Source organism: Lonchura striata, chromosome 4 (assembly GCF_050655825.1).
Source record: "Lonchura striata isolate lonStrDom1 chromosome 4, ASM5065582v1, whole genome shotgun sequence".
Taxonomy (NCBI): Eukaryota; Metazoa; Chordata; class Aves; order Passeriformes; family Estrildidae; genus Lonchura; species Lonchura striata.
This window is the reverse complement of record NC_140706.1, coordinates 21,788,721-22,077,078: the sequence shown is the minus strand read 5'-3', so window position 1 is coordinate 22,077,078 and position 288,358 is coordinate 21,788,721. Positions and strand designations below refer to the sequence as shown.

General features: G+C 35.0%; 2 protein-coding genes and 1 long non-coding RNA gene across 21 annotated transcripts in view; 2 read left to right on the top strand and 1 right to left on the bottom strand.

The window, feature by feature from the left end:
• Positions 1-3,868, top strand: part of LOC110472016 (uncharacterized) — an 11,959-nt gene extending 8,091 nt beyond the window's left edge. The window contains exon 2 of the long non-coding RNA XR_014955083.1: positions 3,797-3,868. This is a non-coding gene — a long non-coding RNA (uncharacterized LOC110472016). The remainder of the gene's footprint in view (positions 1-3,796) is intronic.
• Positions 3,869-51,909: 48,041 nt separating this feature from the next.
• Positions 51,910-73,490, bottom strand: DTHD1 (death domain containing 1). 10 transcript variants are annotated; one of them, XM_021533203.3, is made up of 10 exons: positions 72,455-73,479; positions 69,048-69,744; positions 68,216-68,543; positions 67,383-67,562; positions 66,343-66,587; positions 65,385-65,549; positions 64,551-64,840; positions 63,147-63,391; positions 59,886-59,943; positions 51,910-59,315 (listed from the first exon to the last, which is right to left on the bottom strand). In XM_021533203.3, exons 1-10 carry the CDS (start codon positions 72,729-72,731, stop codon positions 59,026-59,028), a joined length of 2,775 nt encoding a protein of 924 aa, XP_021388878.3. In that variant the 5' UTR covers positions 72,732-73,479; the 3' UTR covers positions 51,910-59,025. The 10 variants fall into 10 exon arrangements, 8 of the variants coding, with proteins under 8 accessions (XP_021388878.3, XP_085434706.1, XP_085434708.1 ...); XM_085578580.1 differs by having other exon boundaries at positions 68,216-68,435; XM_085578582.1 differs by having other exon boundaries at positions 68,216-68,315.
• A 9,403-nt stretch (positions 73,491-82,893) lies between these two features.
• On the top strand, positions 82,894-227,027 carry ARAP2 (ArfGAP with RhoGAP domain, ankyrin repeat and PH domain 2). 10 transcript variants are annotated; one of them, XR_014955079.1, is made up of 36 exons: positions 82,894-83,090; positions 86,542-86,672; positions 88,216-89,234; positions 95,396-95,466; positions 96,404-96,483; positions 101,147-101,229; positions 102,025-102,372; positions 105,374-105,443; positions 110,515-110,635; positions 113,222-113,403; positions 139,400-139,515; positions 140,757-140,956; positions 141,717-141,802; positions 142,480-142,662; positions 144,329-144,503; positions 145,962-146,096; positions 149,649-149,793; positions 152,013-152,115; positions 152,742-152,940; positions 154,959-155,022; positions 162,534-162,697; positions 164,158-164,370; positions 165,955-166,060; positions 167,901-168,048; positions 168,756-168,824; positions 171,027-171,101; positions 172,105-172,222; positions 176,662-176,790; positions 182,416-182,555; positions 187,098-187,180; positions 188,575-188,610; positions 189,087-189,150; positions 193,664-193,795; positions 224,169-224,317; positions 224,763-224,878; positions 227,011-227,027. XR_014955079.1 is itself a non-coding variant. In XM_085578571.1 (34 exons), the coding sequence occupies exons 3-34, from the start codon at positions 88,333-88,335 to the stop codon at positions 197,456-197,458; spliced, it is 5,091 nt and encodes a 1,696-aa protein (XP_085434697.1). In that variant the 5' UTR covers positions 82,894-83,090; positions 86,542-86,672; positions 88,216-88,332; the 3' UTR covers positions 197,459-200,370. The 10 variants fall into 10 exon arrangements, 9 of the variants coding, with proteins under 9 accessions (XP_085434697.1, XP_085434702.1, XP_085434699.1 ...); XM_085578571.1 differs by lacking the exons at positions 224,169-224,317; positions 224,763-224,878; positions 227,011-227,027 and adding an exon at positions 197,108-200,370; XM_085578576.1 differs by lacking the exons at positions 224,169-224,317; positions 224,763-224,878; positions 227,011-227,027 and adding an exon at positions 197,115-197,322.
• The last annotated feature ends 61,331 nt before the right edge of the window (positions 227,028-288,358 follow it).

Here is a 288,358-nt window from a genome sequence, read left to right as displayed (position 1 = left end):
CATTTGTACCTGACCTGTGAGCCAGCTGCTGACCAACCCCAGGATGTTTTTATCAGATGTGTGCTGGACATTTTGTCCAGAATGATCCTCTGAGAGACAGTATCAAAAGCTTTATTGAAATCCTAACAGATGACCTCTTATTACTGGCTTCTCTTGATAACTAGATGGGTTACCTTGTTGTAAAAGGGAATCAAGTTTGCTAAGCTGGGCTTTCCTCTCATGAAGTCGTGCTGGCTGTGACCAATGACTGTGTTGTTCTTCAGGTGTTTTTCAATACCTCCCAGAATAAAAACCCAAGATTATAACTAGAGGGAAATAAGATGACTAGGCTCAAAATCATTCTGCAAGAGATCTGAGCTTTCAAGCATTTATCCCAGGAGTGAATTCTGAGCTCAGAATGTCTTCTAGTCATAGATTCAGTTTACACCTTTTGTCAGGCACATGCACATCAGGAGTCTGGTAACAGCCCTGCGTATTTCCTCCTGGCCAGATGTATATGGGTCCAGTCCCTGTGGCCCATTAGTGCACTCTCTTCGGGCTTTGAAACCCTCTTCTAGGATCAGACATGGAGCATTTAGGGTTCTCATGACTGGGCTTGAAGGTAATTGTTTCCTTCCTGGAAGGTAACTCTAACTGCTGGGTGGTACAGTGGAATTAATGCATATGTTGTGCTTTCCTTCTCATCTGTTCTAGCTCGTAAAACAGGAAGTCAACATTGTACATATTCCTTCTCAATAAAAGAGAATGGAGGAGCTTTTTTAGCTTAAAAACAGCACTGACCTTCAGATGATAGAAAAAAGTACACGTCAGAATATTTATGTGCATGTACGAGAGTGTGTGTAATCTTTTGTGGTATTTCTACTTTAAAAATAGCCTATATGTTTTATAATTCAAGAGCAATTAAAATATTTTGAAAATAATAGTATTAGTTATGATAACTGGTATTAGACTGTTCTTGTCTCTGTAATAACAGCACCAGTTAAATTGCTATGATGAGGAAAGCAATTCATAAATATTGCACTAGCAAATGTGACTGAGGAAGTGGTTTGCAGTTCCAATGCTATCATTTTGATTGATTGTAGTGACAGTGAAGTTGCTGGAGGTTATATTTTTAAATTAGACTTGAATTTAAAATAGAATACTAGCTCTCTCTCTCTCTTGCGTCAGAATCTGTTATTTATCTCTGATACAAAAGAGAACATGATCTGGAAAAGTAGACATTACTTAGACTTAAATCTATGATTTTTAAGAGTAGTCTGCCTAGAAATAGTTCACATTAATTGACTTTATTGAATTTATAATGCTCCAGATAATATGTCCTGAGGAACAGAGTAAAGCATTTATAGAACCATGACGTAAAATGGTGTGTGTAGTGGTATCTATTTGTACATCTGAGCAGCACTGCTTTTCCCATTGTATCAGCAGGCCATGCCAAAGTGTCATCATGCATCATGAACTGCTTTCGAAAAACCTCCTTTTCCTAAGGCAGAATCCTTGTTCTAGTGCAGGGGCAGGAAAGTGATAAGTATCTATCTCATTTATACTTGTACTGTTACTGTGGGTAACTCCCCAGAGCACAGCAACCTCTCTTCATTAGAAGCATTATAAACAATTTGTTCTAATATTTTTTGGATTTCATGGGGTTCTTAGAATATACAAAAAATTGATTATTCGATATTTTCTTCAATATTGAATCAAGTCAGTTTCCTTTATATCTCCTTTGTAGCTCCTTTTTTCCCAGTCTTTCCATCTGCACAAAAATATTTTTTTGTGTACATACTTATCTACATGTATGGAATTTCTACTCATTTATAGCTCATTTGATTCTGATTTGTCATCTGAAATTTATAATGTCTATCTCATGTTTTTGTGTTTGATTTCAATTTCCTGTGGATAAGGTAATTTAATGGTAAAATAGAGGAGTCATGGAAGTGTTGTGCAGAACTTTAGATCTTGCATACTAAACATAAAATGAATATACTTCAGTTTCTTAGCAACACCTGCATAACAATTCAAAAAATACATACCTATTTTGGAAGAGATTCTAAGGCTTATTAGCATAGTACATTGATAAGCTTTTCTTAGAACATACATGTTCTGTATGCTGATCTTTTGGGAATATGTATCAATCCTGTTGACCTACACCTAGGAGTGGGTACTTTTAATATTACAAGTGGCTGCTCCTGAAAGTCTGTTTTCTAGCAAATGCCAGAAAATCTGCTTTCTCAATATAAATAAGACATATTTCAATGTAAATAAGAAAAAAACCCTGCAGATCAAAATCAAATTTTGACATTGCTAATTGAAACTGTTGCTTCTTCATATTAAATTCATGTGACTTTTTTGTCCTACTATTATGAATGAGCATTAAATTCTGGAGATGATACAAAATTGGCAGGAGTAACCAATATGCCAGAGGGTCATGCTGCCATCCAGAAGGATCTTTAACAGGCTGGGGAAATGAGCTGTCAGGAACTTCATGAAGTTCAACAAAGTGCAGTCCTGCACCTGGGAAGGAACAACCCCAGGCACCCATACATGCTAAGGAGCAAGCAGCTGGGAGATAGCTTTGAGAAAGAACTTGGAGATCCTGGTAGTCTCCAAGCTGAACATGAGCCACAAATCTGCACCTGGGGCAAAGAATGTTAATGGTTCATTTGAAGTGCTGCCAGTAAGGTGTGGGAGGTGACCCTTCCCCTCTGCTTAGAGCCCTGGTGAGGCCACAACTAGAGCACTGCATCCAGTTCTGGGATCTCTGGTACAAGAGAGACATGGACATACTGGAGAGAGTTCAGCAGAGGTCCACAAAAATGGTGAGTGGCCTAGAGCATTTCTTGTATTAGGAAAGGCTGAGAGAGCAGGCAATGCTTAGCCTAGAAAACCTTGGGGCATTCTAGCAGTATGTACAAGTACCTGAAGAGAGGGTGCATGAGGGATTGAGTCAGGCTCTTTTCAGGTGTGCTCAGTAAGCAACCAAAGGCACAGCTGAAACACAGAAGGCTCAAGGTAACTATCAGGAAAGACTTTTTCACTGTGAGGGCGACTGATCACTTGCATAGGTTCTCCAAAGAAGTGTGGAATCTCTGTCCTTGGAGATATTAAAGAACTGCCTGGACATGGTCTTCAGCAACCTGTTCTAAATGGGTTTGTTTGAGCAGGGGGGTTTGGGCAAAATGACTATTGGAGGTCTGTTTCAATTTCTACCATTCTGTGATTCTATGACCTCTCATTTCTCATTCTTCTTATTTTTTATCAGTTTTTATGCTTTGGTATGCAGGAAGTAAAACCAGCCAGAGATACTGCTGCAGGACTAGATGCACAATAATCTCAAAAATTTATATTATTTTTGCTAAATTTATATTATTTTAACATTTTAAAGCATATTGAATATTAACAGTTTTAAATAATTGAGAAAAATACTGCTTAATATAGGAAACATCTCAGAAAGGTAGAGTTTAATATATACTTTGATTTTAGATGTGGAATTTAGCCTGGCATTTTGTTCCTCTTGAACTGTGAACATTGCATGTATTTTCACACTGCTTTTCTCAACTGTTCCTACTAGGCACATACTGATTTAATCAAATCCTACAACTGTAGCTGAAAAGTGTTCTGAATAATAATAAGGCTTTTATACTGAATATGACTTCATTTAGAAAATGTTACTGATGCAAGATGACAGATTCATTAAACTGCCTAATTGATCAATGTGCTTATACTTCAGAAAATTCTGTTTTTTAAAGTTAGATGACTTGGTTATCTAATAATATTTTATCTATCTTGTTTTTCTTTACAGTGTTGTTTGATGAATAGCTCTTGTGAACCAAAAAATTAAACCAATGATCCAGAACCAGCTTCATAAGACAGGTGAGACTTTCTAGTTCGGTGCTTTTCTATGTGAGGAAGAGCATGGAGATTTTACATCGAAACACAAGATTTATTCCTTAAAGAAATTAATCTATGTAAGCTCCAAAACATCAAGGATGCTAATTTTTTTTTGTTGAAAAAGACATTGTGCTGTCACTATGACCATTCCACTTGTTTGTTAGTAGCCTCATTTCATTAGTGCAGATAGATGTCACCAACATAATTCTTCAATAACTAGACAAGGAAGGAAAAAAGGACAGCTAGACACTACAGTAAATTTGATCACTTTGCTATACACTGAATTTACTTTAGCTTATTGGTGCTTTTTGATGTTTACATCACTATATTTTTAAAACTACTGCTCAGTCCTATGTTCTCATGTTAGTAAAACCATGGTGTAACCTTGATACACAAGTGTAGTGATTAAAGTTTTGTTTGAAAGTAAAACATAAACATGACTGCTTTCTATGAGATTCTGTTAAATTTTTACTTTTGCCCTTACTATTGAAAAGGAAATTTTGGGAGTTGCCACTTAAGTTTCTAATCTGTAGTTTGGTTGTCTGTATTAAGGAGTAACTATTTATTCTTTCAAAGTCACATCATTCACTGATCTCATATATTGAAGAAAGATTAATCACACTTTCATTCTTGATATAAACATTTCTCCCCTAAAATTCTGCTGCATTTTTTCTAATTATGATCCTATTTCATTATATCAGTGAAATATATTCATTCACAACTAAGTCTATTTAATAAAATATCTGTCCACAAAATTAACTGCCTAACAATTTTGTCAGTACAAAAAATGGAAATATTTGCCATGCATGGCTGGGGAATAGCATAGCATTGGTCAACAACATGCTAGAATCAAGACAGTCAAAATGGACAATAATAAAATGAAAATATCTGGTGCTCTATGTGCTCATGCCGATTTAGAAGACATGGGGATAGAATTTGCCTTAAGGAAACAGTGCAAGAAACACTGGAGCTTAGCAAGTTGGCATTTGGAGTTTATGCTCTATACATAATGAAACTTCAGGATCATTTACATTGTAGTAAGGAAAAATGTTCTAACTTCTATGATTACTCAATATAATGGTTGATTGCTTATATAGATCCTATCTGTTCCTGCTTTCAGGGAAAATATGGAAAATACAATGTGAAAATCTAATTGAATAAGCAGCTCTTTCTGGTAAACACAAGCAGCTACAAGAGAAGTGAGCACTATCCTTTCTTCTGGGAAAGATGCAGAAGAAAATTATGTCACTGAGTACTGCAAATGATATCCCTTGGTGTTGCTCTTGCTCCAGCATTAAGCACAGGATATATGACCACAAGGCTTCCAGACTGTCATGCAACACATGTAAGTGAAACTCACCCTGGTCGAACATAGAGGTAAAAGTTGAATTGGATGAAAATATTCTTTGATTTGCATCATCAAGTCATATCATAATGTTTGTTTTCTTTTTCCCCCAAAGGATATTTTTTTCTCCTGGTTGATATACATGACTTTTTAAGACTCCTATTAGTATATCACAGAAGAAAATGCAGCCTAAAGAAAATGAAGTGTTTCATGACAGGGTGAAAAACAATATTTATACAAATCTTTTGAAAACCAAAGAAGTATGAACCCAATAAAATCAAGAAAAATAATTAGTAGGCTTCTTCAGGAAAATTCCCAGGCAGTGTCTTTATTAGTAATTTTGTAACTAAGCTCATGTTTTGAGTATCACTCTTTAGTGTCTGAACAATCCTATAGTGTTAAGAAAATAGAAATTAAATAGTTTAAGACATACCAATGGAGTTTTCAGGTATGGCCACCAAAGGAAAACAACATAAGTCACCTGTTTAGATAAAAATCTCCCTCGTTATTGTGCAGGACTTGGTGGCTACAAGGATTGTGGCATACAGAATCCCTAACATTCTTCTGTGTAGCACTTTTTAATGAAAAATAGATAGGAGAGGTGTAATGTTATCACTACAGAAATCATATTCTGTATTTGCTAAGTTCTGACAGGATAAGAATCAGTTGTAGTCAATACTTTCAATCTTTCTTCTCTGGCATTTAGTGTGTGTAAGATGGCAGACACTATTTATCCATGCCCTTGGGTTTGTAATAATTACTCTTTACTACGATTTTAAGTTTTCAAGAGGTAGTGCAGGGAAAATTTTATGTAGATGAGAAGTCAGATACATGGGTTCATTTGTCTCAATGTCTCTTATCAAAATTTTAAACCTCTAACCTTTTTGACATTTCACCTGTAGTATTTAATAAATAATAAATCCATTCTGCAATATAGGAGATTGAATTTAAAAGTGTATGGTACCTGAATTTTTCTTTCTGCTTTTCACATTCTAAAAGTCACACTTTCTGTATCTATTCATCCAATTGCATCTTATCTTAAAGAGTTGTCTTGGAGTTATGTATATCATCACCAACCTCACATCTTATGTGACCTGAAGGAAAATAAGGCTGGTGTTTCTTTCCATAGTGATAATTGGATTTTGTACAGAAATTCAGGAAAGCTAAAATAGTAAAACTTTAAATTCAGAAGCTTATGTGAAATGTGATTTTTATTTATTTGAACGTATGTAATTTTTATGAATATAATCCATCCACACCTTGAAGGCAGATGCCACTGGTGTTTTCAGAGATTTCCTTCAAATCCTAATAAACGCATCTGTGTACTATTTTTTTCTATGTCAACATCATGAGATACAAAAAGATAAATTAATTCTGTTACATGGTAAATTAGGCAACAAGCTAAGGGCATTTCCATTCTCTAATAAACCAGCAAATATTTCTGGTTTGCCCTCCTTATACTGGAAGTTTTCAGAATAGTAGAGGTGTAGAAAGCAATGAGAATGGAGTTGCAGAGATTTGGATGCTTAATTTTATTTAAGTAAACTATGTTTGGGTGTATTTTCAATTTCATGTATTTCACTTAGCTCAGGGCTGTCCATCTTTTCAGCTTTAAAAATAAGGCTCTGTTTCAAAGGTGCGTGGTTGCTTCTGACAAGTGGATGCATGTTACAAAACTTGCACTTTCTGCTTCAGAAGGATGATTAAGTGCCTCCTACTTACATACATAGACTGCTCAAGGCAGATTAATTAGCCTAGAAAAGAATTCTAAAAATACTTTTTCTTATCAATTTTCCATGAAAAATTTAATACATGCTCTATTCCTTACAATGACTTACTGCTTTGTGGATAGCAGAATACTAAAAAATGGCCAGAGGTACTCAGTGATTTAGTCCATGTGCAAATATTTAAAAAGGAAATTGTCTATTAGATAATATTTTTTTTAAAAAAGAAGCCATTAAATTCTAATACATCTTCTCAAATTTGATGTAATTTTCTCAGCATATTCAACAACCTGTGAACAGTAGAAAATTGAGATGAAATCCCCTCATTACCCAATGCCTTTGGAGAGGTGTTTTCTCTGAACATGTGTAATACATCCTGAATTTTGAATTCAATTTAGGAAAAAGATTTATTGAGATGAAAGAATGCAGAATTCATACTTTTATACTTGTGTAGTTTTGGAAAAATTTTTTTTCTTTTTCACATTGTTAGCATTAGGTCTTCTTACTCTGCTAGTTAAAACAGGTTATTGTATCCTCCGAATTATTATTTTTAAAAAATAGATTCCTATCCACATACATTCATTATAAATCATTATTGAAATGGAGAAGTATCTACACTAGCATATCTTAACATTAAATATTCACCCTGGCACCTATAAAAATTACTGGAGTAATACCAAGGTAATTTATACCCAGTTTTCCAAGTTTGCTGCAAGAACTGACTGGACAAATTACAGCCCCACTGACATAGAGACTTGTCTTTTTGATATATAAGTAATGAAAAAGGTTTATTTGGAGGAGTTATACTGTTCTGACTCAATTTCTTGTGCCATTTACGACACAAATAGTGTAAACACTGATTATACAAGGTTTTCTGTATTGAATATTTTCTGGATTGAAGCCAAGTGGGGAATGAAAGGAGAAGAATGAGAGAAGCAGAAACTGTAACCTGCTGGAAGATTTCTAAAGCTGAGTTTCACTTTTAAATTGGGCAACAAACCAATGAATATTCTAGAAATTGGACTGATCATCTTGGTTTCTCTCCCAGAAACTTTGGTAAATATTGCATCTGAACAGGACAGACTTGTTTCTTTTTTATCTAGTAGGCATCTGCTCTTATGATCTCAATTGTCCCAAAGCTTATAAATTCCTCTTCATTCTCTTATGTGAAGGAAAGTAGCTAGGAAAGACATTGTGTATAATATTAAATAGTGTAAAAAAGTACTTTGTTACCTCAGGAATAGCCTTTCCTTCCCTTCCCTTCTCCAAAACTGAAAAGTGGACAGTGCTAAAGTTCCAGGGGACATTGGTACTCTCTCTCGAGTGTGAGGTGTCTGGTAAATTTGTTCTCATATGCCCAGAATAAGAATGATTTATAAACTTACTGGAGTTTGTGCCTTGGAGTGTATCTCTCTTGCACACATTCACATACACAAGCCAATGTGCATGTGCCTGGCTGTGGTGCCACTGGTTCAACCCTGCACTGCCATAAGCTGCTTCAAAGGAAGTTAACACAGACTTTCTAGAAAAACATAATGAGAATACCAAATCTGATCTCTAAGATTCATCAGTGGAGATGGATATTTTCAAATTTTCTTGCCTTTGTGGGAAATTGAGTTTAGTGGATATTTGTAACATTTAAAATGTTCTTACAGCTCATAGGTAAGTTATAGTTACAGTAATAATTATAAAAAGAAGTTACAGATGATAGGGAAATATATGGCTTTCAAATGACCAAAATCTGATATATTTTAAACTTTTTTTGGTCAAATGGTGCAATCCTTTATTCAAGTAAATAGTAAAATTCTTAGTTCAACAACTAATGCAAAAGTCAGCCATAATAAGTATAGTATTCTTGTGCTACAGGATCAATTTTCACATTTGAAGTTTTCAGTTAGATACTGCAATAAAAACATTGCCAAATTCTTCATGTACAAAATTTTTCACTAGCACAACAATAGCAGAAATGATTTATCTTCTTATTCAAATCACCATGTAAAACTGGAAAAAAAAATCCACCAACAAAACAACAAAGCTAGAAATAAGTACAAATTCACTTCAACAAAATGTGGCAATATAAAAGGAAAGCTACAATAACAAGATGATAAGCAAGATAGATACTGAAACTGAAATTATCTGTCTTTGCATTATTCTTAATAGGTATTAGAATTACTAATAGTTGTACTACAAGAACTGGATGAGAGAAATTATAGTAAAGGACTCAGAAAAATTATAAAACTATGGAAAAGGGTTTGCACAAAATATATTCATTGCTTAAAATGAAATAGGTGGTTGTATTCAAGGATGGTACCACGCAGAAGATTTTAAGTAAACAATCTGAACTATTTTTGAAAAATGTATGCTTTCACTGTGAAACTTGTTCATAAAGCTGTGGTGTTTAAAAGAATAAATTGAAATAGTAAATGTATTAAGTAAATTAGTTAAGTAAGCAGGCCAGGAAGAGCCATAGTCTTATTTCTGTGACATGAAAGGACAAAGAAATGAGAAAATATTTCTGTATTTTTTCTAATTCATATATTCCCAATTATTTGCTACTGGCTTTCTTCAGAAACAAGACATGGGAATATTTGGACCCATCATTACAGCTGTTGGATTACCTAGTAGAAAAGAAACTAGATATGTCTGTCCAAACTTAAACAGCTTTCATACCAAGAATTATTACAGGACCAGGCTCCTTCAAATTCTGAGGGAGACGATGGGCATGAAAATGTACACATGTGTAATGCCATTGGTGAGATAGAAAAAAAACATTTTTCATATTACGCTGTAAAAGATGGCTCAGTAAGGAAATCAGATCTTAGTTTTGAACCCCTTTAGCAGCTGTTAGATAACAGCTAATCCTAAAAGAAATTGAGATGTTAAATCAGGCTTTAAAAAATTTATGAAAACATTATTGAAATGCCTGTTATGCATTTGTCTATCTATTTTGGGACAAGGATTGTTATTTTACTTATGCAAGACCACACTGGACATTATGAGAATACAGTGGCATAAAATAATAAATTTTATTGAGAATATTCCAGTAATAAAATGAAGAAACTTTCTGAAAGAAATAATTTGGATCACATCAAAAAAGCCTGTATGAAAGAAACACAGAAAAATTAAAGTATTTGACAGGTTTTTAAAGAAGCAGAGCTTATTCCAAAAAACCAATTATCTGCATGATAAAGTATATGAATTATGTAATTTATTGAGTGTAGTCTCTAGTCACATTAAGGATTTAGTTTAGCATAATGAGCATTTTCCTATGGTGAGAAAAGCCAAGCACTGAAATAGGACTGCATAGAAATGTCATGCAATTTCAGCAACAGATGAACATTAAAATCACCCCTGACAAATGTTAAAAATGGTACATTTATACTTGATCCTGGTTTAAAGGAATAGGTTTGACCGTATGATCTTTCCCATTCTTTTTCAACTCTAGTATTAAAAATGTCTATTATTTTGGAATTTAACGAGAGTATCTAACATTTACTCAGCTTCAGTTTTACACTGTGCTAGATCCCAAAAAAGGACTTTTCTAAAGGTTAGATAACAGAACTGAGGTCCCTCAATCCCAAGTGAAGAGCCTGAACATCCTGATTAATAGCTGCCAAGTCCTGTGAACCTGTAAGCACCATAGTGCTCTGGAGGATCACAAAGGTTTCTGAAGAGCCATGAGATCCTTATCCTTGTGTGCTGCAAAGATAGGAAGCTGCTCAGGCATCACAGTGCAGGCAGACAAGTGACTGCTGTGTCGTAGAGAGGGACATGAGCAAGCTGCAAGTTAAAGCTGATGTAAGTCACCATTGGCAAAGCAGTCACAGAATGAGGAATTTCTGTGCAGGCAGTTTACCTTGCTTCTCAGTGTACAGCTATGTCAGGAACACAACTGCTGTGACAAAGCTGTCAGACTTGACAAGACTGCATGCTGTTTACCTCCCAACAAGAGAAATCTGCAACTGAAAAAAGTAGTTCTTGATCTCTCTTCCTTGAAAACTACACACAAGCAAATATGTTCTGAAAATATCTGTTCTGCAGTCTCTGATCTGAGTTCATGATACACCACATGCATTTGATGTTCAGTCCAGGCACACAGTGCCTCTCACCTATTTATACACCTTTCAGAGAAGTGCAAAAGCTAAGAAAAGCAAGCAAACTCACTAAAGTCTACATAGGTCTCTCTTTTTTTGTAAAAATGTGGAGATTGTGGACTATTATCCTGTCTCTCCAAATAGCCCTTTAGCTTACAGGAGACCTAAGCAGAATACTGTTTGCCTCTGAGTGCTTCAAGCCCACATCTCCACCTCCCTAGGCAGAGGTGGAACTTAAGACCATACACTACTCTCAAGACTCCTTTTTGAAATATTTCTACTCTTCAGCAGAATGAGGAAATTAAAAAATCCTGCCTTTATTGAGTGGTTGGAGGAATTCTGTTGTCTGCTATGTATGTTTCAAGGACAGGGTACATTGATTAGTGAAGAACTGAGGAGAGAAGTAGGTTTTAAATACCAATTATCTGTAGAAATGCCTGGCTCTGTGTTACAAGCAGGGCCTAATACAATAAATGGATGTTTATTTTTATTCTGGAGCACTAAGTTAAAACTTTTACAATAAAGCAGATATAGTAATTCTGCTTAGCTTGTTTTCATGTTCTATGTCTGAATCTTGCCAAGTTGTTGCTGAACATACTTGTTATGTTTCTCTCTCTGAGACACCTTGCTACATAAACAAAGTAGGGAGCCAATGTATTTAGCCCAAAGATCTGGAGACATCTGTGAACCAGGCATCTAAGAATATAGGCAATACCTACTCAGCAATCATTGTCACTGGGGTTTGTGGATGTGGCTTAGTCCAGAGCTGGGGGGTTATTTTACATGCTTTACTTTTCATGTAAGGTATTGCTTCTATGTGTAGAAGCAATTTCAGTGAGATTTCTCAGCTTCTTACTGGTGAACATTTGCCAGGACCATAGACTGGCTCTGCAATTTATTGGTCCTTGAAATGGCCCTTATCTTATCCCTTCCATAGGTTCCTGAGAACCTAGATTTCTCCTCTGGGGAAAAGAAATGTAGAGGATGTAAATTCACATGTGTAGTGTTAAAGCTTTGCAACCTTTCCTTTCTAATTTCTATAAAAGTACTTTGAAAAATAAGTTAATGTTTCACTGCTTCCTCTTCCAATGCCTCTACCTGAGTATTTTAATGAATTCCGCTTCTTACATGGGAAGAAGCTGTGTGAATTTAACTTGGCACCAGAAAAATATTCCTTACAGTCAGATCCAGCAAGTTAGAATAGTCTTCTTGTGAAAGAAACACTCCATATATCTGTATTTTCAATAACTTAAAATAATACTAGGCAAAATACTCCATCACTGCACTGGCAGTTTATATAACAGTTTTCTTAATTTGTCTGTTCTTCCTGTTGACCCAATGGTTTTCTGAGGAGTCTTTCTGTAAGAAATTTCAGGGCATGACTGATTTTCAGATTAAAAATAGAGAGCATTGAAAGTCTCAATTATATTTCTAATAATAGAAGTGAATATTCAATATGCAAAATTTCACAGGCACTTTTAATGAAATTAAATGGGTAGATCTTCTTTAACAGATTCTTGATTTCCTTTTTTTGATCCAGTGACTTTAAGAGAAAGTATTTGCACAAAAGTCCTAGTATACCAACCTAATACAGCTTGTAAACATTTGCATGGAATTTTTTCCACCTTATACTGTTGAGAAGATTGAATCTGTTTGTCCTTTAGGTGATAGGGAATGTAACCTACATTCATAGGTGCTGGGAGATCCTCACTGATAGTGGCAAGTGGTGGGAGATTAGAGGCCTTACCATGGGCCAAGAAGTGAATTCCTGTGTTCTTCAGATTCTTTAAAAAGCTTACACATATTGAATTCATGCAGCTGATTTGTTTCTTTGTTTATTTCCACTACAATTTGTTGTGTTACATGTGCTTCCTTTATATCTACTCGTATTTGTATTGGTGGAAAGACATTGGTAAAAACTGAGGACGTAACTCATTTTAGAGCATCCTCATCTTTAAATGGTCTTAAACCATGACACATGGTTTCTTCCAAGAAGAGAAATTCTTCTAGAAATTCTCACCTGACCCAGGGCAAAACAAGCAAGATAAAGGACCTCATACACACATTTGAAAATGAATCAGTTCATGAAACACTGAAACTAGGCAACCACCACAGTGTTCTTAAGGAGTATCTAAGGGATATTGGTTTTCTAGGGATCTCAATTACAGTTAGACCCAAACAAAAAGATTAAGCTGCTTTTTGAAAGAGGTGAAAGTAAATTTTCTTTTTTAAAAGTCCCAACCCTTGTCAACTCCAGAGCTACTTCTAGCAAAAAATTGCATTTAGTTTATCACTTAAAAAAATAAGTAAATTACCTGTTACTTACTTTATGTAATTGACTCTGACTGATCTATTAAGTAAATATTCTGACTCTCATTACTTAGAACCTTAGCTTGTTGTCTCCATGAACATAGCTGTGAACTACTAAATTTCTTCAGGCCAAGAAGGTTTTTTTTTTGTTTTAATAAATGTTTTTTATTCCTTTAATAAATTACATCATAAGAAATACTAAACATCTCTCTGTTAAATGAACCAATCTATTAAACAAAAATTTTTTGTTGTCAGAGGCACGAATGCTTGTAATTTTTCACATGTAAAATTCGTAACAACATCTATTTAATAATACCTCAGTATGCAGAAGGCCAGCCTGACAGATTAAAACATAAATATATATAAACCAAAATGCATTAAAAATATTTTAATAATTTCTTTGCTTAAATAAATCCTTTATGTTTTTCTTTCCTAACAATTTAGCATCTCATAGTCTAAGATTTATACAGATTACTGTCTCTGAAATTAGGCATGCTGGGACCTATAAGGTAACGGACTCTGATTAAAAACAAAGCTATTTATTAAATTCAATTCTCTGTAAATTGAGGTTCTAAGTATTTTTTCCCAATATCAGAAACTTTTCATGTGGAATTACATTGCCTAGATGAGGAGTTATATTCTTTAGATCTAAATGTTTAGCCAGCCATATGATGGAGAGAGATTAAATTTGCTTTTTTTCTTAAGGAAAAAACGTGGCTGATTTGCATACACACATGCCCTTTGATTACCCTAATTTTCAAATAGTGCATTTCTTAATATTTGCCTAAAAGGATAAATTCTCAGAGATAAAAGGATTAGGGGACATTAATAAATGCACTTTGCCACAAAACAAGTAATAACCCTTGCAGTGACTTTTAATGGATGGTTCCAGTCCAATATTTTCTGAGACTCCAGGCGTTACAGGAAAAGGGGGATAGTCACTGGTATGATAGTTATTTTTGCAGTACAACTGCCTTATGCCATGTTCTTGGCTGGTCAGGCCCAAGGGCAGACTTACATCATGGATAGCAGGTGACTACAGACTCATTTTGATATCTCCAGAACTGTCAGAGCACCTTGTATGCGTGACTTTTTCTTACAGTTCCCATCTTGAATGACTTTCCCTATAGATGGAAGTGTAAGAGTAGGAGCTTCAAATCCTAAGCAGCAGTGAGATGCTGTCAATGGGATCCCTGACAGTGACCACAGCTGATTTGCTCACAATCCCTAGGGAGCCTGTCTTCTGCCTACTCCCTTGTCTTGCTCCTCTCTGCTGGCAGTAAGTTGAAGCTGTAATTTCCCTTCTCTAGCTCCATATCTCTATTCATCCTAGCTGTCCAATCCCTGTCTATGGACTGAGAGGAGTTCCAGAGCATGCTGTAAGGATAGCTGCAGTATAATCTTGGAATGTAGGTGGGAGGGAGTCTGTGTGATGTCTAGAGCCTGTGACATCAGGTAGGCATCAGAGAGGAAGGAGAATCAAAGTCTCTCAGTAAACCACCCCTGTAATTAATTTGCTTTTGACAGAAAACCACAGAAAGGAGTAGTCCTGCCAGAAAGTTTATTTCAGAGATTTCAGTTTGTTTTCCTTGTGGAGCAAACCAAGCTCATTTTTAAAGCAATGCCAGGACCCAGAATCTGTGGCTATTTACGAGTCATCTATGGATGCTTAGACATGTCTCTGCTCTTGTCAAATACATATATTGCTGGAGGTCTGGGCTCTGCTGGAAAACTGAGGTTTGATTGCTAAAATAGTCTTCCTTCTGGGCTGAACAGCTAAACAGTCTAGCTAGGCTGTCTCTGTTCCTCCTCCCTTTGGCAGTTCTGAATTACAAACTGCTAAGCTTAATGGAAACACTATCTATCTCCTTATCTGTGGAGAGATATGCTATCTGCTCTTAAAATATCTGTTCCATTTATTTTTCATGGCTTTCACTACTTAGTATAAGAGTTAAGCGCAGATTTCTAAGATTTGCTTTCAAATTTTTGGTCTTCACAGGAGTGACTATCAGATGGAATTCACTTGTCTTTGTATAATTCCACCAAGAATTATAATTTCTGTAAGTTTGTTCTATTCCTTTCTAAATTGTTGCCGATTACCTCTATGAGCTGATTCAATATTCATTCCCTCAGACATGAAGGCTACTGATGAGTAACTTAAGCTGAGCTCTATGGGAGACTATTTTTTGCTGTGGATGGTCAGGGACAATTAATGACAATGAAAGACTATGCTCTTTTCCAGATGATTAATCAATCATGGTACAAAGTGAATATATAATTATTTTTCAATTATATTGTAAATATTTGATAATTGAACAATTTATTTCTTGATGAGGGATAACTCCTAGAAGAGTAGAAAGTCTTTGAAAATTTAATTCTCTCTGGAATGGTCTAACACACTGTGAACCTTACAAGCTTCCAGGCTTAATGGGCTTTCCTTCCTGCTTGCCAGCTCTAATTAAAGGCAAACTCTGTTTCAGTATGTTATTCTATTAGCTTGCATAAAATCACTCACATTTGCATCAGCCTGTCAAACCTCTTATTTGATCCTGTTTAGTCTCCTGAATGAAACAAGAGATTTCCTTTTTTTTTTTAATCTGGACATTGTGGTCTTCTGAATTAATTTCTTCTAACGCTTTGCTTCTGCAACTGTGAACCTGAAAGGTAGTACATTTCTCATTAACAAGGCATTTGCTAGTTCTGGTATCACACTGCTACTTTTCTTCATGACACTGTAAGACTATTTCCTAGTTAAAGAAAAAGTAAAGCTGAAGGGTCTCAGAGGTTATCTATATAAAAATGACTACATAATGGCACAGATTGTATAGACAGAAACTTGACAAAATTTTCACCCATTAACAAAGAAATACTGATTGGATTTTCATTACTCTCTTAATTCCTTTACATCTTAATATACATTAGTAACTTCAGTTGTGATTATGACATATAATCCTTGAAAATACCATAGAAAATGTAGTGATAAGTCAGCAAAATTATTCCTACAAACTCTTTATAAAAATATTGGCTTCTACTTTGAAAAATTAGGTAATGATAACGTAAACCAACTGATTATCTTTTCTTGTTAGATGTATTTATTTACTTTCACAATTAAAGCATTAATTTAAAAAAGGAGCAGAACCTGTCACAACCCTAATTCTCTCCATCCAGAAAACTTGCAAACTTCTTTTCAAATCATACACTTTTACTCTGCTCATACATAGTTCCTTTATAGTGAAATAAAATGTTTATCTATGTAGAACAACTCTGTAACTATGCTTGAGGCAGATACTGTAGTGTATGGTATTACATCAAGTACAAATCCCAATGTAATTTTTCAGATTGATAAAGTTTAAGTTTTAGCTAGGGCCATTCAGCCATATGTTTAATTTGTTCCTGCTTCTTTGTTATATTTGAATGCCCCACTGGGCACCAGTGCTACTGAGAAATGATAGTATGATTAAGTTTATTAGACAAAAGCAGAATTGAGATGCTGAGAAACAAAGGATCCAAGTTAAAATCAACTGAGAAAGTAAAATATCTGGTCGACTTCAGCTGACCTTGGATCACACCTAACCTTATATTTGAATCTTGAAAAGACTATAATTGGAAGTCTCTTAAGAAAAAAATTATTCTGTAATGCAAGGAGAACAGAATTTTCTATCAGTGGAAGTGATATGAACTATAGTTTGAAATACCAGGAACACTGAAATGTCAGTAGTTGTACTAAACAGTCACCAAGAAAAAACACCATTAGTAGTTATCTCCTGAAAGAAACAAAATTAACCTGGACACAGTTTTTCTTGAATAATTGTAATGAGCTTTGGGGAGCTTGTTAATCCTGACAGAAGCTGGAGGTGGGTATACTAAAATTCAATATAGTTACAAATATCGAAGAGGATAAAAGTATTTGATTTGTGATTACAACAGAATTACTATTTCTGAAGCCTTCATGTAAGTATGTATATATGTATGAAGACCATTTCCTTGCTTTAGGCACTTTCATAAGACAATATCAGCAAAGAACTCCTACAGTGAATGCATCCATGCATCTGTTAGTGCAATTGGCTTCTTTCAGGAAAACTGTCTCCTCACAGCAAGGGTTCAAACAGCATCTATGAGAGAAAGGCTGCAGGACTCATCTAACATTAGTGTACAAAATACTGTGCACACAGATTGCTCGAAATGCAAATGTTAAGTTGAAAATGTATTATAAAAAGCCTGGTAGACCTTAGCTGACATGATTTAGTTCTTAGAGAATTTACCATGGACTTATATATTGAGGGTGACACTAAGAAATTCAAAGATTTTAGAAAATTTTAAGGATCTTTTTATCCTCTTTGATATTTGTAACTACAGTGAACTTTAGTATACCCAGCTCCAGCTTCTGTCAGGATTAAAAGGCTCCCCAAAGCTCATTACAATTATCAGAGCAACATCTGTGTTAGAAAACAAGTTATGAATTCCCTGTTGAGAGAGGTCAAACAAACTGAAACCTTCAGCTCAAGGTCTCGTGTGCTGTTACTCAGATAAACTCATCTGTTGGGATTCTCAATAAATAAAAGCAATTTAACATTTTTTACTCTTAAAAAGAGGGAAAATGCAGAGAAACCTAGTGTTCCACCACATGGGATTTTATCATTCTAATGGATGGATTTGGAGCACTGCAATTACCCAGTTGCTCAGCATTTTATGTCACTTTTTCTAGAATACTTCTTCCAGACCTGTTCTTCATGTGTTTGCCTCTGGCCATCACACCATGCTCTAAGGGGCCATTTTTCAAATTTGGCCACGTTCTTCAGATGAAAGTTTATTTAATTCTAGTAAGCAAAATATTCTACAGACAAATTCCTCACTTTCCAGCCCACTTCAATAGTTACCTTACTCCTTTCTCCTTTTCTGTTCTGTACTAAGAGTCATTTAGCATATCTTTTACATAATTATTATAGAAAAGTTCAAATAGTAGTTTTCCTTGTATTTTTGTGTTTATTAACCAGTCAAAATTATTCTATTAGTCAGACATAAAAAGCATCAGTTTGAGGAACCTGAAAAAAGAGCTGTTGATGAAACAATAAAAAACTTTTATGTTCTAATACAAAGTAAATCCCCTTGAACTTTAATCTTAAGTGTTAGAAATTTATATCGGATTGTCCAGCAGATTATTGGACAAAGTTCTATGAATAAACCCTTCTTGAAAGAAGACTTTTCAGTTCTGTCTGTTCCCAAAGAAGATCTTACACTATTGTTGGCCTATGAAGCCACATGTTGTAATTTATAAGAAGAATTTTAGCTATATCTCACAAGTTATGACATCTGTGTTATGGTTTTCAGTCCACATATGCATTTTGTAATTTTTTGGCAATCACATTTTATTTTCTTTTTACCTAAGAAATTAACATTGTACATGGTGCTATCATATTTGAAAATTCTTGTGTGGGCTTCCCTCACCTGTGTATATCTTACCTGCCTAGAATAAAATTCCTGAAGCAATGCTAAAGAATAATATCAGTCTGTTGCTACTTTTCTTGAAGCAGTCTGAGTAATTACTAAATTAAAAAACCTTAATATATAATCTTAACTATAACATATTAATTTCAATTATTATGAAAGAACAATCATTAAAGATTAAACAATTGCTTACAAATACCAAGAAGGCTCAAATCATCTGAAGTTTAAAATTATTGTGCGCACGTAAGTTACTTTAATATAATGTCCATCGCTTCAAAGAATGGCATTCTGGTTTTATTTCTGTCACATAAAAGATTACCTGAAATCAATGAAAATTGCAGTTAAGGTGACTGAGGTCTGAAGTTGCTTGACTTTAGTGTCTCTGGTGAATAAGGTGACCAAGCCTTGTGCTTTGATACACAGGTGAATACAGAATGATCTTATTTCTGCATGCATTTCTGCTGAGACAGTCTGTTAGGTGGCTACATTACCTAAGCTATTAATACATTGGTAGATAACTGGAATTGGAGAGTCCTAAGTCCTTCCTGGTTTACTACATAATTTCAGATTTAAATAAATCAAAAAAATTATATAGGACAGGGAAAGAAGTCTTTGGCAAAAGCAAAGATAAGGTGACATGAAAGCCAAAATTTAATATGGTACTTAATGTGTGGTAAACCAGCAGAATCGGTTTGTGTTGATTGTGTGGATTTTTTAAAGATTTTCTTATAGTTTTAGGTTAAATGTAGTGGGTTTTGGGGGGGTTAGTTTTTGTTAGTATAGGAAGTTTAAATTATTAGAAATAGAGTTCTAACAATCTGCCTCTTTTCAAGTGGTAGTAACAGCTCAAGAGGTCTCCAGGGATAGAACTGCAGTACTTCCCTTATGAACCACAAAAAAAGGGCAATGGTCTGCACCAGCCAATTATTATCAAACAAAATCTACCCACCAACTTTACACTGGACATCCCAAATGCGAAGGACACAACATACAAAAAGCCCCAAAAACTCAATGAAAGAGGTCTCTGAAAACTTTTTATAACCCTTCTGCCATCAAATATGAGGATACTGAGCACTGAAAGTAGATATAGAAAACGTGGGTGAGGATGATGGTTAGTAGCCTTGGGTCTTTTCAGCTTCAGCATTGTGTTGGCACCTTCTATGTCTGGAAAGCTATGGCAGAAAGTCCTGCTTTCATTCCAGCTTTCACATCCAAGGTGATTTTGGAGCTGAGTGAATGAGCTGAAGGTTGCCTGGACACAGACATTTTTCCTCTCTGAATACTGCAGATCTGCCCTATGCTTCTAGAAACCAGGGTGCCACCTGAGTGAGTTTTGCACTTCCCTTTTATAGATTTATATCTTTTAGTGAAATTAATTTATTCCTTCCAATGAAGAATTAAGAAGAAGTGGAAAAAAACCACCGTGAAGACAGCAGCTCTTCCGGTCCAAAAAAGGACTCATTTTTTCTGGCTTTGCTTATTTTGGCCCTGCTTAGAGCATCTCTAAGTGGATTACCTTAGACCTTACTAATTGAGGAATGAAATGCAGGATCCAGCCAAGGGCATTTCTGCCTTGGAATGTATTTTTGTTATAGTTCATCATCCAAACTTCTCTGAATACCCATCTCCGAGGTTTCCCTGTCTTACATTGGTCCAACAGCTTTTTCTATTCTGAACATTAATCACTGCTTACCCCAAGTAAGTCCAAATGTCCTCTAACATTTATGACAGATATGTCACTACTTCAGCAGCTTCCATATGTCCTTCCTCTTCTGGCAGGGCTCCCTTATGTCCTCCCTGTCTCCTGGCACAGCTCTGCTTTCAAGAGTTAGTATTCCTTCCACTTTTCTGTTTGGCATTTCTATTCCTCTTGTCATTAATAAACATCTGTTGCTTGAGTTCTGTGATACACTATTAATCATCCAGCTAAAGTTACAAGGTGCTTTTTTTTACTTAATCAATTTTTCCCTGCTTCATCTTGCACCGTCACTTGGATAATGTTTGAAAAATACTGCTGTCTGTAGATTATTCTAAGCAAAGATTTTCTTCACTTTTGTCAAACTGGAAGGTGTGCAAGTATTAATAAAATATGAAAGTTCTATTAACCTTCACATTTATGACCCAAAGAAAATTCAGTTGGACCCCAAAAGATATAAAAAACTCTTAGAAATGTTATTTCAGGAGAAAATTCAAAATGTAATAAATGAGAACTGATTAATTTATTTCTATATTTTTCATCTTCAGTCTGAAAAGAATTCTTTCATTGAATTACAGATAGATCTTTGTCCCTTTAAAATTATCATTTGTAGGATTTTCATGGTATCACAATGTAAAATATCAGTTCTAAAGGCTTGAACGATATAGCTTACCTAAGAATCTATGGCCTAATTTGGTATTTTTCTTGTACATGCCTTGATCTGGAAGTGGAATTTCCAGTATCTACCTGAATTTGCTTTGATTTCAATGATAAAATTTCAGTAGCTACCCCATTTTCATTAAATTTATTGAAACTGTGAATCACTGTGGGTATAATAAATGCTAAGATTAATGTATTCATGTTTTAAAACTTATTTAGCTACATCTCCAGAGTCTGAAGCTACATAACTGCTTTTAGTAGTCAAAGAATGACAAAAATGCATATAATCAAATATTTAATTTTAAACCCCAAACCATTGAAGTCAAACCCAAAACACAATGGCAATTGCTTCTTACATTGTAGATAAAGTTAAACTGTATCCTTTCTGAGAATATAAAGTATTACACTTTTCATCTCTCCATTCCTGAATACTAGTACATAGCTAGTACTCCTGGTGGAAAACAGAAAAATACTTAAAAGTTTTTATCATGTATTTCCATTCTTCAGTTGTACCAGAAGTTAAAACAAAGCACAAAGTTACTGCATTAAGCTGCCTTTTGAATTCAGGTACAGAAAGAGTAATAAAGAGTAGTCCTTCCTGCTAATTTATTGGCTTATTTGCTAGTAAAAGAACATATAGATGTTTGTATAGCTAAATTTAATTAATATAATTTCTATGTTCTGAATAAGGCTAAAATGTTCTGCTTGCATTGCAAGAGTGCTCATGTGTGCCTGAATGTCCTTTCCATATGCATGAGCACTCACAACCTGCAGCACCAAGAAATTAATAGTCTGCACTGCCTTTCCAAAGACAAAGTCGAGACACATGAGTCACTTTACTATTGATTCAGGGATTCGCACTGCCAAGTTGTTACCAATAAAGTAATTTCCTAAAATCCTAGCAGTTGTGGTCTAAAATTTATCACTGTCTCTATGCTGCAAAACATCACTTTTAAGACAGAAGAAAATTAATTAGAAATCCAGTGATATTCAGATGGCACTAGGAAAGCTCCCTGAAATAAAGCAGTATATAAGAAAAAGATGTGTTGATAGTGGGAAAGGAAACTGTAATGGTTATGTGTTTTTTTCACCAGGGAAAAAGGATTTAAAATAATGATTCATCTGTTGTATTAAAAATTGTATTATAGTTCAAGAAAAACATTTAATTGGAATAATCCCAGACAGTGTTCTATACAGTTAAGGTAAAACAGTCTATTCACAAAATGTATGGTTACCTAAAGCATTTCTTATTTCTCAGAAATGGTTGTAAATTAATCAGGTGGTGGTCATATCCATGGTGTTTTTTCAGCACAGAGAAAACCCATGTCATTTCTCCTTCCTATAAATATGACCATATCTACTTTATTGCTGGGGTAACAGAAGAAGCCTGTAGAATCCTGCTGTAATTTAACTACAAAATTACTCTTTTTTTCATACCACTATCTTAATGAGGTGTTCTTTATTTATTATTTTGCTGTTTTGTTTTCTTGCTTTCCAAACTTACTGTATTGCTATGGAGCCAGAATTTAAAATCCCAGAAATATCTTGTGCAGACATGTCAGTCCAAAATTTTAACCAAGAAATAAGCAAAAATTATATATATGGGGTTTTTTTCTGTTAATGTTAACTCTACTTTAAACTGAAATAACATTCTCCTAAAGTTATTAAAACCACGATCTTCCTCCTCAATTTCATCTCCATTCTCAGTTGGATGTACATCATTTGTTGTTATGAAAGTTTTCTGATATTTGTGCTAGTTCCCTTGGCCCAGTGGCACAACAAAACATCCAGCAACAAAATATCCTTGATAGATTATCTTGTTTAGAGAAGATACAGTCACAAAAGAATATGAGAATCAACCCTTAGTTTACATTGAAAAGTATTATATAGCCCCTCTGAAAATGTCAGTTGTGGGTTTATTCTTTCCCTGGATCCAACTGCTACATTGAAATTTGGGCAAGGTACCTTTGCCCTCCGCAAGGCCAAAAATTTCCTCAGTGATATTTCTTCTGGCAGCCCCTCTCCCAAGTCCCATTAGCTGTAGCTATGAGCTCTCTTTTGCTCTGAATCCCATCTCTGACCATATTTAGGTTATCACACCCCAGGGGATCCCTCTCCCTCTAGGAACCAAACTCTCCACTGGAAAGTTCTAGCATCAGCCCTTGGCTGTTTGTACAGAATTCTTTCCAGTTCCCAGCCTCGTATGTAGCTCCAAGCATCCGCTCTCTTTAATCTTCATCCTTTACCCTAGGCTGAACTTCAGGGAGCCAAGGCCCTTTGACTCATCTAGAAACAAATGATAGTTATGTAAAAAGGCTTAATTTCCTTTGACAGCTATTCTCTATTATTATTTCCTTTGTAGCTCTGGGCTTTTCTTCATCTCAGTTCTAAACTGACCCTTAGACAATACACTCTTTGCCTTCCTCTCTTCCTCACAGAGAAGAATAATTCTCGTGTCTGACATTTGCCTCTCATAGACCCTCTCTGACTATTTTACATCTGTATTTTCTGACCTTTTCTTTCATAACTTAACTGTACAATCAGCCATTGGTCAAATTCCATGCTCCATCCAGGGACTAAACCAATAGCAGCTCTTGTGCTGTGTAGTTTCTGGAGACCTCCATGGATTATTCTGAAGTAAGTTTGTGTTTATACATGCTTGTGAATAATGTACTGGAGAATAAGGATAACAATAAAATAGAAAACATGAAGAGTTTAGGGTATTTGGTATCCAAACAGTAACAAAGAAACAAAATGATTCTTGCTATACTTAAGGAATTTGAAAATATTTGTAAATTTTTCTTACATATCCCTCTGCTTTTTTTGTTTTGATTTTGTTGTGGTTTTTGTTACTATGTTTTCTTTTGGTTTTTGTTATTATTATGTAGCTTCTATTACTAGAGAAATTCACATTACAATTGACTTTTCTCAAGAGCTCTCTACTGCATTAGTACAAACTCTACTAACATGAACATTTAAGAAAAAAGGGTAATGGAAACCTGCTACATGTGACAAATCCCACCCACCCTGCATTGCTGCCCATTCTACACAATGTGTTCATATCACAATTAGCTTGGCCATGTTGTTAATGACAGTAGTGGTACAAAATGGCAAAAATATCAGTGAGGTTTGAACAGTTCTGCCAGCTTGGCTCTCAGGTAAAAGGGCAGAGAGACTGGATTCTACTTTTCAAGTCATCTACTGTCTATGCAGATTGTGGTTAAACCTGCCTCCCACTTCAACCCAAAATCTGCAGTTAGCCACTGAGATTGAACAAAGATACTTAGACAGCCTTACAAGAAGGCTGGAATGTTTCATTACCTGAGAGTATTTCTTGTAAGGAATTGAAATTAGATCTTTGTCCTTAGATGAATCTTCTGGGCACAGTGACTGATTTTGCAAGAGCTGTATCCTGAAATACAAACTTTAAGGCCTGTTCAGAGATAGATATAACCACGACCTGCCCCAAAAATGCCAGGATTTAAGAAATATCTCCTCAGGATTAGTTTTAGCTGCCTCATCTGATACATGATGCATTTTAAAGCATGTGGATAGGCCACTTAGGGTAATGGAATGAGGAGTCAGAAGCCAAGTTCACCACACTAAATTAAGACTCAAAGTTAAGACCAAAACCACTTCAGGGTCTGAACTTTATTTTGTGCTGTTGAAAGTCTTATATCCTGTGACTCTTGGAGCACGCTAGGACATTTTAACCAGTCAGGTTTTCACTTTGTTTTCTGAAAGAAATATGAAGAAATGATTCATATGAAATGTTGATACTCCAGCATCATACTGGCAGGTCCTATAATGAAGCATGTTAAAAAAAAACCCTGTGAATCAATGATTAGAGATTCATATAAACAATCTTTTAGTGCAGAAGAAAATTGATGTGTTTTGTGAAAAGACTGGCATTCTTCTAAATGCTAGTGGAGACAATGAATCAGTAAAATAAGTACCCCATTGTACTGGGTAAATTTATTTAATCTCTGACACTGACTGTAAGTGAAACGAGCTTGTTATTATATGTGAAGCCATAATGCCAGATTTTCTATTTTATGCCAAAAGAGTGCATTCCCATTGAGTAACTGCTAATTGAAATTCCTTTTGTCATTATTTCAACACACAAAGTAGAGCTGAAAATGTAATTGGTCAGATTTCTGAAAATCTTGAAGGAAAGTATTATACTTAGCTATGCTTTGTACATTATAAGGCATACCTTTCAGGATCTTGACCTCTAAAATTACTTATTCTCTCTGTTAACTGGTAAAGCTTTCAAACGTGGTGAACTAGGCACCTAGGGAAGGACTCTTGGCAGAAGAGGAAAACATGCACGCTGCCTCTTATAGCTAGTCAAAATAAAAAGCACAAAAGGGTGTGTTTGAAACCCTACTGTTCTCGGCAGAGCAGAAAGGATTTTGAGAAACCATCCCTACTCCTACAAAATTTCCAAAATCACTTCTTAGAATAGGCAGCCATTCATGCAACTACATGAACAGGGCTCACTGTTTTGGAAGCCTGCAACTCTGAAGGTAAAACATCTCCATGGTAATGGATGAGTATGAATCTCCTCAGGCTCTGGAGAATCTAAAACCTCTGGGACCAGGAAAGAAAGAATACTACCTGTGTCTTACTCCTTTCCTAAACAATAACAATATTACTATGTCATTATAGCTAGTGGTCCATTTTCTAAATTTTTTAGATCTGTGCATGTATTTGAGACAAAAATCTATATATATTCATCTTTTTTTTGCAGGGCAGAAATGCTTTTGCCTTGCTGATACAAGACACATAAATATTTCTGAGGACAAGCATGTTTTTCATACCGGCATTTCAGTCCTCTAAAGTTGTGGTAAAGCCACTTTTCTCTTTATATACAACTGGGAGTTGGAAGAAGCATGTTAACTCTCAGCTCAGACGTGAAAATGACTGTACAATGTTAATGAGCCAGTTAACTCAGCTCCAGTTTCCAAATACACAAAATAGAATATTATCAACTGCACATCTCCGGTTCAATGCCAATTTTTAAAGGCTGTGAGATTTGGAATAGTTTCTTTTTTTTTTTTTTTTTCCTCCAAAAAGTAAGAGTGAATAACAAAGATTTTTGGAGAATTGTAAAGTTGACTTGACCTTTCTCATCCTGGTTCTATCTGTATTAGCACGAATTCTGCTACCAGAGGAGATTTGCAAAGTGAAACAGTTGACCTCATATGCAGACTAAAATTTGTTTTATTTTTTGTACTAGCTTTAGTCCGAGCGATGGAGTGAATGGTCAGATTGCAGTAAGCAAGCACCTGGATTAAATCTTGTTCTCCTGTTTCAACTAATAGAAAAGTATTTTTTTGCTCCAAGTGTACTCCACATTGTAACCTAAAAGCATGTTAAGTGTGGATGATCAGTACATTGAAAAGGACACTGTTGGTGCAAACTAAAACATTAACTTAATTGCATGCTTAGCCTCTTGCAGGGGTATCATATTTGAATACAGGGAGTTTTTTTCCCATGTTTTCACAGAAATGAGGTAGTATAAATTCCATCCTCTAATAAAACCTCCTTTAGGTCTTATTTCAGACCAGCTTCTTTCAGGCCAGCCAGACTGATCAGCTGTGATATATCCCTCTCCCTCAAATTCTCGATGTTATTCTGACAACAGATTTCTTCTCCAAATCTTTTTAATGCCAATTCTGAAAGAAATTTTTCTAAGGATTTCTATTTTTCCAGACAGTGCTTTTCTTTATCTTCAGTTTCTTAATTAGGTCATTACGATTTAACTAGAAACCTTATGCAGAACAGAATTTGTAGTTACTTTATATCTCTGTGTCACAGCTGAAACTTCTCCTTTGGAGAAGACCATAATCAGTAAGTAACAAAAATCACTGCAGCTGCTTTTTTTGAATACAGGGAAAGCAGTAAATCTGTGTGCTCCAAAAGAGAGAAGAGCTTCCTACCTCTCAAAATTATGATAAAGGCTGGAAGTGAAGCAGGGAAGAGGACCTGTGATGAAATCTTAACTATGTTATTTGCAGACAAGGATTAACCCTCAACTGGGAGACTATTTTGTGAATACTTTCACACGAATGGTGAGGTAGGAATATGGTAAGTCAGAGAATCTTTATTAAAGAATTCTTGTCATATGCACAGAAAGGCAACTGAAAAGTACATTCACGTATTTCAGTTTGTCTGTGTTGGAATACTAAGTGGAGTATAACAGTAACTAGGCATTTATCAGCTTGCACTTAGGGCTTCAGAGTAGTCCAAATCTGTTCTTGAAACAGTCAAAATGTTTATGTGAAACTATGCAGAAAATTATAGTAATAAATTTATATGTAAACTTTAAATAAAATGTTCTGATTGAGTAATCTCTAAATGCCAACCAATTCTACCTCAGCCTTGGCAGAGTGCCCACACTGGTTTTCAAATGGGATCTGTTCTAGTTCCATAATGCAGAACAAACTAAATCTGTTCGTTTTTAAATAAAAAGAAAACAGATTGTTCAGGCAGGTTGGTATCTGACTAAATAAATATATTTGTAAAAGTATTATTAATACATGTTCCAAATAATAGTAATAAAGGGCTTAAAGAGATATTTGTACACACATAGAATTGTAATAGTAGCCCCAAGCCTGGTTTTACAAATCACTGCTATTCTGCCACTAACGAAAAAGCCCCTGTCACACCATGGTTGATTGTCAAATGCAATCCTCTCAAGCTTAGTGCATAAACATTCCAATGAATTCTTCATACATGTTCTTGTTAGAGCAAACAATGTATAAAATTGGTAGAACAACTGCATGAAGTGTTTACAAATTAAAAGAGACTTAATTCTATCTCCTTGTATGCACCTGGAATGGCAGGATTTTCCTGAGAGCTATTTTTCATTGCTTCACTTTTCCATCTCCATTCTGCTTATCTAAAACAACTTTTAAAAGAGCAAGCAATTGTGAAAATTAAACAAGCTGCTAATGAAGGTAATAATCATTTATGCAATGGAAGCTGCAGTTGATCTCTAGGGATCAGCTGATATGAATATTAGTTATTGCAGTATCAAGATCTGTTCAACAGCCAGCATAATACAAATATAGTATACGAAAAATGTCAAGCTTCAATACTTAAAAACAAATGGTTTCCACTTTTAAATGCTTTTTTGCAAATAAGATAAAATATACAATACTTATACAAATTAATTTTCACTCAACATGCCATTCAGAAAGCCTGAAAAGACCAGCAGGCTCAATTTTTTAATATATGTCTTTCTTATGACAATCTCTTTTTCATGATGAAATCATCCTTTCAATTTGTCAGGAATCATCCAATAAAAATAACTTTACAGGTGCCACAAAAATTACTAATATATTTTTGAGAAATCTAGTTAAGTTTATCCTAACAAGAAGAAAATTCCTTCTGTTGGAAGGCTGTCTGCAATGAGTTAAGCTGATGCTGGATGTGGTGCTCCCACAAGTTCCACCAAGAAACATCCTTCCACAGCATCAGTTGGGTCAGATAACAGCTCCCTAAGGAGTCCATTCCTCCCAGGTACATTTATATTCACATATATTCCTTCTCCCCATTAATGCATGGCTGGATTCATTGACGTGAATATTATTTTCCCCACCTCTTTCCTTTCTCTGAAGCAGTCTTGGAAACCCACTGTCAGAGAACAAGGGAGCAGAATGGGAACCCTGTCCCAGTGATCTCTTGCTACAATCACACCTAAAAAAGTTTCTGTCCTGCCTGTCTTAAATTGTACATGCATTTTTATGCATAAGTCATGAGGAGTCATGAGGTTATTTCACATCATCTCTTTAATTTAGCACATTAAGCATTAAGTGGTTCATATGCGATGTCATGCATGTGGGTAGCTTTCTAACCAGTTCTACAAGCCACTAGCACATTTCTCAGAAATGGAGCAGATGATAGTGTACATATGAAAACAATTAAATCAGTAAAGATCTTGAAATGAAAGGTTGCTAGGATGTTTGAGCATTCTAGCTGAAGAGGGTATAATTACTTTGCAAAAATTTGCACATGTATATTTGCAGAAAGAGCACAATGTCACACACAGCCAAAAACAAAAGCTGTTCTGGATACATTACATATTAGTGCCACTGCATTGTCTGGAAAAAGCCTAGAAAACTGATCTCTGGGTTCAAACATTGTCACTTACACAGCTTTACAAAGAAGATGGATTTCACACATTGCTTCCCTTCCTTGAAAAAAAAAAATTGGCTACACTTTCATAGGATGGGTTAAATGAAAATCATTATTTAGGTTGAGCTTGGGAAAACTAAAAATTTGGGAAGAAATTCCACTGATTAATCTAAAAATAGAATATCTTTGGGTTGTAAATGTCACTGGATAAAATAATGTGGTTTTGGTTCTTAATTTCTTTGCTGATAAGAAGTATAAAATACTTAAGTTCTTGATATTACTGAGGTAGCATGCAAAGTGGAAGGTGTGGATCATATTAATTTTTTTGAAATTAATATTAACATTGCTGTCTGTGCATAAATACTTGTAATGTCAAGCAGCATATTGCAATAGTGTTGCTTTTATTTTTTTCATACAAATATTCTGTCTTAGGTGACAGCTGTATTATTGTGCAAGGAGGAGAAGAAATGTGATAGCTCATAATTGTAAACCAAAATGTATGTTAAAGAAAAAGATGAAAGCAGAACTGCTCACCTTTGCTCACCTAAATGAGATCATACTTCTATGGGTAAACAAAGATGCAAGAGGCTAGGATCATGTATGACCAGTAACCCTTACAAGTGAAATTCCTGCATTCCTTTAATTAAAAAATAATTCTGTTCTTATTATTTTGTAAGGAAAAACTTGCTTCTCCCTTTCCAGAAAAGACATTTATTCTGAGACTCCCAGGAGAAGGAATTACTATTAGATGGTACCATAGATTATTTTCCATTATCATCTGACTCTCTATTTTGTTATCATTGTTCTGTCAATTCATGCCTTTGGATTTCAGAGTATCATCTGGAGACAAAATATTTTGCTAGGGAGCTGTGCCAGTGAAGAGATCAAAGACATGCAGCAAACTAAACAAAATACTCGATGTCTATGTAGTAAAGTGATGTCATTAAAACCTTTTATATTTCCATTGTTTCTGCAACCTCAATAGTGCAAAGTTTTCAATTTTGCATTGTAAATACTCATAGAAGTTGAATTTGTGTAAGGGACTGATCTTTTGAGTGCAAAATCCAGGCAGCTTAAAAGTTAATGCCACTGTGTAATTTATATTACTATTTTTGCCTGGCATCTGCCCAATCATCTCAGTCTAAAACTATCCCTTTGACAGATTTTCAGTTATTCGGAAGAATTTTTTGTTTTCTGTTCTTCTGCAAATGCTGTAATAGACGAGCATCATGCATATAATTACCAAATTGTGTAAATGTCTGTCTGTCAATCTTTAGCCTATCTTAAAGGAGTCATTGAAGAAAATAAAGAAAAATAAGCATATGATCTCTTGTACAGAACAAGTATGTCCTGAGATATAGATGCAGAGTTCAGGAAAAAAGTGGTGTGACTAAAAACATCTGATCAAATTCAATTGTTATGAAACCAGAAGATGTCATACTGTAAGAGCAGTCATAGGACAAAAGTATCGAATTTTTTGATAAACAACTCTCTATAACGGGAAAACATAGGAGAATAATAACCTGTAAAGGAGTTGTCAATCCAAGCATACAAAAGAGAATTTGGTTATTCAAACTTGTAAGATATTTCTATCACACTTAAATGGCCTATGCCTTTGACAACAGCGATTTTTCAGTCCTAAAAGCCTTTTACTGATATTACGGATGTCCTTTGTGAATAAACATTTAGGAAGCATGAGTAGCAAACCATTCTGTTTTTTTTCATAGTAAAAAGAACGTGTGATTGAGAAGTAACATTTAGGCATAACAAGGAACAGAATTGGACTGTGTTGGCAAGAAAAGTCACTCAACAATATGAGCAAGACAGACCATGCAATTAATCAACCAGATTCTATAAAAGTTATTAATATCATATGGGAAGATGTAAACTCTCAGCAGTGTCTAGTGACAGGAAAACAGACAATGGGCACAGATTAAAATACAAGAGCCAAGGAGAAACTGAAAAAGAAACTTGTTTTCTTGGTGTCAGCGTTTAAGATTAGCCCAGCTGATCTAGGAATTCACTGATGACAACCCAGGAAGTTCACACAGGTCTCCCTTGTCCCACTGTCAACTGGCTGGATCTATTTCTTTGTCCAGGGGGCAGTTCAAGCACCTAAATAAACTGGAAGACAACAGCATGAGATGACCTTGGGGCTGGATGAGAACCTGGAAAAGATGAGGGAATACAGTGCTTTTTTTTGGTTAGGTGCCATCTACTATATTGGTTCAGCATCTCATTTCAGATGTAGGCATAGAAAATTGCAGAGCCTCGTCATCCTGAGCAGTGCAGCCTGTGTACATCTCCAGAGAGCCAGTAACACAGCAGGAATCATGAGTTCAATGGAATGAATAAGTGGCATTTAACAGCTTTATGATTGGTACATTTGATGAGAAGCAGGCTTACTGAAAACAGGGAAGGAGGATTAGAAAGGGCTAACATCCACTTGGGAACAGGTAGTGGATAGGTACAGCAGGTGCACAGAAGTTAGCTCATGGGATCTGAAAGCTGACATGTGCCTTGGGAAGAAATAACAGATTCAGAACTTGCAGCACAGATGAGGGTTTATCTGTCCTGACATGTGGGATCCCTGATGCAGACTTCTAGGACAGGTGTCCAGTGAAAGGCTCTGTTTTAGTTAAATCATATTGTGCTTCTTCTATTTGAAAAGCTCAGAAAGAGAGTGCTTAGTCTGAATGTTAACCTTTAAAAGCCACTAAATGCATCTTTTCTATGGTCAGCTGCTAATCTTAGCTGTAGCTGAGGGAAAAGTAGATACTGAATTTGTCAGTTGAAGGTTTTTCCATAGATGAATCCAGCTCAGGCTTCCCATGGGGTAGCACCATATTGATGCTGATCTTCTAAGATTTTTTAAGGAAGATTTAAGCTGATGTGTTAAATTTTGATGAAGTCTGTAGTAGGTGCTAACATTTTCTACAGGGAAAAAAGTACTGAAAAACTAAAAATAACTCTGGGAAGATCCAGAAATCAACATTTCATCTTCAAAAACTTCAATTAAGTTTTAATCAGGTCCCAGAAAATACATTAGAATAATTTTCAGAAGCCTCACACACCTGAAACACACAGTGGAAAGTCCTCTATTGGAGGTTTCAATAAACTCAGACATGAGATTGTATTTAATCACTGATACTGGTACTATCCCAGTGTTTTCAGTAGAGTAGATGACAGTTTATTTCCGAGTATGCTGCCTGTTTAAATGAAATTGCTGAAACCCTAACTCCTTCAATACAGGCATAAATCTATTGTTTTTAATAAAGGTACACCAATATAAGCATATTGTGATTTGAAATATATAAAGCATTTCAAAGTTTTCTTGCACATTTAGGCAATACTTTCCAGTTCCTCCTGCATTTGGAAGACTTCCTAGCCCAAGGAATTGTGCTCATGTCCATTTCCACCTGCAGAGAGTATTACCACAGAATCTGTTAAATTTGGTGTTGCAGTTCATAAACAAGCATTAACATAGGTTGAAATAATGACAAACTAGGTATCCAAGGCTGACTGCAAGTTTTGGTCAACTTCAGAAGTGAGTTTCCACTTTATTAATTTGAATATACATAAGATGAAAATTACCTAAAAAACTGGTCGATGATAAAGGTTCTCCAACCATGACATTTAGTTAATTCTTTTTGGTCAAAGGCTATTTAGATTTTCATTAATCTATCCAATAATAGGTAAATATTTCCTGGCTTATTTTATTTTAAATAAAATTATATGTTCATATTGATTCCCTCTCTCTTCTGGAATCAGTGCGTAGAGCTGTTTTCCTAATCAGTCTTGTCATGAATAATCTCAATATAACAGCAAATATAATGGATTTTAATCAGTAAACAACATTTTGTGCAATGCAACTTTCAATTTTTGATTACTCTAATTTTAGTTATTTATGAAAGCAACGCAATACATGGTAATTTATTGTCCCTTTCCCTAAGACTTTTTCTCTGCATCTATATGGTTCTTATTTCATTTTTGCTTTCCTTTCAAACAAGTTTGGAGTCTTCTTTTCAACGCATATAGAGGACTCCACATAGAGGAAGATGTTCTGACTTCTATGAACTATTTGCCAGCAGTATTTCAGGACAGGATCAGAAATATCTGTGCTGATTGATATGTTGGAAACTTTTAAACCTGCCTTTCCTCAGGAAGACTTTCATTGCTTTCTCTCCTCTGTGCCATTTCGCTGCTTTATCACGTATATTTTTCAAGTTCATCTATCTCCAATGCCTGAACCTGCAAGTGTTCACCACACACTGTCTTCTGAGTTTTCAATTTATATATTTGAGCAAAAAAATTAAAGAGTAAGAAGTTATGTAAGTAGACTTCAGATATGTTCATTGCTGTTGCACATGCTAAGGGTTGGAAATTCAATAAATGCAGAATCACAGCAGCAAAACATGGAAGTGCTTGACATCCTGCTACAGACACAATATATAATTTCCATTTAAAATACTTAAAGGAAGTTCCCTGCTACGAAATCCAGATAAAAGAACAGGAAAAAAAAAATTTATTGAAGAAACGGTGATAAAGGATTGAAAAGATAAAAAAAATATTTGAAAATTTCTACCTGTTGTAGAATCAGAGACAGAAGAGAGCACAGGCTTAAATGGAAACCAATGAGACATTTCAAACACATAATAGGAATTCTATCTGTGGGAGTTTAAAACAAAACTACCTATGGTACTAAATTAAACATGAAAAAGGCAACTGAAGTTACTGTAAAAGAGAAATGCAAAATTATTTGTAGCAATTTAGATTTATGGATGGGTTTTTAAATTTACTTTGATAATTTACTATTCAGTCTTCCAAGAACTCTTTGTACATCTCATTTAAATATTGCTTACTGATAACTCATAATTAACTCGCACTCAATTACCTGTCTTGCAATTATTCATATTAATCACAAGGAATAAAAGGTCATCTGTTGGTAAAGGTATTCTTCTTGGAAAAGAGACAAAGAAATCTAAAACTTAATAGAACAAGTACCAAAGTGAAATAATTCCTGTGAGTCTGAGATTTTGGGAGTTTAGGTGTGAATACCGGGGACTGTAATTCCAGTAACTGGTTTATCTGTTGGATATAGTACATCATACTTTTTGGATTAATTCAGTAGTCACCAAAATTTTTTTGCTGATGGCAGAATTACAATACAAGAAAGCAAGAAATTAAAAGCAAGTGAAATTAAAAGATAATGTGAGTTACAAGTAAATATCTGGCTGGTGCCATTGACTTCAGTGAATGTAACACACACTTAATGGGGTTTGAAATGGAGTAAGTGGCATTATACTCTTCTTTGTGGTGTTCATATTAGGATTACAAGTATCATTTACACCATGATATATATTTTGACCTATTTTATACTTTTCAAGGTAGAGTTTCCTGTCTCAGTATTCATATACACTATTCTTATAATAGCTTTTTATTGTATTTCAAAAGAACATTTCTCTTATCCTGTGCATGGCTCTAAAGTGCTTTAAGACATTTACTAACTGAAATCCTCCTTTCCTATTAAAACTCATGTTTATTTCTTCATGCCACCAACATTAAGACTTAGTGCATATAGATCTCCTTTCACAGAATTTAATGGAGTAAAATCAACATTTACCTGTTGTAATTTTATTCTCGCTATATGATAAAATTATTTATGCTTTTGATGGAATCAACAGATTGGTTATATAAAACTGTTTTGCTTGCTCAGTTTCAGATGTCCCAGTTTGCTCATAACCAAGAATCTGTGTCTGCTGTGAGCCTTAACAAGCCTGAGAGGAGAGCACCTGTTACAATCTTAAGTTCCAGAAAAACATTTATCCTATTAGAACCTGTTCTAAAATAAGAACCACTGAGAAAGATGTAAGGAAAAAAGCTGTCAGGTCTTTCCAAGTTATGCTTTTTATTTTTCATCAGCTGCTCCCTGTCTGCAGCATTTACATGCCAGTGCAACAACTTTTATAAGCACATTTTTCCTGCAGTGCCAGTAAAGCCACAGACTAGAGTGTAAAACCCTTGTGTAAATAATTTGCTGGAAGAGGAAGGAAAAATCTTGAGGCTGAATTTTTCATTTAATTGGAAGTGTTTATATTTCACAGATGAGTAAGGATTATGGTTTTATATTTGCAATGGTCTTGTAAAACCTCTTTGATTCTTGCTGCAAGAAACAAATTGTGGGAGGGGATGAGTATGTAAATTAGCATTTGAAGGGAAAAAAATTGAAGCCATTGTGGCTAAGTCACATTGATATAGATTTAAATGTTATATGCTTCCCTGTGTAGTGTCAGTATAGATTATGTGGTGAATGTCAGAGAACCTGATCCTCACAGCAGAGAGCTAAATATGGACAACTGCTCCGTATGGTAGAAATACCAGCATGTTTTGACCATGCTAACATAGATTCATTGGAATTCTATTCCCAGCTTCAAGAATTAATTAGGAACAAATGCAGCTGCATTAATAGTGTAAATTAAATTGTGTATTTTAATTTACAGATATGAAAATGGAAAAAACTGCCATTTACTCTGTCCTTCATCTCTGAAGCACATCAAAGCCTGACTGAATTCTCTGTGTGAAGGGAAGAGAAGCACCAGATGACAGTATTGGGCTGGTGTTTAGACAGAGTATTAGAGAGGGAGGTCTGAACCATCAGCCCGTACATGGCTTATGTCTAACTTCACTGTTTAACAGGAATACAGCTGCAAAAACTTTAATGGACACATTTGTTTCAGAAAGTAACCAACCACCATTTTATTCTTTTATTCTTTGCTGTCAACAGAATAGCTAGAACTTATCCTTCAAAGGGTACCAGATTGCCCTACAAGATAGTTCTCAGTATCAGCAAAAACCATGGCTATGTCAGATAATGGAGATGGTGTTCACTGGGAATTACAGCTGCCAGCTTTTCACTTGACAATATGGGTGAATACTTGGGCTAAAAAAGTAATTTACTTGATATTTTATTGACAAATTATTTTTACATATCTAGTAAGTAAAAATTTATCTCTGAAGTTTTGAGCTATTATTTCTAAACCTGGTGACATACCCCAAGTAATAATAATACTTTTGAAGTCCTGGCTTTAGAGATTTTAAATGCTCATATTTCTACCTCATCCTTTGTAATTGTTAAGCAAAGACAGACATGCTTATTTTAACACACATGTTCTTAAATCCTCCCAACCATTAATGATTTTCTTTCATTTTTTTCCTGAATTACCCGTGCAATCTAGAGTTAGTGAGGTGCCTCATTTTTCCCACAGATACATGATTGATATAAGTTATGGAAAATATCAGTGTTCAAATATGGACTGTTGTTTCTTCACATCTGAAAGAACTGAAGCTGTTACGTATTTTTGAAGATGTTCTGATTTTAATTTTTTTCTATTATAAGTTAAAAATGGCAACCTGAATTAATAGAGCCTGTTCATGTTTGCACTTAGTAAAAAAACTACACAGAAAAAAATAAATCCAAAATATTTAATGAATTTTTTTGTACAATAGCAATTTCCACTGCTGCTCATTGAGTGAGAAGGTTAGTGGATTTATATTTGTTTTTCCTTTCATTTAAAGCAAAAGGATTAGTCAGACAGTTCTATTCACAAAGTTATAACACAGTAATTTAAAAATAATTTGGAAAATTTAATATAAAAGTATGTTACAGGCCAGTATCCAATTATCTCTTCCTTGCCTGTCTATGTGTTGCATTGCCTGTAAATGGGTAACTGGGTCTGAAGAGTATATTTCTCTGCATTACGACAAAGGATCTGGACACTTTCATCCTGGGAAAAGTTGACATGTAAGCTTGAATTTTAATCAGTAGGTCCTGTATTTCTCCAATGAACTTCATCAAAGCTAAGATACAATAACACTTTTGCAAATTTTGATAAGCTAAGACATTTTGTGATAATTTCCTCAATGTTTGGTAGCAATGCCTAGTGGCTTCATGGCTCTAGGATCACAAACATTTGGTCCAAGAATCACACTCCATTTACTCCTAAATAACCCTGTGAAATATATAACATATATGTAATAAGTTCCTTGTATAAGTGAGGAATTTCAACACACACTGGTTAATCCAACAATTTACTGCATTGCATTTATTGGTAATGTATAATATGCTAACACTGTGCATTGGATCCTACAGGAACAGTGTTTGCACTGGAGAAATATTAAAAGGTTGTGACCTTTCAAAGACAGTTTCACACAGTGTAGTCTGAGACTTACTATCAGTTTCTCACCAGCAACACCTCACACAAACCTCATGATTTTTTTAAAAAAAATTAACTTCTTGTTAAAAAGAAGAGAAATAACAACAACATAATAAGAGCAATTATTTTTCTTTCTACAACTCATAGCTTAATCTGTTAGAAGTAGTTACTTTGTCAGCCAGATTTTGAAACCAGCTACTCATCTGTGAATTAATTTCCTGTTATCTGAGGCTATGTATCATTATGCAAACATGAATATTGCTAAATGACCTTTGTGGTTAAATTTAGATGATCACTTAAGGAAAAACTGTCAGTTTCATTTCATTTCCACAAAGTCTTTGTCAGTGCATGTATGAATCTCAGTCACCCTGTAGCAGTGGTTTAAAATATGCCAAAATGCATTCAAGAAATGTGATTAGAAAAACTAACTTAACCAATTTCCTCTTGGTTCTTGTGACCTCTTTTCATTTGAGAGATGCTCCTTGATTTGTTTTATTTAAAAACGTGCCCTATAAATGCATAAATGTTTTATGATAGGTATCATTTGATCTGCATTTTCCCTCAGAGGCTTCAGTCAAATTTGAGAACAAATTTTTCTGAAATGGCACCTCTTGAAATAAATGACAGTGGGTTTTTTTTTAAAGTTAAATATTTTATTGTAATGAACAGGTTTTACTTCTATATATATGAAAGAACAGGCCTTGCAGATTTATAAAAGAGGGTGTCACAGTAAATATTCTCTTAAGTAATTGAAGTGCATTTACCAAGTAGAAATGATCTGATATTTACCACATTAGTGATTACAAGGCAATTATAAAATCACACCAGCTTATTAAAATTGATGAGAAATGTTATAGATCTACGTGATTTGTTAAAAGTATCACTGTAGCTGATAATTTTACAAAGTATGCAGTGAGAAGATTAGTAAGTTATGCTGATAGTAAAACGAGGAACATTTAAATTCTTCAAAACATTTCTTGTTTGGTTTTTTTTTTTTTTTGAGTGAGAAATAACAGGAAAAAACCCTTTACAACAACAACAAAAAAAAACCCCTTAAAATTAAAGATTTGGGGTTTTTCCATTTAAGATGTAGTAACAAGTCCACTTAAGACCAAGACCTTCTGTGAAAACAGTTCTGTATGCTTCCTGTTTCCTTTATCAGTTTTCTGACAACAACATCAATAGTGATATACCTTAATTTCTCTTTCTGGTTTAGACTGAAATTTTAAGTTTTAAATCATTCAACTATTTAGGTTTTCTTAAGAAATTACTTAGGCTCTTCTATGATCTTAAACAAACTGCAATTATTTAATACTTCAGATGTGTTTTATTTGAAGTCTGTTTAAGCTCATGGCTTAGGACATGGCTTAGGACACACAAATTTTCATTGAAATTATCAGGGACTGCTGAATTCAGTCACCCCTGATAGCCTATCAGTGGTGAGGCTGCTGCAGCTCTGTGTGAGCTCAAGGTGAGTCTGAGCATGTGAGTCTGTGAATTTGTAAAGTGAGTAAAATAAAAAAGGATTACTGCTGAAATTTTTTTAAAGAACAGTTGTCACAGCCATATCTAAAAATATTCTGAGCTGTCTTTGTATAAATACAGCAGTGCTTAGCCAAAGGGCAGAAATATTAGCAGCATTATGTAACTAATATCCAGTGTGCTATACTTAAATTTGGAGATATATTATTTATATCACAAGTATTATAAAATTCAAAATAATTAGCAAATGGAAGGAAGATGTAGTTCGCTCCTAAAATTTCAAAAGCAGAAACAGATGCTAAACTACACATATTATTCTTCATGAGATGTCTGCTCAGATCTAATATGTTGGTAATTCAATTTTCATACCAAATGTAATAAACAAACTAGATAAAGTAGCACAGCAATTTCAGGAAAAAGTAGGGAATGATTCCATCTAATATTTTACTTTTAAACTTTGTTATTCATCCAAGAGTCATAAAAGTGACACCTTGTGGTAATAAAGAACATTGTTCCAGTGTTCATTAGCCACCGAAAGGGTGTTTTAAACTGCCTTCCCTGTAATACAAATAGAGTAATGTTATAATTGAACCACAGAGTTGACCAGTAATCTTTCACTCTGAAAGATACCCACTGAGCATAGTGTTATTTCAGGTTCAAACTGTCTTAAATGTTTTTTTAACCTTGCTCTGGTGCTTTTGTAATAATTTCACACCTTTAGAGTACTAATTGGGTTTAAACAATGCTCCTTGGGTTCAGCCGAATGTTGCTCCTGATGTAGATGAATACACAAAGTGAAAAAACCCTGAGAATCAGACTAATTTCATCTTCTTTTATATAGATACCATGTGCACAAACATGGCCCTCTAGGTCAATACAGGGAGCAGATTGTTGAACTATGTCTGCAGCACACTCAGGAGCTATACAGTGATAACTGTTTGCCACCTTCCTTTTTGTCTATGCACAGTCATTGCAGAGCTAAAGGCTAACAGTGGTCTTAAACAATGTTGATAAGTGGGGTAGCCAAACTGTTTCCCCTTTAAAGCTGCTCTCCAGCAAATAATCACAGTTTGATCATTACAGCCACACAGTGCTGAATGGGAGTTCAGTGAGGTCTCTAATCCTGATAACAGTCAGCTCCTTTACCTAAAAGATGTGGTCATAACTTGCTTAGAAAGCTAATCTATTAAGAAATCTAATTCCTCAGCCTTATTCTCATTCTAGTTTTAAGTCCAGTTTTAGCAATCCTGATACTCACTACAGATAAATCCACACATAAACCAATGTCCCCTCACTTGGCAGCAGCTCACATACTTAGGAGGCATGAATGAAAAACATATTCCAACTACCTTCTCATCATCAGGCTCAGAGATTGCAGAAATTGAGAGTAATGTGAGAGAAAATTTGGTAAAAAAAATTTAACAAATGGGTGATGGATTTCCCTGAGTAGTTACCAGATGCCATCCAAAAAGATACTAATACTTTTGAAAGCAGTAATTAAATGAATTCCATCTTTGTTTAATGGTTCTTCCAGGAAACTACATTAAAGAACTTGAAATATTGCATGACGTGAAGGGATTTATTAAAATAGTAACTAAAATGTGATTGGATGATAATCATGGTTCCTACTTTTAAAGCTTTTGTTCTACAGAGACAAAAAATGAAATATAAAGGTTATATTGAGTTAAGAACACTGTAACAACTTACTAAAGAAACAAGACAGAATTGGATAAAGATCTTTGCAGGTTTACATAATTTTAGGAAAGAATCAATAAAAATTTTACTTTAACCTGAGAACTTTTTGTGGTATTCTAATGCCACATTTGGTTGTAATAAATTATTCTGTAGCTCTATATGAAATTGTTGAAGCTATATATTTGAATATTTGAGAAATATTAGGATTTTATGTTGCTGCAAGGCATAAATGTCGTAGTTGAGATGGTCATGGTTGAGATGGAGACAATACAAAACAACACACTCAATTTTCAGAAGGTTTCAAAACCATCATTCATGCATGCTTTTTACAGATTCTTATAAAACTCCTAAGTTTACACTTTACTCATTGGTCAGAAGAGACAAAGTGCTTATTGGAATAGAGCGTTGCAGGTTTCTCTTATTTATTCTTCTCTCTTTCTTGGTTTCTATGTCAATGACCTTGGTAGGAAATTCTTTCAGGGGTAAACATGGATCCTCTTATCAAACTTCTCTCTAGCTCAGAGAAGCCGCTATAAAACCTCTTCCACACATAGAGCAGAATTAGTAATGTGGTAACAGGTGTAGATGCTGATGACTTTTTGAAAAATTAAACATTAAATATCCCTTAATCTAATGAGCAAATAACATTATAGTATGGTATGAATATAATTATGAGTTAATAAAAATTAATTACACTGGAATATTAAATGAAGAAAGATATTTAAATCCTGACATGCAAGTTATGGTGGAATGAAGTGAAAACTTGCAAAGTAGTCAATTGTACTTATGGTCATACTGTAGAGTCAGATCAATTTAGTCTTCTTTTAGTGAAGGATTAGGCAGGTACAAGGTACAGGTGGTTACTGTGGAGAGGCTGACGTGCTGGATCTTACTGCATAATTTATACTTATTCATATAAGCCTTCTATGAAGTTCTCAATTTCAAAAGGAAATCTTTCATTCATCAAGAGAACTAATTAGAATCAACTTGTTAAAGGACTAGTTGATACAGAGCTGGTACAGAACTGTACAAGACTATACAAATCAATAAAACTACAAGGAGTCAGGATTTCAAGCAAAGGGGGTGTGGAAAGAACTTGTAAAATTGAGGTCTAGCCTGAATTATCATCTGTGAAGTACCAAAGAAACTGATAACTTAAAAGGAACAAAAAAGTCATCTGATCAGAGAAAAATTGTTAACTCTCATAAGTCATATGCAAGGCTAACATGAGAATTGCTAAGGTTCAAGGAGAATTACATCTTACCAAGATAGCAAAATAAGGTATAAAAGAATTTTGTATTTTATTTTAAAATACAGACAAGCTGTTCACACTCAGTGTCAGAGTCCTATTCCTGCTACCCAGGGAATAACAAAGCTGGCAGGTGTTGAGTAGGACACAAGGGATCAAATAACTTCTCAGGTTTGCAACAGCTAGATGTAGTGGAACATCAATCTCATTGTGCAGCTGTAAGATCCAGGATAGGGAATAAGTTTCAAGGCTGTTACCATTTTCTCTTTCTCAAGTGAACAGTTTCAAATCTACTTTTCAAAGAAAGCCACATATTTACAGGAAAGCCAACACATCCAGGAAAGGAATTAGTCTGCATCTACTACTGACCTTTGCTTACATGAACTTCCAGACTATTTGGGAGTTCATGAGTTGAGATGATTCATTTGGGACCATCTTTCATCCAATGCAACAAAAAAAACCGAGTAGATACAATAATTCAGAAGAATCCTTACTGACTGCTGCCATAGGAGGAGCAGCATCAAATCGTGACCTCTCTGAAGGTGTGTAAGTAAGCAGTGCCACTGTCATGAGGCAGGTCTTAAAGCACATTTTGACTTTTAGCATTTGACTGATTCAGTGACCCTGTCCTGTCAAGCCTGGCTAACTGTGCAGCCAGCAGGCAGGCTACAGAATAGACTGTCCTGTGGATAGCAGCAAAGACTAACACACACACACACACACACACACAAGTCAAAAAATGTAGATTTCTGAGAATGTAGACACTCCTTGAACTGTTCTGTCACTGTCACAACAGCAGCCACCAGGATCTATTCTGAATAAAGATCTTGCTTAATATTTCAGCTGATGACTTCAGAGTAGAATAGAAAAATGAGAAGTAGTCTAATGACGAGTACACTGAAAAAAAATGACAAGGCAGAGAAGAAGTCGAGAAGACAAAAACAATACAATTGAAGAAATGAATATAAAATTTCAAGGTAGAAGGTGATACACTAACAGAGCAGGGAGGACTGACTTTGCCATCAAAACCTTGCAGCTAAACACAGCAGCTGGAATCATGTCTGTGCAGTATTGAGTCAGACAGCTGCTGAGATGCAGCTGCAGAAAAGAAAACTTAGATATTTCAATCAGGTTAGCAATGCCAGGAAAAATCTAATTAAGGCAGTCTTAAATAGTCTAGGCCTGATGACATTTACTGCAGGATGTTTAGAGAATGGATGCAGTATCTTTAATGCAGTTAGAGGATATCCATGAAAATATTTGCGGCTTGGGAGATACATCCAGGTCTGGAGAAGCTATGTCCTCTTTAATAAGGGTTTATTTTAGGGTAGAAAAACTGAGTGATATTTGGATTTTAGCTATTGAAAAACAAAATAGCCAATAACTATGTGTCTCAAGGATTCTATATGTAACAGATCTGTGTTATTTTTCAGAGATGAAGTATGACAATTAGCTACTTTTTGTGCTAGGTTAGCAGCTTTTCTAGACAACTGACACAACTATGTTTTTGTTATTTTCTAGTGCAGGTAACAATTCTGGCTTTGGCAGTCCTATAACTGTTTCTCAGACAAAGTATATTTTCTCTCTTTCAGTAGAAATAGATATTCCATCTTAAAGAAATGGATAGCCGTAAGTTAGGCATCAGAAATACCCTTTCTAAGTTTCTAAGAGAAATCTCTGGAGGAAAAAAAAGCACGTTTTCTCTTTTCCCCTATGGGCAGATTTCTATTTTAGTTTATTATCTCTGAATCATGTTTCCCAGATGATTTCCAGCATCTGTTTACTGTTCATAGAGCATAGCAGATGCTTGTTTAGAACCTTAGAGGGGTGCTGTTATGTGTTGTTCTGTTATAAGATTAGTGTTAGAAATAGTCTTCAAATACCATGTTTGTTCTTGCTCCTAGGAAAAATTCTCCAGCTATGTATTTGAAGCTCAAGATCAGTCTGGGGTTCTGTGTTTCTCTGTGCCTCTATATCATATCACCTTCTGCATGATTTCCAGCAACTTTAAATGAACATGGTTAATGAATTGAAAGAAAAGCCCTTTGAAAAAAATTCAAATATTTAAATTCTTTTGTTGTAGGGCACTTTTACTTCTCTGTGCTATTCCCCTTGTTGATTTTGCCTGCTATATAAAACAGCCTGCACACTGTTGTAGGAATTCTTTTTGGGGTGCTGTTTCGAACATTTACAGACAATTCTTATTCAAATCTGAATATTAGAAAAGAGTATCATAAAGAGCTTTTAAAAATTAAAAAATACATTTTGGCAAATATGTATGTATCGGTAGTTTAATTGCAATACCGGTTGCAGAGGGGCAGAATCAACTCCCTTGACCTACTGGCCCAAGATGATGCAGCCTGAGATATGATTGCTTTCTGAGCTGCTGTCTAAGGAGACCACAGAATTGATAGACTGACTTAAAACACCTAGGGAGGCTGTGTGTGTGCGTGTGTGTGTGCGTGTGTGCGTGTGTGTGTGTGTGCGCGTGTGCGTGTGTGTGCGTGTGCGTGTGTGTGTGTGCGTGTGTGTGTGTGGTGTGTGTTTGGAGAGGGGCAGAGCAAAGTCTGCATAGGTGGGACAGTGCAGTGCTCCAACACCCTGACCCTGGAGCCTCTGGTCCGGTCCTAGAGTGTCTGTCAAACCACATGGCACACTGACAGCCCAAAATTGGTCCTGATGGCTACGTGGACCCCTGGGGTACATTGAAGTGCAGGCATGTACCTGGGGAAGGGCCCTGGGAAACCAAAGATAAAAAGCAGTGGCACTGTTGTGATGCTGACAAGTCCCACTGCCTCGGATTTATAAGTAGCTGAGGCCATGGTGGATCTAAGGCATTGTCTGTATATATCTTTCTCTCTCCTTTTTTCTTTCTCTTTCTCTCTTTCTTCTGCTAATTTATTGAAATATGTTTTAAGCCAGACTAAAAAGTTCCAGTCAATGCTTTAGTAAGGGCCTGGTTTTGTCTGGATAACTTGAAGTTGGCTAATTCTAAGTTTCCTAAGATAAAGTTTATTAAGTGACTTACTTTGAAGTGGAAGTTGTTTCTAAATTTGCCGAGTACCTTATCTTACCTTTGTGTTATAAAGTTTGCAAGTAAAACTTTGTATTTAAATCTCCTGATCTCCTGAGAATTTTGATGCTTCTCTTGTGCACCATCAGAGGGAACACAATTACCTTTCCCCTTAAACTCAGCTTGCAACTTAACAATGGTGTACATTGCTTGTCCCTGTTTCCACCACCTGTGCATTTAAATGCCTCTTTCCCTTTAGTTTGACCAGCAGTTTCCTACTCTGCCATGTTGGTTTCTCACCTTCCTTGCCCTGCTTCTTGCTCCTGGGATTGTCAGGTGGTGTTCTCAGTGGAAGACTTTCCTAAAGATTTGCCAGCTCTATTGGACTCCCTTGTTCCTGCAGGCAGTCTCCCAGGGGATCCTATTGACTATTGCCTTGAAGAGCTGGAAGTTTGCTTTCTTGAAGTTCATGATTCTGACTTTAGTCCTTACCTCCTCAGGACTGCAAACTCCACACTGCATCCCAGGCTGCCTCCAGTCTTGACATCCCTGATTAGCTCTCTTGGGTTGGTGACCAACAGATCCAGTATGGCCTCCCCTCTGGCAGGGCTATTACCATTTGCATTAAAAGATTAGAAGCTGCAAAGTAAAGCCTTGCCAAAATCAAGTTCCAGCAATAAGCACAAACCAATAATGAAAATGTGAATTACAATATTGTTTTAAAAGAATGATATCTGTTTTCCCAGTATACTTGTTCATAGTTCAGTTATCTCTTACTGAACAGCTATTCTACAATTCAGCTTAATCATTCTAAAGCCCATGATCCTGTGCTTTATTTGCCATGCATTATTCAATATCTGCCTCTAACACAGCTATTGTTAAATTTCTTTTCTATGAATCACTTCACTACAGAATGTGCATTTCTTGAATGATCACACACAGTGGTAAAGAAGAAAGGTATTTTATGACTGTGGATCAAAGACATAAAAGCATTAGTGTCAAATCTACAAGGGGGAAGGATTATTTAACTGGAGATGTCTAAGATGTAGGGGTTTTTTTCAGAGTACATGAATTCTGTAAATCTGAATTACAAGTATCTTTGGTTTCAGGTGGATTTCTGGCTTCTGAGAAATTCTGCAATTGAGCTATGGATATTAGTCAGGCAACACATAATGAACAAAACCTAGAGCAGACTAGTCTAAAGAGAATACCTAGTATCATGTGAGATCCACTTTCAGAAGCAAACAGATTACAAGACTGCCAATAAAACATTTTAAACCAATGGTTTAAAGTATCCTTTTCCAGCAAACTTTCACCTCATAGGGCATCCTCCATACCTAATACCACAACAAAAAAGTTTATTTTACTGCCAGAAAAACTCCAGTTTAGACTTCAGTCTAATCCTTCTTGCAAATAACTTTGACAGCTTGTCTCACTGGGTTGGTGTTCATCATTGTGGTCTTCAAGCAGTACTTTATCAGCTAAGAACCATTAAATAACAGCAGGAAACCTTTTCCTCACAGCAAAGTACACCCAGCTAATCTGGGTGGCTAGAACCTGCTCCTGGGCTCCCTGCAGCTTTAAGCATTCATTCCAACTGTCAGTTAACCACATGTGATTTTTCCTCTTGTGATTTCTTTTCTTATATATTTTATACCACATGGAATTTCATACTAAATTACCATTTTTGTGGGAACAGAAATTTACTTTTTATTTCTAGGACAAAATGCCAAACATTTGAGTTCCCTCCTTCAAAGCACCGTCATTCCAGACTTCAAAGAAAAGAAAAGGTGATCAGAATTTCTTTTACCCTCTAAATTTTATTATTCAAAATGACATTTATTTTTGCCGTAGCAAAATCTCTCTTAAATAAAAGCATAGAATACCTTCAAGTATGACTTGTCAGGGGAAAAGATCTGAAATATATCAGCTTATATTTGAAGCTTGGCAACCAAGAAGATGAGCTCTTATAATGAAGAGACCTAAGAAAATCTTGATGCTAAATGGTAGTATTGGTCCCAAGTGTAACTGTTCGATGTTACATCCTCTATTCAGATCCTAAATGCTAATGGCAGCACTTTCTAAACATCCCTGCTGGGCCTCAGCCTTTCTCTGTCACGGTGCTGCCTCCCCGGGGCAGCCGCTGCCCTCTGAGCGCTGCGCCTGGTGCGCGCTTCCACGGGGGAAACTGGAGCGTCAGACGGGTCCTTGGCATTTTCCAGAAAAGCCTTTCACTCTTCAGAAATCACATTTTGGTATTATATATCTAAGCAAGCTGTGTTTTCCTATCAAACTTGAAAAATAATTGTTTTACTCTAGTTCCTTTAGTTATTTATATTACATCAATTGCAATAATATTAGCAGATTAACTCAATACTGCAAAATTATTATGGGCATATATTTCTGAACCTCTCCCTTCTTAGCCTTTCCAAAGCTGTACAATTTAATTTCTATCAGTTCATGGCTCAACATTAGCCAGGGAATAAGTTTGCTTTCAACATTTTTCCTTTGATAAAGTTGTTTCTGTAGTATTCATATATCTGGAAAATTCCATAAACCCTATGTTAGTACATCCATCTTTCAGTTTTGTTGTGTTCCACTCCACATATTGCCCTGTGCTATATCTTCTAATTCACATATAATAATCCTAATGGTTTATGGAAAGCCAGAGCATTGGTATAAAAGAGAGCATTTGCCCACTTCTCTTAAAAATAGATCTAGATTTTATTTGTGGTTACAGCGGATGGATATCCTCAAGGCTATCTCCCACAGGATGAGGAATGGCTGTGAAGTGCCATAACAGAGGAAAATTTGTTACCAGTGCTGCTCCATTCAAGGGTCTGAGCTGTGGTGAAACAGAAAGGGGAAAGTAAAATTCCATCATACAGTGAGAATGATCTACAAAATATTGTTTCCTTTTAAAAAGCAAACAGTATTTTTGCAAAGAATTTTACAGCTACAATAGAAAATTAACATTTGCTTCTTTCCAAAAGTGAGTTTCCACCATGCTTCCATCTCCAGTGCCTCCAAAATACAGATACAGCTGTAGAAGTGCAAACATCTCTTTTCTAGAGAGGTTTCAGCCCTGTCATATTTTCAGAAAGTTACTTCAATTCCTATTTCCTTCTGAAAGTTTTGCTCCCTTTTAAAGCCCATTGAGGTTAAATATATCAAATTGATAATAAAATACTGAAAAATTTCTTTTAAACTCTGTTTTTTAATTAGTAATGAGCCATTTGCCTCCCAGGATCTGGCCTTACTTTGTAACTTGGAAATACACAAAAAACCTCTATATTTCTCAGAGGTGTAGATTATTTTTCTGAAATAGCTCTACAATATACACAGAAAATTAAAGCTACAACAAAAAAAATATTTTTTTATAGCTGACTATTCCCAAGAAATTGGGAAATATGTAATCATGTTGAGTTCAGATTACATGCTGAAATAAACACACTTTATGTAGTCTAAAAGAATACATTTAGTTTGTGTTGTAGTGACAGTTTAGAAAATATTTTTTTTTGACAGAAAAGGTTTGCCTAAAGTTAAAGTAGGTTCTGATAATCTAGGATGGGATGATTTCACAGAAATGAAGATGACATTTTCTGATTTAGAATATGAAAAAATATAACAAAAAAAAGTGCATATAGAGATAGGTATTTCTTTGGCTGACAAAAATTCTCCTTTGGCTCAAAAACACTTCTAGCCAGGAGAGATTGTTGCTTCTTGACTTTCTATGTAATGTTGAAATTAGGATTAGAACATATTCCTTCAGGTGCAATAGTTAACTTGGAACTAAGCCAGAGTTTTCTGTGTATATGTAAGATTCAGAACCCACAAAGATTCTCCCCTGCAATCTTGTCCCACTAGTGATTAACCATCTACACTAGTAAATATGTATTTTGTTTGTTTTTTCTCTGAATTTCTGTGTTCACCTGTAATGAAGTAAACTTACAAGCTATATAAGCACTCTTCAATTTGTGTCCCTCCTTTAAGGCAATCTGACAGATCTTCTTGAGGTTTGTTTGGTTTTTTTTCCCCTATAACACATTTAATGTCTTTTACTGTTTTGACTAATTCTTTTAGTGCTTCTTTCATCCATGTTCCTTATAACTGTAATTTAGAAACATGGCTTTGATCTCAGTGCACACTGTAACAGCTTCTCCCTTGGGATACAGGAGCATTGCAATCCTACATTTCCAGTCTCTCAGACCCATGGAACTACCCGGCTGCACTTGTGGGTCACCTCTTTTCCTTAACAGTCACTTCTGCATCCCCTTCTGTTATCACTGGGACTGTGATCCAGGCATGTTTCTGTGAGCTGCATTGAGATCTCTGGGGAAATATTCAGATATTCAGGTTGATTGCAAGGGCACAGGGACTAAGTTGTGTCTCTTTATCTGAGTCCTGCCTAGAGAGTCATGGAACCATAGGCAGGTTTGGGTTGGAAGGGACATTAAAGATTATCTGGTTACAATACCCATCCATTAGATCAGGTTACTCAAAGCCCCATCCATTCTGGCTTGAAACACTTTGTGGATGGGGCACCCACAGCTTCCTTGAGGAAAATGTTCCAGTGCATCACTACCCTCACAGTAAAATTTTTTTCCTAGCATCTAATCTAAACCTGCCTCTTTCAGTTAAAAAACATTACCTCTTGTTCTATCATTACATCTCAAATTATTTCTGTCTTACTCTAAGAAAGGCATTCATCCTCTGCTAATAAATAATTCTCTGGTAAGAAATGCAGATACTACCATATTGAATTTTTCCTTCACTGATTGATCCTGCCTTCCTTAACCACTCATTGAATCAACAACCAAATTTATCAGCACTGACTGAATTATTTTTGTCCTCAGGTCTATGAAAATACAAATAAATGTAAAATAAGTCCCAGGAAAATGTGATGAAAGAAAAATAGCCATTGGTGATATTCCCTATTTGCATAGCATGCTGAGATTTGGGATCCATGTTATTAAGTTGTCAAACCCTTGTGCCTTGATAATTTTTATAAAATGCATTTATAATTTCATAAAAATTATATCAACGTAATTTTACAAGATCAATTTTCCAGGTAGCCATGTTGATTAGAAGTAATTAAGTTATCCTCCTTCGGCTGCTTATTTCTTGAATCCTGTATCAGGCTTTACACAATTGCAACAGTCTTTTTAATACTGAAAACATGAGACCTTCAACTGATGACAGATTATTTTCTCCATGGTAATGCAAGGTGGCTTTTTTCCCCTCTAAATAATCCAGATATGTGCTTAAATACCACCTATTTATCCTAAAAGAATATATTGGTGGGAACATAATAGTGAATTGAATAATATCCTGTCTCATGTTTTATTTGGTGAAAGATTTGACCAGAAGGTTCAGAAATTTTTTAGTCTGAGTTGTTGCTTCCATAAAAACTTGGGGCTTTTCATATTCAAAAATATTTTTGGAAGATTTCAGTATGTGTAACACTTTTTTCATAACAAAAGAATACATTCAAGGCCCTATTTTTCATTCCTGAGAATTCTCTGTTCTTCTGTTGGAAGTTTCAATCTGAAAGAGTTGCTGACTACATTTTATGTATCTTATGAAGGCACATGTTACATAAGGAAGAAAAAAAAGCCCATGAAAGTCCCACAAGGACTACAACTCAAACTGACCCTTCATGAACATTTTTAGATGCACCTTCCAGAAAAAGCAACTGGCCTTAAAGCAGCAGTAGTATGGAGAGAATGAGGGGTGGAAGGAGTATTGATCACCTTTCCTCTCCTATATTTTTTCCTAAGAATGTAGGGTTTATTAAACTTCCAGTAATAGGATCCATATATAAATTAATATATTTTTGCATTCACTAGCTAGACCATACTTTGAAAATTTTATTTTAATGGTCTGTCAGTTCCCTGATAGGTTTTGTCCACAAAATGTAGTCTAGTATACAGCTATATATTTAAAACTAAGAATCATTTATGTTTCTACACTCTGTAGGAGACAGGCAAATATTTTTCTGTATCTTTTTGTAAGCAGACATCTATTTCTGGCATTCAGAATATCAAAGGCATTCCTGTGTCAATAACATAATTAAGAACAAATTAATAAATTAAAGATCAAAGTCAACTAGATGTTTTTATCCTCTGTATACTCTTAGAGATTTATTTGGTCCAACAATTGTATTGTTTTATTTCCAATTAGTAAAATAGTTTGCAATAGCCTATGCCTTCAGACCTCTGAAGAATGGATATTCAAGTTAATTAATTCTGTTTCTGATTTTCTTTTGCTATGATTTTATTTTAATAATACAATATGATCAATTGTTCTTTTTATCACATCCTTTCATTAATTTTAATTAATGAAATCATAGCATTTTTAATTATAAGGCTTTGAACAGTGGAAAATCAGCACCTATAGGATAAATTAAAGTCTTTGGAAAGTTCAGAGATTAATGTAAAGACTAGGTCTGATACATCTCTTTCCCTCAGTGGTATTGGAGTTTATACATGTGTTGTGGTTTAAGCCCAGCTGGCAGCTAAGCCCCACGCAGTTGCTCGCTCCCTCCCCCCGGTGAGATGGGGGAGAGAATCATAAGAGTAAAAGTGAGAAAACTCGTGGGCTGAGTGAAATACAGTTTAATAAGGAAAGCAAAGGTTCTGCACACAGCACAGCAAACCAAGGAATTCATTCACTGCTTCCCATGGGTGAGTTGATGGTCAATCCCCAGGAAAGCAGCGCTCTGTTGTGTACGATGGTGACTGTGAAGAAAATGAGCTCTGCCTCAGCCAAAACCAGCACAAGACCTTAAAGGCCTAAATAGATGTAAAACATGTAATACTGAGGGTATAGGTTGATGTCCTCTACATTTTTTTTTAAATATCTGAACTGGAACACTTGTTTCTTTTTTCCTGAACACTAACTTTGCTTAAATGGCTTCGTTTTTTTTTTTTTTTTTTTTTTTTTTATGATCAGGGAATATTTAATATCCTTTTCTAAGAGGTTTCTTTCCTTTGGAAGGGTGTCTTGAAAATTGATAATTTTTTTCTGAGATGGGTTTTAAGTATGTGATTAAAGGAATATACTTCTGTCCTGTGTTGATCATGGCCAAGCTAGTATTGTTTTAATGAAAATTATTTTTCTCAAATGAAGAAAACAAGTCGATTTGGGTTGGTTGTTTTGGGGTGTTTTGTTACTGCTATTCAGGGAATGATTTTTCTTGATTTTTTCTGGAAGAAATAAATTCATATTTTGTGTCACCTTAAAATTGCTGAGTAAGAACTTTCTTTAGCATTGTCTATGTCAGTGAAAGTTGAGATAAATGTGAACAGGAGTTTGAGTAAAGGTGAAAAATATGTGAGTGCTCTGAGATGATGATGCTTAATGATTTTGAACTGAGAACGACATATTCATATGTTTTAATAGTTATTTTTATGTGATTTTTAGTGGTTTAGTGTGGTAGGAAATTAGGTTGGTGGTTAAGTTTCTTGCATATAAAGGCAGGAATATCTGGTTGTGGATGCCAAAAACTTCCAATTATATGTAGGAAGTTAAATGTAGAACATGTTACAAAGAAAAGGAGCTGTGGGTTAGATCCTTAGCTCCTCTTGGAGCACAGTGATTGATATCAGGTAGGTGCATGATCCTAGATAAAAGACCTTATCTGATAACTGAGTGATTCTATATTCTCTCAAATATTATATTGAAAGTTTTTATTTTTCAGTTAGCTGTTTTTAGAAGATAGTGGTGAGGGGTGTTAATCTTTCTAGATTCTGAATCCGGAATAATATATCAATCTGGGAGGCTACCAAAAGGGAAAAATAAGATCTATGCCTATTAAAATATTTTGTATAAAAAAAGAGTTTTTTAGTGATTAAGAGATTATTTTGTTACTTTTTCTCTTCAAAACTTCTAAAGGGCAGTTGACTGGTAGGAAGAAAGAAAATATTTATTGACCTTTTACAATGGCTGTTAAAATCCAATACTTCAGTTCAAGCTGAACTGTATATCACTGAATAACCTTGAACCATCTTTAGTGATCCTTCCTATGTACCTTGAACATCCTTTGAGTGGAGTGGCAGAATGTAGTACACAGGGAGGATCCATTCCCACACCAAGTGTTTGAACACTCTACACAATGCAAGGTTGCTGCTGAAGTGTCATAGTGGTTCATGAATCTTACTAAATTCAACTGAAGTAAAAACCAGGTTTTTATGTTTGTTAAAAGGAGCAATGGGTTAAAATATTACCCCAGCTAAATCTATTCAATATAAAATGGCTAGAAGAGCTTTGACAAGCTCATTAAAATTAATATGAACATTTCAATGGGGCAGACTGGCTGATATAAATTATTCAGGGAAAGTAATTATGCTGTTCAACAAAGCATGCTTTATTTTTTTTTATTAAAACACAAGCAAAATTTAACTAGTAGCTAATTTCCATTTCACTCTGAATTACTAGTTTTATCTTCTGGGGGTTCCATAACAAAATGAGCTACAATAAACACACCCTGAATTACAGCATTGAGGATCAGTGAACTTTATTGCCTCGGGTATCCATGGTTACCAGTCACTGAAGAACAAAAGAGACAAAGATTTGACAGTAGTTTATTGTCAGCCAGGAAACCCAAATCATGTTGATTTTATACCTGCTTTAGACATGAACTGAGGCTACTGCCTGCCAGGTTTAGGAGTGTGTATGTGTGTCTGTCCTTGTTACACAGTTTGTAATGTGATAAGCAGGAGCCTGCTTGCAAGAGGTGGATTGAGAAACCAGTATAAAGGATATGTTGATAATTCCTGTCCAGTTTATATCAGTTTGTATAATCTAGGAACACAAAATTGTACAACAAATTTCTCTCCTTGTGACTTCAGTTGTCCACTGTTGAATACTGCTCTTCTAAAACCTTTCATGGACTTTAAAAACTGCATTTTAAAATGCATGTAGTATTTAGTCCTTTTAATCCTGCTGGAAGATTGTGATAGCTAGGGATGTACTTCTAATTCTTTATCTGTTTATATTCTGCAAAAAAACAGTATTTGTCTAACTGAAAATAACTTTACAAAGATTCCTAGATTCCTTTTTTTTTTCTTTTTCTGGTTAAACAAAACTTTTTTTTAGTTTCCTTTAAAGAATCTTTCTCCCTTTCTCTGCTCTTTTACTTATTCCATCTCTGCAGAAGGGCTCAGCAAAGATTTGGTACTTTAAATACAATCTGTTAGAAAACAGATGAGCAAAACCATGCACCATGCTGCAGAGGATGTCTCCTCAACCTCTTCTAGCCTCTTAGAAATATTTTCTGAGTATTTATTATTACTGGGATTTTATTTATATTTGAACAGCAATTATGATAAACATGTGAAGTTCTTGATTAAAGCTCACAGCACTTATATTGTATGTAACCAGTGAATTAAAAAGACTCCAAACCAAGGCTTGAGGGCAAAATAAATGGGGTAGAAATGGTTGAGTAAACCCACATGAGCTTAGCTGACTTTACATGTCAAGTCAATGTAGTTTTACCTTGTCTTCCCTCTTTAGTTCTAAGCTATTCAGCTGTATGCACCCCTCTTGGTAACATTTGCTTTTGGAACATTTTGAAAATTGTTTATGTAGTTTAAAAAAAAATAGCAGGATGCTTTCACTGTTTTTCCTCCAGCCTGACAAAAAATCTAGAGTTTTAGGAGTTTCTCTGTGTGTAAACAGACATGACCTTAAGTATTCTCCATTTGAATTCAGTTTTATAAGTATTATCAAATCAGTTATTGTATCAGCTTAATTTATTTATTTTCAAATATTTGCAGTAAACATCTTGATTTTTTGCAGCATCTTGTGTTGTATGAGAAATGACATTTAATAAAAAATTCCTAAGAGAAATTCAGAGAACATAAATTGGCTCCCTTCATTAGTAATTATTCACTTACCTCAAATAAGTTTAGTAGTTTCTTAAAATCTTTGGAATTATGTAGAAAATTAAGGTCTTCTAATTTTATTGCAAGTTTCCTAATTTAAAAATAATTTAATCTTTCTTTTAGAAGTAGAACACTCCAAAATATTTTTACACATTTGACTCTCTAGCACTTCAAACTTTTTTATCCCTTCAAACTATTTTTATTAATTTACTTAATTCTTCAGGCATGGACACTGATTTTAACAAAATATTAGTGTTAATAGAATGAAAATTTCCTATTTCTGATTGCTTAATATCTGCATCTTGAATTATTTGCATCCCTTGATTTCAAAATACTCTAAAATGGAGTAACACATTAAGAGACAAGGGAATAATGTACAGTCTTTCAAGAGTTTCTCTTTCATTGTCCTAGTGAAATGACTTTTTACATACTACTTTTAGATCTGAAAATACAGAAAATAGTATCTTTGTAGAAGCTCTTCTGCAATATCTGCTGGCTGAATTGGCACTTGCAGTTTGAAAGTGCCACATAGTAATATTAATACTGGCTGGAGTCCTTCCAGTTCTATTAAACTCTTTCAATTCAATTTCTGATAAATAATTAGTCTGCTTGGGCCATAATCTGACAAAAGGATATTTCTGGAAGTCATACCATCCAAATTTGACTTCTAAATAGAGTATAATGATGAAAAAGGTTATGTATGGATTTTTAAATATAAAAAGAAGTTGAAGACGCACTGTTTTTTCCCACTTGGGAAGCTACAGCACAAAAGAACAATGGTGTGGTAGGTGTTTAAAGGCCAGAAAAAGGTGAGTGAGATGTACACATGTAAGACTTCATACAATGCTTTGAAAAATCTTCTGTCAAGGGGTTATACCCACTGTGAAATAAAGAAATTATATATATAATGAAGAGTTTGCGAGTATACGAATTTTTTAAAAGACTACAAATAGGGTTACAATAGCGATGATTAAATCTTATCTTTCACATAGACTAGAGATAAGAACAAAGTCTTACACATGCATTATTATAGAATAATTTCTCTTATGTTTATGACATTTTTATTTTTCAGGGGAAAGGGTGGAACATGAACTCTGCTTTTCTATTCTTGTGAACTTTACTATGATTTATTATAATATCACGTTAGATTTCTAAGCCATAATAAGTCTTTTGCTCATCTCTAACAGTATATGAGAAAATTAAATTTTTTCTAAGGAATTGTGAATATTGCATTTCTTTGGTTGACAGATTTTCTGATTGTATTGGAGGTGCTCAAGGACTTCTTGTTGTGTCTTCAGGTAAAGTGCAGAGATATTACGGAAAGGAGGGAAAGATTTCAACTGAGCGATTTTATGCCACTTTCCTGAGTCCCTCTGCCTTTTCAGGGGTTTATCTCACTGCATTTGAAGACCTGCTCACTGAAATGAGCTGTTGTGAAAGCTGGAAGGAGCCTTTTCTCCAGCTCTCCCACCAAACTGCTCTGCATGTAGGCTCCCTCCCAGTTTATTTTGGAGAAGCTTTTAAATTGAGACTCTTGTGCTTGAAGATGACTTCACTATAGATAGTTCTGTGCAAACAGCACTTACTGAAGGCTATCTAAAGAAAAAAAAGGACTCATTTTTGAAAGGGGCTTGCATGGGATACTGATTAAATAGCATCTTCAGTTTTTTAATTAAACATCTGTTGTATTAATCAGTTTATTGACCCTGCTCATTGAGTCCTATTTCACTAAGTAGAGGCTTCATGTTCTAAATGTTGAATAGGCAAAGTCTGCTTTATGCCTTTGCACTTCATTATCTCAGATGCGGTTGGCAATCCATCCTGTAACAATGTAACAAAAAGAATATTTGTTTTCCTGCCTTTTTTATTTGACTAACTGTTCAGTACTTAAATATTGAACTGCTGTCTTCAGTTAGCCAAATTATAGTTGTCTAGGTGATTTCTTTCTGAGCAACTGGCTTCCTTTCTTAGCTCTTTTTTCCTTTCAGTTGCCTTCACTGTTTAGCAGAAATGCAGAATTTCATCTTTTCTTTAGAGTTAAAAACATACACATTCGAAGCCATAAAGTTTATGTATTGCTTTTTGTCGTCCATATTGTTTTATAGTCAATAAAAACACATAGCACAGAAGTAGATTTATCCCATGCAGTTCTCATTCTTTTCCACATTTTGTCTGCACTTCAGAGTTTAAATCTCACTAAGGGAGCCCTTTCATTTAGGAGACAATATCTGATTGCCTGAAAAGCAAAGATCAGTGTTGACAGTAGTTAAGAAATTGGACTTTCCACATGAATACTTGAACCATATCAGCCTATGACTGGCATAATAAATGATACTATATGCATGTATTTTTTGTTAGACAAAGATGCCATCTCGTGGTAGAATGTTGGAAGTTGTCTAAAACAGTTTTAATTTTAGTGGAGAAATGAAGTCAGATTTTTAGCAATATTTCCATCATGCACTGAACCATGATCCTAACTGAAGATATCTGATAAGTTAGCAAGTGAATATTTAGTCTTTATGACAAGTGCTTGATGGCAAAAAGTGTTCAGCATTGGGAAAACGGTGATAATTCTTTCCTATAATAAGAAGTCAGCTTATAGGTAAAAGACCCTCTTTATTAAAAAAAAAAAAAAAAAAAAAAAAGGATGGTTGTTATGTTTCATTCTCAGAGAAGGGGTTAAATTACTCATAGATTTGTCTTACATCTAAAAACTGATAATAACATAAGATGAGACATTAGTGACTAGAGGAATAAAACTAATTAATACTATTCCTATTTATCTTTCCTTTTACCATGCAATTTTCTCATTTACAGTAGCAATTTGTAAATGTTGCAAATATACGTCCTCCATAAATAAAATACACAGACTATGTATCACAATTAAATTTTGCCAGCAAGACATACAGGTTTTCTCAATAGCCTAAAAATTAATTAATTTTGGACCAATAATGTTTTGATTGAAATTAATATTTAGATTTTATATTATATGATTAAAGGAGAGATGAAAAAGGAAAATAATTGGTGCATTGAATAGGTATTAGAAGAATAACAGTAATTAATTGTGCACAGGTGGATTTGAAGAAAGAGGCATCTGTCACACATTTCTGAAGCAGTAGGGAAGTCACACAGATGTGACAGCCTGTGTAATCACAATTTGAGTAAGTACCAAGGAATCTTGCTCTCAGAAGTCTTCTTCACTGAGTCTTGCCAGCTACTTTTTTCCTTTAACAGAAATCAATTTTAGTGTTTAGGTAAATGTTTGGTGTATTTTATGAGGAGGATAACTGAAGATGGTAAATTAAATATTGTTTCAGTAGAAACACCATTAGAGAAGACCAACTTTACTCTTGCTCTGACTTAAAAATCAGATTAGTCCTACTAAGCATTTTGGAAATAAAGGAGTTTTTACAGATTGAAAACATGAATAAGGAATGACACAAATACTTATGGTTTACTATCTATACCTTCAAGAACTTAGTATAACAAATAAAATGTCAAAGCCATACATTTTAGAATTTTTATGAAGAAATAGTTCTTTTTCTGTATTAGATGGTAACCTAAAAGACTCCATTAAAATGACAGTTTAAAGTGAGGAAAAAAATCTCTTAAATTCAGGAAAGAGATTTCATATTCACATGACCTAACAGTGAAAAATTGTATGATATTCACAAGGATGAAAAATATTAATGGAGAATATAAAAGCAGAATTAATTACTAACAAATCTGAAAGTAAGAAGTTACCTCTGTCTGTACATTAGGCTATAATCTGAAGAATTTGGTAGTTATTAAAACTGGACATAGAGTAACCCATATATTATGAAATTATTCATATGATTTTGATATAATGAATAATTTCTAATGTTTAAGATATGTAGAAATATTGTGTTGACTGCGTATGACATGTGCAAAGAGTTATAGTTCTTAGAAATCCATGCAGATGAGTCTGTAATTATTCATACCTATATTTTTAATATCTGATTTTTCCATATAAGAAGTGCTCACTTTTATCAAGCAAGGACATGGCTATTACACTTTGCTTTAGTAAAGTGGTTGCAAAGTAACAAATAGTCTTCTCCTGAATGATATCCCTGTCACTTGTTCATCTAGAGTTTCATGGAAATATTCATACACTTCAACAAGAAAGAAGATAAATTGGGCTGTGAGTTGCCAGTGATTCTGTCAGGTGAACACCTTATTTTGCCACTTTAAACGAAGTTCTTCTGAAAGATCACTTCTGCCACTCTTCTGCAAATAGCGAGACAAGAGCTGCTGTTTATCAGCCGACTTTGGAAGAGTCTTATTCCAGCAGCAAAGCAGCTCATAGATCTGGTGTGTTAAATTATCAGGGCACTTCAGGCTAACAAGCTGAAGCACGCTCCGTCGAACAGGTAAACATAAAGCAAACAATGATGTATTATCTTCTGCAAGCTCTTCTGCAAGCCAGAACAGCAACTTGTCCCACAGGGCCTCTGAAGGGCAAAAATTAGTGAAGTAAGAATAAATCTTACTTTTTTTTTAAAAAACCTTTTAAAAGCTGGCAGTTCAGTGGGTAAACTCCCCAGCTAAATAGGAGGTGTTTTATACTTTGGTGGAAACATCATTCCATCTTATTTCCAGTGCCATTTTTGGTAACTGCTCTGCAGTATGAATTGAATTTAGTCAAGAGCAGATTCAGCAATGATCTATAATCTTTGGAAGTGAGTGGGGAAAATTAGCAATAAAATAAAAGGGTTTTAGTATGTACTGCAACGGATTCATCAATTATATTGGAGCTTTCCAGTACAAACTGGATTTCCTTATACACAAAATTATTTGCTGTTAAAGCATCCCACCACAACAGTATCTTACAAGAGCTGTTGCATTTCCTGGTAAAAAGATCACTTTTCCCTTGATTACCTCTTAACACATTAACTATTTCCTTTCTGAATATAGCATTTTAAAGTGTCAGTAACAGCTGAAACAAACTCTGAAATTAAAAAAAAAAATTGCAAGCATAAGCCTTTTTTATATTGATATTAATTTAGTGGTTGTTTTCTTACCTGATGAATCAGAAAAAATTCTTTTTGTACTTCGTGGATGGTGGATCAATTTTTCATGCTATTGAAGAAAATGTGTTGAGGAAGGAGAAATGATGAAGAGGTGAGGCATATGATTTGGGAGTGGATTGCAGTAAAATCTTGGGGATTTAACTCTTAGCATTTAAAATTTGTTCTACTTACATAGAATATTTTTGTTATTATTTAAAACCAATTAACACCAGCAGCAGGTATAAAACAGTATATAGGTATTAAAATAAATTAATAAAATTTTAATCTATCAAATGGGAGTATAATGTCTCTTATAAAAATTTCATCCTTCATGCAGTGTTACAAATGTTTGATTAATAGCATTATGCCATAAATGTATAGAACCTTCGTAGATACTACAGATTCTAATTTTGAATACTGCATTAACTTTGTCTTCCTTTCAAGAAAAAGAACTATTTTTAGGTATGCACTAGCTATTGTTAGAGCAGGTAACCACGTTGTATTTGTAGCTATAGTTACTCATTTTACATAGCTTTCAATAAATCATCATGAAAAATCATCAAAATTCAAAAGATAAGTTCCATTAAAAAGTAGAAAGTTTTTCCTCTTTCTTCCTCTAAACATTGTAGAGAAAGAAAAAATACTTTGTCCTGTTTTACCTATGTCTGAGAAAGATGAAAGTCTTCTGGGCTTTAGTGTTGTTTCCTATTGCATATAGAACAAGAAATTACTTACATAAGCACTGAGAAGAAAAAGAGATTAGTTTGTATTAAGTGAAATTCAGAATTTTTTTTGTTCAAAAATGAAATTATCCTCTTTCAATACCCATGTTACTTTTGTCACACACATTCAGTTGTATTATCTGGGTGTTTATTCACATCTCTCCCAAAGAAATTGCCTGAAGTTTATTCACTGATCTTCTGTTTTTTATTTGGGAATTAAGAGCATGAAACTCTGACTGGAAAAGTAATTCTTTTCTTTCTTATATATTAAGCATTATGGAGCTTATCTTAATCACTTCTATAATGCAGTCTTTAAAAATGTCCAATATTTGGAATGTCTCAAATGTACTGAGCTGCACAGCTACAAAGTCAATATATTCATAACTATTGCCTATTTTGAATTAAACAACTTTTCATCAGGCCTGTATGCAGTTGTCTGTGAGGTGATTTAGTGTGCACAGGATGCACACATTACATGCTGCATGGCAGTGCAAAACCATCCTGTGCTGTACTGTTCTGGAGACCTTGGAAGGTAGACTAGGTGACCTTTAAAGGACCCTTCCAACCCAAATTGTTCCCTGATTCTATGATCTGAATCTGCCTCGTTCTGCATGCTTCTACAGCAATTCTGTCATTGGACGTGTCCCAGTGTGAAGATAGAATGACACGGCTAAAAAGCTCTCAGAATAAAAGGAATATAGAGCTCTTCCAGAAGGGGGCATTACTTTTCTTCCAAGACAGCTTTCTCTGGCTTTGTTTAATGATGCATTTGTATTTAAACTTATTTTCAATCATTAATGAGAATTTACCACCTCAAAGGTCTGTTTTAGATTTTCAGAGTTACTGTAAATGAACTCAATTATCCATGCATTGACTTTAATCTGAACCACTTTATGCTACTTAATGTTAAAATAGTAGTAAAAATTATAGAATTGAAAATTAGTATTCTCTAAAAATAGTGTAATATTATACAATGCATTAGATCTAAAACAGTAAATTGCCTTTAAAGATTAAGTGTCTGTGGTGAAGTGCTAAATTCACCCACGGTTCAGCTGCACTGGCATGTGTTCCTGCTGTTCTGGTTGACAGCTTAAGTAAAATACTCTTAGCAGTCAAAGCAGTTTTCTAGTCTGGAAGGCCCTTCAATTAGCCATGCAACTGGCTTTCTGAAACAGGGAATAACGTGCTATTCTGTTGATAGACAGACATTAGACATAAAACTTCAGCAGAATAGTAATTTCATAATGTCTATATGCATTACAACAATCTATTTTTGCAAAGCATTCCCAGCAAGTAACATTGATGTGCTCTGTCAAATCCTCACACATGACCAGACTCTAGCAGCATATCAAACAGAACAGAAAAGGAAAAAATAATCTTTTACCTCCTTAACCTACTGTGTTACATAAATACAAAATCTTTGAAATCAGTAGACATACACACACATACTTGACATCAAAACTTAATGCACTGTATCTGACTTGTGTTGAACAAAATAGGTTAGAGGAACGGGTATTTTCTGTTGCTGGGGAAAGGAAAGCACCATAAATAGGAATCATCTATGAAAATCAGATTACTTCTGTTTAAAGTAAAAACTGATGTGAATATTTGCAAAGTAAACAAACACTATTTTCACCACTGTCAACAATATATTTGTAAGTGGATAATGAGGGCATATACATATATGAAACGCCTTATGATTGTACAGTTACTGCCTTCTTTACAGAAGAAATTTAGATGGGAATTTTACAGAAATTAGTGAAAATGTAGTATCAGAATGGTTGCCTTAAAAAGATTCCATCTGTCTTTGTCACAGCCAAAACCAGACATTCCAGATTCTTTTAACTATCTGGAAAAAAAATGAGAAAAGTGTGAAGACAAATTCAAAAAGAGAAAAATGCTACTGTTTGTCATCAGAGATTTAGACTGTTTCTGTAGATATTTTGATATTACAATGTAGGCAACTTTGATAGCAGCAGTTTAGTGGCAGCACTTTGTGCAGTATAGTGTGCTGGCACACAGGCTCTTTGAAAAGTTTACAATGAGATTTCATTGCAGGAATATTAACGATTAATTTATATAGCATTAGCTTTCACCAGAGATGGAGATAATTGCCCATGTAACTGTACTGCAGAGGCTAATCAGCAATAACAGAATAATCAGGTGATAGGTGAAAGACAGGTTACACAAACCATTTAATGATCCTAAAATTTGCAATTCTGTGCTCCCAAGATAATGAAACAAGAATGATACACCTGAAACTTCAGTAATAATTCACAATATCATAATAATTTCTCCCTTCCAGCTGGGGGGAGTAGATGGGTGAAAATTTTCTGCTAGAAATTTCTCCATTCTTATACTTGGATATGAGTCCCTCCCTACAGCTAAGAGAAATTCTGAGAATGTTTGCACATTGATGATGCTCCAGAAGTCCATCAGTGACTGCTGTGTTAATCTGTAAATCAAAAATCATACCAAGATCCTTTTTCTAATAAATATATGGTAAGGCAAAAAGGGAAATGTCTCTAATATTATTGAGTGAGAAACGCACCTTTGGCAATGTTAATGCTAATTTGCACAGTGGATACTGGTGTTGATATTCATCATAGGGTAAGGTTTGTTCCCATTTCTTTGGTATCATCTCTTTGGTAATTTTATAAAACACTGCTGCTCCTTTGTAATGAGGTGAACTGTGGTTACCAAATTCATCCACTTCCTTGATTTGGTGCTCCAGCCTTGGCTGTCTTTGTGAATGAAAAATCAGTCTGTAGACTTTCCTGAAGTCTTCTCCATTCTCTGCAGTCCATATAATAAAATTTTAATTTTTTTTTTTACCCTGCATTCAGTTGCATGGCATCTAAAAATGATTTATTAGCATAAGTCAAATAAAAGTAATTATATAACATTTGGTTGTTCTTTATCATTATTATTACTTTATTGAACATCTGAGTTCAGCCTGCTTCAGTAGTAGGCCTATCTTTGTAGCTGGCTTTCTTAGCCATTTAATAGCTGGCCTAAAGAGGAAGTGCTGAAAGCAGTGTTAAAAGTTGAAAATAAAGGAATAGAAAAGGAGATATATACATAATATAGAGAAGAATAAAAATAAAGGGGTGCTGTGAATGGAATTAGAAGTATATGCTTTCTGGTTATTCAGGATGGATGTCTATCTGTAGCAACAAAATGAATGGGAGCAGAGGGGTAGATGCATTTTTAGGTTTTCTAAATCTATTTATTTGATACATCTATAGACACTGTCCTTTGTATATATGAGCAGCCCATTTCTCATGGGCTGGAGACTTCTCTTGTTGAAGAATATTCCTTTCTTTAGGGTACATGCAGTTTTCAATGAGAGAGTTTATGTACAAAATGTTCAGAGCACCAAATACATATTTATACGTTCATTCTAAGACAGAAGAGACTATATGCAATTTAGGGTGAAAACCTTTCAGAGGCTTCTTATCTCTTTTCCCTTTAAGCAAGATTGAATGGTGGCAGCCATGACCTGGAATTTTCTAGGCTCTTTTCTAGGCTCCTAACAGAAATGGCATAACTCTCTCTCATCACCTCAATTCACAGTGCAACTCACATCAGGCAATATTTTGCCTTGGTTTCTTGCTCAAAGTGAATTTACTCAAACAAAACAGCAGACAGAAACCTGTCCTGTTAAAATAATTCTTAAAATACCATGTGTTTCTGAGGAACCAGATTTTACAGAATTCACAGGGGTTTAAGAGATTGCTAAAGATATCTTGTCCAACCGTCCTGCTCAAAGCAGGGTCACCATTACTCAGGAGCATGTTCAGGTAGTACATTTTCTTTACAGTTGGAGCAATTTCCTATTAAGCTCCACATTCCTTTCTTTGACAAGAAACAAAACACTGAAATAACTAAATGTACTGTGAGTAACTTCAATCTACATGTGTTCCCATACAGATGCATTAATCAATTCCCTTACCTGAAGCATAAATATTTCCTCTAAATATAAAATGAATCTGCTCTCCTTGTCTTAATGGGAACTGTTGTGTAGGTTCTGGGGGACCAAAATAACCCTCCTCATGGAGATTTTGAAGTTCATTGGTCAATTCTCTGGATGCAGACAGCAAAACTACTATTTTGTATGGGTCTTCTCTTTTCTGATACAGTATCACATTAGCCATCGTGCTACGGAGAGCTTCTTCCAGAGCCTGAGCAAAGAGGAGAAGATACCTGCTTTCCAAAGGGAATGCAAGGCGAATGACCACAAAGCTGTATTATGAAAAAAAGAAAAAAAAGAAAGAAAAAAAATTAAATTAAACTGCTTTATTTAAAATAATTTATCAACTAATAATTTATTCTTAAAAATAATATGGGGCTCAGTTTCCAAAGGAACTTTTGCTACCTTATTTTCATCCTTGTTTTCAACACATGAAGAGGTGGAAATTTGCTTGTGTTTGTAGTGTAGAGTACGAGACTATGTAGGTATGATTTAAAATACATATTAATTTTACATGAAAGTAAGATAATATTTCATAATAAGAATTAAACAAAATGTTTTTTTAGTTAGAGAACTAAATCACATTTGCCAATTAAGATTGATATCTGCATTTCCTGTTTCAAGTTTCCATGTACTACATTGTGTACATTCTATAAATGAAAAAGTTAGGGTTTTTTTAATTATGAGCAACAACTCTAGGAGCAAGTTAATGGTTAAAAATTGATGATTTCTTAACACTACTAGTTTCCACTTATTTGTAAGCATGGAACTAAATATTTTAATAAATAAAATTTTGTTAAATTATTCATACATTACCTTTCTAAATGCTCATTTATTTCAAAATATACAAGCCCATTCTGTGCATTCTGGATAATAACATCATCAAACACCTTCCACCCCTCTTTTTTGTTTCCATGACCTAATAATTTCAAAGTTTCACTGAGATTGTCCCCACTTCTTCTCACAGAAGTGCTCACAGCCCTGGAAAGCCAGATAATTACAGAAAAAATAACATTAAAATAGTTCTGCAGAAAGAGTAACCTTGTGTTTGTAGCCGTTTTCCCCTCTGCTGTCCTTGATGACTTTTTCTGGTTTATAGACCTTGCTTAAAATCTGTATCTGGAAAGATACTCCAGAGTATGTGAATGATAAAATTATTTAGGGATTTTTCTTCAATTTTGCATAAACTGCTGAAACATATATTTTTTTTTCCCCAGGAGTCTCTATGTTTTAATGCTTTTCAAAGACATGTCAAAAAGACTAAGTTTTAGAAATATTGTACTGCATACTTCGAAAAAATCTGGACTTTTGTTTAGTGCATAAAACTGACCTACCATGAACCATTGTGCCATGCATTTTGATTCAGGCAACTATTGGAATGTGTAGAAGTAGAAATGAGACTCAAATCAACTTGGTGTGTTATGAACAGAGCAGCTTTAAGTCATGTCTATTCTTTGTGTTCAATTTTTGACTTTGGTGAAAATGCCTGAATATTTATTGGTGAAAAGACCTTAAGTCTTCATTCTGACGCCTGCCAGAAATGTAGTGGTCAGCATATTTAAAGAATAACCATGAAATACTGTATTAATTTTTCTGGTGAAACTATAGCATGAAAATTTTGAGGGTTTGCTCTAGTGTTTCTAAAAAAGCTCATAGGTATTGCAGTCTATATTAAAGAACAAATACATTTTTTACTACAAGAAAATACTACAATTATTAAAATTCATTGATTTTGATGTTTTAAAAAGTGGTGAATTTGAAGTGAGGCTCTTACCGAGTATAGTATGCTGCACCAACCCTCTTTACTGTAGCACTAATGGCTCTTGCATGTTCTGTCTCATCTCCTTGCCTTTTTTTGTCTGGGTTGGGAGGACAGGGTAGAGTAATAGTGACTGAGCTGTTAAAAGGTTGGGCTGAAGGGTGCTGGACATGAACCAGTGCACTAGTAGATATCACTGAGTGATACATATCATGTCTTGCTTTCAATGCTGAAACCAATGATGGCTCAATTGGCTGAATCTAAATATAGAAAGAAATTGTACAATCAACTTGCAAAAAATAAATCTTCCATTACATACCTGGACTTTTTAAGGAATTGGTTTATCTTTTGGAGTTGGCTAGGCTATCCTCTCTTGAACCCAAAAAGAACCTTACCCAAGTAACAGCACTTTATACATAGCTCAGAAAAATGCTTGGAAGTCATCAAAAACTGGAACTTATATTGCCTAAAATATTTATATTGTTTTGTTCCTGATGTGAGTTCAAGTTTTGAAACTCATGAGCTTCCTCAGATTTTGAAAACTTTCTGACATTTTTTCTAATCTGTATTTTTTCATAATTTTAGTTTCTCCATACTTCCAAATTAACATCTTAATGGGGAAAGTGATAAATATAACAAACTGAGACTATACTCAGCCTAAGACTAATACATGATAAAAACCTTTGGTTGCACTTGCTGGCACCAAGGACAGAAATGGTGAGAGAAATGAGTCAGGTGAGAGAAATGGTTCCATTAACTTGACCATTGGGCCAAGCAATTAAAGTTTTGAGATGACATATCTATATTGAAAATGACTATATTTTATGAACCATAACAAACAAACGTAGATAGATATTTTTTAGCTAAAGATATCCCTGACATGTGGTTTTAACAAAGCTAACAGGAAATCTGCATGTACAGGATGTGAAGCTGCAACCACTGTTCGTAGACTTCTGATATTGGAAGAGATTGCACTTTAACATCATTAGCATACTCACTTCAGAGCTGATCAGATAACAGGTTTATGGAACAAATATCATGTATTTCAAGCTTACCTTTAACTGCATAGGTGCTGGAGAACTGAATGCTTCTGGATGGTAACAGAAAGAGATTCTAGAATCCATGTTCAGCTTTTGCAAGAGTCCTACCTTTGGAACAGTAAATGTTTCCTTCTTTAAGCATGACAACACAGAAAAAACACCCAGATGATAAATTTTCACTTCTGCAAAGCTTTCCTGAATAAAGAGAAAGTGAGGTTAGAGTATTGGAAAAGGAAACTGTGTTTTACAGTTTGAGAAGGCAACATTCTCTATAGAGCAAAGTTTGAAATGAAAATAAATTGAATATTATTACTACCTGTATGCCCAAGTACCTGATCTCTAGTCATCATGTGAGGTTATTCATATTCCAGTGTATGATTGGAGTGAAATGAAATAGACTTAGAAACTGGGTGATGAATCTGGTCCAATACAACACTTCTGCATTTAAAAAAAGGGAACAATCCTGTGTTCATTTGATATAGAGTTTGTACTTATTTATACTCATGGAACTGTGTTACTCTGTTGTGATCTAAAAGGACAGTTATTCCCCCTAAATTTTACTTTTATCAAACAATGCAATGCATTGCACTTATTTACAATAATTATGAAATATTTCTCAACCATTAGTATTGTGGGATCAAGCATTTGCTTAACACTGTAAGTGAAAAAAAGATTGTAATAAAATACTAATTTTCAAATAGTGCTTGAGAGAGTAGAAAGAAAAGTTCTGTTTAACCACACATAGTGGGCAGTATAATTTAATAATGACAACTCTACTTGAAAAACTCCAGAGACTTAACTGGGAATCTCAGACAATGCTTTTGCAAGCTTTGATGAGAGTTACTCACCTTATGGTTTCCTTGGTATCTTTGAAAAGAAATAGGAGTTAAGTAGTTTGATTGGAAGTTGGTATCTGTCACCTTAACCATAATCTCCCGATAATTTCCTCTGAAGCATGATATAAATGGAATTGCAATGTTGATAGGGAAAAGTAGTTTTTCATAATCATAACATTCAATACTGATGACATTGCTGACCAGCTCCTCAGAATCGTCCACCACCAAGGAACTAGAGTAATTGAGTATATTACACTTCAGATTCTCCAGAACAGTTGCAGGGGCTTTAATAAAACAGGCTATTTCCTGGGGGTTTTTTCCACTCCCTTTGACCAGAAATCTATTAAAAAAAATTATTTGTATTTTGAGTGGGGTAGCATCTTGTATTTTTAATTAAATACTTCAATGTAATTATGTGCTAAAATAAAGCATAAGAATACAATGCAGAAAAAAAATTTTAAGAATGAGAAATTATAAAAATGAGAAAATTATAAAAAATTTTCTGTTTAGCCTGTTTCAGAAGAGCTTATAAATTACTGTAAAACTGATGAATGGCGGTTCTTTCCTACTAATTTCCAACAACTTGAGGATTATTGACTTTTCTGGCTGTGACTCAGTCCTTCTCTGGCATAAAAATAAAATTATGCAAATAGAAACTTTGGGTTTACTTTAGACCAAAGGGAAAGATCTTCATTGTGTGTATTCAAATTGTAAACTGCTATTTATGTGCAAACCAGCATCTGTTCAGTACATGTGTATTGAGTTTCTGCACTCACACTTTTATAAGTTAATAAGCAATAATTATGTACATCTGTTCTTAAAAAAAGGAAGAATATGTGCTCACTCTTTGTCCATCCAGTATCTAGATTTTTGTACTTCTTCTGAATCACTCATAGAAGGATTCACATCAGGAAGATCACAGGTTTGTGCTGAAGGTGTGAAGGTACTTAAGTAATTTCTAAAAATATCATTATTTTTTTCCATTTTACTGTCTTCCATTTTCTCTGTCAGTTTGTGGTCTTCACTTTCTAGCACTTTTAAATTGTCCATGACTACTTCCTTTTTTTCCTGTTCAAAATTATTTGTGATGCTTCTGTCATGAATGTCCTTCAATGACCCAGAAAGAATGTCTTCCTCACTGCTTGTAAGAGCATCCTGAAAAGCCAGTTCTGGAGGCTTTTCAGTAACAGTGTCCTCTTCTTGGGCAGATTTGTTTACAGCTAAGGATGCAATTTTTCCTGCAGTTTTAATTTTACTTGTGTGGGTTTGATTACCATTTTGACTTTCTGGCTTGTTCAGAGTAGGAGTTCTTTGGAATTGCTGACTGGAACTGGAAGATGCTTGCACAGGTTCTGTTGCTTCTCCTTCCGAACAATGCACATCTGTTTGTCCAAAAACATTTTCACCAGTCTGGTTCTGACAATCACCATCGTGGCTGCAGCTCTTGTCATAAAATTTGTTTTCTGCTTCTTGAAGGTGTAAGATTGTATTTGTCAAATCCTCCTTCACTTTCTGCAGATAATCTATAACTCCATTGTATTCTGAGGCAAAAAATAAATAACCAGTTACATTTTGCTATGAAAGCTAAACAAAAAGATGAAAACTATTACACACATATTTATTGAATTCCATATAATCCCACAGTACCATTCAATATAAGAGGCATACTCTATTTTCCAGCTTCCATTTAATGTTTTTGCATATACTGCTATTCAGGTGAAGTCAATTTCTAAAGAAATGAAAATAGAAAAGTACATTTTTGTACTTGTCTAAGAACAACTTTGTGTTTATTTGTCAAAATTTTACTCTGGCAACTCTTTATGAACACTTTTCTAATGATCAGACACTAGCTAAATGCTTAAGGACAATCAATCCAAAGTATGGTATGGATAAAATATAGTTGAATCAATTTGGGAAGATCTTTAAAACTAAAGATGATATTTCCTGAAATTGAATCCTGTAAGATTATTATTCCTTTCTAATACTTCCTCAGTTTCCAAGTGACTTATTAGACTTTGACTATATTTGAAAAAAAAAAAAAGAGGAAGCAAATACATTTTTAAAGTATTATTTACACTGGTAGTTTCAAAAAATAAATATTATTTTACTGTTTTTCCACAGGCACTTTTGCAGTAGTGAAGAAATCCTAGACAGTTTAACAGGACTGAGAAATAAAAGGATTGGAAATAACCGAGTTTTGTTTGCAGAAGAGGTGGTAAAAGACCACTTTCCAGTTTCACTGTAAGGCAGAGTTCAAGCTTAGGCAAGACTGCCAAAATTTACATTTCCCCCTGAATTTTGCATTTTCTAAACAAAACAAAAAATCCTCAAGCAAATTGTATAGCCCTTTAAACTTCCCTAAAATCAAATTTGAAGATAAGAGGGTAATTCAAAACAACAGCATTTTCCTATGCTGTAAATGTGACTTTTATAATATGGGCAAGAAATGATACGGCCTTGTAACCATATACTAACCAATTGTGTCACATGGAAAGACACTTTTTCCATTCAATTACAAGGTTAACCATGAAATAAGTTTTCTTTTGTGGTTTTCCCCTCCTCCATTTCTTTCCTAACACTTTGTTTTCTGTGCTTTTTCTGATGTTTGATAATACAGCTTTAGAATAAAGAGGTCATTTATACGCAACTGTCTCCAAATGTCTTTTCTGAGTGTTTTTTAAGGGAATTTTTCAGGTGAGGAATAGTAGTTTTGGAAGGAAAATGATTCTTGGAAACCTGACATAAGAAGATTTTTAAAAAATCACAAAAAACCATGAGGCCAACAGGACAGTTACATTGCTTGGAGCCTAGAAGGAGGTCTTTTAAACCCAAATGTTTTGTGATTATTACAGACTTTATAAATCTGTGGGTTAAAACTCAAAAGCACAAGCATATGTAAACATTTCTGATTGTAATTTCTTTCTTTCTCTCTCTTTGCATCATAGAATCATCACAGAATGACAGAATGGTTTGGATTGGAAGGAGATGATCTTAAAGGTTCTTTCCAACCTTCCTTCTTGTTATGGGCAGAGACACCTTCTAGTAAACCAGATTGTTCAAAGCCTCATCCAGTCTGGCCTTGAACACTTTCAGGAATGGGACATCCGCAAGTTCTCTGCCTACTTCTCCCTCTTCCTGTGGCTCATTACTCTCCAAGTAAAGAATTTCTTCCTAACAGCTAATCTATATCTCTCTTCTTTTATTTTAAAACTCTTCCCTCCTATTCTTGCATTATATGTGATAGTGTCCATGTAAAATCACTCTTCCTCTTTTTCAAAAGGCCCTTTTAAGAATTAGGAGGATGCAACAAGGTATCCCCAGAGCCTTCTCAAGACTCTCTTAAGAGGACAGATACCCTGATCATCTTCATGGCCTTCCTCTGGACCTGCTCCAACAAGTCCACATCCTTGTGCTGGAGACTCCAGACCATTATGCTGTACTTAGGCGAGGACTCACTAGGGTGGAGTAGAGAGAGAGAATCTCCTTCCTTGATTGTTGGATACTCTTCTTTTGAGGCTTAATGCTGATAGACCTTAGATAGAAATTTTAGTTTTCTTTCCAGGAAGGTGTGTATAGGGAACTGTTAGGGAAAAACTGATGCTCTTGTTTGCCATTGCCCTGCACTCCTCAGGAAGGTGAGGAGGTAAAAGAATTGGGAATGAAGAAGTGAACTTCAGCATGGAAAAAATAAGGGGTGGAGGAAAGGATTTGTTTCAATGTTTTGCCTTTGCTTCTCACTATTCAAATATATTTAAATTGAAAATAAGTTAAATAAATTTGTTCCCTAAATTAAATCTATTTTGCCTATGATAGTAATTTCAAGTGATTTTCTCTACATCAACTCAGGATTTTTTCCCATCTTATTTTCTTTCCTTTTCCTGTTGAAGAGGGGATAGTAAGTTACTGGGTCCCAGTAACTTACTACTGGGTTGGCATCTGGTGTCTGGCCAAGATAATCCCCCTAAAGTATAGTGTATATCAAACTTTGAACAATTCTGTTTAGTTAATTTTACTTTAATAATTTTTTTGGTTGCAGAATGAGAATTATGAGTTTCATATTGAATCTCATGGAATGGACTCAAAACCCATGTGATACAACTGTGAGAATATGAATTAATTTAGTCAAATGAATTACCAAGCACTGAAATACTAACAAATGAAAATTAAGGTCCCCCAGCATCATCAGACAGCAGAACTCAGCATCTGACATACCCAGTGAGCCTGTTTACAGATAAGTCTTTCCATACTTGCCTGGACTTCCAGTCAGTTCCTTGGGTTTATCATGGAGAGCACTCAGCAAGTGGCAGGTGTCTTGAATAATTTCTGTAACATTCCCCAGCTGCTGGCTGAGAGATCTGCTCAAGTCTTTTGCTAAAGAGGTGAGTCCAAGCACATACTCCTCCAAACCTCCTTTATCCAGATCACTTTTCAGAAACATGTCTCTTGCTAGAAAGTTCAGGTAAGAGATTTTTCCTAGGACTTGTTCTGATTTCCCTGCAAGTGTAATCTTACTTTCAGCTATATCCATTTTATTTTCAGAATATGCTACTACAATTTTTTTTTTTTTTTTTGCTCAAACTCTTTCACAAGCTGTAGACCTTGGTTCAGGCTACTACACTGTTTAGCATTTCTTGCCTAAACAGAAATTTTAAAAGTACTGTATTCCACAAACCAAACTCTAGCTGAGAAACTCTGAGTTGATGTTGACTATTGAAAAGTTACTAGGTTACAGGAAGGAGTGGCTGTTCTGTAACCACAGGCAAGGATTGCCAGGAGACATCAATGTACACCATGCACCTTTGAGGGAGGTTACGTAACTCAGTTATGTAGCAGTGACTTAAAATTTCAGGATATCTGAGCAATTTCTTACTTCAGTGGCTACAAATGATTAGTACTTATGAAATCAAGTTTAATTGGTTATTTACAATTATATACTCACCAACAATGAAACACAGACACACAGAATCACTAGGTTGGAAGAGACCTTTAAGGTCATCAAGTCCAACCATGCCTTAACATCTCAACTAAACCATGGCACAGAGTCCTACATCCAGTCTTTGTTTAAACATATCCAGGCATGGTGACTCCACCACCTTCCCGGGCAGACCATTCCAGTACTTTATCACTCTTTCTGTAAAAAACTTTTTCCTAATATCCAACCTATATTTCCCTTGGTGCAGCTTAAGACTCTGTCCTCTGGTTCGGTCAGTTGTTGCCTGGAGAAAAGAGACCAACCCCCACCTGACTACAGCCACCTTTCAGGGAGTTGTAGAGTGACAAGGTCACCCCTGAGTCTCCTTTTCTCCAGGCTAAACACCCCCAGCTCCCTCAGTCGTTTCTCACAGGGTTTGTGTCCCAAGCCCCTCATCAGCCTCATTATTCTTATTCTCCTCTGGATGCACTCAAGCACTCAATGTCCTTCCCAAACTGAGGGCCCAGAACTGGACACAGCACTCACGGTGTGCCCTCACCAGTGCCAAGTTCAGGGGGAGAATGACCTCCCTGCTCCTGCTGGTCACACCACTCCTGACACAGGCCAGGATGCCCTTGGCCTTCTTAGCCACCAGGGCACACTGCTAGCTCATGTGCAGTCAACAGTATGCCCAGACATTTCATTTTTAAACACAGGATTCTATACCAGATTTCATGACAGCAAATAAGTCAGTAATGGCCACTTAAATTATAGTTGACTTTTCCAGGTTTTTACACTTCAGCAGTGTTAAAGAGAAAGTATATTTAGACTGTCTGGTGATCTGATGATCAGCATTTGAATGTCTCTAAATTCAGTGATTAATATAGGAAAACCTCTGTTTTAGTTAAAAAAAAATAGGCCCCACATCCTGTCTTTATTTCAGCCCCAGTACTGGACTATGAAAACCTATTTATTATATTTTGCTATCAATTCTCTGTTTCTCCTTAGCTGAAGAATGATGATCAATTATGTAAATGGAATTTCTTAATCTTTGATGTTGTTCATGGAATAGTCTTATAATTTAAGGCTCAGGTTTATGTACCATATTGACAGGTAATGTAACCTATCAATGTAATGTAATGTTAACTATATGTTATGTAATCATGATAATGTAACTATAGTCTTTGGGAACAGTCATGTGGCTTTTACTTGACACAAACTTCTGCCCAAAGAGATACAGTTGGTGCAGTAGTAGTTTTCAGGGCTCTGCATGTCCCCGTGGAGTTTCATGGTCCAGATCAGCCTCACCTAGTGAATGCAGGTGATTAGCTATGACACGCTTTGAAGCTTTCTGAACACTACAGATTGCAAAAGAATATGTTGCTACAATTAGTAGCAACAATTGCTACAATTGGAAGACAGGAAGGGTAAATAAAGTAGGCAACACAATGTATACACTACAGCGTATATACTACAGTGTATATTCTCTGAAAATATATGACTGCCTATATTAATATATAGTATAGAGTACACTCAAGAAAATAATATTGTAATATCACATGTGAATTCAATGCAAGATGATAAAGAATTTAGTATAAAGGTTATTTAGATAGAATAAAAATTATATCATACAGTAAATGCTGGAGTCACTTTAATCTTGTAAATTTGTGAAGTTAATTCAGCCTGGATTAGTTACTGAGATGATGTACAGTGCAGCTCACCAGTTACAATGAGGATGTTGAGACTTTAGGAATAAGCAGACTTGATAAGTACAGCATTACTCAATTCTCTGGCAGTCAAGTTTAACAGTGAAATTGCAGTTTGCTCTTTCAGCCTTTACTGCAGAAAATCTAAACAGAGGAAAAAAGACATGGGTAAAAAGAGACCCAAAAAGCCAGTCCAGGGACATCTGATCAGAGGTATCTCTAAGATATGGGCACTACTGGATCTGAGCTTCGTTGGAAATCCCTGGCAGACTGAAATACATCCTTTAACTGAGAAAGAATCAGGCCCATAGTGGTAGGATGAAGACACAAGCTGTCATGTTATCCACTGTCCATGGACATGAGTTAATTAATATTACAAGAAAAGACACAAGAGACAGGGGTGTCCAGCAACCCAACTGTTAAAGTAGGGCCCTATGTCCAGAGGGTAATGTAAGGCAAAAGGAAAAAAAGGAATATAATTTCAATATCATACATGTAAGAAATAAAAGTGCAAACCCAATTGTGATAAATATAGCATTGTTACTAGATTTTGTTTCTTTCTGGTCTTGTGATGTTATGTATTTATTTATTTCATGTGAAAGGACCAATAAAAAAAGACCTGTGTACTCATTTTCAAAGTTTAGTTATCCACTGAAATTTCATTTTTAAAAGAGCAATCTTCAGCAAAGCTACATCAGCAAAAAAAGAAAAAAAAAAACCAACAAAAAAAACAAGCAACAAATTGGAAAAATTTGCTTTGTGATTGGTTTTGTTTTAAAACAATTCTTATTCCTGGGTTACATTCACATTTAACTATATCCTCTAAGTATTTGAAAAGTCCTTTTAAAAAAGATCTTTTTCATCCATATTAAATAATAGCCTTGGATATAGGAAGAACAAAATATCCAATTTAGATAAACAGGGATCAAATCATACATTCAAATTAAATTACCCATTAGTAGATACTCATGTTCTTTTCAGAATACTTTAGAAGTGTTGCATAGCTGATAGCAAAGGAAGTGGACTTTGTTCTGCTAGGAAAAGAGATTAGAGTTTATGGTGCAGATCCAGAAAGTTCTGCCTAAATACTCTGCATATAATTCAAAGTTCAGTATGTGACAATGAATGTTTTTTGGTGTGTTTATTGATCTAGTCAAATTTGAAAATATATAATGGTTATTCTTTCCATCTTTGGTATTCCAAGGCCTGAGTTAAAAAGCAATAGTAGTATAAGAAAAACTAAGAAAGTGCTACAGATGCACTGTGACGTAGAATTTTTATCATATGTTCATGTAAACACTTAATGTAGTTTTCTATTACAGTGACCAGTGCTAGTCACTGACACAATCCTTTTGAAATACATAAATGTGAAGTAATTAAAAAAGGTATCTCTCTTTGAGTGCAGTCACAGGACTTGACTTACTTTAAACAATCTTAACTCCAAAATCAGGTGATCCTCATATTAGGAAAAGCAAAACTCCAAAGCTGAGGAGGGAAGGAAGTCTGAGCTACCTACAAAATATAGTGAGAATGAAGGAGAAGATAAAAGTATCAGTACATACTCAAACCCATAAACTGCATTATCCTATTTACCATCTTCTACAGGAAAGAATCTTGGAAAGCCACCTGAAAATCTTATCTGCCTGAAATCCCTCTTGATCTGTAAAATGTGTAAGTAATACCCTAATTATAAGCTTTAGGAAAAACAAATTATTGAAAGAAAAAATTTTCATGTGCTCAGCAATATTATTTTGTAGTTATTAAACACAGAAAAACTGTAGGCTTTTTTAGCCAACATTGAATAACACTTCTTTAATTGCAATGTTAATTAAATTTTAGAAAGGGAGAGGCTATTGAAATATTACATGAAAGTCTTGCTTTCACTTGACAGTGTTTCTTTCTTTAATGAGAAATTATAGTGCTGTCCTCAATACTGGAGTTAGACCTTCATTGCTCTTAAGAGATACTTTTGGTACAAAGAAATGTTTGAAGGAAGCATGACACTTTCTGTACAGAATAAGGTGAAAAAGATAGAAACAATTACCTAGATATAGAATGTTGTGCTGTCATCAATTTTAGTAGAGTTTGTAACATAAGCTGAGTATTTTAATGAGATTTCTTAAATGGCAATCTAATTCAAAACTGTAGGCAGAATACTTACGGCATCATTTGTTTATCTAAAATAACAAAGGTTACTGGTAGCTTCAGTACCACCTGGTACTACCTAGGCAGCTTGTCTACTTTAAACTACTGGCATTTTACCTTTGAGGCTGTTGCTCAATTTGGTATTTAGAAAAGAGACAGAAAACCAAGGAAACTGTTTGTGAAATGGGATGTATACAGTAAAACGTCAAAGACTTGACACTATGCAGCTTCTAACTTAACCTATTAACTTTACAAGAAATTATTCATGGACAGATGGGGTATCTTCACTTTGAGTTTTCTATTCAAGTGTTATTTGTATACACAGTAAGCTTCCACTTTAGCACCTTTGATAGCATCAGAATGCTGGGAAGTGAATCAGTGATCATGTGTTGCTTTCTTTGGTTGGGTAGAAAGCAGTGAGGAAAAGAGAAAACAGAAGAGAGAAAACAAGTTGACCAGGGAAGTTATTCCAGAGAACACTATCCCTGTAAGTGTTCAAGGCCAGCTTGGATGGAGCTCTGAGCAACCTGGTCTAGTGAAAGGTGTTCCTGCCTATGGCAAGGGGTTAGGACTAGATGGTCTTTGAAGTCTTTTCCAACTCAGGCCATTCTACAATTCTAAGATTCTATGATAATGTGTTTCATCAGACCTAAATAACAGTGTGAAACTGTATTTAACGATAGACAATTTCAATTGTGATTGTACTGTGGATTTGTTTTCCTCTAGAAATAGTTCTGTGATGTCTATTATATTTCATTACTTTCCATGACAAATTTGCTTAAGCAACAAGTAAAATGAAAGAGAGAAACAAGTGTCTGAAATGGTGACCTTTAAATCTAATAGCATAGTTAAAAGTGTCAAATGTGGTTTCTGTTGATAAGCCAGTGCTGTGGAGATAAAATCTTAATGATGTGTGATTCATTACAATTCAATGAACTGTGCAAAAGATAAATATGGGGGAAAATTTAGCATTTTGATGTGCAAGAAATTTCCTCAGAGGATTTATTTTCAAATAAGTTAAAGAATGCTCCATTAAACTTCTGAAACATGACAGAAAGAGATGTCAAGGTAACCAAAAACCCTGAACATGCCACATGCTTTGAAGATGTATTTGTATTCAAAAACTACTCAAAAATCTTTAAATATAAATGAGAGACAGAAGAGCTAGCATTAGGTCCCACTTGGAACACAGGTACTCTGAGAAAAAGTATTAAAGCCACTAGATTTATATTTTCTCATGACAGATTTCTTGGAGAAACCCTAGTCAGCAGCTAGAAGCCTTTCATTTACAGCAGGAGCTTAATTCCCTTGCACTGCTAGAATAAATTGTCTGCTTTCATTTCTAGGCTTGTGAATTCAATAAAGGAGTACTGCAGAAAAGAGTCTCAGCTTTTCTGTAGCTTAAAACATGTACCAATTCCTAGGGAAGTGGGGAATCATCAGGCCATAGGGCTGTATCCAGAGGTTTGGGTGCAGGCCTAGGATAGGACTTGGAGTGGGTTAGTCCAGGCAAGTGTCTGTCCAGGATTGTGTGCTTTGGCAAAAGGCAGCAAATAGAGCCTTCTTAACTTCCTGGAACCTCATGTTGTCCCAGGGAATGTATTTTGAATTTCTATCTTTGTAGACTTGTGTTGAAAGTGAAGTCAAGTTGAATGTTTCTAATTCACCCATCACCACTATATGAGGGGTTGCTAATTAGAGTAAATCTTACTGTTGGCTTACAAGTAGTTTTGTGATAATTAAGAGTATGTCAATTAATCTAATAACTTCTTGAGAGAATTTTGCATGTGCAGTTGATTGTTGTATACAATATGTAAGCTAAAAAATTAATTCAGACTTAATTGTTACCAGCATTGGTACAGGAAAGAAAAAAGATCAATACATTGTAAAAGTAATTAGTAAACAGTACTCTGTGGGATCACTTATACACATTTGTTTCTAAAGTCATAAATCAATATCAAAATAGCTAGAGGGACTACTTCATGAGTCCATCAGTAGTTTTAACAAAAACAGCCATTAAAAGAAGATGGCAAAACTGAATATCATTGTGTTATTATACTTTATAAAATTACATTAATAGCTTATAAAATTATAGTCTAAAAGTCTATTATATGGTACAGAGAACTATTTTACAAAGCTTCCTGGAAATCAAACTGACTATTAATTACATTAAAATATGGGGTATGGGCAAACTGGCTTACAGGTCTGAATAAAAATGGGTATTCAGTATGACATGCAAAAGTAACTGACCTATAATGCATTGAGTAAGTGGCTGAGAGGAATCCCAAGGACACATATACAATTGATAAAAATGCAAAAACTGAATTTAACTCAAGTGCTTATTCTTATCTGCAGTACTATCATTTTTCTGAAGCTTTATGTAATTTTGTCTTACCCTGAGTGAAATATACCTAATGATAGAACTCTGCTTATGAAAATTGTAATGCGTTATTTAATTTCCACAGTTAGTTTTCCTGATATTTTATTAACACTAATATTGATGTTGTACTATAACAATAATAGTGAGGTTCAACTCATAAAAGGCCTCGATATTCACCTGCTAGTTGATTGAGGTGTAACTAACATTTAATTTCTTATGATTCTTCATAAGCTCCAAAATCTAAATATTTAACCTTCTCAACACCTTGAGGAGCCTGGTGGATGAATTTTATTACTTCTCCTTTGAAGAGGAGCAAATGAGACTGAACCAATCACAGAAGACCAAGTTTAGAATTTAGACCTACTTGGACTGTGTTCAATAAGAATATGTGGGTCGTTTGGTTTTTGTCTAGGAGAAAGTGAAATAATCTCATTAATAAAAAATAAACCCTCACAAATAAACTCAGGTCTCCTGTGCATTTTTTGGTAGCTGACAAACTTCATGTAAATATCAGAGCTACTTGTAAGCCATCCATAAAGGAAGGAGTAGCAGTTGTTTCCCCTATTTTAACTTGTCAATTGGCTGCTTGTGCAGCTGGATTTGGAGTTCTTATATAGACAAATATGCAGCAAGTAGAATTGATCTCTAGTTTTAAAAATATGCACATCTAAAAATTACAATATTTGAATTTGGAAAAAGTGTGACTAGTTTGAATCAGTTTCATTATAAGCTTAATGAACAACTAGAAATATGGCAAACATCTATTCTGATGTATGACAAACCACACAGGGTGTGGAAATCTGGGATATATTTATATCCTAAGGATTAGCACCTGTACGGTTTGGTGATATTATTCCATTTTTACCGACATTCAGGGTTATTCTTATGGACTGATTTAAAAACAAAACATAAATAAAAACAAGTTAATATCAATCACTGGAAAACGGGCTTTTTAAAGGGTTTTGTAATGATAAATATGAGCTGGAAGGTACTTAGCATGTTTACAATGAATGACATTCTTATATGGTTAAATGTATTTTAGGATACAAAAGCCCTAGTGTCTTTCAGAGAATACAGCAGAAGTCATGCAGCTCCTATTTATAAGTAATTTCTAGACTGAAATTTTGTCTTGATTTACTAAAAAAGCCTGCCTACCTAACACTTATTCATGACAGCAACACAAAACCCACAGAAACTCAAAGGAAGAGGAAATTATCAGATAACAAAACCTCTGCAGTTTTCAGGCCTATCAGCAGACTTTTCAAAACTCAGTCTTATCAACAAGTCTTAGGGTAGTACTCTGTCTTATCTGAATTACACCAAAATTAGTAAGATGCAATTTCCTGCTATATTTTTGTAAGACTTCTTTTTTACTGTCACGTCAGAAAGCTGCCATTCTCTGCTCATCAGAGAACTATATGTTGTAGATAAATTAGAGACTTCAGAGCTTTTTAAAAATATGATATATTATGCTACTTGATTCCTAACAGAGTAAAACACCATATATAAAATTATACTATATTTCTAACAAAGAATAAAACATCATATGGGTTTGTGTGGTACCAGTAATGTAATTTAGACATACAAAACATGTAAGGAAAAGCCCCTAAACCCCTAATAGCACACCGTGACTTAAAATGATCTTGTGTATATTGCAGTTTTTCTGGACATAATGCAAGCAGAAAGAAGTAAGCACAGCTGGGTATGTGTGTAATGCTTATTTTTCCCATTCCTTCTCCCAAAAAAACATGCTGAAAAAATAAAAAAATCTCAGTTCTTGTGATCCAGTATTGTGGTCAAGGAAACTAAGTCAGTAAAACTCTGTCTGAAACAGTGTGTCATGCTGTGCTCTGAGGGAAGATACCTCTACTGTATAGGTATAAATAAATGTGCTGAGGGCAATCTCTTTCAGAGTTCCATGTAAGGGTCTGACACCCATTTTTTAAAGACAAATGCTGAGCAGACTGTTACCTATATTCTCTGCCACTGGCTCAGTGACATGGGCTAATCACATGGGTCCCTGGAAGAGGAAGAAAAGTGAGCTTTATAGAAGGTCTTGGGAACTTCTTGACAGAGAACAGAGGAGCACAAGGGTGTTAATCAATGACCATACCCTTAGACTTGAGGAGAAAGAAATTCTAGCACACCACAAACTGCTAATTATCTAAATTTTTGCATGGTGAGGTAAGCCTTGCAAAGGAGGCCAATCTTTTGTTGTTTACAAGGCCTGAATCTTTCAAATAGTTTAAGTTACTGTGGTTGAAATTCCTTTTCAAAGTCAGTATTCTTTGGCATTCCTAGGGTTCTAAAAGGAAGCTAGGTTTAGCTGGAAATGTTAGGCAAATCTGTGATCAGATGACTCCGTGAGTCATTAGGTTACAATCCAGAAAGGCTATGACAAAAAGGGGTGTTAGTATACTTACCTGAATCACATCTGTGCACTCACTTGGTTTGGAAACATATCAGCCCCTTAGCAAATAATTGGGAATGACAACTCCTGGGATAGATGCTGCAAAAGCATTAATAAAAGGACAAGCAAGAACGCAATAAATTACATTAGACTATCAAAAAAAGGCAAATCCAAAAATGTGCTTGCATATAAAAAGTTTAGGAGATAAAATTAACTTTTTTTTTTTTTTTTTTTTTTGTAATTATTAGATGATTACATATCTAATACTTAGAACTTGCAGATTTGCAGCTGGATGTTCAAAAGTGCTTGGGAACTGGTGGAATAGGCACTGTAATACTGAACTTCAAACTTTTAATCTGGAAGTTCTGGAGAGTGAAAAAGCTGTTTGCATTCAATATTGTTATCCTGAAACCTCACTTCAATACCATGGCACCAACAGTTCTTAATAGTCCCCTTACTAATAAGGCTATATTTAGTGTGTAGGAAGCAGTCTTAAAAAGAACCCAGGTTTACTTGCTTCTAAATTAGCACCTTTATAATTGGCCTCTTTATCTCAGTATATTTTTGCTTCTGTTTTTCTTTGGTGGGGTGAGTGGCAGACCTCACACTTCAGCTGCAACACTGCAAACCCTCTGAAACCTTGTCTGGATTCAGACAAGGTGAGAATTGACACTTCAAGAAGATGCCTATGTCCGCATTAAAGTACTTTCCGTATCATTCTGTGTAACAAAATGTCATCTTTTTGAAATTTCATCTGAATGGCAGTTTTTCACAGACATGGGCGCGTTCCAAGAGTGGGCGAATTCTTGGCGATTACTGTAAGGCTTAGTACCTTTAGTTCGGTATTTTTTAAAGCCGGTGCTCACGGCTGTCAGTGCTGGCAGGGAGCGCTGGCCCTCAGCGCGGCTCCGCCGGACGCCCTTTGCTCACGGGCCGGGCGAAGGGAAACGCTGGGCAGCACGGCCGGCCTGAGGAGCTGTGGTGCGCCGGGGCACACAGCGCTCCGCAGCCGAAGCCGGCCAGCGGGTTTCCCCGTGGCTCCTCAGGAAATATGCGGCCCGGCCGGAACGCCCTGAGCCGGGGCGGGGGCCGGGGGCGCGCCCAGGTGCGGCCCCTCCCGCCAGGCAGGGAGGGAGCTCCGCGGGCGCGGCCTGCCGCGGAGCAGCGCGGGCGTGGGGTGGGGTGTGGAGCCAGCCCGGCAGGAAGGAAGGAAGGAGAGAAAGCCATCAAGAACGCGAGCGAGCGGGGAGCCGGAGGGAGAACTGAAAGTTGAAGCGAGCTAAAGCCTCGCGCTTCCTTCGTCTGCCCCCCCGTCCCCGCCAGCCGCTGGTCAGGTAAGGCGGGCTCGCTGTCGGGGCTCTGCAGGGTCCGGCCGCTCCCGGGCCGGCGCTGCCGGCGGTGATGCTGCGGCTGCCGCTGCCGCCGGACAGGGCACGGGGGCTGGGGACGGGCATGTCCCAGATGGGCCACACATGCCGAAGTTGGGATCGGACTGGAAATAGCAGGTAGAAAATAAGGTGTGTATTGCTGTTTTCTTTGTAGCTTCAATTGTTTCAACTATTTGTATGTAAATGTATCGCTAAAGAACGGTGCTTTACTGTTGTGTATTTTTTTACTCTATGAGTCGTTTTTATGAAGGCAGAAGTGAACAGACCTCATGTTAGCTGCCATTATAGATCTGGAAATTTTACCAGAAAACATAAAGTTAAAGAAGCTGCAGTACGTAATGGATGGAGAATACCAAGTGAAGGGTACAGCACCCTAGTGTTGCCACTGCAACTTCCGAAAGTTCCAATTCCACCCTGAGTTTGCTTATTCATGCCATGCAGTTCCTTACTCCAGCAACTCTGCAAGTTGTTCCACTGGAATTTCTTGCAGTATGAGGTTTGACTCCGAGGTAAAGAAAGTTGCTGAACCTATTTCTAGAAGGCAAGTGCTCTGAAATAAAAGAAAAAAAAGAAAAAGACAAATAAAGAAACACTTCGACAGAGGATGTGATTAAAGTTATTTTGTAACTATCCTCTAGGTTGACCTATGCTTAGTAACTTCCTTGTATTGGTAGAGGCAATAGTTCTATCGCAATTGCTGCAGTCAGTAACTTTTATTTTTTTTTTAAGCAATCTATATGGTGATTGTATAATGTAGGTTTTGGGAAAGACTTTAATCTACAATATTTTCTATGTTGATCTTGTCAGTTTGTGTGACGTCAATTGCAATGTGAAGATAAAATTTACTACTTGCAGATTTTGTTCTTCTCCATGGTAAAACCTGCTGTACTGTTTGTTGGGGTTTTTTAAATTTTTTAAGATCTTAATCTAATATGTGGTTTAGCAGAAGTTGGGATCATGCCTGAACTTGCTTGTGTTTGTTGAACTGATTGCTCACAGTGTGATTATCTTGCCATGTACTTTTAAAGGTTTGATAATTTCTTCAGGCATGTATCTATATTGATATTAAAAAAGGAAAAAAAAGCCTAGTCCCACTTGAGTGTTTCTGTGTTCACCTATTAACTACTGTTCACCTACTTCACTATTAAAATTTGGGTTGCTTGTTTGCTTCAACAAAGATTTGTCTATCTCCCAGTCAATTTTGTCTTCAACACTTTTTCAACTTGAAAAATCAGAATGACAGAATTTTAAAATTAGTCGATATAGCTTTACAGAATGCTAGATGCAGGTGCTTACTGTGAGGAAGGGTTCTGAGAAATTACAATTGCCATTTTTCTTTGATGCTATTTAGCTGTCACTTTTAGTAAAAGAAAAGAACTGTTAGGCCACTCTTGAGTTTTTTTGCCACTCCTTGTCTAAGTCCCTTCCATAAGATGGGAAAAGGAAGAAAATGACAATCAGTTTGTAAGGAAGTGTGAAAAACATCTTCTTTGAAGGAAAGTTGGATAATTCCATAAAAGGCTTGAGATGTGTGACAAACATTGCAATTCTTCCCCTGCTGAAACTTTTTTCTTAGAAGAAAAGCCCAAATGGTTTTTCTTGTATTGCTTTATTCACATAGCAGTTTAGATGTTTTGTCCCTATTTGAATAAAATAGAATGGTCAGGTGTCTCCCAAGAAGTTTGAGTTTTTCTTTTTTTTTTTTTTTTTTTTTTTTTATTAGCCATTATAGCATTTTCCTATTTTTAGTAACCATGCTAAGAATGGTGATTTTTTTTCTTGGTTACACTACTTAAGAGAGTATAATATTACAACAAGAATCAATTTTATTTAAACAAGTTCAAAGTCCCCTTGTGTTTCCTTGCGTTTCTTAGCTGTTTTTTTTTTTCCCTATTTATTTCTAAGTAGGAGAAATCTGTTTTGCCTTGCTTCTGAAAGGAGATTTGTTTTATGGAGTGTATGAAGCTATATGCACTAATGTTGTTTACATATGCTGAATTTGTGGTGGTAGAAATATGGATGCGAAAGAGAATGAACGTATTTGTATAAATGTGTATTTGCCACTCCATTTCTAATATTGTACATTCTTTACGGTTTATTATAAATTACTTTGCAATCAAAATTAAGGAGGAGATTAAATTATTTTTTAAATTGAACAATCATATAAAAATAATGTATTGAATAAGGTGGTCCTTGAGTTCTGCATTCTTGAGTTCAAACTTTATAAAACATTTTAAGAAGTGATTACATATTTATGTTCTAGCCTGCAAAATGCTCACCAGTATGTGTACATTTGTTTAGCAGTTTGTTATGTTAATCTTTACGTAAGTAACGAAGCCAAATCAGTGGTCAGTATAACCCTTTGCTTAGACCCACAAAATATGTAATCTTAGTGGTATTTAACCACTTGTGTAGCTAGGCCAGGTCTGTAACGTGTCTTCAGAAATCTTGATGGCTACACTGATAGCTTCTGCCATAGTCAACTACAGAAACAGAAAGTAGCTTGGGCTTTATCTTGCAGCTCTGTTGGCATTTTGTGGTCAAAATGTCTTCTCAGCAAGCAGTTCCTTCCTTCCTCTCTGCATGCTTTGTTCATAAAATACACAGCAAAACATAATCATTCTTACAGATTTGGATGCAAAGTCTGTTCTCTGCTAGGTAACCCTTTGCTCTGGTATGTGGTTTGTACAAAGATGGGTTATAATCCAAAGAGCTGATAACACATGCCTATTTGAGTTCCTGAAGAAACAACACTGGAGGCGTTCCAGAATAAGGTGTAGACAAAGCTATTGCATGTAGAAAAAACAGTATTAAGGTAGAGAGAATGTGAGGGTATAAATATTTTTATCTATAACAGATATATATTTGTTTATAAATATATAGCTAAAGCTGCTTTCCCAGATGCCTTTTTTGTTATGAAAGGTGGAAGGATTGAGAAGATGATACTGTCTGAAAATGAACACTCACATCCTAGGGAAAAAGTAGCCAAATTCTATCATGAAACCCAGAACTGTCAAGGAAGGTGGAAATGGCTGACATAACCATCTGCAACTGCAACTTTAAAAGTCTTAGACTGATATGTTAACACTGTAAGGGATTTATATACTTTAATATGTGTGTGTTTTGTTTTGCTTTTTTTTTTGATGCTTTTTTGTTTATTTTCTCTTTCTTTCTCCCCCCCCCCCCCCCCCCCCCCTTTTTGTTTGTAGTCTGTTTTATTGTGCTTTTTATTTAATTACTGGGTATCTGAAAGACAATTTTCTGGCCCAAGCAGTACCTTTCTGATATTTTTTCCGCCTGGTAATTAATTTCTGTACTTTTTTTTTTTTCGTTCTGTACTCAGAATCTGAGAATATATATTCATCTAGTTAAGAGGATATACATTTACGTTTTCCAGGGTTTAGAGATGAGTGGAGGCCATACTGTTGAATTTTATCCCTTATGACTACAGGCTGCCTTGAAAATTTTGAGGAAATGCTGAGTTTTCAATTTTTTTAAGGAATGATGAAAGTTTATATAAGCATTCAGGTTAGGATGGGACAAAGGTAAATACAAAAGTGGATTGTTAATCAGTTTAGATCAATCTAATTGAATTTAAATGACTTAAATTTTTTTAAATGAACTTTTTGAATTTAAATGACTTGGGAATCTTTAATTGAGGGTTAACTCTGTAATGAAGTTTATCTCTCCTGAGAGGCTGATATCTGATTTACTTTAGAGTTGTCTCTCTAAAAGGTTTTAATTGTATCAATTTAATATTCAAGATAAGCCACTTCTCAGAATTGTGGGTAGTGATCAAAGCTGATAAAAAATATATCCTGAAAAATGAAGCTATAGACTAGAGAGAATCCAATGATTTATTTTAATAAAGGAAAACTTATAGCAATTGGTACAATAAAAATGTAGGCAATGTTTTAAGCCTAAATTCTAGATCATAAATACTGCATGTTTTTGTCATGAAATACTTTGAAGAATTAGGTATCAATGCCTACTACCACAGACAAATTCTGGGCATAACATTTCTCCTGTTTCTAAATGCTGCTTAAATCGTAATGCTCTTCCACGGAAGCTTTTCTTTCTTTTCCAGACTGCTTAAGGCTAGTACCTGCATGCCAGGGTAGCTGTTACAGTCAGCAGGTTTCCCCAAGGCCAAATTACTTTTTATGCAGAAAGAGAGAGGTGAAAAACCTGTTGAGTGTTGCTGATCTTACACCTTGAAATATTATTTCAGACTGTTTCAAACACCTTCAGAACAGTAGCATCTGGTTTTTGTAAATTGTGAATTTAGACATGGCCCTGAAAGAAAGAATAACTCAAATAGATGAAATCTGGAGAATAAGAGCTGAGTTGGAAAATACTAAGGAAAAATTCATGGACAGCCAGAACTTGCCTGTGGGGTCATGCCTGTTCTCTTTGTGGTGAAGAGAAAACTGCTTCCTTGTTAGAGTTGGTGCTTACCAACTCTAACAAGAGTTTGCTGTGTTCTTTCAGGACAGTTTGTTTGAAGGGCTGGATCTACTGTTGCAAACCATGTTATTGAGGATAAGTTGGGTTCTGAGTTGAAGAGGGCTTGAATGCATGGTTCACATAGAATGCTCTAGACAGTCGTTTTTCCTTTCTTCCATTGCAGGTCTATGTTAAAATGATTTTGAGATTGGAAGATAAGGAAGTAGAAGTTCTGTTCCATAATTAATTGGTGCTAGTGTGGAAATAGGAAAGCTTTAGTTCCAGCTGTGGTCTTGGACAACTCTTTCCCTGATATCCAAGTACTGTGGAATAAGAGTGTGTATAGATAAGTGGTTCATTTCTTAACTGTTCATCTTAATGTTTAACTACTAGGATTATGTGTTTTATGTCTGTATTATTTGTGCTGAGACTTTGATTTTGCTAATTGCTTTATATAGGCTAAGATAAAAGGAAGGGTTTACCCTTTTTGAAATTATTGTATACAAACAATGAAAAAATATTACTGTTTATCTGACAGGGAGTCTTTCACAATTTTATTCAAGGTAATTGTGAGGTTCAGGTGAGGATTTTTTTAATGTACTTTCTCTTTTCCATATGTTTGCAGTCTTAAAAAAAATCAGTTTAAAGTGAAGAAACTTGAAGAGGTGTCATGAGGAAACGGATATTTTCTATTGGCTGGTGGACACCAAATTCAATAGAGTTTTCTTGCTAGTGAGCATGCATGCAACCTGACTATTTCTACATGACTGTGTGGGGCAATATACGGAATGAAGTCATGTTATCCACAGGCAATGGCACTGATATTGAAGAATTTTTGGTCAGCATTAACCTTGCACAGTATCTTCCTAACTTTAAAAAATATGGCTATAACACTGTGACAGATTGTGTGGGACTCAATAACAGTGTGCTTCAGCAAATGGGAGTGTTGCCTACAGGACATCGCAGAAGGATTCTTAAACAGTTAGACAGTCTTTCAGAAATTCAAGGAAATTCTCTTTTCTGTGAAAATTTAAAATTCAAATACATGAAAGGTTTGGAAGAGAAGCGGTATTCATCCTCAGATCAGGAGTCTCCTGTAAGCAGTTCAAGTGTAGATCGGATGCCTGAAACATCATCAGAACAACTTAAAAAATCTTACGTCAATAAGGAAAGGTTTGAACTTGCAGAGCAGAACTCAATGGAGGCAAATGATGATAGCTTTACAAATTTGGATTTTTCTAGTTTATACCAGAATTCAGACAGCATACTAAAAGCTGTCAGTCAAAGTAGAAATATGAAGACGAATACTGAGCAAGACGCATCACTGACAGAAGCTGCTGCATACCATGCTGATGAGCACTTGACTGGCCCTTTATTGTTCCCTGATCCTCCTTCATTTGTTCATTCCTGTGAAACAAATTGCAAGGAAAATAAACAGAGGTTTGCAGATGAGGGTGATTTATATGACAGTAAACCAGATTCTCCATTCTATAAGTTTAAAGGAGAAATGATAGACAATGACTTATATGATTCCTGTACGCTGAACTGCATGAAAGTGTTCCCAAGAGCAAGCCGATCTTTTATCTTAAGGCATCGACCTGTACCAGAAATTCCTGAATCAAGTAAAGTTCAAGCTTCATCAAGGTAATTGCTGTTCATTACTAATGAGAAATTACTGTCATGGTAGAACTTAAAGTTTGGAATTTCTTGATTTTTTTTTTTCTTTATGTCTTTTTTTTTAAATACATGCTGTAAATACATGGGATCGGATATGAATGTTGCCAAATTAATTGAAGAAGGATTAAGCTTCAGTGTACTTTAAAAGCAAAAATGAGAGTGTAAAGGGAAATTTTAGAACAGTGTGTCCTTAAAACTGCCCCAATTTTCTCTGCAGCTACATATTAACAAAGAAAGGAGGCTTTATTGATTTAGATACAACTCAAAACCCTTATATAAAGCATAATCAAGAACTTCAAGATGGCTTTTGGGTTAATTTCTGAACTGGTAGTCATTTAATTGTTAACTTTGGAGAATGAAAGTAACCATTTATTCATATTATGTGTTGGCTCTTGCTGGTGGTCTCATAACAGCAAAACCTTAGCTTTTAATGATATTTCTAGTATTAAAATATTTCTGAGACATTCCAGCAAGGGAAAACAGCAGTGGAAAAAGGAAGAAAAAAAAAAAAGATAATAGATGTGAAAGGTTTTTCAGCGTTTCTGGAACCTTTTAATTTGTTTCTAAGTATTCAGGTGATGTGACTGTATTTTTCTTCCTTCAAAATGGTTGAGTTCATAATTTGAATTCAGAAATTACTGAGTGGCACTTATTTCTTGAAAAAGCATTAGTTGTAGCTCATCTGGGAAAAGTATGATAGAATGTTGAGAAAAATATCTGCTGTTGAGACTTAATTCAAGACCTATCTTAACAAAAATATAATTGTTGGAATGTTATAAATAATAGGCACTGAATATGTAGTCAATCACAATACAATATTACAGTCTTTAAGCAAAAAATATCTCCACACAGGTTAATTTGTAATATATTTGGATCTATTAAGTAAGTTTTAGTTGTCATGCTGGTGACATTTGTCAAGTTGTCAAGTGTGTTAAACAGAGGAAAAATTACTGCAGAGGCATATGCAAAGTTTTGTTGGTGTGGCCATATCCAGATCATAGGTTGATTTTTTTTTTTTTTTTTAATATTTTTTGAACCACAAGCTATGCCTGGAAGGGACATGTCTAAGAATGTTTTGTATTTATCTTGAGTTTTTAATCTGCATTTCTCAGCAGTTAGGAACATCATCGAGTTTATACATGCTCTAAATGCAGGGGTTTCCCAGCATTTATAAGTTTTTATATTACTGAATGATGTCAAAATTAATCTTGTAATACAATTGTTTGATCAGGTGAAGCGGCAAAGATTCTTTGCAACAATTAGTGATTTTTTTGGTGTGCCTTAAAAACTGCTTCATTGATGTCTTCTAAATTACAAAAACATTGTGCTCATTGAAACTTAAGTATACCTGTCTTTCAGTGAGGAGCAGATTTATGTTAATTTTTGTAGAGTGATTATCCCTACTTCATTTAATAAAGCTATTCATGCTGATACAAAATGGGATTCTTAACCTAAAAAATAATAACTACATACTAAAAGAGTACTCTCACTGTCTTTTGAGAAACAATCATCCAGTTAAGAGAATATGCTGTTTTTGTAGTCTTCCCACTATTGGAGTAAATCCTCCAATTCCCAGTCTGTTAGTGATTGGTATGTGACTGGGTCACTAACTTCATTAACCCACTATTTTGACTTGTGAGCTCCAGTATCTTTTCTTGGTCTTTATGCTCCAGTTACAGCAGTCTGGAAATCCTGAGGGACCTGAGTCTGTCTGCCAAAGATCGAGGGTAACATAACCAAACTTAAACTTTGCAGAAACATTCTTGATAACCTTGCTGACAACTTTTTCATAGGGGTGGAGAACTAATACAAAACTTTAAAATGGCATCATGCAAACATCTTTAAACTCAGGAAAGACTGTATCTTTCTCACAGAATTGCATAGACAAACAGCCTCAGCCAGCCTTATTGGCAGATGCTGGTGTAATCCTTATTATATTATATAAAGGCAGAGAAATCCTGCTGAAATCTGGGGAAGTCAGCATTTCCTTCTAGTCATTCATAGATATTAGTCATTAAATTTTATGCAAGGAGTACTTTTCTCATCACCTCCTGTGTGCCTTTAGCACAAAAAGTTCTTACAGTGGGTCTCCTTGTGCCCCATAGTAGGGCTCTGACTGTGTCATTTTTTATTACTACTGATGCACTTACCTCCCTTCCAATTTTATCTGCTTCTCTGTGCCTCACTTCTGCACCTGGCTTTTGCCTCTAACAAAGCAGGCTGGCATCTGGAAAGACACCATAGCATTTTAGAAGTTGAAAATACTCAAATTCTTATGTGAATTATGGCACTACAGTGTGGCAGCACTGTAATAATGGGGGGTGCAGAATTAAAAAAGAAAAAAGTGAGAATTACAATTTTTTCTTAATAGTGGAGTTATTGTACAGATTTTAGTACTGGTTTTTGTTGCTCAGTATTGATGTGTAGTTATACTAAATTATTTTCAGCTGGACTTTTCCTTATTGTATCATTATGAGCTCTCTCTTGTTAGAGAATTATTAAAGATCAGTCAAAAGGTGATTAAAACCACAAAGTGAAAAATCGAAAATAATTAAAGTATTGCAATGGATGGACCTAACCACTAATGTTTGTTTATGACAAGATTAAACGTAATTAGTTTTGAAATAGTTTTAGAGACTTTGGATAATGTGAACTAGCAGTCACTCCTCTGTGAAATAGTTACCATTGCATCATTCTGGGAAGCAATCAATGTTCAAACAAAAAGCTGAAGCAGACTTATAACATGGTAGATCTGATTTTTGTACAGAATGATATGCAGATAAAATTTAAGACTGATTAACTATACAAGTTTTTAGATTTTTTTCATGTCATCCATCTTTGTTACTTGTGTTGTGTGGTAGTGGCATTGTTCTGATTCTTTATTAAGAGAAGTAAGAAAAACAAGACTAAAATTCTGGACAGCATCCTGCATATGGGGGACAATATAATTAAGTAAAATAGATAATAGTGCTTGGCCTGAGCAGGCACCATTTTTTTTTTCTGCAGCTGGCAGATCCTATAGTTAGAATTTCTTGCTTGGTGCCGATACCCTTTAAACTCTTTCTTAACATACAAGTGGTCAAGATTGCTAATGAGGTGCAAGACTGGAGTTGTGTTCTACCACTACTATGTTCTGCCACACAAAATAAATGTTGTAGAAGACAGAAACTGGTCCCTCTTTTTTCCTGTGGTAAAGTGTCATTATTACTTTACCTCTGCTAGCAGTCTATGAACCCCAAAGGTTTAACACGGCCCGCTAGAGCAGTTTTAATGTGTTTGCATTATGGGAGGGTTAGGTCTTGAGATAGAAGTGAAAACTTGTCTTGAATGAGTTTGAAAACAAAAGCTTCTTTCATTTAAAACACTCAGCAGATGAATGCCAAGTAAAGACTTTGAGGCACTGGCTGCATGTACTGACCTCCTTCCCTCACTTACTTGCAAGGTGACAGGAGTATATTGAATAAACCAGCTTGATGAAAAGTTCTGTGCAAAGTTTTAGCTTTCCAGCCTTTCAGCATTTAGCAGGACCAGTCACTGCTTCATCACATCTTTTCATCCTGTTTATGCATAATATGGGGTGCTAGAGAACTGTGTGCAGCTTGAGCTGTATCCGGTACCTCTTAATATATGAAAACAGGGAGTCTCAATCACCTCAGCTGTAACAAAGTCAACACTGAATAATAATTGAAATTATTATCATTAATTACCTTTGAAAAATTGGTGCACTTTTTGATTGGCAGACTGCTTGCACCAACCTTCCATTAAAGAGCAAAATAGAGAATATCATCAATCTTGTTTGCGGTACTCAGTTTTTGAATTGAAAAAATTAAAGAGAACAGGTTTCACTTTCTGAAATGGCAAAGAAAAACTCATAGATTGATACAGTTAATACAGCTATAAGATTTTTTTTTCTATTTTTATAAGATTTTTTTTTTAATTTTTTCCTCCAACAGCTGTCTTCAGTATTTTTCTCTCTTTAAATCCAGATATTTATTTTGTACAACAACTAGCTTACTATTGTATTAATCATTCACAAATTCTTATCATTTTATACCTTGTACTGTAGGGTTTTTATGACACATAATTTTTCAAGTAGATACTCAAAGTGAGCTCATTTAGTTTATTTTATATCTTCAGGCAGTTTTTAATTTATGTAAGTTAGAAATTTGCTTTCCAAAAATGACAGGTATTTTTGAATGCTGGGAAAAAGCATATAGTTAGTTTTTCAGCAGGATTTTGTGCCATACATAAATGTAGGTGCATGATCAAAAAGAATACACAAGTCCTGAAAAGTATATGGATTTAAAAAAAAAAAAGTGTAAGGTACTTTGTGTGTGTGTGATTTTTTTTTTTTTTTAAGCTGACTTGTTATTTTTCATTACCTGGTGAAATTATCCATCCACCCTGAAACTAAGCAAATGACTCACTGTTTTATACAAGGAAAGCCTCCATACTTTTAAAAGCTTTTCAAGTCAAAGCTGTTTATCTGTAAGTCTTAATTTAGTTTAATACTGCTAATACCCTTCAAAAGATACCAACCTACCAGCAAAAAATCTGATCTGTGTTGAAATGCATGAGGTTAGGTTTTGGTTTTTTTAAAGCATACTAAGTTCGTACAAATACATGAAATTAGTTTGCTAATGGAGATTCAAAAAGTGTAACTACATGAATTTTAGTAAAATGTATGATGAAACACAGACTTTTAAAGTATTTATTGTAATTATGACTCAGGACAGTAGGCAATTGTATATGAGAGCTAGGCCATGATCCATGATCACTGGGCCAAACTCACCCTGTGTTTTCTAAACCCATGATTTTAAAATGTAATCATTGGGGAACTTAGTTTATGTAACCTGGGTAACATTTGAAATGTCAAGTAACTTTGCATGGTGTGGCTTCTATCTTGAATTTAATCTAATAAAATTTTTGAGGCAGATTTAGGTGTGGAGTAAAAATCGTGTGAAATAGTAGTTCATGAATGCTTGCTTTCTGTCACAAAGAAGCATCATTTTGTAGTTAAGAGTGATTCAAGTTGGACTTCATGGAACAGTAGGTCTAAAGTTCTAAATGTAGCTTATCCTAAAATAATACAATTTCTCAATATGTTAAAAAAGGAAACAAAATTTAGGAGATTTATATTTTTAGTAGAAGACAATTGCCTTTGGCTTTAAAGGATGGAGGACCCACAAACTGTTACAAAAACCAATAAAGCTCTTACATGGCATTTATAAGCCTCAGAATATTCTGTAAGGATGCATGAGGACCTTCAGTATGCTTATTTTAAGCAGAGAAAATGAAACTAAGATGAAAAATTGCTAATTATGTTAATGGGGGAGTTCAGAGCTTGACTGAAAAGACCTTTAATCCAGAATACTGGACTAGTGAAGGTGGGTTAGATATTTTCTAATTCACATATTTTTCTTCCTGTGTTCTGATTATAAACCTGAAATATTAATAATAGCAATAATATTGCAATATACTTGCTGAAATTGCTGAAATACACGGGGCCAGCACACCACTAATAAAATGACTTTTCTGCTATGCATGGAGTTACCTTTTTACCTGTGTATAAATTGTGTAGGGGTTGTCACTGTCAGTTGCAATGTAATGCCATTTACCTCTTGGTTTTAAAACTTTGTGGGGGAAAATAATTCACCTTAGGAAAGTAAAACTTTGCAGTAATTTTTTTTTTCCAGTGCTTGGGAGCATGTTTTGTCTGGATTCTCAGGCCCCTTATGGATTTAAAGTAGATTTTCATAGTACATCCTTTTTTAACTACAGTCATTGGTAATCATTGTGAAGGGAAGGGAAAGGTCGGGGATCAGGAATTTCTATTCTTTAAGCAATCTCAATGTTTTTAAGGTCAATTCAGAACAAAAAAATAACCCCAAATTTGAGATGTCTGCTAGGATCAGAGAAGTATTCAATGTCATAAGGGGAGGAAAACATAATATTGTGTGACTAATTAATATTAGATTAATATTTATTTCAAAATAAATCAGAAAATTTCCCAAAATTTAAATCTATTGTTTCTATATTTGTATATAAATTTATTTGTTCAACTGCATAAAATGTTTTTGCTTATTTTCTGGGAAATTTCAATTAATGTTTTCATTGTTTTGTTCAAGTTCCCTTCAGAGAAGAAGAAATATGGGCCTTGTAAATATTTCTTGCACTGGGAGGCAAACTTCACAAAACAGTGAGTTAAGCATGCTGATATTTACCTCTTGAATATTAAGGGGAAAAAAATTTGGACTGGTTGTCTAAAATAAGTATTACTTACCTATTTTAAGAAATATTAGGCATCTCAAAGATCTAGAAGAACTGATTTATGTGATAGCATAAATAGTATTTAATCAGTTCTGAATTTTTACTTATTTTTTGGTTACAACCAAATAAAGTAGAAATTAGAAAATCTACTCTTTAAGCACCATTTATTTTAATACACCTTTTTTTTTAGACTACTGTTTTAAGTTTCTAATATTAGATCCAGATTTTTTGAAGCAGAGTTAATTTCTTGGAAGAGATAAGGAGTGTATTCCTGACTAATGTTGCTTAATTTGTTTATAAGTGCTCATAGCTCCTGGAAAGAACAGGAAATTTATTGTATTAAATAGTTTACTGAAGTGTTTTGAAATCTTGTACAGTCAGCTGGAAACTTCTGTCATATTCAAAAAATATGTCTTTTTTGAAGTTAGGTGTATTTATTTTAAGCATATACTTGGTGGCAAAATGAAGATAGTGCACAAAAGTGTTGTGTGGTGGTTTACTTTTGGTATTTTTTTTAAGTCAGAATAAAGAGTTTTGGAGTTATTACTTGTTAGACTAGACAACTTAAGTTTTTTTTTATTTTAACTTGATGCAGAGTAGGAAAGAAGACAATGCTTGTATGCAGGTTATATTCAAATTACATAATAATAATGATAATGTCTGTGGTGAAAATAAGGTATTTGGAGTTCACATAGAAATTGGACATTGTTTCTTGTTCCTCAAAGTTTTTTCTGGGAAGGACAGGGAAATTTCAAGCTGAAAAATCTGTCTCCCTGGCTGATTTTATTATGACTTTAGCAGAGCATTTGTGACTCATAGTAGAGCACTGTGTGACTGTATCTATTTATTTATTTATTTGCTTTAAGATACTTTCCTGGAGGAAAAGCCACCCATTATCTCTCCATATGGGGAAACCTTTATTTGTGACAACGCTAAAGATGCTGAAGTAAGTTGAGACAGCTGAATGTATATAGTGTGTCTTCACTTTAATCTTCATGGTGGATATTTCATACTGGCCTTACTTATTTTTATTTTGTGCTCTTTTAGTTGCTGGTACTATTTCTGATATTTTGGGTATATGCAAAGGGTTTATGACATAAGTATATGAGGACTAATGACTTTTGTTAATCTCAAAATATAAAGTATATGTTCAACAATATTAGGAAGCTGCAGTGTGTGTTTTGGTTGTTTCTTTTTTTTCTTTTTTTTTTTTTTTCTCTTTTTTTAAACCATGTAGGGCAGATAACTGATTTTGTTTAACTCCATTGGCTAGAACTGCCGTATTTTGGTACAGTCCTTTGTGCATAATTGAGGGGAAGCTGTTGAAATTTGAAATGTTAGAATTTACTAAGAAGGCTAACAGTGGCTTTCTTCTCATCTGAGAATTGCAGATCAAGACTGGATATCTCTGCACAGACTTTTCCATATCCTGTGAAAGCAGCTTGTACATTAGGTTAGGTATGATATGATGGTCACGTTTGGCCATGCCCTCTTTCAATTCCTGTATATGAAAGTTCTCAGGTGTTTTTAGTTCTTGCATGATATTTTTTCATGCATCTCCTAAACTTGCTGTATTCCCAGAAAGTCACTTTTCTTTTAGGATTCTCTGAAGTGAACGTTTTTGTTGGGGTCAGTGGTTGATGATGTGAATGCCACACATGATATGTGGACAGACTTCTGAATCACGTGGAGGGAGATATGAGAGGTAAATTAGCTTAGTGAGGCATCTGCCAAATGCCATGAATTTCCAGCTCCTGCTTCTGTCTTAGCAAGAAGCAGACCAGAAATTGTTGATTCTGTGATTACTTACACTTTCCCCAGCCAGTTTCAAGCCACAGAACTAAAGATAACAGAAAATTCTTCTGGCCTGGTCTTCAATCTAATGTTTCATTTTTAAATTATTGTAAACTATTGACTAAAATAAAAACTACTCAAATGGATTTCTAGGGTTTTTCTTTCTCCCATTCTAATTTCTTTAGAATTGATCAATAAAAGTAAATGGTTCAAATTTTATCTTCTAATGAGAGTAGTTTTAAAGGAATAAAAGCAGTCTCTTTTTGATGTATACGTTGTTTTGGACTATGCTCTTTTGTTGTTATTGAGCTTTTAACACAGTACACATAAAATCATACCGTGTCTTTCCTACTTGTTCTTGTTATGTGCATGCAAAGCTAACTTTGGAGTATTCATTTTCTTTCCTTGAATGCAATGCCTTGTCTGTGCTAGTTATTGTTGTCTCTGCCAATCTCTTTAAAAATTCAAAATTTAACTTTGTTATAGTTGTTTCAATGGTCGAAGCTGATTTTCTAGAAAAAGTTTCTTAGCCTTCTTGTTACTTGTTAGCATTATTCTGTACATTTAATTGCAATGGTTGTTTATGAAAAAGCAGACCCAGAAAGGTTGTTAGCACTCTTTCTTATCTCACAAAGGTACAAAGTACAAAAATACCATGCTGTTAAACTGGGTTAACGGCTTGAAACTAAATTGCTATTTTGCTGGTTGTAGAATCATGATTAATACAGTATATTGTGACATCCTTTACCTGATCTGAATATTTGGAGTTTAATATCACTTCCATGTATGTGAACAGTTTCTTGTGTTATGTTTATCACATGCCTGTTGGAAACTTCATAGCTGATTTTAGTTCCATTAGCACTTAATTGTGGACAAAGGTCATAAAGAAGAACTGTAAAACAAACATCTTGAGATACATTTCGCTTTCAGGTTTTTTTTTTTTTTCAGTAGAAGAAAATATCCTAGGAACAAATAAGAATATTTAGATAACACTGTAAAGTATCTGAGATTTTAGATCTTGTTGCTGCTGCTTCATCTAAAGTCATGAGACTATAGTTTTTTCATATATATTAAAAGGTGTTAAGTTATACTTACTGACTGAAATTTTCTTTTAAGGGCTTGTAAGTTAGCCATCACCCTTCTTTCTGTTTCATTGGTGTAAAGAAAAGGCTTCTGTAGACTTTTATGAAGGGAGTGACTATAGCAATAGGTAATGAGTCACTACAGACTGGAAGTAAGTGAGCATGAGAGAACAGGGGAATGAAGGTTAATAAAGAAAATATGAGTTAGATTTGGGTCATGAAGAAAGATAAGTATAAAGAGAAACCTCTGAAGGGCAACCTGGAGATGGAACTGGTTTTTTTTTTTTTTTTTTAATGCTGATTTAAAAGCAACACAAAAATCCACTCAAAACCACTCAAAAATCCAGGTATTTTAGTGACATTTTATTGTTGTGTCTAACTAAAAGAGTCAAGTATATTAGAATTCCTCCAGAGGAAGATTGAATTCTAGTGAGTTTAGGCCTTATAAGTGAAATACTAGCTTTATTTCTTGCAGTAGAAAGATTAAATTAAACATGCAATCTGAGCTCAGTAAATTGTGTGAACTTCTGGGTATTGGGACACTATGGAAGGCTGGCTGTGTTGCATTTCGTGAGAAAATGTTTTTTGTAATACCTCAGACACTTGAAGGAGGTGGGGATTTTTTCTTTTATTGAGTCTGAGCATCTTGCAGGATATTTCTGTAAACAGGACAATGCAAATACTTGGGTTTTCATTTGTTTGAAAAAGATTTTTGTGAGTAAATAGAACTTCTTCATTTGTGGACTTTTACATTTTAAATACTACTGACAATAGAAATGCATTTCTTAGTTATTGCTTGGAAGTTATGTGGCTCTCTGAATTCACTCAAGTACTGAAGAGTATGGCGTGAGCACAAGCAGGACATCAAACTGTTGTTTTAATGGTTTGTGACAGGCAGGAAGAGGTACTACCATGTAGTTTCAGTGGGGATGGATTTGAATTGGATCCTGATAAGCAAATGAAGATAAAGGATACTGACTATTTTTACTCTGAAGATGTTTCATGTACCATGATATTTGCATCTTAACTACTGTGCAGAAGTGTGGCCATTTCCCCTTCTTTTGGGAGATTCCAGGCAATGCAAATACTTGATAAACAGTGGATAGATTGCTTTTGAGTTTTCTATTTAATTTGTTTACAAGGTATATTGATGCTTAGTTTTTTGTAGGGTTTCTTAGGTTGGATTTGTATGTGTGGGGAGTTTGTATATTTTTTTTTTTTTTTTTTTTTTAGCCCCTTTAGCTCTTTAGCTGCAGCATAGTACTGTGATGTGTGGGTGGTTAGGTTTTGGTGGGTTTTTATTTTTATAATGGGTCTGGTTGGCAGAGGAAGACAGTTCACCTAGATTTATCCTAGCATCAAACTGATTTCTGCATTTTTGCTGCACATTTCCTCTGCTTTGCTTTGAACTATGTCTTTTTTTAGTCTTGCCTTCCCATGTTGCCAAGGTACAGTCCTCAAGTACAAGATTATGAGCTGCTACTCAGAAAACAAATGGCAGTGTTCTTGTTCAGCTTGGTTGCATACACATAAAACCTTAAATGAATTAATTAAAACACTTCTGTCAGAAAGCATGAAGATGTTAAATTTAGAGTTTTTTAAAGGAATAATGACATATTGAAAAGCTTAGGAGTGCAACATGATTGTCAGATTAAGTTTAGTGAGTGTCAAATGTAATGTTCACAAGCAGTGTTAACCTTGACATTTTGTACGCTGCAAGCAGTTTACAAAGCAGTGTGATAAAGAATTCTAAGAAAAAGTTAATAGATGAGCCTTTTAGGAAGAAGTTCTTAGCAAGAAACGACCCAAAAAAACCCAATGAGATACATTGAGTATGTCTGGGTTCAGTGTTGCTTTAGGATTTTGAATTTGCCATTATTTTATCTTTAGTGTTCTGTGAAGGCTGTACATTTATTCCAAGAAGAAATTTTGTTATGAAAGATAGGCTAGCAGTGGCAAATCATAAATGGTACTTAACCTGCATATAAGAAGTGTCTCTTGAGCTTAAAAAATATTCAGTTGTTGTGGTTTAACTGGGTTCAACTAGAGCAGCTGGTAACTAGAACACAGCTGCTTGCTCACTCCCACTGCAGTGAGAACTGGAAAACAGTTCTCTTAGATGGTGGAATAAGACCAGTTTTATAATTACTACAAAGCAAAATGTAATAATAATAATAATACTAATGCTGATAGGAACTCTAGTGGAAAGGAGAAAGCATGATGCTCTGTGCTATGGAAGATCCCTTTGGCCAGCTTGGATCAGCTGTCCTGGCCATGCACCCTCCTGGCTTCCTTTGCTTGATGGCAGAGCATGGGAAACTATAAAGTCCTTGACTTTGAGTAAGCTGTACCCAGCAACATCAGTGTGTTATCAACATTATTCTCATTCTCAAATGTAAAACATAGCCCTGTACAGCTGCTGGGAAGAAAATAGACTCTGTCCCTGACAAAACCAGGATGTCAGTGGTTTCTTCAGAAAAATCAGATCAGTGGTATTTCTATATACTGAATCTCTTTATCTGATTTGTTTGTATCAGGTGTTTTGGGCCATGCTTAAATATTGAAAATAACATTTCTTAGAATACAAAGATCGGCTTTCAAGTGCATGTTTGAAAATGGGGGAAAGAACAGCATTGCTAGCTAGACTGTTTTTGTGAGATTTGTATCTACAGTAATTTAAACATCACTTACTCCTTCAGTACAAATGTTAGTTACAATCTATTTCTTTTCTAGGAACTTCATGGAAATGAATCCCTGGCTTGTGAAAATAAATTGGATCTAGGAATGAATGAAGAATTTTCTTCCAAGAGTCTATGGTATTAAATAAGAATTACTGAGAAACTCAAAATGTAAAGAAGAAAATGTTATTTACTGATGTCACAAGTGAATCTCTGGCTCTGAGGGCACAACCATGACTGTATTAATTTTCTTCTGTTTGAGGCTTTACCCCATCCTGTATGAGGCAAACCTGGGAACTGTGGCTGTTCTGAGACTCTTTAAACTGTTACAGAATCTCTTGTCGATTTGGAGAGTGTCCCTGTTTACCCCAGATAGAATAAGGAAGACCAAGATCCATTTTTATATGTCTTGTAGCTGTGTCTGACTGCTGTCATAATTTACTTTGTCATTAAGAAAAAAAACCAACCCATCCAAACAAGCACAAACTAAAACACATTCACCACTCCTGTCAGGAGACAGTGGCCAGTGGTTTGATGAAGTGGGAACTAACGCGCTTCTTAGTTTTCCAGTCTGCACCAGGTTCTGTTGAGGTGGGAGAGGGAAGAGACAGGTTATAATGCAAGCCATCAAAAGTATTCAAAAGAGCAGAGCTAGTTTTCTGAGGAAAGAGAATTTACTTTTAAATTTCTGTTCAGGCTTCCAAAGGAGTGTTATCATGGTACTACTCCTGTTGAATGGAAAAGGAGGATTCAAGATGGTCACAGTTATAAGATAGATTGTATTTAGCAGGTCTGTGGTTCACTGTGATTATACAAGTTATAAACATACTTACATCTTACCAGTATTTGTTCTAATTAATAATTTTATGTACTTGTGAATTATAGTAATACATTTTAAAAGTAAAATTCACTTTTCCTTTCCACTTATTTTAGTAATCAGAAAGAGAAGACAAAAGAATTTACAAAAAATGAATCCTTGTCTCAGGAACACCCATCGTTAACACCAGAAGAATCTGAAAGTGAATCTGTATATTCTACTGTGGAACAACATTCTTTGTCTTTAAAAAAAAAGAAAAATAAAACCAAAAGACACTCAGCATCTTGCAGTAAGATACAAAGTAGAGATTCTGATCACTTGGCCAGTGAGCAAATGAATTTTTGGCAATTTGGTGGAGATCGGACTTTGATTGGAAATGAATCAATAGCACCATATGCTTGCTTTTATGGACCATCAGTAAAGAAAGTTAAAGCAGGATGGCTGGATAAATTATCTCCTCAAGGGTATGGTATTTGCAGTGGTTTTTGTGTAATTGTGACAATGAATGTTTGCATGAGAGATATGAAGTTTGTATTTAGTCACTGCTTAGTATTTATAGTGGAAGGGGAAGGGAAAGGGAATTGTTTTCATTGAAAGACCAACATGCTTTTGTGAATTTAAAACTTTTTAATGATGTTACCTATCCTAAAGTTTTTTTAGGAGATGTGTTCAGGAAAAATATTTTTCTTAAAATTGTTGATCTCTACTCATGAGCTATAGCGAAAAAAATATAGAAAGAAGTTGTGCTGGTATTTCCAGTTGCTACATTTTTGCCGATTTTTTGTGGGCTGCAAAGTAAGTGAAAACAAACTCTGATTTTGAAATATTACTTTACTAATTTGGCCATGGATTGTAATTTAATAATTAGTGTGACTGGAGGCCCTGTTGCTTTCTGTCTGTGTTACTTGAGCTTTGAGTTTAGAGTTCACCTGGGCTGAATTCCTCCTTTTTAATTTATTTTTGTGCCTAAAATTTGATGGTAGAAATCTGAGCTTAAGTCTTCAGATTTCAAATAATGAAGAGAAGGAACCACAATAGAAAATGAATTCTCTCTGTCACATTTGGGAGTTAAATGACAACAATAACAGCAACAACATATCTTATATTTGATTTGTTATAAGTTCTTTGTTTTATTTTAATTGATTTTTAAACTCCAGCTATCATTAGACTGTTTTTCACTAAAGAATGCTTCATTAGCAGATTTTCCATTATAAATAGTTGCTAACTCTGAAATTCTTCTAACCTCCTCCTTTTAAATTGTAGTTTTCAGTTTCCATTTTTCTTATGACTTATGTTCTTATGAATTCTGTGAATCCTTTTTTGTACTGAAAGTAGCACAGTTTTGCTTTTTAAGTCTATTTCCGCTCTTCATTAGGACTTAGCATCTAGAAATTGAAACTGTTGTATTTGTTAGTGCTATAATACACCTACAGCACTTCTATTCAAGCCTTAGTAGATCTGCATTCTTTGTTCTCAGGGCTGTTCTTTGAGCTGTGCTGAAAGTTATTAAAGTGTTTTGCCTTTCCTTTGATTATTTGTTGCCATAATAATCCTTAGCAATATAATTCAGTGTATAATTTTTATTTTTAGTGAGACATTTATGTTATTAAATTGCTTTGGAATACAACTGTATTTGAACTCACTGGAAGAAGCTCTGTTGTATAGCAATTTCCAATTTTTTCTTGCTCCTTTCTAGGGAATCTGATTTGACATTATATCTTTTTTTATTTTGGTTTTGTGTCAATACAGTGATGCATTGTTGAAGGTAATTAACAAGAAGGAATAATAGGTTTAATAAAATTCTTTTACCATCACAGAATTTCAATGTGCTCAAAACTATTTTCTTTCCTTTTTAAATTGTTTTGGAAGTTTCTTCCACATTTATGGATTGCCATTTACCAAAGAATAGTTATCCACAGAGTGTTTCCACATTTTTTTTTTTTTAGAATTATTGGAGAGCTGCAGTTAGCTGTAACTTGTGTTTTACTTTACTTACAGGATTTTCTTTTAAACACTTTTGGCAGTTAACTAGCAGTGTGATGAGAAGTATAATTCTTGATTCCAGCTGGCTTGTCTTGCTCTATTTGAAGGGATAGAGCTGAAAACAAGTTACGAAAACTTCAAGAAAGTGATGCATGAGAATATATTATTTGGAAAGATAAGGAGTTAACCACAAAATCAGTAGTGGTTAGTACTGAGTAAAAAAGTTGCATGGTCATTAGCCTTGTTCCAGTGACAGTCCAAAGCTACATTTCAAGGACTTTTTCTCAGGGGTGGTTCAGTGAATGATACATTTTTGTTTCTTTTACTTACAACACCATTTCTCAAACATCTGAAGAATTAAAAAAACCCAACCAAAATTTTAAAATAATTTTTTTTCAAACTATTTTTTCAAACTCACTCTCATATTTTATTTCATTTTCCGTCAACAGAATATTTTCTTCTGCTCTTCACCTCCCATTCTTTTTATAAAGCTCCAATTTACACCCAGCAGTTTGTGACTCTTTGGGGAAAAGAATTTATACTGTTTTCTTAAATTGCTACAAATCATGTAATTAAAGTAAGGGCTCTCTTTTTTTTTTTTAGTTCACTATAATTATTTTTAGTTAATTCACTATAATTGAACAGTCTTTCAGTTTGGTCACATTGTATGTGGTACTTAGGTTCACTCGTCCCTGTATAATCTTGAAGTTTATTGACATTTTAATGCAAAGTAGATGATACATTGGCCTTTCCAGGTTATGAAAAATGATGATTTATTGTAGTCATATAATGCAAATTAATTAAGCCAGAGCTGCTATTTGATTAAAGTTTTGATAAGCTATCACAGTCTACTAATCCTAATGCAGAGCAATCATTTAAAAGGAAAGGAAATAATGTTGGGAAAATACATTAATGGGGTCTTGTTCTTGCTTAATTAACTTGTTTAATAGATTTTAGAACTGAGACATTTTTAGGTGATAACTAACAAGCTGTCAACATTTTTAGTGAGTGTAATGGACTACTTCAGGTTGATGTAAGAATATATTTTTAGAATGTCTTTATAGAGCATGAGTTAATGGCACAATGAAAGTTTTCCATTAATGAGGTCCAGTTGATAACACACATTGAAAATTAAATTTCATGTTGTACTTTTTGGGAGATGTAGTGTCCTGCTATTGTTTCATTGGCCAGAAGACAGAGTCTTGAGGAGATGTGTTGACATGGAATGACTGGAGGTACCATAGCCTGTAAACAGAGATGTCCTTGTCATAAGCACAACACTAAGATGGTCACTTGAGGTTCTTAGCTTTCATTTTTGGACAGTATCTTAATAGAGCTTGTGGCATTTAGTTATGCTCTATGTTCTGAATATTCATTTGAACAGAAAGCTAAACAAGATTTGACCTTTCTATAATTTGTGATTGAAACATTCTTAAAATCAGTGTTAGCTGTATATTAATTGTATTAATTTTTGATTCACAGGAAACGAGTATTTCAGAAGCGCTGGGTTAAATTTGATGGAGAGAGCATTTCTTATTACAATAATGAAAAGGTAAGAGACGTTTTGGTCACGTTCAGAACAAAATGCATCTGTGTAATATGCAAAGTACTGTAATTAGAATCTGAATAATTAGAAATGAATATCCATCTTAGGTTAATTTTCAATTCTAAAATGCTAGGGTGAGATGTAATTAAGCATTTTAAGGTGTCCTTGTCTTCATGTATTCATCCTTTTTTTTCCTAGAAGGGCTTTTATTACTCACCTTTCTAGGTAGATAGCATCTGATTTTTTTTTTTTACTTTAGTGAGAAACTGACACTGATGCTGTTTTTATAACAGAACAGGATCGTGCTAAACACTTTTAAGAGATGTTATTTTGATGGTGTTTGCCATGTGTCTTGTCATGGGAACCTGACATAGTGGAGATTGTGAGAGCAAAATTAAAAGTAGCATGGAAGACCATTAAAAAAAAAAAATGAAACAACCCAAACATATACACTTGTCGACTCTTTGATTAATAATGTCTTTTTCCTGTTTGTCTTCTGTGCATAATTGCTTGTCATGGAACTAGGTTAGGTTTGAATGGGAATGTTCAAAAACAGTACTACAATGTGTAGGGCTGGTTTTGATTCTGTACCTGAGGACTGAATCTTGCTGAAACATTTGCAGGCTCATGAACTGCTTTGATTAAAGTAGCTCACTTCTTATATGTGATACAAAAATGCATTTGTAAATCATGGTTTTCAACAAAGTGTATATTCTTGTGGAATTACATGTAATTGCCGTTCAGAGCACTACACAATTCTTTTTCTTTTGCTCAGTGGTTTACTAATTAATTTCTCCTCTTGGAAGTAGTGAAGATCTTCTTAGACTTAAAAGTGATAGATGATTGTACAATATGCATGTTAAGGGAAGTTAAGGTTCCCTTCCATGTGCATATGTGTTATTTTAAATGCTGGAAACCATTTCCTGTTGAAGATGCATATTACGTTAGGAAAATACAGTTTTAGGTAAAAGTTCTGAAACTATATGCTGATTGGTGGTAAGAGACCTATAGATGGCTTATGATGGGGAGAGGATGTAAGAACTGAAGTAGGATGAGACTCTTATCTTCTGAGGGGCTGGGGAACTAAGAAAAAGCTCAAAAATTATTTACATTGGTATTTCTGTTTACTGACTGCAAACTTAAAACAATCTGTTTTTACTTGCTTACTTCGCTTCACTTGCAGAAGACGTGATTTTGTAGGTGAAGGAACAATAGAATAAGGTGAATAATGTTTGGATTACAGTGACAAAAAGTGGTACCCCTTTGCAGTATATTGATCCCACAGCTTCAGAGGAGCAGAAAAGCAGGGTTAATCATTAAGAAAGACTTGAAAAAATACTGCAATGGGATTTGCTTAACACTATCTGTAACATAATTAGGGAAAAGAAATGCTAATAAAGAACTTAGTCTTTTATCTACACTGGGAATTTTTTTTCCTTCCTTTTGAAAGTCACTGAAAATGTTGCTTGGAGGTCAGTTGTGCTAGAATAGCACTTGTTATGTGTCTGTTTGTCATAAGAGATTCCAGAAGTATTCCCTTCTGCTGAAATGAATGTTTAGAGTGTCACATGATATATAGGAAGCTACCAACTCTTCATCCTCTATTTAAAAGGTCTGTGTGGTAGGTTAGGCTATCAGCAGCTTGGCAAACACTTGTGTTGAAGCCTCTTTGTCTCACTTTTCCTGGAATCTGACTCCAAGCCTCACTCTGGGTATTGAAGGAAAAGCTGCTTGGTCTCTGTGTATACAGTTTGACCAAATCTGGGTGTCCGACTTGTTGACTTGGCGAGTCACAAAGGTGAAGAAATGTTGCATCTGAGAACTGCAAGGCCTGAAGCAAATTCTGGGAACTGAGGATTTGTTGAAACTCAAAATAGTTTGCAGATAGGAGGAAAACATAGTTAGGTACGAGTATTTCTTAGTGCCCAATGGGACTGTGCTGAATGAGCAGTGGTGTCACTCAAGAAAATGAGTTTTTGGTGCAGTGGTCTCTGCTGGATCACTATCTCCACATCTTGGGTGGTTATATTTCATGTAAGATGGATATCAGCCTTTTCCTACTGTTGCTTGTGTGTTGTTACCTTGACATTATAAACAACTATTTGCAGACCCATCAAGACCTGTGTGCACCTTGAGCTCCTTGCAAAGCTGTGCATGTTCCCCTTCCTACCTACATAGCTGGCCATTTATATATTTAAGTGGGGAAGTTGTTGTTTTAATTTTAGAACTTAATGGCAAGTTCTCTCTGTTCTAATCTGTGTTTGTCTTAGGACATTCCAACACAGACAAGCATGTTATACTTTTGGTTTCATGTATCAATTAAAAGTAGTTCTCATACTACTCTCTCAAGTATAGTTCTTTCAAGTATATCATACTTGATATTTTTCTTATTTATAAGTAGAGAAGGTTAGACTCAGTGGAATGGAACTGTTTATTTTACCCAGAAACACTACCAATATTAAATAGCTCTATTTGTCATTCAAATTAGGAGCTAGAGAGGAGTGAGGTTCTCAAGAAGGGGAAGTTTATTGCATGGCTAATGAAGAGTGAAATAACCAGAGACTATAGAGGGAAGACACAGAGACTATTATTCCTGAAAATGGCCATATCAGTGTTTCTTTGAATGATTTAAGCACCAATTTTCTACATCTTTTTCTAACCTTGCTTTAGTTGTGTATCAACTTCTACTTAATAGAGAGCTCTTCTTTACTTTGTATCTGCATACATGAAAAAAAGATTCAGCTTTTAACAAATAGCATCTGACCTAGGGAAAGTTTTGGATTGAATCGGTGTTGCTGTCATTTCTTGTGTGTTCCTTGTCCTGAGAAAGCTCTGAGTAATCAGAGCAACATCCCTTGTGGCTTTGTCTCAACAGAGTGTGGTTAACTGAGAAGGAGAAGGTAGAATTTGAGTTGCTTTTTCATCTACCCTATATGCACAAGTTTTGTTTCAAATTTCTTCCTGCTTTTCACAGAAATCTGATGTTTTACCATGCACTTTATAGTAAGGCAAAAACTGCTGGTTATGTTGAAGGTTTTTATTTAAAACAGCATCCCTGACAAATACATTAGTGATTTAGGAAAAAGATTTCACTCTTCAAGTGGAGAACTTCAGCATTTTCTTGTGTCACAGTATAAGTGAGCAAGAGCAAAATTCACTGCAAAACAGATGAATCACTGTCATTCCTGAAATAGGTCATACTTAATCAGTTGTGGAAGTAAAACCGAAGTAGTCCAAAATGGTATTTTCCAGGGTCCATTAGGTCGTCTCTGAATCACAACCATTAAGGAGTGATGTGGGGCTTTATTTGAAAATTAAAGTTTATGCTGAACCAGCCAATTTAAAAAGACCCACCCAAACATTTTGCTTTTCCCTGCTAGAAATTTTTTTGTCAGAGAATTCTTAGCAGCTCTAAAACTAGTTTACACCACTCAGTAACAAAACAAATGGCTGTGAAGTTCTTGGCTGTGTTTGTTTTCTATAGTCTTAAATAATTCACGTAATTTCTAGTCTGGAGTATTTCAAAGAGAGATATTGTATCTTGATCTACAAGAGCTTTGTAACAGGCATTTTTTTTTGCACATGAAAGAAAAGCTGCTGCACAAGAAAGATAGATTGAAAATTATTGTGGTTTAAACTGTACTTGAAAATCTGTATGCCTTGGAGAACAAAGCTTTAAAAAGGATGATGGATGATTGTTTAAATAGCAAAGCAAAACTATGCTCAGCTTAAAAGGAAATTGACTTTTCTTTTTGAGTGAATGAAATCAAATAGTTGTAACTTCCAGCAGTCTGTTATTCTCTTGCAGTAGTACCAAATACAGCCAGTAGATGCCTGCAAACACCGTAACATATTTATAACTGAACACCTATAGAAACAGTATATGTAAAATTTTTGTTTTACCGTGGAAGGATCAGTAGTTAATTTAATATCCAACCTCATTAAAAATATGTTAAAATCACTATTTTAACAAATATAGCCATAATAAAAATAGCTATGTAATTCTCTCTATGGTAATTCTGACTATTCCTTGTGTGTAACTATATAGTAACATGCGTACTTCTGCTGTGTTTCAATATTTCTATTTATTTATCTGCTGAACTATGTTTTCTGACATGTATTAGTACCTCAGAGTGAATCAACATTAGTATATTAAACTCAGTAAACAAAAAAATGGTGCAGTGTATCATCCTTCCTGCCTCACGTTCACAATGTTTCTTGAGTGCTTGTATGAGTCTGTTACAAAAATTTATACTTTGGAAGGGAAGTTATTACAGCACAGTTTCTTTAGGGGGGGGGGGTGTGACTCAGACTATTACTGCATCTGAATCAAATTTCACCAGTATATCTGAGTTGTCTTGCTCTGAAAATGAACTGATGAAAGCATAGTGGAGACAAGAGCAGCATTAACTCTGGAATCCAGAAATAATACAGATGTATTTCTGAAAGGCACGTCTGCTTCAGCTTTCCTTCCTGTCAACCCCCACCCCAAACCCTTAGGTTAACTACTTTAAAAGTGAGCTACTTGAAGGAAGTACTTGTAGCAGTTCCTTTTTCCCATCTTGCATTTGTGTTCCATTCAGTTGTCCTAATACCTAGTTGGAAATCTAAAAATACTGGGAAAATTTGTGCTGACCCTAGATTATTGTGGTTTAACCTCAGCCAGCAACCACGCCCCAACCTACTCACTGTTCTCACAGTCAGGATGGTGAGAGAATCAGAGAATAAACAAGAGAACTTGTGGGTTGAGATAGAGACTCTTCAGGAGGTAAAGCAAAAGTTCTGCACAAGCAAACCAGAGTTCATCCACCACTTCTCATGGACAGGCAGGTGTTTGGCCATCCCCAGGAGAGCAGGACTCTATTCTGCTTAATTACTGTGAGCATTCCCCCAGCTTTATATACTGAACATGTGGTATGGATGTCTTTCAGGTGTGCTGGGGTAAGCAGTGAAGGGGTTAACACAGTCAGTTACATTAAGTGTGGTGAGCTCCCTAAACATCATGACAAGTAGTGTTACATCAGAGAAATTTAAAATGCCATGATAATTAAATATTTTGACTGTCTTTTTATTACAGGAAGTGTTCTCAAAAGGAATAATACTGCTCTCTGCAATAGCAACAGTAAGAGTTCATGGGGAGAATAAGTTTGAAGTTGTCACATCCCACAGGACTTTTGTTTTCCGTGTGGATAAGGAAGGTAAGTTGAAGATGTGTGTTTCTAAAAATTGCCAAAAAGCCATGTAATCACAGTTGATAAATTACGTTTGTGAAATATAGCTTCTTATAGTATTAAAAATATTTCTGGAATCCAGTTGGTTTAAGCTTATAAAGTGAAACTGGAGATAACTCTAAACTTTGTAAGAAAAATGTAAATTGTTGTACAATAGTTTTTTCAAATATCAAAATGATAAGGCTATTTTCCCAACTCTTCTTCCTCCTCCTCCTCCATTCTTCCCAAAGATTAATTTGTTTGAACATTTCTCAAGTCTCACTAGCAGCTCTTACAGCCTGTGTGCTCTCAGACATCTCTGAGTCACCACTTGATAAAAAACTGACAAAAAGACAATGAATGATGTCTGGGATGTGTTGCTGTGATTAAAGGTGATCTGAGATTTTTTGTCCTATACAGTATTTTTAGCCAGGTATTGATAGAGATTACAAATTTAAATTGTAGCAAGGAAGTTCATATGCCTTCTAATTGAATGCTTTATCAACCTACAGCTGTAATATGTGGAATCAATATCAGTACATGTATGATTTGTTTATGGAAACAAATAAAAATGAATGCCTAGAAAAGAATTGTGCAATATGTATTTACAGCAGTACATGCCAGAGCCATTATAGCTCTGGGGTCTCTCAGCATTTCCATTATCAAATCCCATTTTTATGGGTTATAGTTGGTAGTAAACATTTGCTGCAGGCTGTAACAGAAATGCAGCATCAGTGAACAAATCCTTCTTATCAGGTTTGGCTCAAATAATTTCAGTCATTTTTATGCTCTTAGCTGAGTTTAAAAATATGTATTTCTTTATTATTTTTGTATTTCTCTTCTAAATTTATTTTAATTTTTTTCATAAATTATAATATAACCATCTTGGTGCAATACATTTTGGAGGGTTGCAATTTCTTTTTTTTTGTAGACCTTTGCCTTGGATATTATAAAAATATGCTGACTTGTAAAATATATTCAGAACAACCACTTGTTACACATGAAATTCCATTTTCATACAGTATATAACCATCTTTGGACATAGTAAGATGTCTGTAAAGCTGTTCACTTAAGGTTGGAAATGCCTATTATATAAGCAATGTGGCCCAGAACTAGATGATGTATTCCCAGTAAAGTATGTAAATAAACCTCCTTGATTTCTGTTATATGCAAAAAACAAAACTCTTACTTGATGCTATTACTTTTGTGGATTTGTGTTTGGGAATTGTTCTGGGACTATTTAAAGGGTACTTAACTTCTTTCAAATATTTTGAAATGGAAATTTTACATGTATTTTGAGATATCATTACTTTTGGATGGATTTAAATATCCAGAGGGAAAAGCACTCTATATAATGGTTTGGAAAGTTTAGGGGCTTTTGGGGGCAAAATAAATAAGCAAACAAGGGATAGCAGTGAATTACTCAGATGCAGTGAGATTTTTGTTTCAGTAGAGTGAAATACCTTTATAAAAAACACTTCTAGAGTAATTTGGTGGCCTCAGCTATACTAAAGTACTTTGAAAAGATTACTGGAATATTTCAAGACAGCATATATATATATTTTAAAGCAAAATTTTATACAGGAACACTTGGATCACATTTCCTGTGCTAATCTGCTGTCTTCTTTTTCTACAAAGTATTTTATGATACTTAAATTTGTGTATTTGTTGCTGTATGTTGCACATATGCCATTTATGAACTAAGCATGTTATTATTTCAATGGTGCTACCTGCAGTCTTCCATGCTAATTTTGCCAGCTTTATACATACTGTGTATAGAACTTCCAGTCCCTCCTTTCCCCACCTCTGCCTCTCCCCCAATATCTTTTGTGATCGGGCTCTTTCAGAGCAAACAGTTGAAATATTAATTATATCCCAATTGCATAAGGCAAACTTAATTCATTTAGACTACTCAGCATTAAAGTGTATTGATCTTATTCCAGTCAAATGTCTGAACATAGTGAATGAGACTGAGAGAAACTTTATTACTTCACCTCCTGGTGTTCATGTATTTGTAAGATGTTACATTAATAATGTATGCAAAGGTGCTCAAACACACACTTTCTTAATTACTCAGTACCCTTGACAATGTCAAGTTTAACTACCACATCTTAATGGAATAGATTGTAAATTACCAAGTATTTTTTCTTAAAAGCTTGGCCAAGCATGGAATAGCACTGGTGGTGATTTGCCTCTTCAGTGGCAGATCATATTTAGACTCCCTGGTTTCTGCTTATGAAATTGCTGTAATTCTTTCCCATTGATCTGGCTTCCAGAAGGTGAACATGCCACCTTGTCTGCCACCTCAGTCTTTAAGCTGTCTGGAATGAAGTATCTTAGAACTAGCAGTCATGAAAAATCTCCATCATCAGTTTGTTTGGATTGGTGTGTTGATTGTTGGCAGTTAGTTGGATGACTATCCTTCACACCTCCTCATCAACGTAGATGTTTTATTTGGCATAGCTGTTCCACCAACCAACATAGCAACAATGTTGGGAAAACCAATATGTAGAGAAGAATGAAGCTGCTGCTTAACTAACTGTCTTTGACCAATTTTTTTTTTTTATTGTTTAGAAGAAAGAAATGACTGGGTTAATACGATGCTCAATGCCTTGAAATTGCTGCCTGATAATAACTCTCAGTCTCGAAGTTCTGTCACCCCTGAGAAAAGTGGATATCTTGAGCTGAAAGGATACAAAACCAAAATCTTTATTCTACTTCAGGGGAGTACTGTATGGATCTGCAAAAATGAGCAGGTAAATTTTTCATGTGCTTTTTTGTGAATGAAAGCTTATAAAAATGGTTTAAGTAGTGAGTTGGAAATTGATGGCTCTTTGTGAATAGCTGCATTTCAATATAAATGCATATCTTTATATGTAGTACTTTATTGCTGAAATTTTGAGATGGCTTCACAAAGCAGGCAAAGAATCATTATGTCTGTTTTACAATAGAAAAAAGTGAATATATAGTGAGGTGAAGTGAAAAGCTCTGAGTGTCAAAACATGTTAATGTCAGGGCTGGGATTAATTCACTCTTAAAATGTGGGCCATAAGCACTCAACTTAATCAGACAGCCTATTTTGTGCACTGGTTTCAGTGTTTTAGAATACACTGCCCTCGAGAGTGTGCTGTGTAGAAACACATCATGGTATTTAACTGATACTTCAGGGAAATGTTCAGAAATGATGTTCTTTTTGTTTCCAAGAATAGAGACAGGCCAGATTCTGTTGTGCACTGTAATATTTTAAACAAATGCAGTATTAAAAAATGTGAAGTTGGCCTATCTTTTCAACTTCCAAAATCTAGGGCTTTTTAGTTTTGTTTTGGGCATGACTATACGATAATATAAAGTGGAATTCTCTAGGGTGCCATAGGCAGGGAGTAAATGGGGATAGTAGAATTCAATTAATAATTGTGTGAACTAGTGGAAGAAAAATCTATTGCAAGGCATTAAATGGCAGGTGCTATTTCTTTGTGAGGCAATTGATTACCCTCAAGTAGCTGGAACCTGGTGTGGCATTAAAGGAGGTGTTTCTACATTCTTGCTTTGTTCTGTTTCTTTCCAAGTTGTGTAGAGGCAAATCCCTGTCTCAAGTGTCTCTCTTGGAGTTGATCTCACTTCCTCTCCTGTTATTCTCTGTGTGAAATTATTTAGGTGTGTTTGAGGGTCCACATAATGTTTGATATAAAATCTTAGCATTCTTTCCCAGGCTATGGCAGGAAATTAGAGACTGAGAAAGATCTATTTTTCTTTCTACTCACTGTACTTCAAGGAAGTTTTAGTTAGGCTCATTCTTTGAGGTCAGTCAACAGCAAAAAAAATCAAGAATGTTGTAATTGGGTTTGCATGGCAAACCTGAGGAGGGACGTCCAGCAGAGACAAAGTGTGATGAACTGACTACAACCCCCCTATTTCCCATCCCTCTAAGATGGTGAGTGGGGAGGAGGTAGAGAAAATCAGGAGCAAAGTTAAGATCATTAAGAAGGGAGGGGTGGAGGAAAGGTATTTAAGATTTAATTTTATTTCTCATTGTCCTACTCTGGATGGAGAATATAAAATAAAGATTAAACTGATTTGCCCAAGTTGAGTCTGCTTTGCCCGTGACAGTAATTGGTGAGTGATCTCACCCTGTCCTTACCTCATCCCTTAATATTTGTTATATTTTCTCTTCCCTGTCCAGTTGAGGGAGGTGGGGAGTGATAGAGCAGCTTTGGTGGGCATCTAACATCCATCTAGAATCAACCCACCACAAACATGATACAGTTTATGGGTTTATGCTGTTCTGTATCTATGACAAAACTATAACATAAATTATTTAGCTATGTAATATGACACCAAAAGTGTATTTGCTGTGTCATTTGAATTTAAACCCGCAGCATATGTTTTGCTGAATGCTCATCAAGGAGAAAAATTTGTCTTCATAGCTGAGCACAATACTCTATATCTATACTGAAATCTTTAGGTCTTATTATAACGAATAGGTGACCTGTCAGTTAGTATGTTTAAGATCACGGCTCATATTTAAGGAGGAAAACCACCAAGATGCAAGCACCACCCCTCCTCTCTGAGACCCTGTATTTCACTGAGGTGCTCTTGTGTTTAGAAAGAGTGAAATTGACTGACTTCATAGTTGTTGCTTGTGAGACTCACATCATGAGTGTGCTCAATGTTACTCTTCTGTCATGACACTTCCAGGTATTCTGTCAGTGAGGGTCCATGGAAAGCATTCTTATCCATGACAATCTTCTTTTTGTAGATGTTCATTGTTAATGAGCCACTTTTCCTTTTAGGACTTAGGCTTTTTGAATCTTATGCCCCTAAATATTTTGAGTAGTCCTTGTGAATGTTCTGAGCTTTTTTGGTTAAGGAGTAAAGAGATCCAGATTTGTGGAGGAATTTCTCCTCCAGAGTGATAGGTCATTTGAAATTAATTATGTCACAAAATTGAGTGTTGCAGTACCAGGCATCAAATTTTTGGTTTTTTCCTTTGTTCTTATTCTACTTCAATATAATTGTTGGGAGCATTTTTCTTGCCTCTAGTAGTGCTTTGAACTTCCTCTGTTGACATGGGGCACTCCCAGCTGTGCCCACTGTGCTGAGTCAGTTTTTCTGACTGTATGTTGATACAAAACTGAGCTATTTACTCTTGAAGAGTTCTTGATTGCTCTTTTCTGCATTTTCAGAGTGCATATTAAACGATTCAGATACCCTAAGAGTGCTTCCCCCCCATCACTTTGTTTTTGCAGATTTTTCTAAATTATTTTTTGATGTGTGCATGTGTGTTGGTTCTATTGCTTGTGCTGTTGTGTGGCAGGTTGTGTATGCTCTGCCCTTTCAACATCATGCATTTCAGAATTGCTTTATGTGATCATGAAAGCATATCCTTATGCAGTCCTTTTAATAGATATTTATTCCCTTCTACTACATGGATGCTCTGCAAAGATCACTGACTGCGGCACAGCAGAAGGCAAACCGAAATCAAGCCCTAAAACAGAATGGCTGGAAGTGCTGCCAGCCTGTTAACTCCTCCTGTGTGTATGAAAATTGTAAACAATGGTGCAAAACCATCTTCTTCCCAAAGCTTACATATCTAAGCCCCAGAAAATTCAAATGGTCCTAAGATATTCATTTGCAGATCCTGCATTTGAACAGTACCCTTTCTTCATGCAATTTCTGGATGTTTGTGAATCAGAAGAAATATCTTCTGTCTTTAGGCTTTCAAAGTCTTTCAAAGCCAAATTATTTGGCTTCCTGTTGTGTTTTAATTTCAAGTGGAAAACAGAATTATTTTTACTGCAGTACTGAAGAAAACCATCACAATACAGCAATAATCCATTAGAAGGCGCTGTTGATCTAAAAATGCTTCCCTGTCTCAAGTTTGCAGTAGAGCCAGTAATTATTAGGCAAATCTGTCCAGGGATGTTCTCAAATCCTGTTCATATTGGAATTCACATCCACACCAGACTCCCAGAGAGCCTTAGAGGGGTTTATTATAACTGCAGTGCTAAAAGACACCTATTTAGACTTCTTACAATGTTGAAATGAGATTGGATCGAGCTTATTCATTGATTTCTAATAAACCTGATAGAGGAGAGTCTGCTGTTACTTTAAAAAAAATTCTTCAGTGTTAAAAGTGGAGAAGATCCTAAGGCAAATGCCAAATTGTAACTTTACCACCATGAACTTTGTGAAGTTCAGATTGAGACCAGAACATCATGTCTCAGTCCTCTTTCTAGTTAAAAAGTGATTGGTTTAGCTTGAACTTGTGGCAGTGATATAGTGCTAGCATAAAACCATCCATTTCTTTGACTCATGTAGTGTAAATTTCTTAAACTTCCTCTCTTGAGCAAAAGTGAAAAGTAAATCGTACTGGATCAATTTGTTCAACCTGCAGCTTGCTGAAATTCCCATTTCTGTTTCAAAGCCATTCCTGCTTGAATAAAAACATGCAATCTGATCATTCATGGTAGTTCAAACATTGGCTTGAAATGTCAGTCTGCAGTGGCAGTGCCGACCTTCCCTTGGTTGCCATCAGAAGGGCTCTAACAAATACTTGTCTGGTCTGCTTGAATATATCCCCTTTGTTAGGTTGTATTTAAGATTTACTGGTATCTAATGTCAGGGAGAGCCTAGGTGTCATAATTTTTGTGCTAGAATTTGGCTTTGAAAAGAGAAATCAGGATATTCTTGTTACTGCTTTGGGTGGTTAGATCTATTTAGCTAGGATATTTGAGGAAATTTTGCCAAATGTAAAGATGGGGGACTGGTGCAGTAATAATTTTTAACATGCTTTCTCCATGCCTGACTCCAAGTTAAAGGTACAATGGTGATGAGTATTCTCTCTGTTATGCATATGCAATAATTACATTACTTATTTAAAACCTCTTGTTGTATTTTGGGTCAATATTCCTATTGATTTCAGAGGGTATTTTGTTTTGTGAAAGATTTAAATGATTTGCTCTGTGGCAGATGGAAATGTTTATTCATGTTGAATGACCAGTAAGGGTGCCTAGTAATTTTAATTTCATCTGTAATGCTAATGGTGCATCTAAAGCAAAACTGGACAATACCAAATGATGGATTACAAGAAGAGATATTAAATAGGCAGAAAGTGGCAAAGGGAGGGATAATGTAGAGGGCTGATACAAGGATAGCTGAAAGGAAAAGCCAAAGCTGATGTTTGAGATGACAATCTGGAAGAGAGGAAGTGATGTGAATGTCAGTGGAAGGAAGCAGAAGGGATGTGTGCATGAATCTCTGTCTGTGTAAGAGCAGAGATATGTTCTTATCTCTGTTAGGAAATACATGCTTAAAGTGGAGCATTATTGAGCAATTTGATCTAGTGAAAGATGCTTCTGTTGGGTACGTTTTTCAGGGGGATTGCATTAGATAATCTTTAAAGGTCTCCTCTAACCCAAACCATTCTATGAAACTATGAAATACAGTGCCAGGGACATCGTGGGGCAGACTTGATGTCTTTTGGTATACTGCAATGGGAATCTTAATGATACTCTGCAAAGGGGATTGTTTACTAGGAAATGTTCTGGTTTTGCCTGGAGAAAATGGAATCCTGATTAATAATCAAGAACATGATGAATGAGAGAGAAACTCTTTTAAAAAAAAGTGTCTCTTAAGAACAGTCAAAAGTGTTTAACAATGAAAGTTACCAAAGAACACTTAAATAAAGTCCTGAAGATGAGTAGTAATGATTGGTTGTCATGCTAAAGCATCATGAGACATTCTTTTTAATATATGCAGATTCTTTGGTGTATCATCATGATTATATTTGTGAATATTATGAGTACAAGGTGATGGAAACAGCAATACAAGAGAAAACTGGTGAGAGGAGTTGAATGCAAGTTGAGCAGAAAGGAAAAGTTACAAGTTTTGGGATCTAACGAGGAACCCTGAGAAAAGCAAATGAGCTCTGAAAAGGAGGCTAAGGAAAAAGGGGAGTAAAGGGGGAAGAAGAAGACTGTTTAGATGGCTGATAGAGAAGGAAGAGAAGTGCCTGGTGTGTATGGGGTGTGGCAGTGGACGGAGGGATTACTGAGAATGAGACAGCAAGAAGCAGCACAGTCCTTGTAATTGTGTTTCTTCTGTTCCCCATTCTTATCCCACATCCTCATGTCCCTTGTCCCAAAAACATGTGCTTTTAGAGATTTTGTGATGAAAAACTGCTCTTTGTAATAACAGGGAAATTCTAAAGAAACTGTGATGTACTTGATTGCTAGTGCAGACTCTGATCAAACATGGTTACAAACATACAACTGAGCTTGTCCTGGAATGCCTTAAATAGAGGTAACAGAAAAACAAATGAACATTTGCTCTTAGTTTTTTGATTCATTACTGGTTTGCTCTTCATAACAATACAAATCTCAGCAAATGTTAAAAAGCAAAAACAGAACAACCCAAAAATATACCAAACACATTGGAGGGGGGAAGACTAACATGAAGAAGTGTTTTAAGGCAAAATACAGTGATACTTTGGTGACTTGTAGTGGAATTGAATGATCCGGCCTCTTTTAAATATAGTTGTTTGCATCAAGGTGTAGTTGGGATGATAGATTAAGGCCACATCCCTAATTTTCTAGCAGTTCCTTGCAAAACATTCTTTCAGATTTTCTGCACTCAAAAGCATAGCAACAATCAATTGCTGTACATGACATAAGAAACAAGTGAACAGGAATTAATTTGAATGGTGTGAGAAAGCTTTAAATCTTTTGTTCTTGGTTGTTATAATAAGATATTAATGATTACAAGAAATCGTGTCAAGTGGGGAAAAGATTTGTTTTTATGACAATTACTTCTTCAGTCTTAAACTAATTGCACCCCCAATTCAAAAAAGATTAAAAAATAGATTTAAAACAATATGCTGCTAAAGTGGCTCAATCAGAGAAGAAAAATGTGTCAATGGCCAACTTCATAGGGAAGATCTTCATTTTACATTCAAAAATAATTTTGTGTGATGTTATTCTAGGTTGTGGAAAATATTTAAGAACACAGAGAGGGGCATAAAAAGGACTTATGTCCAAAAAAAAAAAAAATGGGAGTTAGTTTAAGTTCTTCTATGTGCAGCTAAACTTTGAGGATCTTTTTCATGCTCATTTGTTCTTGTGCTAAGATCTTGTTGAGATGTAACTACACCTAAAGCAGTCATGAAACATGGTAAAAAGCCTAATGCTTCCGCAATGATAAAAAGCTTCCTGATTAATCTGTAATCTGATTTGGAGTAAAGTTGTCAGTTTTCAGTAATGCTCCATCAAGCTTTATGGATGACTAATATATATATATATATATATATATATAAAACCACCTACCTTAATCACTTCAAAATTAACTGTGAAGAAAAATGGGATTTTACATAGTGGCAGAGCACACGCATAAGCAGTAGAAGAAGGTTTCAGGTCTACTTGCCATAAGGTTTTAACACAATTAATGCAATGTTGGGGAAATCATTTACTTCTGAGAGTACTGGAATTTCCCAAAACTGCTGTCCATTATGTTGCTCATTTTTAAGAACTGCTAGCTTGGCTTCAAATCCCATGGTAAAATAATGTATTTGATCAAAAGCCCTAAATAGAGAAACCCAGAGCATTGTTGTGGGAACATCCTTTTATAATTTTAGACTGGGTTTGCATTTATATTTTTATTTTAAATCACATGAGAAAGTTATTTCTGCATTCAATTAATCAGCAAGGTTGTATAACCGGCATATATCTGTATATATACACCCTTAAATAACAGTCATCTTTTTTTGTATGTGTGTGCAACAAGAAAGTTTGAGGCGACAATGAAACTGAAAAAGAAAGTATTTTTCAAGAGCACTTGGATCTCCCTTCTTTCAATAGCTTGATATACTGCTGAATTAAATGCAGCTAGAACACTATTTTATTTCCGTTTAATTGTAAACATATTAGTCAGCTCTCATAGGAAACATGCTGAATAACTAGTCAGTAGCTTTGGTTTGGTTTTTCTCTTTTAAATTGAAGGCAATGTAAAACCAATTTTCCACATTCCTCTGTTATTTCTATGCATTTGTCACATTTGGTTTAGTTTACTGATTACTTTCTTTCCTCAGCCTTTTTTTCCTAGACTTTATTTCAACTATTAAACTAATTAACATAGCTAAAATATTAGTACTTGTATAAAATTACATGGCTGTTACAGCAGTGAAGACCAGAGCATTTCTGAGGTAGTGTTGACAACATATCTTCACAGAAATATTTGTCCCACAAACTTAGGTACAAACATGCTAAGATCATCCTAGAATCATCATAAAATGGCTTGGGTTGGAAGGGACCTCAAAGGTCATCTAGTTCCAGCCTTCCTGCCATGGACAGGGATGCTACCCCCTAGACCAGGGTGCTCAAAGATCCAGCCAACCAACCCACCCGGTCTTTAAGACTTCCAGGGATGGGGCATCCATAGCTTCTCTAGACAACCTGTTCCAGTGCCTCACCACTTTGACAATAAAGAATTTCTTTCTAATATCTGATGTAAACCTACTCTCAGTTTGGATCCATTCCCCCTTGTTCTGTCACTACATGCTATTGTAAAAAGTCCTTCTCCATCCTTCTTTAGGTACTGAAAGGCTGCAGTTAGAGTCACCCTAGAGCCTTCTCCAAGCTGAACAATCCCAGTTCTCTCAGCCTTCCCTCACAGGAGGTGCTCCATCCCCCTAATCAACTTGGTGGCCCTCCTCCAACAGGCCCCTGTCCTTCCTGTGCTGGGGCCCAGACCTGGCTGCAGCACCTCAGGTGAGCTCTCAGCAGAGCAGAGCAGAGGGACAGAATCTCCTCCCTCCCCTGCTGCCCACGGGGCTCTGGGTGCAGCCCAGGACACGTTTGGCTCTCTGGGCTGTGAGTGCCATGGCTGGGTCATGTCCAGCCTCTCACCCACAGCACCACCAAATCCTCCTTGGCAGGGCTGCTCTGCATCTGTTCATCCCCCAGCCTGTGCTGATACTGGGGGTTGTCCTGACCCAGATGTAGCACCCTGCTTGATCTCATTAAACCTCATAAGATTCCCATGCACACACTTCTCAAGTTTGCCCAGGCCCTTCTGGATGCCATCCTGTTGCTTGAGAGTTTCAACTGCACCACTCAACTTGATGTCATCCTCAAATTTGCTGAGGGTGTATTTGATCCCTTAATCTATGTAATTAATGAAGATATTAAGTAACACTGGTCCCAGTATGGTCCCTGAGGGGCACCACTTTTCACTGATGTCCAGTATGTGTCTGAGCCATTGACCAGGACCCTCTTGATGTGATGTTCCAGCCAGTTCCTTACCTGCTGAACAGTCCACTCATCAAATCAGGGTCTCTGCAATTTCAAGAAGAGATGTTGTGGGTACTGTGTCAAAGGCTTTACAGAAACTCAGAAATATGGTATCTGGGACTCTTCCCTTGTCCACCGATGTAGTCATTCCATCATAAAAAGCCACTAGGTTACTTAGGCAAGACTTCTCCTTGATGAAGGGAAGCTGGCTGTCTCAAATCTCAATCTTCTCTTCATCTGTTGTCGCCAGACTTCCTTGATAGTGTATTTGAATTCCATGTCATAATTAGTTAAAAATACTGTAATATGCTATTGCAAATTTTTGTTTAGTATATAAATTCTGTTACCAATTAGCCAGGTTTGAAATCCATTACAACTCAATTAAGTAGATGTGGTTTCTGAAATCAGTCTATACTTTCTGTGGCAGAGCTCAGACATGTAATGTTACAGAAGGATATTTTTCGTTTTTGGTATGTTGCCTATATGATAAAGGGCTAAGTTGTATGGATATCCTTCTGTGCAAGGTAGCAGGTGGGGTTATTCTTTTGTCCAGACTGAAGGGGAAAAGCAGTATTGCTGAAGACTAGGATTTGCCTAATCTATGACAAGTATCATCAGATGAGCACTGACAGTCACTTTATGATGGTTAAAATTTTCTCCTTGGTTGCAAAACGAAATAAAATGGATTCGTGTGCACCAGCAGGAGACCAAAGAACATGTCTGCAATTCATTAATGTGCCCTGTGGCTAGCACTGTAATGTTTAGAACTCTAAGCACTTAAAAGTAAGTGATTGATCATAATGCATTTAGCTTACATTAGCTGATCATGCAGGAAATGCACGTGTTCATAAAGACAAAATTTTGGCATTCATGGATTTCTGTAGTTAATCAGTGGTGATTTTTGAGATTGGGTGGTCTTACTTCAGTCTCTGTTGAAGATGAGAGTAAGGACCATTACAACTTTTTGAAAATACCCAGAGTTTGTAGTACCCTCTACCTTTTTTTCCCTCTTCATATTTTTTCAGCCACCACCCCTTTTTGTACAAATGCTTAATTCAACATAGACACTTGCTCCAAAACTCTTCTGCACAGCGTGAGCTGGAAATGGGAACAGCAGTATTGGTGTCAGTGCAGAGAGAGTAGGTTGGAGTTGCTATTGAACTACTAAATAATTAGGCCATTGGAGTTTTTGTTAGTTATGCGAAGTGAATAGTTTGAAATAAGAATTATAGAGATTATTCTTAAAATACTAAGATCCTTAATATCATTGTAGCTCAAGTGACATTTTAGTATTTTTGGGCCATAAATATTTCATTTTTCTTCATCTGTGCTGGTTTATGTTGTTTGGTGCAGGATGGTGTTGTTCAGGTAATAAACATTATTTTTGATACTCCACTATCTTATATCTACAAAGTTTATTTTAAATAAATTAACCATCCTTATAGCAAAGGAAGAGAATTTATGATTTACAGCTTAGTATGAATGTGGGGAATACCCTGTGTGCTTTCTCAGCACTAATTTGTGTCCCTAGTTAATAAATTGCTAGGCCAACAAATTTGAACTTAATCAACTCAGACTGAATTCTTAGTACATGAAACACTTCAATGTCACGGTTATTAAATGAAATTCTCTTTCTCAAATATTTTGCATACAAAGTAACATCTTTTTAGGGATGGCATGTTTAAATCTCATTCATTAAAAATCAGTATCTTAGATATATTTCCAGAAAACTTAACTCAAAAGTTGCTTCCATCTCAGCATGTGGGCCAGGACCCCTCAGAGATCCATCAGAATGACTGATTGATATCTAATACTTTTAAAGAAATAGGTGAAAAATCTTACATGCACTGAAGTGTTGAAAAAAATCAAGTTTTTTTGCCTTTACTTAGGATGGAAGGTTGTCAAAACATTTGGCTGTGGTCATCCAGAGAACCATTTGAACAGGCCTGGACAATGGTTGAAAGAAAAATATATTCAGGAACATATATGGAAAGCTATGATTCAGGAAATAAATGTAGAAATATTCTGGCTTGTTTTGTGAGTCATGCCTAGTGATGTCCATTAGTATGTTTTGAGCATTTAAAGTAATTTTTGTTTGGTTTGCCTTTGGTTCTTTTTTTCCTCTTGGTAGACCATTTTATTGTACCACTGTGGCATTTTCAATAAAATTACTTGGAAAATAAAAAGCTGACCCAAATAATGCAATGGCTGAGGAATGTGTTTTACTGATGGAAATAAACACTTTCACTGTTGACTTTGTTTATCCATTTAGGGATTCCGGTATGCGGTATTTAATTATTACATTAAATAGATTTTATGTCCATTTCTTGTTTAAGGTGAGTTAGACTATTAAAAAACTAGTACAGAAAGCTCCTGCTGTTGTCTGTGTGTATGTCTTTTTTCAGTAATTGCAAAACTGTTTGTCTTGTACCAGCCAATGTTTCCAAATTGTAGATGTTTCTTTGCTCCGTAGGCAGGCAGAGAGGAGTCTGTATCCATTATACTGTATTTGCCCACATTTATCCTTGTCTGTGGTTTAAGACCAGTATGCAGACCTGTGTTAGAGCTACAGAAGCGAGGTTTAAAAAAGATTTGAAGCAGAGAGGCTGCATTGGTATATAAATATGGCTTTGTGTCCTGTTTCCTGGTTCACAATCAGCCTGTCTGGAACTAGGATGTTGTATGTATGATACTTTTTCCAGCCAAGGGCTGTTATTCCTTGCCATGGGGTCATATAGAAGTTCAAAGGCAGATAAAATGACAGCAGTCAGCAACAGCAGCTCAGCTCCTGCAACACAGGAGTAATTGCAGCCCATTATTATAATTGGCTGTCGCTTCTTTCCCCTGAAGGAACTGAGCAGCTGCCAGTTAAGTGAGCTGCAAGAAAACTGATGAGATGGGAGATGGGGGTCATAACAAAAGTTGAGAAACTGATCAAGGCGAAATTCATTAGTCCCGAGTAGCTCTAAGGGAAGAGAAGGAGACAGTGCTGTGACTGGTCATTACCGATGCCCATGTGGGAGATGGAGTCTGACTTCCAGGTTCGTTTGTTTCACCTTGCACTTCTTTTTTCACAAAGAGGAGCAAGGGGGAGGCTATGACCTTTCATCTTATTTTGTACAAAATAAACCACACAGCAGAAGGCAGGAACCTCTATACGGGACTTACCTAGAAAGGGTTTATTTCAACCTGAATAAGTGCATCAGTTGGTTTTTTGTGTGTGCTGCAGCTAAAAAGGGGATGGTCGACAACTTGTTTGGTTTTGTTTAACAACAATGTGCAGTGGGATGATCCTTAGGTACTTGCTTATGGTAAATATGTGCAATTAGCAGTGTGAAACTTGTGTGTCTTTATTGGTGTTCTCAGCAATAAATGCTAATGTAGAAATGGTAGCATGATGTAGAATGAAAAGGTTACATCTGCACAAACTGTGTTTCAGACTGTTTCTTCATCTGATTCTCATTGATGTGATATGGAATATCAAAAACCTATTTCTTAATATGTACAAGTGGAGATGTGGGGGAATTTTACAGGGAGAAGAAAAAGTAAAGGTTAATAGAGTGCACTGTAGATACAAAACCAGAGGATGATATCACAGTTCTGTGTGATTCTGTGGTGCTCTTCAGGTCTTCTAATTGTGCAGCTCTTTTATCCTCACACCTAAATTTCATTCTCCTGTACTGCATATAGATCTATTTTAAAATGAACCTGAAGAGGCATGTGCAAATTTTGTTATAGCTGCTTGTCTTTTTAAATATAAAAGTTAAAGATGCATTGCATTTTCAGTATTTATGGGGCCGTATAAGGAAAGCTGTTTCTTGTAGGATCTATACACAGATACCTGGGGGGAATTTTATCTTTGAATGGCAATTGGAGCTTTGCCGTTCATGTCAATTGCCACCTTTTCATTTTAGTGCAGTATTTTGTTTCATTTCTGAATTCTTCTTCAGCCTAGTTTCTTAAATGACACGTTTTGCTGAGACAATATACCTTCTTGTAAGTTCAGTGTGTTTCCAGATTGCAGTTGCCCATTCCTACTAATATAGAAGGGTTTTCTCATAGATTTCCTGTTCTTAAAAATCACTGTAGCATGTTACAGCTCTCCCCACCCACAAATGGTACAAAAAGCTGCTGCTGGGTTTCTGAGTATCCTAAATTGGAGTGATTTTGTAATTCTAGTTCTATATTTACTGTTTGTGACATTCTCTTTTATGTGTTATCCTGATCAAGTCATTGCAATTTTGATGCAACTTGTGTGTGATGAGATGCATCTGCATGGTTTCAGTTATGAGCCAGAACAGTGTTTTTATCACTGTGCTTCCACATGACATGATATGGGTTTGGTTTGCTACTTTCTCAGTCAGGATGTTGCTTTATGAGCAGTCTGTAAATCAGTGCTTCCCTCTTTGCTTTGGTCACTTTCCCTGAACAAATTGCCACTACAGGTGCTGCTCTTCACTAACCACTGATTTGTAAAGGCATCTTGACTAATCTGAAGATAGCAATATGTGTTTCAGAAATTACTATTTTTTGATTACTGTGTAATTTTGAAGGCTATTCTAGCACAACATTTGGGAAAGAAAGAAGTTGTAGTCTAGGCCTGTTGCTCCTACTCAAGAATGTGTTCTCAGGCAAGAGTTAACGTTGCTGTTGACGAGTTTTGTTTTTTCAGTTTCTCATTAAATTCAGGTGAGTGAGATTTATTTCTTGCTTTTAAGGATCTGGGCATGAATGAGACACTCGAGAAGTGAAAAGAATGTGGTAAACAGGTGGAATCAGTATACTACAAAGGAGCCATGTATCTGTAGTTATTTTGGGTCCTAAAAGACCTTCCTGTATTGTTCAGTGGGTGACAGCAAGAAGCTTAAAGAAACAAGCAGAAGATAAATGTGTAAATAGGGATAATTTGTTAAAGATTTAATTTTTAGTGTTCTTTCTATTAACTGCCTGTCTAGGGAGTAACACAGAGTATAAAGTTTATTTGAAAGATGCACGTGGAGGGCTTTTTCTAAAGGATTTTGGTTCCTTTCTAACCTGTAATCTGTTGAAGTACATTTTTTAGAGAATGGTTGCTCTCTATTTTTACAGATAATTTGTCCTTTTCTATTAGATAATGCTCCTCATTATGAAGAAAACAATTTCATTGAAAGCTTGAATTTATTTTTACATAAGGTGCTTTTAGCTCAAAATTTCTGATGGAAGGTGATATTCATAAAAAAATTTGATTATATTCATTATGATGAACACATTTTGTTTGTTTGGAAGGGCATATTAATTCTACACACAGAAACATATTTTAGATATTTTAGAGCTGGATCCTTATTTAGATGTGATAGTTGCCCATCTTAACTTTGATCATCGTAAAATCAAAATTTAAAAATCACTAAAATTAAATGGCAATGGCTTTTACATGGACTTATACTAAAATTTATTTACAATGGATTTACTAAGAATTCAGTAATCTCTGTAAGTATTTAACACTGTAAGCACTTCAGTATTTAACTAATGAGAAGTAGATTACTTATTTGTAAACTGTATTAATTCTTGAAGCTCTCTTTTATATTTACTTTTATACTAACTTTTTTTTAAATGTGGATTCACTGCCTTCATGGCATAAAGCCTAGGCAAGTATGAAAGTGAATAGCTGCTAAGCAGTAGCTGTATGCATGTCCATAAGTGATTTTGCTTTACAAAAATTCAAAACAGTTTCTCTGCATTTATCTGCTATTTTCATCTTTGTTTGTCACACAGAAACAAATTAGTATGAGTGAATCTAAAGTCAGCAGAAGAAAATACTTCCTTTATAAACAAAACTGAAGAAACCAATCCCTCAGACAAACAAAACCCCAAACCCACCCCACTCTATTTTTGGCCTAACTAAATTTAAGGAGGATATCTTCCCAGGAGACACAATACTGAAATGAATGAGTGAGTTAGGAAGGATTTAGCTGATAAAAAGCTGTGGTGCAGCGTTGCTGTTGTCATGGCATCAGCCCTCTCTTGGTCCAGGAACAGAAGAATGTATGGCAAAACTGTCAGTGCTGCTGTCCATTCACCGTTTTAGAATAAGTGTCACAGAAGTGGGAAGAATTCACAAATCATAATATGGTCTCCTTAGGTTTCTGTTTCTAGGCATTAGTTTTAAGTTTATACTTCACATTGCCTTCTAGAGAACGTCTGAACTTCCATTAAGTCTGACACAGTCTTCAAAGTTGATGAATATGTATGCACACTCTCAAAATTTAGATCTACTAAATATTTATTTATGTATTTCACAAGGTAAAACATTATCTTTTTTGTTCCGGTAGTCCAAAAATTTCCGAATTTCAAATTTGAAACAAAACCAAAATTTTATGGCATTTGATGTTTCTTTCCTGCAAAGGTGAATATTTATTAAATAGATGAGAGTTTGTCCTGTTTGGCCAAAAGCTTTTGTGAGGGTCTATACTCTCCATGGCTATTTATTTTTCCTTTTAAATTTAAGATTATAATGTCAGCTGTTAAAGTGAAACATTTTTCTTCATGGCTCTCTAAGCACAAGGTGTCTAAAATCTCCCAAGCTGGAAAAGTGGTTAGCACAGTCCAGAGCTCTCTATGTTTCATGTATTTCATTCATTTATTCTTACAAGGTGTGTGGGGGTGTCTGTGTTTTCAATATACACCATCTCAAAAGAGTAATTCAGTTTGATAGGAATAGAAATTTAAACTGCTCATTTTATCAACATCAGCTGGAAAAATCACATAGGGATCCAGTTATGATAAAATGGGGTATGTTTGGAATATATTCAGATAGCCATAAATACATTTTTTTAAAGATGTGAAAATGTCTATAATAATTAGTGCTCTTTGTATGATACTCTAAAAACTGTTGAAACTTTTTTAAAAATTAATTTTCCTTTGTAATTATTTTGAGTTGTGCAGATTATTTGGAAATTTGGTTTGTGAATAAAAAGCTTTGGAAAACTTTCTCCATCAGGAAATGCTATGTTTGCTTGTGTTTATTGAAATATTATAAATTATGTTATTTATCAATTTTTTCTACTTGTGCATTATCACATAATATAATTAAATTTCAATTTATTACAGAAGGAGGGAGTAAATAAAATAAGAAGTCTTCATATTTACTGTGAGGTCGGTTTGTCTTAACACCTTACTGTTTGTAGTCAGTAAGTAAAAGCACTGTGCTTGGTCATTAATACTTTTTTGTCAATATCATATTTGTTTATGACCATGGGAAAATTTTAGAGGAAAGCAGCCACTCCTTATTTGGAGGATTTCTTGGTTCATTAGGGGAATTTTGCCAGTGGGGATGTCATAACAGTTTTCTCTTTTACCTAGTGGCAACTGTACTAAAAGGCCAATCAAAAGGTTTGTCATTTTTGCATGACAACTGTTGTAGATTTTAAGGTATTTCAAAAATGGTCACAATCTGTCCATCCTTTAAGAGTTCAAACACATTTTTATCAGTTTTTCTGGATTATGAATACATAACAAGATCCTTGGTGTGTATGTAAAGCTTTGGTAAGATGATAAAGATATGAATTCAGAAAATTACAGCTATAGGTGGTATCTTAAAACTCGCTGATCCTTCTGGTCTCCAGAGAACATTCTTGCTAAATCTAAGAAGGTTTCCATTTGTGAAGCACTTCCAAAGAAGAGTCCAGATGGCTACGTAAAATTGTAATTGTAATATATATGTTTAAAAATGCCTTCATATGAACAGGAGTTGCTCTGGGTGCTTATTGCAGGGAAGTGTTTAAAATGGTGTGTGAATTTGAGATGGTGACTATATGGATAGCTGTTTCAGCTAAATGAAAAAAAAAATGATAGAAGGGCTCAAACACTAAAATTGAGGCATTTCCATATAATTTTAGAATTTTCATATATTAAACTGGTATCCCTTTGGGGTGAAAAAGATGTGAATTGAGTAGCAAGAAATGGGCTTTAAAATTGAATGAGTTTCTATGTGTCAGAAGTTGTGCATCTTATGGAAAATGATTGCCTCTTTAAAGAAGAGACAATGTTATGAGTAGCTATTGGAATTAAAGGTGAAAGCCTTGAATATAGGCTGTACTTGCTCCTGACTTTTATTTACATATTTATTTAGCTGTACCATCTTTATGCCATCTCATGACTGTGAAGCCCCTGTTTAAATACTTATTTTACCCTCTCCCCCTCTCTTTCTTTTTAAACAAAAAAGGAGGAGATGTGGAGTTGCGTTATTTGTATGTTTTATTATCCCTGTATTATGTATTGGTTTATTCCTTTGTACCCCCATGTACAACTTGGTTTATCCCCAGTTTTCCCGCCTTGTCCTCCCTTCCCGCCTTTCCAGTATCTATCCATCACCCTGGAAGAGGCACAGTCTTTCCCTTTACCCCTCCCAGGTGCCTTGTCTGTCACTCGGTGTTCCTTCCCATCCATCCAGAAGCTTCTACTCAGGGCACCGGGTGATTGGGCGAGGGCCTGGGGCCCCTCCCATATCCTTCCCCCATTAGACCACGTTGTATCCCCCCATCTCGGAGCCACTCCCTACCTCTATCCCTATTGGTTACCGGTCTTCCCCTCCCTTACAGTTTATAAGCCAGTGCAAGCACCTTGTGCTTGTTCCTGTTGGCTGGCACCGTTCTGGGATATTTGGCCCCGTTGGCCACAATAAACTTGGACTTAGCCCCCAACAGGATCCGCTCTTCATTTATCGCCGCGAGGCTTGCTAGCGCTGCCCGGAACCCACAAAGGCACTCTCCAAACCCCAGCTGGGAGCGGCGGAGGGTGCCTCCATTGCCCACTCTCGCCCCAGGAGGAGAGCTAGCCGGGGCTGAGAGCACAGGGATCTGGGGCGGGAGCGCGGCACATGATTTTTCATGATGCAGCAAAAGTAAAGATCATAGCCCAGGTAGCTGCAGTGGCTTCATGCTCTGTAGCTAAAAAGGTGCTGATTTCTGAAGGAGCTCCGTGCTGCAGAGAAGCCCTGCTGGAAGGGAGTTACTGTACTTGTTCAGACTGGAACTTTGCCTACACTTGTCTTCTGTGTGTGTGATGGGGGAGTGGGGGACATAACACAGAAAGCAGGTTTCTCTCTCTTGCTTGCGTACCTGTCGGTATTTGGGAAGACAGCAAGGAAGGTTTTGTGTGCAGTATTACCAGTTTGCTTTTGATGCTTGGTTTTATCTTGTGTGTCTCAGATGTGAGACTGTTACTTTCCTAATATGTTGAGTGACAAGAAGAAGAAAGCATGTGTCTGAAGAATGGAACATGGTCTGAATCACTCTTTCTGGGATTCAGAAAGCTGAGCTCTGAATTGTGGAATAGTTGAAGAATTCAGGTCCTTCGTTGTTTTTCTCAAGCAGGAATGCAAATGATTTAAAGTACCTTTAAGTCAAGAAATATACTTTCCACTAATCACTTTAAGCTGCTTTGTGTTAAAATGTACATCTTTATGTAGAATTCAGGTTCTTATATTGAACTTGCCTAATATTGTTTCTGAAGTACATAATTTACATGCATAAAAATTATTTGTAATGGCATGGTTGCAGCATGGATTGTTTCTTCCCCTTCATTTTAGCATGTTTCAGCACGGTGAGAAACGTATATTTGGAATTAGGATCTTTACTCTCTGTTGTCTTCTTCTCTCTTTGTTTTTGAGGATTAAGAAATAGAAGATTTTAATTTATATGATTGTGTTTGTGGCTGGTGACTTTGAACATCCCCTTCCAGATTGCATCATCTTGTCTCAACTCACTGTGACCATACACTAAAGCCTTTTCTAATGGGACTGGGAAGTAAAGAAGTGGGGAAATGTAGACTCTGTCTTCTCTGTTCTGATCTACTTTCCTTAATTCTTACTAAGACTTGAAGATTCATTGGCTGCTATTATGTTGAAATTGATTGAAGCCAAGGATCTATCTAGAGTAAGAGCTTACTCGGGGTTACGTGGAGAGACAGATGCTCCTGTATTATGTAAACCTAATTTTTTTAAGAGCTCAGCTAAAAACTTTTGATAAAGTTGCCTCAATTACAAATTTGTGCACCCCTCTAATAATGAAAAAACAGGTCTTATTTCTAAGAACCTTAATTTTACCCAATTATGATATTGTGCAGTCCATGTCCTTTGACATGATCACTACCTCTTTCAGTGCATTGCCTGTTTAGTAATTGTTTGATAATTTTAATTTCTTTTCATGGTGTAGCCCATGTCTTTTTTGTAGCACAGTGTTGAAAAGTGCCTTACATTCCAATTATTCCTTCACTGATGAAGAAATGTTCTTTGAGGAGCAATGAGGAATTTATTTTTCATTAGTTCCTATAAGGTAAAGGAACATGATGGTCTCCTCCATGTGACCGCACAGTTCTGAGAAACAGGATTGAAAGATTCAAATATCCATATATTTAGCATGCTCTGTTTTTTCAGTCTTTTATGGGTGGTTGAGAAGGAATAATTCTCTGTCAAACTATACCTGCTCAAAATACTGCTTTCTTAGGTCTTGGCTGAAGTTCCAATTACTCAGCAGTTCTGCAAATCAAACCCTAGAGCATAAAGTCAGATACCAGGAAATGAAAAACGTGCAGTGAAATGACTGTATGCTAAGGCTTTGATTTACACTGAGTAGAAACTGGAAAAGGCAAAGATAAGAGCTAACTCTCCAGTATAGTATTCAGTCACTTCAATTATGGGATCTTCCTTTTTTTTTTTTTTTTTTGTTTTTTTCTTTTTCTTTTTTTCTTTTTTTTTTTTTTTTTTTTTGTATTTTGCAGCCCATAAAGGAAGGGGGCTTTCATCTTCATGTGTCCTAGATCCATTCCATACAACAAGCAAGGCATGGGACTGATGGTGCATAATCAAGCATAAAATTGTATTGATATTGCAAAATACATGCACATAACTGCTGAAGTGAGGATTCTGAATTGCTCCTGTAGTAAGTGAATAGAGACATTTGTAACTTAAATGAGAAGTAACTTCTAAGGTTGTAACTACCTTAGAGTGTTCATCAGGAAAGTATTTTTTTAAAGTAATCTCTTAGTTATTCCCACTTCTTATGTATTGGCTTTCATCATAAAGCCATCTCAAAATACAGATATTACATTTTTTTTATAAAGTAATGATGTGGAATGATACAGAGAGGGATGGATTCCAGCAGTATATCCAACATACTCCACTGCAGATGAGCTCACTAGATGGCACTGACTAGAGCTAGTCTAAGTGGCCCTTCTTGTCTTTTGCTGTCTTCCTTCTTTGTAGCCTCCAAAATTTTGGATGGCAGGTTGTTATTACAATTTTTTTTTTTCAAAAGTAGTGTGAATCATTTTCATTCTCTAACAGGGGAAAGAATTTTGCTTAGTTAAGTGAAGAACTTAAAACTGATGATGTGACCACCTCATATATTATAACAGATGAGCACCCACCTCATTAGAAGACGGTAAGAGAGAGTACATATGTGTGGTTTGTATTACAGTCCACAATATGTAATTATCACTGGAAATCTATATTAAAAGTTTTTGGGCTGTGATGAGGGATGTAGAGAAGCCTGATGAAAAATAAATGGGGATACTAACAGTACATATAGAAGGAAAGAAAATCAATATAAACTTGTGTAAACTTAATATCACCAATGCAATTTGCTTTACTGGTCACTCTTTCGTAAACTGTTTAATATGTAAAAGGGTCTTCATTTTTCATTAATATGGAAGCCAGTTTTATCCTATATTTCTATTGCAGAAATTAGCCCGCAATAGCTGTAAAGGCTGAAGTATAATGCCTCCAAATAATGAGGAGAGGAAAGAAAATGGCAATGCTTCATCTGAATGATTCTAGTTACTGTCTTTTACTCTCTCTGGAATAATTTGGTTGTTTGGAAGGAATCAAATACCATGGGGTAAGAATGAGGGAAAAGACTAAACCATGCTAAATTGTTAAGGGAATTTTCAGATCTTGGAGGAATAGCGTAGTTGTCACAAACTTAATGGTAACTTTCCCAAGGTAAATCTAAAGAGCTGTTGCAAATTAAATGATAAATTCAAGGCCATGTAAGGTCCTGTTTTGGAGTTCTGATCAGAGATATTGTGATTAAAAGTCAAGAATGTTCTGAGTATGGGCAGGAGGACAAAAGTAATTTCAGAAATATTAATAATTTTTTTATAAATTAGTCTTAGGGTGGTATGAAATTTAGCTGTTAAAAAGGAAACAAAAAAGTGTGCATTTATAAGCATTTACATTAGCATATACATTTGTGTGTAAATATATCTTTATATGTAGTTTAATGTTCTTGATTTGTTACCTCTTATCACTGTTAGATATCTATCTGCCTGCACATGCTTAAATATTGCATGTCCTCAAGATCTGACCTCCAAAGACACAAAAAGCAAATGCACCATGATCTCATAATACACAGGAAGGAAACTGATGTGCAGTGTGAATACTCTGTTGATATAGAATTTCTGGAAGTGCTGTGTTCCCACCACATAGCAGTGCCATTTCTGTATTTTGGAGTTTTGTACTTCTTTTGTATTCTTTTTACTTCAAAATAAGCTGCAAACATGTATTTATATATTAAGGTACATATTTAAGTATGTATATGCAAGTGTGAGTATGTAGAAACATGGTCTCTTGAACTGTCATCAATTTTCCTTTTTCTCTGCTGTTGCTGTTATCCAGTTAGTCCTCTACCAAAAAAGAAAGAGATAAAAATATGGATTGATATTTCTAATATGAAAGTAGTAGTTAGTTAACCTTTTATTAATAGTATTTATTTTATTTCAGTATTTTAAGTTAGTTAACTTTTTATGCGAGGAGTATGGGTAAAGTTATTGTGGCTGCATTTTTTTGGTTTCATTTCTCTGAGATGTTTTCTTGATGCAAAGATTTTTTTTTTAATCAACTTCATACACTGAGGACCTAATGTTAGATCCATGAAAGACAGTGCATGCAAAGACATGATAATAACTGCTGAAACAGTAAATGTTGGGGAACACAAGCAGCATCTCTAGAACTTCTGTGTTCAGATGAATTTTGGTGTGACTAAACCAGTAAGAATTCCAGCCCTAGTGTTACTGGAATGAAACCAAGTGGAAGGGAAAAAATAAGAAGTAAAATAAATTCCAGTATACTCTCTGGGTAGGAGAAGAGCTTTTTTAAAAGTGCCATTTTCTGGAGAAATGTGTTCACTGAGAGTCACAAGGTTCAGCCTCTGATTACAAGTTTATTTATGATTTGCATGCAGAAAGGTGCCCAAGTCTGGCTTTTTAAGACAACATACCAAAAGTTAGGTGTCCAGCAGCTCTGAAAATTTCACTTGTTCAGCTATAGTTGCATGATTTTATACATATATACTTTAGTGTTCCGTAGCTTTGGTGTTTATTTCTGTCTCTGTAAAACAGTGGCAGTATGTTAGAAGAGGTATGAGACTGAATTTTGAATCTCCTTAAATTTCATCCAAAATAGAAGAAATGTTAGTAAAGCCTGTCACAAGGCAGCTTTTGCCTATGAAAAGATAATAAAGAAGGCAGTTTTGTACACTGAGAGGCATTTTATAGATACATGTTAAAGGTACGTTTAAAAATAGAGGTTAAAAAATTTCATGATTTATATACAGATGACAGATTTTCATAAGTTAAGTCTTTTTCAGACAGGGGTGATAATGACAGCAACACTCCCACATTATAATCATTCACCCTTCAGGAAGGAACAACAGCTAATCAGAAAGCCAGTACTCATCTTTGTATTTTTAGCTTTCAGTTAATTGTGCTGTTTAGTGAATACTTTCGATCTATTAATGTATCTATAAAGAATTTTTTTGGGTTTTTTAAAAGTTCTTATTGTCAACTCATGTTTCAATCTTTATTAGAATTCATGAAGATAGTATAACTAGAGACATTTAAGTCATACCTAAATTTAAATTTTAAAACCCCCCAAAAAATCCCAACCCTCATCTTTCTCTGTGCATTTTTGAATCTTAAACTTTTCTTCTGTTGTGAGAAAGCGTAGTTCAGTTCAGTGTATCTGAAACAATGAGCTTTCAGTGGGTAGAAGCAAGACAATTCTTATTCTGAAAAGTTGCGCTTGCTTTTGCTGTCAATATTTTTTTATAGTTCTATAATGGCCCTATTGTCCTTCTGTGCACTCAAAGTGAATGAATTCATCTTTCAAAGTGGAGCACTTCTTTCTTCCCTGTACCAATTCCTACTTCTGTTTCTGAAGTAGAGAAGAAGACTGCACTCCTGAAAGCATATAATTCTGAGCACTGAAAATTAGATTCTAGTGTGCCTGTCACTCACAAAGCCAGTTTTCTGCCAAGTGTTGTGCAGTTTGTTTGGACCATTATAGAAATAACTTCACTCTAATGTACCAATGAAATTGCTTAACTGGCCACTATAGTCTGTTCTGAAAAGTAGATTCTAATTTCTTAATGTTCCTGACATTCCTCACACTGGAATTCAGTATTGTAAGTTCTCATGCCCTTGCTGAATGTAAAGCATAATGACTTTTTCTTTAATCGGATTGTTCAGACAGTGGGCACATGTGCAAATTTTGGAGGGTTGGTGCTGCACATAAAGACTTTCAAATTAATGCACTTGGTTTCTAGAGTGCTTTCTTGGTTCTGTATTGTTGAGTGTAGTACAACAAAGTTGGCGTCTGTTTTCACAGATGTTAATGTTTGTGTGTGATCTTCATGTGGCAGGTTGCTTCCATGCAGCTTGCTCAATTTTGCTCCAAGGGAAGGAGGTGCAACCAGCTGCTGGAAGGCATAAGAAAGAGTTTGAAAGCAATATAGAATAAAGATTTTCAAGAAGGAACATTATGGAATAATTAGGTGAATGAAGTTTAGTTATAGTTTCTTTCCTCTTATGTAATGAAATTCTGTTGTCAGGCAAAAAATTGAAAATTCTTAGTTATCAGGTGGCAATATAGATATACAAAATCACTTCCTTTTTTTTACAACCAGTATTTAGGAAATTTATGAAGTAAGATCCTGCAGAGACCTCAAAGCGTGTTGTTGGACTTTTTAATTTTTTGAGGTTATTTCTGTCATTGGTTAGTAAGTATAATTTTTTTGATGCAACTGTTTGATTAGGAGCTTTTAAGTGCTTAGATTGCTGGGAGTGTTTTTGAGAAGATGAGCCTGTACCTTTTCTTATTTGCATTATTTTTATGACTGTCACCAGTAGGAAGTGACTAAAGGGATGCTGCTCTACTGGGGAACTTTTGGTCATCTTTGTTAATCATTTACCTTCAGTGAACTTTAATCCGGACCTAGAAGTGTATTGAGCACCTTTTAACCATGTCTTCTGGTGGTTTTTCAGCTGTTATTTAATAAACAAAGAATCCACTGTGCAGGTTCAGGGATGGGCTTATTACCTCTCATTTGAAAACCAGGATTTCTTAAGGCAAATTATTTTAAATAATATGAAATACTTGAATCAACAAATGAAACTTGCAACCAATTTACATCTCAGAAGCATAAACCATTTAATTCTACAAAGGTGTTGGTTTTGGGTTGTTTTAGTTAGGTTTCTTTTTTCATTTCCCTATAGAAATAAAAGTTTTGGTTTTTTCTATCCTCAATCTCTTCTTTTTTAGTATTTCTTGCTCCTCTTTTTCTCACGGGTGATGTGAAGTTAAGAATGCTTCACTGCTACAGAGGATGCTGTCAAGTTCACACTCAAAAGGAGTTTTTCTACTCACTCTTTTCCCATAGAGGGTGAATTAGGGACTGTGTAGGCTTAACAGAACTCTCTGCTCTCTTCTGAGACAGGTGTGTCAATATGAACCCCCTTGATTTATAGGCAAATGGAGTGGGGGCTGAAGATGAGGAGAGAGAATAAAAATGTCTATGTTACAGGATAAGAGAGTAGAAGAAAAGGGGAAATATTTAAAAATATTTATATTTTTTTTCTATTTTCTAAAATAAATTATATGAGGAGTGGCTAAGATATACTAGATATTGAAAAGCTGCTTTTTATAAAGGTTTCTGTCAGAATCCACACCTAGTTCCTCACTGTTACTGTCAAAGGTAATGGCATGTAAAAAAAACCAAAAAACAACAAAAATAAATTCTTAATAAGAAGTCTGGCAAGGAAGCATTAGCTAACTTATCTCACAGTATATTTGAATAACAGGAATTCTGTCATTCTAAAAATCTCATAATGGATGTTATTATGCTTTTTGGGGCACTATGCTATTCAATACCTCGTGTGATACAATTGATACTTCTGCTTGTGCATAGACACACACGTGTATGTGTATTTTGTCAGATATAGCCTTAGCAATCCTGGCTAAAACTATAGTTTTAGTTGCTCATACCTGAAATAGGGAAATAAAATGATAAAGAGTTTTGTGAAGTATGTTCTCCATGTAGGCTTTAGTGCTCAAAAATATGTGACTCTTAAGAAACTTGTCAGTGATGCAGGTTTAAATATACATTAACTAGAAAAACAATCCTTTCTTCAGAGGCAGGCAACTCTGAAGCTTTTACCTTTCAGTGCTTTTGTTTTTATCAGTCTGTACCCAACTACTTGTTATGTGAGAGGTAACAGTGAACATGTAAATGGTAAGATATTTGAATTTGGCTCTTTGCTTGGGTGATACAGCTTGGTTTTGTTTCAGATTTATTTACTGTTTGCAAGAACTATGCTAATATTTCCAGAAATTAAACTTGTGGAAGTGACTGCCTTGAGATGAACATGTAAATAAATTTAAAGAAGGAAATGCTGATGGTATTTCAAATAGATAATAACGTATGTATTCATCTGATTTTCCAAAATCCATACATTTTGAGAGGCTCTCACAGGAGCTCAGAGTGAGCTCACATTTTATTTCCTAATTCTGTCAATACAAAAGTTTTTATTTTTAGTACATTTTTCCACGCAGCAAGGAAAAAACCCTAATAATTTTGCTCGGTTTAAGGTAAAAATACTTTCTTATAATTGAGTCAAAACTCACCCTTTGTCTATTTTTTCAGCTGTATAGGACCTTTTTTCAAAGACATGTTTAGCTGTGTACTACATCAAAAGCTGGAAGAACCAAAGGTTTAAGAAGGAATTTTAAACATATTTAGTTTGTTAAAATACTTAGCTTTAAAGCATGAAAAACTGCTGTCAGTGAGAAGGATTTAGATGTATAAAGTTTATTTGGACACTTAAGCATGATTTAAGCTACATCCTACCAGAATTTTGCATTCACATTTTAATGCAATCTATTGCTTAAACTTTTTTTTTATTATTATTCTTTCATTTATTAATAATTTGAGCATACATTTTTACTCCTACCAACAATCAATTCTAGCAGTTGGAAAGTTATTGTTTGGACAAAATTTAGTAGAGGTTTGTTTATCCATTAATTAATTAGAAGTAGCTTATATGTTGTGGTAAAGATGTCTGTTAGTGATCTTGTTTTTTCCAGACCACGAGGAAATAATTTTTCTTTATATGTTTTATTCTTGAATGATAACCTAAACTTTTATTATCTTTTTCATAGGACTTTAAGACAGGATTTGGTATCACTTTAATCCCTATGAATGTGGCAAATGTAAAACAAGTGGATCGGGCTGCAAAGCAATCTTTTGAAATAATTACTCCTTATAAAAGCTTTAGGTAAGAACTCGAATATTTACTTTAAAAAATATGCAATTAACTAAGGCACAAAACAAATACTTGTTTCGTACTGCAGTGCTGTAGCTAGTTAGGATGAAAAGGTAATGTTTTTATTAAGGATGTTCAGCAATGTTTAGGAAAATAGGAGGATTTTCTTTGATTTGTTTAGTTGAGTGCTTCATCTGTTAGCTCCTGACTAGGTATATTATACCCACATGTTCATACTTTTATGTAGTCTTCTTTGTTTGTTCTGTGCAAGGGCAAATGGAAAAAAAAAAAGAGAAATTAATTCCTCCACTTTCACAAATTGACTTCATCCTAAAGAATAATAAATTTTAATAGTGGAATAATGCTGCATCCATTTAGTCTTATGCAGTTTATTTGAAAAGAAGCTTTCATGTGCTATCCCTTGTAGATATCCTTGGTTGAAAGTAGTCGAAAGTTTCTCTTTGGCTGATTGCTGAGACTTGTAATGATTTTTAAGAAAATGAAAGTGCATGCTAATAAAAGCCTTTTGTTAAGTGTTGTACTGTTTCTTAAATGTTGTAATGAAGGAGGGAATTTCTTTGTTCTCCTGGGATTGTAAATGTTAGGAAATACTTTCCCTCTCAGTCAACTAGCAGGTAAAATAGTCTTGTTCAGCAATTTGAATCTGTTGCTGCTTGGTAGATAGCTAGTTCTTTGTTTTTTTTCTTAAGGCATGTTGATGTTTGTTTACTATTTAATTTTAAAAAGATAAATTTAAATGAAAAGCAAGTATTTTTTTTTAGTTCTCAGTAATTTAAAAAATTCTCAGTAGTTTTTTTAATTCTCATTTAATTCTTCATGTTTCCTTATGTCATTCTATGCTTTCATTAAAGTTCAGTATTTAATTTTGGTAATTGGTAACATAAAAGGATTGAAATTAACTCAGGGATGTTACATAATGTTACAAAAGCTTGTACTAGTAGTGTATACTATACTAGTAGTGTATACTATAGTACCTTATACTAGTACTTATACTAGTAGTGTATACTATAGTACCTTGTAGTGCTTTTGTTGAAAACAATACTAAAACAGAGGGAATTTCATTGAATTTAAAAATACGAAATAATACATTCCATCTTAGGATTTATGTCTGTGTGGAGGAAGATTTTTGACTGTGATTTCAAGTGTAAATGTAATAAATAAGGAGGCTACAGACCATGTTTAATTGGGCTTTAAAATAAAGATCAATAACACAGAAAAGTCAATTGTTTCAGCTTTACAGCAGAGTCAGAAAAAGAGAAACAAGACTGGATTGAAGCACTTCAGCAATCAATAGCAGAAACTCTATCTGATTATGAAGTAGCTGAGAAGATTTGGTTCAATGAGTCCAACAGGAGCTGCGCTGACTGTAAAGCTCCCGGTCCTGACTGGGCATCCATCAATCTTTGTGTTGTAATTTGTAAGAAGTGCGCAGGTAGAGTAATTAATGACAAGCTATGTGGGTTCTACAAAATGTCATATTTGCATATCTATGTATGTCCTTGAATTGGCAGTTATTTGTTTTGTTGGTTTTTTTTAAATTTTTGAAGTGTTATTCTTGTGGAAGGTTTGAAAAAAACAAAATGTGAGCATAACTTTTTTTTAATACCAAGGTCATCCTTATTGTAGAGCACTTCCATGCATAAATGACATGTCTGTGGTGATTGAGTTCTCTCAGGTGAATCATCCTTCACAATTAGTGTAAATTGAGACACACTAACACTTTATTGGAAAGGAATGGCTTTTGCAAGGCTAGATGCCAAAGAATAACAATTTTAGTGTATAAATTTTGGGTATTAATTTTATTTCATCTGTTCATATTTTACTGCCAATAGTAAAATTTTTCAGATACTACTCTAAATATAGTTCTGTCATGTTTTATATTGAAATATGCACTTAAGCGGTAGATTCAAGGAAATATTTTATAATTCTAGGCTTTCTTTCAAGCCAAACTATCCCAGAAATAGTCTACATGAGACAGCCTACTTTGTTTATTCATTACTATCAACTGAAATAACTTTTAAAAAAAATATATATGTATTTTTGATGCTTTTATTTAATATTCAAATGTCAAACCCAACCTTTTATAAAAATATCAAGTAGAATAAATCTGGCATCATCACATTTTTTGTTATCTAAGCAGAAGAGAAACCCTGTTTAAGTGCCTTAGTTAAGTAATGCTCTTGGATTTTCAGGACAACACAGATCTTTAGGACCAAGAGATTCGAAGGTCCGGAGTCTAAAAATGGATGCCAGCATTTGGAGCAATGAACTTATTGAGGTATGTTGTGATATTCTAACTCTTTTTTCCATCTTGAAACTTACTGCATGAAAAGGAGGAATTTACTGCTTTACTCACAAGAAAACTGAACATACAAGTACTAAACAATATGGTGCTGTTACAGTAAAGCTGATGTTTCTGTTCATCACGTACCTCTGTAATTCCAAATATTAACTTGTTTTGCTAACAAAATGTACAATTTCACTTAGTATTTCTCCAAGTATCTAATATTTTGGGGGAAAAAGAAATAAATGCTTTTGGAGAGTTCTCATGATGAAGAAAGGGGAAAAGAGAGGAAAATTGTCACTACCAGCTTAGGCGCTTGGGTTGTTAAAAAGTGGTCCTAATAGAAAGGGTTGGAGCCATCAGTGTTTTCTTTAAAACATATGCTACTCTTCTCTGAACTTTAACTAATTTTTTCTGATATATAATGAAATGTTATAACTGATTAGTCTTGTAAAGCTTAGCTGCTATTGATGGTAAATGATGACTGTGGGCTTTATTATTCATCTGTAGATGACCATAGGCAGTGACTGAGAGAGGCTTCTGACTCCTGAAGGAAATTTTCTTTTCTTCAATAACTTTCTTTTTCAACTTTTAGCAGCTGAAAACTGTTCAGAGGCTAGCTTCATGTCCTTCATACTATTTTGCTGATTTATTCCCTGTATCTCATTCAGCTCTTTATCATCATTGGAAATAAGAGGGCAAACAGTTTTTGGGCTGGAAATCTTCCTCCAGATGAAGAATTGCATATTGATGACCCTGCAGAAAAAAGGATAGCATTCATTACACAAAAATATAAAGAGGGAAAATTCAGGAAAACACCTTTCCACTACAAAACCAAGGAACAGTTGAATAAGGTAATATAGCATTGTTAAACCCGTACTGTGTTTTGGATTGTATTGTATCTATGTGCAATTTGGTCATCATGTTAAACTGATGAGAAATTAGTTCAGTGTCCTGAGTGTCATTCTGACACAGCTGAATGAGGGTTATTTAGGATCCTTTGCAGGAGCCATTGCATGACTACCTAGTTTGTTTTTCTTGTTAATTTATTTGAAGAAGGTTGTTGTAGTTCTTCCTATGTTTTCCTTAACCATAAAAATATGGATCTTTATTTTAACATAACTGTAGTGTAGGGATGCAAATTTCTACTTCACTTCTTTAGATTACTTTCTATATGTTTGTCTGACATCTAACATTCAAATACAGTAGATAATTCATTGTTATCAGTGGTGAAAATAGCTCCTAAACACATATGCTTATAGCATATTGGAAATGGAAAAGCTGAAATTAATGATTGAAAATACGTGTTCTCTACTTTTACAAAAATAACAAATTCTTTAGTGTTGTAAAACAGAACTTTAATTATCAGTGTCTCTGTAAAGTTTGATGTCCATTTGACTGAATTCTAAGATCTGATGGTTTGAATAATGATTTTTCAGGATTAATGAATACAGAAGAGTTTTAATGCATTTTGCAATTTAATGGACTCAATTACATTAGTCAAATTGTCTCAAAGGATATACAGAGATTGTGGGGTTTGTTTTTTTTGGGAAGGATATATGTCAAATAATCATTTAAATACTGGAGATAGTTACCAAATTCTCTGTAGAGACATGAAATTATGTAATAAGGCAGTCATTGCTAAGTAATTCTAGAAATTTTATTGAATTGTCTTCACTCTTATCTTGTGCCTCCAGGGTTCTTATGTGTTTTATTAAAACGGCTAAATTTTGTAGGAGTAATCTTAGGATTTTGATTGACTTTTGCTTTAATCATTTAAGAAAAAATTTATCTTTGACTAAATAACTTAAATCATAGAAATTTTAATGGAAGAGGTTGCTGTAATTGTGTAGCTATTTTTGGCTTTAAGGTTTTTGGACCAGACTTGTAGAAATAAAAAAGGAAGTTTATCATGTTTGTGTATACAAAAATAAAAGGAAACACTCATGATTTAGAGTGTGGTGAGATGTTTCAATTTCAAGGAAAATGAACAAGTATCAAGATACAGCTTAATAAAAAGAGTAAAAAAAATCTTAATATTTTTAAATCTTGATATATCTTAATAATATATCTTGATAAAAAGAGTAGTTTGCATTACTGACTGATGGTGGTTTCTAAAAAATTACCTAGGAATTTCAATATGTGTCCTAGGAATGGAGTTTAAGAATCGAATCTCATCTCTTTTGTTGAACTTCTGGGGTCTGAAATAGTAAGACTTTTTCTTCAGTAGTTTGATGTAAATAAACAGCAAGGTTGCCCTCCAATTCTATTTACTCATGTTATCCTTCCCAAGTGGAGTTTGTGAAAACAACATTTTGCTGGGTTTGGGGTGATAATTTGGGATATTTTTGTTGCTGAATTTTTCTAGATTTAGATCATACTTTGTGGCTTCTGATACTTCTCAATGTTTATGGTCTAGCTATATCAGAGTTGAAAGGATTTGCGCCTACATTGCATGTATTTGTTGCCAGTCACTTTCTAATTTAAAGAGACTTCCTGTTTCCCCCTCTCTGTGATAAGGCCCTGTGTGCTGCTGTAGTCAAGCAAGATGTGCTAGAAACTCTGATGTTGCTCTTCAGTGGGGCTGATGCTATGTGTGCCACTGGAGACCCTGTTTACAGCACCCCATACTTATTGGCCAAGAAAGCTGGACAAAGACTGCAGATGGAATTTCTGTACCATAATAAGTTCTCAGGTATGATGCATTTCTTTCTTTTGGTCTAATTTTTTATTATGAAAAAGAGAAGGAAATAATTCAGAAGCAGAATTGGCTTTGCTTTGAAGAATAGCGGTATATCAGAAGGGCAGTTGTGATAGCATTAACTGTATTTTATTAGTGTACAGTTTCAATTATGTGCAGGTTTGCTGTTTTGCTCAGACATCATACTTAGGACTTAGACTACATAGTTATAAGTCATATATCTCATACCCTTAATTATAGCACAGAAAAAACCCCATTATTTTCTCTTCGAATATTATTAGTCTTTTACCAGGAAAAAAAAAATGGGTACATAAATTTAACATATGTCTAAAGAATTCATCTAGCACTTTTGCTTTTCCTTAAAGAACATTTAATTTGATATCTACCCCTACTGCACACACAAACTGTCCTCCCAGAATAAAACTCACCTCTTGAACTTGCAGTATGATCTATCCAGAAACCTATTTTTCCCATCACAGCTTCTGTTGCAGATTGGAGCAAATGATAAACATTGGCTTGGAAGTGAAGAGTTCTGTTTGCAGTGTGTGCCTGCTATGAGGCTGTTGGAAACAGAAAGCTGCTCTTAGCAGTAATATATTGATGATATTGAGGTGCATGGGTGCGACTGAGCTTTTCTTTTAAAAGCACTGGACAGTATCTGAAACCATCAGGGGCTGAAAGTTCACATGCAGATCTACACTGGGAAAACAAAAAGGTTATGTGGATGTAGTCCTGGGTCGACTTTCCATTGGCTTCTATCACTCTGCAAAGTGACACTGCATAGGCTGAACAAAAAAAGCATTAGTGGGAAACACAGGAATGAATTATGGCTTCCAAGGGCAAGCAGTGTCTTAACTTCTGCCTGAGTATTGCTTAAGCCAGTGCCAAGCACTGGATCATGTTGAGTTCAGTCAGGTGCAGACATGTAGATGGGGTGGTTTTTTTGCTGCCTATGGTCCTAAGGTTATAGAGAGAGAAGTTTGCTTGTCTTGGCCCTGTCTTTTCTACTTTTGGGCCTCCAGCCAAGGCAGCACCATCATGTTCTTATCTTTAGGGAAGGGGAGATCAGTGTATATTGATGATGATTCCCAGAATTGTTGCTTCTCTGCTGCCAGAGTTTCTGGTAAACTCTATATAAGCCCTCAAGAGGAGCAGTCTCCTTCTGTTGAATTATGTTACACAAGGGATGAAAATCAAAGTTTGGTATATCAGAAAACAGTATTTTATATTACATTGACCAGCAGTGGTTGACGGTGGCCAAGGTGGTCACAATTGTAACAAATGTGAACCAGTTTTCTTAATGAATATGCTTTCTAATTATATAAAAATGAAACCAGTAAGTTTTATCAGTGTTGTAGTAAAGATACTGCAGAGTAACCACATATTTAAAGACATGCATTAACTGATATAACTGAAGATCGGTATGTCTTTTACTCCTTTGTCTATGAATAGATTTCCCAAACTATGATCCTTGTTTTGAAAGTGGCTTCTCTGAAGATTCTTCACATTCCACCTTTCTTTGTGAATTCTTGTACAAAGTTTCTTCTAATGCAGCTAAGCTTCCTACAGAGAAGAAATTAAAAGAAGGTATTTAACTTTTAATTTATGTATTTGAATAATGCATGAATATGTATGATTTAGATTAATTTTATTCTTTTTAACTTCTTGCATTACTTTTTTTGAGATAAAATGTCTTTGATAGGAAATGTCTTCTTTGGATTAAGTAGACCTCTTTCAGATAAAGAAAATACTGTTTGTCTTGATCTCTTCATTCAGTAGTTGACAGAAGAAGAAAACTGAGCTTGTGAAAAATTGCTCAGTTAACGCAGTAATTGATAAATAAAAAACAAACATAAACACTTCTTGCTTTAATTATATTTAGATCAATGCCAAGAATTAATTTTCATCTAAAATGATTCTATTACAGAAATTTACAAGTAGCACAGAATTTTTAGTAGGGTATTTCTCAAGCTCACAAATTTACAAAGTCTTCCAAGTAGAAATGATTGTCTACAATGACTCTATGAAAACTTGAGCTTTGTTGGGTGATAGTGCATGCATATCACAGTAGATATACATGGCCTCCTGTGCATATCAGTCTTCTGTTTTTCTTTTTTTTTCTGAGAGAGGTATTATCAGATAATTTTTCCCTTTTTGTTCCCATTTGCCTTCCTACATTTTTCTTCCATCTAAACAATAACATGGCTTTTTAAAATCTGTGGTGATTTATTCTTGAATTTATTGCTTCTGAAATCCTTACAGGCCGTCCTGCACTGGTGTATACATATTTTTGTATGATTATGTCCATATTCTCATGGCATATGCATTTAAGATGCTTAGTGGACAGTAAAAGCATACTAAAGCATAGAACTGTTTAAATATGCTTTTGAAGACTCTATATGTTAGTGTGGCTCCAAATTCTCAAAAGCATTGGGTGATAACAGAATTAATGCCTGATCACATGCATTTCCTAGCAACTTTGCAGTTCTTAACAAACATGTCTCTTTTGACAGAGGACTGCTGCTGGGATAGAGTTAATTTGGATTGCTCTGAAATTGCTCTGAGTTTATTTGGGAAACAATGTAATAACTGCAAACCTTATTACCACTTGCTCCAAATTCAGACCTGATCTTCCATGCTGTGGGTATCTGTATATAGACATACAGATCTGTATATAGACATAAAGAAATTTATAAAAAACCCCAGAAGTCAGTGCCTAGCCAAGTGGAGAGCAGACACAAGGCAATCTCTTCCAACACAAAGGCATATGAGAAGTGGCATATTTGTAAATACCTGTATAGATGGAAGATTTGGCTGAAAGTGCTCACAGAGTGGCTTCTGTAGTCCTTTTTGGGGGAGATGCACTGCAACTGAGTTACTAGGATGTCTTAAAATTTATGAGGAAAGCCCTCAGGCAAGAAATTTTGATTGTCTTCCATTTCAAGTCTTTATTGGACAGAAATGAAGCTGCTTTGAAAGTTTGCAGCCTGTTGCTTAGCATTGCACTTACTACTTGAGAGAACATATAATAAATGGAAAGGAACCAGATTTCTCTCAGCTCAGGTTTTGTTCTCTGAAACTGTGATTGTGTCTTGAAGATTGTAGACACTCTCTTGTTTGCTTTTTTGGGCATGGGCCTTTGTTTGCTTTGTTTTTGTATTGATGTTGAATTACCCATGGGTTTGTCAGGACTGGTGTTTCTGGGATGGGCTCTTTACAGATACATAGGAAGATAGGTTTCCCTGACCATTTGCAGTTCAAGTAGACAAATGGAACAAGGGAGCGAGATGTAATGGCATCCTTTAAAAAACAACAAAACCCCCTGCAACTTTGGGTGAGAAACTACTCCGTCCTTAGACTCTAATCTATCTTGGCCATGTTTAAGAAGCAGTATGACAGAAGTACTTGCTATTCAAAACATAAAATATATAATCTTTCTTTTTCTCTTCTTTCACTACATCCAGAATTGTTTCTAAATCTCACTAACATGAAGTAATACTCATATTGCAAATTACTGTAAGTGGAAACATTATTTTCCCTTCTTACTCTCTTTAAGAAGTAATTTGAGGGTTAGAGTATTAATATGTGGGAGAAAATTTCAGTTCCCTCCTCTGCCTGTAGATATTCAAACAAGGTCATGTTACGTGAAAAATCTGACCTATCTAGTTTTAGAGAAGAGAACTCCTGTTGAAGTGGTTCTGACTTGCTGTGAAGTAATTGGGGCCTCTGCAGGCCAGAGAGGGAGCACCATTTTCTCACAGCATTTAGAAAAATTTGGGGGCTTTTGTTTGTTAGTTTGGTTTTTAATGCTGCGTGTGGACAGGGCTCCAACTCAGAATCCTGAGGATTTTAATCATTAGAATTAAGTTCTTCTTCAGTGTTAGGGATCTCTGAGGCAGTTGACAGCCTTGCCTTCAGCACCAAGGGCTGAAAATTTAAGTGCTCGCTTGTTGTCACAGGAAATTGTTACCCCTTTGTAGATTTGGCCCTAACAGTAAAAGGGCGCTGACAAAATCATTCAGTGCTGCGAATTAACCAAGGTTTTATACCAGCCAGGTGGAACACCTGGAAGTGCAGCCCTGTTTTTCATTATGTGTGTCTCAGTACAGGAGAGAGCCAGCTCTGTGTGTACTGCTCATTATAGAGGCATCAGTGTTTTCAGCAGGGGTGCATGCATTTTGAGGAGAGTTGTTGTTAATTAACAGCTGTTGATATCAGCAGGAAGAGAGCTCAAATGCTGGTGCTATTCTGATGCAGTGGATCAAAAAGTAAAGCTTAGAGGTTTAGGGGCTCGAGTTTGATTTTGCTTTCATTTCTAGTGTAAAAGGTTTTGTGGAGCCCTTTAAAAAGCCTCGATATTCCAAAATTGTCCTTGAGAGTTTAATAGTTTAATGAATATTGAAGTAGTGAGCTGTTTTGTAGAATAGGTTTTGGAAGACGGTGGAGGGAAAACTGGGGGACAAAAACCCTGAACATTCAAAACCTTAAAATTTGGTGCTCAACTCCTTTAAACCTATACATTATCTTATGTTTATTTTAGTACTTAACATGTGTATTTAGACAGAATCTAGATAGTACTCGATAGCAAATAGCATGATACAAAGAAATATTAAATAGTACCAAAATATTTATAAAATCAATATAAACCATATAGAAAAGAACAGAAAATGCAATTGGATAAAATATCAGATAACATAGTATTTGCAAATTTCAGGCGGTTTTTTTTGTTTGATTTTTGTGGATTTTTTTTGCCAATTTTTTTTTTTTATGGATCTGTTTTACCAAATTCTCTGCTGTACAGTAATTTTTAGACTGTGGAAAATTAAAATACTATTTTCTTTTAGGATCCACTCTGCAGCAGTGGAAACAGATGCATGTCAGATTTTGTTCTAAGAGCTAGACATAAGCTAGAATGAATTAGTGATTATTTTCAGTAGCAAATGGACATTACTATGCTATGTCATGTGTTGTATTCATATTTTAGGTATTAGAGGAAGTAAACAATTAGTTGTAAGTAAATATACCAAATGATATATTGAAGGTGCTCTGCAGACTTTTTTCTCCATCTTGTATTTGCTTATTTAAAAAAACCCCAAAACTTAAGGAAATCTGACCTTCCTATTATTTCTTTAATCACAGATTGCAACAAAAGATGGTGCACTTTGGAAAGTGGCTTTCTGAGCTACTATGAAAATGATAAAACTACCACTCCTAATGGTATGATTGACATCAATGAAGTTATCTGTCTTGTAGTGCACAAGTCAGACTTCTTTTTAAATAGAGGGTAAGCTCTATTTGTATTTGTATTTCAGTAAACAAACTGTTCATTTTTTCTTGAATTTTAAATAGGCATTTTAGAAAAAAATCTGGTTTTATTTGGCTTCAAGACATTAGTGCTATGTGATATCTAAGGATTTTTTTATAGTGATATAATGAAAATATTAGGGTAATTTAAAAGGGCAGCTTAAATTAGATACATCTGTTTATTTTTAAATCTGTAATGCATATTCTCAGTGCTTGAAAGGTTACATGATGATAAATTTAACAATTAATACTAATTTTTCTTTCTGGGATTGACCTCTGCCCCAAGCCAAAATTCTTGCATTGCTTCTTCCTTCTAATGAAGCAGACAAGAGCTCTCCACATTGCTTCTGGATTTGGTCACAGAGGTATTGGTTTTTGAAAATCCTTTCGCTGCTCTGTAGATGAGAACAACAGTGTAACTGATTAAATTTTTAATTTGAAGAAACCAGCTTTTATTTCTGGTGGGATGGGAGGTCTTGTTTGTTCTTTTATAACTCTCTCACATCCCATTTTTACATGAAAAACATCACATGGAGAGTGACCTAAATCTGATTCCAATGATACTCAAATTCTTTAGTGTAACATTTGTGCGATATGCTTTGTATTTGTCTAACAGACTTCATAACACTATCTTTTTGTTTTTGAACCTGTGTATGTGCACCTAAAATAAAAATAACTTTCTATAGTATAATACTGTAATGCTTTTAGTTACAAAACAAAATTGTCTGCAAAGAAAGCATAGTCTATTGAGTAAACTTCTGAAAAAGATAATGGGAGTAAAGGACTTGGACTACTACAGGGGAGAGAAATCCTGAAACATGGTGATATTTTAATATGCTATCAAATACAGAGAAGTGACCTTCTATTCTGCAGCACCTCTATGATACCCAGAAAAAAGATCACTTTTTTCTTCAATCTCCAAATCTAACCTATAGTTTGTTGCATTTCCAAATGGTTCCATTTAGGGTAATAAGTAAATTGAAAACCATGTTGGCTGAATACTTCACTCTTTGAAAATACCTAACTTCCTGTTGTGCTTTCCTGTGATTGAGGAATTTTATGAGAAATTTTATTTAGATTTGATATTTCATGTAGTGAAACAGCTGGTCTTTAAAAATGCCTGTTCTGTTAGTCAGACCTAAGTGTATATATAATTTTCAATGTGGTTATTGAAAATTATAGAAGTGACTCATGCTCAGTTCTCCACTTTTAGACAAATCTCAGTCTTCAGCATTGAAAGGAAAAAGAATGCCAAATGCCATTTGCCATTAGGCATCTACTGAGGTCACAGACAAAATCATACTATGAATTGGTGAACCAGAATTTGTAAATTAAAGAGTGACTGACCCCAACTTCAGCACGCTATTTGCTTTCCAGATTCCACACCAATTTAAACTGGTTTGCGTTTTCTTCTTATTTGTCCATTAAAAATTGAATAAACAGGGTCATCCACTTAAATAGTGATATAATTTTTAAAAGGAAAAATAACCAATAACCTCCCTCAAGAAAACTTTTAAGTGTTTCTTGAGCTACAGCAACTTCAAAATATTCCTACTCTTCTTACTGATGGCAGGTGATACACAGTGACCATGCCTTTCACTCCAGCACATTCAGGCTGTCTGACAGGAAAAGGCTCTTCAATTAAAGGGCAGGTGGAGGGCAGGAACAAGTTGGTGACAAGAATAGTACTCTCCATCCATGACTGGCTTCTCATTGTGATAATCCGTCTTTGAGCAGGAGATTAGACCAAATGACAACTAAAAGTCCCTATAAACCACCATTTCAGCTTGTTTACAGCTTCCCATTCAACTAGTTGTTCAGCTTATATTAAACATACAAAAAATCTGAATGCATCACAAAAATGTGCTTGATCAAATAACACGAGCTTGCAAAAGAAAAGAATTCCCTATGCATTTTTAATGACTATATGTAAACAGTTTTATGCATTTTGGAATTATTCAAAAACCTATTACACCATAGCCTCTAAATATGTGCTATTGACCTGCAAAGTATTTTGATCCTGTTGTATTTTAAAGTGCTTTGTTATAACCTAGGCTGTACTTGTAATATTGGAGGAGAAATGCAGATGGATTCCATTCCATACGTATGAAAGAATGAAAAAATAGTGAAATAAGACACTTATATGTTTGTTCTTTTGGAGACTTAATACATCTGTGTTTCTTATCCTACTTGCTTTAGAGACATCTTTACATTTGAAATGTACTTACTGTCAGAACGTGTTTTTCTGTTTGGAGCTGAAACTGCACATTCACAAAGAAAATGGACTTCAGCAATAGCTAAGGTAATACTGATAATTATCTTCTTCAGGTTAGGTCAGGAGCCTTTGCACAAATAATAAAGTGCCATTGTTATCTTAAAACCTTTGAGAAGCCATTATTGATGAATACTGATCTCTGCTGCATGTAAAGGTTTCTTGAGCAGCAGGAAGAAATAACTTTTGTGATTTAATGTTTGAAACAAGATAATAAAATAAAATGTGAAAGGAATTGAAGCAGCATTTTAAAGCTGACCTTAAGAATATAAGTATAAAATAGTATACTGTATATTTCAGCTTTTTATGGTTGCAATTCTATTAAATTTATTTGCTGAAATGGAATTCATAAAGTGAAGTCATATTTTATACTATTCCAAATGTTAAGACTCAAATTACTAATTAAATCAATGGTAGTTTAAAAGCAAAAATTTCTGAATTGTAGAGCATGAATGGAAAAAATGCTAAACTTGATTTTACATTTTAATTTTAGTGTATCTATGGGATTATGAATGTGGGTTTTATATCTCAAAGTTTTGTGGTTTTTTTTCTGTGGTCTTCATCCTAGATTCCTGTAGATTTGCAATATTTTGATTTTGTTTTTTAGGGGCAGAGGGTTTTTTTCTTCATCTGACTCACCCCATTTTCTTTGGTAGCATTTTGTTCCCCCTGTGGCTGAATCATTGTTGGAGCGAGACTGTGACCTTATTGGGCAGCTGTACTACAAAGATTGCCATAACCTGGATCAGTGGAGAAAAGGCTGGTTTGCTATAGAGAAGTCGAGCCTTTATTTCTGTCTTGAAATGGAGGATGCTGAAGAAGATTCCATATATTTAAGAAGATTGCAAGAACTAAGTAAGAACATCTAGTATTCAGAAAATGTTCTTTGGGATTAATTCACCGTTAAGGAAATTTCTAGTACCTTTCAAAGTAATAAATATTGGGAAGCTTAGTAACTATCCCTTCACATGAGTCAGATGTTCAATTTTTATCTAAATATGGGGTTGGTTAATTTCTGTCTTGGGGTTTTTTCCTACTTTTTGGCACATGCCAGAGAAATTTTTCACAGCTTTAAAATGAATGATGACAGTTTTTGTTCCAGTTTCAGCAGTATCTTTCTTACAAGAGTACAGAATTGAATAATAATATACAACCTTTTGGGATTATTGTCTCATATTTTTGACAGGGCAGAATACTCACTCACAGGGCAGAACACATTCTTGAGATGATTGACAGGTCTAGTTTTAAAATACTCAAACATACTGGAAAATTATAGTTCTCTTGGAAAACTATTTCACAGACTAATAGACTTTTTTTCCAATAGTAAAAATGTTATTTGCTCAATATCACGATATGTGGAGATAAGAATATTTGTACAAATGGTCTTCTATGACCAATTTTATATCATAGTTTGTAATTATGCTCTGAACCCACTTTTAAGCATATCTGCCCTACTTGTTTTTATATTGAACAAGGCAATATGTTACATAGAAAAATACATATAATTTGAGATTTATAATAAAGTAACATAGAGAAGATAATTTTTCTCTTTGTTGATGATACTCTTTACAAATGCTGACAGATTGTGGACTGTTTTGCAGGAGCCTGCCTAAATGCCATTGAGTTTTCTACTGTTTATTTACTGCCATCTTATATTTGGTGTAAATGACACCATGAAGGTGGTTTTTAATCAATCAGGAATGTTTTTATGCCTCTAGGTTTCTTTTAATTTGTGAATACTTTTGATCTTAATTCAGAATTAAAAGATTAGGCAAAAGGAGAACTGTTCCTGATATTTTTTTTATGATGCAACTGTAATTGCCTCTGCCAGAATCATAAGAGCATGCAAAATCTGTGTATATTATATCTCATGTATAAAAATAAAACACTTTTGACTTTCAGTTGAGAATTTGTTTTGCTTGGGGTTTTTAATATTGGTTGTATTTCTTGGAAATATTATGTATCCATAATCTTTTCTTTGATTTCTGCTTTCTCCAGAATATATCTGCTCCACTATTAATACTAATTTTTGTAAATGAAACTTGAAAACTAACAAATCATTTGTGAAAGTATAGCAACTTACCTTCTTGGTATTTGACTTAGTAAATATAGATGTGACTGGGAGTATGTGTGATACAAAACCAGCATATAACATGCAATGTGTTTATAGATTTTCATTGCTATTTAGGACTTTACTCTCTCTGGGAAATAAGGTGTGGATTATATATGACACACACTTTGAGAAATTAAGTTTTCAGAATTTCAAATTAGTAAGTAGGTTACATTTAATTTACTGGTTTTAGTTTAGTGCATGGTATAGTTTTTCAGTGGTGCAACTGAAAGCTGTCCAGATGTATTTGATGTGTTATGTACAATGTAGGTGTTTTACAAGCTGCTTTTTTTAGCAGGGATAACATAAGGCAACATAAAGAAGGGTAGCACTGATCTTCATGCTAAACAGATAACTTGCATTATCTTATTGTAAATATGTGCAGCCATTAAAGTGCAAAAAGTTAATGGATTCCAAAATCTGGCTTACTTTTGAATCATTGTCTTCTACAACTTGTATTTACAAGTTGAGTATAATAAAACACTGTAGCATGTTTTCACATTAAAAAGTACATTTAAACTTTCTTGATAATATTTTGTGTTAATTTTTCTTTTAAATGCAAATGTGGTGTGGTATTTTGTGGAGTTTTGTTTCTGCATCAGCAGCATTCTTTATTTGCAGAGTTTAGGAATTCCATGCTCCTTTTGCCACTGGAGATCATTTTGAAAAAGACATGTCTGTCTGTATGTGCAGGCATGTATGTGTTTGTCTATAAATATATGTCTGTAAAGGTCATATGAATGTGTATGTGTTTTGTTTTCAGCAACCAGCAGTGTGATGCAAAATGGAGAGAGAATAGATGTCCTGCTGCTCGTTGAAAAAGGAAGGTGAGGTTCCTATCTGAAAAAATATTTGATCTGCTTTCATAGTGATATCTTAGCATTATTGTTGATAAGTTCTGGAGTTTTTTCACTTAGGCTTGCTAGCAAGAAAGTAAATTTGAAGAGTTTTTAAAGGAGGGGATAACTTTATGCATTAATTACATTTTATGTCTGTGTCACAAAATGTTAACAAGCATTATTTAATTAAAAACTGTTTTCCCACTTACAAAATTATTCCCAGATTAGTCTGCCAATAATGATTTCTTCAAAAGGAGTGAACTCCTTTTACTTGTAAAAAAAGAGTACCTCTTCGGAGCTTTTACTACAAACTACTTGAGATTTTAATCATTCTTATGTCTCAGAATTCTGTATCTCAGTCTGCCTAGATCAGGTTTGAGAGGATATGAATGAGTCTGCTGGTAATCTTATTGTAATATCTGATCTCAGTTAAAAATATACTGTCTAGGAAAAAGCATACTTACAAAGCAAACATGATCCATATTTTCTTCCAAGTAGGTAATATTTGGCTGAGATGACTGTTATATTTAGAGTGATAGAGGAGGTTGGAACTTAAGATGAGGTAGGTATTTCTGCCTCAAATATTCAACAAATTCAAAGATGAAAGTAAAAATAGTGGAAGAAAATTCTTAGTTTTTAATAGGTTGAGGCTATTTTTATTTCAATGGCAGGTTATTGGGCAAGAGTCTGTCTTAAGTGGTACAGTGTTTATAATCTTTGGAGCAGCCAATATTAGGTTAATAAATGAAGGGTGTTTTTCTCTTCGGCAAACAAAAAAACTTCCTAGATACCTTTGATATCTATTCGGAGTTGGAATAGCTTGTCAGAAATGCATTGTAACTTGTGTGTTCTGAATTTTAACTCTTTCTAGGGTATTGTATAAGTTTCAGAACTGAGTAAGGCTGTGCAGGTTAGAAGGAAACACTTTTTCTTGTCTTTTTGGGAGGGCATTCTGTTTTGTTTTGGGTTTTTGTTTGTTTGTTGGTTTATTTGTTTTGGTTTGTGTTTTTTCAAAAAGGCATCTTGAAAGATGCAGCATTAAGTAAGCTATATACACCAAACAGGGAACCTGAAGTATCCTCTTCAAGGTGCAGTACAAAAGATGGATATAAACCATGCATATAATTTCACAGGTATTAATGCTGAGCAAAACTTTTAACTCCAAGTCCGGGTTTATTATTTATTTCATTAGAATATTTCTTTCAAGTGAGGGTAGGTTTTCCCTGAACCACTTTAGTAGTTTAAGGGAAATTCTGGACTATTTGAAAATAATTTCAACAGGGACACTGGCTGATTTAAGGTGGACATGAATATATTTAATTTTTCTTTACTGAAGTCTGCCATAAAGAATTTAAATGCATAGTCTTCACAATATCTTAAGCATGGAAAGCCATATGGGTGTATAGGCCTTAGCATGGTGATTGCTTTTTAGGATATTACTTCAGAACTATCGAAGTGTGCAGTGCAGTTGTATTAGATGGCATTTTAACGTGATAAGCAATTTAATGTGTGTGTGGAAGATGATTAAATACAAAATCACCTTTGTCTTTAGACTCAATTACTGTAAATGGAAATAAAGCCACTAATCCTCTTTGTGCTTCTCCAAGCTCTAGATAAATTAATATCCTTGAGATGTCATCAGCATCAACTAAATGAAATGTCAAAGTTTCTAGGTTTTCCTATTCTGTCTGTTATTTTGTATCAGTGCTTGTCTAATGTCAACTCTGGCGCAAATTGAGCCCTTGAAAGAGACTCTCTGTAGCTGATGACTTGTTAATTTGTTAGTCACTTAAATACATGCTAAATTATAAAATAAATAGAGAGTAATATTGAAAGAATTAAATAAAACAAGTAAGATTTTTCCAGAATTAGGAGTTCAGGAGAAAAAAAACAACCCAACGACCATAAACCAAACCAAAAAAGCCACCCTCCTTTGCATAAAAAGTAAATGTGAGGAATATCTTAACGTGTCTCGTTAAACTTTATTAGAAAATTTAATGAAAATTCCTTGAGGTATTTTTCTGTTGACTTTCCATTTCTTACAAATACTTATGGCTTTTGCTTCACGTCTCAGTCTTTGGGCTGCTTAATTAGGAAAAGTCGCACATTTATATGTGTCAAATATTTCTGTTTCACACCTTTTCTTTTAATTACTGTAGGTAAAAGAATGACTGCAGTTGTTACAAATAGACTTCTCACTTATGAATGATTGCATATGCAAATAAACATTGTCAGAAACTATAAAAACTTAAAGTCTTACTGCCAAAATTATTACAATGTAATAAATCTATGAATTCTTAATTCTTAAAAACATAATAAATTTGGGATACAAAAATTTAACCTTAATCTGATACATATCTACTCAGAAGAAGAATTTACACTTAATTTTGGGATATAATGTACGTAGTACTTTAGAGCTTGTATAAAATACAAGAATTCGGAGACAATACTACCAAAAAAGGCATGTGAGATTTTCCCAAAATGTCTTAAATATTAGTACAATCCACTCCTACCTTTTCTTTTTTTACCACCCCTTCATTTACGCTGCTTTCTGCTTGGCACCCTGCTGTTCATTTATTCTCTATATGACATGTTCAGCTGATGATGTCTACCAGCTCAGAAATAAGAGGTGGCAGTCATACCAGGTAATAGCATATCATCAGAGGCTGAACCACAATAAAAGATCTCTGAAACCACAAGACTTCATCTTTTTTAAAGATCGTTGTCTTTTTTGAAACTCAATGTACTCAATGTTTTGAAGCTCAGTGTAAATTTTCATGATAATGCTAGATGACTTTTAATTCTGCATTATTTTTTTTTCAAATCTCATGCATGTTAATGCCTGTATTTGTGTATCTTCACTAAAGTAAATTACAGAACATGCTCTTTTTAAACACCTACTGGAATTTTATTGCATTCTGGTCTCTATGGAGCATATTATCTGCACTGCTAGAACTGTATCTAACTCCGCTGGAAATCTTGACTTCTTACAACACTGTGCTATATAGTTTTACACCCTAATCAGATGGCCATTTGCCTCTCCTTGCTTTTCACTTTCATTGTGAAATATTCTAGTTTCGTAGTTAAAATGCTTCTTGACTTCTTGCTAGAAGTGGCAAACCATTTTAAGGTTTTCTGTGTTTGAGGCTTCCCTTTGTCACTCAGAGTTGTCATCTGATTTGATCCATATTCAGTTTAGATTTTTTCTCTTGATCTCTGCATTTTTAAAATGCTTGAAGTGACTGGTGATACTTGACCTCCTGTTGCTATCCAAACAGAAGTTGCATAGCATATTGGTGAAACAACTATTCCCATGTAGTTCAGCAGAGGCCAACAGAGGGATCTGCACAATGAAAAGAAGAAAGTTGTCTGAAAACATCTGTATACAGTAGTTTTTAAATATATGTTCTATATATTTGGAATATATCTTCTATATATGTAGAATTTAATGCAAAATCTCTAATGCTGCACTTTAAAGAAACAGTTATGCAGATAGTTCAGTTTCAAACATTTCTTATATTCTTCTGAAATAATTTAAGCTCTCTCTAGGTGTCAGTGAATGTTTTCAGACCTTAATGTAATCCAGATGGTGCTTTTTCCCCCTGTTATGCTTCTGATGTTGTTAGCTTTTTCTTATTATGGATAATAAACCTTCCCTACATACTGGCACAATTTCTTTAGGCTGATGGCTCATTCAGTGCTTTCTTCTTAACCCTTTGATGATAGCAGTAAGTTTTCTCATAAAATGCAGTTATGGGCACAAAATTCTAAAATCCAGAATTAATATAAACTTAAGAGTCAGGTGAAAGGACTTGTACTTCCAATATAGTGTGCTGGATGTAAGACCTTTTGAAGAGTCCCTTGAAGAAATACTGCTTGGTTACATTTAACAGTAATTTTTAATGGAAGATCCATACTTCAGTTGCAATTTGATTTTCTAAAATAATTTCATATTGATATTTACATTCTTAGTACCTCTGTTTTCAGACAGGTAAATTATTAGAGTCATGTGGTAATTGCCAGAAGGCACTGAGTTGTGCCAATGTCTGTTCCTCACTCTCTCTGCCCCTGTTACCCAAAATCACCGATTAGCACTGCTTCCCATTGCACAGCTGTGCAGCAAAGCTTATAGATATAGCTAAAGCTAGAGGACTTTTCAGGATGGGTTAAAGAGAAGCCTTTGCACTCTTGTGGATGAAGTGTGGTCACATTTGTTGCCTGTCTGACTGCTGGGGCAGAAGGACATGCTGATAGTCGACAATAAAGCTGTGTAGGTAATTGTAGCTTCCTCAGTGTTGAGACTCATAGATCTGCTGCAGTCACTTGTGCCAATTCAATTCTCTCAATTCACTAAGGCAGAAATCTACATTGGCAGACTGCCTTGTTTGTTTGAGTACTTAAATTATTAATTTTTTGGCTATGTATGTGCTTCACATGGCATAGTAAAAATTCTTCATTTTTCACCATGTCATTATTGCTAACTATTTGTTATGAAATGTGAGAACTTTAGCAATTTTTAGAATTGAAAAAATAGCACATTTGTAAACATACTATAGAAGGCAGTGCATTTGTATTGAAGGAATGCATTTTGCTTGAGTGGAAAATAGTTGGTAATCTGCATGGTAGATCTTCATAAACATTACAGTACAAATTCTTTCAATCCTGATTGTTTCTATAAGTTCTTTAAATTCCTCAGTTTTGTGCTGCATGGGACATCACTATATTTTAGCCTGTGTTTATACTTAGTCTTAAGCCTTGGATTTAATATTACTTTATATTTTGATAATGACAATTAGTTCAGTGAGAAATGCATGCATTTTTTACTAATTCTGTCTGAAAACTCTATGAAAGACATGAACACACAGAGGTTAAATCTGCAAAGTTATCTCCATTGTTTCATGAAGTTCTGTAGAAGATTTCTACTGTGCTTGAGGAAAGTTCTGCTCTTCTGCTGGGAATTATTTCCCCTTTTCTTTTCATTACTTCCAGGTTCAAGGAGATAAAAAATTCTTTCCAATTAGGGGGGAAAAATTGTTACATTTGTCTGGAAGGACTAAACTGAGAAGGACTGCTTTAAACATCTTATTTTTAAATTGTTTTATGTTTTTCTGTTTTAAATTTATTCCAGGTGTGTTCTCTGTCAGCCAAAAATGATTGAGGTTTGAGATGAGCTTTTTAAGCCACTTCCATGGGAAATTGACTGAGTTCTCAAATGTGTCTGGCACTAGTTTATTTTTTTTTTTCTCCCTTCTTTGCTCTTGTGGTGCAAATGTGTCTCTGTTTTATCTTACTTTTTGATGATGCCACTCTGAAAATTTTTGACTGGGCAAGTATAATTTTTTCAAAAATAATTAGTTGCCTTCTATGAACAATCCAGGTTCTGTGATAGTGGTATGATTTTCATATTTATATTTCTTACCAGCAAGTTCTCTTTCATGCCTGTGTTGGTCCCATGGGACTACAACTTCAACAAATACCACATTTCTTTGCTAATTATTAAGTAGCCTCTTCCCCTGTAACTGAATTGAGCTCAACAGCTTCTTAAATTTTAGAAAACAATGAGAACATCACTCTGTATTTCTGAAATATTTTTTCTAACGTGATACATTGAAGGGAAGATGGAAAGATCCATAAAATACAAGGTGATCTTTTCCACATAGCTTAGGTATTTCATATATCACAACAATTGATTGGCAGGCACATGATTAGACTTTCGTATCTCTATGAAAAATGTTGATAAGTTCATATGACCTTTGAAGTTTAGTACAGTATTTTTTTTCTCTCCTCCTCTGGTATCAATTCATTGATATGCAGCAGAGTTGCCCTTTTCTTGTTTAGAAGTAATAATATTTTCACTTTACACTATGTGCTTTCTGTATATATCATAATTTTTTGGATAAAAAATAATCTGTTGAGACTTCCATTTATCCTTTTGTTCTGCGGGGAAACAAACCTCCAGTAATTTTCATATGTATGTACATTTCTTGTGTTGGAAAGCACCATAAATCTTTATAAATCATTGTCCTAACCTCTTCTGGTCTGTGAATAATAGTAGGAAATGATTAAAGTATCTTGCACTGTCAAACTTTTTTCTACTCACTTAAAACCTTTTACTTTCCTTATATATGTATGGCAGTTGCAATACCAGAAAATGTGGTGATGTATTCTTTGGAAGGCATTGGTTGAGAACTACCTGTTTTGACAAGTCTTAAGGAAGCTTTCGACAGCACTGAATTAGGCACACTCCTTTTGCTGCAAAAATAGAAGTTTTTGAAAATTATTTTTTTTTTCTTAGTGGAAGAGAGAGACTGTATTTCTACTATACAAGCATATGTGGTCATTAACATAAAGACTTCCTAAAAATGTGGTCCAGTGGGATGAAATATTTTAGTTTCATCTACTCTGCTGCTTTATGGCTCAGTCTGTATGGTGGATCCTGAGAAAAGTTTAGATCCTGGCTGTGTATATGTAATACACTGATTGCATCCCCACTTCCTACCAAGATAAGAGTGCTGGAATGGAAACATTTATAAAAGCAAAATTGAAAGATATTAACAAAAAGAAATGAAATTAAGTATTCCCTCATCATATAAAATGATGATCAAAGTAAATATATTTTCTCTTTACATGAAACTGTTTTTGTAGAAGTTCAGTAGAGCATTTTGACTTATCCTAATTAGCAAAAAAATGGTCATTAGATAAAATTGATCCCTTACATGTCTTTAGTGAAAGATAAGACAACACATGTACAAAAGTTTGCTTACTATTTTAACACTTTAAACAGCTGTTTATTACACACATGCATATGGTTGGACATACCCCCTTAAACTTTTCAATTTTGATATTTTCTCTTAGAAGCCAGCTTGTCAGGGTGCCACACAGGAGATTACTCTAGCATGCTTAAAGAGTCGGAACAAGGCTGGGCTTTGAGACACAGGCAAAGTGCTGCATTAACTAATTCTGCTTCAGCTCATAGCTTTTTCATATATGTTCCTTAGCTTTGTGGTAGTGGGTGATCATTTTGATATTTGTGTAAGGAGAGAAGTATGTCTCAGCTACTCTATAGACAGAGGTTGGTGGGTGTCTGGGGTGTTTTGAGGTGTGAATACAAAAGAAGGAAAGCTATTTACAGTGTTGAAAGTTGTCTCTAAATTTGTTTCCTTCTTAGCCATGGCTTGGACATATGAATGCATAATGTAGTTGCAAAACTGAAGAACAGTTATTAAAATACTGGCAGGTTCTTTCAAAGGCTTGTGACAGTGTTTGTGGATCTTCTTTCATTTTTTATGGCACTGGTAATACAGATGAATTTGGAAAAAAAAGATGCTGTAACAATAGACTACTGTCACAGCTTTATGTGGTAAAAGGTGCCATGATGTCTTACTCCAAGTATATATATATATATTTTTTCTTTTCTGAACATCTGCTTTGTTGCCATGGTACAATAACATTAGTTTTTAATTTCTTTCCTGAACTCAAAATATTTTTATAATTTTCAGAACGCTATACATCCATGGCCATACAAAGCTGGATTTCATGGTCTGGTATACTGCAATTGAAAAAGCAGCAGGTACAGATGGTAATGCACTACAAGATCAGCAGCTCAGCAAAAATGATGTCCCTATTATAGTGAACAGCTGCATAGCGTTTGTTACACAGTATGGTAAGTAGAGTGGATTTTATTCAAGCTAAGATCATTTGTGTAATGCCTAAGCGCCCCTAGTACCAAGTCCTATTGAATGAGTTTATATATTACTTAAAGTATAACTATGCCCCTCATTAGCCTTGCTGTTCTTTAATGAGATGGTGCAATACACTACCACATGTGAGAATGGCCATTTTGGGGAAATACATCATGGTAAATACCCTTTATAGACACTTTTCTATTTTAAATTTTGTGTTGTTTGCCTTACAAAACTCAGCCTTGGGGTCCACTGCCCCAGTGCAGACAACTCAGCCCAGAAAACGAAGTCTGCAAATCTGGAAAAGCTGTGGTCTGAACACATCTTGGAAGCTGGCATTAACTGTGGAGTTGAGTTCAGTCTTAGGCTGCTGTTTTTGCAGTGAAATAACCTAAGGATGTATAGTTGGTTGCCATTTATTTAAGTAAATTTTACGAGCATAACTTTCTGTGGCATTAGGTTACATGCAGATGATGTTTGTGTACTTTTACTAGTGCAAATTCATGAGTTTTCTTGTGAGATTGCTACATGCATTTCAACCCTGTACATGTCTGTCTTTGGGATAATGTGTCTATAACCTCTGTCAGTATGAGATCCCTAATTTCTATTTGAGTCATGGAAGTTCAACTAAATAACCTTTGGATAGGGTAACACAGCACTATTGTAAATAGTAGTATTAGGGTTACACCTAGTGCCTAAAAGTAAGAAATAAAGCTTTTGTTAAATTATTTTTAATTATTAGCAATAGAACTAAAGTTTTAAAAAACAAAAGTTTTGACTACAGTAACATGTAGTGATTGAAGGTAGTCATGACTTTGTTTTAAACTATACATTTTCTTTTTAATTTGACTTTAGTGATTTTTTTTTACATATAAGAATAGTAGCTGACTGATGTCTTCCAAAAATGAGAAAAATCAGAAAAAAGGGTATTTTCTACTAACCTGAGGCTTTTAAGAATAAAATATTTCAGGTTGGATGAATGCAATAATACTTTCAGTCTTAAACTGAGTTCATCCATAGAGTAATAAAATAAAAGGAGTTTTCTCATGAAAGCAGCTGTATTTTATGTGCAATATAATATCTATAATCAAAACTTCTTCTCTTTACTGTGCCTTTTGAAAGTACTGTTTTAGGAAGCCCTGAAGAGATTTGGGGATTTGAAGTGCCTGTAGATTACTCTTGCAATAGTGATCCCAGGCTTGCTTACTATTATGATGAGTATTTTTGCAAAGAGGTCTACTTGGGTATAAGAAGACTTGGCAGTGTTTTCTCTAATAAAGGGAGCATATGTAAAAGATTAGAAAGATCCTGTTAGGAAATGCAACCACATATAATTGTTTGGCAGCCACATATAATTTCCATATAGTGATGTCTGAATTTTTTGAAAGAATACTTAATTTTACATTAATTTATTTTTCTCTTCTGTATTTTTGTGCCTTAGGTTTAGGTAGCAAGCAAATCTATCTTAAGAATGGGGATTCTTCCAATGTGGCCGAACTGCTGGAAAGCTTCAAAAAAGATGCAAGAAATGTTAAACTAAGAGCAGGAAAACATCAACTTGAAGATGTGACGGATGTACTGAAAAGTTTTCTTTCTCAAATAGATGATGCCCTTCTCACTAAAGAACTTTATCCATTCTGGATCTCTGCATTAGGTAAGGTATTCAATACAATAAATGTTATATGTATTTCCAGTATCAAATTTGAGGGAGCTGTTAATTTACTTACCCTGTGTTGACCTATGTTATTTCATAACTGGCAAAACAATGTAGTGAGGAAAAAATATTTGGGGCACGGCTGCAATAGACGCATGTTAATCAGAGATGATTTTTATAATGTTCTTTTAAAATGTTAGTCTCTATATTGAAATATTTGCAAACGACAAGAAACAAGCGGTTTCCTTGCCAAACTGAGCTATAAAATTGCAGGCACGGCAGTAAGAGATGCATGGGAAATGCTGACAGAATATGAATTTCTATCTTAATGAACAGGAGTCACATATGCATATTTCTGTGTGGCACATTTTGTCTTTATAAAGAAATATTAAAAGCATATTCCTATTTGATTTTACTTAGGTTCAACTATATGGATGTTGCTTTAATATGAGCCACTAGAGTTTCAGGAAATTAAAGTATTACATATTTTCAACCTTTAAACTCAATTTCAGAGACTACAGGAAAAAAATATTAAGCATTTATTCACTTACCACATGATTAATTGCATCAGAAAACATAAGTTCTGAGGCAGTTTAGATTTGTCAGGTCTTTTTACTGGTGTTAAAATGATTCCCCTTCCTGATATGTATACATGGCTAAAATTCTTCTTCAGCTTTACAACAGAAAATCCTGTCCTGTTAAGTGATACAGAAGGAACTTCTAGAAATACTAAAAAACATTTAAGGAAATGGAGTAGAAGGCCTTTAAACTGTTGTTTTGTTACTTACTTTTTCTTCCTTACCAAAGACACCAAAACGTAGTCAGTAGTTAGTGGAGAGCACCATCAATCATCCAGAAGATTTCTGTGTTTTCTTTTGAGAAACTTGAGAGAAGCAAGGGACTGAGGGGGAAAAGAAAACTAGCTAAATACAATCTGCATTAACTTTGTTTATGCCCTGAGCATAAGGGGGCAGCATGGGGCAGCAGACTTAAGGTAGAGAGCTGTGGCTGTGTTTCAGATACTGTCATTCCCAAAACTGGAATTCCTGCCATTGGCCATGCCATTGTTCAGCTATATGTGGCTTATTTATCAGCCCTTTCCCCTCGCTCTTTTCTAATCAGTCTTACATATTCTTAGATCCTTAAACTACTTTGTGCCTTCACACACTTGTCCAGCACATATTTAAAATATAAAAATATCTTTTCCTTTCTCATTACTGGTAACTCTTAGAAGTACATAGGCATATGTGCATACACTGTTGCACTCATACATGTACATGCACAAACTACAAATTAAATATACTTTGAGAGAAAATGCAATTGCTGTTCTGGGCCTTAGTCTTAAACAGTGGCAAATGGTGCTTGAATATAGAACTGTCTCTCTTTATTGGTGTTTCTCTGAACTGGTGTACAATAGTAGATTTTTTTAATAGTACATTGTCAGCATTGACTTTTTGAAAAAGAGGTTGATTTGGTAAATAGTAATTTTAAAAGACTAGATGATGCTGATACAGTTAATGAGAACTGCTGTTGGTTTTTAGTGTGCATTGTTATTAATGCTTAACGATTATTATTTTCTGGCAGATACACAGAATGAAAAGGAGCGTGTGAGGAAGTACAGAGCTTTTATTCGGAGTCTTCCACCAGTCAATAGAGCAACTTTGGCTGCTTTAATTGAACATCTTTACAGGTCATTGCAAATAGTGCATTGTAGCAGAGAAATTCTTATTATGCATTCTCAGTACAACTCTACAATATATGAAATGTAGCTTGTTTCATTAGCTAGTAATCACAAAAACTTATCTAGTTACAGCAATTAATTACTTTTGAATTCCTTTAATTGATAATGTGTTTTTTCTTTGGTTGTATTTTAGCAGTAGATTATCTATAAAAATCAATGGATTGGAACAGCCTTGCAGAGAGAGAGGGCTGCCAGTGTATGTGTCCAAATAGGGTAATTTTTGATGTAGCTTCTTTATGAAATTTTATTTTACTCCAGTCTGCTAGTCTTCCAGAGGATTATTGCAAATGGTTCTTGAAATTAAAATATTTTTGTCAGTGAAAATGTCCTTCTCCACAATCTGTTTTGCACATAATAACTTTGAGAATTACATACCCTTTCTGTTTCTCATCAGTGCTTCATTTTACAACTGAGGTAGGTGGTAGAGAATATCCAAAATACAAACTTGTTTAAGCACCAAAGGTCATGACTTATTTCTAGATCAAATAAGGGGCAGAAAATGTGTAAAAAATAAGTGACAGGATGATTCTGAGGTGTCAGAGTTAAATAATACTGGTCTATGTTATATCATCTATTGAACAAGTCAAATTGTATTTTTGGTGAATTGCAGGGAGTATAGAATGTGTAGAAAGTTCTCTTTACAGGATGTTGTGTTCAGAAGTTATGACAGGTACATATTACAATTATTAGATAGGTACATAGCCAGTGTAATTTAAAAATATTTATGTGATTATGAAATTGATTGGTGTCCTTATTTGGATAAAGATTGTACTACATATTGGGTTTAAGAAGTTTCTAAGCTGTTTAGTTAGAGATATTAATATGATGTTGCATCTGTTCTGAAAGTAGTATGAATTTATGCATTTAATAGCCAAAATTCTATGGTAGTTTAAAGTATTTGCCTTTAAAAGAGGGCATGTTATGTAAACAGCAGAACTGATATGAAAGCTTTACCATAGGGATAGGAAATAAGAAGGACCTAATTTTTTTCCACAGTTTGTTTGATCTTTGATCTCAAGTTTGTAGGATGTACTTGCTGTACATAATATAGTGAAACTGGAGCGCTGTGTGCAGTTCTGGCGTCTGCAGTTAAAGGTGTTTGAATGCATCCAGAGGAAGACAACAATGCCTGTGAAAGGGCTGGAAAAAATTGCCTGTGGGGAGTAGCTGAGGACTCTGGGCTTTTCTACTCCAGACAAAAGGAGGCTGAGGGGTGGCCTCATTGCTCTGTGCAGCTTCCTGAGGAGTGGAAGGGGAGAGGGAGGTGCTGATCTCTTCTCCCTGGTATCCAGTGGTAGGGTGCATGGACATAGTTCAAAACTGCATCCAGAGAAATACCAACGTGAAATTAGGAAGCATTTCTTACTAAAAGGGTGGTCAAATATTGTAACAGGCTTTTGAGAGTGATGATGGATGATCCAAACCTGTCACTGCAGATGGACAGTGTCCATAGCAAGATGCTTCAGCTTTTGGTCAGCCCTTAAGCGATCCAGCAGTTGGACTAGGTGATTGTTATAGGTCCCTTCTAACTCAGGTATTCTATTCTGGTTTTGTTGTTTTCTATTCTAAGTAGCTTTGATATCACTTGAAATGCAGATAGAAAGTTTTAATTTTTGTAATGAGAAATAGAGTATAAACACACATTGAATAAATAAGTAATAGTACATGTTTTCATTGCATTTCATGTGATTACCTTTTCTTCAGTGCTCTCCATATTCTGTAAAGTAGCCTCAGACAATCAAAGGAACCAATGAAACTGTCTAAATACGTTTATTTTTTCCTTCAACAGGGTACAGAAGTGTTCTGAAATTAACCAAATGAACCCTCAGAATTTAGCTGTGGTGTTTTCCTCTTGCTTATTTCAAACTAAAGGCCAAACTAGTGAAGAAGTCAATGTAATTGAAGATCTAATTAAAAATTATGTGCAACTTTTTCATGTAGGTATATTCATATATATCTTACCTGCTCAGATGTTAGAGATTCAAAATTACAAAAGTCTGCTTTAAAATGGTCTTCCTACTAGTTCAAGAGCTGAGGCTTTACAGGATTTTTGAACTCTAATTCAGTGGATGTTTTTCTTTGGCCTGCTTTAGATTTTATTTCCCAGTTAGTTTAACCTGTGTAGGAAAGACTGTTTATGGGATGCTATGAGCTACTGTTTTCCAAAATGATGCTCATTCTCCTTGCTGTCAAAAGCTTACTAAATTTAAGAAAATTTTATGATTATGATTATTAAAATAATGCTTCTAATCAAATTTTATAGGTCTGATCAGAACTGAAGCATGGAAGGATTTTGTGTTCTTAGTCTCCGAGCTGTGATTACAATTTGTTTTGTTCCTTAGACTCAGTAATAATGTTAAATCCAATTGGACAGAAAAGCTACTACTAACAGCACTTTGTATTGGCCATTTTGATTTGGAGTTGACTGTGCCACTATAACATTGTTTTGCAGTTTTTCATTGATTCCCTTCTGTTTCAATGTTCAGTATTCAATTAAGTTTATAATCATGAGTCCCATCAATGAAGAGCTGTTTCTGATCGATAGAATATTTTGCATTCCCATTTCTATAAGAAGATGATTGGTGGTATTGGCAATTGTTACCATAACTATTATTAATCACTCCAAAATTATTTATTTATACAGATAAATGAAGACCAAGTCAAACAAATGGACATAGAGAACAGTTTTATTACCAAGTGGAAAGACACTCAGGTAAGTGTCCAGTTAGGCATGGATAAAAGGGAGTGAGGCCTTGACATCTCTGTACTTAGGTGTGGGTGTTCTTCTGTTCATCGCTGAGGCAGCATCACCCCAGGCACTGCACAGTTGCTAAGTCATGCTTGAACCAGGTGTGAGATAAAGTGGCTCAGCTCACCTTCTTACTCTCCTCATCAGTTCTCTGCAGCAGTTTGCTACAGGCTTCCAGTTAGGGTTAAAACTAATGATGTGGTGCAATTGATGATGTAACAGCAGCACTGTAATTGTGTAAATGTCATGGGTAATTGCAACTTAGGCCTCAAGCAGATACGATTAAGAATTGTAAGAATTCTTTACATTTAACAACTGATAGTTGGGCATCATGGCATCAAAATGTGTGCATATATGTGGGAACATCAGTGATGTAGATACTTAATACTTTGGAACATATAGGTTGCCCCAGTATTACTATCTCTGGTGATGCAGAATGTTCAGAGAACAACTCAACTGAATTTCTGCTGAATTACTCAAAGTTCACATGTCTGAAATGTCACTGAAGTTCTGTTCCAGGTGGCACTTCATTAGTTGTTTTTCATTTTCTGTCCACCATATACTTATGCCAGATGTTGCAGTAATTTACATCACATTTTCTCTCCATACGGTTGTTTATGTGAGCCCAGTGGAAATCATGTGTCAGCTTCATTCTTATTTCCAACCTTTTTCTGTAATATCATCTGAAAAGCAAATTTTATAACTAAATGAGCCTTTTTGAGTCTGTGCCACTATAATTAAGCAGCTTTCTTCAAAGTAGCTTTGTAATGCTTTTCCTCACAAATGCTTCCATTAGTTTTCTATTCTCAAAGATGAAACTAACTTAAAAGTTGCTGTTTTTCAAAATGTTAATGTTCTTTAAAATTCAGCGCTGCCACTTACTTTGCTATAGAAATGTAATCTTAGCTTCTGTAAATTGGTCAAAATGTATCCCAAAGCTCAACTGTTTATATATATATATATATATATATATATATATATATATATATATGAATATATGTCTTTCTATATACTTTTCTTAACCTTTTCCTCTGTTTGTAGTAGTATATAAATAATTAAATACTGTTCTCAAAAATGAAGACACAAATTGTTATCTTAGTGTTAATTTGATTATTAATTCTTTATATTTGCCTATTAATAGAATGGTACACCTGGTGAGTCCCTGTTTCTGCCTTAATTTTTCTCCCTATGCTCTGATCGTCACTTATTTTTTAGGAAATACTTTTTGGTACTGGAGATGAATTGCAATCTTTTGAAGATGCTTATGACTGTACTAAAAGGGAATTAGAGCAGGCAAAATATGAGACACTTTTAACTTTAGAAAAATAATTTCTCATCCATGAAGGTAATTTTATTGTCATAGATGAGCAAACCTAGTAACAATGGAAAACTGTTACATCCCTTCTCATAAATCATACTTTTTATTGTGATCATAAGATGTTGGATTATTTCCTTTCTAATTTGAGTTATTTGTTGTTAGACATTCTTAAATAATATTTGAGTATATGAAATTATTATACATGTCATAAATTTGCTTTAGCTGATTATTCCCCATTAGCCTTGTGTGCAAAGTCTAGCCTTTTCTCCAACAAATTTGAAGAGTTACATTTAACAGAGGTTGATATCAAGAGTATTTGTTTTAATTCTTTCTTTAATTAGGTAATGACAAGTTTTTATTGTGATTAAAAATCATAAATAGTTATTTGTAGTAATGAATTTTTATTTTCTTGATATGTCCATATGGCTGTGTGACTGAAAATAGTCTGTTATTTGTAATTTTTCATCTCACTTTTAACTAAGTAATTTTGGAGTTACAGTCCTTTTTCATTATTTTAAATTCTGTTAATCTGTTTTGATTCTAAAGTGAACCTGAGTAACCTTCAAATCAGAGTTACGGGTCTGGAAGTTTAAGACACTGAGATACACTCATGTCTTAGTCTTTGTAGTCTTAAATGTAAATTTAAAATTTCCATTTATGCCATGTCTCTCTTAATTTTCCTGCTCTTGAATCTATATTTGTAAATTAATGTTAGTTTTGTTTGATATGATTATGTAGGAGTTATTCAGGGGTTGGATTTTTCTCCTGAATCTGTGATAAATAATTATATTCTCCTTACTTAAAATGTTAATTTTTAACAATCAAATTTTTAAATTCTTTCTTTTTAGGTTTCCCAGGCTGGAGATTTGCTTATTGAAGTTTATGTGGAAAGAAAGGAGCCAGACTGCAGTATTATAATCAGGGTTAGTGTGTAAAAATTATACAGTGATTTTTATAAAGCACTTTTTTTGGAAGTGTATCACATTTATTTTAATATATGTTTTTGTATAAGAACACAATGAAAGTATGAATTTATGTTTATCACTGTTCTTTTGAATATTTTGTTTTAGAATTTACTCTGTTGCCTAAATTATGTAAAGACTGATTTTTATGCATTTTTGCATTTTTGAGAAAAATTCTAAGAAAAATGATACTATTTTAAAGTGGAGATGTCCTGTTTTAGTTTTGCTGTAGTATAAAACAGTATAAATTTTCCCAACTCTACATTAACAAATACACAATGAATGTTGGTTTTATTTGATTTTTAGTTATGACCACTAAAATGACATTCCTCCTTTCTTGTTGCTGTGGCTCTCTTCTTTAAGTGTTAAGAAACCAAAGCTTGTTACTAACTATAATAGAGATTTTTGACCTTTCTGTTTAGCAGTGTATTTAAACACCTGCATCTCCATGTAGTAGTATTCTGTTATTTTTTATTACACTTCTCTTTTTTTTTTCCTTTTTGTTCTGTTCAGCATATGGCTCTCAAACACTTTTGTTTGTACATATATGGGGTATGTGGTATACATAGATGGACATATGCACATAAGAAATGCTTTTTAAAATAGGAATAAAAATGGGAATATGCATTGCTAAGATAAAAAAAAAATGGTGCTTCTCTAATATTTATCTTCCCACACCCAAGAAAATATATCAAAGCTATTTTTTTCCCATATTTTTCTGGAGTAAAGAGAACGATTTTAAAGCTACCAATTTAAGAGTCATCTTAAAAATATAACTTCATCTTATAGAACAGAAGAAGGAAAACCTGCTTGAATCTGAAGGATATTTTATGGGTTTCCAGCTCATATATTTACTGTAATTTTTTTTTTCCCTTAGGGCAATTGCAGGGAGGAAGACTTTGAAAAACTCTATCAGAAATCAGTAATTGAAATGTATTGTAAACTGACTCAATTTGTATTACAGGTATCACCTTTGATGGAAGCAGAGGAATTAACTAATGATGTTTTAGGAATCAAAAAAATTATTCCCAGCAAAGATGATATCTGGACTGCTTTTGAAGTACTTGAAAATGGAGAATTAGGTTAGTGACACTTAAATGTATACATGTCAATCAGCTTTTATCTTAGTTTTTCAATATTTAATATCATCAAAAGTTTAAAGACTTCATGGAAACAAAAAATCACCTTCATGCCAATGTTTTACATTTGATTGTTGTGGCATCTGCATGATTTCTTTCTTCACTTTGCCAGAAATGATGTGATGAATTGTTTTAAAACTACTTATAAATTAAGGGCTGAGAAGGTGTTCTTTATATTCCAGTGCTTCGCAGTTCATTAATCATCAGCTATAGAAAAGTAGGTCTTACTAGTAAGTCTTAAGAGTAAAACCCTATTTTCATAAGGATGTCAGCACTTGATTTTATAAGCAATAAAGCTTTCCAAAAATTAAATGAGAAAACACATCATACTTAGGAGAAAAGATCTTTTTTCTTTTGCTTATTCAAATATTTAATATATGTAGGTACAAAAAGGAGGCATAAAGTGTGTAATTCTTTACACACTTTAAAGTGTGTAAATTTGTTTGAAATATGGGTTTGCTGCAAATAAAAGCAAATATCACATGGCCACACCATGAATGGTAAAGAGGCTTTAACATTGGGTATACTTTATACATGCTGGAGCATGTTTAAAATGCTGGAGAATTTTATTGTTAAAGATAACTAAAATAACATAAAGCAATAGGGATTTTGTTAATTAAAAGATATTTTGATGAATATTCCCTAAGGTAATCTTAGGGAAATTTTGAAGAGTATATGGGTACAGAAATAGGTAACATCTATTTTCATTTCCTACTAAGTTGCTGCTCTTAAATATTTTCATGTTACAGAGGAAGACTGTGAATCTGTGTATTTCTGTAGTGAAGATACCTGTTTTCAAGTCAAGAAAAAAAAAAAAAAGAAAGTGGACAAAATAAGATTACTAAATATTGTTCAAATATTTTTTATTACTTTTGTGTATTTGATTTTCAGATGCATTTTACTAATATTACTTATGTACTCAGTCTGAGCCTGGCAGTATAAAAAACTAGGATGGAAGTGTATTCTCCCTTTCATCTGAAAATAAATTATCCTGGGCCCTCTTTATATCTTGCAGCCTTCTGGTGATGCTGTATAGAGATGTAATGCAGAGTTCATTTCCAGATTAATAGATTTGGGTTACAACTGAAAAAGAATGCTAGCATCTCTTATCTTTAGAAGAGTCCTGATAATTCCTACTAGTACAGTACAAATCATATTTCTTTAGACTGAATAATGGAAAAAAAAATTGAATTTTATTTTCTTAAACTTGATATATGACACTTACAGAAACATAAAAATTAAACTAGATATGGCCAAAAGAACAAAAAAGTAAATAAACAGACCCCACAACAGCTTCTTCAGGTATTTAGGTGCAACAACTGATGTTTTAGTGGGGTATTCAAATGTTGTCTGAACTAATGACTATGGAAGACAAACAAAATTAGGAGTGAGACACTACAGACCCTACATAGCACAATAAATATGGGCAGGACATTAGAGTGTATCCTACTGAAAGAAGAGTTTTCAACACAGAGTGAAATGGTACACCAGTGTTTTACATCCAAAACAAACAACCAAAAAGCAAACTAAATTAAGTCCTAATTCATCACCTGACTTATGTCAATAGCGATTGTGTTGATGAACTGTGTTCTTCATGGATCCCTTTCTGGAAGAATCAGTGCATCAGAACAAGTGAATAGCTTTTTCAAAATAAAAATAATGTTGTTGTAAAGAGACACTCAGGTAGACTCCTATGGCTGAACCTAACAGGTTTGCAGAGGGCGGGAGCACAGACAAAATTAGTTGTGGAAAATACTTGGTCCAAATGTGACACTGAAGAGCTAAAACACTACTTGAGTCCTTGCTCCTGCAAGTTAATTCTACTAGTGTCATTTGACAAACGCCATGAAGCATTTACAAATTAGTTGAAATATTTACACATAATGACAGAAAAAAAGTTTGCATATTTGTTTCAAATGTACATCGGTAATCATAATGTCTTTCAGATAAAAATTAATTTTCTGTATTTTTCCTGGTGTGGTCTGTTACCTGTCCAGTACATGGTGGTATTCTGCTTGTTACATTCAAACCTGATTTTTTTTTACTTTTAAAGTTTTTATTTTACTTTTTAATATATACTGTCAGGAGAGCAATCCCTGAGAAAGCAAGAAAATTAGAATAATATTTTATAGAAAGTAATTTTATACTAATGTTGTTTAAGGTGAAAATGACTTGTTTAGAATATTTACTAGCATATGATGACCTAAGTGAAAGAAAGGGTAATTGAATGTATGTGTTGACTGTTGCTGTTCAAGATACTAGAATCGCAGTATTAAAAAATCAGCTAAATTATTTGCATATAGAAAAGCTGCAATAATTAATGATTTTATCAAGCTTAATGCAAAATATTTAATACCATATGCTTTTACAAAATATGGTGTATATAATTTTTTAATAATATGTGATTGATGGATAGTTTGTAAATGAAGTGTGTTACCAGTAAAATAGCTAATGGTTTTCAGCGTGATTTATGTACCATGTAATCCATGATGACAGATGGTCTTAAATGTAACTCTAAATAAAACAGTAGGTGTTTACTGTGGGAGTGCTGGTGTTCTATGAAAATGTGGTGATTTGCCAGTCTCTTGCCTTTGATTTATAAAGTTCTTCTCCTTAAAGTGGATTTTCTCTCTTGTACAAAAGCATCAAGTGTTCAAGCTTTATCACATCAGAGACCAAAGTTTCCCAAAAAATTCAGAAGTTTGACCATTTAAAACAAAAGATCTGGAAGAAGTGGTGTTAATATAGGGGTTGGGCTGCTATTTTCAGAATGATGCTGTTGTTAGGCTGCTTTGGTGTCATGTCTGAATAATGAAATCTTTATATGGGTGGTATCACATCTCTACAGGTTGTGTAGGTATTTTTTCATCCCAAAATAGCAGTGTTTTTTTCTGTCGTGTAAGTGGGTTATTTGTGGCTGCTGCTTTCTGAGGCTCCGTGTGAGGCTTTCTGAGGTTCAGGTGTTCTAGAAAATACTATCTGCTAGACTGTAGTGCTGGAGAGTCCCAAAGCAGCTGTTGACATTTCATATTCATCTACCATAGCAGGAATGAAAAATGAGATTATGGCTGCATACTTTGCCCTTCAGTACTCAAGGGACATGGCTAGACTGTGTGACCCAACATGAGAGTGTCACAGAGGTGTGACTTTTCAGGAGTCGTACCCAGCTCTTCTCAAGACCTGACCCACATAAATTAGTATGCAAATGGAACACAGATATATTTTATCTCTCTTTGGAGATAAAATGACATTTGAACCCACAAAGCCATTGTTAAGGTTTTTGTGGGTTCATGAATTACAGCAGGTAAGCTCAGCTTGGTGCTGAGCAGGTGAAAGCCTTCAGGGGTGTGAATGTGTCTTCCCCCACTCACATCAGTGTTGCATCAGGCTGTGCTGTTCATGTGACAGATTTCTGCTGATCTGATAATGCAGATTTAGGGACAATTTGCAAGATCTTTTTTGCCTTCATTTGATAGGTGAACTGGGGTTTGCATGGAGTACTGGCTGGGCTTTCTTATCCCTGCAGTTTTTCAATTCTGGGCTAGGACTCAGTTTCTCTTCTAGGATGGATGATGCCTATCAAAAAATGTGTGTTTGAGCATCTGAAGTTTTCCAGTGCATGCATACAGTCTAGTCATGCCTTCAGTGGTAGTTAAATCTTGCTGCACTTCTTGTACAAGATTGAAATACACAGGTGCAAGTTTGGATATTCCCTAGCCACTGCAACAGGGAGAAGATCTAGTAAGACCACATGCTTTTCCCCTCTAGTAAAAAGAATCTAATGAAACCAGATGTTTCAGTGTTTCCCCTCTAGTAAAAAGAATCTAATGAAACCAGATCTAACTAATGTTTTAGTCTGTTTTGATCAATAACAGACAGTATAATGCATACCAGTTGTAGGCATTTTTTTTCACTGTGATCACTCCAAATTCTTTGGTTCTTTGAATGCAGAGAATTGGTAGCTCTGATGTTTCATTTTCATACTGAGCATAGGCCAGTAAGCACAGTATAGCAGAAGGTCTCAGTTCTGCTTGATCATATTTAGGCATGCATTGTAATAGGTCCTAACTTCTATATTTCATTTGAAAGCAGTGCTTTAGTGTCTTTACATTAAAAATTTAACATTACAAAAGAGTCATTGAACATTTGACTACTGCTTGTTTAGTTTTATATTCATTACCTGTGAAAACACTGCCAGCAAAGGTATTGTCAGTGAAGTGCCTAATTGTCTTATTTTGAAAGCAGTATTTTTCTTCTATAGTTCAAAGTCAATGAGACCTTGTGTACAGGCAAATATAACATGTGAGGGCCTCCAGTATTATTGGGTTTTCTTTTTATTTTAATTCTAGATTTTTGTGTTGTGTTTCTTTGGCATTTTTCAGAGCGTCCTCTGCATTATACAGAGAATGTACTAGAACAAGTTCTTCACTGGAGTTCACTACCAGAGCCTGGCACTGCATACCTAATAATAAAGAGATTTCTAACAGCAGACATGGCGAATCTCTACAGTGGTATGTATTTTTTTATTTAGTTACTTTACATGGAAATATGAGGATGACAATTGTTTTCAGTGGAGCAAAGTGTCCCAGAACAACTGAATTACTGCTACTTCATAAAAGTTACAGATTTACAGAGTGTTGTGGTGACTCCCTATGGAAACACAGAGATTATGGATGTTTGTTTCATTGAAACATAAAAGTGTACAGAAATTCTTCAGTTAGTTCACACTTTGTGAACTTCTGTGAAGCTTGAAACTGCTCTTATCTAGGACATATCATTGGAATATATTTCTATAACTATGGTATACTAATAGAAATTTCTCTTATCTAATTTGTTGCCTCCAAACTACAAAGCTAATTTCATGGAATATTCTGAGTTAGAAGGAACCCAGAAGGATAATCAAAGTCCAACTCCTCACCTTACACAGGACAGTCCCAGGAATAACACCTGTTCCTGAGAGCATTGTCCAAATGCTTCTTGAACTCTCAGACTGGTGCTGTGACCACTTCCCTGGGGAGCCTTTTCCAGTGCTCAATGACCTTCTGGGGGAAGATTTCCTGATACCCAACCTAAACTTCCCTTCTATAACTTCAGATCATTCTGTTATCCTGATCTCTTATCAGTGTCTGCCTCTCTGCTTCCCCTCACAACGAAGTTTTTGACTGCAGTGAGGTCTTCCCTCAGTCTTCTCCAGACTGAGCAGACCAAGTGCCCTCAGCCACTCCTTATACTTGAGGGCTTCCCCTGAAGGCCCTTCACCATCTTTGTTGCCCTCCTTTGGACACTCTCTAATAGGATTATAGCCTTCTTATATTGTGGTTCCCAAAATTGCCCCCAGCACTGGAGGTGAGGCTACCCCAGTGCAGAGCAGAGCAGGACAATCCCCTCCCTTGGCCAGCTAGTGATGCTGTGCCTGATGCACCCCAGGACAGGGTTGGCCCATCTGGCTGGTGACTCCATTCAACTTTCTGTTGACCAGGGCCCCCAGATCCCTTTCTGTGGCACTGCTTTCCAGCATCTCATTCCCCAGCCTGTCCAGAGGCATCCAGGGTTGCCCCATTCCAGGTGACATACTCATTTGAATGACATACTCAAGCAACTGAACAATTCAGAGAGTATGTGGCCTTTAAAAGGGGGCTGACTTTTAAAATACAGATCAAGTATATAGTGAATATACACAGTTTACGCATTTCCTTAGTCTATTTTTTTTCCACATAATACCTGGCTTTAAGTCTCCTGTGTAATATGTATTACCTGCTTTGCGAGAAGTGGAAGTTTAGAAGTTCAAAAATTATATCCTGTTTTCAAGCAGTTGAAATCCTTTGTGCTATCACCATATAATGTGTGATGGTAACACATGATGCCTGGTTTAATCTTCATCTTATTTTATCTAATGACTCATTCAAATATATATATCTTTTCCTCTATTTCTCATACATGGAAATGTTAATCTTTCCATTCTATAGATCTCGTCTTGATTTCAAGAAGTAAAATTTATGCTACTGTGCTTATTCTTCTGAAAGTAGAGGCCTTCTTCCACCATGCTTTATGCCTGTAAAAGCATATTTCACAAATGTGAACAAACCTGAACAAGTGTGCTGCTCATGACTTTTATTGGTTGGGTTTCACTGTCCATAAATGTGTGATAGCAGATCATGAATGGAGAGAAATGGCCTACTTCATTAAAAGCTTGATATATGAACTCCCATCACCTCACTAGGTATGTGTTGAGATCAGAAGAGGAAATGGGCCATAAGGATTGTGTAAATCACTGCTCTAAGAGACACATAAAGATTAGGCTAGTGTCAATTTACAAAATGTAGTAAAGAAGAGATCTGCTGCTATTTGCACTCCTTCCTCTCTCCTGGATTTTACATCCCTTTGTTTCCCCCGCTTATTACAGTAATTGTTTGTATCAATTCCATTCAGTTCGATCTTAGTGTAGACACACTGTCTTTTGACTGTTTACATTTATTGATGTTTTTAATGTTTGTTTTAAAGTAATTAAAACCTTATCAAATAAATTATGTTGGTTTTCTCAGTGGTTTGAAAAGGAAAATTTCTGCTATATTGCAGACTTACAGTGTTGATGTCTGCAAACTTCACGTGGCAGAGTAATCTTTTGAATCCATCACTGCATGGAATGTCAGAATGAGAAAATATACTGAACAAGGTCACTGGGGAAAGGATGTTCCCAGTGTTTAGGGTACAAGGCACTTACAGTTATGGCGAGGCTCTCCATCTCAAAGTGCACAAGAAATAACTGCTAGCTTGAGAGAAGAGGGGGAGACCTCAATCTTTTCTGTCTCTTACACTCCATATGTAGTTAACTTCTTGTTACTGAATAATTTGGGCTGAAGCCAGATAGATGTCCAACCACTATGATTTCAAGTATGTTTTTTAAGAGTGGATTCAGCTCATACAAATGGGCAACTGGGTGGATGGATGTCCTCCTACTTTGCAGTAAAATGGATAGGACTCTGATCATTTAATGTTTATAATTTAATCCCATGAATATTCCTTACTTCCCTGCTTTATGTAGTAATCTGAAAGACTAATACTTATATTCCAGATTTTTTTTTTCTGTTAATATGACTTGAGAGATTTTCATTCTCGTCACTTTTCCCCTTTTTCTTCCTGAATCTGTAATGTTTTTTGAAATAATGTTGGTTCAATAGTGAGCCTAAGGAACAGCTCTTTCAGCCTCATTTCATTTTGGCAACTTATCACAGTCTTTGCTATTAGTGCACCTTTTCCCTTATACATAGTACATTCTTAATTTTGATACTTACTCTCATCTTGTCCATTTTAAACTATTTTCTCATGTTCTGCAACTGAGATGAGCTCAGTTGTTCAGAACAGGGTGCTAATAACACCAAGGTTGTGGGTTTGATGCCCATGTGGGGCACTGACCCAAGAGTTGGATTCTGTGATCCTGGTGGGTCCCTCCCTACTCAGACTCTTCTGTGATTCTATGATCCAAACCTTACACTGAAGTCTAGATGTATGTTTTCTCATGTATGGAAACCAGCTTTCCTTTTCAAGGAAAAAATAGTTAGTTCATTTGTATTGATATGTTTCAGCAAATTTGTGGTGAGTCTACTGCTTTATTACAGCTTTTAGTTGGTAGTTCCTGACAATTTATTCCATAGCTTTTCATGCTTGTTGTAGGAACACTGTTTCAAGTACTGCTCAGTAGGGCAAGGTGTGCACTGTATTTTGGTATAAAAGATACTCAGGACAGCTTAATTCTATTTCAAGACCTATTTTCTTCTCCTTACCAAAAAAACTTCTCATATTAAAGTTTTATTTGTTAGAAAACCAGATATTATTTATTTGTTAAATTTACTATAAATTCTGTGTATATAGGTCCTTGAAATTTTTCCAGTACAGTGTTGTATAATTTGAATTGTAAGTATTGATTTCTGAGAACAGGGGCTGTTATTCAGAGATATTCTTTGAAATGCAAGCTTCTAAACCATAGGTGGGATCGATCCTCCATGGATTAAGTTTACCTACTTCCTAGTTGCAAAGTTCTAGCAAGTTTAGCATATTTTGTAAATTTTGTGTCTGAAAAATACATTCTGATTAGGATACATCCCTGTTGTCTTAGATTTATTTAATGAAATGCTGGCTTCTAAAGTATATGGAGTATCATCAGTTTAGAGAATTATTTTCTCTTCCTTCAGGCTATTCTAATATCTTTTTAAGTATCAAGTGTTTGACAGACTTGCTGCCATAAGAGTGCTGGGAAGTTTAGAATGAGTTTTTGTTATGTTGTGAGCTGTGTGCAGAAATGTAAAAATCTTCCAGCTTGGTACAAATGTAGATGTATCCTGCTACTCTCATTAAGTCCTCTGCTACACTTTCTATAGTTAAAGAAAAAAAGAAAAAGATAACAAGTGTTTATGATTGTGTGGATAAGGATTCATATTCTATTCTGAATACAAAATAAATATTCTTATTGGCAAAGAGACAATACATCAGGGTTTTTTTTAACTGTGCATAGATATTTGCACATATAACTGAGGACTTCTAAGTAATTTCTGATTTTAATTGCTGAAATGCATTGATTCTGGATTTAGAGTCTTATTTTTTGATATTTTATAATGCACTGCTTCTTAATAATAAAGTTTTGATATCAGATGCTCAAAGTCTAAGTGGAATTTTAATGAAAAAAGCCAATTGAGTAATTGGATAAGGATGAGATTTTCAATACACATTACACCCCCTTTACATCACAGTTTAATTTCTTATCTTGAAAGTAATATAGTAAAAAGCTAGTGGTATCATGCTGTGACTCTTAAACAAGTTGGTTCAGTATTTCCTAAATAAATGCATGATTTACAGGAGGTGCCTACACTTAACTAAAAGTAATAGATGGTGAAAGCCAACATATGGCATAAATAGTAGGCATGTAGTGTTTGAGGGTAAAGGAATAATATTATGTAATAATCTTACATGTAGCCCTGTTAATCTGGCTCCCTCTTCAAGGTGAAATGGTATTGAGTGGAATGGAGGAGAAGGCTACATCTGGCTGCCTGCTCTCTTATGTCTGCAGTCTGCTTCCAGCACTGCTTACCTCAGGGAGAGAAGAATACTTCAGAATTCTGCTGAATTCTGTGTTCTGTCATAAAGACAGTAGGAATTATTGTCTTTTCCCTTGTTTTTCCTCACATTTAACTGCCATTTTAGTTTGAGTTCCAGTTTATATGCGTGAGTCATAGCAGCATGGCAATGACTGTAATTGTTGTCCACAAGTTTTTGCTGGGGAAGGGTACTTACTGGGAAAAACGGACAAAGTAGTGAAAAAGTATACAGATATTGAGCAGCAAGGGAAACCTGAAAATACCTAGAAGTGGTGGTACAGTAGTTGATATGTACTAGTTTGCATTTTTTTATTTAGGATTTTAAATTGCTAAGAATGCACTGAAAAATCTGATCTTTAACACTGAAAGCCTTTGATAGCTCTGATATTTTTCTTTTTAAATAAAAACTTTCTCAGGACAAAGATAAATGCTTTATATATAAAGCTGACTGCAAAGTTACTGTTTGGGTTTGTGTGGGAAGTGGTATTTTTTTTGAGTTTTTTATTAATTTTACCAAATATATGTGAGTTTGTGTGTATTTTAACACAAACAAAAAAATCCAGACAGACTCATGACCAAATCTGATCTTTATTGAAATGTTTTGCCTCTCAAGCACAGAGATTAAAAGTATCCATGTCATACTCCTAGTTTTAACTACACATTATACGCTGAAAGCATTCTTTGAATTAAAGTTTGTTGGTAGATTCTTTGCATGTTATCATACAAGTGAAACAGAGAAGACTATTATTCCCACCAGTCATTAAAATAATAATGGTGTGTATATTTAAGAATGCCTTCCTTATGAATATAGAATATATTCATATGCTATATTAATTGAACTGTAATATATTGTGTATATATATGTATATAGTGTATATATGTGTATTTATGTTATATAATTAATATCCTTTTTTTTTTATATATAGCATAATACCAAATCAATTTTGCCAATGTAATGTTAGTTTTTTGATATGCGGTAATACTTAAAAACTAGGAGCTTCCACTGTTGTAAAATCTTCTAAAAAAATGCTTTTTTTTTCTTGATAGAGAAAAATGAGAAAAGTAGCGTGAAAGCAGGCAATCTGAAGTACAAAGAAGAGCCATCAAAACTACTGTCTGGAAACAAATTTCAAGACCGTTACTTTGTGTTACGGGAAGGAAACTTGCTTCTGTATAAGGATATGAAGGTACAGCAGACAAACTCTCTAACAAACTTTGCATTTAGCTTTCTTTTTTGTTGGAAAAAGAAAAGACCAACAAACAGATGAACATTTCTCATATTAAATGGTAACTTCTAGAATCTGGGGCTGATGTATGAGATTTTTGTCTTGCTGTTTCACAGGTGTGAATAGAAGGAGTTTGTGTGTGTTTGTCATTTAACTATTGTAGTTATGCATGACTATAAGCTTTAAAAATTAAAAATAGAACAATGGGATTTTTGTGCTGACATTAAATTATTTGAAAACCTGCTGTAGAAAGCTGCAGCAGAAGTAATATGGAAATTAAATGAGTTCATGCCATTTATTTCACACAAAGCTCTTAAAAATTCAAACAACAGTGTTCTTATACATACACCTCTCATGATAGAAGAGATTATAGGAAACAATAACTCTCAATACACTAGGAAAATACTTCCCTGCTTCCCATAACATTTTTCAGATGTATTCAGTCCTCTAAAAACTAGTATGGATAATTTGGTTACTTATACCTCAGAATTCCATAGAAGTGAATTTAGTTGTGATTAATAGCAGGAAGGGTTCATTTTTAAATATTTCATGGGAGTTTTCTTAAAACAGTGGGTTTGAGTGCATGCAGCTTATATTAAAGTATAAAGCCAAATAGTATTAATAAAGAACTATACTTTAGTTCCAATAACTTCTGGTTAAAAAAAAAAAAAAAATCAAAGTTTCAAGTGCTTTTATTTTTGCTGACTGCTAGTTTTTTTCCCATCCAAAAAATTTAGATGTATTTTGCTGACCTTCCTAAAGTACTTTTTTTAAGACATATCCCTTGCTCACATAAGCTAATGCACTCTGTCTTCTTGTGAAACTGTGGATACAATCTTAATTAGAATGACCCCAGAATGTGACAAATAGTGTCTTATAACTTAGTGCTAAAACTCAAATTGGCACATATGTGAGAATAAATTAATGTGCCCATAAAACCTTAATTAGTATCTTGGAAAGAATTTATGACAGGATTGTTTTACCACTTTATAATCTCCTTTTTTAAGCTATTCTAATTTATAAAAAATTGAATTCCCCATCTCAGGAGGAGCTTTGAACACTTTCTTGTAAATGACTTTATTTTTTTTAATGCAAATGGCAATAGCATTCTGATCAAATACTATACGAGTTTGTTTTACTTTTTTTGAGAGATATTAGTCTACCATGAATAATCTTGGTTTAATTGTAGTCATATTTAGAAATGAATAGTAAGAAAGCTTGACATTGCAGATGGAAAATTGTAGTTAATAAGGCCACATGTACTAATTAATTTATAAATTCTCATTAATAGCAAATTAACTTTGTATATGCAGGTGGAGATACATTCTGTTCAGTGTTTCTCTTGTTCAAGAGCAATTATCAAAAACATTGAAAGCTTCCATGAATACTGTATGCTAAATTACTATATTATACTAATTGACTGAAATAATTTACCCCTTTAATGTTCTGTTGCTAAGAGATAAGCTCACAGACAAAGCAATGGCTCCCTTAGGGTGCATTATTGTGAGAAATATACAGTTGTTTAACTTAATAGTATGTTCGGCAGGGATATTTTTTCATCCCAGCAGTACCCTTCTTTTGAGCAGGAAGTTACACAAGAATACCAACCATAAAACTGTTGTGTGTTTTGTTGTTTTCTTAAGTTCTCTTACGTGTCTCTTTTTTTCCACACTGGAATGTTAGAAATTGAAAGCTGCAGAATGGGAAATTGAGAATCCAGGGACAGTAAACATTAGGGAGTAGCTTTGTGTACTAGGATTATAAGATTTGTTAAGTTGTTTGGTGTAGTTTTTTCTAAATTGAGAGCTAAAACACTTGACCTAAAAGAACTAAAGGAATGCTTTTGTGTTGTGTTAAATATTAGTTTTTCTCTGTAATATTGTGCATCTATTGTTTCCTTTCAGCATTTCATCTTCCAGTAACATTCAGTTCTCATACCTGTGGGTCTATGTCTTCAGTACATTGACTAAAGGGAGTTTGTTAAAGAAGGAGGAATCAAGGGACCTCAGGAAATCCTTGTCCAGGTTCCTGTGCACAGCAGGGATAGCACCTTAAGTCAGAACATGTGTGTGGCTTTAGTCAGTTAAAGTCTTTGAAAACCCTGAGGACAGATAGCACAACCTTTCTGAGCAGCCTGCTGCAGTACCTGACTGTCCTCATGGGGGAAAGTTTGTCTGTCCTTAGATGTAGTCTTCTCACAATATAAAAAGCCTCGTTTGGTCTGCTTTGTAACTTCCCTGTAGGCACTGGGGGGCTGCTGTTAGGTCAGCCTCTCCTCCAGGGTAAGTGCTTCAACCCCCAGATGGCTTGGTGGGCCCCTGCTGAACCCTCTCCAGATTACTGATTCTCTTTTTTTTGTCTCAAGGACCCAAAAGATAATAAGGAAAGGAGGACAATCACTTTCCTCCACTTACTCACACTGCTTCTGCTAGCTCAGGAAAATTACACCACCTTTGCTGTTAGGATATGCCCAGCTTGCGCATGTACCAGCATGCTCTGGTCCCTGTCAGCAAAACTGCCTCCCACTCTCTGTCATTGAAGAGGTTTTTCCCTTGACCTGTGCAGGAGTTTGAATATATCATTGTTAAATTTAATGAGATTCCTATTGTGCCATTTTGTTGTCATGTATAGGTTCCTCTGAAAGTCCTAATGTTGGTGTTCTGCAGAAACCAAGTGGATTCCTTCTGTCTCATTGGGCTGCCCTTTATGCAGATACAAGGAAGAACAAAGCCGTGCCTTCCCCATCCCCTGTCCCATAAAAGTCAGAATATGTTATCCAGACACTTCTGTGTGTTGTTTGAAGACATAATTTGTTGGGCTTTTTTTTTTGTTGGGTTTTTTTTTTTTTGTCCTGATTTAGTGGCCCCAGTGATCTAATGGATGAAGCACTGTCTAAACTAGGGATTGTGTGTTTGAGTCAGTCAGCACAGCTTCATCAAGTCCTGCCTGACCAACTTAGTCCTAAGCCTTCTCTGATGAATTGACTATGTCAGTGGACAAGAGAAGAGTTGCAGGTGCCATTTATCTGAAATTCTCTAAAGCCTTTGACACGGTCCCTCACATATTCTTTTCTCTAAATTGGAGAGGGATGGAATTGATGGAGTGGACTGTTAATTGGATAAGAAAGTGGTTAGATGGTCACATCCAGAGGGTAGTGGTCAATGGGTCAGAGTCCTGATGGACATCAGTGATACATGGTGTTCTTCAGAGGTCCTTACTGGGATTAGTGCTACTTAATGTATTCCTTATTGACACAGAAAGGGGGATTGAATGCATCTTCAGCAAATTTGCAGAGACACCAAACTGGGGGTGTGGTTGATACACCTGGGGGACAGGATGCCATCCAGAAGGGCCTGGGCAAGAATGAAAAGTAAGCCATGGGAATCTGAGCAGTTTTAACATGATCAAGTGCAAAGTGTTGCACCTTGTTTGGGTCAACTCATTATACCAACACAGGCTGGGTGATGAACAGATGCAGAGCAGCCCTGCCAAGGAGGATTTGGGGGTGCTGTGGGTGAGAGGCTGGACATGACCCAGCCATGGCACTCACAGCCCAGAGAGCCAAACGTGTCCTGGGCTGCACCCAGAGCCCCGTGGGCAGCAGGGGAGGGAGGGGATTCTGTCCCTCTGCTCTGCTCTGCTGAGAGCCCACCTGAGGTGCTGCCGCCAGCTCTGGGCCCCAGCACAGGGAGGACATGGGCCTGGTGGATTGAGTCCTAGGGAGTCTACCAGGTCAATTACAGGGGTGGAGCACCTTGTCTATGAAGGAAAGCTGAGAGAACTGTGTTTGTTCAGACTGGAAAAGAGACCTACTTGTGGCCTTCTAGTACCTGAAAGGAGCCTAGAAGAAAGATGGAAAGGGATATTTTAGAAGAGTGTAATGCTGCAGAACAACATGGAATGCCTTCAAACTGAGAGTACATTTAGATTGGGCATTAGGAAAATTTCTTTACTGTGAGGGTGGTGTGGCACTGGAACAGGTTACCCAGAAAAGCTGGGGATGCACCATCCCTGGAGGTGTTAAAAGTCAGGCTAGATGGGCCTCTGAGCAGCCTGGCCTAGTGAAAGATGTTCCTGTTCATGGGAGGAGGGTTGGAACTAGATTTTCAAGTCCATTACAAACACCAAAGTCCCAAACCATTCTCTGATCTGAAGAAAATTCTCCTCATTCCATAGGAGAGGTTATTTAACAGACGACAATCCCATTTCCCATCTTCCTGTCTCTTGAAGAGTTTGTGTTCATATACAGCACCATATCTCATTATTCTAATTGTGTTATAATTTTGTGATTTCATGTGACCCATAAGTTCTTAATCAGTCTGCTTTCAGTAATAGTGACTGGTACACTTTGTTAATGGCAAAGAAAGAGACAAAATATTTTAATGATCTGGTAGAAAAGAGGAGTGCTCTCTGTGAAAGAAAATGAACTATGAAATCAGTCATGTGGCATTTTCTCTTTGGCACATTCCTGATACAATAATTAGAATCTTACTTTATTTGCAGGCTAGCAAACCTGAAAAAGTGTTGCCTGTCAATTCTCTGAAGCTTTATCTTGGAGTGAAAAAGAAAATGAAGCCACCAACAAAGTAAGAACAGAAAAGAAAGTAAACACTGAGTAAAAAGTGTTGTAGTATCATCAATAAAGGGTAGCATAGAACATTGTGGAACAAGGAAAAGTCAAGAAGCCTATAGCAGTATGCTGAATTAAATTATCCCCTGTAATATTATTTGTTGTGTTCCTATATTTGTTTTCATGTTCCATGTTAACTAATGTGTGCTAGTAAATTACTTTATTGATTGGCTCTTCGTAATCTAAAGAGCATTTGTTATCTCTTGTGGATATGGTTGCTTCTGGCTCACTTTATTTTGTGGCATATGTCCTGCATGTCATTGGTGGACACACTTTCTTTGCACCAAGTAAAAAGAGAGAAGAGAAAACCAGTTAGTCATGGCCCTTACTGGCAGTTCCTGTTGTTCAGCAGAGGATTTTCCTTTTTCAGGATCTTTATTTTGATGTTTCTGCTAGCTGAAGATGACAGTGCCCTTTACAAACATGAGTGACTATCTCTCAGGAAAAGAGCAGTGAAAAATGACACCTGTTTTTCTCAGATGTTTCCAGTTCTTGTTTGGTCAAAGCTTTGAGATACTGAGACAATGCACATAGGATCTTATCCCAGAGGGAGTCTAGGTTGGCTGTAGCCTTTAAACAGATCTGCTTGAACATTTCCTTTACAGTTGGCAAATCAAAACACCCGAAAAAGGTCTGTGAATTTCAAAGTTTATCTGTGTTAAAGAAAACGTTGGTGGCTTTTTTTGCGTGTTGTCTTTTTTTTTTTTTTTTTTTTTTTTAATTCAAGTGCAGAATGAGTAGGAGATTAGTCCAAAATAGGAGTAAAAACATTATGTAAATGTGTCTTTGCTGTTTTTTTTTTTTTTTTTTGCCTTGAGGTTTTCTTTTAGTCTGCTTTAAAAATAAGAGTTTACCATGTCTCTTTTGAATCTCCAGAAGTGTCTGTTTCACCTCAGAGGCTTCATTATGCACCCACTCCATTTTAATTTCCCTAGTAATTATTAAATCCCTGTAAAATCATGTTATTTCTTTTGTTTATAGTACAGTCATAGCTCTTTTCTCTCTCTGATTTCCACACTGTAGTGGACTCTTTTCCAGGCAGTTTTATTTCCAGCACCTTTTAGAAAGCACAGCCACAGCAAAAATGAGGAAAGTAGTCAGCTGTCATCTGCAGTGTTTACTATAACCCTTTGCCTAGAACAGGGAGTTCATTAACTGTGAATCAATTCTAAGAAAATGAGCAAAATCCATCCTCAAACCTACAACTTTATTCTGGATTTGCAGTACACATTTAGACTTTGCAAATTAATTTTTTTCAAATTAAGAGGACTATATAAAGGTAATTAATCTCTGCAGTTTGAGGAATATATCCCTGTCTATGGAACTAATTTTTGAAAATTTTTCTTTCAGCTGGGGACTTGCAGTATTTTCTGAAAAACACCAGTGGTAGGTAAACATGAAACACATGCTTGGTTTAACTTCACTAATATTTGTTACATTACTCAATTGCAAATAAGAGTGTTTGAAAACTAATGGACATAATTTTGCTTTCATGTTGAATTTTGTTTTTGTGTTTTTAAGTAAAGAAATTTTCTTAGTTGATATGTTTGGTTCATCTTTTGGGTCTAGGTGTCTGGCTTCTTTCTGTGGCCAGAAATGATAGTCATAAAGTTAGAATGATAGACTTTAATCCTGTGTGCATGCTTAAAAGGAAACACAGGTATTGTCTTCAAAGTAGGTAAAGTGATAATTTGAAGTATTTATATATGCCCATTTTTTCTGGGTGTTAATAATACTTATAGATAGCATGAATGAATTTAAGCACTATTTGATGTAGTTTAGAAACCTATTTTTTATTATGTTTAAGTGTAGCAGGAGTCTTCATTGTTTTTCATGTTAATTATGTTAATGATGTGTTCTAGGTATATATGTTGTGATGGACAAGATGTGCAGATGGAATGGATGATCAGCATTTTTATGGCACAGGTACTAACTAACCTGATCAGAAAATGTAATTTATTCTGCTGTTATGAAAATCCCTTTAAATATACATGTGCTATATATAAGGTTGGGTTCCAAAGTTTCTGGAATACTTCATGCACTAAAAATGCCAAAAGATGTGTTTTAATCCATGAAGACTGTGAGTGCTCTGAGAGTGAGTATGAACATTAGATTGTGGTATCATCTCCCCATCCCACCCTGCTGTGTTGTAGAGAAGTTTGGTAATGAAGGACAATTATTTCCTTCACGGAAAGCTCTTGTGGGTGAAATTTTGGCCATTGACCTAAAGGGTGTGTCTGTGTGCACCAGCCAAGTGCTATTTCTCTGCTTACTAGTTTGGATGCTGCTAAAGTAGTCATGAAAGAAGGGTGTAATGTTTAAAAGCATTACATTAGTCGTGTGAAGTAGCCCAATTGAAGAGCTGTGCCAATATGGCTTTATTTCTCTGGTATCCAGGTTTGTTTAATTAACATTGGCAATTCATTGTGTTGGGAAGGCTTTATCCTGAATTAAGTACTCTTCTGCTTGCTGTGAGATTGTAAGGAGGGTATATGTTTGAGTAGCATACAACACATCCTTGGAAATGGAGTTTAATATTTGCATTGGAGAAGTGGAAGCAAGTGAGGTGGGAAGAATTTTGCCTGACAGGAGACTGGAACATAGTTTAAGGTTTTAACAGGATTTTGTATCTGTGTCAGATTTTTCTTTTTCCCCATGATGTTCAAGGAGCTCTGCAGGATATCACTGTGAATAAACATTGCTAGATTTATGATTACCTGGGAGCTTTGTGTTGCATAAAGTAGGATGAGCACAAGACTGTTGAAATACAGACTTAGTGACTTTCTAAAACAGAATCTGACTTTCATAGATAGTAGTGCTAGAAGTATAATGCATGCCTTGAAAGTAAGACTTCCAAATTCTTGTCTTATTCAGCTCCCTTAGCTGAAGTGACAGTTGTTGTTTCTATGGAAACATCTGGAATACATCTCATGGGCATAACATGAGCAGTATCACAACAAATAGGCTCAGAGGTTATTGATACAGGAAACTTAGAAGTAACTCATGCAAGCTTGGTAACTGTTGAAGTCCTTTTGACATAAAATCACAGTGAAGGACAGTCTTAGGATTCTACTCAGGCAGATGTAGAATGTTTCTTTAACAATATAGATAAAATACTGGAAGCCATTACTCAATGCCCAGGATAATTTTTCCTAACAGAAAAAAAAAATTAAATTATTTCATGTACATTAAAATGAATTCATACTATTATTTTTAAGGCTTTATTCCAATAAATGAAACTGCAATGAATTAGCAGTAGTATATAGAAAGGTTTTTTTGTTTGGCTTGATTTTTTTCTGGAAATTGTTGATTTTTTTTTACCAGTGTTCTGGACATCAGTAAAGTTGTCAGTTGATAGGCTACATGAGAAATGATGTGTTAATGATGCAGATTTAGTGTATTGTTCTTATTGCAATCTACTACTTCGTTACAGAGAAAGTCTCCTTAAGAATGCAATGCCTCGTATTGGTAAAGCTTGCTGTAAAATTTCTAAAAGGTCTTATACCATACAGCAGCAGAAAACTGTTACCACATTATCCCATTTCTAAACCAGAAAACTGCGAATGTCAACTGAGATTATTTCTAGTTATAATTTTTTAGTTGAGACCATCTCTAGGGAAGTCAGCTTGTTTTTTTACTTTATATGTTGTCAATGTATTTGAACACACATGTTAGAGAGACTGCAGGCAGGACATCTTTGTGAGTGGAATAACTTAGATTGGAAATTAAAAAATACTGTAAAATTGGTTTTGAAGTCTTAATACAGTGACATTTAATGATCTTGTGCAATTAAGAGGGACATAAACCAATATTACTGTGCTCCTCAGTGCTTGAGCAGACTAAAGTTTTATTAGTAATTAATATCAGTAAGATAGTAGTACTGTTACTATTTTTCCCTGTTGTCTGATAATGTTTATTCCTGTAGTATAAATAGTGCAGAGTATATAAATAGCAAAGTGTAGGTACTGCTGTAATCTAGTGACAAGAGTACTTTGATACAGGCAATGAAGTTAACGCAGAGGTTATTAATCTTCCATTTCAAGCTGGTACATACTAAGTGTTTCAAGTAGGAGAAAGGTTTCTTTCAGTTCTATGCAAAACCATCCTGAAAAGCATGATTCTTGAATTCTATAATAGTTATGTACAAAATCTCTTAAGAGTGTTCATAGCATACAATTGGAAGTAATTAATTGGAATGAAGATGGACACAATAGTTTTTTTCCAGTTTTCTTGCCTTTGATCAGCTGGAGGCTCATTATACTACCATGAGGTGCAGTTGAACAGAGGGGTCAAAACTATGAATAAATACATTTTTTATGTGGCTTAATATGTTGCTAGTATTTCTGATATACTTTCTCAGAGTTCTATTCTAAGAAATGTCACAGGCACAAAAGGGAAATCAGGCTGCTTAGCTGACAGGAATGGTTTCCTTAGGCTTGCTGGGAATTAAGGCAGACAGTTTTCTTCAGAAGCTGATTAAAATTTCTCCATCACTTTCTGGGTTGTGTTTGTTTGTTGTATCTAGATCCACAATAAACTGATTTTGGTTGGCAAGAGCTGCTCTTTCAGATAATAACTTGTCATTTTATTGGAAGAAAATGTTCTCAATGGAGAGAACTCTTCACTGGAGAGAACTTGATTCACAGACTTTTGCATCACTCTGGTCACATCATATATGAGAATTTTTTACTCTATGAAGATATGAGCCTATAATATACTTTTTCTAAATTTGGAACCAAAGCTTTTGATTTCTAGTCAACCATCATGAGTCAGCAATCACTGATTCTGATTGGTGTTAATGGTAATGCTCTTTTTACTTGCAGACCATGTACAAGTATGATCATAGCCCCACAGCTGTTTTTTAAAATACAGTCTTCAACAGACTTGCTTAATGGATTTGCAGTCTTGGCTTGCCAGTTTACTTTGGAGTTGTGCTGATTTAGCTGTAGGCCTTGAACATTCTCTTTGATTCACAAAATCTCCTGTTGATGATTTTTCAGTAAAATAGTCTCCAAATACCTTCTCCTCAAATCTGTCCTTCTGGTTTTTATTAGCATTACCTGAGGACTGTGAGCTCATGTGCTCAAATTTGAAATGATCAGTAAGTAATTTATGTTTTTTTACTGCCCTTCTCTTCCCAGTCTTGTTTTTCATTCACAGTGAAACTTCACATTTTTCCCCAAAACTGGCCTATTTCAATCGAGCTAAGGCAAAGACTACTGTTGAAACCAGATTTGTAGATTGTGCTTTGGATAACACAAAGTTGTTACCATAGGTTAAGCAATTATTTTGTATAAATTATTAATACAAATTTTCACAGAATTGCAGAATCAATTGATTTGGAAAGGAACTTTGAGATCATTGAGTCAAAGCTATTGACCCAACACTACCTTGTCAACCAGACCATGGCACTGAGTGACACATATAGTCTTTTCTTAAACACCTTCAGGTATGGTGACTGGTGACATTCCAATGTCTAGTCGCCCTTTTTGGGCAGAAACTCTTCCCAATATCCAACCTAAGCCTCCTCTAGTGCATCCCCATCTGGCTACAGCCTCCTGTCAGCAATTGTAGAGACCCGTCAGTCCCCCTGCGCCTCCTTTTCTCCAGGCTGAAGCCCCCAGCTCCCTCAGCTGCTCCCCACAAGCCTTGTGCTCCACACCCTTCCCCTGCTCCATTGCCCTTCTCTGGACACGCTCCAGCCGCTCAAAGTCCTTCTTGCAGTGAGGGGCCCAAAACTGGGCACTGGGTTTGAGGCGTGGCCTCACCAGTGCTGAGTACAGGGGAACAATCACTGCCCTGGTCCTGCTGGCCACACTGTTGCTGACACAGGCCAGGATTCCATTGGCCTTGGCCACCTGGGCACACCCTGGCTCATGTTCAGCAGCTGTGGACCAGCAGTCCCAGGTCCTTTTCCATTGGGCCACATTCCAGCCACTCTGCCCCAGCCTCTAGCACTGCAACTTGGGTTGTTGTGGCCCAAGTGTTGTACCCTGCACTTTGTTCTTTGTTCACCAAGAAACACATCTTTAAATGCTTGCACATTGAGATAGTTTTATCTTATTTCAGAAACTTTTGTTGGGACTCCTGAAAGCATGCTTCTGTGGAATTTTGAAATTGTAAAACAAGTCAATATGTATGTCACATTTGATGATATTTTCTATTTTTTGGGGAAAATGAGAATAATATTAAGGAAAAAAAAGTGTTTGATACATGAGAATTATGTAGAGACGTTTTGGTTCTTTTCACTCAACATTGTGCAGCACTTATGAAATATTAATGTAATTTTAAGCATCATAGTGTTTTTCCCTTTCTCTCTCAAGAGGAGGGCATGGTATTGTGCAGTATATAGCTTTTTCCAAGGGAGTTTTACATACCAAAGAATTTTGTATATTTATGAAATTGTACATGGAAAATAAGGAATCATTTCGTTTTTCAGCATGCAGATATATGGCCACCTGCTGGGAAAGCAAGAAAACAGTCCATAACTAAAAGTCCAAAGATCAGAGGCTTACCACTAATTCCCATTCATCAGGAGAAGAGCACTTGTAAAATCAGAGGGAATACAGAGGTAAGTGGGTTTTAAACTTGATATAGAACTTTTAACCACAATGCTGTAATAAGCAGTCCAATAATAATTAACTCCCTAGAGCTGAATAAATATAAAATGCAGATGCTCTTATTATCAATGCCCCTTCCAATATTTTGTCATTAAAGGAACATTTAGGACAATTTAATGTAAGAAAGCTATTGTAGTCTCAAGTTGCATAACCTCTCTGGATGTTCAGTAAATCACAATGGACTTTTATTTGTGCTTGGTTTTGGTTTTTTTTTTTTGAGTAGAGATTGTTCATTAGGAGTAAATAAGACTTTTAGCTGGAAATATTATGCACATTATTACAGTATGGATTTTATTTTTAATAAGATCCTCGAAAACTGTCCTGCATGTGTATCTTATGGTATTTTTTCTTCTCTCTAAAAAGCTGCACATTTTTAGTTTTCTACTCTGTGAATATAATGGAAAAGCTCAGATGGAACTAATGTTGATACATTTAAGTCGTACTATTATTAGTCCCAAAGAAGAATGAGAGGCTTTAGTTACAACTCTCTGAATAGACTGAGCTTTGTTACTACATTACGTGCACTAGTGATGTATCTGAACCTTATCATATTAGGTTGAGATTACTTTCTGGTATCCACATAGGGATACTGATCTCTGTGGAGAGAACTTGCCTTAACTCAGCTGAGATGAAGCAATGGAGGCACTGTTCTACTTGGGAATACTAGTAGTAACTAACCTGACTGCAGCAGTGAATAAGTGTTGAAACAATAGCTTGGTTCTTGGACTGCAGCAGTATAATTTCTTGCACATTTTAGAACATTTTGAAAGGAGGAATTAATATGGGATATATTATCCCCACTAACAGAGATGGTGGTTCAGGTACAGAGTGGTAAAGTTGACTTTTTCCATAGTAAACCAAAAGCAAGAGGCAGGCATAATGCTTTCTATAAAAGACAACTCCATCTTGTGTTACACTTGAAGAAAGAATTTCTGCTCTGCCTGACTACAAGAGTATAAAACCATGTGAATATAAGTATTTTGTAATTTGTTTGCAAGCTTTTGTATTTTAATTTATCCTTTTTAACCTTCTCTCAAAAAGTATTTTTGCAATTTTTAATAAGTTCTTTCTGATGCTTGTATTTTCATACTTCTTTGATGAAAGTAAATCTTATTTCTTGTCAGTCAAAAAACTTCATAACCCTTAGGTGTGTCTCTTACCTGTTCTTTATGCAAGTACACTTGAAACCTCTAGTACATTCTTTGAGATGGCTACAAATGCAGACATTTCAGGATTAAAGTCTTATTGGATTTTGAGCTTTATGATTAAAAATTCTTAATGCTTTATAGTACTGTATGTATCTTTTTTTTTTTTTTTTTTGGATAATTTGCTTTACTAGGGAGGACTCAATGTTTTGTACACCGCAAATTTGAGGAGGTCTCAATTTAAACTTAAAATCAGAAATCCATGGTCTTCATTATTTATGGCATGACTAAATCTTGAGAATTTTTATGGAAAAGGTGTTTGCATACTTTAGGAAGGTTAACATAAAAATGCATAATGAAAAATAAAAACTAATGCTTTTTTTACATGGAAAGCTAAATCTGGAATGAACAGTAAAACAGTGGTAGAAGGTATATGTATATATATGATACAGTTTATTAAGAAGAAATATTATACAGCAGTGGAGTCAATTTAAAAAAATGTACCATTGGGAGACCATGCCTTCAGTTTTTCCATGAATTTGAGTACTCTTTCGACATGCAAGAGTATCTCAGTTTTAAGAGATTAGAAAGTAATACCAGGAACAAGCATTTTCTGAAATATGCTGGTTTATGGAAAACTGAGGTCTATTTACAGATCAATGAGTAAACTTGTAGTAGAAATGTCATCAATTTATACAGACAGGAGAAGAGACTGAAAATTTTCCAAACATAGAAAAAAGTAAGATCTTTGTGAGAGAAAGATGACTGAGGGGGGAAAAAACCCAAACTGCTATAAGCTCAAAAATACCCAGAAATTGAGTTTAATATTAATATTTTTTGCTAAAATGTCTATATTGAATGTCTGATTTTTCCTCATTGTTGGAAGCAGTTTTATTGTCTGTTATCAAGATAAATGTATAATATCAAAGGTTTGAGAGACTCAATAACTAAGAATCCTAATAACAAATAGAACCAAAACATTTTGGTTATTTCTACTCTACTTGTTGCACATGTGGATAGTGCATTTGAAATATGTGTATTTTTCATATAGAATTATTTAATTGAAATAGAAATATATTGCTGTGTATCTGCAGGAGGAAAAGTCTTTTCTTTCAAGCATGATCAAATATCATACTGACTTACAATAGGTCATACAAGAAAGGCCAAAACCATTCTATAATTCTGTGTATCTAAACTTGCTCCTCTCTAATGTTTGAGTAGTTTTTAATGTTTGTTTTAACATATAGGAGGTATTAAGATGCCAAGGAACAAGTTGCTCATATGCTGTGGGTGAATAACTACATAAAAAATGCAGTAGAACTGAACAAGTTCCACACAGGAAATACAAAAAGACTCAAAGTCTCCCTCAGCTTTCTCAGCCTTCTGGTTGTCAAGAAAGATGGCACACATGAAAAATATATTCCAGGACCTAATTTTCCTTTAGAATTACCAGGGTTTCCCACAAAAGGAATGTTCTACCTACTGCTGCACCACCAGGATATAACAATGCAAAATTAGATGCTGCATCTGGTTTACCTTTAATTTTCTACAGCTTAAGAACTTGAAAACAGACCACCAATATGCAAATTAAAAGAAGCCAGTCTTTATAACATATTAGTTAGTATTTAACAGCTGCTCAAAATGTTTTCATGATTGTTTAAAGTTCTCTCTCATGTATTCATGTTGCTCAGCCATTAGATTATCAAAACTGCAATATACAGTTGTATTAATTCCTCCAAACAGTTCTAGGTCTTTAATAGTATACAGAGCTGCTGTAAAATGCTAAACTTTAGTCTACTGTGGTCGAATGAAAAATCAAATTGTGATTATATGAAAATAAATCGTCATGTCTTCATTGGCATGGTGCATGATTTATGTAAATTTCAGAAGTATTGCTAATTGAGAATTTGCTCACTAAAAATGCTTCCTAAATGATACTATGACAATTGTGGTAATTTAAAACCGACTTTGCTGTCTCAGCTCTTGAGTAAAATTAATTTTTTTCTTTAAAACTTATGTGAAACTAAGCAAAAACAGCAGTCGAAACATATTTTTTTTTTAATATGGTGTGAATGAACTTTTTGAATGAACTTTATTTCTTTTTGCTTGTTTGGTAAGAATATAGATCTACAAGGTGGAAAATCAAGATTTGGTGAATGTCATGATAATGAACTTCTGGGAGAAACAAAAAACTTGAAAGAAAAAGCATCTATTGTGGCACTATGTTTGGAAAGAAAGGAGGAGAAAGGGCGAAATCATACAAAAATACGTCAAAACTTGACTTCTGAAGACGATGCAGGCTCAGGGATGACTGAATTATACCAAATACCACATAAGACACTGAAGAAAAATAAAAACAAAACAAACAAATCTACTTTGGAACTAGATAGTAAATTGCCATCACATGTGATTCAGGAACTAAATACTGTGTTGCAGAAGAACAGAGCACTTCATGAAACCTCCAGCTGAATTCCTGAGCCTGAAGTGTAATACTTATATATATATATATATATATATATATATATATATATATTCTTGTATTATGTATATGTGTATACATATATATATTGTGTGTATTTTCTGTTCAAAAGTAGTCTGTTTTGATTTATCTAATTTGTACAGTGCAGAAGGAAATAGAATTTGTTTATATGCAGCTATTGATTTTGTGTATGTGTATGCCCAGTGTTATAATTTAAGAGTGAACTGGGACAACTGATTATGTAAAACTCCTGAAGTTTGGAAGTTTTCTGTGCAGTGCAAGGACACCAGGGTTTGTCTATTTTGTTGTTGTTTGTTTCAGATTTTATTTGATACAAGGATTTTAAGGATTGTCAAAAAGTTTTGCTGTTTATACTCTGTCCCACCTTGTGAATACTGGAGAGATATTTTTAAAAGACAAGATACTCTGAAATTCATGCTGTTGGCCTGCAATATTTTTAATTGTTTAACAGTATAAAAAATTAGTAACATCTGATTTGAAATTGATTTTTGTTGGTTTTGTTGGTTTGGTTTTTTTAATTTGTAGTTTTGTTTGTAAGAAGAAAATTAGTTTTTGCTTCCAAAGAATTGTCCTCTGGCAAGGCATCATGTGAAGGAATCAAAAGGGAGAGAAATGTAGTAGTTGAGGCAATGTATTAATTCTTGTATCTTGAAGCTGTGTCTCTAGGGTGTACATCTGATTATTACATCTAAGTAATGAAACTGTTGAGGAGAACAAAAAAAAAAGTCTTCAAAGCAATGTCTAATGGGTATGTGAATTGGGAGAATAGCACTATCTCAGTGGGCTGAAGTACTTTTTTAAGCAGGCCTTGCTCAGCTCAGGGTGACAAAGGCAGGGTTTTCTGTTGCTCTTTGGATGGAGCTTGCTTGGTGCTAACAAAGTTGCTGACCTGCCATGAATATTTAGTATTTAAATGAGAAGTAAAATCCTTTAAGAAAAAATGGTGTCCACACAAACAAATCAGAACAGTGCCAACATACCAAGTGTTAAGAAGTGCCAAATTATAAATGGGGGAAGAGATTTACCCCTCTCTTTACCATGAGGACCAAGTTAATAGTATTCTGTTTGCAGGGACTAGCAAATGCTTGTCCTACAACTTTACCACTGCTCTTCTGAGTGAGAGGGCTGGTGCCAGGGTTGAGAAAACAGCCTTGCTTGCTGCCTTCTGCATATAAGGTAGCAGTTCCTGAAGATAGTGAAGTACCAAACTACAGCTACTTTGATTTTTAGATCCAGAGTTCCTTAAGTTTAAAATTCAGCATTCCTTTTCAAAACAAAACCTATTCAAGGAATGAAATTTTTAGTTATAGATTTTATCTTCACTTATCCCTTGGGAATGCTGATTTTACTTTGTTCCATAGCACGTGGATGGGCAGAAGGCACTGCTGTGCTGAGGCTGTTCTCAGGTGTTGTAGATGCTGTCTGGTTAAGCAGCAGACCAGATCTCTAATGAGCTCACAAAGCACCTTTGCTTCAAGGGAGACATTAATAAGTGCATCTGCTCATTTTTGCTGCTGTCCCTTTTGTGGTCTGACTAGTCACACTGCCACAGATTTTCACCAGCCTTTTAAGAACTTACTGATGCCTTTAGTGTTTGATTGGAATTGGCCAGATCTCTTAGAGTAGGAGAGAGGAAGCAGAGAAGCAGTATGCTCACTTACTCCTGCCTCTATTTTTGGTAGTCACAGGTGCCCTAACATTTCTCACATCATTTACTTCCACTCTTGATTACATTGAATGGCTTAATTGGAAAAATAATTTGTTTGATTGAAGAAATTAGACAAGTGACTCAAATAATGTGTCTGGCAACTCTGCTAGGAAGCACAGAGAAAATGAGATCAAACTCAAATATTTTATAGTAGTATTTATTATTCTGGAATGTAGCACTGACAAAGCAAGTCTAGTCTTTCAGACTTTGCATCTACCTTATTTTACCAGTTGTTAAAACTGAAACAAGTTTGTAGATTTTAATTGTTCCAGTGCCCTATTGACTGTTTTGCTACCTTCACTTTGTAATTGAGCTTCTTCTAATCATTGAGGCTCTGTCTCAAGAAAGCATATCAGCCTGAACTCAAATTTTATTGATTAAAGCTGGTGCTTAATGTTAATAAACATCCTTAAATGCTGATTTGAAGAGGGGACTACTGTCAGCAGGAGAAATTGCTTTACTTTCTGTCAGGCTGGACTTGAATGTACTATTTACAGTTGTACTTTTATTTGCAGTTATTTCTCAGTATTGAGTTATGGTTCTTATATTGTTTATCTTTTTATTGGGACCTTAAGAATGACATTCACTTCACTGCTGAAATGATGCTTCATGCATCATTTAAGCCACTACACTAATGGAATAAATGGAGCAGTGGAAGAGTTTTGTGCATTGGAGTGAATATATCCATGAAGAAAATGGTTTGTGTATTTTTATTGGTTCTAAGGACTACAGAAACATTTGTTCTATTTCAAAACCATGTCACAGGTAAAATATCTGTATAGCTGCTGCTAACAGGCCATAAAAATCAAGAAGATGTGTAATAAAATGTGTTTAAATTTGGTGTTATATTTATACATATACAAACACATTTATGTGCGCATTCACAGAGGCACACTGAATGGTGACAGTCTTAACACCAGTAAAATTCATTTGGGGAAGTAGAAATTCAATTTGCAATAAATTATTTTATATAGGTGCCAAAGTTTTGAACAAAACATCTGACACATTATTGTTGCACTACACGTTTCAGACTGATCTAAGATCTGCAGAATAAATGTGGTTTGTTGTGATATCTTAATGATTATTGATATTTTGTTTTTCCTGTGCCATGTTAAGAACTGGTAAAGTGTAATTTTTAGAGAATTGTAATTGAATAAATGCTGTTTCCCAGAACTGGGTGATGGATTTTTTCAGAAAAAAAAAAAAAGAAAGAATGTTAAAAATCTGCACAATGAAGTTAAATGGGCGACTGGTATTTTATGTATGGGCCTATAACATTTAGAAGACTAAGATTAATATCTTAATAAATCTTAGTAAATCTCAAGTTCATCATTACCTCATTAAACTTCTACAGTCATGACAGGTAGGTGTAAAGTTGACATGTAACCATTGTTTTTGTTGTTAAGATAACGCCAGTGTGGGATTTTTTTTCCACATTTATTAGGATGAGTGAGGGAAGCAAGTGAAAACCCAAGAAGAAATATGAGCTAGATTCTTCATTTTCTTTTTCTTTACTTAAGCTGGATATTGTCTGCTATTTTAGATTTTTTTCTTCAAAACCGATCTCTTTCTGAGGTACTATTTTGGGATGCCAGTTCAAAAGAGCAGTTTGACTAATAGGTTTTGTGCCTCAGTGGAGATTGCCTTAGTGTGGGGTCAGTTTCACCAGCTGGGACATACAGAGTGTGCTTGTGCAGAACTTGCCTTTACTGAGTTACTGGGGTTGAGATGCAATTTTTGCATTAAAAGGTTTTGCAAATGTTATCCGAGAATCGGTCCAGTGTGGAAAGGATATCCCCAAAGATTTCTTCAGTTAATGGGAAAGGCTTGGCCATATCATTGATTTTTGTTTCTTTTTTGGAAAGAGCTCTGGGCTGTTCTGCCTAAGGCAAGTTGTTAGGATGCCTCTAGCTCTATTTGCCAGAGGCACCCCTGGGGTGCCTTTTTCTGTCATGTATGGGGATAGTTTTAGACTGCTCTGGAGATACAGGGTTTATCTGAGAGTAAAAGTTACAGGAATTTTATCTCGCTGCTATGATTTTTGTCTCCCCTGATACAGTGCTGGCACGGTTTGTGTTCCTATGAGTGCTGCCAGGTTTCCACCATCTCCACAACTCAAATTCCAGAATGGAAGTCTAAGAAAATATTTACATGCTCTGCTGGGGACGGAGCTGGTACCTGCACCCTGTTATATCACCACTCTGATTTTTAAATCATGTTTTCCAGTGCGGTCTATTTCAGTGTGAGAGTCAGCTATCAGGCTTTGCTTGAATTTGAGCTACATCAGCTTCATTTCTGCTTGAGTCCAAATGGAAACTGGGGAAAAAAAAAAAAAAATCAAAAACAAGTACTGACTTGAGTCCCTGTTTAGAACATAGAATGCTTTAAAAATTATTTTGATTTGGGCTACTTAAGAGAAAAATTTGGATTCAATAAATTGCATTGAGAAAACTGAACTATAGAAACAGGCTACCTTGATAGAAGGATTGAGTATATTCCAAGTTGAATTGTTTGCAAGAATATGTACTAACTTGCAAAACTGGGCAAGAAGTGGCAGGATTTCCTGGGGAGAGTCAGAATTCTCCAGTACAGTATTCCTGCTTCTGAACCACTGGAGAAATTCTCTGTGCTGTCAAAAAATGATGTATTTGTCAAACTCACTGTTTCTTGAGATTAGGCTGTTCTATTTAGAAAGGCAGAAAACACTCAGTTTGGAGATTACACTGCTTTACTTGTGGCTCCACTGAAAACGGAATCCATCTGCAGCTCAGTAAAGGGGGAAAAAAAATCCTGCTATTTTAGCTCTTACCACTGCTGTAGCGTATTGGTTTAGGTATGTTTAGTTATTGTCTTTGCTGAAATTTCTTTGAGCATATTCCTGTTATGCTTTGCCACTCATTTTTCACTATATATTCATTATGATCTGTGATGAGGAAGGAGGATGTGGATGTTAAGGCCAAATAAACAACTGTATCTTCCTGCTTACCTGTACTTTCACTGCACTTCAGAATTTTGCTTAGTCTACCTGAACTTGCTTGAATCCTGCTTCTTTTTGCTCTAGACTGTTCTGCATCTTAGAGTCTGTAATATCCTAATCTTTAAGGTATCTTATATACACACTCGCACTCTGGTCTAATAAATGGTTCAAACTCTAGCCATGTCTGGTTGGATCCCATGACATCTCTAAATATTTATTTTTCTGCTGTTTGCAGGTAGTATGTTCATTACAGTCCAGACCATCACGTTAAGGTGCCTTAACCTTTTTTTTAAGTTCTGTTGGAGCTGTTCTCAGTGCTACCACAGAGAAAGTGATTTTGCTTAAATAACCATGAGAGATTTAGATGTTGGCCAATAGGTATTCCAAAGTTCTGTCACTCACTCCTCTGAAGATCTTCTACATACTTACATTTGTATTCCTCAGCCAGTCAGAAGGCAAACTAAAGGAAATGTATTCTCTCTGCCTTTCTAAATTATTTTAGTTCAGTTCCGTAATGATTCTATAATAATTGCTTGTGCCTGGTAATAACACAGTTTCTTGCAAACTATACCTTTGGCTACATAAAGTGTTTTCTTTCAGAATTTAATTAACATTGGTTTGTCCAGTACTGCAGACAGTTTCAGAACTAATAGGTTGAGGTTTGCTTTATGTATGAGTTTTATTACATTGTTTTCTCTCCATCCACATTTACAATATGTTTCATTTAAAAGCAAGTAATTTCTTTGTATTTGACTATATTGGCTTTATGTGTCTATTTAAATTACAGCATGATTGAAATGCCATTTCTTCAAATATTTCTTCAAATTGTAGCCATTAGCCTTTAGTTTATTGTGTCCAGCACTTACATTTGCTTTCAGATTGTCTTTTTTTCCCACTGTTTACTCATTCATCCTGCATATTCAGACTATTAAAGCTCATTAAATGATAAATATTTTAAACTGCATATAAAAATTCTGTGGTTTTCCCAAGCTGTTACAAGTAGAACATTTTTCACATGAGAATCCTTACAGGCTTTCCTTCTAGAGGAAATCAGGTTTCATGAGAGATTACAGAATTTTGATGTAGGAGAATGTGTCTTGAAGTCTTGGTTAAATCATTGAGGGGAACAAGAGTACACTTTGTCCATAACCTAGAGATAGTAGGATTGGTTCCCTTTCTGTCACTTCTTGATCTCATATAATGCAGCTTGGCCAGGTAAATGAGGTTTGAAAATGTTTGCATAGGATCTGTTCTAAAAACTAGAAAACAGAAAGTCAAATATGAAGCATCTCTAAAATTGCAATAAATCTGACCATTAGTTTAAGATAGTTTCTGGTTTTACTCATTAAATAGTAAATGCATTTTCACAGGTTTTTTTCCTTCCAGATTTTAGAAAAAAGTTCTCACTAGCTTGAGATTTCCTTGGATTTTCAGTATTAGTAACCAAGTCTAATTTAGAAAGTTTATTTTTCAAAACATAAATCTTGATACAAAAATGGTACTAGAGGTAATTTTTTAAAATTACCTTGTATAAAAGTTTGCTTTCTTTTATGCTAGCTGTATCATAACAGCATTAACTTGTTTAGTTCTCTCTGAATAGTATTTCTGGGATGCATATATTGTGATGATTATTGATCTTTTTTAATGTTGGTTGTGAAAAAAAATCAAAAGTTTTCCACCTATGACTGAATTAACAAAAAATACAAGTTTACATTATTTACCATTTACTCTTGGAGTTTATAAAAATAACCTTGCAGTTACATTACATAAAATATTGCTATTGAGATTCAACAGCACTGAATGTGTTGATTGCTTAAATAATACAACCTTGATTGGTTATGGACAGCGATGAGAAATTATTTATAGAAAATCTGATATTTCTGCAGTTAGCAGTTAATTTATCTCCAGTTGAGTCTCTTGCAGCCATCTCCTATTTCTCCAGAATTCTTTGGTTTCAAGAAAAGATATTAGCTTAGAATTCCAAATATACAGTCAGAAATTAATCTTGAAAATTCTATTACAAAAAAATAAAACCACAAACCACCTACAACAAATAACCTTCCTCTTTAATGTGTTTGCAAAAGCTTCCTTTATTGAATTATTTTTGAGAACCATTTAACAAAACAGAGGTAGAGGCACTGATGTTGAAATTCAAATCGGTTTTGTAGTAGATGGATGCTATTCACCTTAGAATAATTCTTTTTCCATCAGGTGGGTTATGGTGATCAAACAAATCTTTCAAAGTACTTGACTTCAGGTCAGAATTCAATGGTGAGCTGTTGCACCTGTGTTTTGCTGAGGACCTCAAAGGTGAATGTTGTCTACATGGTTTCATCAAATTTTTATTTCAGATATTGTGAGGCAGTTCAAAGTAGTAGAATTTAGGACTTTCTGTAATTCTCTTCCAGCCTGTGGACACTGTAGTTCTGTAAAGAGCACAATGATTTTCCACTTTTGAGCAGGTGCTCTGACCTGTACCTGAGACTTGCACTCCTGAGCCATGCCAAAACCATATCTTAATAGTAAGTACATTTTCTTTGAGTTTGCAGTTTTATTGCCACTCTGGACTTTTTGAGAGAGACTAATGAAATCTATGGCCAAATAATAGTATTTTTGTGGAACTAACCTGATTTGTTTTTTTGATATATTCTGAAATGAACAGCCATGTTTTAAATGGACAAAGTTTTTTGTCTGGATTTTTGTCCAGATTTTCATTAACTTGTAACAGTGTTGAAATCTTTCAAATGTTTACCTTAAATAGAAGCTCCATCCTCACAGATACTGGAGGTTTGATGTGATTTGTTTTTTTTTTAGCTAATCAGACATGTCATATAGCCAGATATTTGATCTCTGGTGGACAGTGTGGTGTGTTTGAAGGTGTGTAACAAACCAGGAAATGTTAAATCATGTCATATGCTACCTGTTGGTGACGTTTTTTGATGATGCTCTTATATCACTTTAGTTTTCATACTAAAACTTTCATTACAATTAAAAGGTGATTCAAAGATATTTTACAAATCAACTAACATTATGCATTCAAGTTTTACTTTCAAGTTTTTGTTCGAGCTTTTTAAGCAGGCACAGCACTCGTTTTTTTCCTGATTGCACTAAGCAAAAGCAATGAATAGATAAGAAATATTGTTGTATTACCTTATTTCACCCTAGCACCTCCATTTTCAACACCTTTATTTTTTTATTATTATTTGTTAAACAAAGAGTGGTCAAATTGTTTTCTGGTGCACTCAGGCTCCTTACTATTAAGAGAATCTTTATCCTGGCCTGTTGTCAGCTGCTCAAAGATGAAAAATAAGTAGTAAAAATTAAAGACAGGTCTGTTGCTTCCAAAAGTATAGTATAGTGTATACTGCCTCTTTTTAGAAATGTTTTCAGATTTAGCTCTTGATATTCACTTTTCTATTCCCTAATGTATCATTAGTGAGACGAACACATAAAAATGGATCCTTCCCTCATGGCCTTAAAGGATCCTATTACAAGATTGTAAACTCACCGATCAAGTTATCTCTCTGCAATTAATGAACTGTGAAAAGAAATTGCACAGTGAAAGAATGTAGCTGTATTTATGATTAGGTCTTAAACAGAAGGCCAGTTTATATGCTACTTGGATTGAAAAAATTACTTACTTTCTCCCACTATATTTTTATTATCAAGATAAAATGTCTAGTAGGCCAACAGGTGTAAAAATTCTGAATGCAAGCAAAATTATATAGGCTTTATTCTGAGTAAAAAATGTCTCATGAACATTGCTATTTATATATTCCATTTTCAGACAATAACTGTAGTTTATGAAGAAGCTAGAGTTCACATCACCATCTGCTTTCAGTAACAACTTTTGAACTAATATGTAGACTAGAAACTGTTTTCTTTCCCTGAATCAGAACTTTTTGCTATGGATTTCTAGAAACAAACTGGATTTATTATTTTAAAAGTATTATTTAGTTTGTTTCACAATCAGTTAACTTAACAGTTAACTGAACCATGAGAAAGCTTTCCTATGAAGGCTGACACCTCCCCCATTCAGCATGCCAGACATTTTACACAATTGAAGAAAGAGACATGTTGCCACTTTTTATGTTCCTTTTTAAAACCAAATGCTTGTTCTCCTGTTCCCTGATATTTGTTTCTGCTTTATTTTAAGTTGTGGAACTCCAGTTTCACAGTGGAAGAGAAGAATTTCTCATCAGTTTATTTGGTGTTGCCCTAACCATTTACAGGTGAAGGAGGTGTGTTGCTTTAAAGAGGTTTCAGAATAAGGTGATTGATCAGCTGGTTTGACAGCAGTAAAAGTTCCCCAGGAAGCTGCATCTGCATCTTCAAGAAACAAGTAAGATCATCTCACTGTGATCTACAATTTGATTCAGGTCCCCAAAGGCTAATGTCCAGCACATTAGGCATGTGATAATTGAACTGTTGAGAAGCAAAATATTAATGAACTGCCTTCCCTTTGGAAGTAATCTAGGTTTCTCATTACTAGCACTGCCAGCATTCTTGTTCTTAGTGTCTAATTGACGCTTAATGCCTCTCTCTTGGTGTCTCTAATTTTCCATAATTAATGTGCATGTAAAATGAATCGTGTAAATAATGTGTGCTTATATACCACATGCTGAATAATGTAAGCAAGCTATTATAGGTTGCTTATTTTTGCCCCTTGTGGTCTCTGGATCTCACAACTTTGCATTAACTTGAAGCTGGGAGGGAAAAATCTACCAGGCATCTCACCTCATTGAACCATAAAACCCAGAAACAGTGAAAAAAGTCTACAAGTAGGTTCTTTTTGTTTGTTTTTTGTTTGTTTTTCCATACCAAACCAGTCTAGTAAATAATAGACTGCAGGATTTTCAACTGATCGGTATTAGACTGTTTTACAAATATACATCTCTAAACTGGGTATGTTCTTAATATCTAAATGTCTTGCAGATGGTCTTTGTGACTACTTACCAAGACAAAAGTTGTCCACATTTGTAATATCTAGTGATATTATGAAGTACAAACATCAAGTTTTATAGATTGTTCAAATTAGATTGAGGGACTCGACCAAGTGGATTTTTTTTTTCCAATTTTAAGTATGGGCTGATTTTCCAGAAAATTTAATATCAGATTCACTAGGCAGAGAGTTGTTTTAGATTAGAGAATCAAAAATTTATTTTTATTTTTTTATAATCTTTTGTACCAGTCTCTGCAGTGCAGAATGCTGGCTTAGTACTATTGTATTTGATAACTGTGATTAAAGAAATAAAGATTTTCTCACTTTATTATTTTACTGCTGTTATTTTGTATTTAATCCTGCTTCCCTTGAAACCTTTACTGAGTTTAAAGAATTTTCAGTGAGACAGGTCAGGGAGTCTCAGCTCTCACAGAAAATAGGTACCATAAGAGTGTCATCTTTTAATGGTTATGTTTTTAATAACCTCTTTTCCAGTTGCTGCTTGTAATACACATTCTGTTTCATGGAAATCGAATAGAGTTTTCATTTTTCCTTATTGAAGTTAGAAAGGGCTTGCTCATCAGAATTCTGTACCAGTTCTCTTTTTTCCTCTCTTCATTTATCACCTGCCCCTGGAAATTGCATGAAGGTTGAATCTTGGTCCATGCAGCAATCTGGCAGCTAGGATGCCTTATTTTGATACATTTTTCCATACAGATTCAAATAAAAATGAATTTTAAATTAGAGAAAAAAAATAAATATAGATTCAGCTTAATTGGAGGCAAACTTATGGGGTCCTGACTACAGCAAAGCTGTCTGTAATTGTAAATATAAACAGCACTCCATTATTGCATGTCTGTTATAAACTTGAAGAAAATGGTTGTCTAGCAGGCTGGGGACACATACACTTCTGTGCTTGTACGTGAATATTTTGAATGAAAATATTTAGTTATGGCCCTTCTCTTTTGCAGTTCATCAGGTTTTTTTTCTCTAATGCTAACGCCCCTTCTGCTGCTGTGAGTTGCTGTGCATATGTATATTAAATATATTTCAAAGTTGCTGTCGTTGCCTTGTGGTGAAGCCGATAGCAGGTGTGCTGTTGAAGCCAAGTGGATTGCCTTGTCCAGGAATGCCAACCTGACCTTTGCTGCACTGGCTCCATTTTTCCCTTTACTCAGCCTCACCCTACCCATGCTTTCTGTAATTACAGGGAGAGAGGTTCCTCCAGTCCCACTGACATATTTTCTAGGGTCAGATTAAATTAGGACCTCTCTGTTCTACACAGGTTGGGAAATGGTCCCACACCTCAATTACCAAAACATTGGTGGGAACATTATGGGTGTCAAACACTAGTAGTGATATTTTTAAAACAGCAGTGCAGAGATGAGGGACAAGTGCCTCCACTTTCATGCCATAGAGATTTTTGTTGATTTGTGGGTGACAGGGAAATAGGGGAAAAAGTTAATCATCATTAATGCAGTACTGGAGAAGAATTATTAATACATTAGCTCAAACACCACCACCCCACACAAAGTCCCCTGCCTGTAAAAAGCAGTGATTGTTTTTGAAACATTGTTAAAAAAAAGTTGTTTCAGTTCTCCAGGAGTGTTAAGTCCTGTTTTAAAATATTATAGAAGAACTATTAATCAGTAGCCAGTAGGTGAACACAGCATTATTTCAGTAGTCTTTGAATTATAAATTAATATTTAAAGTTCAATGAAAAAATATTTAAGCAATTTGCTAAAAAATTGCATTTTCAAGCTGTTTTTTTTCAAAAATTTAAATTGGCACAGATCAAACCTTAAATCTAAATGAAAGTCCAGTATCAGCATCATGTACCAAAGTGAAATCACATTTTTATATACACATAAGTGTTAAATTCAAGTTCAGCAAAAAAACCGTTTGTATCTTAACTTACAGAAAATGACTAGCATCCTATTAAAATCAGGTCAAGGGAAAAAAGGTTTAGCTAAACCTTTTTTTCTTAATCCCTGCAATGTAATTTGTTATACCTGGTGGTAAGTATTTGAAGATGGAATGTTGATACAATTTTTTTACTTTATTATATTTGTCTTACAGCACAGTCGTCTCTTGTGGTGCCTTGCAGTGACCTGATACGAGTGGGGTCTGAATGTGGAGCAATCTAGATAGAAAAGACCACTTCAACAGGGAAAAAATAATGACTTAGCCTTTGGAAGGCATTATAGTGAAGGGCTGAAGCTGATGCATGTTGCTCCGTGCTGCTTATCTGATGTATATTTTTTACTTTGTCTGCAAATTCATAACCTTAAAGAAAGGCTTGTGTAAAGTTATGAAAGTCTGTTTCCACTGCATGTAGTTACTGCCAAGAATCAATTTATTTTATGGCGAAGGGCTATTTTAAAACATATTTTCTCAACTCTTTCAAAAGATAGTTCAGGATAATTGAGCCACTTGGAAACTTAAGCTTTCAAAAAGTTCCTTTCTTTTATGCTGAATGTCCTGATCTTACCTTCAGCTAAGAAAGATTATCTAGACTTGGAATACTGGAAATCTGCTCCTGTACAGCAGAAGATTATTTCCTAGATTTCTCTGCTCTTATTTAAACAATGACAGATGCAGATAAGTGGAGGTCATCCACTGCTAACAGGAACAATGTAGAATTTATCCATTTTCCATAGGTAATCTCAACACTAAACAGAGTTAGTATTTTCTTTTTCTTTTTTTTTTCCTTTAATACTGCACCCCGTTACAAGGAAATTCCTTTCCCAGCTACTTGACAAAATAAATGGTTAATGGAAAAGATGATTCTGCCAGGTTTTGAACTGGAGGTGATTCAGCTATTACAAAACTAAGTAATATTACCCTACTCTATTCCCCCTTGACAAAATCAGTAAGTACAGTAAGTATAAAAACAGGGTAATACTCTGATATTAAAATTGATAGCACAGGTGTTTAAAATATTTTAGAAAAAATATGCCTAGACATTATTTGTGGTAACAACCTATTGCTTCACATGTAGCCTCATCATTCCACATGCATTAGGCAAATAATCCTGAAGTTCAGATTCACCAGAGAAAGTGGTGTATAAAATATTTTGAGGCAATTATAGTGCAAATTTCAAGTTGCAGATTGTAATGTGCATTCAGGCTATGGTCATATTTAATACATCACAAGCATAAAATTTGTGTTTTGCTAAGTCTTACATGCAAAGAGGTTTTCATCTAGTTTTACTTTATAAATAATGAATGGAGGTGAGATAATGATGTCCTACCATGATTAGGTATGCTGGCAAGGGTGACTCATCAATCCTAACTCACCCCTGTTGAAAATATCTTCTTGAAAAACTTCACAGTCAAAGAGAAACATTACACTATGTACAGTATTTCAGCACGCTTCAATTCAATGTTGCTTTCAATTCAAATTAGAAAATGAGAACTTTCTGGCAAATGAACAGTTTTTCCTTATTAATGCTGAGTGGAAAAGAGAGGAAAACAGCTATTGACAAGTGAAGATACATATCCCACCATATGGATTCTAACACTTTAATTATATTGTTCTCTTTCTTTTTATGGCAACTTTTAGTGATAATAATTTTTCAACTAATTAAAGACCAGCTGCTACTTAGCAAGCTAGGCACCCAATTAGGAATCCAAAACCTGGTAAACAACATTTACTGCCAGACAGCTAGTTGAATCACCTCCTGTCATGGGCATGGAAGTCTTTTTGTAGTTTTTATAAATGCACATTTTGGTTGTATTGACTGACTCTACTGAATTCTCTTCCTTGAGACTAGCAAAAGAATTCAACATCATGTTCACTTATTATTTTTCAGGGCAGCCTGCAATACTATGTGGTTTTCTTTTTTTTTTTTTAATGTTTACTAAAAATTGAAAACATTTTTTTTAGAAAAAGGTTTACTGAGCAGAAAACCAGATCTATTTTCTGTATGCAAACAGCAGTTTGCCTGCAGCAGCTTCCAGCTACTTAATGGTATTTAGAGAAATTATCTTACTTCAGGTTGAAGTCTAGTTTTTCCATGTAGTGTACAATCCATATGAATGTAGCCCATGTCCTGCCTAATGCTGTGGAGTTAAGAAAATGATCCATATATATATATATATATATATATATATATATATATATATATATCTTGCTTTGACTTTTTTAATAAAATATTATCACTCTAAAACTCTTTAGGACCAGCAGTCATGGAAAAGAAGTCTTTGAAAATTGTCCTGACTTTCTTCATTGGTCACTATGATATATATGTTAACTTCTGAATTTAGTGGCAGAGACTATGGAAAAAGGGAAGGAATTCTGCAGCTGACAGAACATGAATATAAGTTCAGGTGCACAGTTTTGGAAAAATATAAGATGACTCATATGGAAATTGAACGATTGATGTGTATTCCAGCAAACAATCTTTGGTGTTGTAGTTAGGATAATAAACTTCTATTTAATATACATCCTTGCTCAAAAAGACAAAAATATTAGCATATACCAACATAAAATGAAAAAGGTAGTAGCTACCAAATGTAGTTTTGTACTTTTCCATGAATCTAATGCTTACTTAGCTAGCAGTGAGGGAAAAAAATCATCATTAGCAGATCTAACAGGACTTTTAAAAGCATGAGTGAAAAAATTGAGAAGTCTTGGGTTAGTAGGTTAAAAAGGAAATGAAAGAATTTGTTAAAGAACAATAAAAAATTGTAAACTTGATATATGAAGATTCCTATTTCATCGTTTTAGTGATGAGAAATCAGTCATATTTTCACAGCAGACTGACAGCTTCAGATGAGAAAGAGTTTCCTATACAAATGATAGCCAGTTCCTGTGACAGCTGTTGCTTTATTGCCTTTGCTCTGGCTTTGGAGGTCTGTCAGCACAGAAGGTAAACTTCACAGAATGAAAAGTAGATCTCTCAATAGAAATACAACACAGTAAACCTTGAAATTATAAAAGGAAAAAAGGGTTCTCAAAACAGCATGATAATTTTGTCAAGAGGAATGGTCTCAGATGAAGATATTAGAAGAAATAGATGATTTCATGAACTATGCAAACTTTATTTTTTTTCCTTAAAAGAGAGAGAATTGAGTTACTTTGGAGAAAAATATAGTATTTTGTGTTTTTACTGGAAAATGTATTTTCTGGTGTCAAGATTAAGAAATGTCACAGATTTTCAGTCACAAGTGTAAGATCAGGTAAGTTTCCCAGGCTCAGATTTTCAGCTAAATGCCTTTCATGCCATCATCTTATGCTGCACTCTACATTCTGGCTATTTTTCCATGGCTCTGCCCACCTCTTCTGCTAATCTTGATCAAAGTGACAGAATTGCAAGGAGAATAACTCCATTTGTCCTTCCCAGAATGAACCTGGAACCAAGGACTCTCTTTTGCTACATACAGGAATTTGGTTATCAGCACCCTGAAACAACCAGTTCCTTGCTCTCTGCACTGGTTGAACTGCTAAGTATTTTAGCCTTTAACTCTGCTGAAAGATCAAGGTTCTGTTATGCTGCTGAGGCTTTTTTAAAACCCATAACAAAATCCCGTAACAACAGACTGAGGGAAAACAAAAAAGACAAAACCCACACATGCAAAAATGGTAGAAAACTGATATTGGGATTGTAGTTTTCTCTTAGTGGATGAAGTTGTTTTCATGGATCTGGGACACCACACATGGTGATATTAACAGTGCAGTATACTTCAAGCAATACACTAGCTTCATAAAGTTGCATTGAAAATTAGCTGGTAAACAAATTTATTATTAGATTAAAACTGAAATCAAGATATAGCCATCAGAGCTGGGTTGAAGCTTCTCAAAGATGTTTTAAAGAGCTTTCTTTTCTGAACTTCTTTTGCAAATTAATTTCTTTTAACCCAAATAAAAGTATTCTGAGCTTTTGTGAGACATTCATAGTAATAATGTTTCTGAGTATTGTGAATTCTGAGCAGCTGTTCTGCAAAGTTAAATAACTTGGCTGTTTCCCAGTATTTTTTGTGAAGAATTTATGAGCTTAGTGTACTTTATGGATTGTCTACTTGTTATATTTACTTTTGTCCCTTTTCCTTCTCTTAAGCCCAGTGAAAATAAATGTAAAACTGTATCCAAGTAGTATGCTTTTACTTTGTATAGGTTGTAAAAAGAACATCTAAGCATTAGATGTTTCAATGTAGTGTTGACTTATTTGATTAGAATTTTAATTTGGTTATCTTCTCCCATCTATTCAAATTGACCATATGTTACAATCAGTTAGTCAAGTGACTAACTAATCAGTTAGTTACTGAGAGCTGTCTCTGAATTAAAGTGCAAATGAAACCATATGCTGAAATCAATAGTATGGGTTTTATTTAAAGTTCTTTTGAGTCATCACCTTTATACAATCCAGGTTCCAAGTATCCACAGGGTAATTGCAGATGTTCCTATAATTTGGAGTAGCATGTGTATAAGCAGTTACTTCTTTTTCCATAGTTTAGTACAATGGGAATTTTTGTCCAGATGCATTAACCAGGATGTTTTAGCCAGAACTTACCTCTGCTAGGCCTGGAATTAGCACCTTCCTCTTATTCTTATTTCAGCTACTCACTGTGGTGGCTTAATTATGGCAAGCCCCTTCTCTAGCTTTGATAGTGTGATAGTGTTTTGAGACAGACAACTATGCTCTCTAAGTCCTTTCACTTTATGAAACTGGAAGTACAAACTCAGTGTTTGACTTTTTAACTTTATTTATGGGTAGCCTTTATATTTAGAATTGGATTTTTTTTAAAAAAGAATTTGTTTCATTGTGGCTTTACCCAGAAATTTTAGTCTTAGTGTTTTTATGCAGAGAGGGATGGCATGGAGGTGGGGGTGATGATGGTGGCAGGAAAATAAGTAGTGATGTATATTGAAAGGTGAATTTAGCAATACAGTAAAGTTGCTCTCTAGTAGGAGGAGTGCTATTCAAGTCAAATGCAATCATTTTACTGTTCCTAAACCAGTTAAATCTTAAGGATTTTTAAATACCTCAGCATAGGGCTGTAGAACTGGAAGGGGCCTGCTGCAACTGTGTCCAGCCTCCTAAAATTACTTGTGCAAAGAACTCTACAAAACAAACTAAACCCCAAATCCAAAACAGAGCCTTTGTCTTCCCTGACACTCACACTGGAGGTCCCACACTGGCAATGCTAAGTGGCAAAGCTGCTTAACCTAAAGTAGTACAATAATGGGAACAGGGAAGAGAAAGAAAATTAAATGGGTTACCAGTGGATCACATACTGAGCTGACTGTGGGAGGTATAGTGGCCAAGAGAGATTTTAAAATCTGTTTTTTTGAGAGAGAGGAAAAAAATCCAGACTAAAATTTTAAATTATCAAGAAATTTCAGTAATGACCTAGAGATTCTAAAGCCCCCAGCATAACCATGCATTGTGACCTGCCTTTAGTTATAGGCAATGCCCAGTGTGTCATAAGAAGTTTTTCTTGAAGGAGAACAAGAAGAGAAGGGGAATTCTCTTGCAATGCAATCAGATAGCTTCTGGCATTGCACAGAAATGAGATTAATCCTCATGCTGCAAAAAACAAATGAGACAGCACAACTTTCCTCGGGTGATTTCAGCCTTCCTCCATTATTTCAGATATGCATGTACAGGCATTTACATCTGTGTGCAGATTAGTGTGGAAACAGAGGTTTGAGGTCACACTGCAAGTTCAGATTGCACAGCTTTGGTTTTGTTTTCATGGGTCTGACAGAAGTCGTTATACAAATTATAGGAACTGTATTTCTTTGGTGGAATAGAAGAAAATAATACATAACAGAATTTGTCCAGAGATTTGCAATAATTTCCTGTTTGATGTCTTTTCATTTTTTTTTCCCTGTAGTTGGCAAGTAAAATTTGGATACTTTTCTTTCTACCTGTTTTTAAAATTTATTATTATTTTGATTTTTTTTTTTTTTAATGGCTATAAGATGATAGAAGGTCTGCTTAACCAGGCTGGGAATGAAGAGGCTGCAGTTTCATTTGGGGTCACAAATGCTAATTATTCACCAACATTGTTAATATTTTCTTTCTTCTTTTAGACAGATCTTGATATATACACAGGTACCTTTGTTTCTTACTTTTCCAGAAGAGAATAGGGATTATCAGCCTGCATTAGGAAAGGAAGACAGCCTGTGCAAGGTTGTGGGAACACTAGAAATATGTTACCACTTCTTGATTTTTTCTCGAAGATAGCAGGATATGAGATTGAATTTTGACCCTCAGAGGGAATGTTTAAAAATATCAGTTAATTTAATGCACTATTATGACTAACTGAATGCTTCACTAGGAAATGGCTTGTTAGGCACTCCTTATTGAAGGATGTCTTAACCTGAGCTGCAGTTTGTTTATAACAGCTCAGGCTGATAGTGCTTGCAAAATGTACAATATTGTTTCTTTGCTCAAGCAAAACTACTATTATTATTTTCAGTATTTAAATATCTTCACATATTTTGGGCATCTTAGTCTGGATGATGTAGTTTTCATTCTTACTGTATTTTAATAGGAACAAAGCCAAGTCAGGATTCAGCATTGCATGGTGCACCTCCCAGAATTAGAATAGCCTGCAGGTGATTCAAGGTAAAGCAATAGAATTAAAGAATAATTTATATATGGGAATTCTTATATTGTCACATTATTTTTGTCACTTATTTTATTTTTCCACAGGGTGAACATTATTTAATTTCTTTATTATAATAGAGATAATATGCTAATCTTTATTTTTTAGTAATCAGGTGGAAAATAGCATTTTTATTTTTGAAGAAAACTTTCCATTTCACTTTTCACAAAAATGCAACAGCAATGACAACAAAACCTCTAAAGACTGTTAAATCTTTAGGAAAATGAAAGAAATGTGGTCTATCACAAAGATTGTTCTCTTGTTGCTAAGTATGTTCATTGCAGAAAAATTAAAGGGAATGAAGTTCTGACTTAAGGTTTGGTGGAACCTCAGCATTTGCATTTTATAAGAATATTTTACCATGTCTTTTTCCATTCTGGGGTCATAAACTCTCTGCATTTTGATAGGATAGAATAAAGGTGTAACAGCAACTATGGGTTTGTGGAATTCAAAAAGGTGTAGCAATACATTAGTAATTCTTCAGTATATGAGTAGTGCTAGAAGTTCACAATTGGTGTAGAGCAATCAAACCACACAAAGAAATTACTGAACAAAAAAAGAAATCTTTTGCTTTGACATGTATTAGGAGCAATTATCTCTTTACAGTTGCTCATTTAACATATGCAAGTGACAAGTGTTTAGTATATCTGTTCAACTGACAGAAGAACTTTACATTTTAGTAGTTCTGACTTGTCTCTACAAGACAGATGAATTAGAAATAATTCCTTCTGAAGCCACCACTGTAGAATAAGGTAAAAGATTCCTCTCATTGAAGAGGTAAACCGAAAGAAACTTCCTTCTCTTATTAACTAAATTCACAGGAGATTTGTTCCTTCTCTTTTTAACTGAATCCACAGCAGGGTTTGTAAGATGTATGACCTTAGTATGTTGCTACAGTACTGGAACTCTACCTCTATTGTTGAGTGCAATTCACTTTTTTTCTTTTTATTTCCTGATATGCTATGGTACATTTAGCTGTGGAAGGGTTGATGTTGTGATCAGTGTAAGATTCTTCCAGATTTCAGGACTCTAGAATTATATGAGGCTTTAATTTGGTTTTTTTATGAAGTACAGTAAACAGTGTCATAGTGATTCACTTGTTTTCTTAATCATTGACACATTGACTACTTTATAGTCTGGATTTTATGTAGTATCACACTTATGCAAAATTAACTGCTACACAAGCTCAGTGGTAACCTGAACGTCTGATGGATCATTTCCTCACTAAAAAGATTATCATGGCAACCAAAAAGTGAATTATAGAACACAGGATCTGAAGACAAAGGAGGAAAAATGTATTTCAGAAGCATAAAGTCATCTCTGAAAAAAAATTATGGCAAAGGTCTGTGGAAATAAACCTGGCAGCTTTCAACTGTACTGAAAACTGTGAAATATCTCCTTGGGCTCTCCAAAGATGCTCAGATGAGACAGAACAACTAAACTAGAATCAGAATTTTTCATCTGCTGGCCTTACTCACTGTCAAATTCTATCTGCAGAAACCCACACACTTATCAGACATTAAGACAGTCTGAAAACAGCACACTATCTAAGCAAATACAAGATCAGAGATTCGAGAAGTAATACTTTTCATTCTTGTTTAAAACCCCAACCAAACATAAAACCCCAAGCCCACTAAGATCAATTAGCCTCAGCAACAGAAATGCAACAAACTCCTGTTTCCAGTTCTCTGACATGTGCATACTTTTCTCAAATAGCAGCACTTTTATCAAATAGCAGCATTTTTGTCAATTACCAGCACTTTTTTATCTCTTACTGCAATGCAGTTGGTCTTTCAACGATATGCAAAAATTGCACATCTGTCTCTCCAAAGTGTCACGCTTGGTAGACTATGCAAGCACCATAATCTTGGTTGTGTTCATGCTGTGGGGCTGCCTGCAGAAGCACTGCATGCAGGAAAAGCCTCCAGAGGGTTCCTGAGCTATTTAGAGAATTATGACCCTAGTACTTTTCCTTAAAAGGTTATTTTTCACTAACAATGTGTATCTTCTGAGCATTGTCTTTCCCTTCCTTTACTTTTTATTCTTGATTGCCACCATTTTTGTCTCTTATTAATTTTCATGCCTATTTGTGTACTTTCCATTAAAATTTCATCCTCTTTTGTTGCTTCCTTTTTGACTCCTGTTGAATATACATCTAAACTTCTGTCATTTTCTTAAAAGCAAAATCTGAGACCTTTCTGCTTCTTTGTGAAGGCCAGTGGGGATGTCTTGCTCCATGACAGAGTTTTAAACTGTGAATTCAAGATTTCCCTTGAGCCCTAAATCATCAGCATCAAGAAAGGCAGTATTTCACACATACCCCTATCCTTTGTATGTATTGTTCTTTGCTGGCAGTTTTAGTTTCTTTATGATATCTGGTGAGTTAAATGATGATCTTTACTGGAACTTTCAAGCCTGGTCTTGCTCTTTCCTAGCACTGAGTCTCCCTGTTGTCAGTGGACAGTGTGAACTGGTCCTTCAAATTACAGCATCAAGGAAATTGATACCTATGCTGCCATGCAAGTGTGTTGGTGCTTGTGGGAAGGAAGCAAGGTTGAGAATCAGTGATTTGATGCAAACTAGGAGTATTTTTTGTTTTCCTGCAAGGTGTAACCTGTATATTTGTAGTAACCAATGTTGTATCAACCATACAGGCAGAACACCTCACTGAGAAAATATAGGTGTCATCTGCATTCCTCTCAAGAAACAGTTAAATAAAAATATTTACTTTTTTTGGTACTTGTTAGTTTTCAGAGATCAAAGGCAACTGAAGTCTCCATGTGGTCTTTTGGGATGAAACCCTGGTTTCCCTGAAGGTGGCTGAAGTATACACCTTGGGCTAACTAGGGACCTGATTTTGACTTCTACTTTGTAAGTGCCCAGGAGGAGTACAGTGAGAGTAAAAAAAAATGGTTTCAGTTTAATCTGTGCCACCAGGAGGTGTGCTGTATTTTCTACAGTTAGAATAAACCACAAGTAGAAAGAAAGTGTGAAAGGACTAATCAGGAGTGTAAGAATGAGTGCAGGATATGTCATGGCAAAATGAAGATATAATTTACATGAATGTGTGCAGTTCTGCTGAAGCCTCTTCAATATCCACAGGAAGAGTGTGGCAAAGGAGTTGGCCAGCAGTATTGAATGTTGATAATGAGAAAATTGAATTAAACTTGAAGTTTAGTAGCAAAATTATACATTGGCAATTATTTACTCTATGCAATATTTTTGCATATATATACATATATACATATTTATATATGTATACATACATATGTATGCACAAACACTGCTAAAAAAACCCCAATCAACCAACAACAATACAAACAAATCAAAACCCAGAAGAAAGCCAAAGCCATCTCTGTAAAGCAAAGCACATGGTTATGTTGACATGGTAAAACCCCTCATGAAAGAATTTAAAATTTTGTCATTCTTAAATTTGTGTTAAAGTGGGATAGTCTTAATCTGAGTGAAATACAGGGTTTTTTTAATCTTCAGGTTTTGAAAGCAAGACAATTGTTTTGAGCATATACACTTGCCATAAGAGATGAAAATGCATATTGCATTGACCAAGAAAGCAAAGGGAAATAAATTTACTATTATTCTTTCAAGTGAGTGATGTGAAGAGTAGAAGGAAGGTTGGTACATATCAGTATGGTGTTTCTCTCTTTTACAGGCTACTACATTGTCACAACATGACACTGACTTATATTAAGCTCATGATCCAATGTAATTCCCCCATCCTTTTCTATGGCATGTTTTTTTGGCTTGTCATTTCCCATTTTGGTGAGAAAGATTTTAAAATGCAAGCACTATTTAATTTCAGGAGAGCAGGTCATTAACTGTCTCAAAATGCCAACACAGCTACTGAAAAGTAAAAAAAAAGTCTGTTATTTTCATTTATGACTGAGCAAGAAAAATTGGGCTGAAGTACCTCTTATTGAGTTCAGATGTTGGGGAATTTAACAGATGCCTGTGAGGCACTTCATGTTGTCTAAGGAGTTAAAGGAGCCTCTGAGTACATGACTAACATGATTTGTCAGGAATGAAATAGCTGAGAGTGATCCTGCATTGGAGAGGCACTAGGTTATCTTTCCAGCTCCACTCTGGTGCCATGTATGGAGATAATGCTGATATAATATGCCATGGCCTAAAGATGAACAGAGGACTTCAGTGGTGCTCAAATCCAGGCAGCAAAAACAAGTACCTATTTACTCAGACTTTTGGCTGCTTTAAATATTATTTTTAACACTGTAAAAGAATGAGGCAAAGAAAGAGAATTGCCAAAGCAAATTATTAGCTTTAATATAGAACACAAGCAAAACCAGATGCAAAATAAATAAATTTATAAAACCAATATATTTTTTGATAAAAAGTATTGTATTATTTTTTGTGTATTTAAAATGATTCCTTTAAAAAAAATTACACATAATTTATGAGATAAATTTTGTGAACATTTTTCTAATGTTCAAAATTCCAGAGCTTCTGGCTTGCTTTCCTGTGGTATGTAGATCATATATTTTCTTTTATCTAGATCATATTGCTTAACTTTAAGAATCAGTATGATTATCATGCCATCCATGGTATGATTAATGAAATTTTCAACATAATGTTAATGGCAAAGCTTTTTTCAATGATTATTTTATTTATGTGAAAATTACCTTTCCTTAACTAATACTGCTGTGAACTTGATTATAAGAGCCAAGAGTACCAATATAAGGAATTTTTTTACTTAATTAAAAAAATGCATATGAATTTTTTCCACATTTATTTAAGTGCTTTAGAAAGTACATAATTTCTTTTTTCACTAAAACTTGCTGCACTTGAAACAATTAAAATTGGATTCCAGTTAAAAGAAAGTAACTTTATTGCTTTCTTGCTAATTTTTGGTCATGATCTTCTCATGACCAAAATGAGAAGAATGGTAACGCTTCTAGAAAACATGATAATTTGAAATAAAGGTAATTCAGGATTTCAATGGGCTAACCTGCTTTTAGAAATTTTATTATTATGAGCCAGGAGAAGCTTATTTTCATGTATCATATATTCCTGCAGAGTGGCAAAATGGAAAACAGAAAAGGAAATGTCAAGGTAAGCACAGGTTTATACTGAGAAACTAAAATAAACTTTCCCTGCTACCCGTTTTCATGCTGGTCCCTTGCTCCAGTGTGGGGCTCATCCCACAGGCTGCAGTTTTCCACTAACTGTGCCAGTGTCCTTCCCATGAGCTGCAGTTCTTCACAGACTGCTCAGGCATGGGTCACATCCATGGGATGCAGTCCATGTGCTCCACTGGTGGATCCTCCAGGGCTGGAGAAGGATCTCTGCTCCACTGTGGTTCTCCATGGGCTGAGAACCACATGGGCTACTCCAGTGCCTTGAGAACCTCTTGCCACTCCTTCTTCATGGACTCCACCTAGGTGTCTGCAGGGCTGTTTCTGATTCCTCTCACTCCTCTCTCTCAGTGCTGCCATGCAGCATTTTTGCCCTTTCTCAAGTATGTTTTCCCAGAGGTGCTGCCATCTTGGCTGAGGAACTGCACCATTCCCTGTGGTGGCTCAATTGGAACTGCCTGGAGCCAGCAGTTTCCAGCCATCCCACAGCTCCTCCTGCCAGTGCCTGGACACCAGCACTGGGCAAGTGTGGCTGAATTCACCCAGGCTGATGGACACCCGTGGTCTAGGCAGAGGTACCACCACCAGCATGCTAAGACGACAAATCTCTAGTTCTTTGATGCCTCTATGTTGAGCAGATAAACATACAGATAAATTTATTAATAGGGTTTATTATTCTGTAATCTCTTGTTTTCATTGTGCCTGCTTGAATATTTAATGTTAAAATAAATTTATTTTGCCAGTGGGGACCTTAATTTCTTCTTCTGTTGCTCAATGCCATACGATGCCGGGAGCAGTGGGAGGGCTGCCATGGCCCTCACCAGCATGATTCGTCCAGCACTTACAGTTTGTTCCCTGGTCAAAACTTAGCTAGATGCTAAAACACCAAGTTGCAAACATGGCTGAGTGCAGGTAGCTTCTGAGAAAGGAGAGGATGTGCAGCCCTTTTCCAGCACCTGAGGTTATTCTGTTCCCACTGATTTGAGATTTTACTCAATATTTCATTGTTTCATGATAATTTCTTATTGAATGGTTTACAGATTCAACACAGCATTACCAGGACATGCTGAAAACTGGTGCTTCCAATTCATAATTAGAAACAAAAATGGGACCTACAGTCAGAGATTTAAATAAATTATTTGGAAACTGCTGCATTGCAATGTCTGTGAAATTGCTCCCAGGCTTTTAAAAACCAGCTTTTTCACTTGAGTTTCTGTTTGGATTTCATGCAAAGCATGTTCATTTATCTACAAATGAATCCTAATGAGGAGCCTTTCAGGTTTCATGATGTGCAAAAGACTTCTGCAGAAACTGAAGCCACTCGCATACAAATTCTTTCTTACCTTGTTTCAGTGGTGGATCCTCTGATACCAGAAATGAATTTTTCACATCTGACTCCTCAAAGCAGTTGGAAGCTTAGTAATAACATTTCAGCACCTGCAAATGCCATATTAGAAACACTTTCATGATTCCCCCGCACCCCTGCACCAGGATTCACTTGGCAGAAAAATCTTCAGGATTTTCTCTGCAGTCAATTTTACACTTTGTAACCCAATCTATCAAGAATATTCCCATTTCTATGGCAATATAGCCCTGGACTTTCTGTAAATTTTAAAGTATCTATAGGGATTAAAGTAAAATTATATTTTTGCTGTGACAGAAAATAATATTCCCAAGTGTATTTAACCAAGAGAACCATGTCTTTCAATAGCAGTGAGCATATTTATTTTGATTGTTGCTGTATTTGCACCCACTGTTGTGTTTTTGAAAAGGTTAAGTGTGTTTTATTTAATGGTTCAGTGAAAGTATAAAAATTAAGATGAATAGGGAAATAGATGACATATCTGTAGATTTAATGGATATTTTAACTCAAGTTTAATAATTTATTATTGTTTTTATCAGAATAATTTCCATCATAGTCCAAGCACTTGCATGATTCTTTATGTATTTTTCATATGTTGATAACACTTTGAGAAATTTAACTCATATTTCCTTAAATGCAAGTCAAACAATTTCTCCTGGTTTCTATCAAGTTAAACAACAAAGAGAAAAGAATAAAAGATGCACAACCCAAACAAAAAAAAAAACATATTCGTGGATGTCCTTCCCTTTCCCTACAGACACAATCCAACAATATAAGTGCTAAAATACTATAATATAAATCCTAGTGTAGGTATGTAATACCTGCTGAAGAAGTTTCACGTTCTGAACAGCAGTCTCAAAACAGAATGTTGTAAAAGCACATGTCTCAAAACAGAATTTTATGATGGGTTAAACTAACATGAAAAGAAAACAGATAAAGAATGTTTTATTCTGTGCTGTTTAGGTACATATTTTTCTGTATCTGCTTGATGAAATACTTTACTGAAAGAATTAGAATTTTAAATAGAATTCTATCTTTTACAAGGAGAAATCAAAGAGTCCTAAAATATCTGCCATCTCAATGAAATTTTTCAGAGTTTTTTAGTGCAAAAGAGTAATTATGTCAGCACTTGTGTAATTCAGAACACACAAAGTCCACTTTAATTTTAAAATCTTTACTCAAATTCTTTTCAATATTGAGTTATAATTACCTCTGCACTTTTGTTATTGCTGTCAGTGTTGTTTACCTTTAGGTAGAAGGTTTGACTCCCTCTAGGATGAAAAGTAATTTGGATTACCCTCTTTTCAGGCAAAAAAGAATGGTAAATAAAATTATTTGTTATCATCACTCTTCCAGACCTCAATTGAGATACCTTTGTACTGGTTTCCTTGAGGTGCTGGAGTTACACACAGCATTAGAATTTCTGATGAACAGCTTCTTTCTAACATTTTAAATTTAGCCAGTAAGAAGCATTATTTATCAGTGTATAGATCACTTCAGATTCCAATTGTGGCATCCAAGGTTTTGCAGAATGTTGCTGTAGAAAGACTCATTCTCATCTCCTAATCCCAGCTGCAGCCAGTCTCATAGCTTCATTATATTTGTTTGTCAAGAGACCTCAGCATGTTTATGCTGCCTGCTTCTCTACTTCTACTATGCTTCTCAGGGATTTGATCCTAGAATTCTCCTAGAGATGGACTGTTGGTAGTACCCTGCACTGACTATTTTTCTAGCATTCGTGTTATTTGAGGCATCAAATTCTCCACCATTTGAGTGTATCAAAGATTATGAGAATCTTAACTGAAATTTTGAGAATAACTAGAATCTGTACAAACATCCATTTTGTATGTGTTATTTGCACATTTATAGCAGATGTTCCATCTCCCCTCATGATATAACTGTCTCTCTCTAGATCCACAATATATTTAACTTCCTTACTGATTCCCTCTGCTGTTATCTCCAGATTCTGCTCCTATTTTTTGTCCCATCCCACTGAGTCACTTGCTGCTCTTTGAAGTGCAGGACACAGGAGTTTTCCTTCACCCCTGGGGAAGAGGATGATGTGAAGCTGTACCCCCCGTGGCCACTGAATGGCCACTGGACTGTCTTCAGGTATGTAGGTCCTCAATTTTAGACAAAGCCTTTGAGACTCCTTTGTCAACAGAGTCAGACCTGCAAACAAGATAAAAAATATGTTCAGATGTGAGGAAAAAGGAAAGAAACAGTGATATCACAGCACATTAATTTCCTGAAGATGCAAGGTTAATACATAGATGGGACATCACCTTTGTATTAGATTTTCTTGATGTTGGTAAGATTTATTTTCAAGAAAAGGGTCAAAAAAGAAATATAGGGCTGAAAAGTTTCTGTGTGAGAGCATTTTCAAAGACTACTCCTTAAACATTTGTGAAGAGAAACCAGGAGACTACATAGAAAATTCAAACTGTGAAATTCTTTATCAACAGACTATTTTTGGAAAAGTCTCAATTACTTGCATTTCAGAATATGGCCTCATTTTCATAATCACTGACAGAGTCCCCCATAATATTTATTTCAGGCTTTTTCTGAAGAATATCACAAGGCACATAACAAAGAAGAGCATTTATACGTAATGAATTATTGGATAAGATATCCCTTTGGGCAGTGATCCAAAAGGAATTGTGAGATGCTACAGTAAGTAGACAACTTTGTAATAAGCACAGTAAGTAGAAAAGTTAGCTTTTATTATCCTCAGGTCTTTGGGTACTTTTAACCCTCCCCCCCCTTTTTTTTAGTGTGGGGAATAAACAAGACAGATGTTCATTTTCATATTTACAAAACTAGATAATGTCCTCTGTATCTCTACAATGCAGTTGATTTGCAATTAAAATTTCCTTAGTCTATATGGTAGAAAGTAATTTATAAATATCAACTTCAAGTTTCAATAACAGACATAACACAATAGCATTTTATATTGTATGAAACCATTCCTATCTGATCAATAATGTATTTCTTCTTAATTATTCAATATTATTTAGTGAAAATTTTATGCCTACTGGAATATTAATATGATATAATAACTGTAAATACAACCATTTAAATTAAAATAATTTAGCAAAACTTTTGATGCATTGATAATCATGACAAAGCAAAGTAATCTATTGGAGTACAAAACAAAAAGAATAATAAAATTCCTAAAGAATTGCAGGAAATTATCTTTATAAATAATATAATTTATTTATTTTACTTTCAAACACTATTGTATATATAAATAATATGTCTAAAAGATTCATAAATATTCTGGGTTTCTATTTATTTTTCATGACCTATATATAACTTTTCTGTTCCTCAGAGCTTTTAGAAACGAAAGATGCTCCTATTTAGTGCTATAGGATGTCAATCTCAGATCTCCAGGATTTTAAATTTTCTTTTAACTGAAAAGTTCATTCTAAATTGAGAAAATACCAGATAATATATTCTTGTGAGAACCATGAAAGAACAACCAAACTTCTGGTAGTACATTAATGTAAGGGTGATAACATCACTGAGCAGACAACCTCCACTGTAAAGAACTGCTTCAGATCCATTGTGGACTTCAGGCTTTGGCTGCAGTCCTGGATTCACTGATATTGATAACAGAGGTCTTCTGATGGGGCATCATTTCACAGTGGTGCAGGGAAAAGGTCTCATTGCATGACCCCTCTGCTGAAGGTGTCTAACCACAGTTGTCCATGATACCTGGGCAAACATGCAACAAGGAAATGTGGAAACAGATGGCAAAGAAATTTTGCAGAAGGAGCAATGAAAATGTTCACAGAACTTTGTGCTGATACCATTATATACTTGTTAGGAAAATTTAAGAAAGCTATATTTCTAAGCTATATTAGTAATATTCCTAAAGATGAATATAGCAAACTCTCTCTTTCCAAAAAATAAGTAAATAATGTTGCAGAATATAGGAAGTTAATGAGGTTCAGAGATCTGATATTTATGAACACTTCAAGCATGTGAACTTGTGCAGTCCTTGGGGTCATAATCTCAGACAAACTGGAAGTGTGTCTGTTAAGTGATCCTTTCATTAAGGTATGTAGCTACCTAAAACATACAGAATCTGCAGCTCCCAAGACTGAGGCTGCCTCTCTGAGGACTACCTCAGGATGTGGCACATCACATCTAGCCATCCCTCACTGATGCTGCTGCTGTGTGTTCTCAGGGTCACTGCACATGCTTGAGTTACTTTGCTCAATGACACCTACAGCACTGTGAAGAATAAGAAGGAATTAATTAGAAAGGAGATAACATTCACAGAAACAAAAGGGGCAAAAATGGATTGTACTACTTTTCCTCTTTCACTATCAAATATATTACTGTTCCTTTGGTAGAAACGGCTATGTTCACTACAGCAGCACATTATTGTCACAGCTACATGTTTCAAACTGTCAGAATGTAATAGGCATTACTAAACTGCTGCTGGTGGATAAAACATGATGCTTAAAACAAAGCCAACAGGACAAAAAATGAAGCCAACAGAAAATGGATATCCATTTCTCAGAGATGCAATATTAGGAATAAAGCAGAAGCCTAGACAACTTAAAATAACAGAGATTATGAATAATGTTGTAAACTGCTAACAGACATTCTAATTAAAGTAGGCTGAGCTATCTCTACTGTGGGATGCCCTCTGAAAGGCCACATGACTTCCATATGCCCATGCTTATATAGGGGTCTGATAGATAGGTTGCTGGTTCAGATCTGGACTTTAATTTGTTGTAACACTTCATACTATTTCTTTCTAATTTTTACCTCACATATTTTCTGTTTTTCAGTAAATGCATAAACCCGAAGTCCTGGAAAACCACAATCAGCTATCAGAGGACAGGAAGCTGTACAGGACACCAGTCTAGTAAGGCAGGCCAATGACCCCTCTAGCCTGCATGTTTCTTTAGACAGCCAAGACAGTACCCAAAGTCATCCCCATGGGACATCACCTGTGGTTCTTCTCTATCCTAGACAGAAACTATTAAGTCTTAACCCTTTGTTTGCTATCTTTACATCAGCTTTCATCTCATAGAATGTTTCCCACCTTTCAAGACTGTGGCAGATTTGTTCCTGTCTAAGCTTTTAGTGTTTAATCTTCTCAAGCATTTCTGAAAGATGCAAGTATTTTATGTCCACTGAATCCTCTTAATGCATTTAATTACATGCTTACAAAGTGCTAGGAAATTAATCAGACGGTGTTCTTCACAAATTCCTAGCCATTCTTGGTTATAGATTCCTCTCCTTTAGCAGAGATAGTAGTCAGTCACCAGTTTCCTTAAACCTCATTCAGATCTTGAGAAATGAAAAATTTTTGCAAGCAATTCCTTTTCATTTATTAATTTATTTTTCAGAAAGATTTAACAAATATTTAAGGGTTTGGATCAGTGTTTCTGTGTGTTGCATGGAAGTCTCTCCAAGAACCCTAGTACCTGAGTTGAAAAGAGAAAAATGGAGGGAGGGAAGGAAACAAAAATTCTCTCTTTTACCCTCTGAATGTCCTCCCATTTTTAATATAGCATTTGAGGAAAAACTAAAAGTGACATCTCAAGTACAAAAGTAGTGGAGCTACTGCATTTGTTGTCATTAAGGTTTAAATTCATAAATGCTATAATTACAGTTAGCAGTAAGCATATCCACGTGTTAAAATCCTGCAGTGTTTGCCTGTGTGGGAAACCCTGAGAATTTTAATTTAAGACTTTGAGTCACCTCAAACTAAGATAGGGAAGTGGAGTTGTTTGTTATAAAGGGAGGCACAATACTGTAATTACATTTTATGCCACTGTCAGCATCTTTAATAAGTATCTGTGCTCTCCTCAGCCTGTGTACTAAACCTTGATGCAGTGGTTATGGAAAAAATTGGCACTTCTTTGTCCTGCTTTGTCCTTTCTATTAAAATTCTACAGCTAAAACTGAGATAAAGGTACTGCTTTCTAAATAATGAATTGAAAACATGCTTATTTGCTTTATTTGCGGCATTATTGCATACTTAAAACACATCAGGAACAGATTTGGGGGTTTGCAGAGTGCTCATCATGCACAATATAACCTTTGGCATAATTTTCTTTTCTGTTTTTCTCACACTTGGCAAAATCTTATCTGTTCTCCAGGTACTGACCTTTTTCCTTTCAAACATAATAAATATGTTAATGAATATGAATAACATAATAAATTAAGCACAGAATGACTATTCCTAACTTCAATCTCAGAATGTATCATATCCGTTTCAAGCTGTAGAATAATTTATGCTGCCCTAATCTTGTTTTCTTAGTCCTGTTTCCCCTTTTCACTTAAACTTTTCAGAAAAATCTCATCTTCTTTCAAGTCTTGCTTTCTCTTGTGTTTTAAGCTGTGACAATTCCAGTAGCATTACAACTTCAATAGCTGTGGTCGTTAGAAGATGGCAAAGCCAATATCTGTTTGAAGGACTTTCTGAATAAGTGATCAGATGCATTCAGTGTGATGATTTCATTTCAGAGTATAGGCCATAGGACATCTTCAACTTTTCACCTGAAATGAAAGAAAATACTGTCTTGATTTTTAAGTTGCCAAGAGGAACCTGTGTAACCTGTTCTAATTACTTCCCCTCACAGTTAAAAATGTGTACCTGATTAAATGCTGTGTTTGTCTTAACTTCAGCTGCCAGCCATAGGCCTTGTCATGTTGCCAGCTGCTAGGCTGAAAGCTCATTTTCAATACCACTATTAGTTTCATTCATATTTTGTTGCTGCTTTATGATTAAACTCTTAACTGCTATTTCTAACTGTGCTGCAAAGTCACGTGAAACATCACTCACTGCAGCCACTCATTTGGGGCATGGCTCAGCAAAGAACATGCAGTGGGTAATCCGAGCAACTGAATTTTTTTGTCGATACGCTGGAAAGCATAAATTTAAATTCTGAACAGCTGTCATTTTTCACCATATTCCTGCCCCTTTTTTATTTACTACTTACAAATCTTCGTGTGAATGCCAATGGATTGTTCCAATGGATTTTTGGAGAATAGCTACTCTACTTATTGAGACATGTATTTGCATGCGAATAATTATTTCTGCAATAAAAAGATTAATATATTTTTCCATTTAAAAACACTTAACCAACCAATCAAGGAAGAGAAACAAACTCTAAGTATTAGATGACCACTGACATGCCCTGAATAGAAATTAGCAAACAAATAAATCCACAAAATGTTTCAGTACTTTTTTGTCTATCTGTCTGGTAGGTCTAAATAATAAGCATTTTTCACATAAATAAATCTTTGTTTATTGAACAGAACTCAATACAGATTTTGTTTACTATGAATAATTTCCTGTTGTTCTGAAAAGAAAAATTATTTTCATCCACTTCTCATACAGAGACAATGCTATCAACGATCAAAAGCTGGTCTTTAGAACAGTTTTGGCTTTCATAATTTCAAAATGTGCTTGCTTGCTTTTGGTGCTCCTGCAGTGTGAAATGTTATCTCGTTAGGTCACTGCTTTCATTCAGTGAAGTGCTGGAAGTGGAGCAGGTGATAGTGCCTGCATAGATAAAACACATTCTCAATATCTCTGTTAAAATATTAGAACTGCTGGTCAGGCGTGCTCAGACTTGTTCAGGAATTTTAGGTTCACAGTGTTCACAGATGAAAGTACAAACTGTTTGATCTCAATGCACACGGTGACATCTTGGATGGGTACAATGAAATCTTTCTGCTATGCTTGTGAGAAGCTGCAGGAATGTATTTACAGCTCAGTGACTGAATTTGCAAATCTTTTTCTCTTTTGACTCGGAGCATGAAAAGTGGTATAATATTTGTTTCTGTTTCAAGAAGTCAATGGTCTAATAAACATCTCTGTTCTTTCAAGTGGGAATGGAGAGAGCAGAATATGTTCCCTAAATATCTATTTCAGAGAAAACTAAATTACATCTGATTAGCTTTTTATCTAATTAATAGGAGGCCATCATTTGTGAAGTAGACAAGTTTATAGGCATGTAAAATGTGACAAGATATTTCTCTAATTTGCCCTTTAGCTATTCTTTTGTGGAAATCTATTTTTCATTGCCTGGAGATTTTAAACATTTCCCAGATCTATTTTAGAAACTGGAGAGGCCTCATTGTCTTTCTCTTGAATTTTCTACTCTGAAACTAGCTCTGGTGATGAACAAATGTACTTTGTATGCTCTTGGCACTGGCACTAACAGCTCCAAACTGGAAATTAATTTTTAAACACCAGGCTTCTGTGACCACTGCACTGCTATTAAGCTCTCTGGCATGATCTTTAGTTTCACTCAGTCACAGTTGATAACAGCTTGTTTTTCCTTTTTTTTCTTTTTGTTTGTTTGTTTGAGGTTTTGGTTTTTGTTTTTATTTTTTTTTCCTTTCTAATCTCTGTTTTATGATGCAGATACCTTTTCCTGAAAATTAATATTTGACTTAAAGTATATTGGGAAACAAACAAACAAAAAAAAAAAAAAAAAACAAAAAAAAACACACAAAAAAAACCAACCCAAAAAACCTAAGTGTAGTACACTTAGGTTTTTTGGTACAGGTACATCCTGGTCATCTCACAGTTTTCAATTTATCTGCAAATAATAGAATTTCAGTTTGGCTCAGCTGTTTGCACCTTAGTAAAAAAACACAGTATTGACAGTTTTCTGTTCCTTTCAATGGCTGTCCTGCTGTAAAAAAAATTCTGCAGCATCAGCAGGCCCAGCAATCGAAATCTTTTAAAGGGAATACTTGAAAAGGGAAAGTCAGCTTTCTCTTCCTACGTTTTCTCCTTGCTGTCTGAAGGAAAGAATATAAGCTGGAACACCCATTGCCAGCCTGGCTATTTTAGTTGTCTTCTAAAATGGTCCTTGGAATCATGACTCTCTTGATTGACATCAAAATAGATTAAGATCTCTGATACGTAGTAGAAGAAGGATGAAGCTGAAAAAGCTCAGATGATAACTGGGAAGCATACACTTCAAATATACATCTCTCCACACCTCTGGGACCAGTGCTGAATAGGTTTCAGAACACTTGAGAATGAAGGTGTTGTTATGGGAGCTCAAATATTTCTATTTTTTTTGTAATCTTTCTGAATATGGGCCATTAGTTGAAGTAAAAACTTTACTACTGGTACTGTTACTACTGAAGTAGTAACAGTAAATACTGTAAATAAGCCACAGTAAATAAGCTACTGTAAATAAGCCACAGTATGACATTGTGTAGTAGCTGGGATATACTCTAGGTATTTCATATATATTCTAATTTTTTTAAAAGCACCATTTTATATCAGTGTGCCAATTAAAATAGTCATTTGGTGTGATAGTAAAATAAAGATTTTACCTTTATGTTGCTGATATAGACTGTCAGCATAATTTTTTGTTTCAATAAGGAATTTATATGAAATATATATGTATACTTATATATTGTAATAAGAGACAAGCATCATTTATCTTATGGTATGTGTTGATACTACCTTTAATGCTAAAGCAGGTTCCAGAGTTTCTGAGGGTAGACTTTATGGTCTTGAATATTTTATCCAAACACTAACAGTGAGTAAGGTTTAGTTCACACACGTCAATGGTTTTAATGCAGCAACCTATTCAACTGGATCTAAGACATAAAAATTCTTTAGCTTGCTTGGAAGGCTTATTCAACACTGTGAACTTGAGCTTAGCTGAATCACAATGTGGCAATGCAAAGGAGCCTACAGAAAACTAAATTAAAGATATAAATTAAAAATTCAGAACAGAAGATATTGTGGAAAGTTTGCTCTGTGTAGAAACAAAATGTTGGAATGCTTGAATAAGTTATTGTTCCATGTAGAATATCAAATTTCTCTCTTTCAATGTATTCTGAAATGTAATGAAAGCTGAAAAATATTGAGCCTACTGGTTTTCTGGGATAAGAGTAAAAGAATGCAATTGTGAGTTATCATTGATTTGCCAGGTGGTCATTCAGTCTCCTGAGTTTGTTGTTTTGTGACCAGGGCACGAGGACTACTACAGATGAGCAGCAATTCAAGTGTGTCTTGCTTTTTCTATCTCACCTATAATTTAATGATGATTACAACACCTTCCAAGCATTGAATACTTCCTAAAAATCTTGCATGTCATAATAATATTTACAATATTTAAGTCTTCATTTCCAACCATAAAGTACTTTTTTTTTTTCAATAGAATAAACTACAGTACATGGATTAACTTAGCTGGAGGGCTGCAGAAAAATTAGGACTCACCAAAAGGCTGGGAGAGGATTTGCTTGCTCTAAATTATACATAGTTATTACTGGAGTTCTGAAATGTTCTCTGTAGCCACCTTTTTGATGCCTGCTTCCCTTGTTGCAGAAGGAGGTTTCAGTGCACAGCCCTGTGTTATGTAGTGATGTGAGTACCAGGCTGGTGGGATCTGCTACGTGGCTGACAGGCAAAAGGAGAAATGGTCACAGGGAAAGGGGCCCACACTGGATAACAGCAATGTGTCTGATCCCAGGGATACCACCTGAAAGGCAGAGACATCAAATAATGTTTTGTGAAGGACTCACAAAGCACTCATTGGCAAAAAAATCAACAGAATCTGAGACTTCTTGGTGAGGACTTTACTATGTGCAAAGTTAGTGGACAAAGAACTTGTGTGCTTAAGTTGAAAACTGAAAGAGGATATGAGGTTAAGATCCATGTGACTTTTCAATTAAAACCTGCATGTTTTTACTTAATGCATGCCATTCTGAGGTTAATTCTGTTATAAAATTTGCTCACCTGTATCAAACTGGTGTGGTTAGATTATACTTAATAGTAGTGGTAAAATATCTGAACTGTGAGTAATAAGGTTAGTCAAGAGGGGGATGGGAAATCCAAGACTTCTCAGTATATAAGAATGCCTCCCTAAAAATTGCATGAACTGATAGCTATTGTTAAATGAGACTGTGAAATGCAATTCCTTGGTCTGGCAGTGAGTTTCTCCCATGTAGCTGGTGTGGAACAGTGTTAATTGCAATAACTATGTCAGTTCATTAAAAACTTGCCTGTAATAGACACAGCACAAATAACTGTGCATTAAAATGCCCATGTCCTTGTCATAAGGAAACATCTTTTCCAAAGGGAGTAAAATAATTTCTCCTGATCCTTAGATATTCTCTGATGGCCTTCATTTGCTGAAACACAGCAAGCATAATATAAGGTCCAATCATCCTGAACTATCCTGTTGTGATTGTTTATTATTTTTACATCTTTCTTTCTTCTGAAAGCTAATAATGAGACCCATTCATTGTTTGTCATTTATATTTGTACAAAGTATAATTTTTCTAATGTAAGTGGTTATGAGCTGAAATGTAAACTTCTTTCTAGTTTGCAGAGGAAATTTGCTGTGGGCAAGTTTTGTTTATAAAAAAATACCACCTAGCTGCTTGATTTTTATTTGCCAGGGATAACTGGGACAACAGTGTTTCTGGGGTGACTGAATATAGCTGTCAAATATTCTTTTGGAAGAAGTGATCACATTTCTCAGCCATGGAAAACTCTAATATAAGGTCAAGGAGGTTTCAAAAGGTCATGGATGCTGTTTCACTAAGCTACAAAGGAGCTGATAAAGCAGAGTGTTGGTCTAGCAGAAATGATTCCCAGAGGGAAGTGTTAATCAGACTGTCTTTGGCAGGTAGAAGGGCAGTGCAGAGAATGCTTGGAGGAGAATGTCTCCTTGGAATGGTAACACCATAAACCCTTTTGTTTTTTAAGGTTTTAAGTATGAAAGAAACTAGCCTTTTTGTAGAAAGTATTTTTGTAATATATATATATATATTGCAGAGTTTTAGAAGTTTTTATTAACAAGTCATGTAGAATTTAGCCTTATATTCACACCATAGGATTCTGTCCTTATCATCTGTCAAGTACTAATGGATTTTGAGCTCTTGCAGGTAATTTTTGGTTGGAAGAATTTGGAGATTTTGTTAGGCTACCTAGCTATATTTGCTCCTATTTCTGAAAAAAAGAATACAAAGTACACAGGCAACTCTACTTTTTAAAATTCTCATCCATAGCACTGGAATCTGCTTCATAGATAGCAGAAGTACCTCCAAAACTGTCTCTTTTGGAGAGAGACAAGGCATAGATTGCAAGAGGCAGACTTTTTGAAATACCAACATTTTTTTGGTATTTCAAAACAATGTTGTCTTAACACTTCATTTAGAATAGGGTACTATACCATTTTCTGAAAAAAAAAAGGCTAACCAAACAAAAAAACCCCAAAAAACCAACTGTGTGGCTGAATTTGAAAATACAACTGGAAGAGAATATTTGTAGGAAAATGTTAGAAACCTATTGAAAAGCTTTCCTTAGCATCAGCTTATTAACAAATATATAGTTAGACGAAAAAAAACAGTGGGGTTATTTATTGGCTGGTTTTTTTTTTTTTCCACTTTTTAAATACAACCATATTTTTTGGGAAACCTAATTTATCTGAAGATTAGGCCACCTGCTCTGCAGTTTGTATCTTTGAGGAGCAGTCTTATATGTTTTTTCACCTTAAGTTCTAAGTTTGTGTCCTGGTTTTCAACCCTGCAGATTTTCAGTTACTATTTTTACCCTTTCCCATCAGTGTAACACTACCTAATTGCATATGAGGGCATTAATTCAACAAATTCTGTTCAGCAGTCTAAGCAGGATAGTGTTTATTTTATTTGGATTATAAATGACCTGGGGAGAGCAAGACATGTTTATCTATGTAGTTCTATAGTGATTCTATGTGTGTGTGTGTGTGTGTGTGTGTATGTGTATCACTTGTTCTGTGGTGAAGAAGTGATTAACCATCTACAATGACTTGGCTGTGTTGTCACATAGCAAGTAACACTCCTATCCACAGCATCAGGCAGGAAAAAATCCTCATAATGATTACTCAGAAAGACGAGTAATTTTGATATTATTTATTCCCTCACAAACAATAAGTGAACAACCTTTTGTTAACTGTACCTTAGCACTTTGGAAGAAAAGCACAAAATTTAAATATAGATCATTTTTCTTTTCCTTCTCTTTCAGTTAATCCTACCTAAAAATCTTAAAACACAGGTTGTGCCTGGAAGAATTTGCAGTCTTTTGTGTTGATTGACTGGTACAATAAGGATTTAAGAAGAAGCAATGTGAGTGCGACCATATAGGTAATTCCTTCCAGAAATAATGTGTGTATTTACTTTTCAATAATGGAATCTTACTGCATTATTAATATTATGATAATAATATCTTGTTAATTAAAATTAGTATAAAATTGTGTTACATGTAAGCACTGCTTAAACTTACAGACTTTCAAATATTATGCCAAGATGCCATTTTGTTTTTATTAATTGTCAAATTTTTCTCTCACATTGACCTTGTCATTCTTCTTTCACGTTGGCTGCATGCTATTTTTAGCCCTAACTAGTAAATGTCTGCCTAAAACCTATATAAAACTGGTATTTGAAAACATCATGCATTACATGCTGTTCAGAATATTAAAAGACTTTCGTAAAAGATAAAAAGCTGCCAAACAATATTTGGCTTAATCCTATTAAGCCAGACTGACTTAAGGGTTATTCCTTCCACGTAGAAAGCACATTAGACAGAAGGTCAGGGAAGTGCAGCTTTTGGAACTGCATTGCTGTGGCAAAGCATCAGCCACTGGGTGCCACTCTTGATCCACGAGGCTTTATGCAAAATACTTCCTTTGGCTGAACAAATGCTTCTCCCCCCATGAACAGCAGGTGCTCTCTTAACTGTTTGAGCATCCCTACAGAGAAGAAGAGGGCCTGATTAAGGAAAAAGACTTTCTTCATTCTCTTTTTTTTTCCTCCTTATTTTTCTGACAAAGATTCTCTCTATCCACCACCTCTGTTATTAGTTAGCCTCACTGAAGATGTGTACAAGAATAAAACTGGAACTAAATTGAAACTGGGGTTACTTGGTGCTTTGTGTAAGGGTTGCATGGGTTGTGATATGCTGAATTTCAAATCTAGTAGAGTCAAATCTAAAATGAAACAGACTTCTATGCTAAGAGTGTTTGCTAAGTTTTACCGGGATTTTTTTTTTTTTTCTATTGCTGTTTGGAGTGTGATGTACAGAAGCATTACAGGAAAATGAGAAGGAACTTGCCCATATATGAAATAATATTGCTTTTGTAAAGTCTGTGTAAAAATAGAGAAACATACTCTTCCTTCTTGCCTGGATTTTTAACAGAATAAGTAGTTAGTTATAATTATTCCCCTGTAAGACTAAAAACAGAAGAAATAGCAAAATGAATACTTCAGTGGCAGATGTCAAAATGCTTCCTATTTTGACTGTGGTCAAAGAGTTTGATGTTTTTTATGTAATCAGACTTCTTGGAAATTTTTATTTTTTTGTGTATTATATTTTTCTTCAAGTAAAGGTTTTCTGCTTGTGTCTTCAGAATAGCTCAAACATTAATGATTTTTGTATTCCTGTGAACTGAAAGGTTGCTTTTCAGTGCTCTGTTATAGAATTCAAATGTCATAAATTCATAAAAGGACACACAGCAAATGGCTGAATATTCACTGGCATTCACTCTATGTAGGCCTTTCCATTTAAAATCCTTATCAAGGCAAAATGCAATTTTTTCCAAAGAAGCCCAGAATTCATGGCAAGTAGAAGCAAGACAAATGTTTAGAAAGTCAATAAATCAATGCTGTAACTATAGAAAGAAAATTGACTTTTAGGAGCAATTTAAGCAAATTATACCCTTACCTTTGTTGCACCAAGTTGCTTGCTCAGATATAAAAGACACTATAAGCATATGGAAAGAGGGGACTAATTTTTATGAAATAACTGTTAAATACCTTAAAAATGGTAAAGGAAATATCTCAGAAACCTGTATACATCAACTCTTTGTAGAAGCAATTTGTTTATACAATTTCTGTTCCTTTCAGCACTACAAAATGCACTAAACTGCACAAGGCATTTATGCACCCTGATATTTTATTTACACCATTCTTAATGCTAAGAAGAAGTAATAATACAACTCACGTTTTCCCAGTCTAACAGAACTCTTTCTCTTCCTAGTCTGGATCTACAGGCCAGATTATTGCTTTACATTGTGTCATTTTTAAAAGATATCCAGTCAATTCAGAATGTGACTTTTAATCCAAAGAATTTCTTTCTTTTGGTCTTTCTCTCTTTCATTATCCTTCTATCACTTTCTTTTCCTTCAATAATATTTGGAGCACTGCATAATCAAATACAAATCCACTTCAAATGAATAATGATAGATAGACCTTTAAAAGAGACTGGGAGCTCTTAGATAGCTAAGGCAGACCACTTCTATGTGATCCTCCCTTTAGTGAGCTAATTTTCAGAGAAACAGTCCAACAAAGTGACACAGCCATGCAAACGCCACCTTTCCCAGTGCTTTCACTGAAGGTTTGTCTGTTCAGTAATATCAGTGTGTAGAGTATTGCCAAGAGGGATTTCTAAGGTATAATGAGGGTGTAGCCAAAATGTTCTTTCAATTCAAAACTTGACTTCAGTGTTTTCTTTCTTTTTCATTTGTCTTTTGTGTGTCTTTTGAATATTTTGAGGTATGTAGAGGTATTTGTGAAGTATCAAAAAGACATGCACTTATTTTTGTGTACACAGCACAGCTTCTTCTGTTTGGATGAACAATATATCCTCTCTGAAAATGCAGTGTATCATATCAGGGTCAACAGTAAACAACAAAAGTGGTAAATAAAAAAAATTCAAGCCGCATATTTGTTTAACAGGGTTTGAAAAGAAGACTAATTTACTGGTGAGAAAGTTCAAAGAGGTATGAACATTTGAAAGAAAAAGAAATCCTAAAAATTACTGGGAAGCTGTGAATGAATTTTTGTCACAGAAAAAGCCTGAAATAATACAGTGATTTGAAATCAGTAACAAAGTGCTAAAAGAAAGATGAATATGAACTGATAACTTTTACTGAAGCTGTACTTTTTGTATGTTGTCTGTGACTAAGCAGATTTTTGGGAATTATTAAGAAAAGTAATATTTTATCTATGTAATTTTGTTGCTGATAAGTCAAAGAGACATCATATTTATGATTATGTAGTGCTCAAAAAAAGGAACTCACATTTCCAGGAAATGGGTTATGATTTCAGATTTGGTTGTGATTTTACAGAAGTGTAGTGTTACTGGTGAGACCTGAGTCAGTATGAGATGGATATTTCTGAAATTACAGATCTTAAAAAACCATATGCCATCTCAATTTTGCTCATTACTGCCTCAGTTTCTAAATATGTTGTGTAGTTTTCTTTTGAAATAGAGGAGATCAAACAGAATTATGAAAGAATATCTATAAAGTGAAAAGTTTATTATAGAGCAATTTTATTATTTTGGGAATTCCAAATCCTATACCACAACACTGTGAGAGAACTGGAGCAGTTCTCATCTTTGATATGTTTCAGTATCTCTGGTTGCAAAATTAGCAAGGTACCTCAGTGATGAGGGCAATATACACACAGGTGTGTCTTTTCAGATAAGAAGAAATTTTGTGGAGTAATGAATAACACAGAACAATTAAGATACAGTTTTATCTTTTAGCTATGTGTTGTACAATAACAGAAAGTAGAATATATTACACTTTAAATTATTTTCCTGCAGGATATAATAATTAATAATTTGTACTGAATCATGCAGTATTATTTGTCTGAAGACAAAGACTATATTTAAACCAATACAGATTGAGAAAATTACCAGAGACAGGTGAAGTTGCATTTTTAAACTCATTAAAAAAATCTGAAATTCAATAAATTCTTTTAGTGAACAAATTACCAAGTATTAGTGGCTTTTTCTTAGCTTGTAGTAATTCATATACATTTATAAGTCTGAGGATAACAGAAATGTCATTGGCTATTAAAAATAAAGACAAACAAGATTTAACAGAAAGTGTTAAAAAATATTCTTCTAGCTTGAAATATTTGATCAGAGAAAAACCTCCTTGAATTAGATGATTGTATATTAGATTATGTATCATAGTTTTATATTCTTTTCTAAATAACTAGTCTTGACATCTGCCAGAGCTAGTTAATAAGCGCTACAATGGCAATTCCTCTATAGACACAGGACAGGAGAGGAACCAAAGGAGTGGCTTGATTCATGCAGGTCGTGAACTCCAAACGACAACCTGTCATTGTTTTTATGACAGATGAAGTTGCCAAGCCACTATTCATCACATTTAAAAAGTCATGACAGACTGGTGAACTTCTTAGTGACTGGAAAAGAAAACATAACCCCAGTTATGTTTTTCCTTTAAGGGAAAAAAGGAAAATACAGACTAGTCAGTCCCACCTCTGTTCTTGCAACATCATGGAGAAGATCCTCCTGGAAACTTCTAAGACACATAGAAAGGTGACAGGTGATTGTTGACAGCCAACATGGCTTCACTAAGGGCAAATAATGCCTGGCAATCTTGGTGGAGTTTTACAGCAGGGTTACAGCACTGGTGGATAATAGACCTGTGCACAGCATTTGACACTGTCCTGTATGACATTCTTGTCTCTAAACTGGGGAGATGTGTATTTGATGGATGAACCACTTGGTGGATAAGGAATTGGCTGAGTGGTCACACTCAAAGTGGGCAGTGGCTCGATGTCCAGGCAGAGAGCAGTGATAAGCATCTCCCTTCCGGTTGGGACCAGTGCTATTTAACACTTTTGTCAGGGAAATAGACACTGGGATTGAGTGCACTTTCAGCTGGTTTATAGAGACTGGATGACATCCACAGGGACATTGACGAGTGAGAGAGGTGAGCCCATACAAACCTCATGAAGTTCAACTCGGGCAAGGTCCTGCACTTGGGTCAGGGCAAGCTCAAGCATGGATAGAGGCTGGTCAGTGAGTGGATTGAAAGCAACCCCACAGAAAGGACGTGGGGATGTTGGTAGATAAAAACCTAAAAATGAGCTGGAAATGTGCACAATATGCACTAGCAGCCCAGAAAGCTGGTCCAGTTCTGGACTGTATCAGAATTGTGGTGGGCAGTTTGAGAGAGGTGATTCTTCCCCTCTCCCCAACTCTTGTGTGATCCCCATGGAATACTTCACCCAGTTCTGTGGATTCTACCTGAGAAGGACATGGATCTGTTCTAGAAAGTCCAGAAGAGGGCCATGAGGATAATTACAGGGATGGAGCACTCCTTGTTTGAGGCTGGGAGAGCTAGGGCTGAAAAGAGAAGGCTCTGGAGATACTTTCTAGCAGCCTTCCAGTACCTAAAGGGGGCCTACTAAAAGGATCCAGATGGACTTTTTTCAGGTATTGCTAGGGGTAATGCTTTTAAACTGAAAGAGGGTAGGTTTAGATTAGATATTGGAAAGAAATTCTTCACTTTGATTGTGGTCAAGCACTGAGAGGTTGCCCAAAGTAGAGGATGCCCCACCTTGTGATGTGTTTGAGTTCAGGCTGGATGGAGATTTGAGCAACCTGGTAAGGTGGAAGGTGTCCCTGCCCATGGCAAGTGGGTTGAAACTAGATGATCATTAAAGTTGCCTTCCAAACCAAACTGTTCTAGGATACTCTATTTTCCTTATCTTGGGTCTAAGAAATTCAACAACCTGTAAAATGGGCAAAAAGTTGTTTTATTCTCCTTGGAAAATTCATATATCAGAGAGATAACAACACATAACTAGAAATATGATTCTTATTTCATATGAAACTAATTTGCCAGGGTTTGGACCATGGACTGGAATTTTGCAATGAGATTGTAAGATTCTAATTAGTTTGTGATTTCTTAGTTTATGCTTCATGCACATGAACACGGTCTTAGGGGATATATTAAATTGATTAGGGTTTTGGAAATAGGAAAAATCAAATCTTAATACTAAAAAATTACCAAGATTACAAGCAGACTATCCTGTTCAAAGATATTATTGGGTTATCTTATTTTCAAATGATAAATGATACTCTTCTCTTTCTCTAATAGACAAATAAAACTCTTCTATTTGTCTCTCTGTTCTTGCATTGCAGAGTAAGATCTAGAATATAGAAAAATATATGAAGCAAAGAAAAATTAAGAAAAAGATAGAAACTTTAGAACCCTTGAAATTGATAAGTGGAAATATGTTCTGTCTGAATACCTACAGATTACTTTGAAGGTGAAAGAAATTAGATTTAAAATTATGTGAGATTTTAGCATTGTACCACTGCAACTAGATTGATACTGGGAAGAGAGGAAAGCTCTGGGATAAGTAAATGCTGCAGTTTCAATCTGAGCACTCCCAGAAGTTATCTGTTAATGAAAAATAAGGTCTATATCTCACCTGATGTGATGCAAAGAAGGTTTTATAGAATCTGAAAAAAAAAATATAAACACACACTGGAAACATATTTTTCTCACCATTAATAGAAGAAATTACTGTTTCTGCAAGTTAAAACTGCAACAATTGTCAAGTTAGTGATGGTTAGAAAATTTCCTATAGTCTCTCTTTTTAGAAAAAAACTTTGAAAAGACTACTTTTCTCTGTGTTTTTATTATGCACAGATATGGATTTTTCTTATTGGAAAGAAGAGATGCACATGGAACAAATAAGTGGACAACTGAATAATAATCTGTGCACTGTTGGTCTCTTGATATTCACTTTAAAATCCACTACAGATAAAAGTAAACATTTTGTTCTGGTCTGCTATGCTATTAGAAATCAGCCAACTCATTAATTTTTGTGCAAGCCTTCTTAAAACAGTATTTGTAATAGAATTTATATATAACAACTGAAATTTTGTAGGAAGCTTTAATTTGCCCTTGTGAATGATATAAAATTGTTATTTAGCTGTGTTGTCACCTTAAAATTCTGCAAATTTCACATTTTTAAAATACAATGAATACCTTATGAATATATTGATCCAACTTTATAAACTGAAGTGGTTAAAAGCCTATGCCACTAAATATCCATGGTACAGAGATTAATAGTGGTTGAAGATAAGAACCTGTAGGCTTGTAGTAGAGAGTCTTGATGATTTTTTTTTGTCTCCAATGATAGTAAAATCTTTGCTAAAATATTGACACATCAAGAAAAGTTTTAAAAGCATTCAACACTTGAGGATAATGGATAAGCAAAAAAGGATGTTTCTGGAGAGCTATCTCTCTCATTTGTGCAGAAATAAGTTTCTAATTTTCTAAACAAAGCAAACTACATGAGACTTTGCAGGACATCCATCCATTCATCCCCTTTAGATATTTTACGCTCATTTTATGGTTTTGGCTGTGTACTTGGTTGACTGTTTCTTTCTGTGCTGTTGGTATAAAGTCTGTTTTCTCCTTATGTTTTTGTCCTAAATAAATAATTTAAGCAATATTCATTGTTCCATGTTATGACTCTAAGTCAAGAATGCTTCAGTGAAAACCACTGTGTTGCATTTCAGTGTAGAACTGCACAATGTCATTTCAAACTAGATTTTTCTAGAGTTGTTAATGCCTGAAGGTTGTCAGAGGGATGGGAGGTCATTCTGAATATTGTCACAGGTAGAAATATCAAGTACTCTGTAAAATTAGAACTGCTCTATAATTTTTTTTTTTTCAGGGCAGGAGAAAAAGTACATTTTTAATGTGAGTTTCACATTAAAAGGAACATTCAGTGTTCCATAGGACTTCAGTTTATTAGAGAGTGAACATTGGTGCAAATTCCAGATTCCTTGTCATTCCTAGAAAATTATTTTTCTTTAACTACAGGTGAAACAAATGAAGGCTCAAAGCATGAGGGTTCTTAGACCAGTGCTGAAAGTGAAAGTTAGTATTATTGTTCCACAATAGAGGTTGTGCTAAAATTTTTCCACCTTCAAAATTTTCAAATTGTTTCATTTTGTCTAAAATCTAATTCTACTTTCAAGGAAAGTGTCAAAAAACCTTCACTTACCTTAAGTAGTAAAACTTTCAGAGTAGCTATTCTGAATATTAGAGTAAAATAGCATTGAGCTGAGGTGTCTAAAACTCGACATATTGTAGTCCATCTTTCTTTATAAACTGAAGCAAATGCATAAAGTATCAAAATACCTCAGCTCAATATTAAAGCTTATTTGGAGAAATAAAAATGAACCATTTTTTAACTGATTTCTGAAACAAGGCCATGCTCACAATCTTAGAGAATGGATCTTAGTCTCCCTACCCTGCAGTACTCACCAGGGATTTCTGCAGTTACTGTGGGAACACCTTATTTTAGCCATAACTCCTATTATTCACATAGGAACACATGAACACACAGGAGCACTCATCCTGGTCAAAACTTTTCTTTTCATAATATGATTTAGTCACTGGGATTTTTTGTTTGTATATCTCTTGAGGCTACTTTTCTGCAATCTAAGTGCTTCATTCCCCTATGGTTTCTCTTTAGCCTAAACTGGCAGAGAGACCATACACCTTAGCTCTGCCTGCAGTGTCTCTTAGCTTCAGTCAAAAAAGTGTTAGGCCAATGCTTAGTGGCTTTGAAAATCTCTTTTGAAGGCAATTTCATTCCACCTGATACATCCAGCTTTATGACAAAGGAGCAGCTTCAAACATTGCATTTAGCCTTTTTCAATTGTACATATGACCACTGAAACAACAAGAGGTATGAAACATTTATTATACTTTGATATAGAGGAAGCATTTAACTCAACTGAATGGTCCTACAATTTTTTTTTTTTTGTTACTTTAAAAAGTTCTGATTTGGAATGAATAAGATTAAATGGATAAAGCTGCTGTGTATTTGAAAGCATGGTTTGGATCAGCTATACTTTTTATAACTAAACTAGTTACCCTGCTTTGCTTCAGCTGCTATAGAATCTGTCAGAACAGAAGTGCCAAACAGCCTCAGTTTGCTGTGATCCTGAACCTCTGACCTTTTGCAAATGCACCTGATTAGTCAGGAAGATGATATGTTAACTGATGTAACATGCAAAATCTTCAAAATCCACTTACTTAATGCTTTCTTTTCTCCTAAATTAAACAGTTTTTGTGGGTAGGAGATATTAATAGCAATATTGTAGGCTATACTACATGGGGTTTCTTTGCAAAAACTGTAATTAGAGAGCAAATTCTGCAACTATAATTTTTTGTAATCCTCCTCTAAGTTTTTGTTTACCTAAAAAGAAAGGCAGAGAATAGGATTTTGTCTGATTTGGAGTGGTATAGAATATGGAGGATGAAAAGAAGTGATAAATATTATGAAAAAAGGGAAAGCACAGTAAGGTCAGCCAAAAAAAAAAAAAATCATAGTTTTATACTGCCTGAATACCGCTGTCATATAAGTTTGAAATTATACAGAAAGTAGGTGGTTTATGGTAGCAGAGCTACAGCAGCAATTAGCAAAACTCAAATGTTTTGGAGGAAAAAAAAGCCCTCTAGCCTCTTGGTAAAATCATGATGACTGAAATGTCTTTGAGTGCTATTGAGAAATACTTTTTATTTTTCAAATTTGTGGGCAAAAGTTTTGGTGACTGCTACTGTAATTTGCTGTTCTAACACCATGTAATGGTCAGGGTAGAGGGCCATTAATCTTGTTCACTGGAAAAAATATTTTTCCTGGTAGCTATATGAGTCATTATTTTTTCTTTTTTACAGCATTAATGGTAATATTTTTTTTCTGATGGAGTTGGCAGCAACTTTTGCCATATAAGAATAAAACAAAGTTATATAAAAAAAATACTCTTGAAAGAAACAATCTTCTCATGAGTTAAAACTACAATTTATTTAAAATTTAATGAAATGTTTTTTTAATGTATTTGTTGTATTTTGACACAGCAGCAAGAGTATACATAATTTATATCTTGTTTATAAGCCTAACAAATGTGTTTTCCAGAGATAAGGGGTCTGTTTCTAATACCAGTTATTCTTTGCATAGTAGAACTTTCCTAAAAGGTTTATGAATATTACTTATGATTATTTGTTGATGCTGCTGCTTTTTTTAATTGTAACTCCTGCTTTGCATGCCAGAAATCCTGATGCTTATTCCCTTCACTTGATGATCAGCAAAGATCAGCTTCCCTTCAGATTGGCAGGGAATTGAGCATCCTGACCCTGGCCTGTAGATGTACAACTCTGTTAAGTAAGAAACTCTAATGCTTTATTACTGTTTACAGAAATTAGATATTAAGACCTTGGGTACAAGGAAGCTGTCACTGAATTTACCCTGACATTTTTAGCTCCTGAACCCTGTAGTTTGCAATCTAATCTAACGTGTTGCAAATCCAAATACCAGAATGCTTTTATCAATTTGAACTTTGTAGTCCATTTAAGCTATATTTTCTAAAGGGCTGATTTCTCCTTAAGCATTGCAGCAAAGTGCCATATTTTAAGAAAAAAAAGTGCCATATTTTAAGAAAAAAATGAACTATGAACTGAGCTCTTGAAAATACACATATTAGTGCTCATTGTCACAATTAAACAATCATGGATGAAATCTTAGCCCCACTGAATTCAGCAGCAAGAACACTCATGGTTGCAAGAGAAGCTGGGATTTCACTCAGTGGAATGGAAGCATTATTAAAAACTCTGCTTGAAGTTCACTCTCAGCCTCTTATGGGAAGAAACAAGTTGCAGATTATTATAGTGTTATCATCCTTTTTTCTGTGATTCTCCAGTCAGCAGAGAAATAACACTCACTGGTGGCAAAATAGGTTTTAGAATTATCACTCAGGGAGATGAATGCAGGGCTTGTGTACTTCACTCCTAGATCTACTTCTGCTGCCAGCTGAACTGTCAGCTCTCACAGGCACGACCGTCTGCATTTCTCTTTGCAGTGTTTTCTTCACCTTGATAGATTATTAAGCATAGATTTTTCTTCCAAATGAGAGATTTTATTGTGGTCCATAGACAGGATCTGATTTACCACACTGCTGGGAGCTAAGTTGAAGTGACCCCAGCTTGCAAGACATCCTCTTGCCAGTCTGCAAAATGAAGTCTCTAAAGAACCAAGTGGCCTTGAGAACAGATATGATGTCTCTGTCTCTTATCTTTCAGGTTTCTGTGTGCAGAGCTGGGTTAGTGATCTGCCTCCTAGTCCCTGATGATTATAAACAAGCCTCTGTGTATGCCTCCAGGTGATTTTTCCTTGAACATATCTGATACCATTTTAACAAGTTATGCTTTGTGCTGAGAGTGGGGCATTGGATTTAGAAGCATAAGGGGAGAGAAAATTTGTTTTTTCCTCTTCAGTCACTGAGGTCCTTTGTGAACTTGAGAAAATTAATTCACCTCAATAATTTCTCCAACATGTAGAAGGGGAATAATATTTCTTTATATAAATAACTGCTAGTTCTTAGGTTACCTCAGGTAGACCTGTGACAGAACATATTCTGCCTGAAACACTGAGGTGTATAGAAGTGACAGATCTTAGAGACAGCAATAACAGGAGATGTAGAGTTAGCAGGTCCTGTCCTTGTCACTGACTCTGCAAACAACCTTGAAAAAGTAGCACATTCTTTTGTGTGGTAGTTTCCAGGGGCATTCCTCTCTCAAACAATGGTTTTCTGAGGTCAAATTAATTATCTTTTGTTAAGCATTCATCTACTTGAAATTGAAAGTAGTTTTCTCTTTCACAAAGCACAGATACTTCGTGGGAGAATCTGGCCTGTGAAGTAAGGTGTAGTACAAGTGAGAAGCAGGGCAGGGTTCTTTTGTCATCAGCACTTCTTACAGATTTATCCAAAGTATTCTAAAGCTCATTCAGAAGTTATAGGTTGAAATTAACTGTCTCAGTAAATATGAAGATAACCTCTCTCTGAGAAATGGGGCTTTGTTTATAAAGTAATCATGAGTTGCTCAAACCCTGATTTACATCAGAGATCAGCAGAAATTTAGATAGTTTAAAAATGGAAATGATGGAAAATATTTATCAAAAGTAAAGGCATATTTCCAGTGGAAAGCAAATTAGAAAGTTGGAGAGGGTCTTTTTACAAGGATAACTAGTGACACGCCAAGAGGCAATGGCTTCAAACTGAACTGAGTGTAGGTTTAGATTAGATGCCAGGAGAAAATTGTTTACTGTGAATACAGTGAGGCCCTGGAACAGGTTTCCCAGAGAAGCTGTGGGAGTGCCATCCCTGGCAGTGTTCAAGGCCAGGGTGGATGGGGTCTGAGCAGTGTGGTCTAATGAAAGGTATCCATGCCCATGGCAAGGAGGTTGAAACTGGAGGATATTTCAGATCCTTTCCAACCCAACCAAATTATCAACAGAGATACAATAAAAATTCAAGGAAATAATGGGAACATATAGATCTCATACATTAACTACAGACCTAATATTAACAAGATGTGATTATGTTTTTGAGTCATTATCAAAATTTGTAGTGTGTTAGTAATTTCATGTAAGAGAATAAAATCATGTTGCAAACCTGTACATGTACAATGAAAATTTACATGTTTTTTATTTTCTGTAGACATCAAGAATTAAAAAACAGCAGCAGAAATTTATTTTGTTTAAAGTTTCAAGTGGTTTTAATCTATTCAGGCCACTGTTTCACAAGCTTGGTTTATCTGTCTCTGACACTCACTGTCTGTCAACTGTTTTGTCTTCTGCTGTTTTTCTCAGTATTGTAAAATTGAATTTCAGTTAATTACCCACCTAGGGTCTTATTATTAACATATATTAGAGTGCTGGGAAACCCACAGTCCAAGGCTGCACAGGATCTGACTGTCTGCACTGTGGTGTGCTAGTGAATGATTGAATATGAAAGGATCTGGTTCCCATGAGCTGTGTTTTCCACGAGTAATTCTTGTAGGCTGCTCCAATTCAAAGCAGAGGGCAGTTCCCAGATAAAGCCTGCCTCCAGGTCAGGGGTGGATGGTATATTGGCATGTGTATGTTTGATGTAATCAGCCTCCATGAGCCAGTGATCCACTCCAGCATGCTCCAGCCCATGAGTGACAAAAATCTGAATATGTGGCGGTGTATTAGCATTATTTATGATGGGTAAATTTGGACTAGAAAATGGATCTGGACAGCTGTTTAAATGGAGATTTAAACTAACCTTGTCCCATCACAAATCCCATTGCTTGGATGCTTGTGCTGCAGCAAAGAAGTTGTTTGTGCAGGGAGGCTGCTTGCCAGAGGAGGGGACTGGTGCCAGGCTCCCTGGTTCTCTGGGCTCAGGGCTGCCCTCCTTGCCCAGGCAGCCTCAGCACACCTGGGGGCTGGGCAGGCTCTGTGCCAGGTGTCTCTAGTCAGCCCTGCTGACCCTGCCACGTCCACATTTTTGCCAATTTGCAAGAAGAAGCAAGTAGGTATCTACCTACTCCCTTATTTAACCGAACAGAACCCTCATATTCAAAAGCTTCTGTAAATACCATAGCAACACTGAACAAAATACTTCAAGGCTGCAATAGCATGTTATAAAAAAATATTTACCCATTTATTTTCCCTGAAAGTTTATTACAAAAGTTGTGTGGCTGCAGCAGTTTCTCAAATGACTCTTTATTTCGGAAGAGTAAATTGCTGATTGTTTAGCTCAAAGGATTAAAAAACAATGGAGGATTTGAGATATTCTGTTATTTTTTTTCTTATTATTACACTCACCAACATAAATCTTCTGTTCAGATTGCCTGTGCTTTCCCCTGGCTGCAGAAAGTTGCTTAGCAACCTGCTTGGTTTAGTCATGTGATAAAAATAACAATATGCCAAAAAATTCCACATTAAAATTATTTTTAAAAGGATTACATGCTTTTCAAAATTTCTAAGTAATGTAAAAAGAAAACTATTTGTATAACCTGAAAATTTTGTTTTTCCTTGTTACTTGAGGTGTAAACATTCACTGAATCCTAAATTCCAAGCAATTAGTTTTGAATTTTTACAGGCCAATCTAGTCCAGATTTCCAGTGCTCAGCAAAACACACCACTGGTTGCACAACAGTGTGGTCCCTCTTGATAACAGAAAAAATATTGCATGTCTCTGTGAAGAGAATTAATGGCATTATGACATTTACTGAACACATAAAGTACTTAAACACATCAGAAAATATGTGACTTTTTAAAGGAGTTCAATTTTTAAATGTCAAACTCTTTAAAGCAGAGAGATTTTAGAAAGCCTATTTGAATTCCTAGTACAATCACTATCTTTTTTTTTAAAACAGTATATTTTCTTCAGAGAGTTGATGCAGCCTCCAGCACAGAAATTTCAGCCAGTGTTATTGCCTGTCAGTTGTAATCTCTCAGAATTTCAGCCAGCAAGGGTATAATAAGGTAAGTTTCAAACTCACATCAGACAAAGAATTATTGAAGTTTATTCTTTTACTCACTATGTTAAATATTTGGGGTTTTTTCCACAGAAAGTTAAATTCACATGTTTATTAAGCACTAAATTAAAAAAATTCTCATGTTAGTGTAGATACCAATATTTTAGTGTATAGACAGAGAAAGAAAATCACATTAATATAAAATGGCCCTGATGCAAACTTCCTTTGCTGAAAAACCTAGATTTGAACACAGATTTTGAGGAAGAAAATGATATTTGGATTTGAAAAGGACACATAGTTTCATACATCAGATTAGTCTTAAAGAATTAAAGAGCTATTATTTTTGGTTTTGTACTGTATTTTGGCTAGGTCCAGCGACATTGTGACTTCTTCCTGTTTTCAGGAAGATTTCCTTCCCATTTAAATTTGTCAATAAAATAAAAAATTATCTTATGGCTATATTGATGGGCTATTACAGCTATAGAAATTCATGTTGCTAGACAGGTGGCTCCACTACCTTGTACAATTTCATTATTAATTTAGACATGTTCTCATATTCTCTTCCATTTCCTTACTCCACTGACTGAGCTGCTGATCACCGGTTTTGACTTGTGCTGATCCTGGCTCTGTTGGAGCAGGGTGCAACCACTTCCTTCTTTTCCATGATGGGAATATGATTCCTTTCCTTACCTCCACTGCTCTCTGTTAGTCAGCTGGCTCCCTTTGTCCTCGTTTCTATCACCTCTCTGTTGGAACATGAATGCATTTTCCTGGCTAGCAAAAGGATATTAATTGCTTTCCAGAGCAAGGAGGTTGCACTTGCCTGCTGATTGTACTCTGCATTTCCAGATAGAGATATCTGATACATATATCCCCTTATTTAATGGGATATTGCCGCATCACAATTTCCCCTTGGTTATACCTGCAAATGAACTTTTATGTTTTTAGAAATATAACATCAAGTGTTCGTTTTGAAAAAAATCTAATCTCTGAAATCTGTGAGAGGCAACTCTGCTAAACAGGAAGATGAAGTGAAACCTGACAACCTAGTTTTAGAAACATATGCATTTATTAATTATTTGAGGCAAGGAAGACTAGACACAAGTCAGGAATATTCCACCAGCTTTATGAGATACTGTTCTCTTTCTGCTTTTCATGGTTAAGAACAACAATCCTCTCAAATGAGTAATAGTCAAAATCATCAGAAAAAAGTACTATTGAAAGACACCTAAATTGCTCTGCAGGATCAAATACGATACCTGTAGAGAGTAAGTCCCCTGGCTTACTCTCTTTAAAAAGGCAAGGTATGGAATGGTTTGTAAGATGATTATCTGTGGTTTAGGAACACTGGGGAATATATATATTTCCTATAGGTTTTATGCCCCCTGAGAGTCACCTTTATCTTTCACAAACATTCAGGAGAACTGAATGAGACTTTAAAAGGACAGGACTTGTTTGTTGTCTCACAAGCCAATGAAGGCATACCTGTGAGGAAATCATGTTAGAGCAGACCCAGCTTTTCAATTTATGAAGTTAAATAAAGCTTTGTAAGAGCAGTATGGAATTTCATAACACTCCATTGAGTGTATTGTAAGGGTCTGAAGGGGAGGAGGGGGAAGGCTGAAGGAGAGGAAGAGAATATACATCACTGACATACTTCATCACTTCACATACAGACATCACATTCAATTAAGTATAGAGCTCTCTGTCAACAAACTTGACACATACATCTAGGGAATGTCACCAACCCCCCAAAATCAATATTCAAGTTATGACAGACTGACAGCTTACCAGCTGAATGACTCTCCTGATTTTACCTATTACTGCTTCAGAACCCTGCAAAATCCTTGTAACATGAACAAACAAAATTAACTAAGGGATATGACTGAGAAGAAACCAAGAGTCAACAATGCATACAGAGTTTAATAAAATAATTAATGAAATTCAGGTCATCAAGGAACTAAAATACAATGCTGTTAAGGAATCTGAAAATACAACTTCTCAATAGTCTAGGAAACTAAAATTGTATTTTTATGTAATTTATCCAGATGAACACAGCATTCTCTCTAGAAATAAATCACTATGAACCTAGGGAAGAGTTTACCAGTGCTGAATGTTATTACCATTTTTCTTTTTTTGATATATAAGACCATAAAAGCAGACCAAGCAGAAAAGACCAATGAGGTAGCCAGTTTGAAAATTGCTTGATAGTGGCCATTATACGAATGAGATGAAGGCTAAACATGCTACCTTTTGTAAGTGTAGCTCAATAGGTGTACAGCATACCAAAATATCTATAAAAGGAGAAGAATATGAGCTCTGTATCAGTTTTATCTTTTAGGGGATGACAGCCTTATTATGCTCAGGACTCACAATGTGTTAATAGTATAATAGAAGGATATACATAGTGGTCTTATTTATGCAAAATAGAGCAAATTGGCCTCTTAAAATTGTGTGGGTTTTTTTTTGTTTTGGTTTTTGTTTGTTTGTTTGTTTGTTTGTTTTCTTGGTGCAGAGAAGCTCCAGAATGAATTTGTCCTTATGGATCCTTATTCTGAAAATTTCATCTTCAAAATAAACATCAGTTAAAATAAACATCAGAAATAATTTTGACCAATTTAAGAAGAGTTTTGGTATTGAAGTACAATTTAGAAGAATTTATGGGAGGTACACAAAAGAGCACAAAAGCACCCTTATGCAGTAGCACAGAAAGGTCTGATACATGTATTTGGAATCTTTACACTACAAATCATAGAATCATAGAAAGGCTTGGGCTGGAAGGCACCTTAAGTATCATCTTGCAACCCACCCTAGCCATGGACAAGGACACTACCTCCTAGATCAAGTAGCACAGAACCCCACCCAACCTGGTCTTGAACACTTCCAGGGATGGGGCAATCTGTTCTAGTTCCTCACACCCCCTGTGTATATAGCTTCCTCCTAACATCTAATTTTATTTTTATTTTAGTTTAAAACCATTCTCTTTTGCCTATCAGTATGCCTATGTACAAAGTCCCTCCCTCATTTTATAAGTCCCCTTTAAGTACTGGAAGGCCACAATATCAGCTCCCTTCAACCTTTTCTTCTCCAGGCTGAACCACCTCAGATTTCTCTGTCTGTCCTTGTTGGAGAGTTGCTGCATACCTCTGACCATCTTTGTGACTGTCCTCTGGACTTGCTCCAATAGATCTGCTGAGGACCCCAGACCTGGATGCAATAATCCAGGTAAGAAATAATCACTGTTTTTATCTCGAATCATGAACTCACTTATTCTTCTCCTTTCTGCTTTCCTTCTCTGTGCTACTGGGGGTGGGGTTGGGGGAGGTGGAGGGGTGTATTTGACCAAGGCTAATCCACCATAGCCATCTGATTCTTCCCCTTTTTATAACACCTGCAGTCTTGTTGAGGGTATACAGTGTCCTGTCGTCCAGGTCATTAATGAAGCTGAACATTATTGGCCCCAGTATCAACCCCTGGGGTACACTGCTACTAGCCATTGAGCCCAAATGTCAATTACTCCACTGTGCATCACTGTTTTTATCTCGAATCATGAACTCACTTATTCTTCTCCTTTCTGCTTTCCTTCTCTGTGCTACTGGGGGTGGGGTTGGGGGAGGTGGAGGTGTGTATTTGACCAAGGCTAATCCACCATAGCCATCTGATTCTTCCCCTTTTTATAACACCTGCAGTCTTGTTGAGGGTATACAGTGTCCTGTCGTCCAGGTCATTAATGAAGCTGAACATTATTGGCCCCAGTATCAACCCCTGGGGTACACTGCTACTAGCCATTGAGCCCAAATGTCAATTACTCCACTGTGCATTCACATACCCTGTGCTTCATCACCTTCAGAATGTTAGGTGAGACAGCATTAAAAACCCTAGTAAAGTCAAAGTAAATGACACTCACTACTCATTCATAAAGTTAGTCTCTTCATTGTAGAAGGCTAATGTCTTGGTCAAGCATGATTTGCCTTCACAACTCTATGAAGACTACTCCTGATCACTTTGCCCTTCACGTGTTTGGAAATGCTGCAGAAGGATTATGTCCATCATCTTCTCAGTTAGTGAGGTGAGGCTGACCAGTCTGTAGATCTCCAGTTCTTCCTCCTTGCCATTCTTGAAGATAGGAATGGCATTTGCTCTCCTCAAGATCCTTCCCACTAATAAATGTTCAAAAACAATCAAGATTGACTTTGCAATTTAATCAGTCAGCTCCCTCAGCACTCAGATCCTAGGAACATATTTATGTATTTAAACTTAGTTTTGTCCTAATGTACTTTCTGAATAAATAAAATACTTCATTAAAATGACAACATTTCAGGAGAGACTTTAAGACCAAGCTAATAATGTCTCTATGAAAGTGATTGTAACTATTGGATAAGTAAAAGAGGAATCCTTCAAAATATATTCACAACCTTCTGCAAATAACATGCTACTTGAAGATCTAACTTTTAAAGATCTCTCCCATATGTTCTATGCATGAAGTAAATGTGATGCCAGGTTCTAGAGTTAATAAACTAAGCCCATCGAGACAGAATTTTGAATGGAGAGAGGCAGGTAATCAGAGATTATAATATTTACTTTAAACCCATTAGAAACCCCAAAAACTTAGAGAATATACAAAAGTACAAACGGTACAGGAATAATAAAGGGAAATGAAGTGACAATTTCATGATATACTGGCATTTGATTATCAAGAGGTAACTATTTCAAGTATTGTTTATCAATAATATGGCATGTAGAATAGTTTATTATTTTATAGTATATTACAAAGTTTTATTATTTCTATTTAATCATCATAATTTCTTGTATCTGCCATAAATTGGCTAATCTTTATTTTTAGTCATTTTTCATGTTACTAAGTAGAATTTTGCTGTTGCTTTCTGCTGCATTGTTGAATTGAGATTTCAGCTTCTTTCATTAATGCATCGCATAGCATTTGTTGTTTACCTTGACTCATGATGAAGATCCAAATGTCTATATGTATATACAAGACGATATATAGAAAATAACTGTATTTGTTTCCTAATGCAGAATTTAATGAGAAAATAGAGCAAAGAAGCATCTATTTCTCATACATATTATTCCACCTGTTAATAAGCTGGCATTTGTTATATTTGCCACCTACAGAGGAATAAAATGTATATTTGATTAACTCCAGGTAAGTCTTTGAAAGAAAATATTTTTCTGTACTCTTCTAGGAGTCTGCTAATTTAGCAGCCAGAAGGAGTTTTATGGTCTGAAAAGATGTAAGCATATTTACTAAATAGACTCCAGGAACACAAATTTGCAAACATTTTGTAATCACTTAAGCTTAGAAAGAACAAAATGTACTCTAAAAAATACAGCTTTTAAAATGTTCACTGCACACAGCTCCTTCAAATTTTCAGAAAGACTGCTGCTTCCATATAATATTCAAACAAATACAATAAGTCAGATTTTCGGAGTGCTGTTTTAAATTGAAAGAAAAGAGGAAATGTTGTTCTTCTTATCATGAAGTTAAAGACAGGAAAGTTAAAGATGTGAAATAACTTTTCAAGGTCAAACACCAAGTGAATTGCTAATGGAGCACAGAGTCCATATTTTTTGCTGTGCAGCCTTGTGTATCATCTAATAAATCACAGTAACCCTTTCCACAAAGCTGAGCTCATTAGTTGGGAATTATTATTGCTGTACCTTTTCCTTAATAAAATATACTTCTCTTTTGGGTCAAGATATGAATGTTGACATTGTGCTGAAAGTTTGTTTCAGGCCACTTGATCAAGATGAAAAATCAGATGAAGTCTTTAAACAACTCAGATATCATTTGCTCTTGGGGAATGGGAGGTGGAGGAATGGGGGACACAGGGGACACCTGCTCATTCTGATGTCTTATGGGAGGGCAACAGAGTAAGATAAGGAACCCAGAAGACTTCTGGTGAATGTCAGGTTCTCAACACAGGTGCTGCATAGTCTAAGGGGCAATGCACAGCTTGATCTGCTATTCACAGACAGGGAAGAAAGGATAAGAGAGAGAATAAATAATAGAAACATTGGCTGTAGTAATCATGAAATAGTGGAGTTAAAAATCCAGAATTGAATGAAGGAATAAGTAGTAGAGAACTGATCCAGAAATTTAGGAGACCGACTTTCAGATTACTGATGGAATCTGAGGCTGCATAGGAACCCTTGCAGAGACTTTTTAGCATCTGCTTCTTCTAACACTATATTTAGCTTAATTGCATTTGAGGATTTTGTCTGATGAAATTGAGTTTGTATGTAATATGAACTAATTGACTAATACAGGCTAGAGTCTTTATGCCCTAAGTGTGCCTACTTTCATCATTGCCTAAAGGAAGGCTAATATAATAAACTTAGAATACAGTCACCTAACAATAGATGAGATAAAGCCCATCATTTTGACATAAAAGCAGGCTTGGCTTGGGAAATTTTTTTTAATAATTTAATTTATTTTAATGCTACTGTTTTTACACTTAAAGATTAGCTCCTCCAACATTGTGTTAATAAATTCTGTATTTAGATGACAATAGTTTCTAGAAATCCAAACTCTCAGTAGGTTGAGGCTGCTCTATTTTAATGGTGCACGATGTGCCTAGTATTTCTTTGCTGCAATGCCATGTCAATCATGCTTCATAAGGAATATGTATGTTCCTTCTCATACCAAAGCATCCTTGCAGAAAGGGGTAACACATCATTTCCTACCATACAGATGGAAAAAAGAGATAAGGTAAGAAAATAATATGAGCTCTGTCTTTGAGTGAGTTATCAAGTCCAAATTAATCTTGCTTAAACCTCAAAGTAGAAGCAAATGACAACATAATTATATCACATGTGTCTTGTTTTCTGCTCTGTCTCCAACTATAACTTGAAGAAGAAAGCTACAAGGTGTTGAGAACTTCATAGCATACATCTGGAATAGATAATTGTTGTTTTTAAACTTTTTTTAATGTAGACTTCTGTTAGATTTTTAAAATCCTCATGTTGAAGTAAAACAACCTTTTTCTTCCTTGTGTACTCACATGAAGATGTGCATAATCAAACCAGGAGTGGCTTTTCTATATTCTGTAGTTGTCAATTTGCATAACAGCAGTGGTTGTATGGATGTCTTGACATAAACAAACAAATCCATTTATTAACATTCAGAACACATCTGCACACTGCTTGAGGTTTTTTTTTTTTTTCACTAAAGCTGCACCTGTGCATACACTATTTTCTTTTTCACTGGTGGCTTTCTGGCATTAGCAAAGTAATTGAAATGTTGCCTTTGTCATAGAAAATGAGTGAACACTGTATATTTTGTCAAAGCCAGAAAATACTGGCCCTGTGGTAGAAGACAAGAAACATAAGAAGTACAAAATGGTGAAACAGTAGGTTCCAACTCACTGGAACTCGCTGTTATGTACTTTAAAGGTTTTCAGTGTAGTAAAAGAAATAAACAGAACTATGTTCAGGAAACTCAGAATAAGAATGACTAATGTCTTTATCACCTCTCATTATATCCCCAGGGGCAGTACTATTTAATTTTTTTCTCAATAATTTGTTTATTTCAAGGTTTTTTATATTTATATTTTTTCCCAAATATAAATATTTGTAAACAAATATCACTGGTGCTTAGTGAATGGGTCCCAAAGCACTGAGTTTTCAATGCTTGCTCTTTCATAATATTTTGTTTAACTAGAGAAGCTTAAACTCATTTTCCTGCTGTGAGCAAATATTTCTTCCCACATTGCTCGAATTTTGTCAGTGATCTTATGAAACACAGACAGAGGTCAAATGCAGAAATGATGAAAGAAGCTCTTCAGCTGTCTTTAATGGTCTAGCTTAAAAGCAGTAACCTCATATATTCCTTGCCAGTTCCTAAACATGGAAGTTAGAACAAATGGCACTCCCTTGAATTTGACTTCAATTTTTGCAAATGCCTCATTTACATGAAGACCTAGCTATGAGGGTTGTTGCAACATTTACTGTATTTTTCACCTCTTCAGTACAGTGACTTTACCATTTAAATTTGATGCCAAAAAAATTTGCCCTTCAATCTAAATGAAAAAGTAACTTCAGTAAGAAATGAGAGTTTATACAGAGAGAGACAATGTAAGATCTTGTTACTTTAAAAAAAAAAAAACAGAGAGTAGTTGATGCACTTGAGTCACATATGGTAATAAACTATGCATGGGGTATGCAAAACTTAATACAATATTTGAGTAATATATAGAAAAGCGGGGAATATATGGGTACAGGAAAGGTTTAAAGAGAGTGACTCATTTGGAAGCAATCAAAAGCCTCTTCACAGCAGCAGTACCAGAAGTATGAAATAATGTAATTTATTTAATTCTACATTGAACTAAAATTTTAGGTAGAGAAGGAGGTGGCAGTTTCAATGCATTAAGCATATTTTTTCCCCCAAGAAATAACAGTGAGGTTTCGCTTGAGTCACTAATAACTTTGTTTATATTTATTTTACCTGTATTGAACAGTAACTTGACAGATTTGAGCACATCCATTGACTTAGATGGTTGGCTGCATGTAGTTTTATTAGTTTATATTTGTCAGAGAAGTTAATTGTTCAGTTGCAGAGATCTTTATTTTCTGCCAAGAAAGGCCACAATCAGGGTGTTGGGTGCCTGTTTGGGTGGTGGGATGTAGTTATGGTAGTAGACTGCAGTGAGTAGTATTGGCTTGGTGATGAAACATCACTGGTAGAAAGCAGTTCCAGAGTGAGCATTTTGCTACACAATCAGATGAAATTATGTAATCTAACAGGGATTTTTTTTTGAGACTTGAAGAATCTGTGACTAAAACTCCTGGCAATTCCAACTGTATTAGAAAATATTCATTGGGGAACTACTGCTGCCATTATTGGTGAAAGTAATACAAGCAAGACTGCTTAGCTGGGATAAAGCTGGGATAAAGAGGATTAAAGAATAAAAATTTGTGCAAAGACAATTTGGCTGTTTATGTCCCATATGAACAGTCAAGATGAAGAATGGTTTCACCAGGTTGAAAGAATTTAATGGTAAACTAACAAACTTGATTTTATAGCTTGAAAAGAAAGGCATGACATTTGTATGTTTTCCTTTTGGCTGATTATGTTTTAAAATTTGCTAGCTTGGTATAGGAAATGTGTACCTTTAAAATTATTTCCTTCCTCCTTCCAAGCAATTTGTGACATGACCAAAAGAAGGTGCTTGATTTGTATCACATCTATACAATGCACCTTTTCTAGCAGTGATCTTGGGAGTAATTCAGCTTGCATACAAGCAGGTGCCCAAGAAGCTAGGAAGAGAGATTCTGTGAGTATGTGGGGACCTAGTCTTACAAGGCTGTTTTTAGTACTAAAGCAGTCAAGCATATTCTGTCTCTGGCAAGGTCATGCAATGGCAGTGAATTTCTTTTCTGTGATAAGGGAAGACATTTACTGAGCTGTAGAAGTGCATGAAGGGTAAGGGGATATTTTGACAGACACTTGCAGGCTGCCAGCAAACACCTGCGATAGCTGGATGATACATCTAGAGAGTATCTATTGAGAAACTAATCAACTTAACAGTCAACAGTGGCCATGTCCCCAGTGCCAAAACATTGGGCAAAAATTCTTTGATCCTTGCATGAATTTTAATTTTAGATGTTAATAGAAGCACCAAAACAACATAACTCCATTAGGGAGAGTACAGGCTTATTAAGCATTGTTTATTTTTAAAGTCACTGTTATACTGGATTTATAAAAATGTACTAAGAATATTGCTCTTGCTCTGCAGAGGTATCAGCACTCTCTTTGACACTACAGAAGAATTCTGATAAGTACCTTTTATCTCTACAGGATATATTAAAAGAGTAGAAAGGGAAGGGGGATGTCATGACTTTTGTCATGCCTCTGTTGACATGATCAGGTAGTAAGCTGCTGATTTTGAGATTATTAAGTGGCCTTTCATTATTATTTTCTCCTCAAGGCAGAGAAAGAATTTGGCCACTATTTGATTGTGTTGTTGTTCTGCCAGCTGTAACATATTTAAGCCATTACTACAAAATTTGGTACTGTTTTCCTCAGATATTTTTACTGTTTGGTTGTTGTCTACAGCTAAAGCATAACAGATGAATTGCTCCTCACTATAACTAGGGATAGTCTCAACTGGGTCAGTCCAAATGCTGCAGGGCTACACAGGCTATTGAACAGTGTAAAACACTGCTAAATCTGCTTGGGAAGGACAGAATAAATGGGTTATGTGTTTTTTCACATACAGGCTGCAAGTGCATACACAAGCCTAAATATAATCAATGAAATAATAACAAAGTCTCTTTACATCAACTTTCTATGTAGCCTAGTGAAATCTCATTTATCCAAATTATCTTTATGTCATTGCTTTGAAATTTGTTTAAAACAAGAATAGGAAGACACAAGCAAAACTGGTAGAATATTTGTATTCATAAAATCATTAAATTGCAATGATGCCAGTTCATATAAAATCTCAAAAATAAAATGTGTTGAGTCTCCTACAGAATATGTGAATAGAGAGGTAAGTGCATAAGATTGGGATCAAACCAGAGAGTCTTCATAAAGCAGAATAAAGAACCTAAGTAGGTTATCTAATGGTGGCCAATAGAAAATACTGAGATAACAGCTGGGCCTGCCTTCCCCAGTATTCAGACATTTTGCAGATTCAGGATTGACTCCATGGCTTTTCCTCCCCAGGCAAACAAAAAAATTCCAAAACCCAGTTAGGAAATCATTCTTTTGAGTTTATTGCTAATACTTGGCTAACTTTGCAAGAAATAGGACTGGATTTGTTTGTGCATTTCAGTACAAGTCCTTTATAGTTTGGTTGGCTTCATCTGCTAAGAAACTGCTCTAGACATTCAATTCTGCTTCTTTACAATCTCATCTCTGTCAATTAATTCAGAGATCTTTTATGTGTAGTAGAAGAGATTGAAACTATATTTTTCTTTCTTCCCAGAAGCAGCATATTTCTTTCTTGCTAAAGGATTTGATGCTTCTTGTGAGAAAAGATAGATCTGTGTCTCCCACAACATACAATTCTATGAAACACAGGACTATGGAAGAAGACCCATAAACCACACTGTCAGGCTACTTTCAGAGAGAATGATCTTATCACTTTCTTATCACTTTCTCGGAATTTCTTTCCAAGATATCAGAACTTGCAGGCATACTTTGAAAACCTTTGCTAGATTACCTTCCTCAAGATTCAGCTGGAAGATGGTTTAATTTCAGTGTTTTGTTCTACCAGTAATGAAATGTTATCTGCATATGTACATATAGTTTGTTATTGGTAGAACAAATATTTCAGTTTCAGGTATCATCTGATCAGCTTCAAGAAAAAGGTTGAAGAGTACATGGTCTTAAGCTGCAGCTCAGTTAGATATCAGTAAATGAGAAATGGGTTATTGTAGAAAATAGCAGGCTCCATCACCGTGTAGGTGGATAGAGGCAGAGATCTCTGAAGTTTGCCCTTGGGGAAAGAGGTTTATTGGGGGTGCAGAAGGGTCCTGTCTTGTGCTCCCAGGCTCAGCACGTGGCTGGGCCTGAGAGAGAGGGGGAGGGGAGAGACAAAAGGATGGTTTAGGATGGGGAAGCCCCAGGAGGGGAGGAAGTTCCAAGAGACCGCGTGGCCCTTCGAAGCCTCCTTATAAAGGGGCTTCAAGGTGGGTTGGAACAAGGCATGGCCAATGGGGTCACAGACACTTGATGTTTTAGGGGAGGGTACAGGTGCGTGGTGAACCATATATCTTTTGGGGGGTGGGATGGAACAGTCCACTTGACCCCAGGACCCACCCGCAGGCAGGGGTGCCATCTGGCCAGCTGGGAGAACTGTTCTCATCCTGGCTGCATTATCTATGGATAATCGTATTTATCTATCTTCCGCAACAGGTTATGATTCTGAAATCTTTTGTCAGTGTCCTGATTGCTATTTTCCTGACTATCAGAGAAAAATATTACCCACTACCTTTTAATTCACGATTTTATTTCTTTCAGGATAACTACATTTTGGGGAGTTTGTCCATTTTGACAGCCTTAATGTTGGTTCAGGTAAAGATAGTATTAAAATAATTTTTTAAAATTATTTTTCTTTAATGCTTATCTAATACTAATGAGATGCCGAATCCAGAAAAGTGTTGGCTTTCATGACATTGAATACAAAGGGTCAAGTCTTCCTTGTTACTATTGAGCCTGCTGTGAATATTGCCCAAAGGCTGACATTAGTCCTCTGAATAATGTATTTAGAGCTGTGGGCTCCACTTAAAGGATATTGCACAGCATTAAGAAAGTATTTCAGATTACTTTTTTATTGTGGTACATATCATATCAATATCAATATCAAATTAATATACGTTGACTAATTAACAGTCTTCAGAAGCTATTGCTAAAGCAGAGGGGATCTAAATGCCACACACACTCCATAATAATAAAAAAATGATGAAGTGTATTATCATACTCAAGCTGTTTCTTGGATTTACTTTAGGAAATACAAGTTAGATTAGAGTTATAATCTAAGGTTCGCAAGGCAGTACCTTAACACTGTTTCTCAGACAAAGCTAAAGTTAAGTAAGAGATAGAAATTGTCAGGGGCCAGGTCTGATCCTGGGGTTGCTAAGGTATTGGCTAAAAGTGGCTAAAAAATGTGGCACGACTTTCTAAAGCTAAAATATCTCCCTTTTCTGTCTGTTTTGGGTATTGAAGATCCTTCATTAACTTAAACTTTAAAAGTAATTTATTCTTTGTAATCTCTCCTTCTGTAATAGGAACAGTCTGAGAAGTATGCCAAATCCCTTAAAAAAAAAAAAAAAAAAAGGAAGTGGATAGAGGGCTTGGGGGTATCAAGTGAAGATGAACAAACAAACCTACCAGATTTTCCATTTGGAGATATCTTCAGTAAGTTATATATTGCTGCTGTTTCCCATATTAAGCCACTTTATAGTTTTTTACATGTTAATCTGGATCTCTCATAATAGAAGATTAGAAATCTGTAGGGGAGTGTGAGCTCCCTCTTTTATAATTGTATGTCTAACAAAGTGTGTTTATCTCCAATGCAGGATTCTAATCACTACCATGCCTTAATTAATCTTTGATACTTGAAATATTGGCAGGTCCAAGACTGCAATGGATTTTCTATGTAAATATGCTCTCCTCTCCACAGAAGCCTGTGAATTAAAACACGATAGATCAGATTCCAAGGAGGAAGCTACCAAGAGTAATCAGCCATCAAGATTGATTAAAAATGACATTTAGTCTGAAATGCCTTATTCCATGTTAATATAGTACGAATTCTTAGAAGAATGTGAACTTTAACTGAGTGTAATTGTTTACCTTCAGGTGAATTCTAGATAAAGCTAATCTAGAAAATGGAATATTGGTAATGTTTATAGTATTCTTATTGGATGGCAGCAGAAAAAAAATGCTAGAAGACATTTTATAATTTAAAAAACCCATTTACAATTTTATCAGATATTAAAAGAACACGGATATTTTGGATCCCATTATTAGGACTTTCAACAGGGAATTCAGTAATTGAAGACCCATTTAATTCTATCTTCAGTATACACCAGTTAAGAATCTTCCATTACTTCCTCTCATGGAAAGCATGACACTACTCTTAGTAATTACAGGTCTTTAAATTCTGTATATCAGTGTAAGTTCAGCGCAGTTAGCAACCGCGGTACTGAAAAACATCATTAACAATTCCTTGGCAATTGTTTTCCTTTCTGATGCTCACAAGGCAGCGTCAACATACACTATCTGAAACTAAGAAGTTGCTAACTTTTCTAGTAGCTGGGCTCCTCCACATTCATTCCTTGACAGTTCTCAAAAATGGGTAGGATACAGCAGATAGTTCACATGAATTGCTTGTAGGCATTGTTTCATTTCTTAAGTTTTTCAAACAGAGCCACAGAAAAATCTGAGATTTCTGTTAAATATTTGTGCTTCTTCTGCAACAGTATTACAGGAATTTAAAATCAAAACTGCATGCAATTTATGTATTTAAATGAAAGGATAAAAACAGAAATAATGTGTACAATATTTCAGACAAATACTGTGTAAGTTATTCTAGGTTTGTATGTTTCTGGCGTTTTTTTCTGTTTGTTTGTCTGTTTGTTTTACTTTGGAACTTTAATGATAAATTAAGCCTCTAAGTGCTGTACAGGGCAGAGAATTTATTTACTATATAATGTGCTGCATAGCCACTCTGAATTACAATCCACACTAAATCTGACTAAGCTATTTATTATTTGACTCATGTTCTGCTTTAGACCTTGGGTTTTAGAAGTTTAAAATATTGGGTTTAAAGTGAAGTATGTAACTTTCACAGCTGAACTAGCTTTGAAACCTTTCAAACCACATCATTTTTCCATTTAAAAAAATAAGCCAATGTATGGTAATGATTTGCAAAACTTCTGCAGAAATATGTAGTCTGCTGAATTTTAGTTGCACAATGAGCAACAAATAGTAATGATGCATGCTGACAATATAGTCTCACAATTACCTTGAATTTATATCAAAACTTATTTCCAAATTGTTTACTTGTACAAGTGGCAAAAGGGAGGAATTAGGCTTTACAGGTTCATACTAGGAATCTTTTAGTGTCTCTTTCCATTTTCTACAAGAAAATAACCTTGATTCCAACATGCCGCCTTCTTTTGAAAAGATGTTTCAGATCAACGGCTGCATTCACCACAGAAGTTAAGACATTCTCCACACTAGGAACTGACTGGACCTAGGAAATGGTAATCTTTTCTAGGAGAGCACTGAAATTTTCCTAAAGAATAGGGAACCTTATCCTCCATGAAAAGAGGCTCCCTAAGATTCTGGTTGAGGTATGAGTTCAAATGCTTTAACGAGGCTTTCATGCCTCTATATATTCAAAGGAGGTTACTTTTTCCACTGTTTCTCATTACAAAGGTTGATGGATTTTAGGCTATATATATATATATATATATATTATGATTCAGAGAAGTATCAGAGCAAAGATATAGTTTACGTATATGCATACAAATTATTTCAATGATCCTTCAAAGCTAAACAACAAATAAAACACAACAAAAAAGCCAAATCCACAAACCCAAACCTAACACCTTTTGGAAATGCATTTTCCTTCATGTCTTCACTTACTTTTTCTCTCAAATGCTCTCTTTTAACCCTGACTGCTTTTTCCATTTGCTCTGTCCTTCAACCTCAGGTGGTTGGAAAAGTTCTTTTAATGTTCTCCTTAATGATTTATTTTTTTTTACTGGTCCCAGGCTGCTTCTTGACTCACCCAACAACTCTTCTCACCATACATCTCTGGAACTACACTTCTTTATTGATTCCAGGATGTTGCTTTCATTATACTCTTTCTAACATGACTGTTGAAGTAAGATCTATCCTGCAGTTCCAGCATCAGGCTTTTTGGAACAGCCTTGCTACGTCTTGACACAAACTGGCTCCAGAGTATCTCCATTTAGAGGAAGTTTCAAAGGATTGACTCGAGGAAGAACAGTTATTAAATGAAAATAAAAAGCTACTTCTCATTGCCATACAATCCTGAAAAATTGGCTAAGGCATTGATTTACTGGGACAGTGGTGGACTTGAGAAAATCAGAACTATTGGCAACACAGAAGAATGAGTGTCTGGAAGGAATTATTTGGGACAGAAAGTGGAACAGATGGGAATGTAATCCTGCAAGAGGAGTTTGTTAAAACATGTAATGGTCTTTCTGAAAGGATTTTTTGCTTGTGCCCAGAACAATAAACTCTGGACACAAAAACATCAGAGGAAAAATGGGGTTGGATTTACTGTTATTAATTTCACCCAACAGTTGTTGTCTCCCTTTAGTTATACAGATATACACAGAAAATGAAGTTTTCTGCTTCTTTAGGCCTCAGTTCAGCCACACACTTGAGCATATTCTTAACTCCAAAAGAATTCCAGTTGTACACAATGGACCTTAGATATGTTTAAGGATTTAAGTTATAAGCTCAGGATATAGTTAAGTGTTTCAGAATAGAGATGCCATTGGGTGTGGCAGGAGCTCACTGTCCTGTCCCCTCTCTCCTTTGGGTGGTTATCTTCAGAGCAGTGGGTCTGTGACAGGAAGCCTCTGCTTGGGTCTGGGATGGCACCCAGAGACTTCCCAAGACTAAGTGCCCGTCTCCATCCCTGGTTGAGCAACTGATTTCTGCTGGGCATCTGTTACTGATCTGTTGGCCCTTTGTGTGGACTGAAACTCTTCTTTGTACCCTTGAATGAGAGGCCTCCCAAGTGTGTGTGTGTGTGTGTGTGTGTGCGTGCTCTGGGTCACCGTCCTTGGCCATTTAGTGACAATATATCTGATGGGGGTGAGAGAATCATTGGAGCGTCTCTCTCTCTACTTACTCCCACTCTTTGTTATTTTTAGCCACTGCTCTTCATAGCAAAATACATTTTGTTTGTATTTGTTATGTGAAAATGAGTTTTTGTATACTCCCATGATATTATGTCTCAACAGTTCTTTTTAGTTCAGTGCATTCCAGGCAATTTATTCCTGTTTCTTTTTATGTTTCCAGCTCCATTTTAATACTGATGCTTGTTTGTGTGTTTTTGTCATTTCAGACCTCTTAACAGTCCCAAACCAGCCAGGGCCATCACAAACCAAAAATTTAAAAAAAGAAAAAGAACAATTTTCTCAGGAAATGGGACTTTCTGTGAATCTTCTCAGCTTGTGTGTCTGCAGAGGGCAGCATCAACTTTTTCTGTATTCTGATTAATTCCTCTAATTTGAGAAACACACATTTTACATATGCTTTATAAGCACTTATGATTTTGAATAAGAAAAATGCATCTGGTCAAAGCAGACAATATCATTCTCAAGAATAATGAAAAACTTTTAGAGTTCCACCCTGTCTGGTTAGAAACTGATCCTTCTGGAGACATGAGCTGTGTTTGACCACATCAACACTTCCATTTTCTTGAAAAAATCAAATCTCATTTCTATTTTCCTATGAAGTAATATTGGTTCTAGATTCATTACAAAACTCTGTCATTCATTCTTTTAAGCTAATAGAGATCTTCTCTTTTTTTTTTTTTTTTAATATATTGAATCTTCTGGAGTTCTTATTTCTTTATAATGCTAAATGAAATTCATAACATGAATTAGAAATAAGCATTGTGCAATTATGCAATAGGCATTCTGTTATTGCTTGTGGGTGACAAATATATTTTACTTCCTTTGAGAATTTTTGTTTGCTTTGCTCCGAAATACTGAATTTGGATTGTCCTTTGAATGTTCCAGAAATTACAGCCTTGGCAGGATATATTTCAAGGATTTAAAAAGAACAGATATCTGTGATCTGACCCAATCTCCTTCAGAGGCATTATTAAATACTGTTCCTTAAGCTTGTTAAAAGTTGCTGGGAGTTGTCCTATAATTATACTTTGCCATTATCAAGGAATAGACCATGATAAGGACTAGAGTAATGTCAAATTCTTCCATTCTTATGGTCCTAATTCTGATATCTCCCAATTTCTTTGAGCTGGAATGGTCGATTTATTTCTTCTATTAAAAGCTGGAGGAACTAAAGTTGATTCATGTTTGGCAGACTCCCACATTCATCATTCATAAAAAACTTAAATTTTGGTAGGAATAATTTGCCCTACAGGCAGCAGGAAAACTATTGCATTTTGATGTATATAAAATTTTTTAATTAGCTATCATTTACTGAAACTCTTATATGCTTTGAATAAATCTAGTTTAACAAATTATAAAAAAATTCTCCCCTATGGATAATTCAATTTTAGTACAGTATGTAAAGATTAAGCTATTGTTAGTGCTCATTTATAAATTAGTATATTATTTTAGGGAGATAAGTTTCAGGTAAAAAAGGTATACCAATTTTCCAGGTAAACTTAAAATTAATACTTGAATGGTACACATAGTAACATTGTTAGAGCTGCCTTTAAGAATTTAATAAACATTTTCATGTTGTCTAAAAATAATCATAAATATAAATAAATATTGTATAAAAATGCCAAATATTAGAAGTTTTGCCTTAGTACTACTAAATAACTTCGACACTCTAATATCTGAAGACTTACCAAAATAATAGTAGGCTTTATTATGTGTGTCCTAGACCAACACAAAAGGTTTTGCCCCTGAAAAACTCTAGTTTTTAATCCAGGGTACACTAGAATTAATCTACTAGGTCAGATAATGGCACAGAATCAATATCTGAAATTACATACAAGCATCATATACACAAAAGTGTTTGAAGATATAAGGTAATATTCTTCAAGGACAAGATAGAGCAGTGTGTTTCCCAACCACATTTTTTTTAAACCTAGTTATAATTTGTTCTTTTGCTAAAATACTCATTTGAAGGTAAAAATCAAATCCAGCTATATAGCTACCTAAAAGAAATAGATATATTGAGGATTTTTTAAATTTGCTTTTGTTTTTCTGGCTCAAGCATAGCATCATCAGACAGGCTTTCCTTAGAAATCATCAAAAATAATTCTCACTGGTATTCTGGCACAACATAAAATCACTCAACAGCAAGAGATTAATGTCTTACTCAGAAGTTACACCTTAGTTTGTTGGATTAGAAATTCTTCCATCGTATCTCAGATGAGCAAATAATTATTAACCAGTAATTAGCAGAGAAATTCTCTCATGTTAGAAGGCTTATGCTAAGGAATACTTTGAAAACTCAGGCTTTAGCACAAGCTTTTTTTCTTATCAGTGGGACACAGCTGCAAATGCATTGCAGTATCTGTTCTTGTTTTAAAACTAACATTGTAACTTTTGATGAGAAGACGTAATAAAATGTGACTAAGGGTTGGCAAGCACTGTGAATAGACAGATGTCTGCCAAGCAACCAAAGAAGTTGTCATTAGCTGAAAAACCAAGATCTGGGAGAGATCGTATGGAGCATATAATTATGGAAACACTCTTTGTGAATGGAAAGAGAGGCATAAGAACATTTCACAAAAACAACAACAGTGAGAGTTTTCAATACTTTCAGGTACATGAGACAACAGATGTGGGTACAGACAGTCACTCGGTGGATACCAAACATAACATTTGTGAAGATACAGGATTAAATGTAGGACCATTCAGGGACACTATCAGGAGCAGGTTTACCTTAAAATAATCCTGAGAGACCTGAAAGCAGTGTAATAATTCATTTTACAGGTGATAAAGAATTTACAGACCAATTTGTGAACAGTGAATGACAAATACACTGAAAAGTATTAACTGACCATGAAGAACAGTTCAATGATCTTCCCATACAAATTAGAATGACATGATTATTGTACTAATCTCAGAAAACAGAGATTTAAAAATGAACAGATAATATTTCACAAATCAAATTGGATTTATGGATTAAGTTTTTTAGAAGCACTTAGTAAAAAGAGGCATATGGTGGCTGGATATTGGATTGTACCTAATGGTACAAGGGGTTCTGGAAGTGTGCATTTAAAGAAATCAGTGAGTCTTCAAATAGCAACCTTTTATATTCTTTTGGGTTTTTTTTTGGTATTTTATTTTTTTGTTTGTTTGTTTTGTTGGTTTTGTTTGGTTTTTTAAAATTATTGCCATAGTTGGGATTTGATTACTTTTATTGCATTTGCAGTCACTATCTGTACTAAATGTTCATTTGTGCTTTTAGGAGATAGACTAGAAAATGCATTTGTTACACCTGATAATTGCAGCCTACATATCTTACTAATTCCAAAGTATGATTTCTTTATTGCTTTTTGTTCTGTTGTTCCTTTAATCAGAATAACTTTTTCTATAAGACCTTGACCACAATTAAAAAAGAGGCTTTGCTTTTTGCCAAGAATAATTTCCCTTTCCACTATTATACTTTGCTTTACACTCCGTGATGTTAGAGTGATTACAGCTGTCTGAAACACATATTCATTTTAATGGATTTTGCCCCAAACCATCTGCTGCATGTGTACTTTCACCTGCCCCCCACCATATCCACTTTAAGAATGTGTAGGTATAAACTAACTAGAGCTAAATAATCTGTAATTGAATTTGATGGGCCTAGGATTGCTAAGAAGATGTTGGCTATGAAACAAAAGCTACTTAGGTAAAGTATAGCCATTAACTGTAACAGTTCACTCAGGAATCTATCCCCAGTTTCTTCATTTAAACTTTAAAGTATGACTACAATTTTAAACTCTTTGTACATTGTCCAAATTAGGTATTTATTTCGGCAGAAGAGCTACATGGTCCTGTCATACAAGAATCACTATATTGAAGAGAATTCTAGAGTAATCTCAATGACAGAAACACTGCATTATTTGAAATAATATTTTCATTTAAAAATCATCAAAAATATCAAAACTGAATGATGAATAGAATTTGTTTTGTTAACATTATGTTACTTAAAAACCTCTACTATGCCCATTGAATGTACTATTTTCTCTCAATGGAAAATAAGATTGAGATTTTTAGAGTTTTATTTTATGGCTAGTTTTCAGATCAATTTTGTACAATGATGAATGTCTTCATACTATTTAGCAGTCACTATGTGAAAGATTGTCCATGTAGTCCAAAACTCAGATTCACACATGCATATATATGTGCGTGTATGTATGTTCCTTTCCATATCCATATTTATTTGTTATATATAGTTTCTTGGTTTCAAGAAACACAATTTAATCACTAGAATGTGCACATATATGTATCATAAAATGTAATAAAGTTTATATATATATAAAGTTTTAATATTTTTCTGTTAAAGGTTTTCTAGTGAAGTTTTATGATAATGACTTTGAGAGAATCTTCTGCTGACAGTCAAGCATCAAATCTTCTGATCCAAAACTGCATCACAGCTGTTTTTGAATGTTGCACTGAACATTCTGAAACTCTTAAATTCAGCCAAGCATTGACGAAGCACAAAACAGAAGCCATCACTCAAGACTCCTAATTGTGCCTGGCCCTCAGAGGCCACGGGATGGAGGTTCCCTGGCTGTCCCTCTCGGCCGCAGGGCCACACGCAGCGGCCGCCCCGAGGCTGTGCCCAGCCGGGTGCGGGGGCCGGGGATCGCTGCGGGTGGGGAGCACAGCAGGGACAGAGCACGGGGAAACTGAGGCACGGGAATGAGGGAAGGACACTTGTCTGAGTCTGCAGAGATTTAATCTCAAAGTGGGAGCAGAGCAAGTGACACATCTGAACTTCAAGGAGTTGCTTTTAAAGGGTAGAGGGAACACAGGGAGGACACAACCTGTGACCGACAGGAGGCATTAGGGGAGGGGTGCAGGGTAAGGGCTCCCCAATAGAAGCCAACACGGGAGGGAGCAAAGCCTACAATCCAATTCTGCTCCAAGGAAGGGATGAAGGGCAGGGAACACTCCAGAAGCAAAGGCAGACATGGGTAAGACAAGGGAGGTGTACAGGTGGATTGACAAGTGGATTGACACACACTTTTTTGGGGAAAACTGTGATAAACAACTCAGGACTGAGCCATTAGGGAAGCCAAATGGGGTACAGAGAACAAACCATTACAAACTTATAACAAGGAATATTAAAACATACTACAGAAAAACCGACTGTAAAATAACAGGCTACCACACCTTATCATATGGAATAAATAAACTTTTAGAGCATTTCTAAAGCCACCAAAAAAGATCATCAATTCAACAATTATATTTTACTGTAGCAATTTTTTGTTGAATTTCTTCTGCACCTAGATATTACAGGACTTTAGTCTTCTATAAATAGAGAATGACTATGCTTTCACAGAGTATAGATTCCAGGTGAAACAACAAATTAATATTACAAAGGAAAAGATTAAGCATAAATCTGTCAGTGGAATGCCTCCATATTTTACAGAGGTTTCTGGGTTTTTATTTTCAGTGTAAGTAACTTGCATGGTCTTTTTTAGAATGTTTACAGAATTATTTTACAGAACTATTTACATTAGCTGCTGCCATGTGTGAGAACAAAGTGATCTTCTATAAAAGGCATAATATTTGAAACTCTAAGTCAGTCTTACATCTCTGCATGGTAAAATCATGGAACAGAGCCTCTGAAAGACATGCTGAAACATGAAAAACAGTGAGGTGATTATGGACAGCAGATCTTATAGCACTCTTTCAATAAATAAAAGGAACTTAAAGGAAAGAAGAAAACTTTTTCCACGGCCTGTAGTGAGAGAACAAGAGGTAATGATTTTAAAGTAAAAAAGGGTAGATTTTTGTTGGATATAGGAACATATTGAGTGTGGTGAGACACTGGAACAAGTTGCCCAGAGAATTTGTAGAGGTCAACATTCCTGGAAATGTTCAAGGACAGAGCTTTGAGCAACTTTATCTTGCAGAAGATGTCTGTGTTCATGGCCCAGGGATTGGACATTTAAAAATCTCTTCCAACCCACACTATTCTATCATTCTATCTAGATCTGTAACTTTCCATTGCCAACATTTATATAATTTCAGGATTTCATTGTAATATCCACATACCCTAATCAGTGAAGCAAGGCTCTACATCTCTGTCCATCATTTCTAAAAGGATAGTATTGTTTAATTTACAGCAAACACATTCTCAGAAGGTGGCAAGTAATTTTTATCTGAGCTCTTTCACAATGCTGTAATCTTAAATATGCATCAGAATTATGCTTTGCTCCTTTTCAAATCTGCCCTTCTCTTTGATGTTTTTATCCACACACTGGTTAAGGAGATTGGTGTTCTGTCACTATCTGTGTTGTGTTTAAAACACAACTCTTACAACTAATGTGCAGGAAATTACATTCTACTGTCAAATGTTATCTTGATGGTTGTGCCATATCTGGTGAAAATGGATTTGACAGTACAGATTATCCACAAATCTTGCTATTTTATAGAAAGGCTAGTTTAGGAAAGTGAAAATTCTAGTCTAGGCTTTATCAGTTGTTTTTTTCCCAGTCAAGATGAACAATTTTTTTGTCTCTGAGGTCTATTCTCTAAGGTACAATGTTCCCTCTTCCATGTGTGTTTTTTGTGCTTCATTTGGTCTGCATTTCTGACATGTGTGATAAACTGTGTTGCAGATTTCAAAGTGATACTGTCCACTTTGGGTAAGGATTTAAAATCTCTGAGCTGTTCTTTTTATTTTTATTCCATAACTTAAATACTACTTTAAAAACATGCTTCTGTAAATTTTTATCACCATCTAATTTATTTAAACAATACTTGGTTTGATGACATTTGTATTAAGTCAGAAATACTGCACAGAAATAGTTCTACTAGGGCACTACCAGCCTTGTCTAGTTTTACTTTTAAGTATCTTTCTATTACTAATAAAATACTAAATCTAATACTAATTCTAATACTAACACAATACTAAATACTAATTTGCCTTTGCCTAATAATAATAATAATAATAATAATAATAATAATAATAGCCTACATAATAGCTAATAATAGCTTATATTTCCTGTCTAGTTAGAATTCTAGAAATAGTAATTTTTATATATATCGATATCTATATCATACCTTATTTTGTTCTGAACTTCACCTTGCTGATTTTTGCTAAATATTTAAGGGTTTATATCTGTAACAAGAGGTAATAAGTACAAACTAAACTGTGGAGGTTCTGTTAAACCATCAGGAAAAAAGTTTTAACTCTGAGGTTGGCCAAGCACTAACAAAGTTGCCCAATGAGGTTTTGGTCTCCATCCTTAGAGATATTCAAAATATGTCTGGATGTGATCTATGATCCTGGACAACTGAATCTCCGAGACCCTGCATGAGCAGGGTGGGGTTGGACCTCCAGGGATGCCTTCCACCTGCATCTGTTCTGTGAAGTTCTGTTATAGTCTCAGTTTTTCTCAATAGAGCAAAATCACTTCTCTATAGATCTTAGCACTGTCTTTGTCAGTTGTTTGCAAACTTTGTCAGTGGTTTAGAGGGGAACAATTACAAGGAATAAAATTTACCATGCATTCAATTCCATAAGCCTAATGACCAAAGAAATGTGAGGACCTGCTTTATACCCTTCAAGAAGTTTTGATATTTTTTTCTCAAAAATCAAAACAAATTTATATTCTTCTATTTTTATTGGAATTACTGATACAGTAATAATCAGCACAATAAACACACCGATGCTACAAATGTGCAAAAAGTCTGCTCCATTTTTCTAAGAATTTTGATATTTACAAATATATTGAACACAGATTTTTTTTTTCTTTGTTTCAATCACCTAAAGATGTTCCCCTTTTAGACTCAGAAAAAGTTGTTTTTGTTGATGCAATTTGGATACTTTTCATGTAAGTTGAAAATCAGACTTTTCTATTTTAGACCAACCAACAGGATGTAGGCATCCTGTTTTTTCCTCAACTGGATATAAGTTTATTTAGCTTACACTTTCACCACAGAAGATGTTCTTACCATATGGTTAAGAATTACTCCATGACATAGAAAGCATTTTTTGTTTCCTTCCTCAATTATTTTGATTATTTTGTCCTCAAGAGGCCACTCAGGAATAGAAAACTCTGCATAACACAATGTAGTATAAATTACCTTTTTTTCCCCCAAGTCACATCAAAATTATTTTAACAAATACAGTTCTTGACTGATTATGGATCTCCTTATTTTAGGCAGACAATCATGATGATGAAATTAGGAGCTCACTTGCCCAAGGCTGTTTCGATTTCTATTGCAAAGAAATGGAACTTTCCTTTCTGAAAGTTAAATCTCAGGAGTCTCTAAGTGCTCTCTAAAGACATATACATCTCCTTAGCAGCCACAGAGAATACTTGGACAGCTGTATATCTAACTTAAGTGCCTCAGTAGAGTGTTTAACACTATCTTAGATGTATCCAGATATTCTCTGTCTGAATACAGATTCACTGGCTGTAGTGAGATCTGTGTTTTAATCACAATTAGCCTTCAATGTCATAAACCGTAACTGCAATTGCTTCCTGATCTTAGCTAAAGAAAGCTCAAGGGTCACTTGTGAAAAAAAAAAAAAAAGATACTCTCATGAGTGGTTTACAAGCACCATGAAACTTACATTCTTAGTAAAGGAAATTTAAAAATAGGAAAAACATACAGCTGATCTAGTGGGAATAACTGAAAATTTTTCCCATTCTTCAACTGATTTGAAATGCCTTTATTAGATAATTGGCTAAGCAGAGAAAATTCTATTTTTATTGCTATCCATGACTGAAAATCCCAATCCCTGATTTTGCAAAATTAAGACTATGAAAATGAAATATACCTGAGTTTGTTAGGAACATGGTAATTCATCTTTGTGTACCATTGATTAAGGTAGTTATTCTCTCAATTTCTGGTATATAAAAAAATTACAATTTTGAAAATGTGTTCTAATTACAATCTAATGATCACTTTAAGTAAAGTAAAAGAGACAGCATGGTTTCAAATTCTGAAATAAATGCATTTCAGGTTGATGTAAAACATAAGGAAAAAATAACTGATTTAGCAGAACGCCATTAGTAGAGAAATTAAAATAGTTGTGTGATGATTGTCCAAAGCTTATCAGCTGAAGACCCAAATTTCTTCTACTCTTTCTTTGAGAAGAAAACACTTTAAACTATGTGGCAGGAGAGCAAAGCTACAAAAGAACTCTAAAGACATAAGCTCCTACAAGAAAAAGTGAATGGTTCTTCATGAAATGTGAAACTCAAATCAATGACAATGTAGTAGAAAAATGAGAGAGTTCAAAATAAGTTGGGGGACAAATTGCTTTGCGGTATAGAAATCTCATAGGGAAACAGAAGGACCAGTGAATTGTTACAGTAAATTGACATCGCAAGCTCTACTCCAGAAAAATCATAACCATGTTAAAAGTAGATCACAGACACGGCTGAGTTCAGGGAAGACTAGAGGCTAAGGATTCTATAACCTCTTTGGATAATTATTAAAATTTGCAATGAATTAATTTTTTCTAATAGATATTATGTGCTCTGTGAAGATGACTGCTAATTTTCCAAGAAATTTTGGTTGGTCTTTTTTTTTTTATTTTGTTTTTTTTTTTTTTTTTGAGATTTTATTTGTTTTGGGTTTTTTGTTTGTTTTTGGGGGTTGCTTTTGGGTTTTGTTGTTTTGTTTTGTTTTTTAAATTCTGATAGGACTAGTTCAGGAATTCTAACTAAGAATCACAAGCCAAGACTGCTGAGTCAGAACTTACTAGGCATACTGTGAGTTGTCATGGTTCATTTTATGTAACTAACATATCAAAACTATCTCACCATAGCATGGTCTTATAACAGTGATGCAGGGATGTTCAGTTTGCTTGTACTTCTGGATATACATTCTCTGTTTAGTTGTTCTCATAGCTAGTCTGAGGCAGTAAAGCAACAAGGGTAGCTTAACAGATCTACACCTCAAGGAATGCATTAAACTGGAATTGTATTCAGACTCATAATCAAGGACTGAGACCTCCTACAATCTCATTTGAGTTAATTGTTTTGCCATGGCTTTCAAGAACAGAAGAATCAAGACAATGAAAGATATTGCTTACGCTTCACAAAACAGTTTATCTAAATTATGGTACATGGCTGGCAAAGAAGTGTTATTACAATTAAGGAGACTTAAGATAGTTGGTCAAATATGGATTAAAGCTTAAGGTCATGTGGCTGGTTATGTGTCACGCAAAAAGTAGCTACTGCCATTTGAAATTATTTGGAATTATTGTAGTTTGAATAATGTTAAATTGTGGATGGATATATATGAGTTTATCATGCCCTTAGTAGATCAGTTAGCCATTATCAGAACCATTACAAAAACCTGACAAATTCTTTATCAAAAGTACTCTCAAATTATTGCCCCCTCCCTTAATATATTTTTTTAAAATATGAATATATTGGTATATTTTAATAGTACCTAGTTTGATTAAACTGGGACAGGGTGCAAAGAGTTTTCAGGATAATTTTAGACTTGGAAAAATTTGAGTTTAATGAATGAATACAGTCTCCTTGGAATGTTACACAAGAACAGAGCCTTCATAGTATTATTTTTTCTGCTTTGTATAAGAAGAGGTGTTCTAAAATCAGATGGATTATGCTCATTACCATTATAAACCTGCAGAACAATTATTATCTGTGTTGTTTCATTTACACTTTTAAAAAACATGGGGTTTACTTTGTTTATGTATATTTGGAGAGCAGATGGCTTCTTCGGGATTTAAAATGACAATAGAAGTATTGCTGCTGCTAGTAGAAACTGGAAAAAAATAAGAAACTGAGCTTTTGTACTTAATTGAAATGTCAATCTCAGATTTTGCTTCTTGTTTGGTTTTTTAGCTGTTTTTAAAGAAGATGAAAACAAAGTAACATCTCCCAAAAGGTGCTATAAGCAATAAATAAATGTTTATTCATGGTAAATATTTAACTTTATCATCAAAGTGTCTTTGGCTTGGTCAGGAAAGGGAATAAGGCAACTCAACTCAGACTGCAGGAGGCTGAGCTGATGCAGCTTATGGAGTGTACCCTCATCAAGTTTGCAGGTGACACCAAAGTGGAAGGACCACTTGATAGCAGATATTCGCAAGGGTGTAGGAGGCTGGGAAAATGGGCCAGGAGGAAACTCCTGAAATTCAGCAAGGATAAATACCAAATCTTTCACTTGTGAAAGAAGGGTCTCCTACAATGGTATAGGCTGAGGCTTTTGAGCAGCACTGATGAGAACTTGAGGAGATGCTGGTAGATGGAAGCTGAGCATCAGCCTGCAGTGTACCCTGGCAAAAAAAGACCAAGAACATCCAGGTCAGCACTAGGAAAGTAGTTCTTCTGCACTGTACCTGTCAGATCAGTTCCGGAGGCCTGTAGCAAGTTTTGGGTCCAAGGAAGATGTTGATCATCTGGTTTCCAGACATGGAATAGCATAGCTATTTGATAAAAATATTTCTATTGGTTTCAGTTTCATTTGTTGTGCCGGTAGCTAAGGAAATAGTGAATTTTGGCATAAATGTGAAACTTCTGTTCTTGGTTTTGATGCTGATCATCACCACTGCCACCAATATTTTGTTAAATCATTAACTAAACTGAGAATGAATGGTATCTCTTTTTTTTTTTATTATTTCTTAGCTACCTAGGTGCTTTAGTCAGCACTCTGAACTATGGCCACTGTTTCTCTCTTCTTTTTGTAATTTGGAAACCATCTTGGTCAAGACCTGATTTCTGTCTAGCAGAAAATTGTTAAAGGCCATTTTTCCTAAAAAAATCCCTTAAATTGTCTTTCAACATTTCTGCTATGATAGCCTACAGTATATAGCCTTTTCCTATACTGAATTTTAGTTCCCTGCTCTCCCAGCATGAATCCAAACCTGTAACCCTGGACTTGTAAGTGAATAAGGAAGACAGAAAAATGTTTTCAGAGTTAAACTATGATTTAGTAAGGAACTGGTTTGGGGAATTATATTCAGTGTCATCTATTGAGGCTTTTTCCCTTATGCAATATAATTCCAGTAACATTGGCAAGTAAAAAGAGCTAATGTGATTAGATCAAAAATTTATAAAGGGAAATTGCTATATTAGCCACAAAGGTAGCAGTTTAGGTAGGATTGTTTCCAAATAAGAAGAGAAACAACAGGAAAAATAAGACTACACATCCAGAAACAACAGGAATATAAGACTACACATCACTGTTTAACTGATATTCTGTGTCCTTGGTCTTTCTTATTTCAAAGTTGAACATTTATTATTTGAGTGGTAGGAATTACTGCACAAAACTAAGTCTTAGTACTAATGCAGCATTGAAAAATTACACTTTTTATTTTGTTTAATTGCAATATTTAGAAACTGGCTTATCAAGTAGTCTTTAGTAGATTTGTAGTATTTATCTGATGCCTGAGATTTTGTACCATGTGAATAAATTGTGCAAGTTTAATAGGAAGCTGTCAGAAAACAATGTTCTAAACCCATAAATAACCATTCAGAAGGCACTTGTGATTTAAGAGTAAGTAGGGATAGGGGAAGGTTCTTGAATGTAGGAGGTTAAAGGACCATTCAGAATAATAGTATCAGCAGTGAAAGGAGTGTATTGCTGAAGATAAACAGAATGAGGTTTGCTGTTTCAACATCAGTGTCAGCAGAGATTAAGGCTTGAGGTAAGATAGAGATATATGGAATGCTTTATAGTTTTAAAACCTGTAGCAAGTATGCTGTTCTTACTGCTAAAATCACTTTAAGAGGATTGTTTCATCTGGTCACAGACTGACCACATATCTCCAAAGGCAGTCAGTTTTACTAGATCACCTTAATGAATGTATAGAGAACTCTACCCTTAGGCCTGGCTTGTACAATTGGTTTGGGGACCTAAGAAGGTCTAAGATTTGTAAATGAAGAGTAAACTGTGTAACTCTGGCAAAGCTGAAGCATATTTAAGCATTTTTTCATGGGATTACAAGTTGGATCTGTGAATCCTTTAAAATCCACCTCACTGTATCCATTCCAAGGAATGAAGAAAGCCATTCAAGTTAATTGCTAATGACTAATCAATTGTAAAGTCAAAATACTTAAACAAATAAGAAAGCATTATTATTATTATTATTATTATTATTATTATTATTTTATATATGAGTAGCTTCTAATTGTATAATTAATTTCCAAAACTTTTAAGAGGTCATATTAAGTAATCTCTTAGTTGATTTACTTAATTTAGTAGACAGAATTTCTCAGAGGAGTTACTTTTAAAGTACATGACGAAAAATATTAATGAAAAAAAAGTGATTGTGCTGTATCCCTGCAGTAGCACTTTATATAAAGTGACATTAATTGCTTAATAATTGCAATATATGTTGCAGTAGGAGTATAAAGACACAGCAGTATTTCCATTTCTCATAATTCTCAATAAATACAATCAGTTTACAACTTCTATATTTCTGACTAATACCCCAAATGTCGCCATGTTATTGAGTGTGTCCAGTTGATTAATCTCTAGTAACATCAAGTAACATCATTTTTGAAACCATAATATAGCAGGTCCAACCAGCTCTGCTAGCCTTAAATATGCCAGGATGCCCATGTTAAAAACCTCTTTTATAGAAATTCACAACTAGTCTGTAAAACTGCTTCAGCTTGAAACCTGGCATGTGTTAGGGAGAAATGTTTTTTCACAGTTTCAGTCAACATGGTTTACCTATTTAATACGAAAAAAAAAAAAAAGTAACTCAAGAGTTTGTACTTACTATTGCTTTAAAGAGTGTAGAATCCTAAATGCAGTCTGACCTAACTAATTTTTGTCCCTATGTCTTCACAGTTTTTTAGTGACTGAGAATACCTAGTTCTATATATAGGACAAAGTTTAAAATAGGAATCTGGTATATTGTCTTTAGAAATCCTTTATAAGGGTGAGGCTAGTAAATGAGATAAAGTCATTACTAAAAAAAAAAAGAAGCACTTGGAAACTGAGAATTAGGAAGAACTCTTTTGTTTAGCAATTTCACTTTGAGAAGATCAGGTAATAAAATTTTAGACCAAAAAGCTGTGCAGAAGCTCTGTGTTTCTAGTACCTTCAAAACCTCTTTATTCTTCTACACATGCAATAATAAACATTTGGTTCAAAAGGCCAGTTCTACAGTGAGTAAGATAAGAGGAATAAACAAAATCACAGGTCTTTTCATGGATGCTGTTGCATAAAACCTTTTGATAACTGTAGAGTGGTCCAGCCTTGGATCTGAAGGGTCCAAACAGTGAAGAAGTGATCTTTGTTTGGCATCATAATTCAACATAATTAAAAACATGTACAGAGATAGTTTGATAAGATCAGGTAATAAAGTCTTAATTAAAGTGACACATGGGTTTCACTGTTTTCCTGTAGAGGAAAAATATTGCTTAAAACCATACACTGGTAGCTGTTTTATTTTGAGGTACAAATTTTGATTCTATGTCACCATTGTAGTAAGATGTATTTGAAATCACCTGGGGAATTTCAACTCTTATTCAGATAAGTAAAAAATGTGCCACAGGGTCACTGAACCCGAGAGAAAGCAAATAAATGGGATATTATAATTCAAAGATAAGGTTGCATGCAAGTTTTTTATTACAATCCCAGTTATTTTGTGTAGGTGCTGTCTTTCTTATACTCTTGTTCTTTTCCCAAGTTCTCTTTATCTCTGAGTCTGTATTTGTTGTACATCTTCACTACTGGAAAACTGCTGATTATTCCTTTAAAGAATTTCAGAAGATGTTTTTTTCTGCCTTGGTGAACCTGCAATGCTTTTTTGCTGCTATAATTGTAAAACAAGTCTCCTTCACAGCTGTCTGGTAGCATTCCTAATCTGTCCTCCAACCAGTATAAAAGCTAACCCCTAAAATTATCATATGTAATATAAGCATTTTTTTCATTTTCTTATTTATTTTTCTATCTTATGAATAATTGCTTTTTTTTGATATTCAAATCCAATCTCTTATTTCTTCTCTTTTTTTCTGTGCTGTCCTTCATATTTCCAGATATTCTCACTACTGACTTCCCTTATGTAGCTGTCATTCTCCTGTCTCAGCCATGGAACCCCTTTTCTATACCATTTGGAACAGAATTCCAGCTGTATTATGAAATCTAATCTTCATTTTTTCATTTGCATCCCATTACTACTGTATTTCTCTTTTTTTCTTACCTAGCTGTCAGATTTTGGGCATTTGCTTAATTGTCGTTCTCCCAGCCACACTCATTTTACCCAAGTTCAAATATTTTGGGTTTCTCTTGCCAGGATTCCTTAGCTGCTAGTATGGAGTAAAGCCCAGACATCTTAGGATGAAAATGAATTTTACTTTTGCAATAATCACATAAAGTTTTGCCAGCCCATCACTTCCTATATAGCGCTATGTCCAAAATATTCACCCTCTCCTCCCATGCATATGCTGTTAAAGGCCTTGTGGGCCCTTTAACTATTGAGTATCAGAAATGCTTTGATCAATCTTTTAACAGCATTGAAAGGAATTCAGGTTGCCATCTAGTACAGTGCTTTGTCCTGAATTAAAATTGTCAGCTGACATACTATTGTAGTTCTGTTGTTCTGACCAATGTAATAATTTATTTCTCTGTTACACATCACTGTTGCATGTTGCTTGCAACTTGTTCATAACATCACCAAGACTTTTGAGTTTTAGTTTAGTGTGTATACAACAGCACATGTGCCTTCTCCATGGTGTATCTAGTCCATATGGAGGTTTTAAGTTCATAGAATCATGGAGTCATTTAGGCTGGAAAAGACCTTTAAGATCATCATGTCCATCTGTTAACCTGGCACTGTCAAGTCCACCACTAAACCATATCCCTAAGCACCACATCTGCACATCTTTTAAACTTTTTAAGCTGCCCACTTTCCCTGGGCAGCCTGTTCCAATAATTGTCTGTCCTTTCAGTGTAGATTTTTTTCCTAATATACAATCTCAGCATCTCCTGCTGCAACTTGATGTTGTTCCCTCACATTGTGTTTCTTGTTGCTTAGGAGCAGAGGCTAATTCCCACCTGTCTACAGTCTCCTTTCAGGTAGTTGTGGAGAGGGATAAGGTTCTCAGCTCAGTCTCCTTTTCTGCAGATTAAACAACTTTATGTTCCTCAGCCACTCCTTATAAGACTTGTGTTCCAGACCTTCAAAGTTGGCTTTGTTACAAGAAGACTATTTGTCATTTAACAGATATTAAAATTTTTCTAAGAAGTAGTTCTCTCACATGACTCTTTGTTCCATATGTATTTTTCCTCAGAGTTTTTATTCTGACTAGCTCAATAATTTGTGCAACAAGCATCTCACAGACAAAATTACACATCAGCTCTCCATCCATCACAGGCTCACTCAATGTTCCAGCTCAATTTTCACGTACTTGCACTTAAAAAAGAGAAAAAATTATGAGTTAGGATGACATTTTCCCTAAATGTTTGAATAGGATTTTTATTTTCACAGCCTTTTAAAAATTAGCTTTTATCAAAAGACAGAAGACATATACAAAGTCATAATTCTCAACACTCATGTCTGTAAAACTATTTTTGTTTTACAACACCTCAATAGACAAATGACTACTTATTTCTAATTTATTTTCGTGTAACAGTGGCCTGTGTAGATCTTCTTTCTCTTTTTATTTCCTTTGAAGTAGTTTGATTTTGTAATCCTAAGAAGACAATAATAACATTTCAGATAATTTCTGTTGGTAGAAAAACTTTAAGCATGGGTGTTTTTTTTCCATTGGGTTTCTAGAGTTGTAGTTTTGGGGATCTTTGAAAGCATGAAGCAACATTTTAGGTTTCAAACCTGTTCCTCTAGTTCACATGTTCTTTCATCATTGAAGTTTTAAACATTGAAAGACATGTTGTGAAATAAGACAGAAAGTGCATAGAGGAAAAAAGTGAAGTATGCAGTCAGATACAGAAGTTTACCCTGAGAAATTTTGTAACAAACTATTGTATTGAATTTAACTCCTAATAGAGTAGTGCTATAGATTACAATCAAAAGGGTATACAATTTCTATTGTATATATTATTTTTATCAGAATAATCAAAAAAGTGAAAACTTTAAAGTCACGTTTTTGTGGCACAACTATTATAAACTTGATTTTAAAGAATTTTGATAAGATGTATAAGTACTAAGTTAATTTTGTGTTTGATGCTAAAAATAGCTCTAAAAATTCAATTAGTAATGGTGAGATTTGCAAGTTAAACATTGGACAACATGAACTTGTGATAATTTTGTTACCTTTTCACTTTGTAATGAATGGTATTTAATTTAATTTTATATATATATATTTCATAATGTAAGTGGTACTATATAAAGTACTATGGTACTTTACCTATATGTAAAGTACTGTTGTACTATGTATTGTTGCTACTAATAAAGCAGGTAGAATGGAATTTTATGTTTTAAATTAAATTAAATTACATTAATGAGTCTATTAAGGAATAGTTTACATAAAAGAAACAACCCTAAAGCAAGGATGATTTTGGAATTATTTATTTCTTCCTTAGGAATTCTGCAATTCATGTCACAAGCCAGTAACTGAAGCAATTCTTATCTGTTCATGGAATTAATTGGGCTGGGGCAAAGATGCTGATGTTAATGGAAGATTTTCTTTAATGCATTTTTATGTGCAATTTTAATTTCCAGCACATTAGTGTTGTGAAATATTGTGTATTTCTACTTGAAATGTATTTGCATGTGTTCCATTTTCTGTTTCTTCCAAATACTGTTCTATGTTAGAGAATTTCTAACTTAATAGTTCAAACTAGATGTTGCATTATGTTTTATATTCTGAAGTTAAAAATGTTGCTCAACTATTTTTGTAGTCTTCGTGTTCAAACTTGCCAATATTTTAAATTATTTCAGTGAGGAGAAAGGATTTTAAAATGTTTCATTCATCTTTCTTATGTGCTGTATTTCCCTTAGAAGAGTTTTTTTCTGCATATGAAAACAGAGATGGATAAATATTGGTATTTTGTATTATCTACTAAAAGGGAATTGAGCAAAAAAAAAAAATCTTAAATCAATTTCTTTCCTTTTTCTTACTAATTATTTACATTTATACAATAAGAAAATGTATCTGAACATCAAAGAGACTTTGCTAAATAGAATTCACTACAGCTCTCCTCATAACTTATGACATTGATTGACTGATTGAGAAAAGAAACTGAGTATAAATTTATGTTACAAGATTTAAGAAAAAAGTTACACCACAAGTGAAGCTAAGAACCCTACATTTTGTTTAACAAGAAAGTATATGAAAGGAAGATGGTATGAGAAGCACACCTCAAGGCTTTTTGATCATACAGTCAGGAAAATAAAATGTTTTAGTACAGGAAGGTTAGTTTGGTAGTATGACAGATCATAGGATTCAAGGTTTTGGTAGGTTTCTTAGCATTCAGAATAAGAACAGATCAAATCTTCTACAAAATGCCTAGAATAAAAAGAGAATATTTATGTATCAATATCTTTCTAGTTTTCATCAATACAAATAACTCAAAGGGCAATGCTGATAGATGAAGGAATGTATATAAGGTGGCTATGAATACTAAAATTGAATATTAAAATAAATTTTCTTATAATTCAGTTAAAGTATTTTATCCCTAATCAGAGAAGTTATATACTGCCACAGTGATACTGTAAGAAGAGAGATTCTTAATTGTTTCAGTATGAAAAGAATTGTATTATGTTACCATTTTTGCTAGGAAGATGTTGTGCTGCTTGGTTCTTTCAGTCTTGAATGTTGAAAGCATTAAAAGTTCATACAGATTTCTATGACTGTCCAGCAAGGCCAGGGTTTGTGATGGCTTTTTTAAACATCACAACACTGATTTAGAAGGAAATTTTCAGGTGTCCAAATGGACTGTTTTCTTCATCTTATGAAGAGAATAGTTTCACCCCCTATATGATACTCTGAAATACCTTATTGTTTCTGGACTAGAATGATTTTTGGAAATTCTTTGAAAAACCTATTAAGGAATTCTTTTTTTGGGATACTGACATTGTACTAGAATTTTTCATGACATTCAATTTCTTTGGATAATAATGTTGGAGATAAGAATAAGACAGATTCTGTGTTGAATTGCTGAAAGACATTGTACTGGACAACAGATGGTGTGACAGCTCTCTGTCAGACTCTCTTTTGCCAGTTGGGTATTATAAGTATTCCAACTCTAATTACTTAATTTTTACCAATTTCTCAAAAGGTTTTAAATCATTATCTTCCTTGATATCACCTTTGATAAGCTTTACCATGAACCTTGATTTAATTTATAATGTAGGAAAGTAGTTATATATTGCTAGGGCTTTTGCTTTACTAAGTATGCACCATGGTGTCTTTCTTGATCCTCTGGAACTTTCACTATTCAATCATTTCAACTGATACTATTTTCCTAGTTCACGGAATCTAGCAGTTGGAAGATCTGGCAGTTTGTCCATTGCAAATGGAAATAAATTAACTCTTCCCTGCTTTTTGAGATAGCATGGTTTTATGACTTCATAGGTCTTATTCCTATATTGCAGCTAATAATGAGTCAGATGGTGATATTCACGCTACTTTTAAATAGAGAACAATTTGCCTTTAGTAAATGTTTTGGATTATCTTGGTGTTTTTTTTAGTACCTTTTTTTTTACTATTCCTGATACTCTCCCTTTGAAGATTTTTCTGTCTGTAGCTACCAAGAAGAATCACAGAATCATTTAGTTTGTTGAAGATATCTGACATCAAGTCCAACTTTTGACTGATCACCACCTTAGCAACTGAACCTTGTCACTAAGTCCCACACCCAGTTGTTTCTTGAGCACCTCTATGGATGGCAACTGCATCACTTCCCTAGGTAGTCCATGGCAGTGTTTAACAAAACTTCCCATGAGAACATCAGAGAAGTTTAACCTGAACATCCTGGGGTGCAGCTTGAGGTTATGTCTTCTTGCCCTCTCATTTGTATCTGGGAGGAGAGGTTCACTCCCACCTGGCTGCAGCCTCCTTTCACGTAGTTATAGGGAGTGATCAGGTGTTCCCCGAGCCTCCTCCCCACTAAACAATCCCAGAGCTCTCAGTTGCTCCTCATATGCTAAAAAATTTATATTGTCTTTTATCACCTTTTCCTGTTAGATATTTTTAATTGGAAATTTATATGATCCTTCAAGACAAAACTTGTTCTACCTGATTATTTAACTTATATGACTATAAAAGTTATAAAAACACAAGAAGGCTTTCAAAGTATCACATAACTTTTAGACATGTGATCTCTTGAGGAAAGTTTTAAAAGTACAAAATGATGGAAGTAAATATTGACTCAGCTGCTCTCTAATTTTTTAATTTTCAGACTATGTGACTTCAAAATACAGTGGCAGTAGTAGCAGACAGTATGTCTTTTCCTTCTGTCTAAAACTGTCTACATTGTATAAAAGAATTGTGTTAAAAAAAGAAGTACCAGAATCACCTTCTGTATTGAACTGTTCTGCCTGCCTATTTTACACAGTGAAAAATAGACAATTGACACTAAGTACATCCATTACATAACTATTATTTTTTTTACTTTCAGAGGCATACACATTTGACCCGTACCCTTTTCATCTGATCATAAAGGACATTTCTGTGAACCATTCTGGCAAATGAAGCTGACCTTAATCTTATCGTGGGTTTCTTTACCTTTAATATCTTATCCTTGTGACAACCTTCTTCTGCTTCAGATACCTTTTCAATTACGAAATGCAGAAAATTCAGCCAAATAACTTACATGCACAAAATTCACTGTGCCATTGGTACTGAGCAATGCTAGGTAATTTTTTTTATTGTCTTGTACATCAAAATATTATGGAAATGCTTAATTACTGTAATTTTAATTTAGTTCATTCCAAATAAAAATTATTGATTTTCTGTATTGGTCTAAATCTATCTTGTTCTGACAGCAATTCCAGGTTTAATGAATCAACATGTTTTAATGTAAAAAATATGTGGTAAACAACCTCCACTCATTTCTGCCTCTGGTTTATCTCATTATGTCTGTTGTCATATCTTTTTTTACTTTCTCCTAACCTGCATCTTCAGGACTTTTAATGTTTTTTTTCCTGTGACAGAAATTTGGAAGGCGGCTTTTTTAGTATCTTTGTACATTATCTACAATAATGAGCCTTACAATATTTAGATTATTTAAATATTTCAGCAATAAAAAAAAGGGTAGGCAAATACCAAGGTATGTGACATAAAATTATTTCAGAGCCTAAAACAATTCAATGAACCCAAAATAGTAATCATATTTTTTAGGTATAATCTTGAAAAAAAGCAATAAAATTTATCTTTCTTAACAGGACAGGATGACTGCCAGCCTGACAAATGAGCTTAACAGTAAGATAGCTATGATCCATTTTGACTTGTTTTTCTCAAAAGGATAGATCAGCTGAAATCATCTGCTCTCCACTGCAATCACCGTCTGCAGTCACTTTTGTACATAGCACTAAATGTATTAAAAGATCCAGGTAGGATGTCTGTTTGCACAATGAGTTTTTAAGAATCTGTTCTGTAAAAGTTGGATCAGATCTGAAGAACCTGTCTAGGTTTTGTAGATATTTGGTGACAGGATGTGAATTTAGGATTAGGACATGGGAATGCACCATTATGAACAGTTCCAGCTACTAAATCCTCCCCTCTAGGTTTATAAAGCAAAGAGAAAAACAGAAAGCTACCGATGTTGAGCTACTACATTTTATAAATTTATTAATAAATATTTCAGAATATGACAAAAGTATATTATTCCAGTTTAAATAATACCTTACAAATCAGTCATTGCCAGCTGTGAGAAGTGATTCGTGAAAATAATGGCTAAGAAATAGATTAGATGCTAGTTTTATTAGTAATGTCCTTGCAGCAAATTGATTGCTAGTGATTTAGGTAATTGTGGGAATTTTTGAAAAGAGAAAATGAATCACCATTGTTGCTGTTCCAGGGGTGCTATGAATTATTTGGTCATAAGATGGATTCCTGTTGCTGTATCTCTGAAAATTCTTATGAGCTTGGCACAATTCTTACAAGCCCTCTGTTTTTCTGAATGTTGGCCATTCTTCTCCACTTCTACTGCAGTTCAGTTTTAAACACTTACTATCGCAATAGATGCGGCATCAAAGTTGTTATTTTACTTACGTTTGGATATTTCTGGGCTGACAATTGTAATGAAAAACATATGAAACACATTATCCTCAATCTTAAGGAAAATTACTTTCTGGTAATCAAAACAACAACAACAACAATAAATCTGATCCTTTTATGTGGTGAGAAAGGCAACAGCTCACACTTAAATGGTTTTACCATATGAACATGAACATTTCCTTTATACTGAATGCTCTGTGAGTTGTGTCGGTACACGTAATGGGTGGTGATGATCTCATAACACATACTTTATGCTCTTGCTCAACTTTAAACTTCTGACACTTGCCTTATGTTAGATAATTACCTTCAAAAATGAACTTTTCATTCATAGTATATGTGTTCTTTTCTCTGCACAGATGCCTTAATTTCTTTTGTTGTTTCCTTGGACATTTTTTTCCCTCGGCTGTCCTTTATTTATTCTTTTTTGCCTCATTGATGAGGTTAATGCTCTCAACTATTTAGTGTCTCACCACGTAAAAAAGAAAGGCTAATACACAGATGTCTTAGTA

Excerpts from the sequence above, each read along its gene's own strand:
- DTHD1 (XM_021533203.3), bottom strand. The coding sequence starts at position 72,731 with ATGGATATAGCTGAAAGTAAGATTACACTTGCAGGGAAATCAGAACAA. Across the intron at positions 67,563-68,215 it reads GATACCAAGGAAACCATAAG|GAAAGCTTTGCAGAAGTGAA; the intron begins GTGAGTAACTCT and ends CTCTTTATTCAG. Across the intron at positions 59,316-59,885 it reads AATTTTTTCTGATTCATCAG|AGGCCCTGTGGGACAAGTTG; the intron begins GTAAGAAAACAA and ends TTTGCCCTTCAG.
- ARAP2 (XM_085578571.1), top strand. The coding sequence starts at position 88,333 with ATGCAACCTGACTATTTCTACATGACTGTGTGGGGCAATATACGGAAT. Across the intron at positions 164,371-165,954 it reads ATTCTGGATCTCTGCATTAG|ATACACAGAATGAAAAGGAG; the intron begins GTAAGGTATTCA and ends ATTTTCTGGCAG. Across the intron at positions 172,223-176,661 it reads ACTTGAAAATGGAGAATTAG|AGCGTCCTCTGCATTATACA; the intron begins GTTAGTGACACT and ends GGCATTTTTCAG.